This window comes from Vitis riparia, chromosome 13 (assembly GCF_004353265.1).
Source record: "Vitis riparia cultivar Riparia Gloire de Montpellier isolate 1030 chromosome 13, EGFV_Vit.rip_1.0, whole genome shotgun sequence".
NCBI classification, from domain to species: Eukaryota; Viridiplantae; Streptophyta; class Magnoliopsida; order Vitales; family Vitaceae; genus Vitis; species Vitis riparia.
In genome coordinates this window covers 26,469,328-26,705,404 of record NC_048443.1, presented here as the reverse complement: position 1 = coordinate 26,705,404, position 236,077 = coordinate 26,469,328, and the positions used below count along the sequence as shown (strand labels likewise).

General features: G+C 33.9%; 28 protein-coding genes, 1 long non-coding RNA gene, 4 other non-coding genes and 1 pseudogene across 45 annotated transcripts; 15 read left to right on the top strand and 19 right to left on the bottom strand.

The window, feature by feature from the left end:
• The first annotated feature begins 4,869 nt into the window (after positions 1-4,869).
• LOC117929083 (actin-depolymerizing factor 2-like) lies at positions 4,870-7,831 on the top strand. Of its 2 annotated transcripts, XM_034849286.1 has the most exons (4): positions 4,870-5,004; positions 5,596-5,674; positions 6,890-7,155; positions 7,264-7,831. In XM_034849286.1, exons 2-4 carry the CDS (start codon positions 5,672-5,674, stop codon positions 7,412-7,414), a joined length of 420 nt encoding a protein of 139 aa, XP_034705177.1. In that variant the 5' UTR covers positions 4,870-5,004; positions 5,596-5,671; the 3' UTR covers positions 7,415-7,831. The 2 variants fall into 2 exon arrangements, with proteins under 2 accessions (XP_034705177.1, XP_034705176.1); XM_034849285.1 differs by lacking the exon at positions 5,596-5,674 and having other exon boundaries at positions 4,871-5,004.
• A 4,737-nt stretch (positions 7,832-12,568) lies between these two features.
• Positions 12,569-17,604, top strand: LOC117927898 (pentatricopeptide repeat-containing protein At2g39620). Of its 2 annotated transcripts, XM_034847623.1 has the most exons (3): positions 12,569-15,860; positions 16,346-16,443; positions 17,202-17,604. In XM_034847623.1, the coding sequence occupies exon 1, from the start codon at positions 12,724-12,726 to the stop codon at positions 15,739-15,741; it is 3,018 nt and encodes a 1,005-aa protein (XP_034703514.1). In that variant the 5' UTR covers positions 12,569-12,723; the 3' UTR covers positions 15,742-15,860; positions 16,346-16,443; positions 17,202-17,604. The 2 variants fall into 2 exon arrangements, with proteins under 2 accessions (XP_034703514.1, XP_034703513.1); XM_034847622.1 differs by having other exon boundaries at positions 12,569-16,443.
• Positions 17,605-17,785: 181 nt separating this feature from the next.
• On the top strand, positions 17,786-17,857 carry TRNAC-GCA. Its single transcript has one exon. It is a non-coding gene; the product is annotated as a tRNA-Cys (tRNA).
• Positions 17,858-18,671: 814 nt separating this feature from the next.
• LOC117928700 (elongator complex protein 1) lies at positions 18,672-28,494 on the bottom strand. 2 transcript variants are annotated; one of them, XM_034848684.1, is made up of 6 exons: positions 28,152-28,494; positions 26,845-27,178; positions 23,015-26,060; positions 21,195-21,293; positions 20,770-21,093; positions 18,672-19,084 (listed from the first exon to the last, which is right to left on the bottom strand). In XM_034848684.1, exons 1-5 carry the CDS (start codon positions 28,308-28,310, stop codon positions 20,781-20,783), a joined length of 3,951 nt encoding a protein of 1,316 aa, XP_034704575.1. In that variant the 5' UTR covers positions 28,311-28,494; the 3' UTR covers positions 18,672-19,084; positions 20,770-20,780. The 2 variants fall into 2 exon arrangements, with proteins under 2 accessions (XP_034704575.1, XP_034704574.1); XM_034848683.1 differs by having other exon boundaries at positions 18,672-19,116; positions 28,152-28,493.
• Positions 28,495-30,022: 1,528 nt separating this feature from the next.
• On the bottom strand, positions 30,023-45,490 carry LOC117928737. Its single transcript, XM_034848733.1, has 12 exons — positions 45,213-45,490; positions 44,505-44,610; positions 42,637-43,641; positions 42,425-42,546; positions 41,886-42,038; positions 40,763-41,735; positions 39,422-39,946; positions 39,307-39,348; positions 39,014-39,192; positions 35,366-35,464; positions 35,140-35,265; positions 30,023-32,265 (listed from the first exon to the last, which is right to left on the bottom strand). Exons 1-12 carry the CDS (start codon positions 45,330-45,332, stop codon positions 30,487-30,489), a joined length of 5,229 nt encoding a protein of 1,742 aa, XP_034704624.1. The 5' UTR covers positions 45,333-45,490; the 3' UTR covers positions 30,023-30,486.
• A 256-nt stretch (positions 45,491-45,746) lies between these two features.
• LOC117929403 (THO complex subunit 4A-like) lies at positions 45,747-49,672 on the top strand. Its single transcript, XM_034849711.1, has 6 exons — positions 45,747-45,785; positions 45,892-46,068; positions 46,249-46,373; positions 47,655-47,733; positions 47,824-48,008; positions 49,021-49,672. The coding sequence occupies exons 2-5, from the start codon at positions 45,901-45,903 to the stop codon at positions 47,941-47,943; spliced, it is 492 nt and encodes a 163-aa protein (XP_034705602.1). The 5' UTR covers positions 45,747-45,785; positions 45,892-45,900; the 3' UTR covers positions 47,944-48,008; positions 49,021-49,672.
• A 550-nt stretch (positions 49,673-50,222) lies between these two features.
• Positions 50,223-76,607, bottom strand: LOC117929402. The gene is made up of 18 exons (XM_034849710.1): positions 76,191-76,607; positions 75,096-75,175; positions 72,609-72,659; positions 68,990-69,511; positions 68,602-68,859; positions 67,004-67,069; positions 66,032-66,211; positions 65,341-65,392; positions 64,974-65,258; positions 62,359-62,469; positions 61,837-62,028; positions 60,905-61,180; positions 58,232-58,849; positions 52,897-53,402; positions 52,720-52,780; positions 52,550-52,618; positions 51,094-51,781; positions 50,223-50,732 (listed from the first exon to the last, which is right to left on the bottom strand). Exons 1-17 carry the CDS (start codon positions 76,392-76,394, stop codon positions 51,695-51,697), a joined length of 3,618 nt encoding a protein of 1,205 aa, XP_034705601.1. The 5' UTR covers positions 76,395-76,607; the 3' UTR covers positions 50,223-50,732; positions 51,094-51,694.
• A 2,777-nt stretch (positions 76,608-79,384) lies between these two features.
• LOC117927793 (enoyl-CoA delta isomerase 1, peroxisomal-like) lies at positions 79,385-80,358 on the bottom strand. Its single transcript, XM_034847479.1, has one exon. It carries the CDS (start codon positions 80,190-80,192, stop codon positions 79,467-79,469), a length of 726 nt encoding a protein of 241 aa, XP_034703370.1. The 5' UTR covers positions 80,193-80,358; the 3' UTR covers positions 79,385-79,466.
• Positions 80,359-81,795: 1,437 nt separating this feature from the next.
• On the bottom strand, positions 81,796-82,716 carry LOC117928814 (enoyl-CoA delta isomerase 1, peroxisomal-like). Its single transcript, XM_034848836.1, has 2 exons — positions 81,869-82,716; positions 81,796-81,820 (listed from the first exon to the last, which is right to left on the bottom strand). The coding sequence occupies exon 1, from the start codon at positions 82,651-82,653 to the stop codon at positions 81,928-81,930; it is 726 nt and encodes a 241-aa protein (XP_034704727.1). The 5' UTR covers positions 82,654-82,716; the 3' UTR covers positions 81,796-81,820; positions 81,869-81,927.
• Positions 82,717-83,842: 1,126 nt separating this feature from the next.
• Positions 83,843-87,041, bottom strand: LOC117928818 (annotated as a pseudogene).
• A 391-nt stretch (positions 87,042-87,432) lies between these two features.
• LOC117928817 (ACT domain-containing protein ACR9) lies at positions 87,433-91,875 on the bottom strand. The gene is made up of 6 exons (XM_034848840.1): positions 91,599-91,875; positions 90,554-90,769; positions 90,365-90,470; positions 88,413-88,743; positions 87,840-88,124; positions 87,433-87,756 (listed from the first exon to the last, which is right to left on the bottom strand). The coding sequence occupies exons 1-6, from the start codon at positions 91,750-91,752 to the stop codon at positions 87,610-87,612; spliced, it is 1,239 nt and encodes a 412-aa protein (XP_034704731.1). The 5' UTR covers positions 91,753-91,875; the 3' UTR covers positions 87,433-87,609.
• A 5,236-nt stretch (positions 91,876-97,111) lies between these two features.
• On the bottom strand, positions 97,112-102,690 carry LOC117928484. Its single transcript, XM_034848360.1, has 3 exons — positions 102,330-102,690; positions 101,990-102,087; positions 97,112-97,813 (listed from the first exon to the last, which is right to left on the bottom strand). The coding sequence occupies exons 1-3, from the start codon at positions 102,631-102,633 to the stop codon at positions 97,493-97,495; spliced, it is 723 nt and encodes a 240-aa protein (XP_034704251.1). The 5' UTR covers positions 102,634-102,690; the 3' UTR covers positions 97,112-97,492.
• A 4,509-nt stretch (positions 102,691-107,199) lies between these two features.
• LOC117927596 (histone H4) lies at positions 107,200-107,744 on the bottom strand. Its single transcript, XM_034847195.1, has one exon. It carries the CDS (start codon positions 107,688-107,690, stop codon positions 107,379-107,381), a length of 312 nt encoding a protein of 103 aa, XP_034703086.1. The 5' UTR covers positions 107,691-107,744; the 3' UTR covers positions 107,200-107,378.
• Positions 107,745-113,796: 6,052 nt separating this feature from the next.
• Positions 113,797-123,641, top strand: LOC117928089 (methionine--tRNA ligase, chloroplastic/mitochondrial). Its single transcript, XM_034847887.1, has 12 exons — positions 113,797-114,144; positions 114,863-115,006; positions 115,123-115,272; positions 115,860-116,027; positions 119,379-119,503; positions 120,218-120,311; positions 121,382-121,480; positions 121,863-122,043; positions 122,199-122,314; positions 122,682-122,837; positions 123,059-123,187; positions 123,296-123,641. The coding sequence occupies exons 1-12, from the start codon at positions 113,842-113,844 to the stop codon at positions 123,464-123,466; spliced, it is 1,836 nt and encodes a 611-aa protein (XP_034703778.1). The 5' UTR covers positions 113,797-113,841; the 3' UTR covers positions 123,467-123,641.
• A 381-nt stretch (positions 123,642-124,022) lies between these two features.
• On the bottom strand, positions 124,023-128,841 carry LOC117928090 (UDP-glucuronic acid decarboxylase 5). Of its 3 annotated transcripts, none has more exons than XM_034847888.1 (13): positions 128,704-128,841; positions 128,339-128,445; positions 127,710-127,796; positions 127,388-127,475; positions 126,475-126,566; positions 126,072-126,136; positions 125,896-125,984; positions 125,598-125,675; positions 125,318-125,411; positions 125,047-125,113; positions 124,864-124,927; positions 124,699-124,739; positions 124,023-124,495 (listed from the first exon to the last, which is right to left on the bottom strand). In XM_034847888.1, exons 2-13 carry the CDS (start codon positions 128,426-128,428, stop codon positions 124,313-124,315), a joined length of 1,038 nt encoding a protein of 345 aa, XP_034703779.1. In that variant the 5' UTR covers positions 128,429-128,445; positions 128,704-128,841; the 3' UTR covers positions 124,023-124,312. The 3 variants fall into 3 exon arrangements, with proteins under 3 accessions (XP_034703779.1, XP_034703781.1, XP_034703780.1); XM_034847890.1 differs by having other exon boundaries at positions 128,801-128,821; XM_034847889.1 differs by lacking the exon at positions 128,704-128,841 and adding an exon at positions 128,554-128,664.
• Positions 128,842-134,290: 5,449 nt separating this feature from the next.
• LOC117927541 (15.7 kDa heat shock protein, peroxisomal) lies at positions 134,291-134,994 on the top strand. The gene is made up of 2 exons (XM_034847085.1): positions 134,291-134,507; positions 134,599-134,994. The coding sequence occupies exons 1-2, from the start codon at positions 134,369-134,371 to the stop codon at positions 134,886-134,888; spliced, it is 429 nt and encodes a 142-aa protein (XP_034702976.1). The 5' UTR covers positions 134,291-134,368; the 3' UTR covers positions 134,889-134,994.
• A 162-nt stretch (positions 134,995-135,156) lies between these two features.
• TRNAH-GUG lies at positions 135,157-135,228 on the top strand. Its single transcript has one exon. It is a non-coding gene; the product is annotated as a tRNA-His (tRNA).
• Positions 135,229-135,479: 251 nt separating this feature from the next.
• LOC117927542 (dolichyl-diphosphooligosaccharide--protein glycosyltransferase subunit 4A-like) lies at positions 135,480-137,921 on the top strand. The gene is made up of 2 exons (XM_034847087.1): positions 135,480-135,612; positions 137,504-137,921. The coding sequence occupies exon 2, from the start codon at positions 137,504-137,506 to the stop codon at positions 137,615-137,617; it is 114 nt and encodes a 37-aa protein (XP_034702978.1). The 5' UTR covers positions 135,480-135,612; the 3' UTR covers positions 137,618-137,921.
• On the top strand, positions 135,868-135,940 carry TRNAR-CCG. The gene has a single exon. It is a non-coding gene; the product is annotated as a tRNA-Arg (tRNA).
• An 835-nt stretch (positions 137,922-138,756) lies between the features above and the next one.
• LOC117927529 (CASP-like protein 4C1) lies at positions 138,757-140,121 on the bottom strand. The gene is made up of 3 exons (XM_034847070.1): positions 139,637-140,121; positions 139,357-139,492; positions 138,757-139,270 (listed from the first exon to the last, which is right to left on the bottom strand). The coding sequence occupies exons 1-3, from the start codon at positions 139,864-139,866 to the stop codon at positions 139,049-139,051; spliced, it is 588 nt and encodes a 195-aa protein (XP_034702961.1). The 5' UTR covers positions 139,867-140,121; the 3' UTR covers positions 138,757-139,048.
• Positions 140,122-143,050: 2,929 nt separating this feature from the next.
• Positions 143,051-149,117, bottom strand: LOC117929390 (ubiquitin-conjugating enzyme E2 7). The gene is made up of 6 exons (XM_034849694.1): positions 149,013-149,117; positions 148,811-148,913; positions 147,548-147,645; positions 147,365-147,465; positions 145,137-145,214; positions 143,051-143,470 (listed from the first exon to the last, which is right to left on the bottom strand). Exons 1-6 carry the CDS (start codon positions 149,059-149,061, stop codon positions 143,393-143,395), a joined length of 507 nt encoding a protein of 168 aa, XP_034705585.1. The 5' UTR covers positions 149,062-149,117; the 3' UTR covers positions 143,051-143,392.
• An 8,776-nt stretch (positions 149,118-157,893) lies between these two features.
• On the bottom strand, positions 157,894-157,965 carry TRNAP-AGG. Its single transcript has one exon. It is a non-coding gene; the product is annotated as a tRNA-Pro (tRNA).
• A 3,732-nt stretch (positions 157,966-161,697) lies between these two features.
• LOC117929345 lies at positions 161,698-162,192 on the top strand. The gene is made up of 2 exons (XR_004653740.1): positions 161,698-161,767; positions 161,907-162,192. It is a non-coding gene; the product is annotated as an uncharacterized LOC117929345 (long non-coding RNA).
• Positions 162,193-164,474: 2,282 nt separating this feature from the next.
• LOC117928188 (heat shock cognate 70 kDa protein-like) lies at positions 164,475-167,366 on the top strand. The gene is made up of 2 exons (XM_034848110.1): positions 164,475-164,861; positions 166,064-167,366. Exons 1-2 carry the CDS (start codon positions 164,648-164,650, stop codon positions 167,209-167,211), a joined length of 1,362 nt encoding a protein of 453 aa, XP_034704001.1. The 5' UTR covers positions 164,475-164,647; the 3' UTR covers positions 167,212-167,366.
• A 1,677-nt stretch (positions 167,367-169,043) lies between these two features.
• LOC117928186 lies at positions 169,044-172,028 on the bottom strand. 6 transcript variants are annotated; one of them, XM_034848108.1, is made up of 3 exons: positions 171,787-172,028; positions 171,468-171,547; positions 169,044-171,169 (listed from the first exon to the last, which is right to left on the bottom strand). In XM_034848108.1, the coding sequence occupies exon 3, from the start codon at positions 170,883-170,885 to the stop codon at positions 169,404-169,406; it is 1,482 nt and encodes a 493-aa protein (XP_034703999.1). In that variant the 5' UTR covers positions 170,886-171,169; positions 171,468-171,547; positions 171,787-172,028; the 3' UTR covers positions 169,044-169,403. The 6 variants fall into 6 exon arrangements, with proteins under 6 accessions (XP_034703999.1, XP_034703998.1, XP_034703997.1 ...); XM_034848107.1 differs by having other exon boundaries at positions 171,790-172,028; XM_034848106.1 differs by lacking the exon at positions 171,468-171,547.
• An 11,776-nt stretch (positions 172,029-183,804) lies between these two features.
• LOC117928483 (RING-H2 finger protein ATL52-like) lies at positions 183,805-184,443 on the top strand. The gene has a single exon (XM_034848358.1). The coding sequence runs from the start codon at positions 183,940-183,942 to the stop codon at positions 184,441-184,443; it is 504 nt and encodes a 167-aa protein (XP_034704249.1). The 5' UTR covers positions 183,805-183,939.
• A 1,003-nt stretch (positions 184,444-185,446) lies between these two features.
• LOC117928482 (RING-H2 finger protein ATL51-like) lies at positions 185,447-185,896 on the top strand. The gene has a single exon (XM_034848357.1). It carries the CDS (start codon positions 185,447-185,449, stop codon positions 185,894-185,896), a length of 450 nt encoding a protein of 149 aa, XP_034704248.1.
• Positions 185,897-188,675: 2,779 nt separating this feature from the next.
• On the top strand, positions 188,676-189,143 carry LOC117928481 (RING-H2 finger protein ATL51-like). The gene has a single exon (XM_034848356.1). It carries the CDS (start codon positions 188,676-188,678, stop codon positions 189,141-189,143), a length of 468 nt encoding a protein of 155 aa, XP_034704247.1.
• A 2,003-nt stretch (positions 189,144-191,146) lies between these two features.
• On the top strand, positions 191,147-193,174 carry LOC117927458. The gene has a single exon (XM_034846942.1). The coding sequence runs from the start codon at positions 191,804-191,806 to the stop codon at positions 192,767-192,769; it is 966 nt and encodes a 321-aa protein (XP_034702833.1). The 5' UTR covers positions 191,147-191,803; the 3' UTR covers positions 192,770-193,174.
• Positions 193,175-198,516: 5,342 nt separating this feature from the next.
• Positions 198,517-204,349, bottom strand: LOC117928828 (serine/arginine-rich SC35-like splicing factor SCL30). Of its 2 annotated transcripts, none has more exons than XM_034848865.1 (8): positions 204,261-204,349; positions 202,333-202,493; positions 202,145-202,222; positions 200,503-200,667; positions 200,370-200,410; positions 199,255-199,333; positions 198,983-199,168; positions 198,517-198,844 (listed from the first exon to the last, which is right to left on the bottom strand). In XM_034848865.1, the coding sequence occupies exons 2-8, from the start codon at positions 202,485-202,487 to the stop codon at positions 198,718-198,720; spliced, it is 831 nt and encodes a 276-aa protein (XP_034704756.1). In that variant the 5' UTR covers positions 202,488-202,493; positions 204,261-204,349; the 3' UTR covers positions 198,517-198,717. The 2 variants fall into 2 exon arrangements, with proteins under 2 accessions (XP_034704756.1, XP_034704757.1); XM_034848866.1 differs by lacking the exon at positions 204,261-204,349 and adding an exon at positions 203,699-203,795.
• Positions 204,350-206,079: 1,730 nt separating this feature from the next.
• Positions 206,080-211,021, bottom strand: LOC117929404 (probable dual-specificity RNA methyltransferase RlmN). Its single transcript, XM_034849712.1, has 10 exons — positions 210,811-211,021; positions 210,473-210,548; positions 210,279-210,376; positions 209,176-209,277; positions 208,929-209,015; positions 208,460-208,576; positions 207,569-207,672; positions 207,125-207,264; positions 206,878-207,011; positions 206,080-206,763 (listed from the first exon to the last, which is right to left on the bottom strand). The coding sequence occupies exons 1-10, from the start codon at positions 210,994-210,996 to the stop codon at positions 206,587-206,589; spliced, it is 1,221 nt and encodes a 406-aa protein (XP_034705603.1). The 5' UTR covers positions 210,997-211,021; the 3' UTR covers positions 206,080-206,586.
• A 725-nt stretch (positions 211,022-211,746) lies between these two features.
• On the bottom strand, positions 211,747-215,061 carry LOC117929180 (receptor-like cytoplasmic kinase 176). 2 transcript variants are annotated; one of them, XM_034849430.1, is made up of 7 exons: positions 214,551-215,061; positions 213,734-213,835; positions 213,507-213,637; positions 213,206-213,341; positions 212,939-213,081; positions 212,715-212,838; positions 211,747-212,633 (listed from the first exon to the last, which is right to left on the bottom strand). In XM_034849430.1, the coding sequence occupies exons 1-7, from the start codon at positions 214,600-214,602 to the stop codon at positions 212,203-212,205; spliced, it is 1,119 nt and encodes a 372-aa protein (XP_034705321.1). In that variant the 5' UTR covers positions 214,603-215,061; the 3' UTR covers positions 211,747-212,202. The 2 variants fall into 2 exon arrangements, with proteins under 2 accessions (XP_034705321.1, XP_034705320.1); XM_034849429.1 differs by having other exon boundaries at positions 213,507-213,835.
• Positions 215,062-219,334: 4,273 nt separating this feature from the next.
• Positions 219,335-224,191, bottom strand: LOC117928950 (triosephosphate isomerase, cytosolic). The gene is made up of 9 exons (XM_034849096.1): positions 224,051-224,191; positions 223,574-223,651; positions 223,343-223,464; positions 222,899-222,983; positions 222,616-222,753; positions 222,353-222,442; positions 221,576-221,654; positions 219,839-219,921; positions 219,335-219,739 (listed from the first exon to the last, which is right to left on the bottom strand). Exons 1-9 carry the CDS (start codon positions 224,087-224,089, stop codon positions 219,689-219,691), a joined length of 765 nt encoding a protein of 254 aa, XP_034704987.1. The 5' UTR covers positions 224,090-224,191; the 3' UTR covers positions 219,335-219,688.
• A 5,212-nt stretch (positions 224,192-229,403) lies between these two features.
• On the bottom strand, positions 229,404-234,167 carry LOC117929219 (triosephosphate isomerase, cytosolic-like). Its single transcript, XM_034849491.1, has 9 exons — positions 234,026-234,167; positions 233,549-233,626; positions 233,309-233,439; positions 232,879-232,963; positions 232,596-232,733; positions 232,333-232,422; positions 231,556-231,634; positions 229,818-229,900; positions 229,404-229,718 (listed from the first exon to the last, which is right to left on the bottom strand). Exons 1-9 carry the CDS (start codon positions 234,062-234,064, stop codon positions 229,668-229,670), a joined length of 774 nt encoding a protein of 257 aa, XP_034705382.1. The 5' UTR covers positions 234,065-234,167; the 3' UTR covers positions 229,404-229,667.
• Positions 234,168-236,077: the final 1,910 nt, after the last annotated feature.

The following is a 236,077-nucleotide window of genomic DNA, read 5'->3' as shown; positions in this document are numbered from 1 at the left end:
TTATTAATTTTAAATCTTTTTTCTTTTACTTTTTTTCTTTATTTTCTTTCTATTGCATTTTTCCTTAAACTTTTTAAAAACCAATTAAACATATCCTTAACGCTATATTTGGTTCCTAAAAAATTGAGATAAAAAATAGAAGAAAGAAAAAGTGAAGAAAAAAAAATTAAAATCAATAAATTATTTTTATATAATATTTCAAACTCATTTCACTTATTTTTCATTTTTTATAAAGATTGAATAATTTAAAAATATATAAATTTCTAATTAATTTTAATTATATTTTATTTTATTTATTTTTATTTTCATATTTTCCATATTAAAATCGAAACATAAGAAAATCATTTTTCTTAATAGTTTTTTTTTCTTTTTTTAATATTTTAGAACTAAACATAACCTAAGATATTCAAGAAGTAGATTTTATAAGAACGTACGTGGCAAGATTAATTAATTAATTATTTTTTTTTCTTTAAAGGCTTTGTTATATCATAATCTTGAAGAACCGTGTTACCCTAATTTTTTTAAATTACTCAAACATGAATTTTTATTTTTATTTGTAATTTTTAACTTTGAATTAATAACTTATTTGGATTCGCTTCATTGGATGCTTTAGCATAATTTCAATTAGCTCTATATTTGGATAACAAGAAGATGAACAAACATATCTATTTTGATCAATGAAAAAGCCCAAGATGCCACTTGGTGCACATAACCTACAACTTGGCCTTGCTTTTTTTAAGCTAATCGTCATGAATTAGCACAACCAATATGATAAATTAAAAGTTTTTTTTTAATTTAATAAAAAATTAAATTTATTTAAAGAAATCAATATAAAAGTAAAAACTATATATATAATAAATATAACATAAAATTATATTATTTCATATATTATTTTATTTTTAAAAAAATATGTAAATTTATAAATAGATTTTGAATTATTCAATCTAATTAATTATTGAATTTAAACTCAACTTAAAAAAATAAACTTGTATTGGATTTTTTTCGGGTTGGTGGTTAGATTAGATCGAATTGGATTAATGATCAACCCTATTAACTTGCCCAAATTGTAATTCACTTGTATGTCATGTGTTTATATGATAAATGACAAATGGAAAAAATAAATAACTAAATGGAGACTTTTTTAAAAAAAAAAAATAGAGAAAATTAAAGAAGATTCTTCCTTTCATAGCCATCTACATAAACAAAACTTTGGAAACATCCAACGGTGCATATGACATCTCACACGCAACATTTCTTGATCCATAGATTCCACGCACCTACACTGAATTCCTCTTTCCCCAATCTTGTGGGCCAGACGTCGACCGCCCACAGGGCTAAAATTGTAATTTCAAACTCATCTAAAAACTTTACCAATTAAGCAAATAACAAAAAAAACTAAAATGTGAAACATCAAGTATCTTATCAAACGAAGGTTTAAAGTGGTTGACTAATTTCTGACTAAAAAAGTCAACAAAACCCCAGCTTCCTAATTGTCATGTAGCTGCAATTTGTATTGTATTCAGAGAGGCCTTGGGGTGATTGACACGTGTAATAATTCCTAAGTTCCAAATAATTATTATATTTATAAATCCCACGTAATCCCAAATCACAAGTGTTGTTTTCCTAAAATCTGCATTACATCCTTATGTTTTTATTATTTATTTAATATAAACTTAATATTAATTTTCAAAGTCAGCCTGTCTTGTGTTGGGTTAACATTGATCCTCGTCACAATATGTTGCCACGTGGAAGGATGAGAGTAAATCCAACTAAAATTAAAAATAAAGTCAACTTCATATATCCATGAACCTTCTAGAATGTATTGATAAAAAAATTATGGTTAAATTTTTTATATTTATTGGGTCGGAATTTTTATTAAAAAGATTTGTGGTAGTTAAAGAGGGTTTCAAATTTGGGCAAAATGTAGGGTTTGGATTGGGAGGTCAACCCGCATTGTCATCTTCTTGTTGGAGTTCAATTTATGTATTATTTTTATTTTATTTAATAAATTTTAAAATTAATTATTATTATTATTTTTTGAATCGGTGTCTTGTATCCTCGAATCTAGACATCAAACAAATGAAGGGCGGTGTCAAGAAAGAAATTGAAAGGGGTAATATATCGAACTTATTTAAGGGGCAGAATAATATTTTGATGGTAAGACAACCAATTTCTTAAAATTTAGTTCATTGAATTTTAATTACATTTTTTTTCCTTCATTGATTGTTAAAGCACATTTTTTAGTGGAGGATCTAAGAAAATTTTGTAACAATTTAATATCTATTTGAATAAATTCTATATGGAATTTTTTTTCTTTAAAAAAGTACAATTTTATTTTATATCTTTAAATACAACTTTAAGAAAATTTTAAAATTAATTTAGTAAATTTTTTTAACACTTCAATTTTTTAAACAGATTTTAAAGTTATTTTATTTTTAATATTAGTTTCTATTTTTTTATTTTATATAAAATTCATTTATATTTTTTAATTTTAAAAATAAAAAATAAGTTATATCAGTAGAAAGTTTTTAATATTATATAAATAACTTTATAGACGTATTTCAAAGTTGGGAAAATTTATTTGAGTTTAAAATATATAATACTTACACCATGAATGTGGGTCATTATTAAGGGTATAGATAATTTTGAGTTTAAAATATATAATACCTATACCATGAATGTGGGTCATTATTAAGGGTATAAATAATAATTAAAATATCGTTATATTTTGATGGACCTTGGCCAATTTTTCATGGATAATTTGGGGTGTCGAACCTAGCCAAGAGATTTAATACACAGCTAGCCAACCATGGGGTAAACTTACCCCTTGTTATATATATTGCCTTAAATATGTATAGACTAAAATTCATAATATAAAAATAATATTTTAATGAATAAATTAATTATCATTGTTTTAGAATAAAATGAATTTTTTTCATTTAATTGATTACAAGAAATATAAAAATTATCATAATAATTTTCTTTATAGTGTTTTTAATATCATTAATATATATATATATATATATATATAGTCATTTAATATTGAATTAAATGAATTATAATTTTAATATTAAATATATTTTTAAATTTGATATATTATAATTAAATATCATACTATTATTATCGAATAATGTTTTATATAGTTTGATAATAAATATATACTTATAAAATTTATATTTTTTATCGAAGCATACAATATTATTGTGAAAAATAATAAATTATATAATGCATATATTAATTTTTTGAACAAAATTTTAAAATATCTATTATGCTTATAATTTCATTTTCAAGAGGTCTTTTTTTTTTTTTTTTTTTTTTAACATTTTAAACAATTTTAGGTCCATCAATATTTTGTTAAAATATCTGTCTCTGAATACATCCGTAAAATTAAAGTATCGATATATCAATAATTATCAATATTTTCATCATTTAGTATAAAGTTGATCCTTGATTAGGTTTGCTTGGCCCTTAAATGTGGATCATTACAATAAATGTATCAAAAATACATATAATTATTGATTTTTATTCAATTTTCAAATAATTTACACATATTTAAATTTTAAATAACAAATAATTCCTCAAACATCAACACCTTTATAAGCTTTCAATCGGGTATGGTTATCCTATTCAATTATTTATAAAGAAAGATGCCATCAATGCCTCTTTGGTTAGACCTATTTAGGCCGTGTTTGGAGTGATTTTTAAAAAGTCACAAGAATACGAATATTTATGCACATTTGACTAATTTTGTTAAAAAAAATTATTACTTAAAAATGAGTTTATTTGAAAAATTGAAAAATATTACTTTCTATAAAAAATTTATCTTAATTTATTCAAGAAATTCTTTCATATTTGTTTGAACTTTTATAATTATTTAGAAATTGTAATTTTAGCTTTAAATTTAACTTTCAGTTGAAAAAAAAATGCTCTTTAACATTATTTTCCTTAAAAAAAAAAAGAGAAAAAAAAAAAAAAAACAAAAAAGGAGGAATGCTAAAAAATTGGGTTTAGAGAAGAGCTTTTACTCGATCCAAGGCGGCTCCCACAGCCGAATTGGGCGCAGTCAGCTGAACTTGGGTTTAAGATGTCGGCCCATGGCCCATTTCCTTCCAATAAACTGGCCCGAGCCGTGCCTAAGAGGTTAATGAACAGAATCAACTCAAGCCCATTCCAATGCCCTGTTTGGTCCTTCGGAAAGCGCTATTCTACTCATACAAGTTATGATGCACCTTCTTGCTTTTTGAAAGCAATAACTTGCTTCAGAAAGCAAGTAAAGTATTTCCAAGTTCCGTTTGGTGGAAGTATAAAACTCAACCGCCACAAATATGTCAATATGTTTCAAATGCCCCAGAAAATACTATATAATATTAAAAACTTTTTCTCGTACCATGTGAAATATCACATGGAGGGTTAAATTTCAAAATTTGGGTTTTGACTCTTTTAATTAAATAACCAATTTTAAAAATAAAAAGAAAATATATATCTTACAAAATATGATTTCTAAAATTATTTTAAAAAATGAAAAAAAATGAAAAAAAATATATTATAAACAATGTAATAAATATTTGGTAATTGAATATTAGATTAGCGTAATTTTATGCTTTATTAAAAAAAATTATACAATTATTGTGACTGGGCAAAGCCCAAAGGCGTCATGTTAAGGGTTAAGATTCTGGCCCGGTCCCGCCCAGCCCAAACTGATCATCAAAACGACGTCGTAGAAGGGTGAGGGAGGGAAGCAACAGAAGAGCATCCACATTGCGTGAGGTATCTGCAATCCTCGAAGTCCATGACGTGGCACCAAGTTTCGCCTTAAAAATACGTGGCACCACGTTATTGGATAAATCAACTTTATCTCTGCGGTCACCCACGACCTTCACCGCCATTACCTGAAAAGGCCTCATTTTCAAGGTCGGAAGCCTAATCTCCATTCACTTTCTTTGCCGAGCCCTAGATTTTCTCGGCCTTTGTCGCTGTTTCCTTCTCTTTCGCTTCGGAAAAATGGTGAGCATTTCCACTGCTACTTTAACTCCTTTGCTCCGTTTGGTTGCCGAGAAATCGCAAGAAAGTAAAAGAAAGTTTTGCTTCTTAAACTTTGCATTTCTAACCCCAATCGGTTATGAGATTCGGATTTCTATGTTCGTTTTGTTGCGAAGTCTCTTTTATACAGCCAAACGAATTTATATGTCTCTCTAGGGTTTCATTTTTTGCTGCAACGGCTCTAAGTTGAGTTCTAATTTATGCTGTTTTCGTGTTTGATCTGGGAAATATTTTGGTGATTTGGTCGAAACCTTTGAAAATTTTGGGTCGATTAAGAGAAATTTTTAGATCGAGAGTTTTCGGTTTTGATGATCGGATTCAATTTTGGTTCGAGATGGGTCTTTGAATCTTGATTTGACATATCCGATTTTTTTCATCGTTGATTTGTTCAATTGAGTTGAGTTTCATGTGCTTTTGAGTGGGTGACGATACCGGAGATTTGTTTCAATGAAATCCATGTTTTTTTACTTTGTGCATGATGTATATGTTACGAGTTGCAATGGTATGAAGTTTATATGCTTTGGATTTTTCTCATTCTCTTTTTCCTCTCTCCAGTAGGGGTGTTGATTCTTTACCGCACTTCCTCTTTTTAGCACCCTTCTTTCACTTTCTCAGTCTTCTTTTGGCAAGAATGGTAAGAGTATTTTCCTCTTCTGATTTTAGAAAATGGACTCATTTTTTAACTTAGAACCTAAGAAAATTACTTTCAAAGGTACTACTAAGTGCTTCAAAAGCTAGATGTTATATTGCCTTGATTTCATAATCTTGTATCTGAGACTTGTTCTAAAATAAGAACGAGAATGATGAATATATGCAAATCAGATAAGCTTCATGCACCTCTGAATACACATATCAGTCACAATTCTTTTTCCTGGAAGAAAGGTAAATCAATTAAGCCATTGTGGCATGTTTTAATCAGTATGAAGCATTGATTTCACCGGACAGATCAATTTCATTTTGAAACTGTACACCATCATCAATACACTGTCTTGTTGTTACCATCTCAAATTCATTCTTGAATTGCGGCTCAGCTACTCCAAATTTTCCTGAACTTCAAAATGCAAAATATAATAGATCTAAAGTGTACAAATTCTGAATACCAAATTATGAAATGAAGCATCACTGACACTATGACATCTAAATTATGAAGCACTTGGTAATACTTCTTAAGCACTTTTCTTGCCTTTTATTTGTGGTAAAAATTGATGCAACTCCTGTAATCAGAAGTGAAAACACTTAAAAATTCTAAGCAAAATAAGACTTTGAAAGTCAAGTAAGGGGTGCTAACAAGAGGAAGTTCTTTAAATAGAAGTGCTTCGAAATATTACCTAGTCCTTCCCCACTTAGATATTGTAGAGTGTTAGTGATGCTTAATTTCATGATTTGGCATTCAGGACTTGTTTGGTACTTTGAATTTTTTTATATTGGTATTTGAAATTCAAGAGTTTACAAGAAAAATTGGAATAAATGAGGGGTAATTCAAGAATAAATTATATACAGGAAGGGGTTATTATTTATTTATTTATTTATTTTTAATAATCGAGGAACCTTCCATGGTCAAGCCCTTAGGACTCTCCATGGGAACTCAAATCTCAGAGGGGAAAAGATGTATATTGTAGGAGGGGAAAAAACCAGTGTTATATGCTGCGACTCTGAATTAATTTGAGACTGGTTTATTTGGAAAAATAAGTACTATGGGAGTTGTTGCATTACTTGGGGCAAATTGTTGATAGGCATTGGAGAAGTGGGGAGGTATAATTTGGGAGTTTGGTTAGAATTTCCTGGAGGAGTAATTAGTTTTTGCTTGTTTTGATACCTGATATTTATGAATATTCCATTCAAATTGTAGGCGAACGCTGCATCGGGGATGGCTGTGCATGATGATTGCAAGTTAAAATTTTTGGAGCTGAAGGCAAAAAGAACCTACCGCTCTATAGTTTTCAAGATTGAGGAGAAGCAAAAGCAGGTTATTGTGGAAAAGGTTGGTGAGCCCACTCAAAGTTACGAGGATTTTGCTGCCAGCCTTCCTGCGGATGAATGCAGATATGCTGTCTATGACTTTGACTTTGTGACTGAAGAGAATTGCCAAAAAAGCAGGATTTTCTTCATTGCATGGTAATATTTGGTGTTTTACACAGTATAAATCACTTGTCATGATTTGCACTTCATTAAAACATTTTGCCTTCTGCCTTATTTATCGACTATTTTTTTTTATATATGTAGGTCTCCTGACACGTCGAGGGTGAGAAGCAAGATGATTTATGCAAGCTCAAAGGACAGGTTCAAGAGAGAGCTAGATGGTATTCAGGTAGAGTTGCAAGCAACTGATCCTACTGAGATTGGTCTTGATGTTATTAGAAGCCGTGCTTGCTGAATTAAATGCCCGGTGGTGCGATGGGAAGTCCTCCATACTGTCTGCTTTACTTATGTGAAATGTTAATAGGTTGTGGGACACAGAACTTGCTTAGATATGATATTGGCTTGTTGTTCAGTTTCATATTCGAAGCCTTGTCTTCATTCCAACCAACTCCAGTGATCTTGGGTATACTTTGTATTTTGTTATTTGTGGAACTCTGTGCAAGTATCTCCATTTGGCTTGATATCTACAAACTAATATGTGATGGTCTTGGGGGTTTAGACATCACCTTCCAGTATGTTTGCATGTTTAAAATGGATGTTGCCCCTTTTTGCCTTTATTTGTATTGAAAAAGGGGAAGCCTTTGGCTCCTTAAGGCTTAGTTGGTTTATTGGTCCTTCTTTTGGATGAATTAAAATATTTGTTACAAGTTAATGTTTTTGTCTTGGTATTTTTTGTTGCCATTGCTGTTTTTTTTGTGGGCTGGGGGAGGGAAATTATAACTGTTATGTAATGCTTTAGTTAGATAAAATTTTTCTTGTGGTTTTGGTACTTGGTTGTGATGATAGTTCTCTTTGGTTGTTGCTTGCCTCATGGATCACTGTTGGTGTTATGGCTGTCAACTTTTACTTCTAATTTTAGATGGTGATGCATAAAGCATATTTTGTCTATGTACTTGTGTTTTGTTGTACCACTACTAACTTTGGAGCATCATTGAGGTAAGTTTTGTTGAACTTTTACCCTATGTTTGGTTCTTTGAAAATTTGAGGTAAAGGAAATAGAGAGGAAAAGTAAAAGGAAAGAAAAAGGGAAGGAAAATAAAAAATGGGTTTAAACTCAATAAATTATTTTTATGTGCTTCTTCAAACTCGTTTTATTTATTTCCTTTTATTATATAAAGATTAAATAATTTAAAAATATATAAAATTTTGATAAATTTTAATTATATTTGATTTTCTTTTGTATATTTCATGGCTACCAAACATTAGAAAACCAATTTTCTTAGCACTTGTTTTTTTTATAGTATTTTTCGGAACCAAACATTATCTTAGGTTTTTTAATCATTTTTCCAAAGTACTGTTGGTATCTGTTTACTTATATTCCATCAAAAAAGCTTTTCTAAATGGCATATGCCATCTTTCATTAAATATTTTTGGAGTCTACTTTTACATGTAATAACTGATTATGGTGTAATTAAGGACCTCTGCCTTGGCTTGATTTTGTTGCCTTTACCATCTGGTGACTACATTGGCCATCAATAGGCTCAACTCTGTCATCTCATTGTATCTAATGACCAAGTTTTCATTTCATGTCCCTAGTCCAAACAGTTTTCTCCATCTCATTGATTATGATCCTCAATTATGCAAAGCTTCATTGAAGAAGGATCAAGTATGTGGTGACCTGGTTTACATTGTAAAGAGCACCGAATGGACCATACCAAACAGTGGTATGGTGGAGCTGCCAGTTCATCTAAAAATGATTGTTTCTGGATCAATGGGAAGCCCGATTGGTTTTGATAACATTGAATTGAGTGTTTGTTGGTGAGACAAGGAATCAATCAGGTCCAGGTAAGTTTTGGCTGATTGAAGAAGATGGAGCTACTTGGAATGTTATGGTTGGAGCCTGGAGGTCTGACCTCGACCGCTTCTTCCATGTTCAACTCATTATTTAGCTTGGATTTTATTTCAAATGTTCAGACTTGCCATCCATGAAGATGGATTTATGTTCCAATTAGGCATTTTTATGAAAACTTTTTCTTTTAGTCATGATTGGAGAGTGGGTTGCTTTGCTTTGTATCTCAGTTGAAAACTGGCTTCTGATGTTCTGTGATGAAATACAGGACTGAGAATAATCTCAATTATTATTATTATTATTATTATTTATGGCGAATAAAATTTCAACCTCCAACTTTCTTTGAAAAATGCTTTCTTCACTAAATTGGTTGCGGAAGGTATGGATGTGATAATATTTAGTAAAAATTCAACTTCATCATATCCCAAGGCATCTTAGTTTGCAATTCAAGAATTCTCAACCATCCATCCATATATTACAGGAAAAAAAAAACCTTCAAATATTTAATTTTTTCCTTGATAATAATCTTTTTCCTTAGGAATGAAAAAAGGTAAAGCTATCTGTTACTAAAAACAAAAAAATGTTTTTGTCTCAAATTCTAAAAATTTTATAAATATTTTTTAAAGATATAAGAAAAATATTTTATAAATGTTTTTTTTAAAGATATAAGAAAAGTGTTTTTGTTTTTGTTTTTTTATATAAGAGTTATTATATTTTATATAAAAAAATATTACTATTTTTTTAAAATATAAAATAAAAAGCCTAGCCAATGAATAATAAAGTTTATCTCACAACATCGAAACAATGCATACTGAAATAATTTGGGAGAAATATTTGTACCAAAAAAAACAGACCATTATCATTTTTAAAAAAATTATAAATATAATTTTACTTGAAATATGAATATTTCTAATATTTTTATTTTAAAAAATGTTTTGATAAGAGCTTTTTTTTTTTTTTTTTCCCAAGAAAAACAAAAAGGGTTGTATTTTATACTCTCCCAAAAGTAAAATTATTTTTTTCATCTGGATTATGTTTGGTTCTCATGAAGCATTAATGATTTAGCACATAATCATCATTACTTTCTATTTTTAGCGTCCTACATCATTAGTTTCTATTTTAGGTTAGTTTTTATTTACTACATTATTAGTTTTTATAGTAGGTTCATCATTAGTTCCTATTTCTTTCCTAGTTTTCCTAATTTCCAATTACCTTGGTTTCCTATTTTTAGTTTCCTATTTCAGTTTTTTTCTTTATTTTTGTATTACAAACATTATTTAAAAGCTCATTGTAATTGTTATAAATGAGTTTAACATATTTTTCAGAATTATTTCCCAATTTTAAGATCCTATTGTGATATTTGTGTTTGTTATTGAGTGTTTCCTTTGATGCAGTGGAAGGTTTGTTTCGAAACGAAACAAAAGAAACACTCAACACAAATAGTGCATTGAGTTCAGAATATTTTATGTTGTTGAGAGTTGTCCGACTTTTTTAGGGTAAGCAAAAGTCGTTGGACAATGCACGCCACTTCTTCTCCCACATCTCCTTTTGCAAACTCAGCACCCTCGTAGATACCATCTTTAAGAACCTGTTCCTTTTCGTTGCCACCTTCTACAAAGTTAATAGATCATCTATTCAGACAATTATTTGAAAGATGACCTAGTTGGTTGCATTGGAAACACTTCCCTAGATTTAGACGTGCATAAGGGTCATTATTGATTCGTTGTTGCTGTTGGTTTCGACCTTGAGTATTAGATCAAATAGGGGTTGAAGTTTCACTTCGATTTAGCATTGAATTTTGAGTTGAAGAGACATCTTTATTGTTGTTATCATTGCTGCTTGAAGTTGTTGACCCCTTTGGAGCATAAGAAGCTTTTTGGGTTGGTTGGCGAAAGTTACCTTGAGTGAATACTATGGACTTATTGATTTGACTTTCCACTTTATCACCAAATTAACTACATCTATCATGGTCCAAACTCCTTGAAGAGCTAGTAGATCTTAAATGACTAGCTTTAGGCCCACAATATAACAAACTATTAATTGATCCTCCATCTCAAACAAATTAACTCGGGCATTTAATCAAAAAAATTCCTCCATGTATTTGTTCATAGTCCGATTGGCTTGCCAACTATTTTGATATTGTTGGTATAAAAATTGTTCATAATCCAAAGAGAGAAATCGTCTTTGTAATAACCGTTTCATCTTGGGCCAAGTACGAACACATTATTTTCCTTGTCGTTGACGATTATATTGAAGTTGTTTCCACCATGCAGAAGCTCTGCCTTTCAACTTATATGTCACGAGCTTTACTTGACTTTCTTCTGAAATATTCAAATAATTGAAAAAGTTTTTGATGGTATGGACCTAATCGAGAAAATCTTCAATGTGTAGTTGACCGTTGAAACTTGGTAAATCTATCTTCATATTAAATTCTTGGTTATTTTGACCTTGATTGTTAGCCCGATAATTGAAACGAAAATCATCTTCTTTTCCAGATGAATAATCCAACCTCTGTTGCTGCCTTTGTTTAATATTCCTTCGCTGTGGAAGTCGAAAATCATCACCATATCGAAAAGGTAGACAAAATGCATATTGTTCATAAAAAAACCCTAAAAACCTCTCGTTGTAGGCTATTATCATCACAGTGCCTAGAAGCTCCCTGATTTTGACCCTTATACACTTGTAACGGATAAGACTTGCGAAAATCGCAATTTGCGATTGGACTCGTGCGAATCGTACCTCCGTCATTGATTTCCAACCCAATATGTGGTCGACGTTGGTCGTCATAGCCGTCTTCTTGCTAGTCGCCATGTTGGTTTGGTTGTCGCTCTATGGGTTCACATTTCCCTTTGATAGTTAATGTAACCACCATTTGCATGAGGTTGCGAATAGTCTCGTTGATCCCGTCGAGTCGTTGCTCGATTTTTTTAAATTGTTGTTCATTGTCGATGGTTCATTTTCCACTCGTCGTTAGCCATCAGATCAAGGGCAAAATCCTTGCTTTGATACCAATTTTGGTGCAGTGGAAGGCTTGTTTCAAAATGAAACAAAAGAAACACTTAATAATAAACACAAAAATCATAATAGGATTTGAAAATTAGAGAATAATTCTAAAAAATATATTGAACTCCTCTCTAACAATTACAATGTGCCTTTAAATAATGTTTGTGATATAAAAATAAAGGAAATAACTGAAATAAGAAACTAGAAATAAGAAACCAAAGTAACTGGAAACTAGGAAAATTAGGAATGAAATAGAAACTAATGATGAACCTATAATAAAAGCTAATAATGTAGAAAATAAAACTAATGATGATTGTGTGTTGCATCAATTAAGGAAAAAAAATATTAAAAATAATAATTTTCTCATATTTGACTGTATTATGAAAAATACAATAAAAAATAAAATAAAATATAATTAAAATTAATTAAAAATTTATATATTTTAAAAGTATTTAATCCTTATATAATAAAAAAATAAAGTAAATAAATTATATATATATAATTTATTGATTAAAAATATAAATTTTATTTTCCTTAACTTTTACGTTCCCTGTGTTTCCTTTCCATCGTATTTTCTCCCCCATTCGTAAGGTTTTGATATCTTTTAATTCAGATACGCCGCATGCTATATCTATTAACATCCGAAGACACAAAATGATTCACCCGGGAAACATAACGAACTTGTCACGCATATAACCGTCAAGGAAATGAAGCTCCCACTCTCCCTACTCTGAAGTCTGAACCCATTAACCATGTGTATCAAACACCAGCTTCGCAGGTCCTTCACTTCCATTGCAACTGCAGCTTCTGAATTTCCATCTTTATCCTCCTCCACCTACACTAATTACCTGCACTACCCTCGTCTCCTCTCCTCTTGCAAACACCTCAACCCTCTCCTTCAAATCCATGCCCAAATCATAGTCTCTGGCTTCAAACACCACCATTCCATTACCCAACTCATAAACTTGTACTCTCTATTCCATAAATGCGACCTGGCTCGCTCTGTATTCGATTCTACTCCAAACCCTTCTCGGATTTTATGGAACTCCATGATCAGAGCTTATACAAGGTCAAAACAGTATAATGAAGCGCTGGAAATGTACTATTGTATGGTAGAGAAGGGGTTGGAGCCAGACAAGTATACTTTTACGTTTGTGTTGAAGGCTTGTACAGGAGCTTTGAACTTGCAAGAAGGTGTTTGGGTTCATGGAGAAATAGACCGGAGAGGGCTAGAATGTGATGTGTTTATCGGGGCCGGTCTCGTTGATATGTATTCTAAAATGGGTGATTTGAAGAGAGCAAGAGAGGTGTTTGATAAGATGCCTAAAAGGGATGTTGTGGCTTGGAATGCCATGATTGCGGGGTTATCGCAAAGTGAGGATCCTTGTGAGGCTGTGGATTTCTTTAGGAGTATGCAGTTGGTTGGCGTGGAGCCGAGCTCGGTGAGCTTGTTGAACTTGTTCCCTGGGATTTGTAAACTATCCAATATTGAATTGTGTAGGTCTATCCATGGTTATGTATTTAGAAGAGATTTTAGTTCTGCAGTTTCAAATGGTTTGATTGATTTATATTCAAAATGTGGAGATGTAGATGTGGCTCGCAAGGTTTTCGATCAGATGGTGGACCAGGATGATGTTTCATGGGGAACAATGATGGCAGGTTATGCCCATAATGGATGTTTTGTTGAGGTCTTGGAGCTATTTGATAAAATGAAACTAGGGAATGTGAGGATAAATAAGGTATCAGCAGTGAGTGCTTTTTTGGCAGCTGCAGAGACGAGAGATTTAGAAAAAGGTAAGGAGATACATGATTGTGCCTTACAACAAAGGATTGATTCAGATATTTTGGTTGCTACTCCTCTTATGGTGATGTATGCGAAGTGTGGAGAAACAGAGAAGGCTAAACAATTGTTTTGGGGACTTCAAGGAAGAGATTTAGTTGCTTGGTCTGCAATTATCGCTGCTTTAGTCCAAACTGGGTATCCTGAAGAAGCACTTTCTCTATTTCAAGAAATGAAGAACCAAAAAATGAAACCTAATAGGGTTACTCTTATGAGCATCCTTCCAGCTTGTGCAGATTTATCGTTGTTGAAATTAGGGAAGAGCATACACTGCTTCACTGTTAAAGCTGACATGGATTCTGATCTTTCAACTGGAACAGCCCTGGTGTCCATGTATGCTAAATGTGGATTCTTTACTGCCGCACTGACTACATTCAATAGGATGTCATCTAGAGATATTGTGACATGGAACTCTTTGATAAACGGATATGCTCAGATTGGTGATCCACATAATGCAATTGACATGTTCTATAAATTACGATTATCTGCAATAAACCCAGATGCAGGAACCATGGTAGGTGTGGTCCCAGCCTGTGCACTCTTGAATGACCTAGACCAAGGCACCTGCGTTCATGGGCTAATTGTAAAGCTTGGGTTTGAATCAGACTGTCATGTTAAGAATGCTCTAATTGATATGTATGCTAAATGTGGAAGCCTTCCCTCAGCTGAATTCTTGTTCAATAAAACTGACTTCACAAAAGATGAGGTATCTTGGAATGTAATAATTGCGGCATATATGCAGAATGGGCATGCAAAGGAAGCTATTTCATCTTTTCACCAGATGAGATTGGAGAATTTTCATCCCAATTCAGTCACATTTGTGAGTGTCCTTCCTGCAGCTGCATATTTGGCAGCATTCAGAGAAGGAATGGCCTTTCATGCCTGCATAATCCAAATGGGATTTTTGTCTAACACACTTGTTGGTAACAGTCTCATTGATATGTATGCTAAATGTGGGCAGCTTGATTATTCAGAGAACCTTTTTAATGAGATGGATCATAAAGACACTGTTTCATGGAATGCAATGCTATCAGGATATGCAGTCCATGGGCATGGGGACCGAGCTATTGCACTTTTCTCACTTATGCAGGAGAGTCAAGTCCAGATTGATTCTGTATCCTTTGTTAGTGTTTTGTCTGCTTGCAGGCATGCAGGTTTAGTAGAAGAAGGAAGGAAAATATTTCATTCCATGAGTGACAAATATCATATTAAACCGGATTTGGAACACTATGCTTGCATGGTGGATCTCTTAGGTCGTGCTGGTCTATTTGATGAAACTTTGGGTTTTATCAAGGTGATGCCAGTGGAACCTGATGCTGGAGTTTGGGGAGCCTTGTTGGGGTCATGTCGAATGCATTCCAATGTAAAATTAGGAGAGGTTGCATTGGATCATCTGGTTAAACTAGAGCCTAGAAATCCGGCTCACTTTGTGGTGTTATCAAGTATATATGCCCAATCTGGTAGGTGGGCAGATGCAGGAAAAGCCAGATCAAAGATGAATGACCTGGGCTTGAAAAAAACTCCAGGATGCAGTTGGGTTGAGCTCAAAAACAAAGTCCATGCATTCCGAGTAGGTGATAAGAGTCATCCACAATTGGAGAGTATGCATTTGCTGTGGAATACTTTACTGGAGAAGATGGAGAAAATTGGTTATGTTCCTGACAGGAGCTGTGTATTACAGAATGTGGAAGAAGAGGATAAAGAACTGTTTCTCTACAGTCACAGTGAAAGATTAGCCATAACTTTTGCTCTTCTTAATACACCGCCTGGGTCAACCATCCAGATAGTGAAGAACCTTCGTGTTTGTGCTGATTGCCACACTACTACGAAGTTTATTTCAAAAATCACAAGCCGTAGGATCATTGTCAGAGATGCGACTCGTTTCCATCATTTTGAGGATGGTATTTGCTCATGCAACGATTACTGGTGACCTTGGTGAAAAGCATATTAGCCATTCTCATTGTATAGCTTAAAGTAATCAGTCTGGACAAGAATCATTTTGCTGTTGTGGGATTACTTGTTTCTACCAGTTACAAGTCTGAGGATCAGGTAAGATGAATATTAGCATGGCAATGAGCCCCCAAAAACCAAGCTTTAGAAAGTTTGAACGAATTGGACTAGCCGGAATCTGGCAGATTGTGCAATTCTGGTTGTAGCTTCCCTTATCCTCTTAATAATCTCTATCTTCTTGGTGCTTTTATTCCTTTGAATTCTTTCTTCTTCTTCTTCCTCTTCTTTTCTTTTACTTGTTTAACATTCAAGGGAAAGCATTGAAATTTCCAGCTCTAGAATGGTCTGTTCTCCTTTTCTTTTCCTCTTCAACATTGAAGGGAAAGAATTGAAATTTCCAACTCTAGAACGGTGTCTGTTGTTATGCAGCAATCTTGAGAAACCAAAATTTGCTATTTCATGTTGGGCAAAGCCATCTATGCTCTCTTATCGATATGTTGCAGAGAATGTCATTGGTTTTTTTTGGAGAATTATTAGATAGTGTTATATACATATATTGATAATGTTATTTTTTATGTTTGCAGATTAAGGCATTATTAATTTAAAAAAATAGTTGGAATGATTGACACAAGGATGATAAGGCTCAAAAGCTAGTCACAAGTTACCGGATGGGGTTGAAGCTGTAAGCCTCTACACCCTTACAAATTTCTGTAGTAACCCAGAATAATTTGTTCTGTCCAATTGGGCCAATCAGTCTATAAGTTGTTGAGAAGAAAATCAGATTTGTTGACTCAACTTAATGCATTGACTCAGAATTTTGGAGCTTGCCCCAGTTACTATTAGCTTCTTCATGTCCCTTCTACCAAAACATATGTAAAATTTCAGGTTGTTCTCTCAGGTTGTAAAGACCAGTACGCACTGAAGTCAGAAGAATTCTAGTTTTGTCCATAGGAAACTTAGATGCCGTTCCTCTAATTGCATTTAGCATGGTGGGTGTCTTTGGTGCCAATTGATTTGTTCTTAGAAATCACAATTTAAGTTGAGCTGTGGGCATTTGAATTCAAATTTTAACTACTTACTAAAGATCCATCATCTAGATTCCAGATTGAGGTTGAGTCATCATTATTATTGATTGTATAGAATAAAATGAAATGATGCTGGTTCAAGCTTGACTACACATGTCAATAGCTGTCATTTACTGTAATAAGCTCATTCTTCATTATTGATTTGTACTAAAAGATTACATATAAAGGACTATATGGCACTCATGAACTTATTCATCTAGTGAAACCTTTACTATCACACAATTCTTGAACTTCTCTCTTGTGATGTCTTTGCAGAGGCACCATTGGTGTTCCCTTGAAATTGGATGAGATGTGGTCACCCATTTAGAGATTTTGCCACAACATTAATTGACTATGCTGCATTTTTCATGTGCAGGTAGGACTAAGTTTTTTCAGTTCCCTCAGCAAGCATATTGTTATTACCACCAAATTGTGTGAATACTCTGTTGATTGCCAAGGACTGGAGATTGTGACACCATTTCCTCTCTCTTTAGCAATCAAAAGAACTGCAGATGATGCGCAAAGTCGAGGAGGTGTTATTATGAAACAAGATTGAAGAGTAATATCAATCAAGTCATGAGTTTTCATTTGGTTTTGTGTTGTTACCCCACCTGTTCCAAAGGAATATCTCAAAGGCTCATCATGTTTTCTGTTTGTGACACTGAAAATAGTTTGCGGATGTATATCTTCCCTCATTATCTGTGCTTATAGTCCCCAGTTACTCAAACTGTTGTCATACATTTGGATGAAGCAATTCAATAAATCCTTACTTTCATGTTACCTCTCTTCTTCTTCTTCGTTTAAGCGTGTAATTTTGAAGATTTGTTGGCTGGTTACCAAAGAGGCATTGGGTAAGTCTCTTTAAGGGCCTCCACCTACTGCAATTATGTTGGATCATATTGATGGTCTTTTGATCTACATTAATTCCTGTAGAAAAAATTGACACCAGCATAGCATCAAGGGTCCATAGCTCAGTGGTAGAGCATTTGACTGCAGATCAAGAGGTCACCGGTTCGAACCCGGTTGGGCCCTTTTTTATTTTAAGTTCTAGCTCTTATTTTTCATAAAAGCACTTGTAAAACACAGTAGACTTCTATTTTGCTTATAAATAATAATAGATGGGGACAATTATGGGTATAGTCGACTAATTTTATTTGGTGCAGCAAATGATTCAAGTTCAACTCAATCTGAATTAAGAAACAATAAATATAAGTTCAACTTAATTGAATTAAGAAACAATAAATACAAGTTCAACTTAATTCAACTTCTAACTCGAGATATTCAACCCCAGTTTAATTCTACTTTATTTCTTTAAACTCAAATTGAGTTCAAATTGATTGAGTTAGACTTGAATTGATTGGGTTACATAATTCAAAATTCATTTATAATATTTTTTAAAAAAGTTTTTTTAATTTAAATGCTAAATATGACAAAATTTCAAAATAGTAATAAAAAAAAATTATATACCTTTCTTAATATATATATATATATATATATATATATATATATATATATATATATATATATATATAATATGATATGATTTGAAATTAAAAAAATCTAAAAAAAATTTATTATTATATAGGACAATATTCATTATAAATATTATAAAAGCATTATATCGGGTTAAGGTTAGAGTTGGATTATCCAAACCCTAACCCAAACCCAACCCGATATTGAAAATGATTCCTCAAATTTACTCAAATGTCAGGTTGAGTTAGGGTTGGATCAGACCAACCCACCAAGTTTCACTCCTACTTCATTTCATGTTCCTGATCCCAAGCATGACTACGAATATCTTTGGGTCAAACAAGATAGAAAATTATATGAGCAAACTAGTTCCAAATTTTGAACATCTTTGGGGCCAAGCATGGCTACCATTAACAAGTGAATTACTATTTTCAATATTTTACATCATGGAAGTGTTTTTAAGTTGAATAATCAAAAGCAGCAGCACTAGAGGCTCTTGAAGTACATATCCAACTATTTGAAAAATCACTACTCAGGAATACCCACTACAAAAAGGATTAAACTACTGAATTTCTTATGTTAAAAATGGGGAAAAAAAGGTAAAACAAAAATGAAATACAACTCCCAGAGAGCGTTTTTGGGAGTGCATCTAAGCAAATACATGATCCAATAAACTGGCTCGAAATTCAAGAATAGAGATGGTTCCAGTAGGGAAAAGTTTCCATAGAAGGAATTCATCCTCTCTGCTTCCTCTGTTCTCTCGTCAGCACAATGCTTCATCAGGAAAATCTAAAACCGGGTACAGACATCAGCATGACCAACTACAAACAAGCAAATGAAATCTTTATAAATCTTATAAATATAACATATTAGGGTACAGGACACAATTTTTTGTGACTGACGAACCCTCAGAATATGAATGTAAAGTAAAGCAATTTTTCTTTCTGTTTTTGGCATTCTATGTGCACATCGAGGTAGAATAATGTGCATGAAGATAGGAACACAGAACAATATGCATATAGTAACAGATAGGAATGGGCAAATACTTGAGGCATTTGATGTTAACAACAGTTGCAACACATAGCCCACTATCATGGATATTTCCAACAAGCATCATGAGTCATCTCAAGCTAGAGGTTGGTTAGTGAACAATGGTAGTTATATACAGTATACACCAACTAAAATGTCCTAAAGTTTACTGTTTCATATCAGAAAAGATGACCCCAAAAAGGTGGGCTAAAACCAGAACAAACATAGTAGGACTTATTTTAGGTTTTTCTGAAATTACACTTTCAATTTTCTATCTCTCCCTTGACTCAAAGCGAATCTGCTTTACAGTTAATGAACTCAATGGGCAAGCAATCTGGTCCAACCTGCCAGTAGAGGTGCAAAGAATCATGCTAGAAGACATTTAAGTTGTCAAAATTCCTACAGCTATTCTCTATTCTATTTTATTTCCATTTTTCTTTCCTACTATGACAGATAAAAAGAACTCCACTTTAGTCCTTGATTTAAGCTCATTAGGCTTGTAATGTAACTAAAATATGAACAATATAATTATTCCAATGATAGATCAAATGAGGGTTGTCGTTATAGATCTTGTGTAAAAGCATTGGCAATTTCGTGATGCATGGTGTAAACCAAAAGGGGATCTTTAGTGGCAGTGGTAAATATTCTTTTGGTTGTAGAATATTTAGGATATCTTAATTTTAGCACTTTCTTCATAGGCATTTTAACTTGAGCAATTAGGTGGTGTTTGTTTTTTATTTATTTAAATCTAAATAGAACTTAATTTAACTTAACTTTAAAACAACTTAATAGTATCAAGTATTATGTTGTTTGTTTTTTTATCATTTTATTTTTGTAAGTATTAATAGGGTGAGGGTTGTGTTGAGATTTGTGATTTGGCCATTTTAAAAAGTTATTTTTAGCATTCAGAAAAAAGCCAAATATTTTAGTTTTTTATATTCAGTTAAAAGATTTAAAAAATAAGTAATAAGTAGAAAAAGAAAAAAAGTTAAAAATAAATAATCTAAAGTTTGAAAGTAAATTGCCTTCAATATTAAGTTTTGTAAAAACAAACACCACCTTAGTGAGGTATTGTTCTATGTTGATTAATTTTTTGTTTAAGAAAAAGTTCTCTTTCTTTCTGTTCCCCATTTCTATTAATTGAGATGATTCTGCATTATATCAGCTCGAGCAAGGCTGATTACTACAATGGGTTAAGGCAGTAAAAGATAAGAACTGACCTGAAGCAGAGCATTATATAGACATTATATACATACATATGTACAGCCAAAAAAGGAGATGGTGACTTGAAATAAGGAGGAATCATGTAGATGCCTATGTCTGCACTCAATGCTTATATGCACTCCTCATCCATATGCAATGAACCAATGGAGTGAAATATGTATTTTAGGCAATGTCAAACATGAACCTAAAACAAATAATCAAGTTGAATTTACTAGACTTACCAGTCAGGCTGTTATGAAGAAAGCAGCACTTTAGACCGCCAAACAAAAGCATCTGACTGCTGTTCATTTCTTAATTTCTGTATGTAGTTCTCCAAAGTATGTGCATACTCATCTATGTTGTCATTAGGCATTGTATCTTCAGCTAGTTTGACTGCTGCCATTTGAGACAGTTGAAAGGCCTCTCCTGTTCGTTGTAGCTTCTTCGCCATTTCTTCCTTGCCAAGTATCACAAGGGAAACCAACAGAGATTTAAGTTCACGCTCTGCTCCAGGGGTAAGATACATGCCCTTCAAATGCTCTACCAGAGCCATCTCCTCACCAGGGCTACAAAGGACAGTGACCACATCACCCATGATAATTTTTGATAGAAGAGAATCTTTAGGAATGAAAGAGGAAAAAACCTCAGAAACTTGAAACCAAAATACCTTCCAGCACGGATTTTTCCTCTATTCCTTTGACGCCTCATTCCTCTTCCCTTGCTTGCCGTACTTGAACTAATGGAAGCAGCAGAGCCTTTCCTTGTCCTGTTCATGGAGTCAGACCATCAAATAAGGCAACTCACAGTTAAATCAAAGAGAAAAGTTGAAATTGCCACAAATAATGGGACAAACTGGCACTACGTGGTACAGGATTATTATTTTCATTTCTTATCTTTTCAAGAGGGAGGTGTTATTTGAAAATATACTTGCCAGATCCAGAGTCCTTTTACAACCTTACAATGACAAACGCAAAAGATGACTAAGATGCGTTTGTATGTCCATGCAGAACTCTAGACCTACTGGCTTCATTGTGAAGTAAAAGAAGGACAAAGATGACAGTCCAGGCTTCACCTACAACAAGACACTCTAGAACAAGGCAGCCATGTTGCAGATGGGCATCAAATAATACAGACACACCAACTTAAGAAACTTCCTTGTGGGGGATTGTTAACCACCTTGACTTGTACTCTTTAGCATTTATTTTCATTTGGTTTAATGTATTGCAGCCTGAACCTTCTTTTTATACTGTTCCACTCATTCTGTCAAATGAAGCATTTGTTTCTGATCCAAGGAGGAAAAAATACAAGCAATGATAATTTCCATACAAATATACACATGCACTGTGTGTTCACAGTTACATATTTCATACAGGTAATTATATTCTCCTCTTCCTCCTGCATTACATATTCTCCAATATTCCTTTCTGTTGGTTCAAAAAGAAAAAAGAAAAGGAACAGTTGTATAACTGGTTACAACATGCTTTTGTGCCTTGTATAAACTAACACTGCATATTGATGATGGTCCAAACAAATGTGAGTTCTCCAGTTGAATTAATTAACAGAACATGAAGAATAATGGAAGGAAAAACAGAGCCATCTGAATAATTCAAATAGGATCAATGACTACAAAAACCAACTGGGAGGAAAGGGTACGTATTAATAGAGATAAAACAAAATCAACATTCAGCATCCATAATTTATGATCTCATCCTCTTCTTCGTCGATCATTCATGCAAGTATAAGTACAAGTAACCAACATGTAAATTATACTGTTAGGAGAGGAAGTTACAATGACTCTGGAATTCCAAGTGAAGTATGGCAGATACTTGTAAACGAAGAGAGAGACTATACATTCTTCAGTTAGTTTCTTTCAATAAATTGTCGGTAACTAAAAAGGGGAAAAAACTATTAACCATATACAGCATTGAGTTAATAAAAAAATGTTAATTAGAAAACCGATGATGGCTCCACAGGCTTAAGTAGAAAATGACCAGCAATGGGTAAACAACAAAGTCAATACAGAGCAATAAATAATGAACAGCAATTCAACTGATTAGCCCCAACCTATCTGGTTGCATTGATATATCTTCACTTCCAATAAATTAGTAGATAAGAACCATTAATTTTGTAGTTATGGATGTACTTAAGGGAGAGTGCTATTTAGGTTACTACTTACAAGAAGAAACTGCATTCTGAATAAATGCCTGTCAACAATAAATTGCAATTGGACAAAGAGTGGTTTACCAATAATAACAACAAATTTCAAGGTCATAGACCATGGTTAGCACAATCAACCAGTGACTAAAACCAACAAATGAGAGCAAAAAAACACATGCAGATATCCATGCCACAAAGTAGAAAAGAAAACGAAGGAAAGATGTGACCTGCACAAGCACAATGTTAAGAACTTAGAGATCAGAAATGGATCCAAGATCAAGGGCTCCAGTAAAACATGGTGAATCATAAGAGCAAGAGCTAAAGATATACCCTGTGGTGTAAGCACTCATTCCACTGAAACTACTGCTAGCTTCTGAAGCAGTATCATCATCAAGATCATTTATCGACCGGTCTTCTGATTGAAGCTTTGCTGCAAGTAGTAATCTTCTCTGCCGAACAGCTAAGTAGCGGGCTAAGTACTTTCCTACTTTCTCCAGACCTTCCTCATATTCACCAATGAGCAGAGTGGCACATTCCAGAGATGCATTCTGCACTTCTGAGATTAAATCATCACACCTGTGCATAAACGCAACCCTTAGTGCCTCCTCCCAATCTCGCGCACTGACCAATAAATTGATAGCACTTTTAACATCTCCACAGTAATCCAGAGCAATTTTGGCAGCTTCCCCTGGTTTACCAAGTGCCTGGAGTTCTTCACAAAGCTCATGTGCCAGTTGCACAATCTCTTCTTTTCCCAATTTAAGGAGACCAGCAACCGTCATTACACCACTCCAATTACCACATGCACGATATGCCTTCAAAGCTTTCTCCAAACCAGAGCAGCACAAATAAGTAGTAGCAGCATCTTCAAAGCATTTTTCATCACTAAAATGATCTCCCCAGGCCTCAAGCACTTCTTTTTTCTTGGCAGGATCAGTGATCAGTTGAAGTCCCAATGGAAAAAGTTGGGGATTTTCCTTCATGAGGTTCAAACAATCTGCATAATAAGCATCCCCTGCAGAAGCGATGTGTTTGAGAGCACTCTCATACCTGCGCAATCTAATGTCAATATTATATCGCATCAAGTGAACAGGCATGCGTTCCAGTTCTTGAAGAAAGGGAAGAAATTCTTTTGGGTCCCGTTGAGAGTTCAATGCCACAATAGCTGCAAGGTGCAAATCATAAAGGCCTAAAGAAGCTTCATAGACCGCCTCAGAATCAGACAACCACAAAAGATGCTTCAGAGCTTCTTCTGCAGAAGGGTAAGACTTTCTACGTGGATCATCAGAACCTAATAGTTCCATTTCCCGGATAAGTTTTATTCTCTCCAATGCTTCTTCAAGAGCTGGGGGATCACTTCGAGCTAGAGTAGTCAGAATGCAAAGCTCCCTTGCAGGACTTTCCGGTACTAGTTCCTCAAGAGCCTTCCTTATAGACATCAGAACTGAAGAAACTTTGTTATTATTATTTGAACCCTTGAAATCTCCAGCTTGGACATCTTTAGCCTCCCTCGGGCACAGTAGGGATATATAATTTTTGTATAAAGTCTCTGTAATAGTCTCATTCTTGATGGAACAAACAAACTCAGTGATGTAGCTCAGATTATTTACCTGCCTGACAAACTCTGCAGCTGACTGGAGAAAGGCTTGCCAACCACAATGGTCGACAATGACATTGAAATCTATCCTATGCCGCCTCACCATGAGTAGCCCATCTCTGAAACGACTTTGAACCAAAGCATTAATTATTGAGGCCAGGACCAATTTTCTTGGATAGATGCATTCTAGGTTTCCTCGAGCTGTTTGTAATATAACAGCAGCTTCATCTCCATGAAGGACACCAATAACTTTAGCACCTCTTTCCCATATAGTTATAAAATTTCTATTATCTTCTTCGCGTCTTTTATTACCAGCATGGATGAAGTTTTCATATTTTACTTCCAATTTTCCATCCAAAATGTCGTCAATGTCAATAACAAAGAGTAAATCCTGTTTAGTTGCAAGAATCAAATGTGTTATCGCTAGATCAGCCGAATTTGAGTAAAATGAGAAACTTCTGCAGTTGTTACATATTATCTTCCCACCAACATGCAGCCTACCATTGTCATCAAGCCCAAAAAGCAAAGGCCTTGATGATCCACTGTCACCCACAGGAACTACACTCATCCAAGGGCAAGATGATGACAAACTCATATCCTCAGTTTTTGGAGCTCCTCCCATGATGCCTAAATTTGGTATATATTCAAAGACTTTGCCACCATCAAACTGAACAAATGCTGAACACTTTTTTGTGGGATTAGGAGCAAGGCCAATTACAAGCCCATCTAGAGGTATTTGATTGGTGATCTTTGCATGCCAACCTGAGCAGGTTCCCAAACCTGGGACATGATCCTCAGAACACAAAAGCTCAATTTCCTGCAAATAATACCCATGAAGCATATCCTTGCTAGATGGAGTTTGTGAAAAGTAATTGCTATGACTGAACCCAAAATGAGAAACACCAAGAAGTATATGTGCATCCAACCATATGAGATGTACAAATGACCCAAATATTGTTTCAGAAGAGGAGGCATCAACACTTAATTCTTTCCCTTCAAGTTCTTCCCAAGTATCAAGAGGAGGAAGCTCTGCAACACACAAACATCCATCTGACAAAAATGCAGCCAAAAGATTCTTAGAATTCTTGGTATAAAAAGCAATGTCCCTAATAGTACTTGAAAACTTTAGGTTAAATAAATACATCGGTGGTGGCATTAGAGAAAGGGAAAGAGGGGTTGCTAGTATCTTGGACTCATCAATTACTAATGCTGTTGAGTTCTCCATAACAGCTGTAACCCAGACAAAGCTGTTGACTGTGACTTCGCCACCAAGAGTCCAACAAATCAGCTGCAGTGGCTTTGTCGGATGCCACATGAATTTAACTCCATCCTCCCTCGAGTATCTAATTTCTTGTTTCAGGTACCAATGATTATTGCTGAAGAACCATATTTTAACAGAGTCAAATGTTTCAGATCTAACAACAGCTGCAAGAAGATCTGAACTGCAATTCCACTTTAAAATTTCTACTTTTGCATCAGTTAGCTCATTAATGCTAAAAGAGCTTCTTTCCAATCCATTCCTCTCAAAGAAAACTATTAAGGGACACTTATTTTCAACTTTCTTGTCATAAACAGAAGCAATTTTAGCTCCACTAGGCATCCAATCCAAAACTGTTCCCATGAAAGCCTTTGATTCTGAAGCAGCATGCAGCGTTCCTGTATCTCTTTCCCAAACCTTAAGCTTCTTGTGTGAGGAAGAAGTGTGCAATTCCCCCAGAGTCACAAAGTATTTCCCATCACCACGCCAAGAAATATAACAGGAAGAAAAGGTTGGTTCACCTGAAATCATAGTCCAGTAACAAAATTCAGAAGATTAATCAAACCATACCATAGATAAAGACATTTTCCTCTATTGAAACCACCATATTCCACTTGTGATAGGGGACACTGGATTGCAATATAAAAGACATGGCCCAGATAAAACCCCCTAACTTTCCAGCTATATATCATGTTCGGACAGGTTGTCTTCAGGGCAAGTACTGGCTTCGCTGTAAAGTCAACAAAGACAGACAGCCAAGCTGAGGAGGCAGTTAGATTAGGAAGCCTGAATACGGAAGCTGAGTTAGTCTCAATCATCTTTTTATGTTTGATAAAAAAAAAGGCCTAGGTGGTGGGTTCGACTCCCACAGGAGTGCACATCGCCTATCTAATTGGTACTTTTTTTTTTTTGATAAGTAGTATCTAATTGGTACTTTTTATTGATTCTTTGTTCTTGCAGTCAATTACTGATTCTTTAGTGATGTAAAACAAATCTAATTGACAGCAAATTTTTCTTGGCTGAATTTCAGAATTCTTTTGGCTTTTCAAATAAACATAACTATATTTTGTGACTAGGACTTACATAAAGTAATTTTTAACCAAACTACTGCCTTGATAGAATTCATCACAGGTTCCAAATATCTAAAAGTGCGTAATATACAGAACATAAAGAAAGTTTCTTTCTGTTTCTTTCTCCATGAACATGCCACTGACACTGGCTGAGATAATTTTTCACAAGGTAAACTGTATTTTATGTGTGGGAAAAAAAATGCAAAAATCTAAAATAATGCAGAAAAGTCCTTACTTAAGTCAACATCTTCAGGCAGATCATCAAGCGTATTCTCATACAACACATCCCAATCATGAGTCATCACTACTATCTGCCCAAAACCAGTTATTATACCAAGTAGATCTCCATCTGGGCTTGGCGAAAGGCACTTGACACCACCCTCCACCCTACCAACAACTTCTATCACATTATCATCCACATTATGCAGCAAAAGAAGCCCACTAGAAGTTCCCACTATAAGTGCTTCTTTCTCCATGAGATAATCAAAGGCAGTAATGAAGTCCCCAGGTTCCAAATCAATAGGCTCAACCTTAGAATATGAAGAGGTTTTGCCCCATACCCTTTCATTCTAGCACATGCATCAATTTTTGGTTAGAAACAAAAGTGAAAGAAAAAAATGCATAAAACAAATTATACAAGCCCTATGAACATGCATGAAAATATCAGAACTCTCAACTATCATAGTGAGAGAACTCCTCGACTGCTCCTGAAATTCCCAAATCATATTCAACTTCTTCATCAAACATACAAAAATTTGAACTTATCTCATGTTCTAGATTATCAATAGATTATACATCGGTACACTTATCAAAAAGTAGATTATATGTCAGTAGGCTGAATGTCCATTCTTCTATATGCAATGCTAAAAAATGGCTTCACCAGACCATTCTACAGGATTGTTCCCGAAGCCTCATACATCTTACAAAAGGGCTATAAATAGAGCACACATATTTAGTGGCCAAGATATGCATTAGCCCATGAATAACAATGCGGTTCAAACTTCTTAGCCCATTCTACTTTATGGACCAAGCTTCCACTCAGAATAGCAACCTGGATTAGCAGCTAAGTGCTAAAGTTCCGAAGCAAAACAAAATAAAATTATTGCCCGTTTCTTCATGCATGGCTATACCACACCCACTAATTACAAATTGTGACTTCAGAATGATAGTTTGTGCTTCATTTTTTTCCCCTCTTCTATCATCCACTACTTTTCTCGTCCTCGGGTTCCTCTTATTCTTAGTTACGCCCGAACACCAAACAAAAAGGCTTCAAGGATAGCCTTTTAGATCACCCGAGCATGCTAATTGCTCGAGTTTGTCTAGATTTCACCATAACACCTTCAAGTTTGGTAGCCGAGAAAACAGAGGAAAGAGAAAATAAGAAAACTTCACTTTTGGCTAACTTATCAGCAACATTGACTAATGTTTTTGGGGAGTCCAAATTAAAAATACAAGCAAAAATAAAATTCAAGTAATTCACTAGACAGAGGCTACAGAAAATTATATTCAATTTCACCCAAATAGACACAGAAAAACCCTTACTTGTGATGAAGGAAGCTGCGTGGTGTATATGAAATTATCGGAAGAAGCAAAAAACAAGCGGTTGCGTTCAATATCGAACGCAGAGAAAGAGACAACTTCTTCGGCTGATCTCAACTCCAGATTCAGAGAGAGATCTGAATAAAGCTTCAGATTATTCATCCTCAACCCACAAAACAAACAACCTTAGGCCGCTTGCCCAGTTGTGTTTATGGGTTTAAAGGGGTTAAGTCACCCCGTATTATCGCGGTCTGCGCTAGAAGTGAAGTTGCGTTCGAGGGTTTAATGGGCTGTTTTCATGGGTTTAAGCCACTCCTTCTGTGTTGTACCGGGTGAATATTGAAAGGACCATTTTGCCCATCTGGTTTTGATGAGAAGTAACTGTTCATGGGAAGTGGTGTTACCTTTTGGAGTGTGAAGAATCTGAAGATAGATTTGAGTACTTAGAAAATTAAAATATTAGACCCTGTTTGGAATTTTTATTTTTATAAATAAAAAACTGTTTTTAAAAAATTTATAATACTATTTAGCAATTATTCTATATTTATAATTAAAAATAAAATGAAACAAAAAATCATTTTGAGAGAACAAAATAAAAGAAATATCTAAAAAATAAAAATAAATAAATAAAATTGAACATAATATCATTTTTTTTTTCCTTTGTTCCATAATGATATCAAAAAATCTTCAAATATTATATTTATTTAAATTACATGTTTTTTTTTTAAAAAAAAAATCTTTAATTCTTCCAATTTTTTTCTTTAAATAAATCAATTTCAAAATAAATTATACTTGATATATAAAATTTATTCAGTTTTAATTAGTACTATAAAATTATAAAATTTAATAATATTAGAAAGTTATAAACAGTAATTCATTTTAAATGACTTGGTTGATTCTGTCTTTGCATATATCATATTTTTGTAAATTATTACAAATTTTTTCACTAGGAAATAGACTCAAAATCAAACAAGATTTAATGTATTAGTCTATTACTTTTATGGATAAAAATTGATGTATAAAACTCTATTATTTTACTTTTACATATAACCATATGTATATTTTACTAGACAAATAATCTTTAAATTAAATAAGACTTGATTGTTTGATTTATTAATAAATTTAATAATTTTAAAAAATAATTTGAAACTCAAATAGTAACTCAATTAATATAAAAATATATATGAATAAAAATTGATTTATAATAATTCTGTTTTTTTTTCTGCACATAATTATATTTTCATAAATTTTCTTATTAGAAAAATAAATTTCATATCAAACAATATTTTATATTAAATTTAATAATTTTTTAAAATAATTTAGAACTCAAAAAATAGATTTAATCAGTAAAAAAATGATAGACCAAAATCAATATATCATGAGTCATAGTTTTGTTATTTTTCCTATACCCACAATTATAATTTTTTGAATTTTTTTATTGGGTAAATACACTACATAAATAGATTCTAAATTAAGTGAGAAATAATTAATAATTTAATTTTTTTTTAAAATATTTTTATTTTTAAGACTAATTTAGAATTAAGAAAAATTATACAATTAATTACATATTAAATAAAAGTATTTCAAAATACTGTATTTATAATTAAATAATAAATGTGTGCCTATAATAAAAAACCTAATACATTAACATATTAAAAAGATTAAATTTTAATCATTTTTTTAAAATTTATTTTAAATAAAATGCTATTAACAATTATCATTTTTAAATTACTATTATTTAAAAATTAATTATGGTTTTCCGGAAATGTTAATATCCATGTTTTTCTAACATATATTTTTCTAGGAAAGGATGGGCAATTTTTGAGAAGTGACCAGTAAACACCAATCAAGAAATACATATGCACAAGGGAAGATTCAAGAACTAGAAAAATTGAACTCATCAAACTCTTTCCATCCGTATGGCACTAGTACAAAATCCTTACTAGTAATTACATTCTACCAAACGATTTGACAACAATGCTAAACCACTACATTTATTCAACACAAACAAGACGGAAAATGAATGACATATACATGATGCCAAGTATCACGCCTGTGTACACTTTAAATTCCTCCAAGAAAGCTATTAAACTGTTAGATATACTCTGTATCCTGTGTATTTTTTGGGCTTCCTAGATTCATAACCCTCTGAATAGTGATTGCAACACCCATCACTTCACCAGTGAAGGATTCCTGATTTCATTTTAATTCGGCATATCAACTATTAATCAAAGGCCTTTCCCTTCTACTAATAAGCAGCACCAAACCCAAAATTGCCTTTAGTAGAAGGCTCTCTGATTCAACCAAACCTCTCACTCTTCCTACACTCAGAAAGATGTTAGTCAAGTTCAATACCCTTCTCTTTTGCTGCTGCTACAACTGAATCCATGTTTCCAGTAATCTTGGATAGCATGAGATATGATTTCCAAAGCCTAATGGAAAATGGATATAGTGAGAGAGCTCTCTTGTGAAAGTTCAAGGATAGCACCTGATTATCCATTAGATTGTCCAAAATACCTGCAGCTTCTACCCAAATAAACTCCGGTGCTACTGGGATTGCCTGAGAGATTGCATTAATCAAGAGTGAGCTCCCCCAGAATAATACACTAGCAGAAGCATCCCCAGAGCTGTGGCCTCTGCTTAACAGCTGCTTACACGCAGACATTGCCAACTGATAGTTGCAAGGTGAAATCTCCATAATGGCCTCAACAAAATCTACAAGATCCTTTAGCTTACTAGATTCCTGTGGTAAGAGAGATTGCCCATGCCATACTTCAAGAACCAAGTTCAGCAGAGAAAAATCAGATGACATAGGACTCAACATATTACTAACAAGCTGCTGGACTCTTGGCTTCTTGATGGTCTGAATGAATTTTCTTGATAATGGTTCAGAGACGGGGAAATTCTGGGAAACACTCAAATAGCCTTTCAGGATTTTCAACATACCATTGATAGATGCATCCTCCTTTAACTCTGACCCATCAGTAAGCATAAACATGGCATGCTCTCTTACACAATGCTTAAAGTACTCAGGAGCAGCAGTCTTCAATGACTTGTCAATTATCATGCGGGCTTCAGTAAGATCATTTTGGAATAATCTATAGAGGGAAAGATTTAGCAACCCAAACATTGCATCCATCTTGTTAGAACCTAAAACTGAAATGTCCAGATTTGATGCCAAAGCAGATTCCAAGGAGCAGCATGAATTATCGCCATCAGTGCCACTCAAACTATCATTTTGAGGACATTGAACTTTCCAAACAGAGTTATACCAACGAGACATGATTTCTTTTGCAACATCAAAGCTTCCATTCCGGAGGGCATATTCAGCATATTGACTCCAGATACATTGAATTCCAGGGGATTCTTTTGGCCAATTGCTTAAGGCGTCTTCAAACCCCCCAAAATTTAGACCCCCAAAATCATGCTTCTGTGTTTGTGCTGATATCAGAACTAGTTCTAAGCAGGATGGGTACAATTTTGTATATTTATCCAACAAGTTCCTACCACATTCTAAGCTCTCGACTGCCACTACACACCGAACATGGTTGAGAGCAAACAGCTGTGCTGATCTGAGAGTAGTTTCACTTTGAAGTGATTCATTATCGAAGTATGACTCAACAGAATTCACTGCTGTTCCCATCAGCTTTAGAGCCTGCTGCTTCTCATCAGCTCTCAAGCAAACAGAAGGCCATGATATTGCAAAGAATTCCTTCTCACATTCAAATCGCTGTACTATGTCATCAGGCAGTTTCCTGTAAATTACTAAGTACACACAGCAAACCCAGAAAATACATTTGTCAGTAATTGTTAAACATGTGAGGATATCAGAGAGCGACAAAGAATGAGGCTCATCAGAATTTGTTGCAGATGGAAGGAGTCCATAGATTCTCTGGATAGCCTTCCTAATGTTCCTGGACATGCACAAACAACCCATCATCTGCAAAAACAGGTCCAGGATGCATGCACTAGCATGCTTTGCATCCCCGTCAGAAGCAGATGCATGGCGGCAAAGTGCTGAGAGTGCAGTATCATATGCAACCAACCGTTCATCGAGCTGTGCCCGACTATTGATGAACATAAGCCAGAGTTCATAAGATCCTTCAGTGTGTTTGATCTGGAGAACAAGAAGAGAAAGTGTATCCGTACAGAAGCAATTCAGCTCTCCAGTGAAAACATGAAACAACATAAAAGAGATAAATGAACACTATGATTTCTATAAACATTAACAACACAAGAAAAAACATTAAATGAAAGACAACAGAAATTTCAATACAAAGAAAACTAAGTTATAGTTATTTCTTAAACACTACCAGATGGACAAACTTTAATGCACATGCACCCTACACCAACCAAGCTGGGAAGAAAAAGCTCATGAATACAATAAATTGCAGAAAGATCTATTTGAGAAACAATCTTTCTTATAAACCCTCCACACCAGCCTATCATTTCTCTCACGACAAATAACAGCAGTATGAATAAGCAACAAAACCAACTCAACAATATTTTTTTCAATCCTGAAAACTCCTCACAAATATTAGGCAACAGAGGCTCCTATTACTCTCCTCGTGCCACAAATCAGCCACCTAAGCCTTTTGTTTGCAATAATATTGAATGATAGTAGAAAACAATCTCCCGAAAGAGACTTCACACACCAAAAAACAAGCCAAAACTTGATCCTAAAATCATTACCCTCTGAAAGACTAATTCGGGATTGGAAGTCATCCCAACCTGTTCTAATAGCTTTCTAAAGGTCCATTCCAAAAGCCTCCCTCCCTTCCCCAGAGCAAAAACGTCCTTCCTCCCTAAATTTACCGGATATAACCTTCCTCTACAAATTAGCACGCTCCACAACTACTTACCAAGCAGGGTTTCTTTGAGTATTATTGGGTTTCTGATACCCAACCCACCCAAGGCCCTATCGGAACGAAAGTTGATAAACCAGGGGGTCTTTTTATTTTTTTAATAGGTATTAACCAAGGGGTCTATGATCTTTGCTTGTTTGAAGGGTCATGGGTTTTGCCTTGCACAAGAAAAAAAAGGTTAGTTAGGATGGCAGTTTCACTGGGAAGGCCAAGTAGATAGATGTCTCTATTGAGCTTATTCCGGTGTATGTTGAGAGAGCAATCAAAGCTGTTATTGAAAGATTATTTCCTCATATCTCTATTGGCTTGGTCGAGGGGGTCTCTTAATTGGAAAATTGTCCCTTTTTAGATTTTATCGACAGCTTGAGTAGGGCTGAACCCTGTGTTGTGCCTATTTGTTTTCATTCCTTTGTTTATTTTGCTTCTAGGTGCTACTTGTATACTCATTATGTACTTGAGTTGCACCTCCCTTTATTTGCTAGGTGCCTCTTAATAATCTTATTTGCCTACCAGAAAATATGTAGTTCTTTTTCTTGTGAACCTACGACCTTGAATTGGCTACAAAGGAGCTAAAGGACCACATTGAAATTAGATTCAAGTCTAGGCCCGTAAAGAAAACCAAGCTGCTTATGAGCAGCTAAAACTTGGAATTTTTCCCTTTTAGCATTGCTCAAAAATGCTGACATCAAACCACAAATAAAAGCTCTGGCATGTAGAGCAGCCTAAAGGCTCTTTCAAATAAAATTCTTCCATCACAATTCAAATTGGTTCTAGTACTATTTGAAAAATTACTCAAAGGAATGGTATTCAGTAATCTACTTTTCATCTCTTATCAAGCCAAGTGAAAGAGAGCAGTTATCCACTTCTGATTAAAGTGCAAGCTGAACAGGATCAAGCATCGGTTTAACCAATCAAACTTGAAGAAACCAGTAGTTAGGTAATTTGCAAAATCATGGTTCAACCTTGGTCTTTTAAATGCTGAAATCTATGTGGCAGGGGCTGACAGTATACTTTGCTAAGAAGCTTTGAAATAGATAGCAAGCACATTAAACTCATCTCTCAAAATTATCAATTACTGTAAACATTTATATTTTAAAGAATTAAAAAACACAGAAACAACAGTGCACAGTGATACCAGCAAATACCCTTTTCCTTCACCAATTTTTTAACATGCTTATATGTACAAACAAATCCCAAGTCCATTGCAAATTGAATTTTGAAAGAGCAACTTCATATTACTGATGAATAAAATCAACTAAATGAATACCCACAGAGCTAACAACCATGTCTAGGTAATTAGTGATAAATGGATTTGATCTTTAATTGGAATATAAAACAGCATAATATACGAATCTGAAATGAAATTCAAAATAAATAATACTTGATCTATATTGAACACAGACATGGCTTTGCTATAACATTGCTAATGGTTATAAAGTCTAATAGTCAATCCACCAGAAGGTCTCTGCACAAATATTAGATAATGACAGAGTAGGATAAGAAGCCTATGCCTGAAGTAAAGACTGGTTTGCTTATGCATCCACATTGAGTTGAAGTGCCATGCCACTGTGGCATTCTTTTTGCGGAATGGTAAGTTGCCAACCCCCCTTGATAATCTCTCACACCAAATCTCAGCCCACTCCAAGCATTACAAACAGTTCCCCATGCATTTTTGTACCCAAGTTACTTTAGCAGAAATACGCAAGCTTAAAAAGTCTGCAACTCCTACATTATCAATGTCTTTAATGCATAAAATTGGAGTAACTTTTGGTCTGGGGGCAATCAAAGGGAGAGAACAATACAAATTAAGAGAAAATAATAAAACTTCCATTTGGGAACTTTCCATGTTCCATTTATAAAAAGTCAACCATGATCAATCTCAGAGCAGAGCCATGGGCAACCAGGAAGTTCCAAAAGGTGAGGAGAACAGCAACTACCAATGACACCTTTGCATATAAGGGCGACTGACAGAACCAAATTGCAGCTAGGTTTCTCTAGAATTCTATTACATGTCATATAATACTGAAAGCAACACTTGTATAAGGGTGGTCTCTGCATGTGTGGAAACTCCCATAGTTTTCACAACACAACTCCATATAAGTTCAAGGCAAAAAATAACAACATACCGCATAAATGAACATGTCATCCTTTCCAATTGTCTTTTGACTGCTATAGTAAATAAGAAGATAAACAATCCAGAGGGCTACAGATGTTGGATCAGCCTCAAGAGCTCGTGACAGCACAGAGAGGGCCTGCAAATCTCAGAAACTTGAGACAAACAGAACAACAGGAGTTTCTAAACATAATTATACTGTTGAGAGTTAACATTTTAAGTACAAGTCACAGAATTACCTTTTTCATGCCCTCTACTTTATTAACCTCCTGATTGAGAACAAGAAGAGCCATTTCCAGAGACTGGACACTATCAGCCAAACCTTGTTTAATTTGATTCTAGGTTATACACAATGAAGGAAGTTAGAATAGATAGAAGTGCAGTACAAACAATACAACGTGAAAACTATCCATCTGTAATATGATAATAGATCTTTAAGGACTAGAAGATATACAAACATAACCACATGGGCCTAGAGAAATATAACTACAAATCATTTTAGCCCTTGAGGCCTGGCTCAAGTAGTAAAGGGATGGGGAGGGTTTGTGGGAGGTTCTAGGTTCAAGTCCCAATGGGACAAAAATTTACCTATTAAAATAAATTTGCAATAGCAAAAAGCATTCCCTCTTTATCAGAAGGGGGAAAAATCTATTTTCTTGATTAAGAGAATAAGGAACAGCAAAACAAAAGCACTTAAAGGGAAAGACAATGTAAATTTCCAAGAGCTGTCATTTCATAAAGACAATCATGATCATCAAGCAATCTTTTCACAAATTTTAAAGAAGAATTAAACAATAACAGGCAGAGAGTAAACAATACTTCAGTGACACTTGTATACTGTTGCATGCTCAAAAGAGAAGAAAAAAGATGTAACAAAATTTGAAAACTCCCTAGCATCAGAAACAGATCATACATTTAGAGCCACAATTGCAAATAATAAATAAATAAATAACAATAAAAGGTAAAATGTACAAAACAACCACAACTGGATATCCATATTTTATAGGAAATTTCAACATCCAAAGCAACTATTTTACTAACCCTAATTAGAAAACTATGACATGACTATACATATAACATATCAACAGCAAGGAAGGCAATTTCATCCAAGGCATGAGGATTATGACTAAACCTTTTTGATAGGTAAATAAGAGAATAGATTAAAGATTGCTAGCAAAAGGCACAGCCAAAGTACACACAGAGTACACAAAAAAGGCCTAAAGGCTAGCAAGAGAAGGAAGGGGAAAAGGAAATACAAACCACCCACACAACAAACAAACCCAAACCCCTAACAAAATAGCACAAAACCAAGACAATAAGCCCCCCGAAAGCCCATCTAAAGCCATAGATCAAAGTGAGAAAACTGGACCCCCATTGCTCCCCCCTTTTTCCTTGGCTGTGATAGCGGTGCCACTGCAATTCACCGAACATTCAAGCTTCCAGATTTCCCTCTCCAAATGAGAAGATGAAGATTTCCTACCACTCTTTGAAACCTTAACCCCATGACCTTTTCTTGCCTCAATTTTCTTCAACAAAGCAATGATTTCCTTCTCAAAACCCAACACTGACATTCCCTAAAAACTACTAAGCACAACAAATTTGCTAAGAATAATCGCAAAGCAAAACTCCTCCCCCTCCGACCGATTGCCTTCCTCCAAAGCCTTATTTACCTCCTCCCCCTCCATTTCCTCAGCCCTATTCACCACTTGCTTCCCCAAAGAACCCATCTCATCATTCCCCCATGAGATCCAACAGCCTTCCATCCTGGAACAACGATCATAGCGACTGAAAACCCGAAGGAGACCCCAAGGGACGCCCCGTCCTTGTCAATCCAACTGCCCTACCGCCTAGAACTGAAAGCCCAATTGGAAAAGAAGAGAGCCCAAAGGAGTAATTACCTTGAAAGTCAGTCACTTCATTTAAAAGGGCTTCATTTGCCCTCGAAATCCACTCCACCAGATCCTGAACCTCCATCTTTAAGAGAGGGTCATCGAAAAGCTCCAAAGAGAAAGCAGTAGCCCTAGGTTTCCTTTGCCTCCTTTCCCATGCACTTAAAACACAGGGAGTCCAAAGACGAGGGTCGGGGCACTAACGGACAAAACTAGCTTCCTTTAGATAAAAGGAGCTTTGGTCTGGCCCAAAGAGAGCCCATGGGCCACACCAGCAAAAGCAGGACTTCTGGTCCCCCTTTCCTCCAAAGGGCTGAAACTGAGACGCGACCCATTTGAAAGGCCCACAACCTCATTGAGGTTGTCCCACTAGGCCCAGTACCTACTGTGGTTTCCATCCTATCAGCCTTGGGAAGAGACACTACAAAGATGTCAGCTTTCATTCTTTCAACTGCAGAAACACTCCCTCTGCAGGGTTCCTCAAGTCTTCCAACGACATCTGGAAAGTTGCCTTTTCAGAGGACCCTCTTTCTACTCTCTCTATGGCACGTGACCCAACTTCACATTCTTCTCCAGTCCCCCATCCATAACTCAGAGAAGGCCCCACCTCGCTCCACCAAGGAGGAACCTCCCATCACAACGGAATCGCAAAAATAGAGGTATCTACCACCACCTGCAACGAACTTGGAATCTTCTGCCCTTTAATCCTAACCAGAACTTTGGCCCACTGCAGATTCCTTCGCTTTGTCGTGTCTTCATCAACGGCCACAAAACTCCCACAAGCTTCTCTTAGTCTTTTAGGAAAGGCTTTCCCCCAAAGATGCAAGGGAAGACCCATGATTCTCACCCAAACTTCACTATCGTCCCTATCCTCCTTGAGACACCCAATCGAGGGGTTCCACCACTCCAAGAACAAACTTTTACCATTGAACCATTTCACACCCAAGTGAATAACCCTCTCAGATTCACCACCACCTTCAAACTCAAAAAGGATGAGAAGCCCTCCTAACAAAGCCAAATGGAGCTTCCCTGTACTTCCAGCAAGACTGTGCCCATTTTCTCAAGACACTACTAAGGTCTAGGCACCCCCCCCCCCCCCCCCCCCCCTCCTCCCCCACCCAAATCTTCCTACAAGGCTTCTTTTAAGAAATTCCTTATTTTTGTCTAGCACCTCCTTTTCCACTTCAATCCATACAGTATTACAATGCTCAGCAAAACTACATGACCGCACCTCTGCTAACAAACCCTTTTTCCTTTTGTCGCCCTCACTAGGGACCAATACCTTCCTAGACGAAGCAAAAGGCTCCTCATCTCTCCGCAGGGCTGAGGAAACACTGAGATGAGACTTCTTAGCTTTCTGGACAAAATCTTCCATCCCCTTAGAAAACCTCTTCCTTCAGGAAACACCAAAGAAAACTTTTTTTCTTCCACAGAGCAAAACAAAAACCGGCCTGCTCTATTGCTGTGTAACTCTAACAAATAATGTCTACCCTCTTCCACCCAAACCTTTCTAAAGGGTTCCCCATCCTTAATAACGCAACAAGTCTCAACCCCTTCTCACAAATTTCCCCAAGCACCTTCCCTTTGACCTCCTCGATCAAAATCTCAAAGGTTTTTGAGTCAACACTGAACCAGCACTTACCACCAGGAGATTGGGTCTCAAGAGCAAAGTATTCTAATTAATTTTGTAAACATCTGCTGGAAGTTGCAAACAGGGAATAAAATATCAGAACTGATCCTTGTATCAAGGTTGTGACAATATGGAGATAAAGTCAACATCAGTTTAGAAAAATGGCAAAGAAAAAATAGCAATAAACCATGGATTTGGATAACAATTACATGACATGTATGTCAACACTTAGTAGATATTGGAGATATTGATGGAGATATCGGCATATCCAGGATAATTACGACCATGGTTGTAATGCACACAAAACATGATAGTCATAATAGAGATCAGACCAATAAATGAACATAAAACAGAATCAGTAGACAAACCACTACGCCATTTCTAGTTCGGATATACAATGACTGCCTATTCCAACTTCCATGAACCTCCAGGCGGCCATCACTTCCATGATAGAGTGGCTGATCTACAGGAAAATCTTTTTGAACCAAACTTGATACAGCTAAGATAGTACTGAAGCACTTCTGTCCACATTGGGAAATACACCAAGCTGGAACAGATTCATATGAGTGCAAATCAGCATGAAGAATATCTAAGTAAACAAGATAAGTAGGTGCATCCAACACAATCCAACAAGCAAGAAACTAGGAAGGTTCTGTTGCACCTTCAAATTTTCCTTGATGTGATGACAATCCAAGATGCCAATCTGCACAAGAAGATTTAAAGCATGATATAAGCATGAAAAATGGATCTCTAAAATTTGTAGGGAATGTTCATACCAGCATTATCCGACTCATCATGCTGATTCATATTGTTGTTAGTATAGTCTTTCACATGTTGCCAAACACATTCTTCGTTGTTGCACTTTCCTCGAAGCTCATACATGCAAAGAGGCCAAAATGGGTCAACTGCAAGATTGCAGGTATAAGAGCCAGCTTCTCCAAAGCCATCTCTAACAGTATCCAATGTTGAACTTGCTGTCCAAACGCTAGGCAGGATTTTGTTGGATCTGACACTGACATCCTCTTCATTGTAAGCATTATCAATGCCATTCTGCTGATCCCTAGTATGTAATCCTAGAGAACTGATTAGGGATGTAACTTTCATGTGACCAAATGCACTTCTTAGAACAAAAGGGGGTGAAAAGGTAACAGAGGTTGTTGACTGGTGAACTTCTCTTTTAGAGAATTTATCCTTAGGATCATCAGTGGGCTGAAATTCATTGTTACCAGAAAACTTTTCATAGCACTGGTGATCAATCTCAACAGGAATCTCAGAGATACTTGTTTCTGGCCTACCAGCACCTAAATAAATACATGAAGATGAAAAAAATATTATACATAAATTAAAAAAAAAAATGTATATAATAAAACCACTTATTGAGTGATAGAAGATAGATTGAAACTGAATGGAAATATCAAAAAATGGATTATCACAGTTCAGGATATCAATACATAATTCTCACCTATGGCCACATGTTAAGCAAACAAGGAAATATAGTCATAACTTTTGAAGTCTATTAAACTTGGGGTAATATTATTGAGAAACAGAATCATTTTTACTTCAGAATATCAGATTAAGCACACAGCAAGGTAGCATGAGATTAGATTGTCAATTATCGAAGCACCAGATCTCAAACCTTGCATTCAATCATGAGTGCATGAATGCAGGAACCAAATTCACTGTTTACAAAAGATCAAACCCATGTTTGCAAACCCTTGTCCTATTGTTCTTCAACTTGATCACATTAGATAATTAGTGAATGTCCTTAAGAAAAACTACAAAAGAGGGTTAAAAAAAGGTATTCCCCATAGAAGAGTACAAAGAACTGGTGATTGGCATAATGGACAGAAATGAAAATGAATGAAAGGAAAAGGATAAAAGTAAAAATACACCCTAGGAGTCTGACAAACATGAATCATCAAATTTGTGTTCAAGATAACATAAAATTTCAACTTTAATTTAATTTAACACATTGCATGCAGATCTCAAACAAAGAACCAAGAACAGAAACTTATAATCCAAAAGGACCAACAGTTGAGAAACCAAAATTAATTTAATCATCTTGAACGATCACTCTTACCAGAAGGCTGAACAAGATTTTCTTAAAAGTTAGTTACCTCCAAGATCCAACTGTTGGGTTTTCTCTGCATCAGAAAATGGTATGTTCCGCATCCTCATCTGAGTTTTGTCCCTTCCGACATTATCCTCAACCTCCCTATCAACTGCAGGTTCGATATCGTAATCATGTCCACTGTTCTTCGACAAAGTTCTCACTCCCAGCCGTGCAAATAGTTCAGACCTTAAAGTTGCTTCCAGGAGTAAAGAATCCTCAGGGCTATCAGTAGCAAATTTTGTGTTCAGCTCGTTTATTTCCTTTTCCCTTTCTTCTGAAACAGCCTCTTTTCTCCAAGACTCTGCATTGGGCTGAACAGACTCATGTTCAAATGGAAATGCGTCTTCATCTTCATCTGCAGAAATATTTGGATCATTGGATGGAGAGCACAATCTATTTGCAGCACTGCTACCCTTACGAGGCAATAACTCTGATGTACTAGCATCAGGTTCACTACATGGTTCAGACCCCAAATTTTGTCCATCAACATGCTGATAAGGCTTGGTGAATGGTACACCATCTACACTCTGGATGTTTGAATCATAACCTGGATTGTTAAAACCATCAAACTTAGTCTGAATCAGATTGCTCGACATGGGTATTTGAGCCAGGTCAAACTCAGACATGTTATTTGAGGAATTCAACCCGATTGCAGCATGTTCATGCTGCCTAGAGGTCCAAAATAAACTGGAATCCTCCATAGTTAAAGATCGAAACTGTGCTGAAAACATTTCCCTTTTGCGATAGAGATAAGTGCATCTAGCATTAGCCTCAATCAAAGCCCTTTGGGCTTTACGATAAGCTTTAAGGGCATTTCTTTCTTCAATTTCACACTTGCGCCTTTGCTCTTGAGCATCCTCCAGCTCCTTGTCTTGCAATTCCTCAATTTCAACTAATGACTGTATGTCCATGTTATTATGTCCAGAAATGTTTATATCATTCAAACAATTCCAGAGATTTGCATTGTTAAGAGATGTCTAGCATAAAGGAAATAAAAAGAAATCAGTCATTATTGAAACAAAAAGACAGAACAATTCATTAAACGGTAAAAAAAAAACCACAAATAAAACTTATAGATATACATTAGACGTCTCCAACTTGCTATCTGGAACCTGGAGCAAGCATACCTGACATATACTGTTAGACCTGGACTCCAGTTTCTTATTATTGGATATGGCCTCCCCATAACCATTGCTTCTCATTAAATTGTGTTGGCATGTCATTTTGTTTGGTGGATGATGCGCATCAACTCTACTAGGACAATTGAACCCAGCAACATTCTGCAAAGTTAGAAAATAGTACAATAAAATAACCCGTAAATTTTTTTTGAAACAATGAAGTTATTAGAATGCTGACATTTATGAGTTACACAAATTCATATTTGATTTCAGCATGGCAAGTTGCCATTTCTAAGGAACATGAAGCTTGATGCTCCAAACCAAAGAATCAGAACTCCCTCAAGTTTGTAGACAATCTTCACTGAAATTCAATCATAGAGTACTAATCAACATGCAAATGATTCTCACAAGTAGGCTGTGACAGAAAAAATGAGTTTATTATTGAAGCAGATAGGATAGGAAATCAAATAGGCCAAGCATACAGCTGTGGGAGATCAATGTCAGAAACATTAAGCAAGACTCATCAAGTTCTGGGAACATTAACTTACAGATCTCTTTGGGGAAGCATTGGAAGCCATATTTGCCAATGGTACAGTTTGGTTTAACACTACTAAAGGATCCACCTGTCTAGCATTCCTGTCTGACTGGCTATCACCAATATTGTCAGCACCTGCAGAGCCATAATGAACCCTTTTTCTTAGGCACCTCAGAAGTGTGGTACAGGATGATATTTGGGAAAAAAAATAAACAAAATACCAACCATTTTTACGAAGATTTTCCAAAGAAACAGCTGGCCCTTTCTCATCTTGCTTTTTCCATTTAACAATGCTTGATTGTGTCCTGTTGGCAGGAACTTCTTTCTCACAATAGCTACGATCAATCTTGTCCCTATCCAGAAGGCCACTACTCTGTGATGCTGGCTCTTTTAATCCTAACAGGGATTTTGCAGCAGGTACATCGTGTCGGTCATCTAAATTTGAATTTATCTGTCTAGAATATGTTCCACTGACTTTTAAACGTTTACCATCGGGTTCTTTTGGTTCTAACTGTTGAATGTCAATAGAAGTAGATCTGCTTTTGCCAGTTGTACTATTGTTTAGGTTCATCGAGTTATTATCCTTACATGAACCTGAAACTGTTTCCTTATTTTGCTGTGAAACTATTTCCTTGTTCTGCTGGGCAGACTTAAGCTTCAGTTCACTCTCCCGAAGTGCTATCTGCTGTCGCAAGTCCTGAAGTTTACTATTATTCAGAAACACACCTTGTGTAACTTCACGGTCCCGCTTAGCTAAATTTTTGTTAAGGGCACTAAAATTTCCAACCCGAGATCCTTGCTCAATTAACAATGGTCCAGTATTCCTGGAATTGAATCCTTTGGCTTTTGTCGATTGGATGAATCTGCGACTTAAAGGAACTTTCTTAGGTACCATTTTAGTTTCAGTTCCAGTGGTCCTTTCTAACATTTCTGATTTTCTCACTGAGGAAGCAGGTGTTCTTTTATTGCCATCCACTCTGACTGTATCGCCTTTAGTTTCCAGAGTTGAAGCCTTCTCTTGTCCATACTCTTCAGAATCACTGCCACTGTCATTGTCTGAGAAGCTTATCACAAGGTTATTGTTGGACCCCGGAGGACCATACCATCCAGATGAACCAGATTTAAAAGGCACCCGATTTTTTTCAAAACCCTTATGATAGTTTGGTTGAATGGATGTTCTAGCTTGAATGTCAATAGATGTTGCAGCATTATTCACAGAAACAGACTTCCCTGTGAAGTAAATATCAATCCATGAAAAAAAATGCTTCTACTGAGTACTGACAGGATAATAGTCATAAAATTAAATAGATGATGGACACCAAAACCAACACAAAAGAAATAACATAACACTTGGCAAAGCAATATGAAAATAACCTGGAAACAAGATTCTGCATTAGGGTAAAATTAACTTGAATTATGATGGTCACAAGTGCAGCACTTCCAACTAAATGCCCATATCATGGAGCTAGAGAAGTGGGTGCATGATGACAGGAGTGTCAGAGAAACCTAATTTAAAAACAATAAACCTCAAGAATCTGCAGAATGAGTACACAGGCTTCTGTATATTTTTATAGACAAATGTATGAAGTACCCATAAGCAGATAGATATAGTGATTCCACTCTTTCCATGTCAATATGTTGCATGTATCTATGTAATAATTACAACATAAAAACTTTAATACGTCCAATTTCATCATCTGAAGATTGAGACAAAGACCAACTCCAGAAGCTTTAGAGGAAAGTCCAAAGAAGGTTTTTATCACAAGCTTCTCTTTTCTTTTTCACCATCTCTTCTTTCTTCGCTCCAATTTTTCCCTCTTTCAACTCAATTCACTGCAAATCACTAAATTATTCATGACAACAGCTGAGATACCAACCGGCCAATATATTTTATTTCCACCCATTACTAGTAATGCCCTATCCATCCAAAACCATCATCTCACAAAATATTATGAGAGAGAGCAAAGAAGGAACTGTGAAATGAACTTGGCGAAGTAACACTCCCCCAGAAAGGATCCGTACACCAAGGGACAGAAATAATAAAATTAAACAAATTAAAGAGTCTTCCCTGTGAAATGGCTAACGATACCTACCCGCCTTAGTGCCTTGGGTGTTTTTGTTCGAAGGAGCAACTAAGATGGGCTCCACTGGAGGGACTGTAGCACCAACAGATGGCGCCGGTGAGGAAGAGGGAAGTCCCTGCAGTATTGAGTAAAGTCATATAAGAACAAAATACATGTTTAGTAATAATATTTCTAAAATGCAGAAAGAAAAGATAGCCCAACAAAAATTCCAGGATTCTACTAAACTGGCTTAAGTAAAATTGCATAAAACGCAAATTCATCATACTGAATCAGAAATAATTGGCCATTACAAAGGAAACAAATGCAAAAACACACAAAATAAAGAAAATAACAGACTCTAATGCCACATAGTAGAAAACACACTAACAATCGAATGGACAGATTTGCCAATAAACCTTTTATTATCACATTAAATCACAATATCACTGAAATAATCGTTGCTAAGAGAATTCAAGAACAAAGAATAAAATAAAATAAAAATTCTGAACCTTGGGAACTTGAAAACCCAAAACACTCCACTCAAATATTCTCCTCAACTGATACGATTTTCTCCCATCAATTCCCTGCCCCTTTCCTCGGTTTCTCAGCAACCAAAAGGAGGGCAGAGGAGAGAAATCGACCGCATGTAAAATTCATCAAGAAAACACATCAAAAGTCAAAGAACAAAAAAAGAAAGAAGAAAAAAAAGGAGGGAACTAGGGTTTTGGGAGATGATACGTCGTCTTCTGACGAAGATAGCTCGCCTTCTTCTCTGTGTTTGGCGGATTTGTTGGAGAGGTCAGAGCTAGGGTTTGATGGTGCAGTAGCGGAGGCAGTGGGTTTGGGCCTCACCTCCATTTCCCTCTCTTCTTTCTTTCTTCCTTCCTTCCTTTTTTCTCTCCTCTAGAATTGGAATTTTGCGGGTAAGGCACAGTAGCTAAACGCAGAGGAAATTTTGGTCTCCGAAATCGAGAATCAAGAAAACGAATTTTGGGGCGGCCGTAATAGGAGCAATTACTGGAATGCCCTTGTCTTGATCCTGGTATTACGCACAGTGTCCTTTTTCTTGCGCCAGTCCACCCTTCAACGTTTGACAATCGCCACCCACCGTTGAATGCGTGCATATATATATATTGACAAAAATATTTTTTTATTTTTTAATTAAAAAATTGGTTGGTTTTATAATAAAATAATAAATTCAACAATACTTGATTTTTGATACAAATAAATCCTATAATTCTGGGAGGACAGTGAAGACAGGCTGGGGTCGTGGGTCAGACAGGCCATGCCACGCGTCCAATCCCTAGTCAGGTTTCACGAAACTCTGTGCCTCCAAAAGAAAATCCCCACCAACGCCTGAATTCGAATGCGATTCTGCAAAACCCCTAACATCCCAACCTTTGTGTTTGATTGCCAGATTGCCAAAATGCCTGATTCGCTGGACATGTCTCTCAATGAAATCATCAGAAATAAGAAGAAATCCGCAGGAGTTAGCAGCAATGTCAGAGGCATAGGTTCCGGTCCCGGCCCCGGCCCAGCTCGCCGTTTCGGGAACCGCGATCTGCTCAGAACGACGCCGTATTCGGTTGCCCCGGTGAGTTAGGGGGGGTTTTGGTGTTTTATTCTTTTGCATTTGATGAGACTACTTCCTGTTTGGTTTTGCTTCTGAAAAGCAGAAGCCTCGAATTAACTGACTTACTGAGTCGAGAGTCTTTACTGGGGGGTCTTTGAATTTTTCGATTTATCTCATTTTCCTTCATTTCCTTTTTCTCAGAAGAAACGAAGGTGTCATACGGCTTCTGTTTTCTGTTCTACTTGTTCTTTGCATTTTCTTTGTGTCCCTTTTTTGGTTGAGATACACAACAAAAATGACAATGTGTTTCTAATGATGACATTAAGGTATTTTTGTTGTTGTTATTATTGATGTTCCTTAAATTTTGACTCGGTCCCAGTAGAAGTGTTCTTTATTGAGCGTGATTGTCTATTTATGAGTGAATATCTTTAGTAGATGAATGAACTATATGTGGGTCAGTTGGTTTATTTATGATTTGGTTGTTGCCTTCTTTGATATAGATTTTATGATTGAACATATGTGGTTTTTAATGCTTATCATGTGTATTTCTTGGGTAGATTTGTAAGAAGGATGAATTCATTTACCTTTGTCTTATGATAAAATGGAGGAAGGAAAAGAAAAAGGAAAACAAATGTAGTCTCAATTCCTCTTTGGGTTTTGTTGTTGTTCCTAAAAGTAAATTGAAAAACCGAACTCAACTCTGCTAAATATTTGTATTTGGCTCGGTTTAATGGAGTCCTTCATTTTAACATTATAAATAATGAAAACTTAAGGAGTCAAAATTTTGATATCTTTTCCTTTCCTACACTTAGCGATCAGATGAAGTGATATTGGGAAAACTTAAAGCAAGACAGGTTTGTTAGACTAGTGGATGGAGCTAAACATGCCTAGCAGCATCTGAGCGAGAGAATTGATGGGGGAGAATGGTGGTTTGACAATGGTCATGGTGGTTGGTGGATTGGATGCAATGGTACTCATGATGCAATGTAGGAAAAGTGGATATGAGCTGCAATGGTGGAAGAGAAGTAGTGTCTCACAGAATGATGAAGTGGTGCGTCGTAGAGTGGTAATGTTGGTAAGATGGAAAAAGTGCATCCCATGGCAGTATAATTGCTGTTTGTTAATAATATCGTTGAAAGGCTTAATAAAATGGAATAGGTCAAGTTTCAGGAGCAATGCTAGTTTTGCTGAAATACTTCTCTGAACAGATTATCCAACAAGACTCAAAACAAAATGCCCTTGAATTTTCAGATAGGCACATTACATGCCTCTAAATAATGCATTTCAAAAAATGATTTATCATTTTGAAGTTGTTGATGCATTGCAACTTTGAGCTGGCTTCAGAGCTCTAGCACTGTACATAGTACAGATGCATGTTCACTTTCTTGTGGATTTAAATTCTTGTGATGATAATGACTTCAACATTGCTTGCCATCTCTGTATCAGTTTTCTAATGCAAACTTTATAATTTTGTTATGCTGTATGGCTATGCTTTTGCAAGTCATATAACTTTTTCACTCAATATAAAGAGTTAAGACTGTATAATTACATCATTATCACCTATAAAAGATAATGACATTAACAATGATTACACAACATTCACTTAGTTCTTTGCAGGTGCTCTTTTCCGAGGTTGGTGAACTGAAACAATACTCAATCCATTATGATAAGAGTGGAAGATCAAAGGTATCTTGGGGGCTTTGGGTTAGCTTAGTCCTTTATTGTAGTAGCCTCTTTTTTTCTCTGTAAGTGGCTTAGAAAGATTGTTTCTTATAGGGGACAGGCGAAGTTGTCTTTTTGCGTCAGACAGATGCTCTAGCAGCCATTAAGAGATACAACAATGTTCAGCTTGATGGTAAGCCGCAGAAAATAGATCTTATAGGAGCAAATTTCTAGGCTCCTGCAGTTGTGCAGCCAACTACAAATGGCATAATGGGAAAACCAAAAGGCTTTTTCAGAAGGTATGCACTTTTCTGATCTTTACCACATTCATCTCGTTTCTTTGCATTATCTTTTTCTTTTTCTTCTTTTTTTCTTTTTTTTTTCTTTTTTATAATCGAGGAACATGACCAAACCCTTAGGACTCTCCATGGAGACCCAAACCTCAGGGTGCTGACCACCTTACAACAACCAACGTCGAGTAAATTTAGGGTATCATTAATGGTACGATTCAAACCCAGTACCATGTCTGAGATCACACTTCCCAGTGTTCTCCCTGATCAACTAGGCTACCCTGGCAAGTTGTTTCTTTGCATTATCTTAAAATAACTCTTTGTATATTCTATTTAATCTGCAGTTAGATACTGCCCAAAAATTTCTTAATATTTTGAGTCCTTATCCAGATGCCATGCTTTTTGATGCTTGAGGTCTTGCATTTGCAGATTAAGTTCCCTTCCACCAGGGAATAAAAGGCAAATTGAAAGGATGAATGTGAGTCTTCTAGGTGTGCTAATTTGAAGCCAGTGTCAAATGGTTCTTTTGGAAAACAACTATCTAAATTATTTTTATAACTACCAGGTTCATTGTGACAAGATAGATTTTGAAATCATGATGATATTATGCCCTTCCCTGTCTGTTGGTATTCTTAGAAATGTCGTTTTTTTCATGATGATATTATGGATCTGTCTCATCTCATTTTGTCTTAGAATGCTCTTTTCCCTGCTGCTATTATAATATAAAGACTCAGTTTCAACACACTCCTGAAGGTATTAATGTTGTGTCAGTGCCAACCATTCCATTAACAACCAACACTAGTAAGGTGGTTAGTGTAATAAATTGTTGTCTCCATTTGTAATCGAAGTAAAAAGGAAAGAATGTAGATGTTGAGGATAAATTTGTCAGCGCCTGTTTCACTGAGGATACCTCAACTTTCCAGTCTCTTGAGTTTTTTTTGCTCTCTGATATTGCCTAGTGAAGGAAAGCTAGTTGAATTTTCTTCATCTTGACTAACATGTGATAATTGTCATTGGACAGTGTAGGAGACATGGGTGCTGCAAAGGGACGGGTTCTCGTTAGCAACAGTAAAGTAGGGTTGGAAGGTGGACGTGGGGGAGACCGGAGTGAGAGGATATCTGCTAAAGATCTTGATGCTGATTTGGAGAAATACCGCATGGAATCCATGCAAATAAATTGAAGGCTTTCACAGTTTTTTGCACAATAGAAGATATCTGAACATTGGACAGCAGCCTCTAGGTTTTCCCTACCCTTTGCTTGCTTGGCCTTTTGTTTGCCAACTATACGCGCCTCTTTCTGTGACCTGATCCTGTATTGATCGGTGCCAAGTCTTGGCTCTTCGACCTATGAGTCTATGACAAATGGCTTTTCCTCTGTAAATACGTCATCCATTTGAAAAATAAGTCCTAAAAATGCTGTCAAGATTTGGTTATAACAGATGTGAAGTATCAATTTGGTCATAACGCTGGCATTGCATTTAGATCTATTGATTTTAAATCTCATCATAGAGCCTGGTGATATTTCCATTTACTAAGTTTGATCTGATATTCACGGGGTCGTTCTACATTAACAGTTTGGTGAGAAGTGATAGTGTCTCAGGTTGACAGAACTTGCGAGTCTCACGAGACTGAAGGTGAAATCAATAAATATACTTTTTTTTTTCTTTTTTTAATATTATTGTTGCTTTCAGAGGAGGCAAACACTCCCAACAATCGAGTGGGAAAACTAACCATTGATCGAATCGAACCACAATGTTGGAAGATGTATATTAGACATTATTTTTGCTTTCAAAGATAATGACACTTTAAAAATTGAGGAAACAGAAAAACAAACATATTCATTTTTTTCCTCTTGAAAACCTAAAAGGAAGGGTTCACCAAACTGGGTAAAGCAGCTAAAAAATCTCAGCTACTTGCTCTTCTTATTCATGGTGGTAAGCAGATTAAAGAAAAAACATGAGTACATTCATGCTCTGAATGGAAGTTAGCTCCCTCTTGGCCTTGGACTCTCGACTGTGTGACCATCCAAACCATAGGTACAGTATCAATTAAACATAATTTCAATTAAAATAAAACTTAGATGGAAATAGAATAGTGGTCAATGAATTCAGAAGCATAATTCCAGAAATGGATTGTCTGATTTGCTTCTAACAACCAACACAAAGGTATGCAGTTCAAACGGGGAAAAAGGAAAAATAGAATTAATAGTGCCCAAACCCAAAATAAGAACCAAAATTTTTCTATCATGAATTAAGCACTTAAAAGTCATACAGGAAGCAAATTTCTCAACAGCCATTTTACAACAACCGCAGGTGGGGGGAGACAAAAATCACACATTTACAAGGTTAAAATAAATAATGAACAATGGATCAAAAAAACATACCAGGCACACTTTGGTGATGTCCCTAATAACAGACACCCTTTGCTGAAGCCCCTCAAAATGTAGTCAGAAGAGCCCTTGTGATCCAACCTAACCTTTAGCACCCTTTATGGCCTATCAACTAAATATACAGGATCTTGAGTCTTGTCTCATCATTATCAAGAAGACCAACCTCTACAAATTAACAAGCTTGAAATTTTATTATCCATTAATGCCTCTTTTAAAAAACGAGTACAATGTCATCCTCAGGAACTACGTAAAAACATGGCCACGAGGTATTTGATCCTGTACAAAGAAAGGATTCCCCCAGAGTTGCCCGAGTAGTCTTCTGATGAAATAGTGCACACCAATAACTGCTTCCACATGGAAAAAGAAAAACATTTTATTACAAACATATGTCAGCCAAATACCTCTTTCAAACATCTGAGAACAAAAATAATCCTTTCCTTCAATTTCAATTCTATTAAAAATTTTCTCCATAGATGAGTAAAGCTTCAAAAATAGATCACTCTACTCCAATTTGATAGCAGTTCAACTTATTCAAAAAACAAGAATTGGAGTACCTTAGAAATCATATCAGGAATTAGAGTTGATATCATCCATTATAATTTGGAGAAAAAGAATGGAAGCACAAGCCAAAGATAGAGAAAATCAAAAAGACTGAATATGCATAAAAAGTCCTAATTTGTTGAGATAGATAATAGATAATGGTACCTGAAGAATCTTCAATTCCCTGATCTGAAACATCCAGCAACTGCTTATAAGTTGAATAAATTAAAGAATCAAGTTACTTGGAAAAGTTACTAGACATCTCATCCCCTGGCTAAACTTCAATGAGAAGCCTCCAGTCCCAAACTTTCTGCTGAATATAGAACTTCATAAATTTCTTTGTATGAAAGAATCTCTCATCAATCCATCATATTGATGTACAATTTGGAGATTGAGATATGGGAATTGGACAATAAATTGGTTCACCATTTTCTAAGAATCTCAGGGAAAAAATCCACAGGATTTATGGCTGCTGTTGAAGCATATATGGTACTCAATTAGCCATCAGTCACCCAGTATCTTAGTTCATCTCATATGCTTAGCTTTGCAATATTCCAGCCAGATTGAAGCACTTCAGTAAATCAAATCCCAAATATTTTATGCATGCTTAAAAAGTAATGCATCCTTTAATTATGGGTGTTGCAAACTTCAACCAGCAAATGCCAGGTGCTGAAACATCATACGCACCAGGAGTGATGAAACACCAACTCACTTAGCATGCAGCTTCTCCAAGTCAAGCAAAGTATATTTCCAAAAAAACATCAGATTATAACACCGTCCCAAGATCATTTGACAGCTGAATTATGCCACGCATCTGAAGGTATGGATTCTCCAACAGCTTTTCATTGTTGCTCTGCACAATAGCAACACAACATAGAAAATTTTAGTCACATGTGACCACGTACTAAAGGGCTAATGAATTATGACAAATGTTAGGATCTTTAAAAAAAGAACTTAAAAAAATTAGAAGATTATTAACAAATGTGAATCACCATATAAAGGTTTTGCTGCTTGAAGATTTAATAACTCAAAAAACTTACTGTGATCCAAACTTTGTTAAGAGGTAAAAAGAATATGAGATATACGTCCACAAAACATCAGATGGTTATGAAGTGTACAGATTTGCAATGCAATCCATTGGCATTTGATAAAAGGTCAAAACACAGGCATGAGGTTGGTGTAGCGTAAACATGGAAAAGATCAGCAGTTGTGGAAATTAAGTCTGTTTAAAGCAGCACTTGACCCTGTAGCCCAGCGAAATGCGTGTACATTCCAGTTCTCATTCAACAAGACTACTGTTCCAGATAGAAGAAGATACTTTGTTGTGATGTTCCTTATGTTTGTAGCATAAATCATCTTACTCTTGATTTGCTTACTTGTCTATTATGATTGAATTTCTAAAAAAAAATCATAATATACCACCATGTCCTAAAACTCTACTGTTCTTTGTAGAATACCAATCCAGCAACTGGTATCGTGGTCGGGTTTTGGCACCATAACCATACCCATGCAAAGTTGATACATGCATGCTTATGAAAATTTATAGATAAAAAATTGCTCTAGGACAGTTCTATTCCATGGTAGCAGACACATTCAAGTAAAACACAGAATGTGGCTGAACCTGCTGAGCTCTAAAAATGAGATTCTGAAGCATTCGTTGATATTTCTCAGGTTCTTCTGTCATCATTCTCTGCAAAATGCCAAACTCCAGGTCAGTTTGCAAAAACTAACATCAAACTGGATAAACAGTTGCAACCTTGGTGCAGTGGGAAGAAAGAATAGTGTTCTTGCCTTCAAAAGAAAAGCTGACGAGTAATATGCTACCCTTGAATCAGCATCTTCTAAAAGTTCCCTGCAAAGGATCCAAATTATGTAATTCTTTGACATAGTGAGAGATACTTAAAGAAAGACAAATAAAACAAAAGGGAAGAGAACAGATTAACGGAGAACAAAAAAGTGAAGAATTACCTAAAAAACTCTTCTCCACCAACTTCTTGGAAAGCAGCAGGATCTGCAGTACATTTACCTATTAAGAGTAAAAGAAGGCTGGCCCGGATGTCTGATGTGGCGCCAGGTAGGTTTCCTCTTCCTTTGCTTCCAACAGCAACACCCAGAGCAATATCATCAGTAGCTGCACTAGCAAGTTGAATTAATGGCCAGTAAAATAAAGGAGCAGGTACACGTGCTACTAATTGCATTGGAACTACAGCCTGTCCTCGCAAAAGCAATGCTCCTATAGATGCTGTCTCACAAATCCGAGAAGTACTACTATTGTAGCCAAATCTGCTATCAAATCCATCCATGAACTCATCCCAGCGGCAATTCACTTCTTGAGAGATACATTCACTAGTATCAACCTTTTTATTCTCCCCTGAGCTTCCAAAAATTAGACCATGGTGTTTATTATCTGAGATGGGAGTTGCTGTTGCAGGAAGAACTTTCAGGCACAATTGTGAAAAGAGAATGTCACACATCTGTTTACAAGCAGCAGAAGGACAAAAAAGAGTAAGAGTGGCATAAATTCTGAAAATGATTAACAGAAAATGCTACAAAAGAACCTCATTTCATCATGAACAATACATAAAAGGAAACAGAGAAGAAAAATTAAGTAAAATATTAGAGTCATCAACCAAAAGAAAATCCTCCCATGCTGTACTGAGAATCAAGTTCTGCACAAAATTTTATCTTCTTAATCTTAACAGCATACCATAAAAGAAAAGGATCAGATGGACTTCATCTAATCAATGCACTTTTCCTAAGAGAAAAATGTGAAAATGTAGAGTGCTTTAACTCTTTTTTTTTTTTTTATGGATAAAGGAAGTACATATTAAAAATAGAAACACCAAAAAAGCCCCCAAAGTACACATGGGGTATATAATAGACACCTAAAGCACCTCCAAAAAATAAAGAGGGACAACAAAAAATAGCACCCTTCAATAAGACCTCAACCAATCCACAAAATCTACACCATAAAAAGGGCCATAAGCTATAAACAATTTGGACCATGCCCAAAGATTACAAAGAATAGTAAGGTGGTGTTTGTTTTTTTGGCTAAATAGAAAAGGTCAAAATATTTGGTTTTTTCTATTCAACTAAAAGTAACCTATTTTTTTTTATAGGAAACGACAAAGATAACTATTGAACTTGTTATCAATAGATTCAGTTTAGTTATGTTGGTTGATATCAATAGGTTACTTTTGGTTGACTTTTTCTATTCATCCAAAAAACAAACACCACTTAAGTTTAATCCTTTGCACAAAATGCTCTTTGTTATCGAACATCTTGTTGTTCCTTTCCTTCTAAATTGTCTAAAAGAGGCACAGAAGAGCAACCTGCTACACCTTTTTCCTTTTTTACCCACGATAGTCGCACCAATTTAAGAGTGTCTCTCTTACTGAAGAGGGGAGCACCCAAGACACACAAAGATCCCTTGTCTTGTCACAATGAATAAGAATGTGATCGACCTATTCTTCCTATGTGCGACAAAGGAAACATCTATTAGTCATAGACCATCCTCTTATCCGAATGTGATCCAAAGTTAAAACTTTGTTCCAAGTAACCTCCCATGCAAAGAAGCCCACCTTGGGCAGCCCCAAGAATTCCAAATAACACTTGCCAGGAAAGTAACTTGACTTCCCGGCTCCAAGGCCTTGTAAAGGGCATGAACAAAAAATTTTCCATTCTTCACCCCTATCCACAACAACTTATCCTATTCATCCCTACACAACCTCCACCCTTGCAACCTGAAGAGGAACCACTCCACCATATTCACCTCCCAATCATTGAGCCTCCTACAGAAGCAAGGTGTCCAACAACCCCCATTAGCTAAAGTGTTCCAAACATCCTCCACTCAAGCCTCCCTAAGAGTAGCTAAAGCAAATAAAGTGGGGACAGAGGTGTTTAACGATTCATCTCTGCACCACTTGTCCTTCTGAAATTTCACCCTCCTTCCATCACCCAGAAAAAGCAACTTTGCTACTCAGAATATCTCAATCCTTCCTAATAACTTTCCATAATCCTACCTCATACTCATCTCTCATTTAGCAGGATTGCCACTCCTTTTTCCCCACATTTTCCACTAATAACATTTTGCCAAAAGGCCCCCCTTTCCTTTGCAAAACACCAACTCCATTTGCATAGCAAGGCTCTATTGAGGGACAAAAGATTTCTCACCCCCAAACCTCCATTTCTTTTGTCTAAGCAAACGACAGCCCACCTAACCAAATGAGGTTTCCACTCCCAAGTCCTTCCTCCTCAAAGAAAGTCCCTTTGAATTTGCTCCAGCCTCAACCTAACCATCCTCAAGATGCCTAAAAGGGACATAAAATAAATAGGCATGCTAGTAAGGGTACGAATAAGAGTAAGTTCCCCTTTGGAAATGTATTGTCTTTTCCATAATGCTAGTCTTTTACGAAACCTCTCCTCCACATAGTCCCAAACTGAGACAAACTTAAAAAAAAACACCTAACAAAAGGCCCAAGTGAGAAGTAGGGAGTGCATCTACCTTGAACTTGAACTCTTGAGCCAGCCCTTCTACATTCCCCACACTCCCCACTGGAATTAGTTCACTCTCTTCTAAATTAACTTTCAACCCAGAAAATTAAAGTGTCATAAGCAAACAACAAATGAGAGACTTCCACGCCCTCCCTACCTTTTTTTTTTTTTTTTTGATAAGTAAGCACAGAATTCATTGAAAGAAGGCTAAAAAAGCCCCATAGTATACAGGACGTATGCAAGGCAGCTAAGGCCTTACAAGCAAAAAAGACTAAAATGTTACATACAAAATAATATTTAAGCCTCTCTTCCGCCAACCTGACAAGAAACCACCATCCTTAGCCCTCTTAAGCATGCAACTAAGGGCCTCCATGACTATTACAAATAAACAGGGAAAGAATCCCCTTGCCTCAAACCCCAAGAGTTTTGAAAAAATCTTGATGGAAAACTATTAACAAAGACCGAAAAGCTCATAGTAGAAATACACCAATCAATCCACTTTTCTCCAAAACTCATTTTGTTGAGAACCAGAAGTAAGGAATTCCAATTGACATGATCATATGCATTCTCAATATCTAGCTTGTAAATCATTGCTTTTCAACAATGAATCATTAGCCTCATTAGCAATCAAAGCAGCATCCAAATTTGTCTTCCCTCCACAAAAGCATTTTGGGAACAAGTCACCACCTTTCCCACAACCTTCTTTTATATGTTTGCTAGCACTTTAGCTAACAACATATAAAGGCTACCCACCAAACTTATTGGCCTAAAGCCCTTACGATCTTCAACTCCCCCTTTTTTAGGCATTAGCACCAAGAAAAAAGCATTCAAACTCTTTGCAAATCTATCATGCTCATAAAAGTCCCTAAGGAAACCCATCACCTCATCCTTCACAAAATCCCAACTGAATTACCAAAACACCAAGGAGAAACCATACGGGCCTAGAGCTTTAATGCCCTTGAGATTGAAAAGGGTTTTAAACACCTCTACCTCAAAGAACGGGACCTCCAACAAATCTGCATGATATTCTCCTAAAGCATCAAATGTCAGCCCCAAGCAACTAGGTCTCCAGTCCCCATTTTCAGCCAACAAAGATTGAAAAATGTGGACCATCCCAACTTTAATCTTACTCTCCATTGAGACCCAATTAATCCTGACCAAGGAGTTCCTTCTCCTATGAGCATTGATCATTTTGTGGAAAAAGTCCGTGTTTTTATTACCTCCTTCAACCAAATCTCCCTTGATGTTTATCTCCAGGAAACTTCTTCCAACAAAACCCACTTCTTGAACTCTTCCCTAACCTACTTCCTAGCATTCTGGTCCTCCAAAGTCAAAGGCCCAATCCCTTCCTTAGAATCCCAAAACAATACCTCATTCAAAGCCATCTCCTCTTTGGAAGTAACATTGTCAAATGCCTCTTTATTCTAGCTCTTCAAAAAAGACTTTAGAGCTTTCAACTTTTCAGCCAAAATAAAGTTAAATGAACCTTTGAAGTGAATCCCCATCCACCTAGTTCTCAACAAATCTTTAAAACCTTCTACCCTCACCCACATATTCTCGAGTCCCCATTCTTTGTAACTTCTTATGAAAATCTAACACATCAATACCTCAATTTTCATCAAGCACAAGCGCAAAAACCATAATTGAACAAATACAAGATCGCCAAAGATGACATATGACAGTTCTTAAAGACACAAGAACCAATAAAAAGTGAAGGGGACTCCTTGACCAGGTTACTTGGATGCCTTGTAACAATTTTAGAATAAGGAAGCAAGTGAGAATCAAAATTCATGTAGGTTAAGTGAGAGTCCATTGACCATCTTCTTCTCCATTGCTAAAAAACAAGGGAAGTGTGGAAGTTGTTCTTTACCTTGTTTGGAGTGTATTGGGTGTTTCCTTCCTCGGTTAGGGAAACCCACTGGGGTGGAAAGGAAGGGTCTTTTGTAGGAAAGAAGCGTAGGACAGTTTGGAATGCAGGCCCTTTATGCTTGTTTTGGTCAGTTTGGAAGACAAGGAACAAAATTGCCTTTGAAGGCGGTGTGTGGTCCATACAAAAGCTGAAAGCGTTTTTTGTATATTTACTTTAGTCAGAGTCTAAAATGTTTATAAAAGATGGTTCTTCGACGCTAATTGATTTCATTGATTGGGTGGGTTCCCGTTGAGGGAAGGTTGGCTTTTGTACATATTGTTGGACGGTTTTTTTTGTTTCAGTTGTATGGGGGTGAGTGTCTCTTTCTTAAGTCACTATTTTAATGCCTTTTTGTAATACAATACTCTTACTTGTCAGGAAAAAAAAATAAAAAATTATGTAGGGTTAACTTGCTGAAATGAAAATTTTCTGTTCTATTAGCTATTTTGGGTTCACAAAGCAAATGGATGATATATTAGTGTGTTTTTAAGATATCATGGGTTTACAGTTTGTGATGATCTGTAACAGGGAATGAGGTAACTGGACTCATTTAACAGACATACTAAAAAATCATGTGCTTCATTAGTTTGATTAAGCAGATATTAAGTTTTCTCATTTCCAGGAAATAGAGGTTAAACAGCCTGATTTTTCCTGGTCCAAAAAGTTTCATTTGTCAGCACTTCATCACTGGGTAAATGGATCACTATGTCTGTCCTCCCTATAATAGACACATAAAAGGCTAATAACAGTAAGCCAGAGAAATATCTTAGATGGTTCATCTTTGGGATTTTGTATCAAATGTATCCCTATGATTTGGAAACTATCCTCGAGGTCCGCTCAAATGGTATGGAGTTCCCCCCACCCAACAATATATATATATTTATATATGTTTATATATACCTTTAAAATATTGATGCGATCTGTTTCTTTCTGAGCCACCAAGGACAATGCACTGCTCATAATATCTATCACCACATTTGCTTTCTCAAGACGGCTATCTTCATGTATTTGTCCAACTTCACTGCTGCTTGAGTGTTGTTCATTCTCATCTAACAAAAACTTGCATCGCATGAGAAGTCTCTCCAGAACAAATAGGAAGCCCCACCTGATGATGTTGTGTCTTGACTTCAGAAGCCCACACATAAGTGAGATGGATAAAGGGAGTTTTGAAGAAATCGAAGAATCATGAACACCAGCAAGAGCAATTTGCCGCTGCAGGTTTCTTATAGTTGACCATATACTGGCATTCCTTTCCTCACTAGTTTCTGCAATTAGCAAATCACCCAACCAGGTGTACCCATTGTGCCGGTAAGCAATTCTATCCGAATGAAGAAGAGAATGTAAAGTGGCCCATGAGAGCTTTGCTTTCATGCCAACACTGTGACCAAGAACTCCACTCTCAATGCCATCCAAAAACTGGTAAGATTTGGTTATCTGTATCATATGGGTGAACTCTTTGTCTAAATGAGTGAATGAACTTATAATTGAATCAAATTTCTCCGTAATCTTCTCCAAAAGCTGTCAAAGTAAATGAAGGTCAGAGAGCAGCAGCAGTGATATAAAACAATAATTGAGTTTCAAAAAATCATGTGCAGGTGTAGTTTATCCAACTTGTAGAATAAAAATCAGCAACCATACTATCAGCAGATAAAGAAAACAACATATGCAATTTAACATAACAAAGCCAAAGAATTTAGAGAGAAATCGCAGTTCTAAACTTCAATCTCTCATACACTAATAAGTGAATTATGTCTGTAAGACAGATATATGAGCCAAAAACAAAAGGAAAGGCAATGGTGAAATAGAAAGGCAGGACTGATGTAAGCTTTGAATTCTTTCTCACATATACTGACCAAGACCCAAATCCAATCTGATTTTCACTAACCAGATTTCAATCCTATTATCAAATTTATTAGTTGAATTCAAATCTGAACAATGAAACCCAATAGTAAACAATTTGAATTTCCAACCAGGTAGATCAAATCCAGTGGACATCTCTATCAGATTGAATCTATCACAAATAAAAGATTTAGCCATACAAGTAAATCATATTTTAAAAAGGAAAATGCTAGTTATACCACCACTTTTTGACCAATTTTCTAAATGGTAGGTAATTATTGGATACATGCTAACTGCTTTTTATCACACATACAATTAACCACCTACCATATAAGCAAGTGGTAAAAAAGATGGTAAAAGTGGTGGTGCATGGAGCACCATCCTTCTAGAAACAATTATGATAGGAGAGCAATTTGATGTCCCTTGAAATGATAATGCTTACATATACATACATCTGTACATCTATGTCAGGCGTGGTTGTTGCTTAGTAGCATTATGTTGGTTGGGCTAGAGCTTGGGTCAAAATTGTGAACACAGCATTGAGCCCAAGCCCAGTCCTATAAACATAATATTATTAGAGATTAATAAACTTGATGATTATTAAACATAAATGAGAAAATATTACCAAACCTTAATTACAGAAAACAATAACATAGGTAATACTGGTTAAGCAGAACCACAGCACAAGGATTGAATTCTAAGACCCAAGCAAGGGCTGGAAACCAAATGCAGCTATAAGTTCACACCAGGACACAAGCCCTAAATGCCTATAAGTTTAGGAGCAAACTTGCCCATGCCTGTGTTGAGCCCATTGCCATCCTAGTACATATTCATGATTATAACATACATATCCACCTTGAGTAAGAAAGAAAACCTTAAATCACAAAAAGTTTCATTCCTGTACATGGAAAAAAATTCAAATTTCAACCCTGTAACCAACTCAAAGTTGGACCAATTCTGTAGGATCAGTCAAAATAACAACCAAATTCAGACCATAATAGATGAAATGGATTTGATGAACTGCTGAAACTGACAGTGTTCATCTTTAACTACAGCCTGACAATAATAGGGCACTCTCTTACACATCCTTATCAGGTCTATCACCCTTCTGGAATGCCAAGGGAGACCATAGTAGTCTAAAAGTATGTTATCAATAAGTAGAACAAAAAATAACAATTGACTGTTAAGTGATCATGCTAGACCTGGGAATGCACGGTTAACCAACTAATTCATGAAGAGGGTATTAAAGGCCATAACATGTTCATCAAAGATCTAGTGTGATAACCATAAACATACATACATGCAGAACTAGGATAAGAATCAAACTATCTAAGAAACAAAAATGTGTCTTAGTAAAAAATAACATCATATTGTGGATATGGTTTCAACATTTAGTTTGTGCCATTGCAGGCTCAAAACTGAGCTTAATATTGCCAAGAAATGAGAATAAGAAAAAGGATGGTGTTGAACTTCATATAGGGAATCTAATTCCTATAGATTTATAAGCAATGTAGACCTTGGATCTCTCCAGCACAAATCTTCAGTGCATGGCCTTCCTAGTCAATATAAACAAACCAAGATGTATATATGCATGTGCATGGAGGGATGTTCAGGGAATTTCTAGTCCTAGGAACTCTCAAAGAGCAACTTTAATGAACATTATCTTCCTAGTAAATCACAAAACACATGCACACACACACATGTGCACATATTCAGGCACATTTGTAGCATTACCACATTTAGCCGTTCGCTGTTTGGATATCTAGTCAAGGCAGTAGAAATCGATCTTTTCAGTATCTCCCCAATGCCTTCCACCCCAAGCTTAACAGAGATATAAAAGGCTTCAGGTGCATCCGCAAGAGTGAGTAGGGTGGCAAGGGGTTGAATCTCATCATCAGTATATTCAGAGACACTGGTAGCTATGCATGTTTCATTAATTTGATGCAAAACATAGTCAAAAAGCACCAGATATAGATTTCTTCTCTCTTCCCTTGAGTTGGCAAGTGAATACTGCATTGAAAGAACTAAGAAGTTATCATGTAAAGGTCAAAATAGATTTAAATAAGTTTTAGTATAGAAATAAACCCGCTTCTGCTTATGACATAACAACTGGAAATGGGGAAATCACAGGAGCTTCTTCCAACAGGGCATAGAAGGAATAGTAAACTGCATTGTTCTTAAAATGAAGTACAAGAATGTTACAACTTTTTAGAGAATGTATTTTAACTCATTATAATAGTCAAATAAATTATGAATCACATGGAGCAAATATGGGTTAGGCCATTGTTTTGTTTAATTGTTGTCAACACAAAATGATAGATTATCACAGTTTTACATAAATCAATCATCTTTAACAATGTGTAATTTACATATTGATTTATAAGACAAATTGTTAGGACTTAAGGACAATCCAGTTGCCTTCTCTCATCACAACAATATGCAATACAAAGATTAATATCATAATCATCTAAATAATATTAACTCTAGAGTATTGTCATGATATCTTCCATGTCCCCAAAAATTTGAAATAGGTGTTAAATATCCCATATAAGTTGTCATATACATAATTAAATGATCTTTCTCATCATGGATAACAACAGTATGGTCAACCACTGCAGGTGCCAAGGACCATTTACCCTTATTTCTTAAATAAATAATTTTCATACCTCAAGGAAAATAAATTCAATTCCTCCAATAAGATCAACCTGGTCCACAAGAAACATTGGAGGACTTGAAACAGTTTTGTTAGGCTCATCAGGAACTTGATAAAACATGTTTGATAACATGCAAATAAGCTTAGAATGAACTACTTCTGCCCATGAATTCCTCCTGCTAACCTTCAAAAGCGCCTGAATAACCTGAAAATGGTTGTACATCCAAAATGAGACTCACAGAGGGAAGGACATAAAGCATGTACCAAGTATATGAGACCAAAAAACCAGTTTGACTAAGTTGAGACTTTATTAACTCAACACAAGGGGTGTAATCGTTTGTGGAATAAAAAAATATCACAAACACAATTGAGTTACAGTTTATGATTTGAGTCCATAAAATGGAGAGTAAAAATAAATACTGAGATCCGACCTCTTCTATTAGAGGACTCGCCCGTTCAAGCAGTGAGTATGAAGAACTGTATCCATGACAAAATGATACATAGAATGTCCGGAAGGAAGGAAGGAAGCACTCACCCTTATGTCAAGACATTTTAATCGGTTCCTGCAGATTTTGCCTCTATCACAAACAAAATAAAGCAGACAGCTCAGAGCAGATGCCCAAACAGACTCCTCCTTCTCTTCTATCTGTAAAAAGGTATCAAAGGGATAGAATGAAAAAAGGAGCATGAAATATAAACAAGAATTGAAACAACATAACAGAAGTTTCCTTTCTTCTATCTGCAAAGAAATTTTAAGGCCATAAGGATAATATTATCAATGAACAAAAGCCATTGTGGAAAACCTAAAGCAATTTAATGTTTGGTGAGACAAAGAAGGACAAACCTAGAAATAAGATAGTTTTTCTTTATACCAGCAAAAAATCACCACCTCCCCTGCACAACTAACCTCCATACATCATGCTACCACTTCCATAAATCCATTGCTGCAAGTCCCACCAATGAATTGCCTTTACTAATATAGAAAACATCCACTCCATTTTTATTTATACAATCCATAATGTGGGATAACACATCCTGAATAAAAGCGCAGGATATGAAGTGGAAGTGATGTAGATAATCCCAAAAGGGCTGCCTACAATTGTATAATGTGGGCTTAAGGATTCAACAATTGAGGAAATAAGGAGAAGGATGAAATAAAATTCTGGTAGCAAGAAAAGGGATAAGAAATCTTAGAGTCTCACTAACCTATATATAGGATGATTGAAAGAAAGGGATAAGAAATCTTAAGAGTCTCACTAAGGCCTTCTAGGAGTCTCACCTAGGAGAAAGGAAAAAAAATTAAATGGAGTCTCACCATTGAAGAATGCAATACATGCAAATGAAACTAATATTATTTAATAACTTTATCTTGGATTACATCAATTAGCCTCATTTATAGGCTTCTCTAAGAAATCCAAATTCTACTAGTATTTTAATAACCTATTATAACTTTAATTCTATTTCTACTATTATGATTCTAATGATTGGCTACTACTAATTTAACTCTAACAATACTAATCCTATTTAATTCTGACTAATATTAAGCCACTTAAAAGTTTGTTTATGCCTTTTCTTCCCTTTCTTGAATACTTAAAGAGGCTTTCCCCTATTAGGAGGATACAAAAGAAATAGGAAATAGTTCTACCAAAGAAAAAAAAATTAAAAAACCAATATTAAAATTCATGCACATATTTATACAAATTTTAAAATAAAATAAAATAAAATTATATAAAAATAATTTTTTTTTTAAAAAGTAAAAAAAGAAAAAAAAAACTAGATCTTGCCAAAATGCAAAAAAGTCATCCAAACAATTTGTTGTTTTAAATTGAGTTTTACCTTCAAGCAAATTTTTGAAACTTAACTTCAATACTATGATTTGAAGTGCCTAAAACTAGCTAATGATTCATAAATCTAGTCTTTTCATTTTTAGAGAATTTGACAGAAAACATTGGGAGAAGTATTGATTTTAACATTAAAACTAATCATTTGTCATTGTCAATAATTTTGAATTTAATTCTTCTATCTCTCTTCTAAAATCTGATCTAATGGCTTCATCAAATGATTTAACACTACCATCACCATCACTAGTAGTAATAGAATTCTCCAAGGAATAATAACAATATCTCATTGCTTTATTAACTTCTCTATCATTGTTAATATCTTCTACTTCATCCATCAATTGCAATGGTCTTTTTCCTTTGTCTGTCTATAAAAAGATAATATATGAGCTCAACCATTACGTGGACCAATGATTCCTTTCTTTTTTTTCTTTTCAATCTCTTTCTTTCCTCTCCATTTAAAGAGTTTATCGGTAGCCAACTAGGAGCTTACTTTATAAAAGATGAAAACCCTGGTCTTGCACCCAAGATAAAACTTACAAATCTATACCAAAACCCACAAAACCACAAGTTATTAAAATAATTCAATATTTAGGGCTGAAGTCTTATAAGACATAAAATAGCTCATAAATGTTGTAAAAACATATTTGAGGCTTAAGCCTCAATAGCCTTCAAGCACTAGCCTCAAGGTTGTAAACAAAGCTTTAACTAAACCTAGATTGAAGCTATAGCCTTAAGGCTAATTTGAATAACCTCACCTTAAGGCGAACCTCAAGGCATAAGCCACAATAACCTTTTAAAACATTGATATCAATAATGGATATGGACACTTGGATACAACATAATTTTCTATCAGATTGGATACAACATAACTTTTCTTTGATAAATGAAAAATAAAACCTTAATGACAGTAACAAAAACAGTACCATGATATAGTCAAGAAAATAGAAACTCCCTACAATGAATTGCCCCGCACTCAGTGCAGCAACTACTTGCTGAAGATTATTTTATTTGCCAAATAAGTTACCAACACTGACAACCTATTCTATTGATTAAAACAATTGGTACAACCTGAAACAATAATTCCAACACAAAGAACATCTCATATAAATCTAATTCACCCCTATAAACATTCTCAGCTTCTGCAGGAAATGAGAAACTAGAGTCTCATGGCAAAGTTTCCAACTTAGTTGAGTTTAACACAATAGCCAGACCTAAATCAATCAATATGGAAAACAATACAATGTTCCTGACAGGAAGAAAAATAGCGAAGAAGGAAAGCAAAGAAGATGAGAAGTTAGACCAACTCCACCTGAACAAGAAGAAGGAGAATCTCATATAGAATGCTTAAAATCCAAGATTCAAATTTATCTATTGCAGAGGAAGCTCCCATCTTCTTTAGAGAATCTGCTCTTCTCTTCTCTTGTGTGACAAGTTGCGCTTCATTGTTGAAATATGATTCATGAGAATAATCTTCTTCAATTGTGGTGGCATCATCGGCTACCATTGGCTCCAATAAATGAGCATGAACCCCAAGATTTAAAATTAAATCAAAAGCACGAACCCTAGAAGCTAATGTGGGAGAACTGATCATCTCCTGCCAAATGATTTGGAAATAAAAATAAGAGACTTTCACCATGTTGTTATCATAAGAAATCAATATGTAATTGATGCAGCACCTCAAGCATGGATAGAGTGAGAGGAGCAGCAGTCCCAGAATCCAAAACATACCTACAAAACAAAATTTTGCAATGACCTTCCATACACAATCAGTTTAAGAAACAATATAACAGAAAATCAACTACATGAACCAACAGAAAATGTTCATTTGGAAAATGGTCAGAAGGTCCAAATTCATTCAACCTTCAAAAACCAGGAAGCCATGGAAGAATATCAAGCGGTGTTTCTTTGCTTAATAAGCTTTACATTCAGTCCATTTATCATATAAATGATATCATACAATTTAAAATGAGTACAAAATGGAAAAGCTCATAGACATCAATGTTGAGATATATCTGAAATATTGCAACAGTTCCATGGAATGTTTTGAATGATTTCTCAACCATCCCTGCAATCTATTTTAGATGGACACTTCAAAGAATTTGAAGTATCCATGAGGACATGAAATGGCAAGAGTTAGGACATCATAACACAAATAGTTCTCTATATTCCACAATTGTGACAATGTCAAGAAATTAGTTTTGGAGATTCAACATGCCTCCCAGCCATTGCAAAAGTGCAAACTAATAGCATCAATGATATTGATCACATTCTTCAACATATAGACGAGACTGTAGAACAGGTTGTAAACGTATGCAATTCAAGCATGCGAATAAAGTAATATCAGCAAACAAATGCAATGAAACGTACATGTCAATAACAAGTTTAATTAGGACGCTCACAGCCACATCCATTGATGGCTTTCCTCTGTTGTTATTTAATCTAGATGACATCGTCATGAGGTTAGTATTTGGTGAAGCTGTGTCTGAGCAAACTGCAGCAATGACTTCACGCACCTCCACAGGATTCAATCGCAAAGGTTGTTGTTCACTGATCCATATTAAAAGATACTGTGAGAAAAGGGAAATAGGGGGACCTCAACCATGCAAATTGAAGATTTATTCTCAGTTACATAAGCACAGAAGCAATCTGTGGATCTCTTAGCGTCAGTTTGGATACATTTCTTGTAGGAAAAGTATAGATTTGACTTATGTCTTTAAAAATCACATTTAGAAATTTTAAAATTTGAGGTATCAAAAAAAATTTAAAACAATTTTTAAACCGTAAATTTTTTTTTATCAGAGAAACCATTAATTTTTCAATTTAAGCTTTTAAAGAGTTCTTATATCTTATATAATAGTTACTACTATTTTCTGATTTTAAAAATAAAGAAAGAAGAAGTGTATCCAAAAGGACACTTAGTATGAATAATGCTGAAGTATTGTCAGGCTAACTAATCATAATCCTAATGCAGGATACTATAGTTCCAAACCAATAACCTCACACCTACATAAAAAAAAAAAAAAGACTTAGAAGCTTGCTACCCAAAATCCTAAAAGCAGCTTGCAAAAATGATATCATTTTATTAGAAAAAAGAAGAAATACCCAATAAAAAAAACATAACATTGCAAAGGATAATGATGGTGAAATGTCTGGATCAAGTTCATATATAATAGGCTTAATAGCACCACTCAAGAAATACCATTGTGGTTCAGTCACATGGAGGTAGGTAGTTTAATTCTCACATCGAATATAACCGACAGACAAAAATATTTGAGAGAATTGCACATTTATACGTAAATTAAATATTGCGCTCACAATCAGATGTCTCTAATACCACACCTGTAGTGACGATATTGGAAGAGTTGCCGTGCAAGTGGGCGGAATGTACTCACAGGAGAATCCTCCCTGAAAGACGAGCAGTGCTACAAATCAATTTTACTCTCAAAGAACCAAGTAACTTAAGAGTCAAATTTTAAAACCATGTTATTAAGAATAATGGAGAATATCCCATCTAAGGGGAATCAAATTTATTATACATGCAACAAGTAGAAGGAAGGACCCAAGTTTAGCAGATCCTGATTTATCAAGAAATCTTCCTTTTAAGAAGTCTAGGACAACATCTTTTAGATTTCCTGTATTTATAGAACACTACAAGGCTAAGACTTAACAGTCAAGTAGCCATAGGTGTGAGCCTGTGAGGCTCCGATGAAGAATATAGCTCACATCACAAGACTTACCTTTTTCTGAAATATATATCTCCTAAACTAATCAAATATGCATCCACTTATTACAACTTGGAGCATTTAATATGCTACTGATCCAACAAAGCTACTTCATTCCATGTTTCAAATCAACATCTTTTGAAACATTCAAAGATTTGTACATTTTCTCCCCGTTTTTGCAGGAGATAATGTTGCATGGGTTCTTGTGCAGATGTTGGGCATGGTTGTGTCAAGGTGTTTGAACCTTTATACAGTATAATAAAGAGATAAAAGAAAGAAAAAAATCAATAAAAAATATCTTTGATAAGAAATCTTCTCTCTTCTTTCTTATTCCTAAATCTTTTAACAAAAGTTCGCTTTAACAAACTCTCTATTTTCAATATAATTCTCTGCTACGAATGTTGAAAAAAAGAAAAAATCAATCAGAATCAAATAGCTAGATCTAAATCAAATTAGGAGTATCCAACAAGGATCCCATACCCATACCCATGTTTTGTTGTGACAACATAGGTATGTTGGTGGAAGTTGGGGGATCCAATATCATAGGAAGGAGACTCAAGGGGTGTGTTTTTTGAGGAAAAGAGATCACCAACTAGACCATAAGCCTCCAAGTCCCGACCGCAGATTTTATCTCTATTTGCCTTTCTGGTCCAACAAATCCATTGTAAACTAACTAAATCCTCTTAGTACAAAGGTCTATTACAGCAATATAATCTTAAAATTCTTAGGATGCAGGTAGAGACTCAAAAATATGGCCAGTCAGCACAACTTAGCTGACCTGGGAAATCTCTAATACAATCCAGTTGATCCCAGCATAACCTACACTACAAACTAAATAAATGTATAAATCAGGTTAAGTTAGGTATTTATTTAATGAAAAGGTTAAGTCACAAGAACAGATCCCAAAAGCAACCCGCTTCTGCCCCAAAATAAGATCACTAGAAAGAACAACATTAAAATAAGGAATTTCCAGTTGGAAAAATCCTCTGTTAGAAATGGACTCCAATCACTCCATTCAGACACCAGCTCCAATTCACTATACTATGATTACAAAGGCTAAGGTCAAATCTAACATAACACAAGAAAGAAGAAATAATTACCTGTCTGAGTGGACCATGAACGCTCAACCAAAGGGAAAAATTATAAAACAAAATTGGAAAATAAATAAATAAAGCAACAACCATATCAAATCAAATTTGAGTATGAGAAACATACCAAATTTGATAAGATCCTGGTTTAGAGCGTTTGGATGATGTTATCGCTTTCAAGTGGGGACGAGCAGACACAGAATTAGTGGCTGTTGTGACTGATGAGGGCTGCAACAGTTGATCAACATGAGGCATCTCAGCAGTTCTAAAATGGCTCCAAGGCTGGCCCTTCATTTTAGCTTCCATGTCACCTACAAGGAGAGCTGCTGCACCAACTTCAAGAAAGCTATGTGTACCCATGTCTTGGGGATTCACAACACGGTCACTGCATAAAAGAACACGTTGATTAGGTTTTAGAAGTAATACAGGAAACTAAAGGACCTAATCAAATTTCAAACAGCAAAGTCATAACCACCCAAAAAGAAGCCAAAAGATATATGCAAAAAACGAGTAACCTGTCAGATGAAACCATTGATGATTGTTGTTCCCCAGGCCACCGCCACTGCAGAACATCCAGTGCAATGTACTCAACATCTTCTCCTCCATCAACTTTTTCAACATTTGAAAAGTTTGAAACAGATAGAGTGGAAGCATCATTGTTCTCTGAAGATTCCCCACTATTAGTGGGGTTCAATTGGGAATTGAATGATATACTCAATAAAGAAGATAACGATGGAAGTGACTGTCTTGATGCAGAGGCAGCTCCAGCAAAGGCTGCTGGTTGGAATGACCGTTTTGGAATATGTCGAGCCACAAGGGAGCGAATATAATTCAATGACTTTACAAGTGTTCCTGATGCAAAAGTAGATACAGGTAAAGAGGGAGAGATAGTTGTAGATGAAGTTGATGCCCCAGATTGTTGACTTAAAGATCGAGACCATGGCGACGATCTCCGATTTGGGCTAATATCACAATCAGCAATGGTGCTTATGCAAAACCGATCTATCTGCTGTAGTGTCTCCTCACTGGGCCTATATCTGCAGCAACCAAATCTACATGAGCACTCGTAGATCAAAGAAACAATTTTTCTTCTTTTGACAGGTAAATAGAATAAATATATTGAAGGCGCTAACTGAAGGTGCACTAAAGTACACAGACGGTATACAAAGAGTGCCACGAAGCAACAGAAAGGGCAACTAAAAACAACAACCCCTTCAAGACAAACCCAACCAGTCTATATAATCTACCATGGTTAGGGAGCCTCGCCTCCATCTATGTATACCCTCACCCATAACAAAAGATCATAAAGCGGAAAATTCTAGTGAATGATCAGACATTTCTTTGCAAAGAAAACAATCTAACAATGGGTTTAAAAAAAAAAAATCCTATATGGGAAAGGAAAACCTAACACTCTAGTCACTAGAGCATACGTCCAGAGCAGAGGACACATCAAAGTTGGGACCCAGGAATTCTAGATAATGCCCTAAGGGAAGGGAATTGACCACCCCGACTCCAAGACAAGCAGAGGGATTTGACATAAAAAGACGTCATTCTTTGACTCCTTCCAAATCATCACGCCAATATCTTCCCTCTTCACTAACTTATCTTGCAATCTTGAGAAAAAGGGCTCAACAATACCCAGCTCTCAATCATTACCCACTATCTTTTCAAAACTTCACCCTCATACCATTACCCACTATAAAAGCAACTCTATCATTAAGGAAGTCCCACACCTTCATGATAGATGTCATTATTGAGCCAAAAGGGTGTCTATCGTGAAAAAATTATTAAAAGGTGTCTATTGCTAAAAAATTCTTAAGCCAAAAGGAAATACAAAGAAGGATGAGGTATCCTCCCCGGGAAAACTTAATCCAAAGAAAGAAAAAGAATATAGAAACAAAGACTATAATACGCCAAAAACAACTAGAAAAACCCAAACCCAAACTGTATTATCAAAGGGGGAAGAATCTCCCAATGCTGACTTCACAAAGGTCTTAATCTTGAAAGGCCCACAACGTGTTCTGTTTTGCATAAATTCCAATTTCCAACCTATAACATCACATATTAATTTATATGATAGTGCAAGTGGACAAGCTTCTTAATGCAGTTGTCCTCTTTTGAATACCATAGCATGTGAAACTCTTCTACAAACAAATATAAATAATATTACGAGGTTATACTACCCACAATTTCTTCTCACTTTCGACGCCAGCACTACAATAAAATTGTTAAAAATATTTTCTATCCAAATTGCTTTTTTTTTTTTTTTTTTGATAGGTAAACAAGAATTATATTGAAAGAAAGAAAGTATACACGTCATATACAAAGAAAACAAAAGACAAAAAAAGGCACGAAGACACAAAAACCAACTACCATACCCTACCGAGAGACTACCCCATCCACAAAGTCCAATCCAAAGAGTTACACATTTCTATTTACTTTCACATGTGCTGAATTTCAATCTAAGTTCCATGGACTAGATACGTTTTATCCCAAGTACCCTATTGTTGCATAAAGAAAATGCTACAAGCCTATAATGAGTAAATCATATATGCAGGACCAGTAAGGCATTAGGGTGAAGATTTGGGAGGTTCCACGTTCATGTCCTACCAAGGACCAAAAAATTATTACTTATTAAAATAAATAAATAAATCATAGACACAAAATCAGTGCATGACCAATAGCCTGGGAGCAAAAATAACATTGACCCTGACTGATGATTCACTATCAGTGCTCAAGGTGCATAAGCGCTGAACTGAAAAGGCAGAATAATCTGTATCATCAAATGATTCTTTTATGCTTGCATATCACAATTTGATCAATGAAAAGAAGCATGACAACAAAATCCAAAATAAAATTATTTTCTTAGGCAAATTAACAATGATCAAGTGGTGAGTTAATGAAAAAAAGAACCACTAAGTTATATCGTTTATATATTAAGTTTTGGGTATAATATGAAATTCATATGAATTTTTTTTTTTTTTTTGATAAATAAGATAGTGCATTAAAGAATGCAAAAAGCGCACGAAGTACACAGGTCATATACAATGAGCACCAAAAAAAAGAAACAGAAAAGGAAGAACAGAAAAATACTCTCTCCCTCAATAAAGACTCAACCAATCTATGAAGTGCACCAAAGGCATATAGCCTCCACCTATGTACACCTTTACCCACATAGAGAAATTGTTAAGGAAGATGTTTTTTAGTCTTTGATCTGACAATTCCTCATTTTCAAAACATTTCCAATTTCTTTCCTTCCAAATCATCTAAAAAATACATAAAGGAGCAGCCCTCCAAACCTTAACACGCCTTCTACCTACAAAGGAATTGTGCCACCTAAGTAGACTCTCCCTAATCAACTTAGAGATAACCCACTGAACATCGAAAATGGAAAACACCAACTACCATAAAACTCTCGCCTCATCCCAATGTAGGAGAATATGATCAATGGACTCAAACTCCTCTGCACAACGCACGCCTGTTGGCCAATGTCCACCCTCTTCTTTGAAACTAATCCAAAGTCAACACCTTAGCCCAAGAAGCCTCCTAAGTAAAGAAACTCACCTTTCAAGGAATCCATGAGTTCCAAATAATCTCTAAAGGAAATAGGATGGCACAATCTGTCTCCAAAGAGATTAGAGACCTCTTAGAGAGAAAAACCCTTTGCCATCACCCTTCCAAAGTACTCTATCCTCCTCCTCCCTCTTCATTGTTTGTCCTTGGAGTAAATAAAGGAACCACTCCATGTCAGCCAACTCCCAATCATTCAGATTCCTAACAAAAAGGAAATTCCACATTCCTCCTTCCCCACTCTGCTCCCAAAAGTCAGCTATCCATGCCTCTTTCAAATTAGATAAGGCAAACAAGGACAGGAAAGTCTCACATAAGGGCTCCTCATTGCACCACCTATCTTTCCGAAACTTCACCCTGATCCCACTACCCACTGTAAAAGAACCCTTTGTTTTAAATATAAAAAAATCTCACTACTTCCCTGTTGCTTTCCAAACCCCAACCTCATAGGAATCTCTCACCACACCTAACCTCCAAACCCCTTATCCCACTGAAAATCACATGATCTTTGTTTTTTATAAAGTAACAGAAAAATGAAACCAATTTTTTGCTTGAAAGACCAACCTTAGAAGGTACCGCTTCAAAAGTGCCACACACCTTGCAACTACCGCTGGGCTGATGCAAATAAAGTTGTATTAATGACAAAAGAAGAATTAATACTATAGCAAAAAGACATAACAATAGGCCAAAAAGCAATACATCAAAGCAATATTAAAAGACGACAACTCAACATGCGAAAGAATGACATGTAAAAGAAACAATGAGTCATAAGATCTGTCATATTGCAAAATAAAATATGAACAACGAACTAGGGATTCATCAATAATAGTTCATAATTGAAAAATATTTATCAAAACAAAAAGATAATGGACCTAGCACTTGGCATGTCAACTTTCAAAATCAAGGGAGCATGAAAACATTAGATATATTCCTTTTTCATGCAGATTTTGATGTGAAGTGCAAATGGATAGATACAGAAAAAGGTTGATATCACCACCATCAAATCCGCCTTTCAATTGTCTCCAAGTTGGCTGCACAATCTTAATTTCCTTTTAAGTCAATGCCTATCCAAAATTAAAAATTAAAAAAATCCTTTCAAGTCAACTAATAAGAAACATATCTTCCATTGATTTCTAAAACTATACATCTTTTCCCCTACTTTCCGTTATATCATCCTTTTAAAGCCCTCCACTCACACTGAAGCACCCCTCACCACTCCTTGCTTTATTATAGATCTTGAATGCACAACAATAAACCATCTCAATCAATGCTCCTTTTTTCATGTATTCTTTCTTATTCATAGACTAACTCTTACATGTTCTTTCTTTGTTTTTGACCCAAATTCTTGAACATAAAATCTTTTGATTGTTAAATATTCTGGACAGTAAACCAAGTCTTCACTCATTAAAAATTGTTTCCTTTTAAACATTGGTAAAAAATAATTTAGGAAGCATACATTCATTTAACTCACTGAGCTCTAATTTCTACATGATGCAAATTCCTCAATTTCTATAGATTTGCGTATTTAACAGAAATGACATAATGTTAGTTCCATTATGATATTAATATATACTTTTTGGAGCTGACCAATATATCCTTATAATTTGCCTATAAAATATAAATATATATAAATGGTATGTCATACTTCTCAGTTAGGATTGAAACTTCATAATTGATTCTCCATGGGTTTCCTTAGCTAAAATCCAATATAGTTGAATTCTAAGTTCAACTTTATTTTTATTTTTTTGATAGGTAAATACAGATTGTATTATAGTTGAATTCTAAGCTCAACTAATGCGAATATATTGATTTTTATGCCTAACATTTGAGAAAACAAATACTACATATACAATCATATCTTAAAACCAACAGTAAATCATCAAGGCATCCCTCACTACCTCTATTAACATTCTTCCTAACCTTCACTCAAGGCTAGTTCCAAAGACATGTTATTTATCTGCCTGTCATTCCACATAACAACACATGGCCAGTTTCTTTCTCAGACACATAATTGACCATCAATGTGATGAAATATTTACTGTTAGGTATCTCTTGGTCATAAATCTTTAACAATTATACTTTTCACTCATAAATGCCTAATATTACTATACAATGCATTTATTCTGTTTAATGCCTGAGTATCTTAATCTTTTTTATTCTAAAGAAACATCATCCATGGTATTCACCTAGCACTTCTTCCTATTCTTGCTAATTAAACCTTAAGTCACCAACAAATAACAAGACAGAGCTCTCACTTGTACAAACCTAGTAATGTCATACATAGCCCATGCAGAAGGGTAAGACTTAAAAAGCTCGGCATAATATGTGTTGAAAGTCGAAACTCGCTTCTTTTTTTTCTTTTTCTTTTTTTCTTTTCTTTTATATATATTATGAGTGCCTATGCGAAGGGCCACTCTCCCTGATTGTTCTCAGGGTAAGAACAGTTGCAACATGCCTATATTTCTTCATATCATATGCATGCATGTATGAAATATGTACAAGACTCGTGTTCTTGCCTAGAAAATGTTTATCTTTGCTTGATCAATTCCAAATTCCCTTCATTCAATGTCATTAGTATTCCACTCATAAGCAAAGTGATCACCTATCAAGTTTCACTTTCTCCGTGGTGTATTTTCTGTTGTCAGATTTATTTGAACCCAAAAAAGGGAAAAGAATAAATTTAGCATAAGAAGTAGGTGTATTTCTTATCCTAAATTTATTTTCATCTTTCTTTTTACATATTTCATATGGCTTAGGGACATATTTGTTGTTTTGATTCAGTTAAAAACAAGGTGCTTAGACAACAAGAGGCTCATGTTCAACATTTGGCATCATATAAGTAACTGCTTCAGATTTTTTGTCACCTGAAAGACCATCTTTTTTGTCATGATTTCATTGAAAACAAGGCACTGAGATGATAAGACGCTCATCTCCGACATTTAGATTTAAGGGACTGTTCTATCATAAAAGAAAGTCTATATTGTCGTTACTAAAGCAGAGCAAAGCAACATGTTGACATTGGAATCAACAAGAAAAATACCCTAAACATACCTGCGCTCCCTTTCTGCGAGCGTATGTTCTAAAATCACAATATAAGCCTGGTCAGTTGTAGTAGTGTTTGCCAGATAATCCTGCCATTAAAAGTTCAAGTTGTAATATTACAACAATTGAAATGCATCTAGATAATGCTTGATGAAGGAGCCACACTTATGAGTCAATATCAGAGTCAAATGGGTTTTGGGTTAGCAGGCAATAAGAGTTAGATAGAGTCATATAAGAACTGAATGATGCTTTACTTTGCATCAAATACACATGGGAGTACAGAAACCTATCCTGCAACCTTAATCACTATATATCTGAATGGTAATTCAAATTGAGAGCAACAACTAAATTTATTTGAACTCTGAATGTTCAGTGCATGTGGCACTTAAACACCCAGCCAAATTTTGAATCGCTTCAATTAAATGAACAAACTCATGATTCAAGGGCATGTCTTCATGTTTAATGAAATAACAAAATGACTTCTCGAGAAACACTTACAGTTAAAATTCAAATAAAGAAAACTAAGCAATAAATCAAGTCCATTCTCAATTGCCGCAAATGGCAATACTTTTTTCTTGCATGAATAAGAAAAGCTGTCTCTACTTTCTGGAAACAAAAAAATGGTCAAATTAAATTGAAGACGAAAAGAGTGAAAGTAGACCTAAGTAAATAAACATATAAACCTTACAAATGAATAGGTCACTCGTCAAATACTCCCATGATTCAAACAACGGTAAGACAACAAAATATCAAAACAAAGCCACCAATTATTCACAGGAAATGGCCCACTTTCAGCACTAATACTCTGTTTGGTTGCAGGGAAAATGTAGGAGGTAGAAGAAATCAAATTCTTCAAATTTTCAGATATTTCATTAATTCGCATCTGAAAAAACAAACACCCCCACTCAACCTGCCCCCAGGAGAACTATTTCCCTAGTTGAGTTAAATTTGAAATTTAAAACCGAACAAAAAGAAAATCCTTTTAGAAACTATAACATCAAAAAAAATTCAACGATTTCATTTTCCTTCTCTTCCCGTATTCCAAATCAAAACCAAACCCCAAATTCCCAACCCGCCACACCGAGATCTGAGAAATCAACAAACCCGAAGAGTCCGCGAGGCCTCGGACGCAGCCGCGGAGGGGGTCCCGTGGAGCGCGGCCGACGCCGCAACAGACAGACAATCGGCGACAGCACGCCTCAGCGGCTCCGGCGGCTTCCGCAGCGACGAAGATCGAAGTCTCGACACCGCCCCTAGCTGCAACCTCGCACTGCCGGGACTCCGCGAGGAGCTGAAGCTGGTCGACATCGTCCGAATCTATCAAAAACCTAGAATTCGAGGCAACCGAGACTCCCCTCTCTCTCCTTTCCTCCCTCTTCTCTCTTCTTTCTCTCCTTCGGCTTTTGCATTCACACAAGTCACAACCAACAGTTTAGGCTTCGATCGTTCAAAATGTAGAGAGAGATTATAGAGTGTATATGGTGTTTTGAGGTGTAGAAACTCTACAAATTCGGGAGTGCTGTGTCTATTAGCTGTTAGTCGAAAGCCTTCTATTTTTTGAGATTTAATTAGCTGGCATGCGCTAGAATTCGTAGTTTTTACTCTCGGATTTTCCCCTTTCGCCATCTGTCCTTTCTATTTTTACCATTTTCAATTATTTGGAAGGTAAATCGGATATTTAATTATCAAAGACAATATTATTTTTTTAGACAAAATCTACTTAGTGTTTATTTTTCAAAATTATATGATTTTATAATTAAATTTTTTTAATTTAGGTTCCTGAATGTAAATTCTTTTTTTTTATATGTTGAAATAATTTAGGATATATTTGATAACTATTTTTTAAAATAGTTCTTTTTATATTTTGTAAATCAAAAGTATATTTAAAACTCAAAATGTTTTTCAATGTATTTTAATATTTTTAAATATATTTTAAAATTAATTTTTATGTCTAATCTTTTATTTGTGATAATTCTACGTGTTTGTACAATTAATTTTTAAAACAATCCTTAAAAAAATAAGTAAAAATAAAGAAAATGATTAAAATATATTTTTTTAAATCATTTTTATTTTCTATTATTAAAAATATAAAACTAAAAATAGTTTTTCATTATCAAATATATTTTTATTTATTATAAATAATAATAAAAATATTTTAAAAAATAATTACCAAACAGACCCTTGTTCTTTTTGTCTTCTCTCATATTGGCATAATTAAATATAATTTCAATTTTCCGTTAGTGAGGTTTGAAGTTTATAATGACACAAATGAGTCTTAAATTAAAGTACATTTGAAAGCAATTGTTTAAAATATTTTTATATTTTTAGAATTGAAAAAAAACATGTTTAACAAATAAGACAAAAAAAAATATATAATTTTTGTATACTTATTTCATTTACTCCTCTTACCATTTTGCTTGAATACGTCTTAGTTTTATTAATTTGAAATTTCGTTATTTTTTTCATTTGTTATTTTTACTATTTTTTAAATTCAAAATAATAAAGATATTTGATCAAATTTCAAGTAAAAAAAATGTATTTAACCAAAAAAACTAGAAGAATCGAGTGAAATTAATTTGATTTTTTTGTAAAATCAGTCTAAAAATTAACTAGTTTTTAAACCAATATTTAAATGTTTTTAAACATTTTTTTTATTACGATGATAAAAATACAAAGATATATTGTAAAAAAAATAAAAATGAGTGTTTATTAATTTCATAAAATAAAAATCTAAAAATTTATTTATTTTTCATATGAACAAAATTTTACTTTAAAAAAATAATTGAAAATTATTTAAAAATAATAATCATTGGAAAATTTCAAGAGGATTTCAAGCTTCCAATTCAAAATCCTTTTCTATTTTAAACAAACAAACACTTGATTGGAAACCAAAGCAAAACAAAAAGGAATCTTAGATTAACTTTCTCCTCGTTTGACCAAAATACATTTTTCTCCAAAGAGTGGAGGAGAGAATATTGGGAATTTATTATAATTCCATTAATTAATGTGACATTTATTATAATTTACTAGGAATTTATTTTTTCTATTGTGTCCTCCACCTTCCCTTTTCATTCCAAATTAGACTCGTCTTTTCCTAAAAGTATTCCTTTGATCTTCATGCTAACTATAGATTGAAAATTGATGACATTAAAAGCCAAAAAATCCAATCCATAGAATCCACTAATTTGTAAATAATCAAGCAATTTGTCATCTCTAACCCTTGGCGCCAACAAAGTTACAGTTAAAAGGTAACCCCTTTTTATCTTGTTGGAATCAAACAATGGAGGTTTGTCCAAATTTTCCATCTCACTTTTTAATGTTCCTCTCCAAATTTCAAAAGCAGCAGCGATTCCCACCACTTTTTTTTTTTTTTTTTTTAAATTTTAATTTAATTTTTATTTTTTTATGATTTTCAACTGTATTAGTTTTGAATGGTAATTTTTTTCCAATATTTTGAAAATATTAAAAAAAAAAAACCTCATCCATACTCGGGGTTTGCTTTTCCTCCAATGTTTATTTATTATTTTTTTTTTGATTTAATTTTAAATATAACTTCAAATTGAATAATAATTAATAATGTTAAGTAGAGAAAAATCAACATGTTACATTTTTTATTAAAAAAAATGAAATATTTTGATATTTTTTATGTAATAAAAAATTAATAATAAAGTATAAAAATGAATAATTTAAAATAAAAATAAAAATAAATTATTTTTATTAAAAAAAAAAACGCCTAAAGGGAAAGAACATAACATATTTTCTTATTATATATTAATTCTTTTTAACTATTATGAAAATGTTGGAAATTGACCAAAATATTGAGGAGAATTCAATGATATCTCACATGGGTACGGGAGGGATTACTTTGGACCATGTGGTAGACAGGATATTGACAATTCATTTTAATAGGTTTTATTTAATTTTTATTATTATAGCTTGTATACGTGTCAATATCCCATTAGACAACATGTGAAGGTATAATACCATGGTTTGACCCAAATATTGATGTTTCCATTTTATAAAAAAATTTGACAAACATAAAAATTTAATTAAAATTCATAAAAATATTAAAAAAAAAAAAAAAAAAAAACAATGATGATACATATTAAAGAACATAATATATTTACAAGCTTAAATTTTTAGAAAAAAAAATGGGCCGTTTTAACTGAAATCTCTTTGGAATTTGCATTTTTTAATTACAAAAAATACCAAGCTTTAAATAATTTGGATTTGAATTTCCTTTCTTTCCTTTCTTGAAAAAATCAAGCCAAAAATTCAGAACTAAATCAAACCAATCCTACAGCCAAAATTAGAATAAAAATCCTTATTGATAATTAGAGTTTTCTTATGGCCAATAGAGTTTTTGTCCATTGTTATAGCCTAGAGCCGTGAGCGAGTGTGACTCACTTCTCCTACGGATTCATCACATCCAATCTTATCAAACACATCAGCTAACATGCGCATCCGTATCTGAGCGTACACGTGTCCATCCCATTTCCTCCCAACCAACTCATCTCCAAATCGGATGGCCGCCCTCACAGTCTCCTCCGTGCTATTGTGCGCCGAGTCGATAATACCCCAATTCAGCGCATCATGGGCCGTCAATTTAGCGGCTCGTAGCATGAGCTCGCGTTGAGACCTCGGCGCTCCGATCTTGCTTCGAATCAGCGCTACGAACCACCAATCGGGAATCTTGATCCCGATGTCGAGCTCGGGCATGTAGATAAAGCCGCGGTCATTCCTCATGAGGACGTAGTCGTGGCTAAGCGCGATAATCGCGGCGGCGGCTGAGCAGTGGCCAGAGATGGCGGCGATAGTCGGCATCGGAAGGGAAATCAGATCGGCGACGAGTGATCTAAGCTTTGAAGACATGAGCTTGGACCGATCGAGGAAGACGCCGGAAGCGGAGGCCCACGCGAGATCGTAGCCGTTGGAGAAGAACTTGCCCTCGGCGGTCGTGATGAGAGCAGATGACATTGAACTCTCGGCTCTTACTCGGCTTAGGGCGGCTGAAATGGCATCGAGTAGGGTGGGATTTAGCCGGTGCTCGCCGGGGCCGGTGAGCGTGAGGATGAAGATGTTGCCGCGCTTCTCCAAACTGCACATCGCTCTCCCTCACTGATGCTCGAAGAGTAAAGCCATAGAGAGCCTCTTCTTCATTTCAAGGATGGAAATCCTACCTTGTAAAGTCCGATCAACTTAACTTATTCGAATCAATATCAAATAAGTTATTGGAAAATTTCAAAAGGGTTTCAAGCTTCCAATTCAAATTCCTTTTCTATTTTAAACAAACAAACACTTGATTGAAAATCAAAGCAAAACAAAAAGGAATCTTAGATTAACTTTCTCCTCATTTGACCAACATACATTTTTCTCCAAAGAGTGGAGGAGAGAATATTGGGAATTTATTGTAATTCCATTAATTAATGTGGCATTTATCATAATTTACTTGGAATTTATTTTTTCTATTGTGTCCTCCATCTTCCCTTTTCATTCCAAATTAGACTTGTCTTTTCCTAAAAGTATTCCTTTGATCTTCATGCTAACTATACATTGAAAATTGATGACATTAAAAGCCAAAAAAATCCAACCCATAGAATCCACTAATTTGTAAATAATCAAGCAATTTGTCATTTCTAACCCTTGGCGCCAACAAAGTTACAGTTAAAAGGTAACCCCTTTTTATCTTGTTGGAATCAAACAGTGGAGGTTTGTCCAAATTTCCCATCTTACTTTTTCATGTTCATTCCCACCACTTTTTTTTTATTTTTTTTTTATTTTTTATTATTATTATTTTTTTTTTTTTTTATGATTTTCAATAATATTAGTTTCGAATGACATTTTTTTTCCAATATTTTGAAAATATTGAAAAAAAAAACCTCATCCATACTCAAGGTTTGCTTTTCCTCCTATGTTTATTTTTTATTTATTTTTATTTAATTCTAAATATGACTTAAAATTGAATAATAATTAATAGTGTTAAATAGAAAAAAAATATGATATGTTATTTTTTTATTAAAAAATTAAATATTTTGATATTTTTTATCCAATAAAAAATTTATAATAAGTCATAAAATAAAGTATAAAAATAAATAATTTAAAATAAAAATAAATTATTTTTAGTAAAATATAAACACCCTCTTAGCATAAAGTTGGGAAAGAACATAACATATTTTCTTATTAAATATTAGTTATTTTTAACTATTATGAAAAATGTTGGAAATTGACCAAAATATTGAGGAGAATTCTATGATATCACATGGGTAAGTAGGGAGGGATTATTTTGGACCATGTGGTAGATAGGACAGTGGCAATTCATTTTAATAGGTTTTATTTAATTTTTATCATTATAGCTTGTATACGTGTCAATATTCCATTAGACAACATGTGAAGGTATAATACCGAAAAGTTGCTTTTCGGTACCATGGTTTGACCCAAATATTGATGTTCCCATTTTATAAATTTTTTTTGACAAACATAAAAAAAATATAAAAAAATAATAATAATAATACATGTTAAAGTGCATGATATATATCGAATCAAAATCTTACGAGCTTAAATTTTTAAAAATTTTGACGATTTTAACAAAAATCTCTTTGGAAATTGAATTTTTTTAATTAAAAAAAATATTAAGTTTTAAATAATTTGCATTGAATTTCCTTTCTTGAAAAAATAAAGCCAAAAATTCAGAACTAAATCAAACCAATCCTACAGCCAAAATTAGAATAAAAATCCTTTATACCATATATTCCAATATATGTTTTTGGGGATTTTGAATTTGCCTTATTGATAATTAGAGTTTTCTTATGGCCAATAGAGTTTTTGTCCATGGTTATATAGCCTATAGCCGTGAGCGAGTGTGACACACTTCTCCTACGGATTCATCACATCCAATCTTATCAAACACATCAGCTAACATGCGCATCCGTATCTGAGCGTACACGTGTCCATCCCATTTCCTCCCAACCAACACCTCTCCTAATCGGATGGCCGCCTTCACAGTCTCCTCCGTGCTATCGTGCGCGGAGTCGATAATACCCCAATTCAGCGCATCATGAGCCGTCAATTTAGCGGCTCGAAGCATGAGCTCGCGTTGAGACCTCGGCGCTCCGATCTTGCTTCGAATCAGCGCTACGAACCAATCGGGAATCTTGAGCTCGATGTCGAGCTCGGACATGTAGATAAAGCCGCGGTCATTCCTCATGAGAACGTAGTCGTGGCTAAGCGCGAGAATCGCAGCGGCGGCTGAGCAGTGGCCAGAGATGGCGGCGATAGTCGGCATCGGAAGGGAAATCAGATCGGCGACGAGTGATCTGAGTTTTGAAGACATGAGCTTGAGCCGATCGAGGAAGACGCCGCCGGAAGCGGAGGCCCACGCGAGATCGTAGCCGTTGGAGAAGAACTTGCCCTCGGCGGTCGTGATGAGAGCAGATGACATTGAACTCTCGGCTCTTACTCGGCTTAGGGCGGCTGAAATGGCATCGAGTAGGGTGGGATTTAGCCGGTGCTCGCCGGGGCCGGTGAGCGTGAGGATGAAGATGTTTCCGCGCTTCTCCAAACTGCACATCGCTCTCCCTCACTGATGCTCCAAGAGTAAAGCAATAGAGAGCCTCTTCCTTCATTTCAAGGATGGAAATCCTACCTCGTAAAGTCCGATAAACTTATCTTATCTGAATCAATATCAAGATAAAAGATATAAAATAACAAATATATTTTTATAAATATTATAAAAAAAAATTATTAATATTTTCAATTGTTACTCAAAATATTTTTTAAAAAATAATTTTAAAATATTTTTATTTTTTCAAAAATAGGATATTTTTAAAATAAATCATTAAAAACTATTTTTTGTTAAAAGTTAGTTCAACGTTTTCTGAGAGTTTCGAAAATCATTTTTTGTGCTTTACTCTTTTTAAGAAGAGTCTCAAAACTATCAAAATAACCTTAGTGGGCTGCTCATTAGCTGAAATGGGCCGAGTTGAGGACAATGGCTTGATTTGGGCTTAAACATCTTGGACACAAGAAGTTATACGTGGCTCTCATGTTTTTATTTTATTTTTTAATCTAAATGGTCTCGTCCACGCTATCATGTGCCCAGTCAATGATCCCAAAGCCAGCGCATCCCGTGCCATCAATTTGGTAGCTTGAATCAAGAGCTCGAGCCGAGCCTTCGCCGGATTGTGCACTGAATAGCTAGAAACTTGATTCAGCTGTCCAGCTCGCTCATGTAGACGAAGCAACAGTCCTTATCGTGAGGACATAGTTGTGGCTCAGTAGGAGGCGCAGCAGAGGCATGACCGGAGACTGCCGCGATGGTGGGCATAGAAAGCCAAATGAGATCAGTGAGGACCGCTCTGAACTTCAACGCTCATTAGCCATTGGAGAAGAATTTGCCCTGGCGACCATGATGAGAGCATTGGACGTGGAGCTCTCAGCAATGACTTTGCCCTAGAGCCACTGAGATGCGTCTAGTAAGGTCAGGTTTAGCATGTGGGCACCAGCGCCAGCTTGTGAGGCTGAAGATGTTGTCGCACTTCTCCAAACTGCTCAAGACAACTTAATAATGGAGAGTGGTAGATTGATAACAATGGAAGTCCGCCATCCCCACACAGATTCCAGAGTTGATCAACTTTTGAATAAAATCGTGTAATATTAGAGTAATCAACACTAAGCTGAATCTCAGTCGAGGGAATATTCACACACCCCTAAGAGGCATATGGGAGGCAGATTCAAAATATCCAGAATGCCCATATCCAAGCCCTGAGATAATGATTTGCCATAAAGTTTTCAAACTAAAATTCACACTGAAATAGGAAGGACACCCAGCAATGGCCTTGCCTCACTCTTTTCCATGCAACATACTACCAAGTAGCTCTATGAAAGAGGAATCGGACGCTTATATCTCTCATTTAAGATCAATCAATTTGCAATCTAAACGTATTACAACAAAACAAAATGTAGTTCCCATGAAAGATTCCTATAAGTGGCTGGTCAATACCTGCGCACAACACAGTCAAACATTCGGACTGAAGGGCACTCAAATGATTGATGACCTCTCCCACCACAGTTGTTGCAGATGACAATGGATACAGAGTCACGGCTGATATGGCCTGGCTGCCCACAGTTGTGGCATGTTATGTCACAGAAAGGGCCTCCCATCTCTGGTAACAGCCTTCATTTTGGGCACTGGTGGGCTACATGACCTGATATATTGCAGATGTTGCAGACAGGCTCATTGAGGCAGTCTCAAGCGAGGTGGCCAGTTTTACGGCAGTTGTTGCAAGCCTTCTCATTGGTGCAGCTCCGCAGCAATGTGGCCTGGCTTGTAGCAGTTGTTGCAGAGTCTCGCATCATGAGCGGGTAGACCTGGGCATGAGCAATCCCGAGCCAGGTGACCCATTTTGCCACACATATGGCACACTGGATCATTAGGACATTGGCTTGCAAGATGTCCAGACTCTTTACAGTTCCAACAAATGGTTGTTGAGTTACACTCAGCAGCTATGTGGCTACAAAGGAGAACATATTAAATCAGGTTTTTGCCAGAAATCAGTTTGGTGGGTGAATCAGGGTTTAAACTATCCTGAGGAACCACCATACATGATACATCAACCAAGTATTGACATATTTTAATTCTAGAAATTGTTCTCTCATAAAACATGAAATGTTCTAGAAAACTAGAAGGGGAGGAATTCATCTTACCCAGGAAGGCCACAGTTGTTGCATACAGTCACATTTGGGCAATCCCTGGCAAAATGCCCTGGTCTCTTACATTTATTGCACAGATAATCTTGCCTGGAAATTAACAATATAATTGGTTGTTATAATTTAAACCAAAAGACAGCAGCAACTAAAAGATCTTGGTTTTAACAAAGGTAGAGTCCACACATCAAGGAGACCACTTTTGAGAGGAACACATTTAGAAAATCAACATACTGGAGATAGTAACCTCCAATGCTGCAGGCCTGGACTACCACAGACAATGTTAATGTGTTTACAAGTAGATGTTCAATAGAATTCCAGAGGGGATTTCTTTCTCAATTTTATCTATTACAGTAGCTCTTCCAAATTGTTTAAGAAAATGATATATTTGTTAGAAAATAACCATACATTGATTTAGGTAATCACTCCAAAGCAAGACTCGGGGATCACATGCCCTATCCAAGTTATTCTCATCTATGGTATTTTCAATTTCTTCATCTTCATGTATCCTTTTTTATTTTTTACTTTTGCATGAAATTTTGAAGTTACAACAAGAAAGCATCCACCCAATTTTAAGCCATCTACACATGCATACACATTAAGTTCCTATATATGGCGTTTTCCAGAACTAGATAAGGACACTGCAATTTTTCAATAGTTGTAGAGAAATTAGTCTCTTCATGTCACCAATCTGAGGCAGGCATACACAATGTGAATACATGATAAAAGCATAAGTTTTATCTTTTAGCACTACAAGCACCCGAACATAAGTGATTCCTAGTAATAAGCAAGGCCCAAGAAGAAAGAAAGAAGGAAAATTGTATCTAAGAACAAGTGAGAAATGGAACAGACAAAAGAACATAATCATCACTAAGAGCACACTTTTCAAACAAGAACCGCAACATGTAACTATAACATTTATGCAACATGGGCTATAAGTGTGTGTGTATAGATAAAAGGAATAACAGTTAGATTTTGCTGAATTGATAAAGGAGCAAACCGGTGAACTCGACGATCCCTTGGGTAAGGTGCATCTCGGTAAGAAGCACGGTCACTGCTACGAAGCCTCTTGGCTCGTGGTGGGCTTCTGCTTCTATCCGGAGTCATACTGGAAACCTGTAAGTAAACTTTCTCAAATATATGACAAAATGAAAGATAAAACACAACACTATCAGGCCCAGGAATTGCCAACTCCGACCCACCAAAAGTATCTGCTGCCTGCCTATATCACCACACAGCCCAAACCACAAACATAAATCTAAGTCAACATCCAAGAACTCCAGCCCAAATTACATTGAACACACTCTTAAATTCAAAAATAATAATAATACATGCACATAAAAGCATTATATTAAAAGGCAATGCCATGACAACAGAGAAAAGAGAGGAGAAGGGGCACAAGCAAGACGCAGGAAATGAAAAAAAAAAAAGAAAGATGAATCAATAATATTTTGTTCTCCACAACACGAGGAAATTAAAAAAAAAAAACTTAGATAACTGAGGAACCCAAAAGAAACTTATGTTTTTATATTTCATTTACTTCATTTAGCATTACAAACTGAACTCTCACCTCAAACAAACCAAGTGGTTGTATTAGGCCCAATTGATTGGGCACTTTACTTCTCATATCTCAAACAACAAGAAATCCACAATGTACTCTTTTAATTTCCTTCCTTCTCCGCTTTCTCAGCAACCAAACAGATGATAAATGCATGATGCCACAATGTCCAACATCGTACAGAGGATTCATTCAGAACCTCAATCTCAACCTTGCTCCAATTTGATGATAATTCTGAATATTTCAAACCGTTCGAATTCAACGGCATTTACAAAACCAAACCCTATCACTACAGTGAAAAAAAGTACTCAAAAGAAAATAACACAACGCGTACCCAAATCAAGGTAATATATGAGCACGTTAAACTAAACTCATGATATTCTGTTTGGATGTCAATGAAACGCATTACAAGAAAAAAGAAATATTACAAAAGGCCTCCCCTAGAGCGGCTGCTATAGTATTCAGAATTTCCTTTTCCTTTTCTTTTTGCCTTTTCTTTTCGTTTCAATTCCTACTGTTTCTCAACAACCAAACAGATCGTGAAAAGAAAACATATTTCCAAAACAAATCCAAAAATATGTAAAAAAAAAAAGAAAAAAAAAAGGGGGAAAAAGTAAAATACCTTTTTACTATTAAGCAAGACCTCAGGGTTCGATTCTCCCAGCTCCGGAAACCAGAGAGGACATCGAAGAAGCCCTAGGGTGGGGAAAGGGGAGAGAGAAAGACAGGCTTCAACTTCTCTTAACTTTAGCAGAAGCAACCATTTGAGAAAACGACGTCGTATCTATAAACGTCGGTGTCACCCAATTCCCTCCCTCTTAATCAAGGAAAAGCTCTTCAAGCCAGGGTTTGATGCCTCCACGTCCAAATTTGTAAAAAGATTGAAATTCTAATTTTTATGTTGAAAGAAATTATTAAATAAGTGTAAGAATATCGTAATTTAATTAGAAATTAGAAAAATATTATATGACACGTCACCAATTAAGATTAAAATTGGCCAGATTAAATCATTATATTGCAAAGGAATCCGAAGGGTCATGTGTGAACTGCGATTGAAAATTCGAAATAATTTCAAGACACAGGTGCTGACAATAAAAATGAGAGCATGGAAACTTTTTTATTGAGAGAATTTCCTTAATATTATTTAAGGATAGTAAGAAATTACAATTAAAGCAGCATCATGAGACGTTAATAATGGACAGAGCAGAGAGAGCAGAAAGACTTGCGCCACAACCCAGTAAGGCAGGAGGGTGGTGATGAAGGTCACCAGCCCATCAATGTCCTTTTAACCCTATTAATAATCTGACTTCTACTTCGACTACTTGTTAATGGAAACTCAACGCTTTCTTCCAAACGGAATCTGTACACTTCCCATTCCCGATTCGACGTTGAATGCCTAACAATTTCCCCCTACAAAGCAATAAAAAAGGGAAGAGAATTTAACATCTAGTACAATGAAAGTACCAAGAAAATCAGATTTCGAGGTTTCTTACCGAGAAAATGCATATCCCTAATGTTTTTAGAGTGCATGTAACATCATAGAAAACGCGGGGTCTTCCCTTCCCAGATAACTCCACTGGATTGGCAACCAGGAGTTCGGCGTCTGGTCCCCTGTTGGTAATAGTAACTCGCAATGGGTGAAGCATCTCCTCCTTGAGACGAGAACACAAAGAAGCCAGATTCTCTGGATCTATTATCTTTTTCCCATCTGTTTTCTGGATGAATAGATCCATATTGCGGTAGCCTTTCACACTTGGATTGAATCGACCATAGGCAATCTATATAATTTGGTTAACTAAGATCAATATAATTAACCATAAAGGAACAGTTATGGAAGGAAACTTGAGTGTAGTGATCCTCTTAAGATTTCCTAAGCTAAAATCATTAACCCAGTTAGCCATCAAATCTACATAGTTTTTGTTGCAAATCGAAAGAAAAGAAGGCAAACTGTCCAATGTGCATAGTCATTCAAACATTCAAGAAAGAAAGAATCTATAGCTTTAGTGGAACCAGATTAATCCATGCCCGACTAAAATTGAGTTACTAGAAACTCTATCAGCAAATACCTGAATATTGCAGTCTTTTGAAGTCCTCATAATGTCATAGAAGAGGCCTTTTTGATCAAGACATTGTATTTGAAGCAAGGTATGAGCTGGACTCAGAAAATTATCTACAGTAATAGTGCCGTTCTCAAGTTTAGTCATATTTGACTTATTGTCTAATAGCTCAGAGCCAAATAGTTCTTCTGCAATCTCCGGTGACAGTGAAGAGCAGCCCTGCTGACTTCTATATTCAGGCCCTGCCAACTGAATTTCACAGATGACATTAAATTCCCCCAAAACAGCAAGCAGATGAGCACATGTGTCGTCTTGCCTCTTCTTTGTGTGTAGTAACTCCCTGAAATGATACAATAGCAAATACTAGAATTAGCCACTACCCTTTGATATATGACCCAGTCATTAGCAATTTGCTTTCCTATCATTGTTATGTTCTGAAGACACAAACTTCTATCAATCAAACAAAGAGGATGTTGGGAAAAATAGACTGCAACAAAACAAAGTTTAATTCCTGAAAAGACATTTACTAAGTGAGAAGAAGTAAAAAATTGTAGAAGAATAGAGCAGGAGCATATCAATTAGATGATAAATCGGGGACATTGCTTGCCATATGGTCAAGAACATAAGTCGTCTGTCTCTAGACAAGAATCTCACAGATAAATCAATATGGGCAGTTTACTCATAACAGATTTGTTTTTGAATCTAATTGTAAGGAGAATTGTACAGTCATGATTGTTCTCTGAAAGTACCAAGGAAAGAAAAAAAATATTAAGGAAAATGATTTTCTCGTATTCAATTTTAATATGAAAAATAACAAAAAATTAAATATAATTAAAGTTAGTTACAAATTTATGCATTTTAAAATTTCTTAATCTTTATGATGAAGAGGAAAAATAAGTGAAATAAGTTTGAAGTAATATATAAAAATAATTTATTAAGTTTAAATTTATTTTTTATTTTCCTTCACTTATTCTCTTTATTTTCTTTCCCTTGATTATTCCGAAACCAAATATAGCCTAGAAGTTTGTTTCTTTTGCTTGTAGATTTATGGTTCCATCAAGGGAGAGTCCCACCCTGTAGTCACTACAAAATTGGCAGAGATGTATTATAGTTTTACTTCTATCATCTACATCACAGCTATAAAATCCAGGATTCCTACTGCAAAAGAGCAGAAGGGAGGTAAATGCAATTTTTGTTGCCAAGTTTGTAAGAACGATAGTGATTCCTAACATTGCAAGGAACAGGACTAAGAATATCCATTCAGGAGAAGATTTAGTGTCACTATCAAAGTCTACATAACAGTGAAATCTAAGAAAATTCCAAAAATAAATTCAGAAAAAGCAATAACTATGTATAACATAGCCATGATCGTCAAAATGAAAGATTGAGCCCAAGAGAATTTCATAAAACGTCAGCTCCAATGGGAAAGAGAGAACATAAACTACAGGAACATCAAATGGAATGCAACCTAACATTGACCCAATACAGTTGACCAGCCAGCAGCCATACCGCCAATTCATGGTGATTCTTCAACAGCATACCAAGGTAAATCTTCACCCAATGAACCTACCTAGGATTCCACTGAAATCCTAGAAGTTTAGGTTAACTCAGGAAAATAACTTTTTGAAACAAATTCAATATTTTTAGAACTTAAATAAATGGTCTCCCAGAAACGAGCCAACATGCAATACATGATATTTTGGGTGGTGGGCTGCTTCTGTAAGAGTTAGATATAGCTAGCTGCTAAATAAGTAAGTTTGGAAAAGTCAGAGGACTACTCATTTTTGCAAAGGAAAAGCTTTACAAAAAAAAGTAAGTCATAGAAATTGATGGATCAATTATGTGGTCCACTTTTCTTTGAAATCTAAGATAGAAATTGATGCCACCTCAATTTTCTATAAATTTGCATAAATTTTTTGTTCATTATAACCTATCTTACAGATATTATAGCAAATACTAACATGCCATCCGTGATGAAGAAAAGGTCCAAGACTCTGCCATCAGGGGTTGTCATCACTTTTACTCTTTCAATTGTAAACTCAAGCTCAGAGAGGACTTTGGTGACATCTACAAAAATGCAACAACCATGTCAGGTGATTTTTACATAAATCACAAAGCCAAAAATAATAAGGAATGACATTTGTAATTACCATGTAACAACCCATTTCGGTCAAGGCAAAAAAGCTTTAGCATATAAACCGGAGAAGGGGATGAACCATCCTGCTGATTGAAGCAGTATGAAAATAAAGGTGAAGGACATGCAGATAGAAGCCGGTTTTTTAAGCTTTCCCAATCAATTTTGAGCGAGCTAGGGCATGGAACAAAGGAAAACACAATGTAACACCATCTCCCATCAGTTGAGAAATCTGCATCCAAATATTTTGTAAAACTATTAGTGTGTATACACCAAAAAAATAAGTCAGCAAATGAAAAGACGTAATTAAAGCAAATATGACCTTTTGAACTGGATTCAAATAAATTAAGGAACAAGAAGAAAAAACTACTTTACTAAAAGAATCAAAAGAATTTGGAACCATTCCAAAGAAGGAAAGAAAAACAAATCAACTGCCTTTTAACAGACTGTAAAACAACAGCAAATAAACAATGGTGGTGTTCTTAGGGGCAGTTTGTTGGTGGTCTTGGGGGAAAATTTGAAAACTGAAATCCAAACTTTTGCGCCATTTTTTTTGCTTCAAAGGGACAAATCTGTTGCGATTCTTCTTCCCAACAACATTTTTAGTTTTTTTTTCTTCCAAGGTGAGCAAAGCACGTCGGATATGCCACTCAGAAACAAAAGGTGAGAAAATAAAATCTAAAATCAGAATTGAACAGAAAAAAGTCACATTTGAATATAACACCATAATCGAAAGAAGTGACTGCAAACCAAATCAGCCCTAAATCGAAGCATGCTTTTTTCTCAGAAAAGATAAAATGTGAAAACAGCAAGATTAAAAACCAGTGCTCAAGTACTGTTTAGTTTGCATCTGAGAAAATGGCTAAATCAAAATTTCAGTTTTGAAAATCCAAAAAAAAGAAAAAACGATGAGAAAGGGAAAAAAAATCTAACAAAAAAGCAATCAAGAATGAAAAAAAAAATTGAAAGATTCAAATCAAACTTTTCAAGGAAAAAAACGATTTAAAATATTGCGAACCCAAAGAAAAAAAGAATTGAGTTCGAAATCGAACATGACTGACCTCCTCTGGCAATGCAGAGCCCGAATTCGAGTATTATTCTACAGAGATCGCATCCAAGCCCGGCTTTATCAGGACAGTTGATGGTGATGGAGCATGGTTCGCCGGGCTTGTTCCCTTTCTGGATCAAAACGGCGTCGTCGCAAAAAATCCCCATGACTTACGTCAAAGCGATCCCTACATAATAATGTTCGTCGCCGGTCAACACATCTCATCGCCGTCGTAACGGTTGTCGGGCGAGTTCGTAGGTTAACGTCTGCCGGATACACCCCCTCCCTCCCTAGTCCCTAGTCCCTAGTCCCTCCCTTCTCTCCCTCCTCTTATTTCCAGCAAGTGGACAATGTGCGCCAAATGTAGGGAAATGGTAGCTGTCAACTTCGCGCTGGACCCCAGTCTGTTGATGTCCACGTCATGAAAGTGAATAAAATAGCGTGGCCACGTCAGGCTTGACTAGGCACACGTAAAAAATAATTATAAAGTAATACTAAATAGGAAAAACAAAAATAAACTTAATTTTCCACGTATATGAGAAATGCGGGTTTTTGAATTAATTTATTTGATCGATTTATCTTAAGAAATATTTGATAAACAAATAAGGAAATAATCTTCTAATTAAAAAATAAATTCTTATTTTTCCTATTTAAAAATTTTATGCAAGATTTTTTTAAATTAAATAAAAATATCCTTTATCTATGTTTTTCCAAATTTTATTTTTTTCCTTTCCTAAATCTTTGTTATATTTGATTGGCTCGATATTATAAAAGAGGATCTTATTCTATGTTTGGTCGATGATTAGTAATGAAATAAAATAACTTATATCATTATTTCTCCTATTCTTTCAATCAAATATAAGATATGATAAATGATGTGATATATAATCTATCCAATTATTGATATATCTATGTATAATAAGTTTTTTTTTTATTAAATAAAATTTATGGTTCAAAAATAAAAATTGAAAAAATATTTATTAAATACATTATTTTATAATATTGACATATAATATATAAAATATTTTTATATATTGAATAACATAATATCAAAATTTTTATTATAAAATTTAAATATTTTAATCATGGATATTGTTAAATACGGTATACTTTTTATTTTAAATATTAAAAAAATAATGTCTATTGAATATAATATGCAAAATATCATATATAAATGGAAATAATATCCTATATTTCCTTATCGAATGAAATATGATTTCAGAGGATATACATATCCTATTTAATCTCATCCCACCAACCAAATATAGTTTTAATCTTCACTATTTACTTCCTTTATATCTAGAATCTAATGAAATGCCCTCCTCGTTAATAATGAACTTATTCCACAATTGATTTTTTTATATTAGAAAATGATGTGCAATTTCAGTATAAATTGATAAAAATTCATATTTATAAAAAAAAATGCATTATCCTAAGAAATTTTAGCATACATTTTTTAAAATATACAAAAAGGGAAAAAAAAGTATAATAAAAGGGAAAAGTGTGTTTTTGTATACTCGTATGAAAAAATTCGAAATAGAAATTCAAATTTATATATTATAAATTTCAAACCACTATTTAAAAATAATTACTATTTCATATATTTTTTAATTAAAGGTATTATTTTTTACCATTAAATAATAATTTAAATAGTGAGTGCATGAAATTTGAAATATTTTTAAAAGGCTCATATATTATAATTACTTTTACATACACATTTCAAAACGAGCCTATCCTATATAAAATACATTCAAAAGGTATTTAAATTATTTTTCTAATTTGTGAGTTTACAAAGTATTTAAATTAAAAAAGAAGAATAGAAGACAAAAAGGAGAAATGGACGGAGGTTGATGAAAAGCAAATGGGCCCGAGTCCAACGGAAGAATTGCTTGAGTCAACGTCACTGGCTTGAAAGCACGGCCAGAAATGATTAAGGAGGAAAAAATAAAGTACATAATTGTGTGGGACCTGGTTAATTATTAGCTTTATAAAGTAGTAAGAAAGCACTTGAGCCGTTCTCTATATGAAGAGCATCGTTGTCTGGACACCAACAATAATCACGTCTTTTTCTCAATTAATTGCTCCGATCCTCGAATCACGACTGTCGTGTCCGGAAGCAAGGTGGGCCACCGTCTGAAGGCGAGACCTGTCGGCCAACTTGCAAGTATACCAACAACATAAAGCCACGTCAGATTGCAGGAGGCGAGACTACCATCGTCCGTCTTCTTTTAATGGGTTTTTTTGTTCAATTTATTATCGTTAAGATAACATTTTAAATGTTATGCCAATGAAATTATAAAAGCGTGTGTTAAAAAGAAAACGTTAATAAATCCAATGACACACACCAAAACATTTCCAATCAAGGCTGTTTTTATGCGTCATTTTGTATTAGGAATAAGGGTTTATATTAAGTATCTTGTTTGCATCTTGGATTTTATTTGGGAATTATTTTTGAAAACGGTGCTAAAAAAACTAATTTATGAGAATTTACGATCGGGGAACTTAAAATATTTTTATTGTTAGGAAACTGAATATCAACGTGTTTTTTTTTTTAAATAATTTTTATATATAATATTTTTATTTTATATTATTTTTCATATTAATATAATTATTTTTTAAAAAATAGAATATAAGTAAAAATAATTAAAATATACTTTTAAAAAATACTTTATTTAAAATTTTTAAGAACAGAAAATTATTTTTATGTTAAAAAATTATCAAACGTGTTTTTTTTTTCTTTTTTTCATTTTTGGTCTCAAAAATAAAAAATTAATTTTGAAAATTACTTTCAAACATATCCTTAATTTCCGATTTTAAATAAGGTTTGCATAGTGACATGAAAACCAAGTACGATAATCCTGATTTGATATATGTCTCATTCAATGTCCATACTCAAAACATATCCACAACACAATGAAGTAAGACTTATCTTTACATGAAATCAATCATTCAAACGGCTCATTTTGATTGGTCACATCTAATTTTCTTGATATAAGATCTCTTCAAGACTAAAAAGTATTATTATCCATAAAAACCATAAGTAACATTTATTTTCTTTTTATCAAGTATACTTTAACTTAACTTAAATTAGTTTAAGTTAAACTCAATGTTGAAGTCTCAATAGCATGTTTGTTTTTTTTTTTTATGGTCGGAATGGTCTGAATGCTTTGAACTATGAAGTTATTTGTTTTATATATTAAAAATATTTGAAAATTAGTAGTAAAATGAATTTGCATAAGTTTAGTTTGTCCATACAAAAAGTAATTATTATGTTTATTTTTATTTTATTATTTAAATAAAGAATCAAAAACTAATAAGTTGATAAAAGTCTATTAGAACATAGTTTCTCCCAAATTTGCATTATAAGAGATGGTACATTTAACTACTAAAAACTTAACCATTGTAATAGAAAGCCTTGCACTAAAAAATCACTTCACCCTTCACCATGGCTCACCGATAAAGCTACAAGTGAATTGCTAATTAAGGTTAGTTGAATCATTGGAATTCCAATCATTTGGAAGGTAGTGGGGAACAAACTTATCTAAGTTTCAAGATTCCATCATAATTCTTTGAACCTCGGAGTGGCTATCATTAGAGTGATTACTAGTGCATCATTATAAGGGTAAAGTCTTCCAATCACCAAGGGTTTGCAAGATTTCTATAATAAGATTGATGGATTTCAACTAGATAGATCTTTCCATCGACTTGATTTATATGAATCTATACTTTCATTTGGCTAGGTTTCCCTATGTATTCAGAGAGGATTCTACATTGACTTTCCCTTAACAATTGCTCATGATTTTTTATTTTTTTATTTTTTTTTACTTATAGGATTCTTTCAATATTTTTGGACCCTGGTTAGGAATTATTGAAGTTAGCCTTTTGAGATACATTTCAAATACATTCTTTAAACTTCTATACTCCTTATGATAATCCCTTTCAAGCTAAGGTGGTTACTAGAAATTTGAGACTTTACTTGACTTTTGGAAGACTTGAGCATGTGGTGCATTTAACCCTGAAAATATCACATCTGCGTCCTTAGCTACAAATCTATATTTTCTATTTCTATTTGCTAACTTGTTAAATCATGCCTGCCTGCTTCCCATGTTGTGATGTAGACTTGAGTAAAGTTTCATTCTTATCCACCATCTTAGTATTATTGGTAATAAGGCCTCCAAGTTTTCCTCCAAACATTTATACTTGTTAGTTATTGACAATTACTACTCCATACTTGCCTAAATTAGAGTTAGGAGCAATCATTATGCATGCAAGGGTATCATCATAGTATGTGGCTTGTATTAAGTGAAAGACATGGAGAAAAAAAAAAAAAACAAAAGAGGCAAATGTCGGAACGAAGCGGAGCGACGATATTTGTTATACAAGCTTGTATTTTTATTGTTGAAGGCAAACAATAGGTTGGGGGTGCAGGGGCAATACCCTCATGGTATGGTTCAGGGGTATTTTTGAAATTTCATTATCTGATAATTAGTATAAATACCCTTTTATGCAACCCTAATTTGATACATAGTGAAAATCTTCTTCCTTGTTCCCGTGAACGTAGATAATCTGTCGAACTACGTTAAATCTATGTTGTTTTTCTTCTTTTTCGTTTTTTTAAATTTTCACCATAAATGTTGCACCTAAATCAACACTTTACATATTATACCAAACTCTCACTATCAACCATGAATCGTTGATATCCCTCCCCAAACGTAAATAACACATATTAGGAAACAAACATCATACATAACTTTAAAAATGAAAAAAAAAAATGCACTTAATTGCTAAGTTATGAAATTACACTAATGCTAACCTCTACAAAGTTGAAATTACAGATAAGGGCATCATTCATGTGAACTAGATTTATCAACTAGTGAAAATGTATCAAGTGGTGAACAGAGTTCTCTATCCCATCAAAGATTTGAAACTTCAAGAAAGCAAAGCCAAAGGTCACCTCTCCTTCTAAATCATAAGCAAAAAATGACAGCCACTACGACACCCTATTATAATCAATTTGGCACTTAAGAATATTGCCCAAAGACTTTGTTGAAGAGTTTTGTCTTCCATATCTCCTTGTTCCTTATGTTGATGAAATCATAAACTCAATTAATGAAAGGCTCCCACGATTATATTATATAATATTTTATCAAATAAGTCTCCAAAACACAACGAGGATGAATAAAAAATTAAAATATTTGGTTAAAAAAGATTAAATAATCCCAATAATCGAAAATCTAATAATTCCTATATTTTTTCTAAAAAAAATAATTCATTTTTGACTAAATATTATTTTCTATTTTAAGTATTTATGCATAGATTTAAAAAAAAAAAATTATTATTTTTACAAAAAAAATAAAGATATTTTTACCCCAATAATGTCAAAAATTGGTAGGATATTAAATTTTAAAATTTAGGTTTTGAAAGGACTTTTAACTAAATAAACCTAAAAGAATTCGAACTCTTATTCAAAATGTTCTTAATTCATCTTTCCAGCTGCCAAAACATTTGATTCTTCACAAATTCCAATTTAAAGAGTTTGGTCGATTCGGCCAAATTGACATTCAATAAGAGATCATATACTTTCATTTTGTCAATAAAATGAAAACAAATATTTCACACTCATGCTAACAGTCGATTAATCGACATCGATTCAGATCCTCCCGTTCCATTGCCACACAAGGGCTCTGACAATTTAGCTGCAAGTCAGATTGGAGAACGTAGCAAGTCTTTTCCTGTTAAAAGAACTGCAGTTCTTAGCCATTTGAAGACATCGTCTACACATCACAAACCCTAAACAAAACTAAGAACAAAAAAAAATTAAAAAAAATTGACGAAATTCAGATGGTGAATTTCGACAAAAACGGAAATACTATGGCCAAAGACGGCGTAAATTCAATTACACGAATCTTAACCACCGAACCCGTACAGAGTCCTTCCCTGCCTCTTAAGGGCGTAAACAACATCCATGGCGGTCACCGTCTTCCGCCTGGCGTGCTCAGTGTACGTCACAGCATCGCGAATAACGTTCTCCAAGAAGATCTTCAAAACGCCTCTGGTCTCCTCGTAGATCAACCCGCTGATTCTCTTCACTCCACCTCTTCTCGCAAGACGCCGGATAGCCGGCTTAGTGATTCCCTGAATGTTATCACGGAGAACTTTCCGATGACGCTTCGCTCCTCCCTTACCGAGCCCCTTGCCTCCTTTTCCACGACCTGACATTGTACACTGCTAATAATTTGAGAGTCAGGGATTAGGGTTTTGATTTGGCGAGGAAGATGGTGTCCAAAGAGTGGGGTTGGAAATTTAAAGGGAATTTTGGGGTTTGAATTTAGGCGGGATTAATAACAGTCGTTCGATTTTGGATCTTATCTGACGGTTGAGAGCTTCGATCCGTGTCGCATGGATTGGACAATTTTAAGGCGTTGATAAGGTTTAGATCAACGGCTATAAAGCTGTTTAAGATCGGTGACGTAGCTTGCGTTTTTATGCCTCGCGGTTGCCGTGTCCCTTCTTAACATTCCTAAAATAATATTTTATAGATATTGGAAATTTTGTCTTACTTCACTTCAATTGTTATAAATGAAATCAAATTTTGTTTCCACCTGAATTTTTTTTGCAATGCAGTAGGCAATTTGCATTTAAGCATAAAAATAGAAAGTTGCACTCTTGCCTCACGATTACTGCATTAGATTTATTGTGAAACACCCCGTTTGTTTAATAAAATGACTTAAGTGTTTGATAAAATAACTAAGAGTTTGTTTGGAGAAACTACTTTATTCCATACCAACTCCTCTCACTTCCTTAAGGCATTCCCTTACTAAACCACCAAGAGCGGAGTGGTGAACAAGAACGGGTTATTCTATTCCTTATCTTCGATTGCTTGTTTTAGAGCTTTTTTTTTTTAGGGAAACACAAGCATCATAGGGTTATTCCTTCTCAATCTGAAAAGCAACCGATTCATGAAAAACAAGAGTTTCTACTTCCTCCCTACTAGCCACTTCTCCTCTTCTTATTCTTAGTTACATAAAAGCATCAAGATCAACCATTTTCTTGAAAGAAGGGAATGGAATAAGATCCCGACAAAAAAAAAAAAAAAAAAGATATGGGGTGCATGTCTAGTTCTCATTGGAAAGGAATAAGCCCTAAACGGGCTTTTGTCTCCCATCTGACACAATTTGACATTTGATGATATTTAATTGGCTCAAAATCTATAGTTATAAAAAGAATATCAAGAGAACAAGCACGCGGTAAAAAGTTAGCATCTAATCAGATAAATCAAGAGATAAGAGTTCAACCAAACATCTTTTCTTAAGATAGAATATAGTTGTCGAGTGATGATTGCTCTATCTCTTAAAGGGGGAGTTTCATCACATCATGTAATTGAGTACAAATAGACCAATAAAAGACAAATAGAAGCTAGTTAAAAACGAGTCAATAGGGCTAAATAGCACCAATGGGATATGTAAACGAGAATTGATCACATGGTGGTGTATTTGGTCAATTTTGAGCAAGGGCCTAAGGGAATATTTTTTAGTTGGGTAGAAATAATTCGGTTAAACTAGTATTTTAACTCTTAAGTGCTTCTATTCGCTCTAACACTAAACGTTATACCTTAACCTTTAAGCAATGCTTTTGAAAGCAATATATTAAGTAGGATATAGACCTTACATATTTTGGTAAGCTCTTTTGTAAAGAGGAAAGTCTTAGGTGGTGTTTATTTTTTTGTTAAATAAAAAAAATTAAAATATTTTGCTTTTTTTATTCAACTAAAAGTAACTCATATTGACATTATTTAACTAAAGTGAATTTATTATTAATAAGTTCAATTTAATTATATTGAATGATGTCAACAAGTTATTTTTAGATGAATAGAAAAAATCAAATATTTTGATTTTTTCTATTCAACCAAAAAACAAATATCACCTTAGTCTTTTAAGCTAATTGAAGTTTGAGTATTACTAACATAGTTCCATTTCTCTCTCTTCAATATTTTCTGAAACTTATTTCTAAAAACCGTTTTCTATTCTTTAATTTAAAAGCGATTTTTAAAAACAAGTTTAAGAAAATATGTCTAATAAAAAACATATAAAAATAACTTCTATTTATTATCTAAAAAATTTATTTTATTTTTTAAAAAAAAATTGTTTTCAGATAACCACAATATTAAAAAAAATCAAATACTTTTTTATTTTCAAAAACAAAAAACCATTTTTAAATCATATTACTGAACATACTCTAAAATGCATAGTGAAAACAACTTAAAGGAAGAGCAATTAATTCTTTTTTCGCTTGTTATTTTTATTGTACTTTTGAATTTCCTATCTGGAATTAATGCAAATTCCAAAATTTTTATAACATTGAATTTAGGATATTTAATTTCAAATTTATTTATAAAAATATAATTTTCTTCAATTGCTTGTTTTAGAGCTTTTTTTTTTAGGGAAACACAAGCATCATAGGGTTATTCCTTCTCAATCTGAAAAGCAACCTATTCATAAAAAACAAGAGTTTCTACTTCCTCCCTAATAGTCACTTCTCCTCTTCTTATTCTTAGTTACATAAAAGCATCAAGATCAACCATTTTCCTGAAAGAAGGGAATGGAATAAGATCCCGACAAAAAAAAAAAAAGATATGGGGTGCATGTCTAGTTCTCATTGGAAAGGAATCGGCCCTAAACGGGCTTTTGTCTCCCATCTGACACAATTTGACATTTGATAATATTTAATTGGCTCAAAATCTATAGTTATAAAAAGAATATCAAGAGAACAAGCACGCGGTAAAAAGTTAGCATCTAATCAGATAAATCAAGAGATAAGAGTTCAACCAAACATCTTTTCTTAAGATAGGATATAGTTGTCGAGTGATGATTGCTCTATCTCTTAAAGGGGGAGTTTCATCGCATCATGTAATTGAGTACAAATAGACCAATAAAAGACAAATAGAAGCTAGTTAAAAACGAGTCAATAGGGCTAAATAGCACCAATGGGATATGTAAACGGGAATTGATCACATGGTAGTGTATTTGGTCAATTTTGAGCAAGGGCCTTAGGGAATATTTTTTAGTTGGGTAGAAATAAGTCTATTAAACTAGTATTTTAACTCTTTAAGTGCTTCCATTCGCTCTAACACTAAATGCTATACCTAACCTTTAAGCAATGCTTTTGAAAGCAATATATTAAGTAGGATATAGACCTTACATATTTTGGTAAGCTCTTTTGTAAAGAGGAAAGTCTTAGGTGATGTTTATTTTTTTGTTAAATAAAAAAAGTTAAAATATTTTATTTTTTTTATTCAACTAAAAGTAACGTATTGACATTATTTAACTAAAGTAAATTTGTTATTAATAAGTTCAATTTAATTATATTGAATGATGTCAACAAGTTATTTTTAGATGAATAGAAAAAATCAAATATTTTGATTTTTTTCTATTCAACCAAAAAACAAATATCACCTTAATCTTTTAAGCTAATTGAAGTTTGAGTATTACTAGCATAGTTCCATTTCTCTCTTCAATATTTTCTGAAACTTATTTCTAAAAACCGTTTTCTATTCTTTAATTTAAAAGCGATTTTTAAAAACAAGTTTAAGAAAATATGTCTAATAAAAAACATATAAAAATAACTTCTATTTATTATCTAAAAAAATTATTTTATTTTTTTTAAAAAAAAATTGTTTTCAGATAACCACAATATTAAAAAAAATCAAATACTTTTTTATTTTCAAAAACAAAAAACCATTTTTAAATCATATTACTGAACATACTCTAGAATGCATAGTGAAAACAACTTAAAGGAAGAGCAATTAATTCTTTTTTAGCTTGTTATTTTTATTGTACTTTTGAATTTCCTATCTGGAATTAATGCAAATTCCAAAATTTTTATAACATTGAATTTAGGATATTTAATTTCAAATTTATTTATAAAAATATAATTTTCTTTTCCAGATTTAAATATCCAAATCATGTTCTTTATACAACATAAGTGACAAATTCCCTTTTTTTTTTCTACCAAACTAAACGCTTCGTTGTAGTTATTAATATCACAATGAAAGCCATGATCTTCTTTCATTCTCAATTTCATTCTTACACCAACCCTAAATATTAATAAGAAATTCCTCTCAAATTCTAACTATTGATCAAAAGAATAATATTTTGATTATTTACAAGAAAATTTTGAGGATATTTTTCTCAAGAATAAATAATTTTTAAATAAAAAAATGGTAAAAAGTTAGATTTACAAATAGATGATTACATCTTTTGATCAAATACTTTACTTTTATCTGTACATGGGCGAAAGGACAAACTGCGGATAAAACGACACCGTATACTAAATTCCTTCGCCTGCCTGCCTGCCGTTTCTCAGTGACCAAACAGAAAAAAAGAACTACCCTAATAAAGCGCAAACAAAATTTCTCCGATTTTGAGAACCTTGAAACAAAGATGTTAACAGTCGATTCAACCGATATGGTTTCAGCTCCTCCTTCCCTGTCCTCACAAGGGGATCTAAAAATTTTAGCAGCAATTTAACAAATCAAAGCCATGAGATTGGAGAACATATCTATTTCCATTAAAACGAAAGCAAGTCTTTTCCTGTTCAAAGAACCGCGGTTCTTAACCATTTCAAGACATCATCTACACAGCAGGAACCCTAAAAGATCTAAGAAACAAATAGCGAAATTTCAGAGAACGGATTTCGCAATAAAGGCCAAAAGTGGCGTCAATCCTATTACACGAATCTCAACCACCAAACCCGTATAGAGTCCTTCCCTGCCTCTTGAGGGCGTAAACCACATCCATGGCGGTCACCGTCTTCCGCCTAGCGTGCTCAGTGTAAGTCACAGCATCACGGATGACGTTCTCCAAGAAGATCTTCAGAACGCCTCTGGTCTCCTCGTAGATCAACCCACTGATTCTCTTCACCCCACCTCTTCTAGCCAGACGCCGGATCGCCGGCTTCGTGATGCCCTGAATGTTATCACGGAGAACTTTCCGATGACGCTTTGCTCCTCCCTTGCCGAGCCCCTTGCCTCCTTTACCACGACCCGACATCGTTCACAGCTAGTACTCTTAGGGTAAGGATTTTGATTTGGTGAGGAAGATGAAGACTGAAGAATGGGGTTGTAAATTTAAAGGGAATTTTGGGGTTTGAATTTGGGCGGGATTAATGTCGGTCGTTCGATTTTGGATCTAATCTGACGGCTGAGGGGATCGATCCGTGTGGCGTGGCTTCGACAATTTTAAGACGTTGATAAGGTATAGATCGACGGCTTGGAAGTTGTTTAAGATCGGTGACGTTGCTTGCCTTTTTATCGCCTGTGCAGTCCTGGCGGGGTTCTGGACGGTGTAAATTTTTCACATATTTGTGTACTTGAATTCTCCGACAAATTTAATTACTTTTATTTAAAAAATAATTATCAATTACAAAAATTAAATATATAATTTTATTGATAAAAGAGTCTTAGCAAGACAAAATTATTTTTGTTTATATTTTTGTAAATGGTCCGCTTTTGACTTGGAAAAAAAATCTTTAAATATTAAAGAAAAATAAAACCTAATAAGCATACAAAATATAATATTTTATTTTAAATAATTTAAAATTTAAAATTTTGATTCAGATTTTATTTTTTTTAAATATTGCAAGACAACCCTAAATTACCATTTATTTACATAAACGAAGGATGTCTCCAATGTTTAAAAATCTTATGAAGAGTTAGAAATTAGAGATAGGGCATTTGATGAGTTTGAATAAAAAAAATTAGTGTTTTTTTCAATAATGCAACAAGATTTTTTCGTTTAAGAAGGATAATAGAGAGTTGTTTGTCTCACAATTCTTTTCTTGTTAAATTTTTTTGTATTGGAATTGGGTTTGGATGTCAAAATGGACTCATCCAACCTAATAAATGAGATAAATAAGGAGAGTAGTTTTAAGAATTTTTAAATTTTCCACTATTAAATTAACGGATAAAACAAAGGCTATGATGAATTAATGAAAATACCCAGAAGGGGGGGGGGTGAATTGGGTTTTTCAAAATCTAGAGAATTCAAACTCGGGTTTATAGTGGTTCGGTCCTCCCTTGCCTACGTCCACTCTCCTCAATCTCCTAACCGAGTGAGGGTTCCACTAACTTAAAGCTTCAATCAAGCTTTCAATCGTCTTACACTTGGATTCCAGCTCCAATAGGCTCTCACACAATCTCTTCAAGATTTGAACCACGTGAAGGCTTTCACACTCAGTTTACACAATGATGAAACTCTCAACCTAGCTTAAGGATGGCTCAAGTACAAGAGAAAGCTAGGATGAATTGCAAGAGTGCACTATGAATATGCAAGTGATGGTTTGATGCACTTAGAAAGAAAATGAGAGTTTTTTTATCAAGAACAGGTAGGTAGGCTTTGAATGCAATTGTTCTCTTACTCATAAATGAAGAGGAGCTCTCAATTTATAAGTTTCTAAGCTCAGGAGACAAAAACAGCAGAAAAGTAGTCTCGACCAGACGAGCAAAGGGTCGATCGGATCACTAGCCGTTGGTGCATTTAATGCATGGCAAGTTACCGTTGCCTCGACCGGATAAGGGTGAGGCTCGACTGGGAAGAGAAAGCTACTGGGAGAGAGAGAAAATTTTTGTGTCTCCCTCGACTCGACCTCAACCGGACAAGGGCAACCGGTCGACCGGTTCCCCAACCGGTTGAGCTGGTTGGCCATAGCCACGACCGGTTGAGCTTTTTGGCCCCGAAAACCTATCATTTTTTATTTCTTTCTTTTCCAATACTTAGGCAAAGTCTTTAGGTGAGTTAATATGTCAATTTTGAATCAATTTGCCTAAGGTATATTTGATAAAGCTCGGGTTTTAAAGAAAATCAAGTTTTAGAGAATAAACCGAGTTTTCTAAGATGCATGAAAAGGTATGAACATCCTAAGTGCACTTATGCTATCATCTTACATTCATTTCCTATGATCACAAGTCTTTCAAATGATCTCGATCCCGTATTCGTTTGGTCCTTGATGAATTTTTGAGATTAAGTCTGAGATTCTTAACAGTTTAAAACAATTAGTCACTTAACCATGGTTTGTTATCATCAAAACCTAATTAGGAAAACCCTTGGGTTAACATTAACAAAAAAAAAATACCTTTTATGTCTTTCTCTCTCTTGAAGAAGTGTCTCTCCAACAAAACACCAAAAAAGATAAATATGTTTATTTTTTTCCTTTCTTTTCTTAGATATAAAAGAAACATACATTATTCTTTTTAAATAGAAAAAAAATGAAAATTTTCATGTTTTTTCTCTATAAAAACAAAGGTCAAGACTCTTATGTTGTGAGAAGAAAATAACGGTTCTCGTAATTTTATTTATGACTTGAGATAAAAAAAAATTAGTCAATAAAATAACCAATTGAGATTCTTTGATATTTCAAAATATATCAACAACCTTATTTTTCATCATTGTGCCATTATAATATCAACTGTGACAGGAAGGTATGCTTCTGGGAAAGGAATTTGAGAGAAAGCCAGCTTCATCTAACTTGGACACTTAGCCTCGGAGAAACACCACCTTTGCCTTACAAGTTGGAAATGGTAATGAGTCTGAGTGAAGATACAATCATTTCAAATGTGGTAAATATAAGTTAACAAATTGGTAGTTATAATGTATCCCACGTCCAATGGAAAGAAGTTCCTTACTCTTATGGGTAGTTTTGTAATATTTTACATACAACAGAAAAAGAAATTCCTTACACTTAGGTGCTTTTTTATCTATAGGCATTTTTAAAGTCATAAAATCCCATTAGGTTTAAAGTAAATAATATTTATTCAAGAAAAAGTGAGTTATTATAAGATAATATTAAAATCCATCGATCATAATGTGAAATTTAATTTAGCAAACTTATTAATTTTATGGGATATCATAAGGACGTTGTATTTATGTCAAGACTATTGAAATATCTTATATCAAACAAAGGAAGAAATTTATAACATTATGTGTAGTAAACTATTTCTAATCATATCCAAATGAACGTAATCCATGTTTCCAACATCATAATATCCAACTAAGATATATACCATGGTTTTAAAAGCCGGTCCGATCAATTGGACCAGAAATTGGTTGAACCATAATTGGATCGGTTGAACGGCTGATCCGACCAGCAAACTGGACAAACCGATCGATTCCATCCGAACTGAACAGTTCAATTATTATTATTTTTTCTAAATTTTTATAGTATCAAAACGACATTATTTGGAAGGATATAAAAACACATTCAACCCTCATTCTCAATCTACACTGAAAGTGAAAAAGCCGTTGCCCCCAATGCACTGTGACACCGACGCTAGCTCCTACTGGAGGTCTCCCCAACCGTTACACAACCTGTTTGCCCACCTTGACACAAAACCTGCTGCAACCATCCCCTCTTCTTCACCCTGCTGCAACCATCCTCCCTCTTCTTCCCCCCGCTGCAAAGCCCCTTCTTGACACAACAAACCCCTGACCCCCCGAACTCACTACAACCATCCCCCTCTTCTTCTCCCCTACTGCAAAGCGCCCTCCCAATGCCGCAAACCCGCCCCTCCCGCGGTCAAAGTGCCCCTCCAGAAAACTCAACTGTGTGCATTGTGAGCTTTCATAATTTTAATGTATTTTTTTATTATTATTATGATATTATGTTTAATATTCCATTTTTATAAATTTTTCTTTTTTTATTTATTTATTAGTCTTCATAGCAACATTACAATTGTATATGGATTGTGAACTCATATTGGGAACTCAAATTGAGAAAGTAAAAAACGTATTTTATATGTTTTTATATGGATGGTATGAGTTATGATTTAACGATAAAATTTAAAATAGTGCAATTTTAAATAAATTATGATTTTAATTTAAATTTATAATTTGAAACTAATTTTATGATTTTTAAATAAATTTTTAATTTTTAAATAATATACAAATTATTATTTTCATTTTTATAATTATTTTAAATTTTAATAATTTATAAATTGTATATTTATTACTTCACCACTATAAAAACATTGATATATACTATATGTCCCATATACAAATTCCAAGTCTATTAGTTTCAACACTCATGAGAGCAGTTGTAAAGAACAATAGAACCATGGTTAGTTATACTGCTTGTAAATATGCATATGTGGAACCTAATTCAACGAGGAGGGTGGTTCTAAATTTTTTCTAATTTGATGAGGGGTGTAGAAGAATGATTTGAATTTTATGGTAATTTTGGTATCAATTCCAGGTTCCCAATTAATTAAATTGATTACCAGTTGCTGGGGAAGTAATGGGCGCACCATTGAATTTTGATCCAAAGCCTGAGCCTAGGCTCTGTGCTTAGAGGATCAATCTCCGAGACCTAAATATGGGAAAAGAGAAACTAAACAAGGCCTAATCCCTCTCTCGCCTAAGCCCACTCAAAGCCTTAATTGTTAGGTTTCAATTAGGAGGAATATCCCAAAATCATCTACTTGCCTAGATCTTAAGCATCAATGCAAGACCATGATGATATGAAACGATAATCTCTTCTTCTTGATATATCTACTCCAGATTTCCACGCCCTCAAGGTAACACTGAATCCTATGCTAATTTTCTCTAAGGTTTCCGGGAACATGATAATATGAAACGATAGTTTTAGCAATTCTCATATAACAATCTCCATTGTTGTCAGAAATAGCATACATTCAGTCTATTACAGCCAGTAATAGCTACTGATTGAGACAAGAAATGGCAAAACTCAGAAGCTGAATTTCAACCAAAAACGCCGAAGAGAGACCCAAAAAGAATGAAATTTATCAGCCACCGAAGCCGTAAAGAGTCCTTCCCTGCCTCTTGAGGGCGTAAACCACGTCCATGGCGGTCACGGTCTTCCTCCTGGCGTGCTCAGTGTACGTCACCGCATCGCGAATCACGTTCTCCAAGAATATCTTCAGAACGCCCCTGGTTTCCTCGTAGATCAGCCCACTGATTCTCTTCACACCTCCTCTCCTAGCCAATCTTCGTATCGCCGGCTTCGTGATACCCTGAATGTTGTCCCGGAGAACTTTCCGATGGCGCTTTGCTCCTCCCTTGCCCAGCCCTTTGCCTCCCTTTCCACGGCCTGACATCGTTCGCAGCTGTAAAATACTAGGATGATGGTTAAAATCTTGATTTGGATTGGAAGGAACAGGGCGGAGTTGGAAATTTATAAGAAAATTTCGGGGTTCGAATTTGGGCGGGATTAATGGCGGTTGTTAGATTTTGCATTTGATCTGACGGCTTAGAGGTTCGATCCATGTAGCGTTGTTTGGAAGATTTTAAGACGTTGATAAGGAGAAGATCGACGGCTCTTGTGTTGTTTAAGATCGGTGACGTTGCTTATGTCTCCGCTGCCACGTGCCTAGCAAAAGGAGGTGGAATTTTTCCATCTCTTAGCCGCGTAAGTTAGAAACTTAGAACCTTTTTCAATACTCTCAATTTTGTTGGATTTATTTCAATGGTAAATTGGTAATTCACTTTTTGCACAACGACAATTCAAAATAATTATAATAAAACATCAATTTAATTAATGAATTGAATTTATATGTGATGAAATGAAATATAATCAATTGAATACAATATGCATAGCTTATATCATGTGACACAATTTGCCTTTCGACATTGTGTCCACGGTCTAATCACATTCAAGACATCGCACTCATACTTGCACTCTAATAAGGTTCATTGTTATACATTACTCTTGCTGTAACATAATAGTTGTCAATATGGGACTATTGGAATCAAACATAGCCCAAAACTTAATAATTAAAAAAAAATATATAGCTTGATAATTTAAAACTAATGAACCAGATCTAATTAAAGCATTTTATGTAACTTTTAAACAAAGCAAAATAATCAACACATAAGTTTGTAAATTTTAATGATAATAAAATTTTGCTTACAATAATTGTTACAAATAACTTTGAACGAACAAATTGGGATATTTGATATAATGATACAAAATAAAAAAGTAAAAAAAATCTTTTTAGTCTTTTTTGTTGATGTCTTCTTTGTCAATTTGGATATTCTTTTATAGATATGAAGAGAAGGATTTCAAACCTTTTTCAAGTTGATATTTTGAATATTGAAAATCACTTATAAAAATGGTTACGTTATTTAAGGTCATGTGAAAAGAGTGTCGATAATTATTTATTTATATCTTATCAAATTTGTCTTTAGGGTTCTGGGGAAAAATTGTCAGTAATTATCTACTTATTAAATTTGTCTTCGACTTGAATTATTAAATTGAGTTTCAGTATCTTACTAATGAAGCAATTGTTAGGAAGTGTCCCATATTCCTAATTAGTGTATGAATTCATTTTTTGTAAAGAATATTATATATAGAATATTTATAGATTGATATATTATTGTAATATTAGGCTTCCTTATAGAATAAGGAAGGTTGTTGAAAATATCTCTATAAATATTCTAAGTCATGAAATGGAGATGGACATGTAGAGACTATACGGGGTGGATAGAGATGTGAGGAAAAACGGGAGGAACTCTGTGGAGCGAGAGGGCTCGTAATAGGGTATGGATAGAAGGAGTGGGGAAACATGTGATGTTTCGGAAATCCAATAGTTGTATTTGGTTATGTCCTCTGTAATATTTTCTATTGTACAGTGGAATCATTCTCTCTCATCCGTTGACGTAGGCATGGTTGGCCACACATTAAAACCTCTGTGTATCGTATGTGTAATTGTTTTATCTTTGTATTATTGAACTAACATTGTTGGCATCAAAGCTTTCGCTGACATAAAAACTAGTATCAGAGCTTGGGTTGAAGATTTATGGAAGAGTAAAATATCACAAAGCACACAAGATGAAAACAAAATGAATTTTCACTGAAAGTGGAGTCGATTGCTCTTTTCGTGGTGATATGATACAAAAAGGTTTGTGTCATGGAGAGATTGAAAATTAACTTCATGAATTTGGCCAAAGGTGGAGATTGTTAGGAAATATCCCAAATTCCTAATTAGTATGGATTCCTTTTTTGTAAATAATATTATATATATATATATATAATATTTATAGGTTGATATATTATTGTAATATTAGACTTCCTTATAGAATAAGGAAGGTTATTGAAAATATCTCTATAAATATTCTAGGTCATGAGGGGAAAAAGTAATGAGATGGAGATGGACCTGTAGAGATTATACGGGGTGGATAGAGATGTGAGGAAGAATGGGAGGTACTTTGTGGAGCGAAATGACTCGTAGTAGGGTATGAATACAAGGAGTGGGGAAACATGTGATGTTTCGGAAACTCAATAGTTGTATCTGGTTATGTCCTCTATAATATTCTTTATTGTATAGTGAAATCATTCTCTCATTCGTGGATGTGGGCATGGTTGGCCGAATCACATTAAAACCTCGTGTACCGTATGTGTGATTGTTTTATCTTTGTATTATTGAACTAACATTGTTGGCATCAAAGCTTTCGCTAGTATGACAACAATTAGTATTATTATTGAGTCATGTCTTGTAAAGAAATCTTCAACTTTGTTGCTAACAATCGTGTTGTTTAATCGTTTCTTTTTTTAAAAAAATTGTCTTGTATTATTGATGGTTGAACTATCTTATATGGACAGAGATGGTAAGGAGCATTAAGATGAACTAATACTCCCATTGGAAAAGTTAAAGGATTGGTGATTGACCTCTATATATATACACGAATAAATACATTTTAATCGATTTATGTATATTAAAATTTTATCAAATTATATATTACAACTATGAAAAGCATCATAATAATATCCTAAAAAAGTACTCATATTATATTTTTAATTTTATTTTTTTTTTCTAATATTTATACGATTTTTTTATTAATTTAGTTTCACTATTATTATTATTTTTATGGATTTTCATCCAACATTTCCATAAAAATTGAATTGTTGATATTTTTCATATTTTCTAATATGTTTATCATTACATTTAATAATTGTATGTGTTTACATAAATATGCAATTTAGGGCCTATTAAATTTCCAATAAATTCCACTTAAGGCATGTCTTTATTGAAAATTCTACTTCAAACAAACAAACACTCATACCAAATTTACCTTGTGAATGGAAGACTTAGAAATTATAGAAACGTGATAATTTAGTAATTTCCTTTTTAACCATTCATAATATTCCTAATTATTTTTTTAATGAGAAATTATAATTATTTAGTATGCATTATATTCTATTTAACTACTTTGGACTTGTAATGATATAAATTATTTTTTTATTCAAAGAAATTTTCAGTTTTTATTTATCCACAATTATTTCACCTACAATTTTCGATGTACCTCAAAAACACCATTCTCGTTCTCCTCTTCCACATTTATCTTCGTTTTTTTTTTTTCTATCTCAACTTTTTTCTTCTCGATCACAAACCCTAAGAGAAAACCATTGTCTAAACCTTGTTTGATAACAAAAAGGCATTCAAGGTATGTTCAAAGTCGATCATACTTTTTTTATACATTTTGTTTAAATACATATAACATAACACGTAAATATCTTTTAGAGTTTGTTCTTTATATAAGTTTGACATACAAATTGTTACAAAAAATAGTTAAAAAACAATTTTGAAAATATATAAATATAATGTAGAAGTGAAAATTTGTGAGGAAAATGCAACAATAATTTTTTTTTTTTTTTTTAAAAAAAAACTCATCATGTGGTATCTAGACTTGGAATGTCAAGCATACCAAAAATGTTTGGACTTGGTATATTGAACATCAAGAAATAAAGAGTTTGAACGTATAAGAGCGAACAATATTCAATTGTTCGAACTTAGTGTGTTAGACACTCGGGAGGATCTAATGCCACCAGGGAAGTTTTCTTTCTCAACATGTCGTACCTCAAGGCTACATGTCAAGCCTCAATGACTAATACTCCCTTAAGTTCACTAACCAATCTATTTATTTGTTTTCTTAATTTTATTTCACAAGTCAACTTGCATGATTTTTATTTATTTTTTATTTTAAGGTCACAATAGTATTTTTATTTATTTTTGCAATGCTTTTTGTTATTTTAATTTGAAAAATTTTATTATATTTATATATATTGAGAGTACATCAATGTATATTCAATCTAGAGTATCGGTTAGGAGATGTGCCTGCTCTCTTCAACTTGGTATGTGAACTTTTCACCTTATTTAATAGTGGAGAACATTTGAACTATAACATGTTAAAAAACATGATGCTAAAAAAAAAATTGTTATAAATACTTATACCTATTCATTGTTTCTACCTTTCATTTGGCTCAAAATGTTTCTTACTTTATGTAATAATGTTTTTTTATATATGTCACTTACTGAGGAGGTTGCGAACACATTATATAATGCATTTATATACAAAAGTAATAGTAAATGTCTTATTTGTCGATATTACACCAATTATGTCAAGTAAAGACATCCAATATCTTTTCATCTTGGAAATACAATCCATGATGGACACAATTGGAAGTGTTAGCAATATATCAATGGATGTTGGATGTGCAAATGTCAAGTCTCTAATACAATTATTTTGTTTATCCCACCAAAGTCATTCGACGTAGTTCAACTCCATTAATTTATGCATCTTTTGTTGCATTTGCGAGTGCCTATCATATTCATTTGCTTTGTGTTTATATTTTGCAGTATATATTGTCTTCGTCATGCTATAATACAATGCATTCATTTATTTCAAAATATTTAATATCTCTTTCGACTTATTGTTACCTTTTGACATTCCAAATAAAATACTTATTTTTTCTTGACTTAAATGACCGACAAAAGAATGTTCTTCAAAATATTGTGCTCCCTCCAATGTGATTATGTCTTTCATATTTAATAACCAATATTCAATCATCATCAATTGGTAGCTCCACACTCTTAAGAGTAAATGTACATCTGCATTTCTTTGTCCTTTTCAATCCTTATTTCCAGTTATTTTTACTCTCGTATTTGATATCGACCTTCATCGAACTTCTTTTTACCTCACTTCTTTCACAAGTAAAAGTAATTTCAGATTTTTATCCATAAAGTCCCCCTACGTCTCCTTTACCATTTATAATAATCATTCCATCAATTTTATCGGTCTCTCATAAAGGTTTGATCAATCCTTCCCTATTATAATGGATGATATTGATTGTGAAGATAATTATATTGTCTATTATTATCGGAGCTCATAACATAGATGTATCATCCAATATAAAAACTTTAATAAAATTTATTTTATTTTTAATAAAAAAGTTGTTCAAATGTATAGTGTCAAAAATGCTTATAGGTGTTTGGCATTGTACCTTTGAACATTTTTGGAATATTTAGAATTATACTTTCAAACACAAATTAGGGTGTCCAAAAGTATAATTCTAAATGTCTAGCGTTTCAAATGTATAGTTTTGAACTTTTTAAGGATGTCTTAAAGCATAGTGTTGAACAATTATAAGAGATCCTATAACTTTGAATATCATTCACGACACCTTCTTATTTCAACCCTAGAAATACGAAAAAAAAATATATATATATTATAAAAGACATGCTTTCCACCATTGGAGGTGATTATTTGCTTATCTATTGGTGAAAAATAAAACCTTTTTGATAAAATTTGTTAGAATTGTAGAAAAAATTAGAAGGTAAAAAAATGAAGTAGAAGGAAATGAATGTGTATTTATGATTAAAGATGGTTTAGGGATTTATTGAGGGGAATTTTTATCCTAACAATATTTATTGTTGTGATCGATGCAAAGATCAATTCGGATGATGTAAGTGTAAGGTATGTTTTTTGACAACTATTTTCGATATATGTATTCTATTTTTCAAAAAAAAGAAAACACATTTTACAAGTCAAAAATTTGTTTTTTGTTTTCTATAATTAAAAATAGAAAATATGATAATTTTAGAGAACGTATTTTAATTATTTTTATTTATCTTTTAAAAAATAATCATATATCATCAAAAGTAAAATATTAAATATAAAAAAATCGTTTTTAAAATATATTTAAAAATATAAAAAATAAGTTAGAAACATTTTAGGTTTGTAAATAGGACTTCTGTTCAACAAAAGATTATAAAATGGTTTTTGGAAATTGTTTTCACAAACTGTTGTTCTGTTTTCAAAAACAGTGACAAAGAGGACCATAATTTCCCATGAATTAATTATGATTACAGGAATGCCCTTCGGAATTTCCAAAAAGACAGACCCTCAAATATCTCATCCCCAACGAAGGAGCCAGAGGGTAGAGTTGCGTCTGCTCTGAGCAGTGAAGAAATGGCTGCGGTGAGGGTGCACAGCTCCATTCAGAGCAGCCTCTGCATCTTATCACACCCTTTGTACTCAACAAGTCGTCATCTCAAAACGCGTCTTCATTTTCCTCGACCCCTTTTCTCATCTCCATCCTTTTCTTCTGGAAGAGCCTTGTTTTACAGTTGCAGAGCTGATAATTTTAAGGGCAGTGAACGAGAAGTTTCAGATTCTTTCGTCCTCACGACTCCGCTTTATTACGTAAATGCCCCTCCCCACATGGGAAGTGCCTACACCACTATTGCTGCTGACGCCATTGCTCGATTTCAGGTACCCTGTTGTTTGATTTCTTTTGATTGTATTCGGCTTCGTGGAAGGGATGATTGTTATTTTGTTAACATTTGTTTGGTTGGTGAGAAAGCGGAGAAAAAATTGGGATGTTTATTGTTTTATCTTGGTTGGGTTTCTTGTATCCTCCTTGAGAAAGAAAGGGAAAACCTGAATTGGGCATAGTTGGATTGAGGCCATTAACTTGTGGGTTTTCAAATGATGAGAAGTTTAAAGCTGATAGTTTTAGTTTGCCTTATTTTCCCACGTTTTCTTAGCAGCCCAATGGTTTCGAATTATATTTGAATTCAGCGTGGTAGTTTTTGGTTGCATAGAGTTGGGAAAGATGGATTTGGAATTCAATTCATATGCCACAGGCCCCAAATCCAGAAAAAATAAAAAATAAAATCAACTGCCAAAGGTGAGATTTTTGAACCGTTGAGCACAACAGGCTTGGAATTCCACCCCAAAATCCCACTATGCAGAAGCAAACCAAATGCAGCGTAGTAGTTGAATTCATTCCAGTTTCAGATTTTTGTAATCGGGATTGTTACCAACAATTATTTGCTGCTAACATGAAAGCAAAATTTTCATCTAGACCTTAGGAATAGAAGGGAATAATCAGTATGTACATTTGGTTTTTATAGCTATAGTTGAGCAATTTTACTGGCCTGCTCTATGATGAAGGAGGCTAATTCTTATTGATGATTTCTTCTGGCAGAGGCTATCAGGAAAGAAAGTTATATTCATAACTGGCACAGATGAGCATGGGGAGAAGATTGCCACTGCCGCCGCTGCCTGTGGTTCCAGCCCAAGTGAACACTGTGATGTCATTTCACAAGCTTACAAGACGCTTTGGCAAGATGTATTTTTCCTTGCTATGGGAATTCACTAAGCTTACAATAACTGATGCTATCAATGACCTAATTGCTTGACTCATGTTCTATGTGGTGATTTCATTCTTTTACTTGCTGATTCCAGTTAGATATAGCCTACGACAAGTTTATTCGGACAACTAATCCTAAGCATGAAGCAATTGTAAAGGAGTTCTACTCAAGGGTTCTTGCCAATGGTGATATTTACCGGGCTGATTATGAAGGACTTTATTGCATCAATTGTGAAGAGTATAAGGTGGTACCTTGCATTTGGAGTAGCAATTCTGGGTGTAGTAATAATCTCTTGTTTTGATGAGCATTCCTTTTGTGAAGCCTAAAGTTTGTTGTATGGATAACTGATGGTGTCCAAGCTCATGTCTTCAAGGACATACTTCTTCTTTGAGGATGGCCATAGAATTTTAGACTGTCAAGATCAATTGGTTTGACTTTTCTTTAGCAGTGTCATTCAAATGTAGTGTGGCATGCCCATGTCTGGGTTTATTATGTTGATTTTTGCCATCCTCTTCGTGGTCTGTTAAGTTCAGGGTCCTCTCGATGAAACTTAGGTCTAACATACTGCATATAGTTGTGCATTTATAATAATAATAAAATGGTAATTTTTCTTTTGCTGGTTCTGTTTTTCTAAGACTGAAATTCACCTGCACACTCATTAGAATTTGAAGAGATACTCATTGAGTGGTTTGTTTTTGTCTATGCATTTTATACCCCCTTCCCGTTTTTCCTTTTCAGTTTTAAATAGTGTATGCATGCATGGTTTGCTTCCCCCCCCCCCTTTTTCGAATGAAGTACTTGTCTAATATTGTTAATTCGAAAAAACTGCAGGATGAGAAGGAATTGCTGGAAAATAACTGTTGCCCTATGCACTTAAAGCCATGTGTTTTGAGGAAAGAAGATAACTACTTCTTTGCCCTGTCAAAGTATCAAAAATTGTTGGAAGAAACTTTAACACAAAATCCAGATTTTGTGCAGCCTTCTTTCCGTTTAAATGAGGTGAGACAATGATGATTTTTTTCTTCTTTTAATGGTATTCTGGCCTTTCTGTTTCATTTTTGAGTACCTTAATTCCTATAGCTTTCAATGAACTTTATCCCAGAAATTTATATAATGAATGTATTCATTATCACTGGTGCTTAATTATGATTTAAAAAGACAAATCCTTATTTTAGAATCTGACAAGCTGACTTTTCTAATTGCCACATTAGGCGTATGTTGTAGTAATCTATAACTTGAATATTTACACCTAGAGAAGAACATGAAATCATATGCGTGTTTTCTTAAATATATACACTTCAATGAGTTTCTACTTGCTGAACTCTTGAGGTCCTTTTTCAATAGCACAACTTGGTATCTTCCCTCCCTCCAAAGGAAGGGGAATAATTGATCTTAGTCATGGTGGTCTTGTATGAATTGGCATTGGTTGATACTCCGTGACACGCAAAAATAATGTATGAAAAATTGGAGATAATCATGAGAGGAAAAGAAATGGTTAAACATACATATTGGAACAACAAAATCAATAAAAAGATATTTTGCTTTTATAAAAAAGAAAGAGAAAGAAGAAGAGAAAATCATTTTGAAACTTTCTTTTCTTCAAAGACAACAATTATTATGATTTTTTCTTTTTTGGTTGCTCCTGATTTTAGGAATTACCATTATCTTAATTTAGTTTTACAAATAATTTAGGATACTATAACAAGATTATCTATTTGATCGGCGCATATAGGTTATGTATTGGCTGAGACATGTTAGTTTTTGATGATACATATTTTCACTTGTGAATTTGTTATATCATTCCTGAAATAAATAACATATTATCTGAATGTTTGTATACACTACATCTCATATATAGTGCCAAAATTTATTTTTTAATATATATATTATCCACATAAACCTCACAAAATTTCAGAATTACAAATCCTCCTAGGCTCATATATAACACTCCCTTGAAGCTAAGTGCTTCTTTGGCAACATTTTTAAAAATAGTTATCAAAAAAATAGTTTTTTAGAGCAATTCTCAAAATTAGTTTTTAATTGTTTTCAGGAACAAACTTCTATTTGGAAACTTAAATATGAAAAATAGTTTTCTCGATTTATTCTTCATGAATGATTGTGAACTTATGTACAATGCAAAAACTTTTGAATTATTCTTCATAATTTTAATGGTTGGTCAGAACACGATGTAAAAAACAACTGAAAATATCCTAAATTTCTTGAAAAAAACCTGTTTTCAGAACAAATTTTTTTAAAAAAAAGTTTTTTTCTATAAGTTTGTTAAATGTATTTTTTGGGTTAGAAAATGGTATTTTCTTCTATAGAGTAGAAAATTGTTTTCAAGAATAGTTTTCAAACAAACCCTAAACTTCAACCCTCCAAAATAGAGATAGAAAGTGATGACTTTCACTTGCAATGTTTTACACTACAATATTGTTTTCACGCTTCTATAGAGACTTTTAAAGTTCTCTACTTTTAGGCTAAAAAGAGAGTATGTAGCATGAGATTTGTAGGGATCCCTCTCACTAGAAAAATCAAGAGACATGCTTATTCATAATAGATGTGTTCATTTTAGAATTCATATTCATGAACTGATACATTAACAACTCTATTAACTTTCTTTTCAAGATTATTGAATCCTAATAGGATATAGTAACTTCATTCTCAAGTTACATGAGAGGATATTTTTCCCTTTAGGTTTCATGAATCTTATAAAAGAAATCACAGATCATTTGAAAATGAGGAACACAAGGATCAATCACTCAAATGATTTTTTCTTTGTACTCTTTTGATGTGGTAGAGATACATAAGTGGGACGTATAACTCAAAGGCAAATTTTGTAAATCGGTTGGGTACTTGCAAAGGGAGGGAATGGTTTTTGTTGCTCCCTTCTTTCTTTTGCTGTTTAGCGCCTTTTTAGTTGTTATACACCTTGTAAACTTTGGTGTGCTTCTTTGCTAGACATTGATAATAATATTTTTGCTTATGTATCAAAAAAAAGTTTCATGAATCCTACAATATGATACATTAAGTAGGATTGAAACCATGAAAACTTTTTTCAAATTAATTTATTCCTATAATAGGATTTATGAATTAGCATTAAGAGTTAGTAATAGGATAGTTAAATTCCTATTCTCAAGATTTAAATCATAGTAGTTGAACTATTCAATTATGCTGGTTCATTCTTGACTTGTAATTGCAATCATGTCCACCCTCAAGTTATAGCTTTATCTAAAAGAATAGAAGAATATTTAGTGAGCTTCAGTTATGTAGTTCTATTACATATTTGTCCTTCTATCAATTAATATTCTATATAAGCTAACATGGTTGGGTTCCTCTTGGCGTTGGCAATATCCTTAGCTTATATGCATGTCTCTTTAGACTATTGGTCCATTAAAGACCATTGAAAATTTTTAGAATCTTATATCTATATATATAAAGACAAATAAGAATATTCACTCCAAAAATAGGAGCAATGGATCCTTCAACAGATAAGTACAAATTTTTGTACTAATTAATATGATCCAACATGTCCATATATAGCCTTTAATTAGGCATCACCAGTTGGCAATGTTAATATCAAATTAACCATGCATGAAGCTTAGTAAGACTCTAAAGTCATTAGGACTTTGTGTAACTAAAGCATTCGATTTCTCTATTAATAGTAGTAAGTCCAAGAGTATTTTATGTTGATCCAAGTTTAGTATTTTTCATCTAACAAATGCTCAAATAAAGTATGTTGTCAAATTCACACTTATACGTTGTGAACATATTTTTAAGGTCATACAGAATTTAGATAATATATCTCTTTGGAAATGATCACTACCATGTGCATGATTTCGATAAAATGTAACCTATGGACAAAACGTGTTACTTTAACATGATATCAATAATCATACCTATAATTTGCATGTAATAGCACAACTGATTTTATTAGTAAAATATATGACTTATTGGCTTTGTAAGACGCGCATTTCTATCACTAGTGCATAACATTGAGGTGGATACATTTTGATGTTGGCTTATATCAATAATGGCTCCCAGTCTCAAGCCGTGCGACACCCTAGATGCTGCTTTTTTTTTTGTTGGAAATTAGAAATAGTTGGGCCCTTTCATGCTCCCATTTGGTGACCCTTGATTCCATATCTTCTTACAACCTGAAATTTAGAAATTTAACATTGCACTATTGTTTGATTTTACTTGAAGTGTGTATCTTTTATAATGGTGTATTTTTGTAAAAAATGAATGTTCTTGAAATTTAAAAGACATTCTTTAATGTATTAATGTAAGATTCACACTACCGATGCTGCTTTCTTTCAATATATAGCTTCTGATATAGAACTTCTCTAGGTGCAAAGTTGGATCAAAAGTGGTCTGAGGGATTTTTCTATTTCCCGAGCATCTGTGGATTGGGGCATTCCTGTTCCTAATGACAACAAGCAGACCATATACGTCTGGTTTGATGCTTTACTGGGGTAAAGTTTTTCCTTTAGTTCGGAATTATTTTATGTTGCAAGTTTGTGAGCATTATCAATTGACATAAACTTGGTGCTTCATTTCCTTGCTTTCCTTGCTGCTAATGTGCAATTGACTCACAACTGCTTCCATGATATACATGTTTGGCTGTTTTTTCTTGTTGAACGTTGGTTTCTCCTTTGGTCAATACACCTTTGTTCTCTTTTTATTTGATCTGTTTGTCCTCAAGTTCATTGGATTTTTTTCCTTGTACTTCATCAGTTTATTATGTTGCTTATCAGTATTGCCATCTTTCTGGTTTGTTTTTTTTAACATTAAATGAGTTTATGTTGTGTCTCTTGCACTGAAGACTATGTCCTCAATAGCTAATCTATCCTCAATTGTCAAAATTTGTATTGATTTGAACGTTTGTAGCTTCTGGACTCTAATTATTTAATTCAGCCTAGTTTATCTGTGAAGCTCATTGTTTCTAATAGACTGGAAGAACTATGTATTCAATTTCCTCTTCCAATTTACATATTTGGAATCTGGGTCTATATTGAAAAAAGCCATCCAAGCTAAGTTGATATAGTCTAGTTCCTGGTGGATCACCACATTTTAACAGCTATTTGTAACAAATACTAATAAAGATTGCTGCTTTTGTTTCCCCATTAAAATCATTATGCTGAGTTTTCATTTGAACTTCTATTAACTGTGTGTTATATCTTATTTAGTTATATTTCAGCACTATCAGAAGACAATGAACAACCTAATTTACAAAGTGCAGTTTCTTCAGGTTGGCCTGCCTCGCTACACTTAATTGGCAAGGTATCACTACTTGCTCTCGTCTGGGATATTTTTCCACTTATGGCTGCTCAATTGGCCTGATTCATTCAATATAACCAATATTACAATTGGTGTCCAACATTAGCTTATTTTCCACTTCTTTTAACTTCTTGTGCTTATTGCACTTCCAAGTTTCACCCATCTGGGTTATGGTTTTGTTTGTCATATGCCACATATCCTATTTTGACTCCTATTTTGAAACCAAGACATGAGAAGTAGTTTCTAGAAATGGAAAAGAATTTTCAAAAAATCATTTGTAATTAAGAGTCTTTCATTGCCAAAATTTTCTTTCATACCCACAATTAGATATTGTGGGGGACCCTAATTAATAGTGCCTTTCACTGGAAAAAGGAAAGGGTTAGAATGAGGTGATACAGATTTATCGCAGCTATCTTTTTTCTCTGAGCCTTTTTTTGGCAAGCTGCTGTAAGTTTTCAATGAAATATGTAATACTGCCCTAGAAAAATTCATGATTTCTTCTAGGGAAGAAGACAAAAGTTCAAACAATCGATAAGATTAGAAAATTCTTAGATTATGAACCCTCAAAACATTCTGTGGTGGCCACCTGAGAACAATCATGTAGTCCTTCTTATATTTTTGTTCAAAGAATCCTTTGCAAGCTGCTTCATTTCCAAAGAATTTGATAGAACCTAATCCTTTTGTTATTTCAGCCTTCTTAAATATTGATGATAAGGGAGTCGAGTTGGATGGATTGATAACTGTTTAAAGTTTTCACTTATGCAATGAAATGGTTCTATAAGCACACTGTGTATGCACCATATGCATTCAAAAATAGACACAGACTGAATCCAAAATGTTAATGCATCTTTACAAATCTATCATCTTAACTTTCTCTTCCTCCTAGTTTCTAAAGTTTAGTGTTCCTTTTCCTTATTCTGTGATCATTAGAAGACTTGTAATGTGTTGTTATTCTTATTTCTAAACTTCTCATTCTGTTGTCAAAATTCTTTTGGAAGTTTCCTTTATACTGTCCCACTGTCATTTGAATATCAGTACCATGATGCGTCTCTTATATTTTTGTTGTTTTGCAGGATATTTTACGTTTTCATGCAGTTTACTGGCCAGCTATGTTATTGTCAGCCGGATTAAGCCTTCCTAAGATGGTTTTTGGCCATGGATTCTTGACAAAAGTATTCGACTCAATATGGTTATCTTTGTATTGTTTATTTATTTATTTTTATAGAACATGAGCATTATAATATTAAATATGCTCTTCTTTTAACCTAAATATATTAACCTGCTTTGTGCACCGAGCCTTCCAGAGAGCATTGATCTTTAAAAAACATATTGTAAGGTTACATTATATGATATTAGTCAGCGTCCATCTTAAGTTCCCAAGGGTTTTTTTCTCCTGATATTAGAAAAATGTTTTGTTCTGGAAAATGCAAATTTTGGTTTTTTTTCCAACTTAAAACAATTATAGACATGATAGTGAGTTATCAGCTGTTAATATTTTATCTCATATACCTATTTTATTTCATGCAGCAATGCTTTTTATTTTTAAAATTTTAGGATGGAATGAAGATGGGAAAATCATTGGGGAATACACTTGAACCAAATGATTTGGTTCAAAGATTTGGCTCGGATGCAGTAAGATACTTTTTCCTTAGGGAGGTGGAATTTGGCAATGATGGGGACTACTCGGAGGACCGCTTCATCAATATTGTCAATGCACATCTTGCCAACACAATTGGTATTTCTACTTTGTTTTTTTTTTTTCTATCTTCTCTAACGCCTACTTCCCCCTTTTTCCATTAAGGATTTGGTTGCTTTGCTTTTTCATTCATGATTGGACTCTGAAGGTAGGGTGGCAATACATAAGATGACCTTTGTACCTACTCTATGCAGGAAATCTTCTTAACCGTACCCTTGGGCTTCTTAAAAAGAATTGCCAATCAACTTTGGCAGTCGATTCAACTCTTGCAGCTGAAGGCAATGCATTTAAGGACACTGTAGATAAGTTGGTAAGATTTGCAAGATTGGCTGTAACCTTTTAGCATCGTGTGCAGGCATGTATGCCATGAGAATAGCAAAGATGATTTGATAGTGGAAGTGAATTTATTCTGGAAGCCCCTTTTGATAGAGATGTTAACTATGCTTAATTTGCGGAAAACTGGTGGGGAACCCACTAGATAATCAAGCCACTGTAATTTCACTATGTACTGAGTCTAAAAACTTCCACCTAGCTCTATACATGCAAGTGGTGGGTCAATTCCACAGGGTGTGACAATGTGTTATGTTTCTCATTGCTGTTATACTATTATGTTATATGTTTCTAAATATAATTATTACTCATTTTTGCATATAACTGGATAACCTTGATTCTGTCAGGTTGAAAAGGCTAAGTTTCAGTATGAGAACCTCTCATTATCATCAGCTTGTGAGGCTGTGCTAGAGATTGGTAATGCTGGGAACTTGTACATTGACGAGCGTGCACCATGGTCTCTTTTTAAACAAGGTGGTGCTGCTTCTGAAGCTGCTGCAAAGGTATCTTTCTTTCCCCCTTTTTTTTTTAAGAGAAAAAAAATTGTGAAGATCACAAGCTTGATTTTCCCCACCTGAAATGAAACTGTAACTAATCCCAGATAAAAATTTCCTGGACTTTGAACTTGCTCAAACCCGAATTGGCCTAGCATGATATTCCAAGTTTTTCCATTATAACTTAGAGTCAGTAACTTCACTATTTTGATGGTTTTGTTTTGGGCTAGGATCTTGTGATTATATTGGAAGCGATGAGGATTATAGCAATTGCTTTATCACCAGTCACTCCAAGGTTATCTTTGAGAATATACGAACAGCTTGGGTACACAAAGGAGCAGTTCAATGCTACAACCTGGGTATCTCTCTCTCTCTCTCTCTCTCTTCCATATATGAATATATAAACTGATTAACTAATAATCTCCAGCAGTTTGTTAATTAACATTATTTGGGCTTTTGCATTGTAGAGTGAAACAGAATGGGGTGGGCTGAAGAGCGGCCAAGTGATGGCTCAGCCAAAGCCTGTTTTTGCTAGGATCGAGATCGAAGCAGAGGGTGGAGATGGAGGTGAAGCAGCAAAGAAAGTTGTGAAGAAGAAGGAAAAAATACCCCACACTCAGGGAGTGGCACAAGCCTAAACATCAATTTATTTGATAAAATTGGTTACCATTAATTTTTCTTTGTACCAAATTCTCGCTTAATTTACATTTGGATAATCTTCCCACAATAAACTTTTTTGTCATCTCAATCTTCAGTAGATTGAATTGACAGATGTTTTTAAGTACCCTTTTGTAATAGATATGCATTAGCCTAGACGTAGTATATAATCAAAATTATGTCAAGAAAAAAGGTTCTAGATCCCACCTTTGCTCAATCACCATAACTAGGCCTCATGACGACGGCTCAACCGCTACCACAACCACGAGGGTGGGCACCACCACCGCCACTCAACCATGACTGAAGCACACACGACACCTCCAACCTCATGATTCAATCACACAAGGCACCATAATCGCCACCACCGACAACATGAGAAGGCGCCAATTGCGATCCTGACCCCTCTCTATTATGGTGCGGTGGTGGTGGTGATCGAGCCTTCGCTTGTCTAGCTTCAAGACTCAAACCATAAGGAAACAGTCGAGTGGTAAACTAATCATGGGGCATCAAATTAAAGGTGCACCAAAGATTTTGATATCACGCTTCTAAGCCGCAAACAAATCGTTTCTTGAATATATGTAGTTATATTTATATATAATTAGATATACTTAATAACACTCTTGACTGCGGACTGCCGAACTTGAGAAAATATTCCTCTGTTTATATGATAACTTCATAACAAATGAAAAGCCCACTGGTCCCATTTATTCTATATGACAATATATAGGAAAATGGAGGAAAACATGGAGGGAAGATCAGGAAGCGCTCTGATGTAACTGGGAAAACAGATCTGCCTGCAGCCAGCTACATTTTCACTATAATAGATTTCAATTTTTTGCCACTCCAAGCCTCAGCCTGAAATCCTCCTCCATGAGGGGAAGGCCTTCACGCAACTTGACGTTCGGTTCCCATCCCAGCAACTCCTTTGCCTTTGTGATGTCTGGCTTCCTCTGGCGAGGATCGTCTGGTGTGTTTTCCACCATGCTGATCTCAACCTTAGGGTTGATAAGCTGCATGTTCAATTAATCTTCAAGTATTAGAGCTGCCACATCCAAATCTTTCATATTCTCATGATTTTTAATATAATTTTTGCTTTTGCTTTTATATCTCATGGTATTATTTGGAAACTGCAGAGAAGATGGATTTAATTTGGGCCAAAGGAACCAGATATTGCTAATTAAAAAAGAAAAACAGAGGCAAATATAGTACTCACCTCCTTCACTGTCTCAGCAAGTTCGAGCATTGTAAATTCACCTATAGTTTAAGAAATTTAAGAACCAGGGTCAGGAATAGCAATAAAGTATTTTCCATATGCCTCAAAATTGGGTCTAAGCACCATAGTCCCTATTGTTATGTGATAAAGGATTCGTATAATAACCTGGATTCCCGATGTTGATGGGGCCTGTGTTGTCTCCTTCCATGAGTCGAACAAGTCCATCAACCTTTAAAATTTGGAAAGTAAAAATATAAATAGTGTATAAGGAATATTTCTAACACCAAGATGAGTAGTTGAGAAAATTGTATGGAACTCTCTGATGCAAATAAATGAACTCTTGCATACCATGTCAGACACGTAACAAAAACTCCGAGTTTGTGTTCCAGGAGCTTGAACAGTCAAGGATTCACCACTGCATGAATGGCCAAGCATAAGGAAATTGTTGCAACCAAATTAAAAAAAGAATGAACTCATCTCACTCCATTCAAGGATGTGCTTCTTTTGGTAGGCTTGTTTTACTTATTTTATTGGCAGTGGGGGTAGAGAAGCAGCTAAAATAATGGGTAAAGCATCTAGAAAATAATAAAATGCTAGTTTTCAAAATAATAAAGATTACCGAATTGCTTGAGCAATGAAATTGCTGACAACACGCCCGTCATCAATATTCATTCGGGGTCCATAAGTATTGAATATCCTGGCAATCCGTATCTCTGTTATAGGATCACCATTTCAAAATAAAGTGAGAGTGCATTGGAAAGTAGAGTTTCAGATAGAGAGAGGGAGGGGAAGGGAGTGAACAATTTTACACATCCCATCAGTGACTGAGTGAATGTGTGTAGGTGTGGGGATGTCTGTGTGTTGGGTGTATGGATCAGAGAGAGGGAGCCCAATTTTACCTATTCCATGCTGCCTGTGATAATCAAACATCAGAGTTTCAGCCACTCGCTTTCCCTCATCATAGCAACTCCTGACTCCTGTAATATATATAACGGAAGGCATATAGAATCATAGTTAGAGAAAAAGGTCTTTTTTCCTACATAAAATTAACAGAACCGCCAAAATGTCAGTCTGCTAAGATATCCATGCATAACAAGTTTTAACAAAAACCCATGAATACATTTTCACATGAAAAATAACTCTGCTCTGCTTGCCATAATAATCTCAAGTTACACAAGAATATGACAGCAAATATACCTATCGGATTGACATTGCCCCAGTAGCTCTCTTCCTGTGGATGCACAAGAGGATCACCATACACCTCTGAAGTTGACGTGAGCAAAATCCTGTAGCCATTATTACATGCTATAAGTAAGACCAGAATTATGTTTATAAACAAAATGCAACAAAGAGACGGGCAAGTAGTTTCCAACCTTGCTCCAACTCTCTTGGCAAGCCCCAACATGTTCAAGGTGCCAATCACATTTGTCTTTATTGTCTGTTAAGTATTGCATGATTTACAAGGAAAACCATCATTAATGTCCAAAGCATACTCAGGGAAAAACATATAATTGATTACTCATTAAGAAATTAGAAGAGATAAAATGGGCATGAAAGCTATATTTCTCTAACGGAGGATTAAGGGCCTCTAGCCACTGCCATCTCAGCTTTCACAGTTAACAAAAACAGGAATATATCAATTCTTTTACTCCATGTTTGGTTCTTGAAAATTTTGGGGGAAAGAAAATAGTAAGCAAAATAGAAAATATTTAAAGTTAATAAATTACTTTTAAATGCTTCTTTAAGTTTAATGGTAAGGAGATAAAATATACACACCTTCACAGGATTGTACTTGTAGAAAATTGGTGATGCAGGACAAGCAAGATGGTATATTTGATCAACCTCAATCAACAATGGCTCAGTAACATCTGCATGAATAGAAATAACAAGAGATAATATGTGAAAAACAAATAAAAAAATTGATAAAAAGCAAAAAATAAAAAGGGATAAGATGTAGAAAACATGATTTACAGAGAACGAAATAACACTTTGGACAATCAGATAAGTATTTTAATAACACAACGAATCCAGAAGCAAATAACTCCATAGTTGCTTATATGTCATATCATGCAACCTGCAGTAAATGTCAGTTTGTTTTCATACCATTTTCCCAACAAATTTAAGACCAGGTGAACATTGGGATCATCACCAATATGGGATAAGTACTGTCTACATTTTGATTCGTCATCCATGGATCCAACCATTTTCAAGGTTTTTATTTAGAATATTTCTAGCCATCCATCACTTTCCCTGTTTCCTTTTTCCCCTTCTCTCTCTTTCTTTTTTCTTTCTTTTTTTTTTTGATAGGTAAATTTTGTCCCTATTGGGACTTGAACCTGGAACCTCCCACAAAATTTTTCCCTGTTTCCTTTACCACTTTTTCCCCTTCTCTTTTGAAGAAAAGCATCCCTTCAGATAATTTGAAAATGAGTTTCCGATTAAAAATAAGTATCAACATATTATGCTGCAGAGACAAAAATTGTCTACTAAGTTCAAGGAGATCAGCAAAAGACAAAACTTAGACATTTGCAAATTCCATTGTTTGCAGAATCACTACAGTGATGAAAAGAAAAGCACCACAATATATGTGACATGAACCCATCCAGCAAATAAAGAACTTGACAAGGAAAGGCGTTTAACAGTCCTGATTGTGTCCACCTTGTAATGACAAAGCAAATGAGAATAATACCATGACGAATAAGCTCAAATCTTGGATGACCAATCCATTTCCTCAGGTTATCTTTCGATCCAGTGAAGTAGTTATCAGCAACAATCACCTAAGCAAAAAGAAAGCATGTCAAATATAAGCACCCAAGGATACATTGTGACATGACAGACAGATGCATTGGTCAAAATTTTCTTTTTGGTGGTATAATCATACACAGATACTTATACTATAAAATTCTATATGTCTTAATTGTTTTGGAGCCAAAGAAAATCAACTACCAATTGCAGCATCTGTGATACTACTTTCGTGCACCAAAGAATGATACAGTAGAAATTAGGCATACCTCATTCTTCTCATTCTGCATCAATTTGTCTACAAGGTGAGAGCCAATGAATCCAGCCCCTCCCGTGACCAAAATTCTCATATTGGACTGTCATCCACAAAAAAATCATTTCAGACTATAAAATTCTAACAATGACTATTTCAGGAAGGGGAAAAAACACCTTGTTCTTCAAATAAACAAATTCAGATCTACCAAACAATGTGAAAAGTCAGATCTTCACTCGCGGCTAGATATTAACAGCAATGCATGACTTAAAAGACAGAAATTATACCAAAGATCTGACATTCAACGTCCCCATCTCAAAGATCTCCTAAGCCAGAATTCAATAAGAATTTATAAGGGCAGCAACCAAGTCATCCCACCCAAAGTTTCTTATTTCCCATTTTGACTAATAGCGGGGATCGAATTCTTTCAACCAAGTCATTCAGTTGAAAAATCCCGCGTAGTGTATAACGATTAATCACGACAAATCAAGACTTCATCTATCCAAGCCAAAGCAAAATCGATTCAATTTCTTGAGAGAAAAAACTTCTCATAATTAACTAAATTCTCTTGCATGTCATAACAAATAACCAGAAACAACCACTGCAAAAGACAGAATCTTTAACACAAAGGTCCGCACAATTCACCTGGAAAAACTTAGAATTTCGCAGAGGAGACGGCGTCGGTGGCGGCTTCGTAACTGAATTGTGATCCCCATTGGAAACTTCCTTCGCCATTGAACTCTATTTCAATCCTAACAAAACAAATCAAAACCCTAAATTCACAATCAAATCAAATCAAACCAAACACTCACACAAACGCCCAATTTTATTATTATCATTTGTTTAGAAAAGAAACACACTTTTTCAAAGATCAACCACAAATCAAGCTCAGATCGCCTTGCTACTCCAAAAACCTCCCAAAAAATTATCAAAAAGCAACACTTAATACAAAAGTTTCAACTCCAAACTTCAATCTTTATATGAAAATTCCGCCACCAAATTGTACCAACCGGAGAGAGAAGACGAGAAATGAACGAAGAAAATAGCAATGATGAAGCTTGCAGAGCACGAAAAGTGGCAGAGAGACAGAGAAAGAGAGAGAAGTACCACCCTCTTCCGTAACGATTATCACGCGTAGCGCCTTCAGATCTAAGGCTTGGAACTGAGCCTTTTATACTCCTTCCCATCAACTTCCCCACGTAACCATTACGTTTGAATTTTTTTATCTTATCCTTTTAAACAAATTTAGTACTTTTTTTATTCATATATTGTTATAACTTGTTTCTCTTTATTTAATTGATTAAAAATTTTAAATATGCTGACTGTACCATTCACCGAAACAACGTTCGTGTCTGTGTCGGGTTGTAGTCAGAAGGAGACTCCCAATGAGAGGGTGCCGCGCCACTTAGATTAGGTGTGAGGCAGGGCACAACACGTTGGATACAGCTCAGATTCTACGGATGGGATTCGCCGGAGTTATCTGCTGAGTCAGATACATGTAATACAGTATACTTTGATTGATGTGGATAAAACTATATTTGTTAAAATTAGCTATCCTTATTAATATCCCAGAAATAATTCATGACTAATTCAAATCCAATTAAATTAAAAAAATAATTACTACGAATAAAAATCAATCTTATTAAAAATTAGATTTTATTTTTTTAATAATAATTTTTTTTTAATTTCTATTCTCATTTAAAAAAAACAATTCAAAAAATAGAATTAATTTCTTAATTCCAAAAATTCCTTTTAAGGATTCATATTTTTAGTCAAAATTTATTCCTATATTCTTGCCTAATTTCATAGGAATATTCTATAAAAATATTAAATTTTTTAAAAAATTGACACTTTTTTTTTTTTAAACAATGGTAGTAACATTTTTTTTTGAAATTTTATTTTAATTCGAAAATATCAAAGAGTTAGAAATTGGCTAGAAAAATTGAGACACATGTCAATACTTTTTTCAAGATTTATGACCTCAATTTTCAAAAAAATATATTACAAAAAATGGGTGATGGATGAAATGGAATTGATTTTGGTTTTTTTATTTGAAAAATATTTTCAAAGCTATAGTAGTTTTAGCCACGTATGAAAATAATTCTCATATAATAAAGAAAAATCACATAAAAAAATTGTAAACAAAAATCATCCCTTAAAGACATGATTTGTAAATAAAATTGTATTTAAGATAAGATTTCTTTAAAAATAAAATTGAAATCATGATCGTTTTAGGGTGATTATTGTAAGTTGGTTTAATTAATTTTTTAACAAAGATTAACATATTTTGTATAAAAAAAGTTTCTTATAGAAAATATGACACATCAATTATTTTCTAATATATATATATATATATATATATATATATATAATTTTAAATTATATATTTATAATAAAAATTTAAATTTTATTAGGAAAATTTATGATTTATGGCTAGTTATAACATATAATGAGTTTAAGATCCACATATTTAATATAATTGATGTTAAGGACATGAAATATGAAAGACAAAAGTAAATTTGGAGAAAATCAAGAAAGTCAATGTGTTTATGAATCTTATCCTTCTCATTTTTTAACTTCTATATATTTTTTTCCCTTTTTATTTGCTTTTCTTTTTCTTTTCTTTTTTTCTTTTTTATTTATTTTATTTTTTATTTTTTATCTCTAAGTGTCATATTTATATCACCTTTTTATTTTTATTTTCTAAAAAACATTTTAATATATATTTTTTTTGTTAAAAAAATTTGAAAAAAGAAAGCACAAGAAGCTTTTTAAAGATGACACATATGTTGGGATTGAGCCTTATGGGCCTACCATGGCTAAGGCTTAGCACATCCGAAGGGAAGGCCAAAGGTCCGAATTCTTGGCCCCTCAATCCACCAATTGTTTATTTGTCCCTTTTTTAAAGGGAGCGTCCCCAGGAATTGAACTCAAGACCAAACCTTAAGCTTGCATAGCGTGGAAGACCAGAGACCCAAATCCTTGGCCCCTCAATCTACCAATTGTTTATTTGTCCATTTTTTTAAAGGGGACGTCTCCAGGAATTGAACTCAAGACCAAGCCTTAAGCCTGCATAGCATTCTATCTTGCTATCATCTGGGCTAGTAGGGAAGGCCAGAGGCCCAAATCCTTAGCCCCTCAATCCACCAATTGTTTAGTTGTCCATTTTTTAAAGGGGACGCCCCTAGGAATTGAACTCAAGACCAAGCCTTAAGCATGCATAGCGTTCTATCCTACTATCATTTGGGCTAGTAGGGAAGGCCAGAGGCCCAAATCATTGGCCCCTCAATCCACCAATTGTTTATTTGTCCATTTTTTAAAGGGGGCGCCCCTAGGAATTGAACTCAAGACCAAGCCTTAAGCATGCATAGCGTTCTATCCTACTATCATTTGGGCTAGTAGGGAAGGCCAGAGGCCCAAATCATTGGCCCCTCAATCCACCAATTGTTTATTTGTCCATTTTTTAAAGGGGGCGCCCCCAGGAATTGAACTCAAGACCAAGCCTTAAGCCTGCATAGCGTTCTATCCTGGTACCATATGGGAGACGCCCACTTTAAAAAATGGACAAATAAACAATTGGTGGATTGAGGGGCTAAGGATTTGGGCCTTTGGCCTTCCCTTCGGATGTGCTAAGCCTTAGCCATGGTGGACCCATAAGGCTTAATCCCAACAACATATGATAAAAATAAAATAGTTTTCCCTTCTCATTTTGGTTGACACAAATTTAATATTATAGATCCTAACTTAAAGGGTGCTTGTCTTTTTTTTTTTTTTTTTTTTTTTTTAACTTTTTGTTGAAAGTAATTTATTTTCAAACTTTAAATTTTTTATTTTTTTTATATTTTTATGGTTAATTATAAATTTTTTTACTAAATAGAAAAACTCAAAATATTTAGTTTTTTTTTTTTTTAAATAAAAAAGTAACGTGTAAGTTTTTCAATACTTTTAATGTATAATAAAAATAAAATATTACAAAAATAAACAACTTAATACTATTAAATATTATTTAATTTTAAATTCTACTTAAAAGAAGAAAAACAAACACACCTTGACTCTAACTATCAAAACAATACCTTAAATCAACCTTGATCCCGAAAGTATTCGATATCAAGTTATAATATTAAAATTGACACCTTCAAGAAAAAGGTATGAAAGATCATCTAGCAATAAATATTCAGAACGGAATATTCTTTTTGAATAATAATAAGAGAAACATTCTTCACAAGTATACATAATGTCACATTTATTAATAAATAGAGTAAAAAATCTCGTAAGGAGATGTCATATCATTGGACGGTTTTTCCTCCTCCTATGGCTATGCCCATTTTTGTATAACAAAATCAACCCTCTTCTACCGCTCTAAACATTTCGAGGTGGCAGATTCTTGAGAACGCTCACCCCTTCACTGGAAATGACTTATGCTACCCCACGCCAAGTAGCGGCGGGTCACCTATCGACATGGCGGGGAAGCCTGGCATAACGACTATCCCACACTTGGCTAGGTCTATTCCATTGAGGCTTGATGATCTTTGTATCATTAACCTTCCCTTATGCTACAGACAACATCAGTCAATACCATTAGGTTACAAAATTTTTTTCACTCATTAACATACATGTTACTAAAACCCTGTTTGACAATAATTTTTTTTAAAGTGTTTCTAGCCCTAAAAACAATTAAAATGTTTTTAAGGTAAAAAAAATAGATGTTTCACAATATTTTAAAAATTTAGAAAAACACTTAAAATATTTTTTAGAGAAGCAATTGAAAAGTGTTTTTTTTTTTTTAAAAAAAAAAAACACGTCAAAATTTTTGAGTTTTTTTTTTTTTTTTTTAACAATATACTATGATAGGGATCCATTAGCATTATATGGTACAGTGCCATGCTAAAATTTGACATTTTTATTTTAACATTTTGTGTTGGAAATGCTCCTAAAAATATATTTCAATGTTGAAACTTTTAAGTACGAGAGTTTCTCTTACGAGGAATTAGTATCTAACAATATTTATATTTTTATTTAAAACATATTAAACATTGAAACAGTTGCCTTATCCGTTGGGAGCTCCATTCTCAACTATTTGCCTAAATTTTAAGATGGAAACATTCAACACATGGCATGATATAAGCTTTTTGTAGGAGGATTAAGGAATAAAATTTATGGGTTAAACTATTAATCATCAAGAAAATTGATTACTGATAATTCTAACTCAAGTTGCTTGTAAATATAGTAGGGTTGTGAAATTCTTATCGGATTGTAAAAAGGGTGGTGCTTATTTTGGTACTATGCCTAAAAATGAGTGAGTGTTCCTATTTCATGGCCATGTATTTTTTTGGTTAAGGAATGAGAAATCTTTCTTTTGTTATATAAATCTAATTTTTATTTTATTCGAAAAATGTCATTTTTTTCTTTGTCATTTGATCCAATAGTCTTACCTTAGATAGGAACATATTTGATAAATACTGATAACTCTCTAATGAAGTATTAGAACAAAAAAAAAACCCATTAAATGATGAAGTATTTGTTTTAAGGATGATGAATCAATAATTCAAAGTGTTTTTCTTGTGTATTCTTAATAAACCCGTATTTAGATATAAATGTGGGAGGATTTGTTTGGGAAGTAAGAAGCCCCTTTGACATCTCTTCATATGCAAAGAATTCTTGATGTGAAAACATAGAGACAAAAGATTGATATTTGAATAGGAAAAATGGTAGATAGTATTTATAATTGAAATGTTTTTAGTAAAAATGTTTTATTTTGAAGTGTTTTTAAGAGAATCATTAATAAGTGTTTTTTTATAAAACACTATAACTAATTTTTCAACACTATAAGTGAGTTTCCAATTTTTTAAAATGTTTTATAAATTTTAGTTTGTTGGATAGTGATTTTAGGAAGTATTTTTAGCATAAAAAGTGTTATTGAAAAAAAATTATGTGTTGATAAAATTTAAGAAGCACTTTATAAAATATGAAAAATCATTTGTAGTGTTTCATAAAAAAACATTGTATATGTGATTCTCTAAAAACACTTTTATAGAAAACACTTCTATTAAAAAATATTTTGAGCAAAAATACTATTAAACACACTCTTAATAATTTGACTTAGAGTACATTCAACAATATTTTTACTTGAGGTGTTTTTAATTAAAGTATTTTCTTTTTCTAAAAGTATTTTTTTTTAAATCAATTAAAGTGTTTCTTCAAAAACCATTAGAAGTGATTTTTCTAATATTATATGATTTTACAAATTTTAAAAAGTGTTTCCTAAAATTTTTCAATTATTTTTATTTTTTTCAAAAACACTCTCTAAATTAAAATCACTATAAACATACTCTTAATTTTTGAAAATAATTTATAAAATCAGTTTTCTAATTTGGAAATTTGAAGTGTTGTTAATCTGTTCTTTATTATTATTATTATTTAAAAAAATAAAAAACATATATTTTTAGTGTTTTTTCCCCAAAACATACTGTAATATTTTATCAGTCAAGTTTTGAAGTCCTCACCGCAAATTGGATAAAAGGATAAAAGAGGCCCCCGGAACCTTCTGGACCGTCTGCGAACTCTCCTCTAAGACATTTATAACCAAACGGCCCCCTTTACGGTTTACGCCCTCTCACAGCTCCAAACACTCCGAAAACCCAGCCTCCAAATTCCTCATCCTTCATAAGTATTCCAATGTCTGAAAGCATCCGTGGCTTTCCTTTCAGGCGCATCTTCTGGGGCGCTCCAGTCTTCCGAGACTTGTCCGGATCAACGGCTCCCATGGACTGGCTAGAATCCCCAGCTGCCCACATCTTCAAATTCGATGTACCAGGTAGGAATTTGACCTGATTGTCTTTTTCAGGAATCCCTAATTTTACCATTTCCATTTTCTTTCTGACGAGCTGATGTGGAACTGAGAGCAGGTTTGAACAAAGACGACATAAAGGTGGAGATAGAAGATGGGAACGTGTTGCGCGTATACAGGGTGGCAGGTGGGAGAGAGGAGTCCGTGGTGAAAGACACTGTTTGGCATATAGCAGAAAGAGGGGGCGGGAGAGGAGAATTTTCTCGGGAATTCGAATTACCGGAAAATGTGAAGGTTGATCAGATAAAGGCTCAGGTGGAAAATGGTGTTCTCACCATCGTTGTTCCAAAAGATACGAGCCCCAAGGCCTCCAAAGTGAAGACCATCAACATCTCTAGCAAACTCTAAGCTTTGTATCCATGCTATTAGTTTGCGAATAAGTGGTCTTGTTACTTTTTGACTATATTCAAATAAAATTTACTATTAGGGAAATATGGTCGAAATTTTGATTTCATATATTTGTACTAATAAAAGACCCCTTCTTGATAAGTAAGGTAGGGGGCTTGCTGTTTAGTTCCAGTAATCGAGCTAGACTCTTTGTCGACGCATGGTGAACGACCTGTTAGAAAAAGTTTCTAATTGGTTTTATATAATTTTGTAAAAACTTAACCAACATGTGGCTGTAGTTTAGTGGTAAGAATTCCACGTTGTGGCCGTGGAGACCTGGGCTCGAATCCCAGCAGCCACACACATGTTTAATTTTTTACCTTTTTGTTTTGGAAACCCAGCTCTATGGGTTGGGCCATCTACTTGTTCATGGGACAGGTATTGGGCCAAGCTCTTTCATATTTTCAAACCAATCTCGCTCCATTTGTACTTGACCTAGGCAACTGCTATTTCCATTCATTAATTTGCTTCATCCACGTTTCTCTTTCAAGGCAAAGTTGGCAAACCCATACCAATGCGAGTGGACGAAGAAAAACCTCTAGTGGACATAGTCGTCACACTAGGTTAAAAAGCCCAAAGCCCTCTACAACCGAGAAATTTTGAGAAGCGCTGCTACGAAGAAAGACGTTGAAATCGTGGTTGACCTGCTTCTCCTTTGTCGTTTCGCATCTGATCTAAGGAGAAGGTACATGATCTCTCTTCCTCATGGTTTTCTTTTTTCTCGTAGAGATTGTTCTTTTTCGTTATAAAAGAAGATCCGATATGTTCCCATATGATCCATGGTTCTGAAGCCTTATTTCTGTTGAATCCTGTGTTTTTTTTTTCTTAATGTATAAGCCTAAAAAAGAAACCCTAGTTTTTTGTCCTCCGTCCTCTCTTAGAGATCGAGGGCGAGAATTTGAATTTCTTCTGGTTGACTATTAGGAATTAGAATGCATGTGATCGCATAGCGGAGTGGATATCGCGTTAGACTCCGAATCTAAAGGTCGTGGGTTCGAATCCCACTGCGATCGTCTTATTTTTCCACCTCAACTACATAATTTCAGTAGAATTTTTAGTTTTTTGTGTGTGTTGGTGCGCTAAATGCTTAATTTTAATAGCTCTATACTTCTATTAGAACTTTTGGATCTTAATTTATATTTCCAAATAGTTTTTGTGGAATTTACAGATTTTTTTTGCATACCGTGCGCTAAATTTTGAACTGAAATAATTGAAGCTAGTTCAAAATACGCTTTATCGCAGAAGTGAAATTCGTGTTTGTGTTTCTTTGTACAAGATGGGCCAAAAGAGAGTAGAGTTAGATTGATCAATTATGTATGGCTCATTGAAAGATGTTGAAGGCAAAGTCGAAATTTTCTTTCAGTCAGGTGTTTAAAGTGTTGTTGGTTGCAGATATAGATAGTTTTTTTTTATAGATGGGACTCAGGAGGAGTTCATGTTAGAAGTAGTATGCCATTCTTAGATAGAATCTTTGAATGTAATTGGTAAGAAGATGAAATGTGTCCCCTTCTTAGGTGACTTGTGCCAACAATTAAGGTATTGCCAATGTGTTATGATGAAAGGATATATCATGTAGTTTGAAAAATTCAATGAAGTGAAGAAATTTAAATGACAGAAACTGAAGGTTAGGCAATAATGGTCGTGTTTCTATTTATACACTAATTAGCACATATTTGATTACAGTGTCAGCTAACTAATGGTGTCTTGTATTGGTTCTGTGTAGAGATGTTTACACAGATGGCCTTAGCTAATTAAGTGGTGGACTCTTTGGCTAAAAAAAGGAGCAAAGAATTTCATGCCTTTTGTTGGGTATTATTTGCCTTTTTGAATAGTCATTAGTGTTTGTTCAAGGTGTTGCTTCATTTTTTTGCAACCTTTTTTGGTTGTCGAGTTTGTAAGGCTCCCCTGTTAAGGAGTTCCTTCTCGTGTCTTCATCAGAGTTGTATATCGTGTAAGGACATCTTGTCCTTCATCTTTTTAGTTAATAGAAAAGATCTAGTATGTTTTTTTAGCCAATTATTAAAAAAAAAAAAAAAAAAAAGCACTTCTCATAAATCTTGGTGGAATAACAGACTAAATATTTACACAGTGTTGCTAGTTTAGGCAAGTTTCCCAGTGTGAATAGGCATTTTGAATCATCTTTTGTACATTTTGCTCGGTGGAAATGATCGCTATGCATTTTGTAAGATAATGTTCACAATCACGAGAATTAATTCTAGTTACTTCAATAGGGTCATAACATTGTGAATGATCTGGACGGATCGTTCTAGTGTTCCATAAAAATCACATACTCCAGTCAAAGGGGAATGAAATGGACTTCATATCTGGCAGAGTTGCATTAAGCTTATGATATGGATATGGGATTTCTTATCTGCTTTGAACTCTCAATATTGTTGAGGTTTTGATATAAGACACCACAGATTGAAAGTACTGTTTTGTATTGATCTGGGTACAGATACATACATCTGTTTGGAATTTGTGTTTTGCTTTCTGCAAAGACCGTTGTTAAAAATTGAGTCAATGTGATTGCTTTTTCACTGGTATAATTTAGAGGGAACATCTTTGTGTTTTTGCAGATGATTGATGATCAAGACCTGGGGTTTATTGCCAATTTTCTTGGCATTTTTATATTTGTACTGGTGATTGCTTACCATTACGTGATCGCTGACCCAAAATATGAAGGCAACTGAAAACCACATGCTGTATGCCCGCACTCTCAGGATTAAATGAAACTCATAGATATCAGTTTTGTTAGCATAGTCATTGTGGAAACTTAATGTAGTTAAATATTTGGTTTTGGATATCATTTTTCCACTCAATCTGGCTTTGGTTTTTGCTAATTTTCTATACCCAAGCTTTTCAAAGGTGGTGTTTGGGAAGAAATGGGCTCCATAGCCATTTGCCTAAGGTTATATTATGGGCAAACCCTTTTCAAGGGATGCTGCCTACTTTTATGAGCCATTGCTATGATTTTAATAAAACTAATTGGTGAAATTCTTGCCTGCCACACTGCCAGTTTGGGAGTGATTCTCCAGCTTGTAAAGCACTTTCAGCTCTGGTTTTGTTGTTAGCACTTGTATCAAACAGTCATGGTTAGTATTTTATTAAAACCAGTGGTTGGATATGAACTAAACAATTTTTTTTTGACAGTGTTTGTAATAATGTACTACAGAAGAAAAAAAAAAAACAACTATTAATCACTTTCAGAGATTTTTCAAAAATTCAAATTAATTTTTAGAAGTTTGTCATGATCATTCCTAAGTAGACTTGAAATCATCATGTAGATTGCTATTGGAAACATGAATCTGAAAGTGTGTGTTTAGAAGTGTTTTTTAAAAACATTTTTGAAAGAATCATCTATCAATACAAATATTATAAATGATTTTTTTTTTTCAACATTTTAAAATTACTTTATAAATTTTACCAAACAAATTTTCTCCGAAGTGTTTTCTAAAATCGCTATAAGTGGGACTAGTATCACGGCTTTCAAGCCCAACTGACTTCAGCCCACAAGCTACACCTGTGGGCTTCGAGGCCCACTGGACATGATCGACGGCGAAGATCACCCGAACGGGTGATTGATTCTGTGTCGACAGATATGGTTTCTGGGCCCATCGTGATGGGTTTCACTGCCATGGTCCATGGGCCATGGCCTACGAGATTCTCTCAGGTGATAGGGAGGGAGAAACCCAGTGGGGTATAAGATGTCATTTTGCATCAGAGGGGGAGCAAATCTGCTTTTGGACGTATATATATCAAGAGATGAGGATGGAACATTTGGTGAGAGATCAGATCATCATACAATCAACTTAGGGCCCCACAATAGATATCAAAATCAAATCATCAATAGCTGCTTAGATGGCTTCATTAATATTAATTTAATCGTAATTAGTGAGCAATACACATGATTAGGAATAATAAAAAGAATACACACAGAGCGAGCTCCCTCTCATCTCATATCATATGCACAGAACATTCAAACGTAAGTCACTGTCACACTGACACCCAACGCCAAATGATGCAAATTCCAAACACAGGGGTACAAAGAGGTACATAGCAAAAGAAATACACCCTCCCGCATCCAAATATTCCTCCATTCTTCCTCTCCCTCTCCTCAATTTCTAAATATGAAAACGAGAGCCGTTGATTATAAAACAGACGACTCGGAAGCCCGATAGCAGGGACGAAAACCCTAAGAACAGAAACCCACCGTATCCCAACGCGATGGCGATGTCCGACTGCACGCAGAACGCGTTATCATCCGTACACGTCTCCGTCCGCTTCAGTGTCCTGGCCAGCGCCGTCCCCGCTGCATCCGCCGACAGCAACAGGTACGCGAACACCTACAGGATCACACCTCTCACATTTGCTTCAAAAATTCTAGAGAGTGAGTGAGAGCAGGAAAGAGAGAGAGAGAGAGAGTTGGCACCTGATCATGGCTGAAATCGAACCAGACCTGTAGGATTTCTGGAAACACTGTGGCTCCTTTTGAAATCTCCCAAACAGAGGCGCCCATTTCGAACAATGAGTACAGGGCGACTATGGCATTTGCAACAACAACGAATCTGTAAAGATTTTGGATTTATTTTTCTAATTCAAAATTCAATCTATGCAAAGCATAAGCCCTAAGGCTCCGGTTGGTCGGCGGGAAAATTATAATATTTCGTCCTGAGCATCCAAACAGAGAATAGAATTAGGGAAAAACGTACCTGAAAGCGTCAAAATCGTACCAATGGGGAGAATTGGAGCCGCGGGAGTTGGTGAGCATGAAAACGAAGGCAGCGAGGGAGAAGCAGAAGGAAGCGAGTCGGAAAACGAGGATCACGGTGTTGAAACGGCGGAGCTTCTGAGCGGAGACGGTGGAGTGGAAGTGGTGAGGAGGGATTCGAGGATGGGGAGATGGAGTTTCGCCGTTGCGGAGGGACTGTGGGGATCGCATGGTTGTAGAGAGAGGAAGAGGGCGTGGTGAGAATGAGAAGTCATGAGAGAATAATCTGGAAGAAAAAAGGGGTGGGAAAACACTTTATCAGGTGGAAAAAATGCTTGATTTTTAAGGGTTAGCGTTTGGTTTCAGGATTGGAGTCACGGGGAATGGCGAGAGTTCCATGAGTTTGAGAGAGAGAAAGAAGAAGGAAATGAGAAAGAAAGTGAGAAAAGGAATTGAGAGGGCGAAAGAGAAAAAGAGCAGAGACAGCAGCCAGACAGCAAGCAGGAAGAGTGTGGTAAGTTAAGGTGCCTTTCTCTTTCCCTTTTCTCTCTCTTTCTTTTTTTCTTTTTTTTCTTTTTTCTTTTTTCTTTTTTTCCTTTTTTTAAACAAAAAGTTATGAGCCTGTTCGTCCTTCCTTCCGTCCCTCCATCCGTCCTGCATGCGCCCCGCCCTCTGCTTTGATTCGTATTCTTTATTTGCTAAAATCCATGTTTACGCATTTTATTTCTTAAAAAAAATTAAGTCTCCAATACACTTTTTTTTTCTAAATATTTTTTTTTATATACAACTATAAATAAATATCTTATTTTTCAAAATTTAAGATGATATATTTCTAAAATAAGTATTCGGTAATACTTAATACTTAATTAATTTTAAAGAATACTTTTATTTATTAACTATTTATATAGAAGTATTACTTTGGATGTTAAAAGAGACTTTGATAAGATGTGGACAACAATGAGCTAATGACAAAAGAGATTTGAGGTTAAAAATAATTTAATTATTTTGTATTAATAATTTAAATTATCATATTAAATTATTTTAATGATTTTAATTAAATTATTGAATCATTAAGTTGATTTATTATTAAAAAAGTGATTAGTAAAATTTAATACTTATTATTTAATTAATTAAATTAATTTTAAATTAAATTATTTTTCAGTTATGGGTAAAGTTTACTTAAAATTAAGAGCATATCAATTTTCACATTTATCCTAATTAATTAATATTTTAAATTTCATTAATTTTAAACAATAAATTTATTTGATCAACATCATATTTAAAGTATTATAAATGCATCGAATACTTATAAAAATATTTTTTATAAAAAGTATATAAATATGAAGTTTGTAAAATATATTCTCATTAAATAGAGATGGGAAATTTAACTTAATACTTAAATTTCTTTTTGATTTTGATTTTTTATATTTAGTTATTTTATCAAATATATTTAATTTATTTAATAATTTAACTTAATTTATTAAATTATATTTAAATCATTAAATTGATTTATAAATCATTCTAATTTTTTTAGGTATTATTTGACTTTTGAATAAATCTAAATAAAATTTAATGTCATCAACTATTATTTGTTTTTATCAATATCAATAAATCTTTTTATTTTTATACATTAAAATATAAAATTAATTATTCTATATATTTATTTTAATTTAAAAATTAATGATTTAAAAAAAAAACTAATTTGACATATTTTCACATATCTTAAAATTTGAGTTATATAATTTGTTTTTAAGATAGAAGTTATACAGAATTTTCAAAAATAAAATTGATTTTGTTTTATCTAAAATATTTAATTATTAACAAATTTAAAGATTGAAAAAAAAAATCATTTAAATAAAAGTAAAAAATATCTTTAAAAAGTAATAAATTTAAAAACAAATATATTTAAAAATAATTGAAATTTTAAAACAAATTACTTTAACACTAAAATATATATTTTTTTTGTTTGTTAGGGGCTATTTCTACACCTAAAGTGTTGCCCAGTTAAAATAATTCAGGAAACATGAAACAATTTATAAGATAACAAAAATATCAAACAGAAATAGTTTTGAAAAATAATTAAAATTTTTTTTTTTAAATGTTTTATAGATTTAGGAATTTGAAATATTTTTAATTTATTTTTAATATTAATTTTATATGTAATGTTTTATTTTTAAAATTAAAAAAAAAAAACATTTTCTGGACCCAAATGTGCTTTTTCTTTTTGAACAGTTATGTTTGTTGTTTTTGGATATGTATTGGTTTGGATTTAGAATTTTCAAAGATGGTAGGTGGGCTTAGGTGGATAGAGTCACCCGCATTTATTGGCGCCTGGGAAAGAGAAACGCTTTCACATTGTAGAATGATACTAAGTGTCAGTGGTGGGCTCAGATTCGGTTCCCTCAACAGGAGCATCCTCCTCCATCTTCACCCCTCCTCCAATCTCCATTGGTCAGTCCCCCCCACCCTTCTCCTCCTCTTTTTACTACATCTTTCAAAGCTGAAAGCTCCCCTCATCCCACTTTCATGCTTCATTCATATTAATTTTTAGGCTCTCTAATTATTTATACAATTTGTTGTAATTCATTACTCCAATCAAATCAATCAATAAAGCTAATCACCGACCATTAAATCCAATAGGAAAATAACCAAATACATAAACCATGATTAGGGTTTTAACATCAATTAAATCAATCTGATCATGGAATTAGGCGTGGAGCAGACATATATATCATCTTGTGAACCAACATTATCGGTTTGGGAAAAAGACAAGTAATGGTGGGTGGGGGATATCGGATATATGCCAAAGAGGAGGGAGGAGGGTCCATGGTTTCAAGAAAAATGTGAATGATATAAATACCAAAACCTCTAGTAGCCAATTATTACATGTATTAGTGATTTCAGTGGCCATGTATCATGTATGAGCATGTTCTCATTATGTACGGCTGAAAGTTTCTACCGTTTGAAGAAGTCAATGAATGATGGAGTAGATGATACATTTCAATGTGGTACGTGATCCTCCACCCTTGATTAAATGATTGAAATCTGAATATGGGAAATTTTTTAGGAACCAAATTATGAGTTGGATAATTGCATTTCTAACGAGGAGCCTTTTCTTTCTTTCTTTCTTTTGGGTTTCTGAGAACCATCTCGAAAACTCTTCCCGCGTTTTTACGCACTACCTGTCTGCTGGCCCACTTTTAATATCAGACTAATCGTCCTTACACTCCTTCCCCCCTTAATTCAAATTGAGTTGACTGCTGTTTGATTAGTCACTGGAACAGCCCAAATGACTCGTGATTCTTGAGTCATATGACTCGTGATAGCATTTGATCTAAATCCCGTATATCATTCATAACATGATAATTATTCCACAGAAACTTCCTACCAAACAGGATCTGAAAGCTAGTGCAAATCAAGAACAAGATGAAAGGAATATTAATCATTTTAATCTTTTGACTAAAACGTCCACAGGGGAGACTTCACACACAGAAGAAAGGAGAGAAAAAAGGAAGAAGACAGAGAAGAGAAAAATTAGACACAAAGCCAAAACATGATTTGATATCTGAATATCTGGAAGTTATGGTAATTAATTACTAATAAGAAACACAAAAAGGGAAGCTGATGGATTTGGAATAAGAACTTCAATGGAGATTCTTTATGAAGCAGTATATGGTCTGGCAGAGGGGCTTGTCCCTGTCCCTCTCTGGAGAAAAGGATGAGCAGGTCCGAACTGGTGTAGGGGATGGTGGCCATGTCATAGCATTTCTTGTGACCGTCTCACACACCGACCGACTTTCTTCTTAAATTCATCCCTTTTGTCTCTCCATTCTTTCTGCAATTACACATTCAGGTATATGTCAAGATCTGTCACAGCAAGGCATTTGGCACAAACTCGAGTAAAACATAATTGGATGATTTGGATCTGTAAATCATTCAAGAAAGCACACCAACATGGTGGGTTCAATGCTTAGCAAGCCTTGCTATTGTTCAGAGTATTCAAATGTCCTATGCATTCGAAACTGGGGTATGGACAAAGAAACACACAAATATATGCTAACACTAAAGTCACTCAAAAACTTCCTCAAATTCAAATATATGCAACGTCTGAACAATAAATTGTCCACGCTGGTTAGCTGGTTGACAGGCTGGTTACGGCGCAAAATGATTGAGATAGGCCACATCTGGTCTAGATACATGTTCTAGGACTTAAACATTATAAAATAAAAACAAAAATAAACATATGCATGAGGTTTTTTTGATGGAGAAAGGATTCTTGATGATCAAGAAATGCATTATTTCCTCATCGTGATGGGCTACCTTGAAAATAATTTCAAATCATAATCATACTCTTAATTGGAAATCCATGTGCTAAGGACCCAGTGCACCCTGTCCCTCACACTACTTTCCACCTCCAAAATAGGGTGACAAAAGGGAAAAAGAAAATGAAAATTAATGAAATAAGCATAACTTTTTCTTCATTAGGACAAGAAAACAGAAGTCTATGAAAACTTTGCATTCTAGTCCTCTCAATCCCCATACTGGTGAACAGATATTGAATGCCTAGCTAGCACTCATGTAACAAGATTCCTACCAATGGTTGAATTTGAACACAATACTTTTATCAAGAGAACCACCAAAAAGAAGCATTTAAAGATCATCCTTGGTATTCATCTAGATAATCCTATTGATACGTTTTTATCACTGTCTGAAGCCTTGTTAATAACAAACATTGAAAATTTTTTCAGGCAATGTAATTGAAAAGGCGAAGTGCAGCAAGCAAGCAACCAATTAGTTTTACAAGGCTATGAATTACTCAAAACCACTCTCAACATAGAAATGTTCTCCTTGAAACAATTTTGAGAAACTTCGCATTAATGGTGGTTGTGTAAGATTTTTACAGTTTTTAGTGTTTCAGATGATATGGAAACAGACCCATCTCATCATGTCTAATGCAGGTCTTGAAATGTATCATGCCATCAAGAGGACAAAGATCTGCTTAATGCATCAATCCAACTGCTAATGGTTCTTAAACACAAGAATGAAGTTGATGATGTACTTAGAAAACTCAATATCAATATCTACTAAAAGTGGATGCTACCAGATTGTTTATGGCAGCTAGTCCATTTCATGAGCACTAACTACTCCTTCAGTGACTTAAAACCAAATTATATCATCAAGAAAGGGAGAATGGAAAACCGGAACTTACAAGGGGTAAACTAAGATGACAAGTTCCTTTAACTATCACCTAGAATGAAGTAATTGCACCTCTTAATTTTAAGAACCGAGTTTTTAAGACATCAAGTCTTTGTCATCTCATTTTCTGCTCTACTGTAGAGGATTTGAAGATATGAAATTTTTACCGTTGTTTCTGATTAAAAATCAATCTCACATGATAAAGGCCTCAGAAAACAAAACAAAAAACAAATGCACAAATACCATTCCACATTAGTGATTACATATATGTGGTAAAAATAGAAAAACATTAACACTACACTTACAGCAGCTTCAACATTTGCGGGAGATTCGTCATTAGGACTTGACAGCATTGATATTATACTTAAGACTATGCTTTCAACCTGAAAATTAGAACCATAGTTAGTTTCATAAATAGACATAAAATTACGAGAAAGAGAGGAGAAAAAACCACAAATAATCACACAACTTAATTGAGCAAAGCACAAATATATGTTTAAGATCAAGATTGGAATATGCAAAATAAAACAAAAAAGCAGTTTCTAGGGATACTGAGAAAAAGAAAATAAATGGAGAACCTTTTGAAATGAAGTCAATGCAGTGAATCTATTTAAAGAATAGAAGAAAAATGTATGCTGCACATGTTATAGCAATATGAAAACATTTCTTTCAATTTATATGTAGTATTCTTTTTAAAGCCAATGAATGGTACTCGTCACGTTAAGCAAAAAAAAAGATTATTTAAAACTGAGTAGCTGCCTTCGTTTCTAGAATATTCTGCATAACTATAAAAGCTCAAGTAAGGGATCAATTGTATAGGAGACACATAGCTGAGATCATTTTAAAATTTTCAAACAATTTTGCAGAGTGCATACTTTATGGTCCACTACACAAATTTCATTCCCCAGGTTTAAATTCTGAACTTTATAGAGTGCACATTTCATTTTTTTTTTTCCTTTTTGATAATACTAGTCTCGCTTACAAGGAGCATGGACAACAGCAGATACACACACCTGTCCACCTAAAACTGTGTATTAGGTAAGCCTGGGATTTGAACCTGAGGCCTCTAGTTATAGAGTAAGGCCATCTACCAGTTTAGCTGCCGTCAATGGGGGCTGATGCCATTCCCGTTTCACAAATCTTTTTCCAAATATGAGCCTACAACTGGATTATTTTTTTTTCAAAATCCTTTCCTCCCAAACTCTTCCTTCAGCTATGTTCTTCTGTCTTCTTTGAGATTAAAATATTTTGGAATACTTATGGACTCAAAAAGATAAATAATCCTAGCACGGATTACTATTAGTTCATTTTAAAAAGACTCACACTTGCCATCCAAAGTGAGGTCCCCTCCTGGCCAATGCTTTGGAAGGGCGACTCCCCCCTAAAGGCATAAAGGACTTGCAGGTTGGGAGCACTTAGAAACCCTTGAAGCTTAATCTTAAAGTTTGGTGTAGACCTCAAGCAATCCGGTTTACTGAGACATAAGCACATAGCTCTGCTTAATAAAAACATGCTCATTATTCCTATACCAATAGATTAAAACTTCAATATCATATATTTAATTAAGGTACAAAAAGGTTTGATTTCTGCTCTGGAAACTTTCAGCCTTCACTGCTGAATTGGTGACCCTTGCCCACTTCAGCATAGGACAGGACAAAAGAAAAAAAATGAAAAATAAAAAGAACATAAGGCAGTGAGTATCTCAGATCACCATCACAAGTTCTCTTATCATTCCTTCCATTATATACCTTTTTTCCATTTGCACATAAAAACTAGTTCATGTTTTTGTCAAGAGGCTGTTTGTGATCTTCACCTTTTACATGTCACTAATTAATTTCCCACTTTTACGTTCTAATTCCTATTAACTTCTATTAAAAATTTACTTCCGAATTAATCTTTTATTAGTGCACTGCAAGAGAAGCAAAAAGACTCCTCTCTACATAGCATGGATGTTCTTCTTTCTTGATTTCTTTCCTTAAATTCTCACCTTTCTATATATTTTCTTTGGGTTATATCAAAATGATTCATAAAATCCTTAAGTAAGTATCTTGAGCTTCATGATTACAACATCAAATTGATTGTGATTTCTTAACTTTTAATTTTTCATGTTTTAGTTTCCCTGACAGATTGTGATCAGATGATCAAACCATGTAGTTTAGGTTTCAATAGATGGGAATGAATTGAAGGATACCAACATTGAAAAAAGTTTACATACACACTCCCAACATATAAAAGTAAAAAGATGAAGCTGCACACCTAGAAAGGAATATTAGGTAGGGATCTCTCATATTCTTGTCCTACACAGAATCAATATTTCATCCACGCTATTACATCAATCAGGTCTACAGAAAAATCATGTAGAAATATCTAGACATCTAGAATAGGTTAGGAAATAAATATTAGTGCAGAATATGTTCACAATAATTTGGATGCAATATGGCATGTATCACGTATGCCTCAAAAAGGAACAATGTAAGGAGATATCTAAGCTGAAGGAGGCAAAAAAAGATTGATTCACGTGTTTAGATAATACCGTATGGACTGGGGACCAGCGTTCTGTTGCCAGCTCGTAGCCATTTGGGTCATCACCAGGGGGGTGAAGGATTGAAATGCAAACTTTCCCATCAGGGTAAACTGTAGTTTGACAGCAACTTTAAGCACTTTTCCCTTACACAAAAGCATAAAATATGCTCTAATAAAGAACACTATAACTAACCATTTGGATGCCATATCTCAGAGGTGAACCTCACGGTTGGAGGGCTGTTTGGGTAGTCGGGTGGAAAAGTCATGACAGCATTAAAGAAACCCCCATCACTGAAATGATATAATTGTAAACAATGAGCATGATTGGAATTCATTAGCATGTATATAGTACAAAGATGTGCTTAATTTTTATCCAAAAAGAGCATGACAGCAGAGGAGCCAATTTCTATGACAGCAAGTGCAACATATGGCCACATATATTCTTATTGATTTTTGGGTACATGTCCAAATTGCATAACTTTTGCTTATCAGAAAAAAAAAAAAAAAAATCCAAATTGCACAACTTTTGGAAGAAGTTGTCCATGGTCACCAAACAACAAAATACTACATTAAAAATCCCTTAATTCCCTCTGCTAAAGTGGATTAGAAGAAGAGTTACAAAAAAAAGAAAAAAAAGAAAGGAAAAACTAAAAGTCATTTTCTTTTGGGGGTTAAGTGCAAAATTTCTATAAATTTTTATAGAATTGAAGAGCTTGATATATGCTAAATTAATATGGACGGTTGGGGCAACATTATACTTATCCAAAGCACATAGAATGCTGTGTTAATAATAAGCCCCCAATAGGTCTATGTAAACATCAAAGGTTATATCAACTTAAAACAGAATACCATTAAACCATACCGGTCAAAAGGCAATCCTATGAAGGCTATCTACAAGTTAGGTATCCTCATTAATTAGGAAAAACCCTAAACCCCAAAACTTCAACACTAACAAATCAACAACCATAACCAGACTAATTAATCATCTATTTATGAAATCGCAGCTGATGAAAAACCAAAACCATGACATTCCTAAATTTTTAGCCCCTATATCTGAAATTTAACAAAACCATGAAAGGATAAACCAAATAACATTTTGCAGCAATTCTATCTTTAAAGCACCCTCACAAAATCAAATCACTAAATTCAGAAACCCAAGCTTCTCTCGAACAAAACTATACACGCCAAGGCTCAAACAATAAACAACACCAAAACCCTCAACTCCCACAATTAAATCAACACAAACCTAACCTCAAAATCAAAATTCAAACCATCAAGACCTTTCAAGTCTCATCAAACACAAGAAAGACCCTAATCTCCATCAACCGCACCAAATTCCCAACCAAAGACACCAAATTCAAATAATCAAGACCATCGAAAGCCCCATAAAAAAGAAAAAGAAAAAAAAAAGATTCAAACTTTAAGCCCCACAAGGATAAACAAAGAATCTACTCACTATAACGTATCAGGAGGCCCAATTATCGTGACGCTCCACTCGAATATATTACTCTCATCAACCAAACCAGCCGAAAATCCATCGACCGGGTGTTTGCAGAGATCTGCAAACAAAAACAAAACATCAATAGATTAATCGATTTTCTCATAGAATTCGAAGAAAAAAAAATGAAACCCTAAAAATTGTGGCAGCGAGAAGTGACCCTTGAGCTGCTTTTGTAAGAGGAGGCTGGCTTGAGATGCAGAAGCCATATGGAAAAACTAGAGAGAAGGTGGAGAATCTAGACAGACAAAGATGGAGCTTTCAATCGCACTCTTGCATACTGATATTTATAGACTCTCTGGAGCAGGTGTCAGCCACGCTGGATTTTTCGGTTTTTCTTTCTTTTCCTATTTGTCGACACGTAGGAGTCGTTGGTTTTTTTTGTAATTTGCTTCTATCTAATATTATCTTATTAACTTCAACATATTATTATTTTATAAATTTTAATAAATATTATTATTTTAGATAAAATTAATTGGAAAAAAGAAAAATAATAGAAACCACTTAAGAATTTTAAGTTTTAAGTATTTTTGATAATATATATTTTAAACAACTTAAAATTAAAAATCACTTATTTCATTTAGCAATAAAAGCTTAATTAATCACTTATGACAAAATGCAATAAGTGATTATAAATTTTTATAATGCTTTTATTTTATTTATTTTTATACTTTTTATAAAATAATAATTTTTGTTATAAAATTCCACTTCTTTTAAATTTGAACAAGAATCAAATTTTTAAAAATATTTATTTTAATTGATTTGTGATATTTACTTTATAAGAATTTCTATTCCCGTATTATTTATTTATATATTTTTTATTGCTATGTATATATCATAATAATTAATTTTATTTATTTTAATTCCTTAATACGATAAAATTAAACATTCAAACAAATTCTATTAAATTGAATTGATTATAAGAACTACTTTTTCATTATAAGAATTACGTAGTAGTCTTTTAAGCAAAAGAATACTATTGTTATTGCTTATATAACACTATACGACTAGCTTCAAAGAACAATATTTAATGATGTATTTTTCAATGAATTTGATAATGATAATTTCATATGTGGAATTACCAACAACAATAATAAAGATTCGACATCTAAGAGTTTAGAGGATTTATGATACAATTTGGTCATATTTACATGCTTAATTTATGTAAGCAAATTGCTCAAGAATTATTTAGTGTACGTGATATATTTTTTGTTTTTTATTTTTAAAATAAAAAATAGTAATAATTTTTATATAAAGATACAAGAATTTTTAAATATTTACATTGAAAATATAATGATTTTAAAAACTGTTTAAAAAATTAAGGTATTAAAAATATTTCAGTTTCTCAAATTTTAAAATTTCTAAAAATGACTTTTAAATATATAAAGTAAATATATATATATATATATATATATATATATATATATATATATATATATATATATATATAAGATGTAGTAATTTTATATTTTAGTTTCTAATTTTAAAAACAAAAAAACAAGAAATATATCATAACCAAAACCAAATAGTTAGAGTTTAATCCCAAGATTTTTTAATCAATTATTTAGAAAATTTTCCAATTATCTATTTGTTTAGTTATTTTAGGGAAACTATGCACATGATATTTTATGTGGAAGGACCATTTTTATTAATTAATATATTAGTTATAAAGAATTTGGAAAAAAAATATTTAAAATTTGTTTTATAATCAATATAAGGTTAATTTTGTAAAATAAATCATTTTTTTTGTCTTTAGTAGTTTCCATTATCAAACAATTAAATTAAATTTAGTACTAAAAACTAAAATGATATCAAATGCTTTTTACTTTGATTAATTTAGTACCTATGATATGTAGTTCTTAATTTTAAGCACTATAATTTTTGAGTATTTAATTTTTAAGTATAAATTTAAATTTTAAGAAAAAAAACCAAATAAGAATAAAAAAAAAAGTGTATGATAAACTTCATTAACCCAAAAAACCTTATTTATAGGCTAAGAGATAAAAATTACAAGAGTTGTTTTACCAATAATCCAAACATTTGTAACCAAGTTGTTATCCACAAATTGTCATAGAAAATTTATGAGACTCATCACAGTATAAACTATATGAGAAAATTTAGTGTAGGAAAAATAGTATAATATTCTTTTAATGCTATTAGAATGCTTCGACTATTTCCTTAAAAATCTTGTTAGTAAAATCCAACGGAACAAAACTTGAGCCAAAAAAAAAAATAGTGTAGTAACATTCTTATTAGTTGCTCTCTTTATGTAAACATGATTATGCTTTTTTGAATTCTTTAGTTTGAAATTTCTTGAATCTTTGTATCTTTGTATTCCAATATTGTTTATAAGCTTATAGAATGTTTTAGTAGGTAAGGCTTTTAAAAATAAGTTTACTCAATTATCACTTGATTTTATTCAAACATCAATTTCAATATTTTTATGTATAAAAAGTTTTTGGTGAAATGTTTTTGGTTCGATCATCTTTAATATATCATTCCTTAATTTGTGTATTACATGCAATATTATTTTCATATGATATTATTGACTTGTCTTTGGAAGAGAACAAGTTACATGACTCGTGACTATATTGAGTCATGGATCTTAATTATACATGTTCACGTCATGTTCCATGAATTACAAGTATTTCTAAATGATTTAAGGAAGTGACCAACATTGCTTACTCAATTGATTTCCATGATATAAAGGATGATACTTTCAAGGGAAATGTAGAGGATGATTTTACTTATAAGTATTCTAAAGGAAACATCATTCCTAAACGAGTGAAGTAATCAATGCCTTTTGACACATAATGTCACATTCACCAAGAGGTAGAGTAGGAGAGACCCTCTTAACGCAGACATCTATGTTTTATGGGTATATGAGTAATCGGGGATGTATTTGAAATAGACATTTGTACCCAAAGTGATGTAGCACTAAGGCATAGTAGCTATGTAAGGAGAACATTGATTTGTCTATGCATTGGAGATATAAAAAACAAGATGTATTAGTTGTCATGTTAGTGGATAATGTTTTTAAGCATGCATTACTATGTATCAAAACACATGATACTTACATATCATACATTAGATTATGTTATGATTAGTCTACATAGACCATACAACATAGGACATCAACATTAAGCCCCATACACAAGTTGGATTCACAATAATGGAGCAATGCCCCTTCCTATAAGAATGTCCTAAACAAGTTAACAGTCAGTCATGTCCTAAAGGCCTATAAGTTCTACCAATCCCCTTAATACAAATAGCATGTGATTGATTGTGCCTATCCCTGGTTCGGGTGCCCTTCTCCTAGTGTGATTAAGATGCATCATTGCAGAATTGAATAACTTTCTTTCTCTTGGACGGGCTTAAGGCTCTTAGCCCTTTGTTTACGACCTCCTAACAACATAGCACTGATATGATCTCCCACTTGTTCACAAAGTCCAATCCTTCCACTTGTTCTTAATTTGATTCTCACATTACTTTTATCGTTGGCTTTGAGACCCATGATTAGACAACCCCGTACCCCTTAGTCAACTATAAAAAGGAATAGGTGGTAACTTAGAAAATTCATAAATTTTAATTTTTTTGCTTGAGAACATGTGTATCAAGTTTGATAGGTTTTTTTTTTTTTTTTTGAACATCATAAGTGGTAAGATTGATTGTTCTTGCAGTCCAACAAATGAACCATCAAATTCTTGGTACACATTTGTGCGACTCCTATGAAATTGGATGACGTTCTAAATAATTTAATAAAATTTTTATTTGTTATGTTGCATTAATTCACTTTAAATAAAAAACATATATTATATATTTTTATGCATATATATATATATATATATATATATATATATATATATATATATATATATATCCACCTAAAATACTTAAAAATAATAATAATAAGACTTTTTATTTGTATCTACTAATAAAATCAACCAATTAATACAAAGCACATTCAATAATTATATTATATTATTTTTCAGAAGATGTATATTTATTTACCATTGAGCTCCTAAAAGGTAACAAAATTTTTACCTTTGTTTTCAGATGAAGGAATGTAGCTTAATACAGGCATTAGACAATTTGTTGTTCATTGAGTGAAATGATTTCCTTAAGCTGAGATTAATGTTAGCCGATTCCCTTACCAAAACAACCTTCTCCTAGTATATTTCCTTCCTACCTAACTCTGTCATACCTGGCAACAAATAGAGGGGCAATTTCATAACCAGTTTTTAAGATAGAACTGGATACTTTAATGGAAGATCTAACTAGGTTAAGGCAAATGCAAGGAGAGTGGGCCAAACACTTAATACCTGGTTTAAGAAAATGAGGCATAAGTGCATGGTGAATTTATTTTAGAAGGGGAATCTATGAAATTTGCCTAGAATGGGCTAAATATTGAACTACAGAAAAAATTCAAAAGAAAGGAGTCGTATGACTTATTTGATCTTGCTACAAGGGTGGTCTTTATTAGGTTATCCCTAAGGAAAAAAGTTAAAAGAAAAGTTCATCTAGTGGCATCTACTATAAAGATCCTAATCTCAAGATTTCTGTAGTAGAGGAAGACCAAGGGAAACTCAGCTGGAGGTAGATGTTGTGGTAATTCAAGAATGCCACTTATACCAGGGGGGACTTTAGCAAACCAATGGCAAACATATAGAAGAGGATATTTCAAGTTAGTCATAATTATATCTTTGATGTGACTAAAGCTAATCGGATCTGTGACCATTAGTTAGCTAATAAGATTGTGAAATTACTTGAAGGACACATGATTCCTTTGCTTGAAGAAATCAAGGGAAGAGATTAGTGCAAATGGCATGATTCGACACATTCTACTAATCATTGAGTAGTGTTTTGGGATGAAATAGAAGATAATATCGACAAGGGGTATTTCAAGTTTGTTGAGAAAGAGAAAGAGGTCACGATGATGACCGATACTAATCGTTTTCTATCTTCTGTGATAGTTAATTATTAGGATAAAACCTTTAAAAATATGATATGATGTAACAATAAATGAATGTTATTAATGTTTATATTATGATTTTGAGTTTCCATTCACCATCTTATTTATGCATTATGTTTGTTAAGCATTCAAACTTATATCACTACATTGTTCATAGCTTAGGTGCATTAAGAGTTATATGAAAGATTTAAGTCATAGAATTTTTACAAATTAATGGGTTGTTCACATCTGGTTCATAAACTTAAACAACTCATTTGAGGTTGTAGTGTACCAATTCTTAATTGGAGCGATGAGTTGTTTTAGTTATCATGATGAACTTCCTATAATGAGTGCACTAGTATGTATGATTACACATTAGACAAACTTATGGTGAGTTATGATATTGGTTATTGGGTAGTTATGACTTCATCACACCATTATGTTGTATAAGATTTTAATCTTGAGAGAATATTAAGTTAGTGCTAAGATTTTCAATGGCTTTGACCTAAAAGTGAAACCCTAAGGTATTCATATATTCTCTATGAATTAGGTTATTCTTGATTAAGGTAAGTGACAGTAGGTATCTCAAAATATGTACCGGATATCTCATGAATTTGAGATAGTGTGTCCCTTTGGTTAATCTTAATGATATATGATAATGAAATATGTGGTTACAATAATTATTTAAGTGAAATTTGACATATATTCTTATAGAGTTAAAACATGCCAGTTGATTACATAATAAAAAGATCTAAGACTTAAGAAATATATAAATAATTTTAAAAGGTTGATAACACCTATTATGAACACTAATTTATAGGAAGCTTGCATATAATTGTTAATTAGTCATAGACTCGAGTTTTATATTTATGACATGTATCTATGTCAAACAACCAAATCAAAACCTTGCAAGTATCCTATAATCCAAATCATGTTTAGAATATTGGAATAAAGAATAGAAATGAAATGAAAAATCAATTTCATTCTCATTCATTAATATGTTTGAATTAAATTGGAATACAAATAAAAAATATAACAGTATGAAAACCAAATCCCACTTTCACTAGGATTTTGATTTCTCTCGTTTTATATGATATTATGGTTTACCACCATTTCTATCTTACTTCTATTCCTATTTCTATATACCAAACACATGTAAAAGTATTTATTTATCATATCTTAATTAAATATTAGCAAATGAAGAAGTTTTTAATGTGATATTATATTTCTTTTTTATTTTTTATTTTTTTATAAACACATTTTTTTTTACATAAAAGAATTTTTTGAAATCATATTTCAAAAACTAATACCTCAAAACCGTTTTTGAAAATAATTTTCTATTTGTACACGAGAGAATAATTTTTAACTTAAAAAAAAAAATACATTTTACAGAATTTTAATTAAAAAGTTTTTAAAAAATTTGTTTTGAAAATAAGTTTTTCTATTAAAAAAATTGAGTTGTTTTATAATTAAAAGTATGAACAATACTTTGAAAAATTGTATAATGTTTTTACAATTTATATAGAAGAGAATAAGCAAAAAAATACTATAATTTGCACATTTGAGTTCATAAATAAAAGTTTATAATTAAGAGAATTGATTCTTAAAATGTCATTTAGCATAGCCTAAGAGAATAATTATTTGTATAGTTAGATGTCACACATTTATTATTCAAAATAAATCAAATCATTTTTTCATTATCAATCTATTTATTATCTAGTTGATACTCTCTTGGTATATAAATATTAAAAAAAAAAGACCCTTTTACCCATTAATATCTATCTAAATTGTGTTTTTAGTTCATAAAGGATCATTCATCTGATAATAGATTTCTAGTGATTTGATTAATAATATGGTTTCAATTACCAAGTTAGCCGACACCTTTTATTCTCTCTCTCTCTCTCTCTCTCTCTCTCTCTCCTTTGTCATTCTGTTATCATAATGTTTACAATCAGAATTAATGTTAGAATAAATATTCAGAAGTAAAAGGGAAATGTGTGTTGGTTGTGAAGCATGAAATTCCATAAGGATTGATCATCGCATTGAATTTTAACAGACAGTACATGTGATATGGTGTAATACCTCAGATAGAGAGACCCCACCTCATGAAAAATATAGGCAGACTAAATTATTATGCTTCACTCTTCATCATCAACTGATTTTCATCTTTCAACAACAGCAAGATGAAAATCAGAGAAAGTTTTCAACCCACATTTCGTCCACAAGCATTGACATCAAGAAAATATCTTATAGCCCATTTGTAAATATTTTTGAAAAACAGAAAAGAAAATAATTTTTAAACTTGGAAAGATGTTTATAGACTTTTGATAATTTTTTTTTTTTAAATTTGTTTTACAATAAATTATTTTTTATAATAAATTTTAAGTGTTTTTATAAAATGTTTTCAATAATAATTTGAAAAATAAAGAGTATTTTAAAAAAGAAAAATATTCTCAAACATATCCTTAATTTTATTTTGTGACCTTCTGATTCTTTTTTAATTTATTTTTTATTTTATATCTGTAGATGTCCTGACCAGTTCATGCACACCTCGACTAATCCCACGGGGCCCTGACGGGTAAGCATCAGACCAATTGAGCTACCCCTCAGGATTGAGACCTTCTAATTCTTTCAATTGCATTGTGTATGGATTACCATTCATTTCAAATGCACACAAAAAGTTTCCATGTCCATATTCTAAACTGTGGCTGTACCTTGCCCCAGGCTTAAATTACATTAAAGATTCTCAGGAAATGGCTTTGCTAAGGTGATGTAGATCCTCCTCTAGAGCCTATTTCTAAAGCCAAAGTCACTTTATTCCTCTAGGAAGAAAGTTGTATTGGTTTGCCCAATTCACATGGGGTTACATGTAGAATATTTGCAAGATCTTGTTCGCAATGTGGAAATAAGTTTATTTCATATCTCTTTTGCATAAGTTGGACTTGACTAGCTAGTTGTGAGTCTTGTGACCAATCAATTCCACATTATTTTTTTTCCCTAAAGTGGGAACAAATTTTTAGTATAAAAATTAAAAGCTTTGCATCTGAAGACTGAACCTCACTTTCAAAGTATGGGTTGTCCAATATCCTAGTTTTTTAAACTTTTGAATTTTGTAATGCTCCAATGCTACTTTTACGAATTCTAGATAGAAATTATGAGCATATTTATAACTATTTTTAAAAACATTTTTAAAATTAGAAAAACTATTTTCAAACATAAAAACATGTTGATAATTTTTTTTTTCTTATAGAAAACAACTTTTTTAGAACTTGTTTTGAAAATTTTCATTTATACGAATGCAAAGAATGATTGAAATAAAACATAGTAGATAAAAGTTATTTTGTAAAAAATATTTAAAAATATAAAAAATAAGTTAAAAGCATTATAAATTTTTAAACAAACTTTTATTTTAAAAACGTTACAAACATGGCCTCTACTTTCTCAAGTTTTGTATTTCATTTATCTTATTTCAACCAACATATCATGGGTTAGATTTTGACCAGGAAAAAGAAGAAAAAAATGAGCCAGACACTAAAGAGTAATCAGGATAACTTACAGAGTCAACAGTTCATAGCTTTGTTGCATTGCCCTTGTCATATGATGGCTGACCGCCTGACCCCCGCCGAAAGTGTGGAAGACTGGAACAAAGATGAAGAATGCAGTATGTCAAACACTGGAGCCACAGGCCCCATCCCTAACCCACCACTTAGTTGTGTGGGCTTAGTCAGCATTTAAGTCCCTTGTAAAAGGTGTAGACATGCTGTTTATCAAAGAATTCTTCTTTAGAGGTGCAATGTCAATGGCTAAGAGCACAAGAGCAAGGCATTTGAACAAAGAAAAAGCAGTAGTGGTGTAACATCATGCTAATGAGATTCACAGACCTGGATTCATGTTGCTATGGTGGCAACCATAGCACCATGGTTAGTGACAACAAACAGTCCTTCACTGTTAGATTTGAGATATTTGGACATTTCAGTGTGAGACAACATATCTGCAAAGAACGTATGCAACCAATATGGACACAATTGCAAATGACTCCATTCATAGTGAGAGACAATAACATATGGACCAAAAAAAATACATAAATCTTGGGGCATTCCGAGAATTGAACTCGGGACCTCTCGCACCCTAAGCGAGAATCATACCACTAGACCAAATGCCCTTTGGCTTTTTGAAGTTTAGATTAATTCTACACATACAATATCTGAAATATGTCTGCTTTATAAAACCTAACACAGCCTATTAAAAGAGGAAAAGGAACCTCAGTCATGTTGTAATGGCTCTGCTTACAATTAATAAAAAAATGTGCACAGTAATGCATTAGTTATACAATGCATAATGCTGCAGGCAGGTTACATAGAATAATAAACCACATCTTTTAACACAGAAATGTGAAAAATATAATTCAATTAATAATCTGAAAATCACTTGGCAAATGGCATTAAGTAGAACCAGAATTCTGAAAGCCAAAAGAGACAGCCCTTCTAGTAAAAACAGTCCCTCAGGAAGCAATGTCAACTTCACAATGGACAATTTCAAAGGGAATGCCACAATCCAAACGAGTGGACATGAACAAATGCATATAGTATATACAAGCATTATTAAAGAAACCCAAAAGGTTTTCAAGCAGAGGCAAAGCAATCACCTTCATCCACTCAATTTGGATGGAATCAATGGTGAAATATCCTGGATGCCAATCAAGTCCTTGCACACAGCTACAAATTTGAGGGTGGTGCACATCACAATACATATAAAAATCTGTTTTATACAACAAAAAGTAAGGGAAAATATACACAAATATCCCTTAAAATTCCTCAATCCAAAAATTTCAGAAACAATTCTTTTTTTTTTTTTTCCCTAGTAAGAACTCATAGAATATAGTATTCTATCTAAAAAATCCATATCCCTAATTTCATTCAAGTAGGATTTGCTTTCCTATGGTAAGAAAGCATACAGCTAAGCTAACAACAAACAACCACCATTTGATAAGTTTGTGAATAGTAGGAAAAATGAAAACAACACACACACACACACACACAATTTTGTGGACTGCAATCTAGAAAACATGTCACACGGCATGCTAGTGTATATGCAGTATGAATACTTTTCTAGCACATGAACAAATTCTTCTAAGGAAAAATGATATGTGACTAGAAATTTGAGGTTTTTGAGGGGAAAAAAAAGGTATTTGGATTCTCCGTATCTTTAGATGAACAAGTAAGTAATCTGCAAGTTTTTCAAATTAAGAAACTTCTGAAGGAGCTTTCAAATATTTCTTTCCAAAAATTTAGAAAATTGAGGTTTTTGATGTGAACAATTCAATTCAAATGGTTGCCATGAATTACTTTGGGGACTTCTAGATTGCTACTTGTACAGATCCAAGCATGTTATATGCAGCTAAGTAGACTTATCTTAAAAGTAGTACAATAAACAGGGTTTACTTATAGCTTTTTTGAGGGTGGAAGGTAAGGAACATGTTTTTTGGATGGCCCGTCCAGCATATAGTTTCAGATGGGCCACATCTCAGGCAAATGGCAGGCCAGCGGCAGCCCATAAGGTCAGACCATTTCATCCTGTTTTATTTTAGTACTGGAATTTTCTACATCATCCACTATTGTTATCCTTTTCTAATTTTCTATTAACGAGGAAAAGGCGATACACTAATCAAATTTTTCCCTAAATATATATCATACTTATTCAAGAGTAATGATTGGACCAAGCTCAAGCACAAGTTTAACAATGCATAAGGATTAGATTGGACAGCAAAGCCAATGTTAATAGGAAGGATCTTTAGTTTTAAAATAGAATCCAGATACAATCCATCAACTGACAGCAACAACCTAAGCAACACAAGATTATGAAAAGAAAAGGATATATTGGAAAAACCTAATCCAGCCAGTCACATTTTCACTTGTTCAGTCACAGTAGAGTGATAAGTTCAGAAACATTGAAACATAAACTTCTGATTAACCAATCTGAAATCTAATATGATAGGTAACTTGGTCATACCTTGAAATTTAATATGCATACCAGTAATTTTTCAGCAATCCAAATACTAGAACAAGTAGTAGAGCTAATGTTTTAAGACAAGTTCAAGCATCTACTGAGTAATTGAAACAGTCATGGGTATTTGAAATGGCTGTTTCCAGTTCCATTCCTGGACAAGGAAGATGAAAAGTTAGGGAAATTTCAACCACAAGCATAATAGGAATCCGAAGCAGCCAGCCAACTTTGAATTGAAAGCTCAAAATGACAATGTCATCAATTGCCTAATAAACCAACAAAAAAATCCAGACAGAAGATCTATATTAACAGTATAAATTCTATTATTATAAGTTGTCTCATTGTAGGTCAATGAGGCATGCACCATCATTACCATGACAAGGGTCTTCTCCTTTATAAGCAGTGCCCCACTTTTGGCAACTGTTTCTCATTGAAAACACTATAAAACTCTTGCTGATATTGTAGTCCTCGAAAGAGCTGCTGAAGCTTTTTGACAGTGGGAGATACATGGGATGCAAATTGATAGTTAATTGAAAACACTGTAAATGATAGAGCATAAAGCGATTGCTCTAATAGTTTCATATTGATCATTTGACATATCCTGACAAAAAATTCCCACGGTTTGACATCAAGCGAGTCACTGCACAACAACCACTATATGTGGAAAGTACACCTCTCACTCCAGTACTGCAATCAGTTCAGTATTATTCAGAAACTTAAACCAGGTGCAAGACAATGATTTGGGTATCCCTGAGTGGAAAGACCATGTTATTCCCTTTAAACACCATTCTTTCTCATTCAAAAGGGAAGAGTTCCGGTATTTGTGTTCTTAATCAAGTGACAGTGCTCTGTTAACCACAAGCAGATGTATCCAAAATTTGAACCTAAACCCCAATTTCAGGAAAATGGGAACACAACCAGAGCAACTTGCCTAAATCATCTCACATAGGCAGTGCTAATGTCATAACTGTTTTGGTTGGATTTACCGTTTCTCCCAATGGTTCCAATAGCAATACTGTGCCACTCAATACAGTGCCCAATGCACTATAGATAGTATTCTAGAAGAGGCAAAGCATCCTTATTTAATATAAGTCCTTAAAACTTTGAATTTTTCCATCACAGAATAAATTTTAAGGTAGAAATAAAAGTGTAAAATAGATGGAAGTTATTGCTGCATTCCTTATCCTAGCTGTTTTTAATTCTAATGAAGTAAAGGAAAAATGGTTTAAATTGATTAAGAGCAACTACAACAGTTCCACACAGCAACAAATCAGATAACAAATATGCAAAGAATGCTAATACATGCCCAATTAGATGATTGTATGATTGGCAGATCCCAAGATTTCATTCTCAAAACAGCTGTCACGAGAAGCACAAATTGGGCACTAGAAAGACAATGAACGCAGGAACTGATAGCTTCATGATATGGTCACCATGATAGTAAAAGAGAAGTCAACCCACAAATGACAAGAAAAAAGGCATTTCTGGCCTTATCATTTGGAATATTCAGAGCATAGGATTCCCAAACACCTTTAGGAGGTCGACCATATTTTCAAACTAAGCTATGATTAATTGCACACATGAACGAGTTATAAATGTTTCCTCCCATTAGAAAAACACCCCACAGATCAATTCTTGATTTGCTCCAACCATGCACAAGATCATGCCTAAGATGAAAAAGAAACAGATTCTAGCACATCTTATCTTGGCATTCCTCTTAACAGCTTCCCAATGCTATTACACCACTGCCATCATGCTTCGAGCTATGGAACCAGGCAAGCAACTGGCTTTCTAACCTGGATACCCATATTATTTTTGCTAAATTAGTGTCACAGGAAGAGATGGCAATAGCCAACAAGTAAATTCATATGTTTTTTCTGATGTTTGTTATAGTTGCTTCCAATACTGGACCTGCACAACAAAGAACAGGCTCAGCCACCAGATATATGTTTGCCACATGGGTGAGTGTCATAACCATTCCTTCTATTTATTAGTAAACTTCTGCTAATTAGCCATTCAGTTATTTCATTTTCTTTTAGTTCACTTCTTACAATGAAAATGCCTTATATGTGAACTATTGCTGTATATATGAAAAAGAAGAAATTTGGACAGCAGATCAGAGGAAATATCCAGAAAGTTCCATCAGGACCCAATCCCATTGGAAATCGGCACCCACCATCCTACCCATGAAATGATAGAGGGCTTGCGCTATGTTTAGTAAGTAGAATTGATAATGCCCATGTTCTCTTTCTTCTGTAATTGAAGATGGTAGACCATAGAATATTGCATATTTTAAGGTCATGATTTCCAGTATATTGTACTTGCATTTGCAGAAGGATGATTTTTGTTCTTAGATTAACATAAAAAATGATCTTGAGATCAGAGATGCATGAATGCTATTCTGTCCATCTTGTAACACCAACAGGAAGAAACAACAGGAAAAGTCTCTGATTTTTGTAAGAAACAACAGCAGCTAAGAAAAACAATGATAGTACAACACATGTTCACATGCAAGAAACTTGTTTGAAGTTTGACTTCTTGTAAATATTTTAAAAGATTACGCCATAAACAAAAAACCTAGGGTAATAAGGAGGAACTCCAGCTTGATTTAATTATAAATCCCCAAACATAAATTGTATATGCAACACCCCATCACCTTAAATTATGTCAAAATAAATGTGGCACTGGTCAAAAGACATTTTCATGATTCTAAAACTCTTTTCTAGTATATTAGTAGGAAAACATTGTGGTGTAATGCCTCTAGTAGAAGAACCATTCATGGTTCGATACGTGAACAAACCCTACAATTTAACAAGGTGCTGGAAAGATCATAGTTCTTGAAACAGGAAAACTTGCAGATATCACCAAACCATTCTTGCTTCTTAAGAAGGCATGTTGAAGACTTTTTCAAAATTTAATTACAAGTTACATGTCAATAGAATAAGTATATAAGATACTTTTCTTAACTATTATCAAGTAATTCCTCAGCTTGCACAAAACAGAGCATAAACCTGGCCTGCATTTTGTGTTTTGATTCTATTTGGAATCCCATTTCAATCAAAATCCAAAAGCTTTGCCTTTAGTGCATACTTTTGTGTGTGTTATTCAGGGCATGCAAAATTTGAGTTCAATTCCAAACCCATCAGTGAATAAAGTAACCAAACAGTAGAACTAAAATCAGGGTCCCCTACTCCAACTTGAAGTCAATCCTTCATCAATTTCTTGAGTAACTTCAAGCATTGAAGAAAAGGTAAATCATTACCCAGATCCGGTAAGTGAAAACTAATAGAAATCATTATGATAAGACTCATTCCAATAAAAAATCGTACAAGGAAAAGGTTAAAGTAATCTCACAAGCAATTGATGTTTCATCTGCAAATTACTATACACAGTTTCTCTACTTAAGACATGAACAGTGAACTATGCTACCAATCCATAATTGCAAATGGCAAATCAGATCCTCCCAAAAAAGTTAACAAACAACAGCATATAAATATTTCCTTCTTAAGCTTCAGTTTCAAATTCATGAACCGTGAGAAAAAGATAAGGAAAAAGAAAAGAAAAATCGGAGGAAAAGGAAAGAGAGTGATCAAGAGTGAAAAAAGTTTTCTACACTCCATTCCCAATTATATTTCCCATTTTAATAAAGACAATAGTTTAATTTCTTGCTACTTTTTCATCCCGGCCAAATAATAAAACCTATATTCCTTCAGAATTCTTTTCCTTTTCCTCCAAGTTTCCATAGCCATATTGACAGCAAATCGGAAATATGAATTTCGGGCAATCAGTATAGACATTTATCGAGAATAAGAAGTTGCCTTCAGAACAAATTCACGGATTCACCGGCGTCTGAGAGCTGTTCACAGTTATTGAAGAATCCGTAACGATGTACGGACGGATCATTCGGACGAGGCTGGAGAGCGGGAAATTCATTTCCATTTTCCCGGAAAACTTTTCTCGTGGAAAAGCATTTCTACTGAAAATTTTCAATCAATAAAATTGAAATTCGGTGTGATGCCTCACCTCGGATCGGGAGAAGAAAATAACGCAGCCCATGAATGTATAGCTCCTCTTACGTGTTTTAAAGCCACGAGAAGGGACGGCATTCACATGGGCGTGGCCGTGTGGGTTGTTACAACCGGATCCTAATGACTATTCCTTTTAAATATTTTTAGCCAATTAATTTAAGTTGTTAATATTAATTAAATTGTTAAATTAATCAATGGCTAGAGTTTAAAGATCGTACGGCCAATCTCCTCATTGCTTTAAAATTTGTCCGAGAATCTTTGTGTGGTGACTAAAATGAAGATTGGCCCACCTATAGACATGTTAGAATTATATCATGTGACCCACCTAAAATTAAATTATATGCATATTAAAATTATATCATATGGTGTCAGGATTCATGGAATCGTTACGATTAATATACTTTAAATCCATGTATTAGAAATTTGAAAGCCACCTTAGAAGATGAAAGCAAATTTGTATTTGGGCCTTGTCATTGAATGAAAGAGCCCAAGCATGCGCTTAGGTAAGGTTAAAAAGCTTGAAAATATTTACAATACAAAATGTAATTTCGACGGTGGAGATTTACTCACCGGAGGCCAATGTGTAGCGGACGACAGGTTCTGAAAATTCTGAAACCTTCCAAAATCAAGAGCAAGGGGTCTCCCTCCATTGTATTGGAATGTCTCGCCAACCGTCCATGCATTGAAATCCAGTGGCTGACAATCCACCATACGAACCTTCTCGAACCTCCTTCGGAACCTATATGTAAAGAGAGACGCTCCAAAGCATCTCTCTTTACTGTGCTTCTTCTCTCGTTTCAGTGAGAGTGAACAATGGCCGGAAATGGAGGGGCTCCGGTGATCGGAATCGATCTCGGCACGACGTTCTCGTGCGTCGGAGTGTGGCAGTACGACCGTGTTGAAATCATTGCGAATGATCAGGGCAACAGAACGACGCCATCTTACGTTGCTTTCACTAATACGGAGCGGTTGATAGGAGATGCTGCAAAGAACCAGGTCGCTATGAACCCTGTCAACACTGTGTTTGGTAAGCTATCTGAGCCTTTCTGGTTTCTTTTAGATAAACAAACTCTTTGTTTGGATGAAGAGAAAATGATATATGTTTTGTGAAGAAATTTACAGCTATTCTATTTTTATATGTTTTGCATTGTGCAGCTCTAAATCCACTTGCATCCTTAGGGTTTGCAGAAGTATAAACTTGTGGTTGATGCAGCCATGTGGCCACAAAGTCCTTTGTAGTCTTCAATAACACAAATTCTAGCATATCTGCTTGATAGAGATGGTTTTTATCAACATTAGAAAACCTATTTATTTTTTTATCTGCACGGTGTATATATATATATATATGTTTCTTTTGTTTTCAATTAATGAGGTGAGTTGTTTTCGTTTTTGAATCAGAAATTGGAACCAATGCCAAATCCTGCTCATGTTTTTTTAGATGAGTTGGAGTTTAGGCCCTGTTTGGAAAGAGCTGTTTTCGTACTCCTGAGTTCACAAACAGAATTTTATTCATAAAAATAATTGAGAACCGTTTCAAAATAAAAAAGTGTTCTTAAAATTGGATTTTGATGACCATTTGTAAAAAACGATCCAAGACAGGGCCTAACCATTCTCTTCCAGTTTTCACTCAAGTCTAAGCCTGACCTACCTCTTTCTCACTTTAATTAGTGCTTGTAATTCAAAACAATTCAATCAGAATTCCCAATTCTGTCAGTGTTGTCATATGTTGGTTTTATGTTAGTCAGCTGCATTTGTGGATATTTTGCATGATGATATGAAACACAAATCTTTCATGGTTAGCATAAGAGGTTGCCTTGAGGACAACTGTTAATTCCCTAATCATAAGTACAATTCAAAATCAGAAGTATTGAAATGCAAGCTCTTGTTTTAAGAGGTATATTTCTTTCTCATTTTTATGCACTCTTGATGCTTTACAAATATAATAGATTTTTTTTATGTTGTTATGCAATGTGAAATGAACAGACACACACATACTGATCTCATTACCACACTGCATACTGGCAATCTTTGAAAAGATCAAACTTTCTCACGGACATTTGTTTGTGAATTTTTGCTCTCCTATGTTTATTTTGTTCAAGTGTGACCACGTGGAATGTCGTGTATTCCGATCTCCTAGGAAACATTTCTCCATGTTGAGCGAACACTTTATTGCATGTTATGTAGCTTATTCTGTTGCTTTGAGGTTTGGGGTTTCCGTGTTCATCACAGATGCAAAGCGTCTGATTGGTCGGAGGTTCAGTGATGCCTCAATTCAGGATGATATAAAACTCTGGCCGTTCAAGGTCATTGGTGGAATTGGTGACAAACCCACAATTGTGGTCACTTACAAAGAAGAAGAGAAAAAGTTTACCGCTGAAGAGATTTCATCTATGGTCCTCTCAAAGATGCGTGACATTGCTGAAGTCTACCTTGGTTTAGAAGTGGATAAGGCAGTTGTCACTGTCCCTGCTTACTTCAGTGACTCTCAGCGCCAGGCAACAAGGGATGCTGGGGCTATTGCTGGTCTTGATGTCGTGCGCATCATCAATGAACCCACTGCTGCTGCCATTGCCTATGGCCTTGACAAGAAGGGAGGGGGTGGTGGCGAGAAGAATGTCCTTATCTTTGATCTTGGAGGTGGCACTTTTGATGTCTCCCTTCTCAAAATAGAGGAAGGTCTATTTGAAGTGAGGGCCACTGCTGGAGACACCCATCTTGGAGGAGAGGATTTTGACAACCGTATGGTGAACTATTTTGTACAGGAATTCAAGAGGAAGCACAAGATGGACATTAGTGGAAACCCCAGAGCACTTGAGAGGTTGAGAACTGCTTGCGAAAGAGCAAAGAGGACCCTCTCATCCACAGCTCAGACGAGCATTGAGATTGACTCCTTATATGAAGGTGTTGATTTCTACACAACCATCACTCGTGCTAGATTTGAAGATCTCAACATGAACCTCTTTAGAAAGTGCATGGAGCCTGTGGATAAGTGTTTGAGGGATTCTAAGATAGGCAAAAGCAGTGTCCAAGATGTTGTCCTTGTTGGTGGTTCTACTAGAATTCCAAAGGTGCAGCAAATGTTGCAAGACTTCTTTAATGGAAAGGAGCTTTGCAAGAGCATTAACCCAGATGAAGCTGTTGCTTATGGCGCTGCTGTCCAGGGTGCCATCTTAAGTGGAGAAGGTAATAAAAAGGTACAGGATCTGCTGCTCTTGGATGTTACTCCTCTGTCCCTTGGGTTGGAGACTGCTGGAGGTGTGATGACTGTACTGATTCCGAGGAACACCACTATTCCAACCAAGAAGGAGCAGGACTTTTCTACCTACTCAGACAACCAAACTAGTGCTGCCGTCCCAGTGGTTGAGGAAGTTGATTAAGTCAGGCTAGCATTCTGTTTGGGAACTTTTAACCTGATTCATCCTTTTGTTGATAGATTGATGCATGTCTAGTCTGGTGGATTCTATATACGCAAATACTTGTTGTTTGAAACACTGTTGAGTTCAGTAGATTATATATGCAGTTTACAATACCATATGATTCAATGTTTTGCGCTGAAACTATAGCACACCAAGCTTTACAGATTGCTGCTACGAATGCCAATTGTGCCTAATATTCTTGAATCGTCCATGACATGCACTTGATTGTTTGCATGGTTTTTGTTTTGAGGCTTGGTCATGTTTCATATATTGGCATACAGTTGTTACTCGGTATTCGATGATTGAAAGCACAAAGTAGGTCGTAGTTCTTGTCCCAACACATGGTTGAAATTCCAGAGTGGAGTCGGGTCTGAGTCTGAGGACTGCATTCCATGTTTTGGTTAGTAAAGCAGCATGTTGGAGAAGGGCAGTATTGCATGCCATGTGAAAATATGGCACGATTGGACCAGGAGACTGAAAGTGGGCACCAAGTTACCAACTATCAGCACAGAATTTTTTGTGACAAAATCTAATTGAAATAATAAAACATTGACGGAAAAGAAAAACCCTGGTCAGTGAACCCAAAACGTCACGAAAGTACATGTTCTTTGATAGGTGAGGTCATTGTAAAGAATCCAGGAATAGGACATAACAGAAAATGACAGTAGCGAAAAGAAGCATTGAAAACCAACGGAGGCATGACTATCAAGTACTTGAGTCAAGAATGTCAGCTTGGTGTTTAAACAGACTTAACAATAAAGGATAAGCCCAAACGATATACCAGTACAGCAATCCTGGGCTCAATCACTCCACCATTAAAAAATAAAAGTTGAGGCCCCATTAAGGTAAAAGAATTTGTTAGGTTCAGTTCCATCAAGCATGGTGAGGTGTGGGGATTAGGTGTTGTAGCTTTAAATGATAAAAGCTTGAATTGGTCAAAAGAGATGTGATTGAAACTTTGAAAGCATGGCAATCCTCCAACTTCATATCAGCATCAGGAAGGGGGAAAAGAGGTTGGTGAAAATTAGGGTCGTCTGCCATTCAGTACAATCTGGAATTCCCATCACCGAGGTTTAAAATTCACCATTCTCTTCACTGTTAGCTTTCTCTGCTATTGCTGCAGTAAACTGTTTCATCCCCAACACCCAACCTTGACAAGCAATTTCATTGCCCTCCTCATCCCTCTCCACGCGTCTCTTTTCTCTCAATAGCCCAAGTGGCTACATTGATGATTAGTACCAACCCTAAGAGAATGAATATGGACAGAATAATTTTCATACCAGGCTCTGTTCATTGTTGTGTTAACTGCAAACATAAACCAAAACACAATCATCCATTTTCCTCGTAGCTTACAACAGCATCCAATTTCCACTCCCACTCCAGAATTATAAACCCTACTCCAAAATGAAACCCACAAATGTAACAAATTAACAGGGTCAGCTTGTCTATTGCTATACTTGATGGCATGAATGCATTTTGCTTTCCAGGGACACATGACAGGGCAGGGATGTAGAGCACCAAGGCAGTGATGTGGAATACTATGATCAAATATGAAATATAATCCATCTAGCTAAACAAGTCTAGCAACAGATGCCCAACAAATAAATTTTGAATTCCCAAATGACATTTATCCACAATTATACTGGTATTATCATTAGCAGTCAATCCGTATCATTACTGCTGCACGATTTATTAAAGGAAATCAAACAACAGATGTCTCCTAAGCCCAGAGAACCAAAGAATGATACTAATAATCAAATATCAAAACAGAAGAACGGTTCAAACATAGACAATGATAGTAAATCTAGACCTAACTTCATAATTTAGAAACTATTCAAGGAAACCAGATGCATTGGAACAAGCACCAAGGTAATCAGCACATACAGAAGTTAGAAAGGATACATAGGTTGGTAGGTCTATGATGATCTACATACTTTTGATCACTTCTCGAGTGATCAAATATGATCTACTAGTCTATGAAAGAGGGGGGAAAATTGCATCACAAAGGGAAAAGTATAGAAGTAAAATAAGAAGAAAAAAAAAAACACAAATATAATCAGTAAACTGCAGATTTCATTTATGGAATAAGGTCAGTAAATAATGAAGCACCAACCACTGTAACCACCCTTACACCTTTCAGACTAATGCCTCTTTCATGTCAACATATGCTCTTTCACTCCAAGGAGAGGACGAAGGCATACCCGGACCTCATGCTCTTCTGGTCCTACTCGTTGTTTGGGCACGACAATCTCAAGCATAGTTCCTGTTTCATCACGATATGCTTCTAGTTTGGCGTCCTCTGGAATGCGGGTTGGAAGGGGGATTTCCCTAATGAAGTCCCCAGGAGGGCAGTGCTCTGGTGTTGGGTCTGTTAGCTTGAATGTCCTATTATGTCTCTTAATGAATGGCATGCAAACTGTACTTACACAAGATATCTTTACGATCCCATGTGAAGGAGTGTTCCTCCAAGTAACTTTCACCCTCTCAAGATCTGCGAAAGGCAAACTGATGATAATCAAGAACCCTTCATCATCCTCATATATAGTTTTTGCAGCTGTAACTGGCCCATATACATTCCTCATAACCCCACTAAACTCCTTTGACCAGTGTGGTTCAATTGGGTGGATTTCCATAGCATTATTAGGTAAACAGCAATCATCATCATTTCCATGCGGGAAGAAATCCTTCCTCCTTTTATTACAGACTGGTGAAAGGTCCAACACATCACCATTGACATGGTTTGATGGCTGTGTTGACAAATTCAAACTAGTACCATTAAGCAATTTTCTTGGGTGTGGATTTGTATGATTCTTCAACAGAGGAGGGGCACGCTCAAGCTCGAACTCTGTGTTTGGAAGGTTCCTCCACGAACTAAAATCACTTGCTTCTAGAGGGATCGAGAAGTTTATATCTCGGCCTGTAAGCTCCTTCCACCTCTTCCGGTCTTCCTCATCAAGACCCATGAGATTGGGTGAGCGGACAACTTCAATCCCATGAATACACTGGGGGTTAGAGAGACCCCGGTAGTGCTTCCTCTGCATCCTGTGAGATCGTACAAAGCCTTTGTCCACACTAAAGGGAAATGGGCGCTCCCCCAGGCGAGAGTGCCCATTCATATAACTCCTCAGCTGCATTTTACCCAGTGCATTTTCAGGCCTTTCCTTGAAAACCCACATATACATGTTCTCCATATCATGCTGAACCAAGAAAACTTCATGCTCCAAGTCCGATTTATCATAACCAGAAATCCCATTACAGTCCCTGGTGATCTTAGACTTTGATTTCTCATTAAAGACAGGCTTGAAGTAGAAACTGAAGAAAAACCAGGCACCCCAAATACTATCGAGCCGTTTGGAGCATTTCCTTCCAACTTTTGGCAGATTGGTGATTGCCTCAGTCTCATAAACTTGAGGGCCAAGACCGACATCCAAGATGTCACAAGAATCATTCCACAATTGAGGAGGTGGGCTAGGCTCAGCCGACAATGGAAGATTAATATCTGGTGGCCCTGAAAGGATGACCTGCCGATTCATCTCTCTCTCCAAGTCATCATGAGCAAAGGCACCTGAATCCATGGATAACAGTGTGCATGGGTGATTCTCCATGGACAGGGTTGTGAGCAGAGCTTCTCCCATTTTTTCTTCCAATTTTTTGGAGTTTTTCCTTTCCTCGTCTCTGTAGAGTGGAAGTTCAAATTCCACCAACACCGACAAAGGCACCTCACTCACCTTTCATGATACAAAACCCGAAAATTGCAGATTCATCTATCAATCAGCAAAGCAAAACAAGTACCAGAGAAACACCTTCATAGATTAAACCCGCAGACATCCAACCACGAAGAGGAAGAAATTGCAATGACCCATCAATCAATTGAAAGAATACCCAAAACTGAAACTAACATCCATATGGCAACACCGTCCTGAAAGCACCAAGGGGATCACGTCAACATGGTGAAAAAAAATTAAACTTCCCTAATCAAACTGAACCACACACAAACACAGATATACCAAGTCCTGGAAAATCCTAAAGCCCTCTTTTTGGTTGATGAGACCACTGAGGAAAAGGACTGAAAACAAAATTTTTGAATTTATCCGGAGTAAACAGCCAAGCTGAGTGCGATTAATAACAAAAATAAAAATTTCCTTGTAACCCAAACAATGAAATAACCCAAACGTAAACAAAACCCAAGATTCAAAACCTTCCTTTCCTTTTCCTACCTCATCAACCAAACGATGGATAAGCCAAAGCCACCCACAAAGTCCACAAACCCTAGAATCCCCAAAAAAATTGTCCAAACCTAGGAAAGAAGCACAGATTCAAACGATCAAATTTACCACCATCCGCTTGGTTGCCGAGGAGTTATAGAAAAGAAAAGAAGCCCCAAAAATCCCAGAAAACCCAAGAAGATTCCCTCCTTTTCCCAAGATTTCTCAGCAACCAAACAGCACAAAATAAGCCTAAAAAGCAAAACAAAAAAAAGAGTACCAAAAAAAAAAAAAGAGATAAAAACAATTAAAAGAGATACTAGAAGATTACCACCCGTTAGGGCTTTGAATCAAGATGAACAGAGAAGCGATCCCCATTTCTAGAGAGAGAAAGAGACTGAACGGCTCTGTTTAAAGGGACGGTGCAAAGCGGACGGAGTTGCTAGGAACCGACCTACACCAGTTAACACCGTCGCTCCTAGTCCTCACGGCGTTAAGTAACGGTTACGGCTGCTAAGAGGGAAAGAGAGAGAGGTCAAGAGAGGCGTCTACCACATCATGTGGAGAGCCATGTTTTTCTAACCACATCAAAGTGGAGTGTGGACCTCAATCATATATATAAAAAAATTATTTAAAAAAAAAAAAAAAAGTTTTGGCCATTGCCCTCAAAAAATAGACGTTGGGACTTGGGAGTACATTTTCTCTTTTGCTGAGATTTTTCGAATTGGGCGTCTCAACTTTGAGGTTAGTGTTCCAAACTGTACTTAGACAATTGATTAAGGTTCTTAGGAGTTCAGAAAAATCTTTTTTCGACACCAACGATGTTAGTTTGTACTCTATTTAGGCATGACTTAAATTATTTATGTGTTTTACTCTTTAATTAAGGATAATAGGGGATAGAAATAGACAGTGAAACCATATTGAATTTGATGATTAAATTAATTTTTTTATTAAAAATTAATAAAAAAGAAATGATTAATAACAGTCATCTCACTTGTTAAACTAATCCAATGAATAAAAAATAATATTGATATTTATTAGATATCAATAAAAGATGAGATAGATAAGAAAAGTCAAAACTACAAGTTTCGGTTAATAGGTTGCATCGATAAATAAACAGTAATGTAAGTTTTAGTTAACATACTATATCGAGAAATAAATGATAAAGTTAGTACTAAAAAATAATGGATAGAAGAGAAAATAATATAAGAAAAGAAAAGTTTGTTTGACAGTGACATGTAACTTAATAACAGTCGATATTTATTTATATTACTTTTTTGTTTGACATTTTACCACTAAATTTTTATAGAATAATTAATGTTACGTGTTTTAGATGAAAGATTCATGCAAAAACATTTGTATATGTAGAATCAAATTTTAATAACATAATGTTTACAAGCAAAAGACTCAAATGTCACTTATCTATCAATGAGTTAGAAGGAAGGAAAAGAATAAAAAAAGAAAAATTTATCATTTTTATATATACAAAAGAATATATCATAGTAACGATTAAGAATTTATCATTTTTGTTATCTAATTGATGTGAAATCTCATTTCTAGTTCATGACTGAAAAATTAATATTAGATGTTTCACGTGAAAGATTTGCTTGAAAGATTAACAAATGAAGATTTAAACTTTAGTGAATTTATGTAAGAATTTGCTTGAGAAACATGGATTATAAATCACAAATAATTTTGAGAGGTGATGTATTATTTAATTTCTTAATTTGTAATTATATTTTGTTTTATATTTTAAATCATTAAAAACTTGTAAATCCCATTGCAAATTAATTTGAATCACAAAAATAATAATGTGTTCGAATTGAGTTTTTAAAGGAATCTTTATCTTATAAGCAAAATAGAAATTAAGAGTTTATTTGGAAAATGTTTTTGAAAATAGTTTTTTGTTCTTTAGAACAAAAAAACATAGAAAATACGTTTAACAACTAAAAACAATTTTCTTCTGTTATTAAGAACATAAAAAATGTTGTTTTCAAAAAATATTTTTTAAATGTTTTCTATTGTTTTCACTTGTTTTTTTTAACCGTTTTCAAAAATAATTATACAAACATGTAAAATGATTAAAATAACACACTAGATATAAAAATTATTTTTAAAACTTATTTAAAAATACTTTAAATTTTCAAATAAACTTTTGTTCAGTAAAAATCATATGACAGTTTTTAAAAACTTTTCTAAAAAACTATTTTTTAGATTTATTTTTTAAAACAGTTACCAAATAAACCCTAAGATATTATTTTTCCTCTCATAAAATTTGAATATATCTCCAAATATAACACATCTAGATGTAAATGGTGATGTTTGTTTTTATTGATGTTAGGTGTTATGGTTATTGTTTCTATATACTAAAAACATCTTAAAATTAGTAACGAGATGATTTTTCTTTAAAAAAAAATGGATAATTATATTTTAAAGATAATTAAAAATTAATAATTTAACATATTTCCAAATACCTTACAATAATAAAAATTTTAAAAATTATTAATTTAACTTTTTTTTTCTATCCAGATAATAATAATAATAGTAATATATTCTTTTAATTATTATTATTATTATTATTATTTTCTATACAAAGTTCTCAAATTAAAAGAAAAAATGTCCTAATATATATAATATAATATAATATAATATAATGTTCTAAGTATTATTTTTAAAAAAAAAGTGAAAAAAAAAACCCATGATAAGATTTTGTAATGGGGTAGCCTTGATAGCCTCTCTGTCTCTTTCTTCCATTATGGACATAGGGTTCATGTTGCAGTTGCATATTCTCAATTATCTTACTAAAGTTTTGCTTATATATGCACGTTGCCTCTCCCTCTCATGCATCATTCTTCATCTAGTGACCAATAAATGCAAAGCCTATTAGGAAATGCACAATTCAAACCAGCAGATAATTGTCTGCAAGAAAAACCAAACTATTAAGGGCCCCCAGAAGCACAAACCCATTGGAAGTTGGAACCATTCAATACATAAATGACATATAAATTGGACTTTAAGGGTTTAATTTAATATGCCCACTAGTTCCTCATCACATGCCCATTACTCTCTATTTTTTTAACCAAACATGCCCCATTTGCCCCTTTGATTATTAGAGCTCAGGTGTTTTATGTCTCAGACCATTTGGAGTCTGAATGGGCTGTTTCCCTTTCTATTAGTGGTTTATTTTATTTTATTTTTTATAAAAAAATATTTTAGATCATATGGGGTTTTTTAATTTTTAATTTTTTTCTTTTAGTGGGGTTGGAATATGTAATATTAATGAGAAGGGTGTCATCAAATAGGAACCAAATGCTAGGATTTTGGCTATGAAATGTGCAAGTATTCTTCATATTGAGAACAATGATTGGGTTATCAATGGCCTATTTTTAGCTTAGAAAGTGGGTATAAGATTGAGATATTTGGTTTTATTATTTTGCTTTATATGGGTCATGAATTCATGGAATGTGAAGTATGCATTGACCCAAATGGGATGAAGTCAGGGTTTAACTTTAGTTGATTCTCCTTAGCCTTAACTCACTAAAAAAATGGTTAAATTGATCTAGAATAATGTAAATAACCTATCACAATTTTTCTATTCTTTTGATAGGATAAGGTAACCACCATGTTGTTTAGGAAAAAGAAACTAATGTCCTCCTATGTAACTACACAAATATACTTCTAAATAAATATCAATCATGGAGTATGCTAATAAAATTATAACCTAATTTGATTATAATATCAATTAACTATTGGACTTTTTCTACAAAAACATGCTTATAAAGTAAAAAGCTTAAATTAGATTTAGATGTCTTGTATTAAAGTAATAATACCACCTGCCTCAAAGTCTCATGATGTGAAGTAAGAGAGAGAGAGATATGCTTATAAAGTAAAAAAGCTTAAATTAGGTTTAGATATCTTGTATTAAAGTAATAATACTACCTACCTCAAAGTCTCATGATGTGAAGTAAGAGAGAGAGAGATTTTTGGGATAAAATAAATTTATATTAGCAATTTTTCTACATATGAAATTATTTTTTAAATATGGGAATTTTCCTATCCTTTTAATAAAATATTTCTTATTTTGTACCTACATGACATGAATGGAAATTATAATAATCCTATGCTATGATAATGGCATCAAATCAAATTAAAGTGAGCTAGTTTCTTTGTAATGATAATGTAAAGATTAGTGATGAGATATCAATATTACTTCTCTAAGATTGGATTTGAATAAAAAATTGGATTGTGTTTAGATTGATTGGATTTGGGATTGGATTTGAATAAAAAGTTGGATTGTGTTAAGATTGATTGGATTTGTTGAAAGAGTAATTTACATTTCTTATTGGGTTTGGAGAGTTCTCATTTGCCCACCTCTTCTTTTATGATTAGGAAAAAAAATTGAAAGAAAAAAAATACTAAAAGAAAGAAAAATGTGGCACTCTACATCCCCTTTGTCCCATTCTCTTTTGATTAAGGATTGAAGTAGGCGTACCAATCATTTAAGCTCATGCTTGATTTAATATATGCACATTGAAATTATTTTTATTTTTTAAAATAATTTTTTCATGGCTTTTAAATTAAAAATCAACTCTCATCCTTGCCATATTTATTTTTCCTTACAAATCAATAAAATTGCTATACCCTTTCCCTTCTTATAAACATTCAAAATTCATTGAAAATCATAAAAATATTTTTCTTTCTTAATTAAAACATTAAATTACAATTATATTTTTTAAAATAGTAAAACCAAAAGTATATGTTTACAACATCTAAATGAATCATGTTTTAAAGGAAGTTATTATGCCACTAAAATTTTTGGTCCTCGTATTAATGTAATAATATAAAAATAAATTCATATAAAGAATGTAAATTTTATACTAGTCCAATTTGGGTAAACAAGAAAAAAAGAGGGGGAAAGGAGAGGATTAGGTCAAGTTCAATAATTGAATGCTTATGTAAACATTCCTTACTCTGTGCTCAATAAACCTTCATGGTTTAAAATATGTATATATAACTAAGAGAAACCTATAAATATATTGTCATTTATTTTTTCTAGCCAATGTGGGATATCATACTTCTTTGAGCTTTGGAATGCATATATCTAGGATTCTAGACATAATGAAAGTGATTAAAAAATAAAACCTTTGGTGTCATATGGCATGTTAGAAACCATACATGAGGTTTAAATATTCTCAAACCCAAATTCTTTTCTATAGAAGATGTCTCAAAACCTTGCGATCTTCAACCTGAAGACTCCTTCTATTCTTGAAACTTATGCAAGGCGGCTACACACTTCTTAAGAGAGAGAGAGATGAAAGGCTAGGTTTTTGGAAGACCAACCCTTTAAGACAATATTTGATTAGCTAAATATAACATGAGATAAGAAAATTGATAACATATCCTTATCTTGGTTGGTAATAAGATAAGATAAGTTATCTCGTCATTTATCTTATCTTATATTCAACTAAATATGAAATATAATATCTATCATTTTTTTTATATCCCTTCTATATGACATATGTTAATCTTATTTTAAGATATAAAATATACATATCCTATGTATGATAGATTTATTTATTTATTTATATTATTTATATCACTTGTTTTACAAAATAAAAAATTTTGATTAAAAATTAAATTTGTAGTTAAGAAAGAAGAACTAAAAAAATATTTATAAAATATATTTTAAAATAATACTAATATATATATATTTGAATAATATAATAAAAATTATATATTTATAAATTTTTAAATATGTTAATCATGAATTTTAATTGTTAAACATAAGAGATGTTTCATATTTTTTTAATAGTAAATATTTAAATGCAATATAATTTTTATTTAAAATAAATATTACACATTTTTATTTATTTTACAAACTAAAATATAAACATAATATAATATATTTAATTGCATGTACTATCATAAGATTTCATATTCATAAAATATAATATCTAAGGATATCATATCCCAGAAGTAATATCCTAAGATATCATTATTGCATCATATCCTATCATGCTAATCAAACGTAGCTTAAAATCAAATGTAACTTAAGATTATATTTGGTTGATCAGATATAACATGAGATAAGATAAGAAAGATGATAATATATCTTATCTCATGTTTGGTTAATCGGATATAACATGAGATATGATAAGAAAGATGATAATATGTCTTATCTCCTTTTTAGTTAGTAATAAAATATGACAAATTGTCCTATTATTTATTTGATCTTATGTTCAATTAAACATGCTCAACATGAGATACCATATATATATATATATCCTATGTATAATAAATTTATTTAATTTTTATTAATTATTATTTTTATATTACTTATTTTGAAAATTAAAAAAATTTGATTAAAAAAGAAGAATTTAATTTTTTTTAAATATATTATAAAATAATACTTATATATGTATTATTTAAATATATAAATTATTTTTATAAGTTGAATAACATGATATAATTTTTTTTTATAAATTTTAAATATTTTAATCATGAATATTGTTAATAAAAAATTATTTACTAAATTTTAAATTATTGAACAATTTCTAAATAATACTAAACCATAAGAAAATTTTCATATTTTTTTATAGCAAATATTAGAATGCAATATAATTGTTATTTTAAACAAATATTGAACATCGAAAAATGATACATATTTCATTTCATTTTTTTTTCTTTCTTTAAGGCTCAAACATTTACTGTGTTCCTTGGTTGTAATAGCAACCTTAGAGAAGGTCTTTACTCTATTCTTACTTCACGTGAGAAATAACGGCTTTCTACTCTTAGTAATTCACTGTTCATTAAACTAAATATAAACATGATATAACATATTTCATTGAACATGGTATCCTAGGATATCATGTACATTGGATATAATATTCAAAAATATTATATCACATTGGAAATGATATCCTATCATATGAGTTATGAAATATATATATATATATATATATCCTATCTTATTATGCTAACCAAGTGTAACCTAAAAGATTAAAAAAATTGGAGTCTAACCTTAAAACTCATGAAGTTTATATAGACTCTCTCATAGGCTCGAGTGACTTTGGCTTAACTTGAGCTTGATCATTTAAAGTAGCTTATTGAATCCTAATTAATTAATTAGTCTAGCTAATTAAAATACAATTAATTAATTAATCCAATCTAAACAAAACTCATAACAATTAATTATTAAATCTTGTGTAACTTTGCGTTTTCACCAAAATGTCTTTATATACATAAATGATTAATTCTTCATAAAGCCTCAAAATAAATAATTATAAGTTTTTGTGTAATCTTGCGCTTTTACCAAAATGTCCTTGTGCACAAATACAATTAAATCTTCAATTTTCCTTAAACCTTTGTGCCAACAAATATCGTGACCTCGAGCAAGACTGTAGGGACTCATAAGAAAATATTAGCTCCCTTAGGATTCAATTTTGAAGTTGACTCAACAATCCATTAAAGAAAGTCAATTCCTAAGATCCATGACTTATTATCCATTGAATATAGACTTCTCATGAATTGGTATTTGTAATTTAACAAGGTAAATGTTATAAACATTTCAATATTACTTCTACAATCCATAATTCTCAAATCCTTTTATTATATGATCAAATGACATACTCTAACTTATGAAAAACCTTTGTCAAATTCTATTAAGGGAATTGCTACAACGCCACAAATTTCATAATCACAGGTTCTTAGGATCAATCAAGGGAACACACTGTTTTAATCTTATAAGATATCATAGTGTCTATCTTGAGAATACTTATTGTTACATACCTTAATCAATAGTACTAACCCAATTCGTAGATAATATATGACCGACTTAGGGTCTCATCCATAGGTCAAAGCCACTAAAAGATCTCAACAATAACTCAATATTCTCTCAAAGTTGAGTGTCCTTATAACATAATAACTTGATGAATCATGACTTCTTAATAGCCAATGTCATGATACACCATAAATCTTGTCCAATATGTAACCATATACGCTAGTGCATTGGTAACTTATCTTGATGATCAAGACAAGTCATTCCTCCAATTAGGAGGTAGTGCACTACAACTTCAGCAAATAGATTGCCTAAGTCCATGAACTAACTATGAACAATTTATCAACTTGTAAAAAACCCAACGGATCTTTAGTGCAACTCCTAATTAATAATGAAACTTTCGCGATACTATATTTTAAAGATATTTCAATGAAATTATCATAATATTGCGATATTTTTGGAGCAATCAACGTGGTCAATACAAGGAAAATTGAAAATTTAATGGAAAAAAGGGCATTCAGACTCAAATCTAAGTATCCTATATGCAAGTAATTAAGGAGATCCTACCAACATGGCTATTTTACTCTTTGGTAAATATGTCAATATATATAAATGAAATATATAATATTTTTGCTCCTAGACTTATGAAAATACTAAAATAAAATATTAATAAGTAAAATAATTTTAATTATTTTATTTTCTTATTCCATTTAAAAATTATTCAAATTATAAGAGGCATCATAATAATTTTTAATATATATCATAATTTCTTTTATATTTTGAATATTAATAGATCATAATGTTGATATTAAATATATTTTAAATTTTATGTACACTATTATTGAATATTACAAATTATATTAAATCTATATCAATTTTTTCAATAAAATAATTTCATTATGTGTATTATTTATTCTTATATAATTTTATTTATTTTTAGTTTTTACTATAATTTTATGAGTTTTGATCAATTTTGATATTTTTTTTCTCCAAATTCCCACCAATGTTTCTTGATATTTTTGTGTTTTTAAGTTTTGCAATAAAAATAACTTTAATATGTATATTATTACCTTTTTTTTAATCAGGATTTAGAGTTTTTTTTTTTTTTTTTTTTAACATTTTCAAAAGTTTTGATCAATTTTCTCTCACAGATATTTTGTATCAAAATATCCATCAATATTTCCGAATATATCCCAATATATCTATAAAAGTAAATTACCTATATATATATATATATATATATATATATATATATATATATATATATATATATATATGTCAAAACCAATATTTTCCTCCTTACTCCTAATGCATCTACGTCATGTACAAGTATGTGATGCCTTTTTAAGGTCATAGATAGTCTTACAAAGCTTACACACATGAGATAGATAATTTGGATCAACAAAGCCTAGTGGTTGAGCCATGTACATGTCTTCCATAATATGGCCTTGCAGAAACACGTGGTTGACATTCGATTGATGTAGAAACCAACCATGACTAATAATAATAATGTGAACTAGACACAAAGTGGTAGGCTTGGCCATTGGAATCTTTTTATCATGGTAGTTGACTTCTGATTATTGATGAAATCTTTTTACAACTAAGCGAGTTTTATACCTATCAATAGAACCATCAAAATGTCACTTAGTCCAAAAAATCTATTTGCACCCAACAAGATTGTGTGTGAGTACAAATGTAACTAACTCCCATGTTCTATTCTGAACAAAGGCATCATGTTCCTCAAACATGACCCTATGCCATTTTGGATCATTGAGGGCTTAGGTCACAATGGTTGGTTCTAAGTTTATGGTAAGGGGAACTTGAGTTGAGAGATTTAGTTTTAAATGGGTTTATGTGTATTATCTTTGACTTGGATGGTCATGTGGTGGTATTAGAGGGAGAGGATAGTGGGTTGAGATTTTTGGGTTATGATAAGTTGGTAGAAAGGTCAAGTAAGGGGATGACAAAGACGTCGGGTGTGGGGGAAACATTGTAGGGAATGTAGTGAAAGTTGTAGAGTAGGTGGTGAGGTCACTAGGATTGGTTGATAATGTGGCGAGTAGAGTGGGCATGGTAGGTTGGATTGTAGCCATGAGAAGGGAAGTGATCATAGGGTAGTGTGTTGGATCATTGCATATGAATAGCAGAAGGGGTGATAATGGGGTAGGTGAGAGTAGGAAGCAAAGTAGGTATCACCCATGTGGACAAAATGGTGGACTAATGATAAGTTAAAGAACTTTGAAGATAATAGAAGGGAACCAATGACTTGACAAACTTTACATGATGAGAGACAAATTTTGGAGGTAAAATGATCTAAACACACATAAGTACTTTGAGCGAGAGAATAGCCTAAGAAAACATACAGATTTAAGCAAAAGTCTACTTTGTGAATGCAATAGGGCCAAAGCCAAGATAACATATGCAACCAAAGACTTGAAGTTTGGAATAGTTTTGAGAGGTGCCAAAGAGTTGTGTATAAGGAGATGAAAGATTTAATGTATGAGTGGATATACAATTATAAGATAGACAGTGGTAGCAAATGCATGAGACCATTATTGAAGCGAAAGTGAAGCATGAGAAAATAATGAGAGCCCTATTTCAACAATGTCTCGATGACGAAGCTCAAAACACTCATTATGCTCCGATATGTGAAGTGGGGAAATGTGGTGGGAGATACCATAGAGACCCAAAAAGAAGGCAAGTCCTTGATATTCATTGTCATTATCATAATATAGGATCATTATTTTGAAATCAAAATGTTTTTCCACTATGGCCTTAAATCGAACAAAGATATTATAAACTATGCAGTTCTGTAAGTGTGACCAAAGTTTCACAAGCTTGCATAGCCTGGACAAGTTCTTTGTATTTATCACCAAGACCATCAAGGATTTTCATGGTGAGATCTTTTTCATCCATAGTGCTCCAAGGATAGCAAGTTCATTAGCACAAGCTTTAATATATTGAAAAAATTCAATAACACTTTGAGAAGAACACATAATAGAGTTTTTGAGATGAATTTTCACTTGTTTAATGCAACCATGAGATGGTGTAACATATGTGTCGCTAAGAAGGGTTCATGCCTCATGAAAGGTGGTAGCCCTAACAATAAACAACATGATAGTCGAAGAAAGAGAGTCGATGATATCATTGATAATAAATTGATCTTAATGAATCCAAAAAGAGAAGGTTAGGTTTTTTAAGGTAACACCATTAACAATAATGGTAACAGGTGGGGAATGCTTGGTGTCGTCAATATAGCCAAGTAGATCATAGCCAATTACAAGAAATTGGAATTGTAGTTTTCACGTAAAATACTTTGTTGACGTGAGTTTAAGTGGCAACATTAATGGTGATAATAGAAGGGTAAGGTGTGTTGATGTTTTGAATGATAACGACATTGGTTTTAATGTTAGCCATGGATGTGGAGGCTAGGGTTTGTTAGGTGAAGAGAGATTGGTAGACAGAAACAAAGGTGATTGATAGGAAGAATAGTGATTGGTAAGAATGATTTTAAAAGAACTAGATTGAGTAGTTGAGGATTTAGAGGCCTAAAGGCTTAGTACTTCGATACTATATAGTATAACAAGAATATTGAGAAAATACAAATGTACATTTCTCATTGATGAGTGATGAATATTTATATATAAATAACATTTTAAATGATAAACCTCGATTAACTAAAATTAAAAGAATAAATCTGTCTTCTACTCTAATTCAAACTAATATTAATAATAAGTTAAACTAATAATAAATGAATACTAATCTTTAAATTAATTAGGATAAAAATTAACTTTCCCTAACATCATATGCACAAGGAAGTTGACATGTACACAATTTGTTTTGCATTGGATTGGCCAAGTTGTTCTACATGATGATGACACAAGTATAATTAAAAGGAGGAAGCATGCTATAAAATTTGATATTTAGTTGAGGCTTAATATTTAAAGTGATTTAAAGTTAAATTATGCTTAATTAAATTGATTATCAAATTCAGTTTTAACTTTAAGTTATAATAAGTCATTTTATCAAACATATTTAATATTTTTAACAGCTTAAATTAAATTATTAATCATACTAAGTCAATAAATTGATTTATCAAGCACATCCTTAATTTAGATCAAATGTGTTATACTTTCAAATTTTTATTTTTATTTTTAAAATTTAAAAGTAAATATAAAATTATTTTTGATAACTCTATTAATTTCTAACAAAAAGTCGTAATAAAATGATCAATTAAATATTAATTTGAACATAATTTAGGTTTGATATTGCTCAAGAAAAGTTGAAGGACCAAAGACTTTTTATAATTTACCCTTTAATATTTATAAAATTTAAAAACATAATTGAAAAGAATATTTATTTTTTATAGGAAAAATAAAAATGCACTCAATCTAAGTTTGTATTTTGAGTTGTGTTGATAAAGCTACAACAAAAATGGCCTTGCACCAACAGATATATAGAAGATACATAACAATTCACTCAAGAAATGTCCAAAATTTTGATATGTATAAGACTAGAGTCTTCAATGATCAAACCTAGCCAATAATACACAAGGCCCTGGCCATTGCCTCTAACACCATCCGCTTGTCTGCAGCTATAACCCAACTGCACATAAGACGACGCCCAATCTCGCAGTCATCGCCACCGCTATACCCTCCGATCACCCTCTTTTCTACTTCAACCATCCTCAATAAGTCTTGAACATACATGGCGGAAGACAACCCCAACAACCCCATCCTCTCCAAATTGGCAGTTACTCTCGCCGGCGTCGCATCCGCCGCTGTGGTGGTCACAGTCTACCACTGCATCGTCGTTTCCTGCCGCAACAGGGGACGCCAGAGAAGCGATCGAGAGCGGCTGCAGCAACTCATGTACCAACGAGGAGATCAGACGCCGAGCAGCGTCGACAACTCCGCGGCTCTTCTCATGATCCCGGCGCATAAGTACCATAAGGGGATGGAGCTAGCGGGGAATGATGATGGGGTTTGTGCGGTGTGTTTGTCTGAGTTTGAAGAGGGAGAGGAGCTGCGTACTTTGCCTGAGTGCATGCACTCCTTTCATGTAGCTTGCATCGATATGTGGCTCTATTCTCACACCAACTGCCCCTTGTGCCGTTCCAACGCCACACCCTCTCCGCTGTTACAGCATGGTTTACCGGAGTCAAGTTCCGGTGGGTTAACGGATGTTGTTGTCCAATCTCGAAGGCTATGATGTATATATATATATATATATATGTATATGGGTGAATTGGTGCCCCACAATTCTAATCCTCTTTATTTTTTTTTTTTGGACTTCTCAATTCCATGGTTTATGGCTGATATGTGATCACATGTTTGTTAAAATTCATGGGTTTGAAGTTTAGGGGAGAAAAATTGGAATGGCTTAATTGAATTTCCCATTTATACATAAGATTTGCCATGGTCGATATTTAGAGCAAAATGTTAGGAAAAAAAATGAGAATGAATTTCTAATTCATCATTAATTATTAGAAATTATAATACATAGAAATTAAAATTTTTATTTTTACAAAAATCAAAACCCTCTTTTATCAAGATTTTGAATTTTTTTTTTTTTAACTTGTTATATTCGCCTCCATTCATATCATGCATCAAACACATCCTTACAAAAGTTTGATCTCAAGAATTTGCATCATATTACATATAGAGAAAAGATGATAAAAGAAAAAGATACTATGCTATTAACTTTGTTATGTATAATTAGTCCACAAATAAAAAATTAAAAAAAGAATTATTTAAAATTAATTATTGCATTACTATTTAAATTAAATTTAAATGTTAATTAAAAAATCATATAAATTAAATAGAATTATGTTCAAGTTGGGTAATCAAAATCATATGATCTTAGTATGTTAATTAATTACATCTAGATGTGAACAAATCAAATGAGCTGAAAACCCTAATAAAAGGATGAGCCATGAATATATACTTGAATAAATTAGGTAGTCATTTTTGTAAGAAATCAAAACTAATGGGACCCCAAAAGCCAGTGATGATCAGGCCTATAAGGTCTAAGCATGATAAGATCAAACATAGTTGTCTCCAACTACATATAAATATATTAATTACTTCACATGAGACAATGGAAATCATTCTTGCAATCATCGCCATAACTGGCTAATACATCACATTAATCAATTATCATCACCCTCTTCCCCACAATTCAACCATTGACAATTTCTCTGCAGCTATATATCATGGAGGATCTCCCTGACTTGTTCTTTCTTCTAGCCGGAGCTGCATCCGCAGCTCTCGTCTTCACAATCTATCATGTCTCCGTTTGGTGCAACAGGTCCATAACTTCCACTGCAGCTCCTGCTGGGCCACAGCAGCTGGACCGGCCATTGACATATGAAGATGGGGCGACACCGGCCGGATGCGTTGAGATCACGACGGTGCGTAAGTATGAGAAGGATATGGAGTTGGTGGGAGATGATAGAATGTGTGTAGTGTGCTTGTCTGAGTTTGAAGAGGGTGAGGAGCTACGTACTTTGCCTCATTGCATGCACTCTTTTCATGTTCCATGCATCGATATGTGGCTCAATTCTCACATGAATTGCCCCTTGTGCCGCTTGCCTTCATCGCTTATGTTTTTAGAGACGCAGCAGGATTTGCGAATGTCGCCTACTAACAATATTGCTGCATAATCCCCTTCTGTATGATGTATGGTGCATGGCAACAATGGAGTATTTCTGGTTCAACCAAAGTTGGGTTTCCTTTATTAGAATTGTTTTATTAATATTTGAGTAATTAGTTTTTTAAAGATTTGAAAACTTTAAGTTTGATTCTTATTATACTCTAAGAAGACCAATTGAAATTCTTCAGAAGGAGAAAACCAAAGAGCTTTTGATTATTTTTCATGGACATTAGCTCTAGTCAATTACATGAAATCTAATAGGAAAAATGACATTTAGATCTCCAAGTTCTAGAGGAAAATTCTTTGAACCCTAACCATATGATTTGAGTACAAGGTGGAAACAATTGAAGAATCAAAATATCTCAACACATGTCTTTGGATGAATTGATTGGTTCCTTGCAAGCTCATGAATAATACTTGGATAAAAGATCCCATACTGCAAAGTTAATTAAATCTTAAAAAAGAACAAGAAGATCGAGTTCTAAGATAATTTTAAATCAAGTAAGAAAGGTTAGAACTTGCATAATGAAGGTGAGGAAATTTAATATTAGGCTAAAAAGGAGAAAGTGATACTACTTTAACTTGATGAAATAACAAATCTTAAATTCAATATCATAATTGCAAAAAACTGATAATTATAAGTTTGATTATAAAAACCGAATGGAAGGAAATTTTGACTAATGTTATAAAGATAAAGGTGAAAATTCAAAGACCTTATTATTGGCATACAATTTTACCAAAAAAGAAAATAAAAGTACATGGTTTTTTTATGTTGACTAGTAATCATATGTATGGTAGGAAAGATGAGATGAAATTTTTAATTCAAATATAAAGTTTGGGAATTATACAATAATGTTAGTTAAGGGTAAAGACAAGAGTTCCATAAAATTAAAGGATAGGTCATAAAATTTTGTCTCTATTATATCATATGTTCCAAATCTTCATCAAAATCTATCGAGTGTGAAGCAACTTTCAAAAATAGGGTACGAAATATATATATATATTAGTGATGATAAGAAAAGGCTAATAGTAAAGATAAAAATGACATAAAATCGTTTATTTTTGTTAAACGATATTTATAGGAATTTATATTTCGTTAATTAATGATAAGAATTGGTTATGACACTTATGCTTTGGGTATTTAAATTTTAGATGTCTAAAATTAATCGATACTAAGAAGATAGTTTTTGGGTTGCCTTTTATTAATTAATTCTCTAAATGAAGTTTGAAAAAACTTTTTTCTATAGAAGAATCATGGAGAACAAGAAAGTCTCTCAAGTTGATTTATTAAGATCTATGTTCAATGGAAGTCCCCAAATGGAGATCATGAGTTTTTTTATTACCTTTATTGATGATTTTAAGGAAGACTTGCATTTATTTTTCAAAGCAAATTAAGCAAATTTAGAACTTATATGAAAAAATAAAGTGAACATTCTATTGTGATGATTTTTTGGGGGAAAAAAAAAGTGACATTGAGCACTAAATAGTATAATTGACTCCAAGGTACATTCTATAATAAAATAAAATTATAAAGAAAAAATAGTATAATTATGGATATGATGAGAAGTACCCTAAAAACAATAGTACGGAAAAATTTTAGGTGGCCCGTTAAAATTGTTCATGAAAAAACCACCTAAGAACCAAGTAGCCATAGGAAGCCTCACATTAATCACCTAAGGGTGTTTTGTTTCATAACCATATCTTCATGTGTTGAATTTATTATGAAGGAAACTTCATGATCAAGATGAGAAATGTAGTGACAAATGGGTATAAATTATACAATCCACAAAGTATCTATGTTATTATTAATCGTGATATGACTTTTAATAAACAAATAATACGGGATTGATGTTGTAATTAAAAAAGAATATTACTAAATGTTTGAATAAATCTTGAAGAGCAAAGTGAAGACTAAATACGCAACCTAGTACTAGTGCACCAGCTATAATCCTATGTTCAGAAGAATCGTCAACTACGATCCAATTATGTCTACAGTGTCAGTGTGTTTTATCTGGACGCTTTCAACATCATATAGCTGGAGATGACAATAATATAACAACCGAAGAATTGATGAATTTTGTTTTATTTACAAATTGCAATTCATTGACTTATAAAGAAGTTGCTTGTGATGATTATTGTATTAAAGTTATTGATGAAGAATTCATAAAATTGAAAATAATAATACATGGGGGAGCTTACTAATCTTCCTAATTTCAAGTAGAATGGACATTGTATGCATGATTATTTCATGCATCCAAATTAAGATCTCTCAAAAGGAATTGAGAAGGTTCTTGTTTAGAGCCCAGCTAGTCTTGGCCCTTTGGAGCTATCAAATATAACTACTGTTCAAGTGATACACTATGATGGCGTCAAGTGATGCATACAAATTAAATATGATATGACGAATTCCATTCACATTGGTCCTTTGGTTTACATCCTTCCTTGCACTGTTAGGAATACTGGCATGGCCCCCCCTCATCTCCTCAGCCCTTAAATATTACTTAATGAGGACCAAACAAATACATGAAATGCCACTTTGATTCGATGATCTTAATGTTTGATTTTAATCAACTTCTTTAATTAACTCAAGTTGTTAAAAAAACCCAATGCCAATTAAATTATTGAAGCTTATCCTCCCCTATTCTATGGTGAGATTCCAATGCTTAGCAGAAGACAAACAATATACTTCAATACCATTCTTCATTTTTAATAATCACACACATTTTATATGCTCCATGTCCTCAAATTCCCATATCAAATTGTAGTCTATACCCATCACCGCAAGATTAATGGATGGCACCACCACCCACATCTTCGGCCTCTCTCCGCTCCCTGTGGCGGTCATCGGCATCGTTCTAGCCATCGCCGTGCTATTAACGTACCACTGTATTGTGGCACATTGGTGCAGCCCAAGGGAGAGTAGCAGTAGTACAAGTCAGAGATGGATGGTGAGTCCCGGGAGTGTCAACAGCTCAGATGATTCAATCACAAACCTCATTCCTTCTTTCCACTACACCAAAGATATTGGCTTGGTAAATGCTACTTGTGTTGTATGCTTGTGTGAGTTCAAGGATGGTGAGGCGATTCGGATCTTACCCAAGTGTTTGCACTCATTTCATGTGCCTTGTATCGATATGTGGCTCTGTTCCCACTCCAATTGCCCGCTTTGTCGGACCACCGTGATATCATCTGGACATGTATTGGGTCACCGGCCGGAGTATCATACAGTGAGGCTGCCGGATTCCAGTCGAGCATGACAAGCAATGTGACATGGTAGGTATCATGGTAGGCGATGAAGCATTTGTTAACTAATTGGGTCGTTGTCTTGGGCCCATTTTGGATGGAAGCAAGCCTTGGGCCCAATAAAATAGTATGCTTAAGGAGGTCTCTTTCAAAATGGATGATCAACACTGGCCCATGATTTGGGTAGCCCCATTTCCAGCCACTCTCTTTTGGCTTTGGGTCAAAAATGTAGAAAATATTTAGACTAGGGGCAGGGTTGATATGTATATTATTCTTTTTCCTTCGAGGTTCCTATGGGAAGAATAGGTTGGCGGAATAGATTGATGGGAATGGATCTTTCATTGAAAGAATTGTTTCTACAATGGGCCTGAAAAGTTTTCCTTGGCCTGAAGCCCATTGGTTTGCTTAGAATTTCCATTGTGTGGGTCATATTTGACATTGATATTTTTGGATCACTCAGAAAAAGGTGACAAAAGGACGAATAAAATATCACCATTGGACAGATAATGTCTCAGGCCCAGCCCACACATGGGTCCCAACCCATAAAAGCAAAAAGAAAGCCCCGTGTTTCCACCCATTCAGTGAATTAAATCAAAGCGGCCTTGCCTTTTGTCTGAGAGCATTATGTTATGGGGTGACAGGATAGAAGGTGGGCCATGGGCCCAACAAACACTTCCAAACGGGCCCATTGCTTTCAACAGACCCAAAGATGATTCTTCTTTCTTCCTTTCCCACTTCAATTCACGCTTAGAAAAGTTATCAACTTGCCCATCTAGTGAAAGCACCAAAGGGTTCCACACTTGGGTGGGTCAAACCTGTTTGATCACAACCATACAGAATACTTCGCATGACCCCTGGTGTACCATCATGCATGACTTGACTTGTATCCATCCATGATCAGCTTTAGGGTTTTCACCTTTTTTGGGCAATGACTCTTCTCAATGGAGTCTTAAAGGGACACAACGCTGAATTGCATTATTTGCCACTAAAAACCATCATCCATACATCATTCTCACGCTTGGTGGGCCCAAAAAGCCCATCTTGTAAATCAAAAGGCCCATATAGTCCACCTATGGACTACCATAACAGTCGAATAATATATTTCTGAAAACATTCTGCTGCCCAAGTTGCTTGGACCATTAAGTGTCCTAAGTGCATATAGACCAGCTTTGATAGGTAGGAATACTTTTTCTCAATTATTTTTGTGGGTGTGTTTGGCTGATGGTATTGCGAAGTAGGAGATTGGGAAATCATGGAAGGGGGGTTTGCATTTGTTAAGGCAATCACACACACGAACAGTAATAAGGAAAATAAACAAAAATCTTAACGTTTTTCAACCATCAATATGAGAAGAATTCACTAATCAAAAATAAGATTGAAATATTGCAATAATAAAAACTCTTTTTATCCTTTTAATTGCGATTATACACAATTTCTGTCTTTCATTCGAAATCTTGAATCATAAGAGAGATTAAATATAACAGAAGTAAATTCATCATTCAATAAATAAATAAATAAAATTATTCAAGGGATGTTAATATCCCTTAACCTAGCAAGCAAACTTAATGGGAAGTTTGATTTAAATATCCTTGACAGATAATAATTCTGATTTCACAATCCATATTTCCAATGCTATCGTTTGGTTTTGAAAAAAATTACATTCATTGTGATCTATGATTTTCTAGTGATAGCTAGTAAAACATTCTTCTAGCACTGATTAAAGGGTTTTGTGTAAAGGTTTATATCTCTATCCAATTATTATAAACCCTTCGCTTGGTGACAAAAAATGTTAATTTTATATTGGAATATTTTGTCTTCCAATATAAAGTTGAGAGAAAAAGTAGTAGACCTTGTATAATAATAATTTTCATTGACCAATATTTTATTAATCTAATTAATGATTTGTGAGTAGAACCTTGTTCCCTAGGGCATTTCTGTATATTGACCCAAAAAAGTAATACTTATTGACACATCTCTTTCCTCTTGCTTTGCAACCCCATGTGAGCATCCCTCGAGTTATGTGACCTCCCCAACCTGCCAACCACTAGTCTAGTGTGTTGCCCACTCTTTGCCTCTTCCCTTGTGGTTTTCTGGGCTCATGGTTTTAAGTTTTTTTTTTTTTGGGGTGGTGGGGGGGTTCATTTCATCTGAACAAAGTGGTTTAAAGCTAACCCATTTTCAGACAAAACTTGTTATTTCTGGATTCCTAATGTTTCTTTTTGAAAAATGAGAGATCATCCTTACATAAATTAAAGGGTGGTTTTTTGTTTTGGGGTTTGGAGTAAAAAGTTAGCTGGATATGTATCTAACTAGCTTTATAATCATGTTTCATGTCATGATTAGAAAATGTGATTTTCAGGGAAAAAGTGAGCTTCTTTTGTTTGTTTTTCAAGATGGGTTTTGTGATTTACTCATATAGTTGGTGTATGTTCAATCAAAGCTCTTCTTAAGGAAGAGTATGAGAAGCTGACAAGGGTTTATGATCTGGGTTCTTGGGTGATTTGTGTAGGACCCTTCAGATATTACTTAGAACTATTTTCCTTCACTTATTATTTTTTATTCGCTCTTGTTTTTTCTTCCAGTGGAAGGGTTTTAAAGTATAGAAAATAGAGTATAGTTGAGGGGAATTAAGTTGAGAATTTCAAGTTCCTTTAGATGTGATTTGAAAACAAAGATGAGATCTTTGAGTAGTGTAGGACTTGGTCTGAGCATAGTTTTTGGGTGCCTTCTGTTAGCTCTAGTTGCTGAGCTTTACTACTTGCTCTGGTGGAAGAAGAGGCTCACCAGCACAGAGATGGAGGATGATTACAGCAGCCCAGCAAGGGAGTTCCTGTACATGTACTGTTGGAAGAAGCCATCTTCTTTGAGCTCCAGAGCTCTCAATCCCCAAGAACTATGCTCTTCAGACAGAGTAACTGACACCCATGTGCTTGAACCACAGCAGGCTCATCATCAGCTTCATATGCATGGAAAAGAGGACTATTTGCTCAAGCCCTTTGGAGAAGAAACCATGGAGACTGAACTCATGAGGCTGCATGATCTCTCTGGCCCTCCAAGATTTCTCTTCACCATCAAGGAAGAAACAAAGGAGGATTTAGAATCTGAAGATGGGAAGTCTAGAGGTGATAAGAGTGCAAAGGGGTCAAGAAGTAGGAGCCTGAGTGATCTTCTTCTAACAGTGGAGACTCCATTTTTGACACCTCTTGCTTCTCCACCATTTTTCACTCCTCCTCTTACTCCTATGGACTCCTCTTATAACCACCAAGGAGTCAACCCGCTCTTTGAATCAGCGGCAGATGCTGATCAGTTTAGCAAAATAAGTTCATCACCACCTCCCAAGTTCAAGTTCTTGAAGGATGCTGAGGAGAAACTCCACAGAAAAGTAATGGAAGAAGCCAAAAAGGAGCAGTTGCAGTTTGAAGTGTCTGCAGATTTTGCAGTTAATCCTCCTTCCTCTTCAAAGCTTCACAAGGATGAAGAAGATGGATCGTTTATCACCATTGTTGTTGCTAAGAACAAAGAGAAAGACCTCACTCATCATTCAAGCTCTTCACAGATACTTCCTCTGGTTTCTTCCCCTTCAACATTCGACCCATCAGCTAGCAAGAAACCCATCTTGCACCACAGCTTCACAAATTAAATATTTCCTTAGTTTCATTTTATGACTGAATTTACTGATTTTTTTTTTTCTAGAGATTTTGGGTTTTCTCTTACTACATTTAGGGTGTTTGGGTATCAATTAGTAGTTAATCTGCAGAAACCCTTTTGCAAAGCATCTTGAAATTTCCAGAGGAGAGACAACATTCTCTGCAACATGATGCTGGGAGGTGGCCTGATGGTGCAAGTGGAAGACTTGTGGGGTTATTTGTTTTATTCAATCTCCATGTCTCTCCTGAGTTGTCTGATACCTGTAATCATTCATGTGGGTGATACTAGTACAGAGGGTGTTGTCTAAAGAGCCACTGTAAATTCTTTTAAGGCCAATTCCCCTCCATGCTTCTGAGAGATACACATAAAATAATACTGTTGCACTGTATCCACAACACTTTCCTGTATTCTTTTATAGCATCCATACCCCACACACCTTGATGAAACATGGAAACATGTCCTTCTGATCCTTTCCATCACTGTAGATTGGTGGTCTGATCATGATGCCGCTAGCAGAAGGGTTAGTGTGGTGGGCCAAAGGCAAAGGAGGTACCCCATTCAACAAAGTGACAAGGTTGAAAAAAGACAGGTGGGATTGTGACCTGTGAGGAGATTCCCTTCAGCTTTTTTCCTAAACAACATGGAATGGAATTGCCCGTGAAATCTCTCCAGCGAATGGACTGAAAGGTTCCCACCTTGTTGAATCATTACAGCCACTACTACTGCCTTTTCCAAGTTCTTTAAATATTAGACATATTTGGATGATTCATGGGTTGGGCCATGTCTATCTTTCAACGTTCGAAATACATTGTTCCTGGTACATCCATCAGATTATCTTTCTGGATATTGATTTGAGAAACTAAAAAACTCCACAAACAAAACATACAGCTCATATTCCAATGGCATCAATATCTGTCATTCAGAACTTCAACAAAGGCTGTTTTCAGGCTAGTTTCTTCCTACTCATCTGTAAATGGAGAAAATCTAGTAGAATGGGTAAGGCATCTGGGAGTTGCCCACTCTACTGGCACAGGAACGAAGATAATGAGCTGAATCAGAAGCCTGAGAGTCATTTCATTAGCTAAGATAGAAATCCAAGGTATCCATCAAGTGATTGTGAAGATGCCATTCATATCAAGAGCTAGCATATACATGGGACATTTGCAAGAAGAGGTGGGAGTTGAGTCGTTTAACATTCTAAGGCATCATACTTTCACTTTCCATTGGAGGTGAATCTCTTAAACAATTCTGTACATTCTAAATTTTCATTTCTTTTCTTTGGTCTTCTTATGAGGAACCAAACAAAGCATAAAGCAATGGAATTAATAATTCAGAGAATCCATAAAGTAAAAGGCATTACTGTCAGCAAGTTTCTCAATTTCTTAATTAGTCTACATTTTTTTTGTACTGTATGAAGTATTTTCTAGATTGACAAATGATTGTAACATCGGATTTCTCGTTATAAAATAAGAAAAGTTACTAAGAATATTCATAAGAGGAAAGGGTTATGAGACGAAGATTAGCTTATAAAGATTATCAAGCTTATACTCTTTCCAATATAATGAAATGATTTCTCCCGTGTATTAGTCAGACGTGTTTTGTAAAATCACATTAAAACCCCTTATATTTCTAAAAAAAATATTTTATTTTTGTGTTCTTGAACTAATATTGTTTGCATTAAATTCTTGCCCCAACCATCACCAAAAAAGAGGTAGTGATATACTTCTAAGAGCAACACAGTACTTAGTATTACCTATTCCAAAATGGTGTGGGTTGACTGAAAAGAAAAGGGTGTTTCAGAAACATGTTCCTGTAGGGATTGAAAAAAGAAATGGGAGTATGATCAACAGATCCCACCCACAAACTGCCAGTCTCCACTGGAAGAGGTGATGATTAAGGTAGAGACTAGAGTAGACAGCAGTGGACCCAAGAAGAAAGAAAAGGGTAAATCATTCATGCCAATATCTGACCAAACACCCCTTCAGTACCTTCTCTAACTGATTTGGAAAATTCATGGATTTCTCTGCAAACCATTATGATTTTCTTATATCAAGCTTTGAGCATATTCCCACAGGATTTATTAGTTGAGTATTATAGATTTGTGCAACTTACAATACATGGACTGATCATGCATGTGCTCCTTCATTTTTTTATACAGAATCTTGGAGGCTTTTTGTTAATTATCATTAAAAATAGTTGCATAATTTTTAAAATAGTAGTAAAAAATTTTATAAAAACAAATTTTTCAAAATTTGTTTAAATTTTTTTTTTTTTTGATATAACAAATTTAAGGTATTTTTAATTTTTGAGTATTGAAATAAAATTTTGTACCTAAAAATAATTTAAAGTTGTTATAAGAAAATGTTGTCAAACATACCATTAGCCTTTTCACTCGGTTATTTTGTTATTTTCTTTATTTTTATTTTTATATTTTATTTTAAAATTTAATTATAATTTTAATTATTAAATATTAACATCAAGATATCAAAAGGATGGTTTGACTTAGCTGAGATGATGACTTCATATTGGGCTTGGCCTTCGTATGAGTCCATTATCTCTCCAATGAACTTATGAGGATGAGGAACAACCCTAATTTTTTAGAACTAACAAAATTTCATCATGAAATTTTTTGAAATAAACTAATTTTATGGTTGGGTGAATTTTGACATAATTTTATGAAGAATATTAGGAATGTAAAAAATAAATTATATGAGTACCATATTATAAATAATAAAAGGGATAGGTGGTCACATTAAATATCTCATTGTAATCTAGCATTATTTATGAAATATTTTGCAAATTTTAGAGGTTGTTTGGTTGTTGAAAAAATAAATGAAAAGAAAAATGAGAACTTTATTTGCCTAAATTTGGATTTAAGCATCAATCAAACATGGAAAGGATAAGTTATTTTTGGAGTCATTGATGAGGAAGAAGAACCTTCTCTTTTAATTTAATTTTTACATAATTTTATGATTAAAAAATTGTAAAGATTTAGGATAAATGGAGGTAAAAATGTAAAATGAAGATATGAACTTAAGAATAAGTAAATTATTTTTACTTATTACTTAAAGTTGACTTTAAGTATTATTATTAAGCTATTTTACCAAACATACTTAATGACTTAAATTAAATTATTAAGTCACATTAAATTGTTAAGTTGGTTTACCAAACATCCACCGAGACCATTTCCTATTTTTATTGGATTTACATTTCTTGATCATTTAATCATATAATTCATAACATTTCCAACCTAACTTCTAGTATTTATAGGCCAAGAATTTATAGATGAAGATCGTTTAAGCTCTCTATGTTGTCATTAAATTTCATTCCAAAATAACCTACTATTGCCTACCGGTAACCTTGTGTTTAAGTTAAGGATAAAATTATTCATGATATTTATGATATTTCTATCAAAATATATGTAATTTAATAGATAAATTTAATGTTTTATGACATTCGATCATCATCATTTCACTTGGTGATAACCTAGTATTTAGGAGAAAACCCAAATTCGAGGCTCATCCCCGATATAACCTAGCCTTTGGGAGAAGATCCAAATTCAAGACTCATCCCCAATTATTAGTATTTGATTATTTTTTATTTATGGAATTTGATTGAAAACATTCTTATCCATTATGCATTTGATTTTGCCTATCTCCTTTACTATTTCCATTTGGTGTATCTCCTTTATTCTTTCTCTTAATATAAATTTGATTTTGTGTATTTATCCGATTATTTAAGTTTTGTGTATCTCGTTGATTATTTTCCTTCATATCTCAAATTTATAAGTACAGATATCAAAAGAGGGGTGTGATGAATATTTGACTCTCCTTCCCAAATAACATATAAAATTTTAAATATAACATAAAGATAAATACAAATAATCCCTTAATCATGATAAGAAAAAGAATCAAAATACTGATGTCTAATAAGACTTCATTTCATAGTACTTATATCAATATGCTTCTTATATTATTTAATATTATTATATCACACGTATACTACTTTATTAAAAAAATAATTTAATATGTATATTATTGATTATTTTGTCATTTTTCAAAATTTAATCAAAAAACATCAATGTCCATATTTTTCAAGATATTTTCTTAGAATCAAACCAATAATATTTTTGATATTTTCATTATTGCATCAAGACAATCTTGGTCTTACCCACATTTAATCCATTTTTAGGAATGACGTGTCATAACACAATTCTAGAAGTCACCATCAAGGCATCAAGTGATAATCTTGCCAATCGAGAACTATATTTTTCTTTCTACACTCAAGATATCTTCCTTGACCTCTCAAAAGTACATTTAAATGTGCTCAAGGGACAAGTAAAAGGAACCTTCACTCTCTTATCTCAACATAGACACCCAATTATCCATGCAAGATTTGATACAGAGGCAATAGGAGAAAATGATCCCCTCTTATTCACTAACTTCAATTTTTTATAATCAATATGTACTCTCCCTTTGGTAGTTAAAGAGTGAGAATTGATTCACCTTTTTCAATTTTTCATGGATGTTATATCCTAACTTTTTAAACACAACTTGAATTAAACTAACAAAATATTTGAAATAATGGACTTGTTTGAATGAACCCATGTAATAATTTACTCTCAATCATGTAAATATTGTCTACTTTGGACCTCAAAGGGGAATTTGTTTGTTTGGTCCATGACAAGAATATTATGTTTACATGAAGGGATGATTATGTTATGTCACATTGAATAGGGGAAAAAATCTATGATACTAACTATATGTGTATAAATTCTTTTTAATCATGTAGACGTATTTTAAAACAATAAAATTATATTGAGATTTAAGCAAATAATATATACATGATCGAAAACCTATTATAAATGATATAAAAGTCAATCATTAGGTATGACGTGAGAGTTATCAATTAGTTGTCAGGTCCTATTTCTTAGAACATTCCATGTGTTGGTTACTGGTTGAAACTATTCTTTTGGTAAGAAAAAAAAAAAAAAAAAAAATATATATATATATATATATATATATATAGAGAGAGAGAGAGAGAGAGAGTTAAGACAAGGAATAATAAATGTGAGATAATAATTTTATTAAAAAAAAAGAAGTGAGTTCCCCTTTATAATATAGGTGAGCCACTTTTTAACCCAAAACCAACAGCTACATCTTCACCCAAATGAAGAATTTTGTAAGGTCTCTTTAGAATTCTTTTGCATTTATAGGCTTCCCAGGCCAAGACTGTTTTCCATATAGTCACAGCATTAAAGAAGGTTAGAGGGTAGGATTGCATTTGAAATATTCTCGAGAACATTATCCACCTCTAGAAGGCTGTCACATCTCTTTATGAAATATTTGTTGGAAAAGAGATATATTTCAAGTTTTTTTTTTTTTTTTGACATTTTTATCTCTATAATTAAAAAGAAAAAAAAGATGTTGGATAAAAAAAAAACTGAAAAATGCTATTTTCATTTTTTTTTTTTAACTAAATGAAGTAAATAACCCATATTTGATTGATAATTAAATGTTTTTTCTCCAAATATTTTTAATAAAATATTTTATTTAAAAATATTATTAAAAGTCAAAAAAACATTATAAGTAATTTTTCTAATGCTACAAATGATTTTCAAATTTTTTTTTTTCTTTAAAAACAACTTTTAGACTAGTAGAGTTTTTAGAAAACAATGCGAATGGCACTCTTAACTATAATCTGCATCATGGTAGAGCTCTGAATACACCCAAACATAGGTTGATACAAATCATTAGACCCACATTCAATTCCCAGTTTAAAATATTCTGCATTCGAAAAACAAGGCCTAAAGCATATATCGTTTAGAAGTTGAAGGTAGAACATTTGTGGTTAAAGAGTATTGAAAATTTCTGACTTCTAGCACATAATACACAAGCTATAAAGGTTCCAAAGGCAAGTACAGCTCTGCTTGCATTTTTGTTATCTGCTGTGCCTGGGTGACACATCAGCAGATCTAGATCTAGACCCAGACAGTGATCTTGAAACTCGTCGGGGAGGAGGCGACCTCCGACGATCTCGTGCTTCATCAGGCTCATACGCAGATTTCCTGCAGTTGCAAAAAGGAATTACAAAAGATAACAGAAGTTGGCTTGAACATTACTGGAGATGAAATCCTCCACACCCCCAAGCGGATTGGGTCAGGGGGAGGGAGAAACTTATAGAACTAATGAAATAGACAACTTACTCGAGATATCCATTGCCTGTATGATGATTTTGGTCAGCAGCATCATCATAACCTGGAGAGTATGAGCGGCGAATGTGGTCACCATCTCGCTCCGGTGGATGATCTCTTGGTGACCTAGGGTGTTCAACATGCCTTCTTGGGGAAACAGAATAGTCACCACGACGTCTGGGAACAGGAGAATAGGATCTGAAAATATAAAATTATTCATATCAGTAACTTGCTTTAGTGGGATCCGTGGAGCAAATGGCAGTTTGTAATCTATGACTGCGTACCTTGAGCGGTATCTTCTGGATCCTGAAAGGAGACGAGGAGGGGAACGTGATCGGGACACTGATCGAGACCGAGAACCCCCTGAAACACAATTGACAGCAGTTTTACTTCAAAAATACAAATAAACCTCGGAATAATCAAGAGCTTCCCATAATTAAATAAGGATCAAAACTTAATTTTAATCAGGTTAATCTAGGCAAATACCGTTTAAAGGAACCACTGTTTTAGACTGTCTAGGTTAAATCACTTATTCAACTTCCAAACAAAGAATTGAAGAAATTGTACTAATTGCCCATATAACTTGCTCGGGCATTCTCACCTCTAATTATTAACTCAAGACGCCATATAATATCTGAAAGCGCATAAGTTACATTCTCACATGTCTCGAATCTAAACTCTATTGCTTTTACCAGCCAAACATCCAAGAGCTCCCAAAAAAGCCACCCTTTGGTCGATTCCATCTAACTGTGATAACTACGGTAAAAGTGTAACCGTCGGCTAAGTTTTTAATAGACATGGTGTTGAAGGTGTTCAAGCCACATAATGGCAGTTATATGAGATTCCACTGCTTCAATCGCAAACTCGCCCAAATCTCATTGCAGTTCATGAAGTTAAGAAGCACAATCAATAAATTTGCTAACTTAAAGAAAGATTTTATTTTTTTATTTTTCTTTAAGACTATTTTATATATGTGATTACCATGAAAGAAAGATAAGCAAGAGAGGCAATCACATTATAAACTAGTCATCAAAGATAGAAAAGGCTTAAAGAGGATCCACCTCCATGCAGATAAGATCAAGAATAAAAGATTTCTAATCCATTATCAGGTGGCCCACAAGTAAAGAAAAGCAAAATAGAATGCCAGATTTACTGTCATACAAGAGCAATCATGCTATCATTTTTACAGAAGCATTCCATGCACTATGAATATACTTGGTTCACAAGAGACCAGAAAAACACTTGATTCTCAATTCCAAGCAGAAGAAATGCAATGGATAGTGCCTACCAAAAATGCCAGATTTTCTAGTAATTCAAAGGAGAATCTTAGAAGGAAAAAAATATAAAAGCAAAAATATATATTCAAAAGTAAGAAGGAAGTTGACAGAAACATCTTTACCATAATAAGATGATCTCCGTCCTCCATAACTTGATGGTCCTCTGCAGTATGCTGGAGTGCATTAGAAGAATGTCCATAGCACCCCACAGACACACACAAACACAAACAGATGGGGGACTACAAATATTATTACCTGACCCTGGCCCGGGTACGCATCTCCTCAGGCCGTTTCCTTGTCTCCGCGGCAACAACAACACTTATCTCCCTTCCAGCAAAAATCTGTCCATTCATATGATACTGAGCCTCAGAAGCTTCATAAGGGTCCACAAATTGCACAAAGGCAAAGCCTCGAGGCTCCCTGCAAGTGAGACATGCTCATGTTTCATTAAGATATACCAAGCATTGGAATGAGCATCCATTGGATGTATGAGGATACCAACTTTATAGAAGGTTCAAAAACAAAATCATCATACCAAGTTATTGCCACAATGTCATCACTTAGTATACCTTTCTTATACAAATCTAAATATCAGCTTCAGAGCACTTCCACGTAAGTGGACATCAGGTTTTCATAAAAGCAGCTTGGTTCCAAGCTTAGTGGCTGACCTTTTCTTCTATTACTCAAGTATGAAAGGCAACTTCAAAAGATGAAAGTGACTTGAAAATTCTTCAATATATGAAGCACTTGAAATCAACGTTGGCCCAAACTTAAAATCTTCTCATGTAGCCTTCAATTGTTCGACAATCAATCTTCTTCTTCATCAAACTTCTATAGATTGTGTAATTTTATAGTTTCTCTTCATAGAGGAACATTCTTCATTTGAACATTACTCTTAACACCCTTGGGAGACCAACATGTTAGGCAATGATAAACAGTAGGTCTTCATCAAATGTGGGGCTTGGGCTTGTTTTAACTTCAAACCAACATACCCCCTGACAAACGAGTTAAAACCGTAACTCACTATGGAAAATAAAAGTAAAACCTTGTTACATAGTTCAGAATATAACTCAACAGACATAACTTTTCCATACCCTATTCATATTCCAACGACCAAGGAACTAGAATGAGAAATCTATGATAATGAAAAATCAGAACTTTTGATGTCAAATTTCAGAATTTGGCTTATGAACTATAATCTCATACTTATATAAGATATGAAAAAAATTTAAACCCCAAAAACTTAATGTGAAAAAAAAAAAATTATTGGGAACAGCAAGATGATAACATGAAATTTTCATGTTGAGGTAACTATTTATAGGAATTCATAAACCCATCAAAAGCAGTTTGGTGAAACAAGATGCATGCGAGTCTGAGGCTTAATTAGTTTAAAAGCTAGGTCCAGCTCATTCACCAATCAAACGAGCCAAGCTCAAGCTTGTGAGATTGAAGATTGATTTCAATGCATGCCAACATTGAAGATTGCAGGCCTCACTCAACTAGATTGGTGAGCAGTTTCAATATGGTTTGTGCATTTGTCATATTGTAACTCTCTGAGCAAGTGAATCAATGCAACTAGTTTATAAAGGCTAATATAAAAGCATTGGAATGTGCAGTAATCACTAAACATTATGGATGAACGTGAGAATCAATGTCAGATTAGTTCATAAAGGAGTTTGACTTGCTGGTAAACAAGCCTGGTCTAAGCATAATTTCCAAACCAAACCAGTCAATCCTGAACTTGAACCAAGTTCAGACAAGCAGAGTTGGACAAGTATTAAACGCAAGAACAAATTAACATCAACCCAGTTTATAGCCCAAAATTTGGCTAAACTCGATGTGCATCCCTAAATCAATTTTAAGATGAAGAACAGTACTTATGAAGAGAAAGGCATACCCTGTGTAATAATCCTTTGGAAGATATACATCCCTCACTAGTCCAAATCTTTCAAATGGAACACGAAGATCCTCTGGTCTGTAACAGCAATAAAGATTTGAGCAAAAGATCCTCTCACATTAAAAAAGAGCTAAAATTATAAAAACAAACAATGATACAAAAACCAAGTGCTGGTATCAGAAAATTGCCTGCAATTCAGAGGAATATTCCGGACCAAAAGGCTTCCATGATTCTGTTCCTTGCGTCTCCCATACCCACCATATCCCCTTCTGGGAGGGCTTCTTTCTCGTCCCCCATATCCTCTCCTTGGAGCACTGTAGTATGGTGGACTGTATCTCCTCATAATGGACTGCAGAAAACAATAAATCTAAATAAGTTACACCACAGTTCAAAACAGGAAATAGAATTTAACAATGTACTAAACTAATAAAATAAAGTATCAGAAGAATGACAAATAACACAGTTTTATCCTTGCATGGGAGAAAAACTAATTTAAGTAAATAATTCGCTCAGCATCATTAAGGAGCTGGGAAATCCAGTGAAAAGCCAATTGCAAAGTTGTATCACTAAATGCCAAAGATTAAGAATCTGTTTGGGAATGTGCTCCAAAAACAGTTCTATAATGTTTTATAGAACAAAAATATATTTGAGAACTTGGAATGTTCTCAACCAATTTTCATTATTTCCAAAAATTGCTTGAAAATAACTTTTATCTGTAGCATTTTATTTTCAACCATTCTCTGTATTTGTATAATTATTTTTTGGGTTAATTTCACTCACCTCCCTCAAGATTTGGCTAAATATATTGTCACCCTCATCAGATTGAATTTTCATCAAATGCCTCCTTTATTTTGAGTCAAGAGGGCAAGTGAATGAAAATAACAAATAAAAAAGATAAGAAATGTATTTGATGAAATTTCAAACCAATGGAGGTTAAGTATATTTAGCCAAAACCCTAGGAGAAGTTAATGAAATTAATCTGTATTTTTTAAAAGAGCCCCTAGAAAACTGGTGAAAGCAATTAAAATACGCCATCAAAAAACACCAATGTTTTCAAAACAGTTTTAAAAACCTGTTTTCCTTCAAAAAATCACCAAACGTGTTTTAGAGATAGGAAAACAGTTCCCAAACAGGTTCTAAACTTCAAGAAAGCTTTAAAAGCATATGAATCACTTTGCAACTGCTACATCCACAACCCTCTTTAAAGTTGCATTATAAAACTAATTATCAATAGATAAACTACCAAACACAGCTATTAACCTAAAGCAAATGACATCTGAAAGTAGACAAGGAATAGCAGTGATTTTTTTTTATAGACCACAAGGAATAGCAGTGATGATATCCCACATATCACAGAACACATCAAAGCCCTAACTGTCGTCCATAAGGAACGCCAGAATCATGAAAGCAGGTAACATGCTTCGTCACTTGTAACCAAAATTATGTAAATAATTTTTTTTTTTATGGGCAAACAAGAGAATATATTAAATAGTTGGTCATATTTCATTGATAGAACCATTCTCATAAGCTTCTAAACAAAGAAAATTTGTTGACCTTGAAATTCTTTTGAAAGATCTGCAAAATCTTGCCCTTTGGAAATCCAATCCTGTGGAATCCAAAATTTTTGCCTTCACTTCAAATTGTTTTCCAATAATAGCTGCCTACAGAATTTAAGGATAACTTCAAATCGATCGCTACATGAACTACCCAAACTGCGGATTTGTGATTTGGAAACAGCGACTTAGATTCTAAAGCACCAATTTCACTGGAAAACCCGTCTAAGTTCACACACAGCAACACATGGAGAACAACCCTAACGCTATGTTTGGTTGGTAAGAAAAATAATTTAAATAAAAACAAAAGGAAAGGAAACAATAACAACAACAATTAGAAAGTTCCAATCATCAATCGGAAACAAAACCAGAAAATACGTGAATAAATCTTTAACTATCCCTTATTCTGTTTTCTACCGTTCTCTCAGAAACCAAACAGATGCAAATTAAAATTCGAAGAACAACATTAGGGTTTCCGAATCCCCTTGATAATTCAAAAGAAGAAAAAGAAAGGAGGAAATAAGAAAATCCATGGCTTAAGAGTAATGAGAATAACATTTTACCTACGGAGTCGACAACCTCAAGGAAGAATCGCCCGACAATCACTCTCAGATCTAAGGAATCGAACTGGAGTCGAGGTACTTTATAGGCCAGCTCAAACCAACCCTAGAAGGCCCGGGCCGACCGGACCAGTTTTAGGAAAGTGAGCTTTTATTGTTGAACCAGCCCAACCTTTGTTTGGGCTGGACTTGAGTAACCGAGCCTTGACCCGAATAGAATTTCACTATAACTGATGTGACTTACAACTTACAACTTATATGTTTTTCCACCAAAATATCTATTAAAAAAATTGCACTCACATTCATACTAAGAAAGCAAAGGAGAGATTTTTAATATTAGAAGATATCAAACTAAGGTGATAATTCATGTTGATAGTTCAAGTTTGTGTTTGTGTTATGTCAAAGTCTAAACATTCTACTATATAAGTTAGTTTAAATCCGACACGAATAATAATCATGTCAAAAACATAAATCTAAAAAATATGTAATTATTATAAATATAACATGTAATGTAACCTATTTAATGAACAAGTCATTTTATTTAATGTTAAATTGAGTTAGGTATTTCATAAGTTTATATGATTAAATGACTCAATTACCTATTTGTTTAAAAACAAATTTAAAATGAATTATATATGTATTAAATAGTTTGAAGTTATAATTGGATTATCATCAGGATTGTTAAATGGGTTAATTCTATTATACAGATTAACTTAAAAATACATATTTATTAAATGGGTCATGCAGGTCAACATTTATTTTATTTAAACCCAATTATACTCAATACAAACCTACAAAAAGAGTGTTAAGCTCGAGTCATATTGACAAATCGTGCCAAACTTTATTACTACTAATTAAAACTAAGAAAATAAAAATGAAAATGTTGGATAATTAGGCTTTAATGTTGACGAAGGTGTTTAACCATAATAAAGACTTTTTAGACAATGTTTTTTTACTCTTTGAAAAGAGAGAAAGAAATGGAAGAATAAGAAAGGGGAAACAAACATGGTAACGAGGAAGGACATTTAACATGTAAGATCATTTATCAAGAATAGACATTATCTCCTCTTAATCTAATGGTTTCTGTAGACTTTGAAACCATTTGATATGAGATATAACATTCACCGCTCTTGCAAACACAATGAGGATGAGATTAGATAGGATTGTGGACTCACTTGGACCTTGTGTCCCATAAAATTATTAGGTCACTCAAATAGATAAACATCCCTTGTGAGGCCAAATAGAGTCACACATAAAGGTTAGAGATGGACTTTGATACAATTTAAAGAACTTTATCTTATATTTAATGTGAGATATCATAATCTACATGACTTTCGCATATTTTTAGGTTATGAGACAAACAAACACTCTCTATAAGGTTAAGCAAAGTCTCGTACCAAGTTAGAATCGACATTGATATAAGATACATATTACATGACTTTAAAACATTTTTTATATTATATATTACATATATAATATTAAAAACTTTTTCCAGATAGAGGATGTCACATAAAATATACTTCACACTTACTATTAATAAGATAACACTGTATAGTTATTTGAAATGCATATTAGGAAAGTAACATCAAAGATTATGATTTTCTAAGTGTTTTCAAATTTGTCAAGATAAATTTAATTTTAATAATTGATTTTCCATTTTATTTATTTATTTTTCAAATTAAATAAAAAAACTCAAAAACATATCAATCAAAATATCAAAATACAATTTTTTCCAAAACTCAAAATATACGGTTTGAGTTAAGTTGTAGCCTGCCACTGGTTTACCACTACCTATTTTTTACTCAGTGCAGAAGACATCATCTCTAGTAACAACCATAAATTCACAATTTCTGTAAAATGGGAAATTTCACCAAATGATGTATTCACTCACAATTTGTGAATGAAAATGTTCAATGCTCCTGGCCCCATTTCAATAGGATAAACAACTACCAAGTATTACTTCTGAGGAAGGATGCGAGCTATAATGGATAAAGATATAACACCCTACAGTCTACACCTCTGCTACAATGTATAATCGTAAGAGAAGAAAGAGTCTTGCTCATCGTCCATCATTGCTCTGCATGGCAAAATGCAGTTTCCGTTTTCCCTTTCTCCTCAACATCTAAGCCTCCTGTGTACAGGACTTCTGCAACCCAAAGCATTCGAAGTTTGAGCAGTCATCCCAAACGTAGCAGAGCTGAAGATGCCAACTGGTTTTTTAGATGAGATCCAGGTTTATCAAGTTTCTCTCAGATGATGGAAAGAGAGGATGAATATATGCACTACTCTGCAGGCTTGCTAAAGGTCAAAAGATCCAGACTTTGTGACATCAACAAGCAATTGGGACATCTAACTGAGATTGGAGGTTGTTGGAGTCAGATTGCAAAGGGATCTTCTGGAACTCATTTCTTAGCTGCCCACAAGCTGCACTTGCATCAAGACCCCGTGTCTGACGCACACTGACAGTTACTTTACGTGACTCCAGGGCAGCAGCAAATGCTTGCACCTGCCAAAATAAAATCTCTCAGAACAAGATTCATTCAACTAACAAGAAAAAAAATTTGTTGGAGAACAATAACCAAAAGAATAAAAAAAATCCATAGATTGTAGTTCATACTGCCTTGTTATATGGACGCTGAAATTCAGAGCCTTCAATTGGATTGAAGGGTATCAGGTTCACATGATAACCCGGTCCCCATTCATGGAGTAGTTCTGCAAGCTCTATTGCATGCTCCACAGCATCATTTACACCAGCTAACAAAGATGTTATTTGCATTAGTTTTTTTTTTTTTTTTTTTTTGTAACTTCAAAAATGAATGCCCATAGTGCACCACAGAGACAAATTTCTCCAAATGAAACTTCAGTACCTAAAAGTGTGTACTCAAAAGATACGCGACGGCTAGTTTCCAGGAAGTAGTCCCTGCAATCCTTCATAATTGCATCCAGAGGGTAGGACTTTGCACTTGGTACAATTGTTTCCCTTAGTTTCTGGTTTGGAGCATGCAAGCTGATACACAAGATAATAAAGGGCAAACTAAATGCAAAGCCTTACAGATAGCAGACAATCGGAAGAATGATATCGGATGGTTTAGTATACAATGGAAAAGATGTGAGAATAGGGACAAGTACTTGCTCCGCTGTTTAATGCTCATAGCAAAGATAATAAATGGGATAGTCACTCACTCTCATATTGTTTACTACCGCATTTAGAAGAACCATTAGATAATTACACAAACACAATCAACATCATTTTGGTGGTCCACATGAACATTCAGCCTAGCATTCTTCATTTCTGATACAAAATTACGCACCTGATAGCCAATGTGGATTGAAGTTTGTAAGAAGCCAACTTCTTAATTGTGTTGGGAACCCCTACGGAGGAAATTGTGATCATTCTTTGCCCAATTTGCACATCCTTAAAACAGAGGAAGAAGAAAAAGCCCATCAAGTATGAGTGTGAAATCATAGACCCACATACTGCCAATTGTCATGAGACCTCAACACTAAATAAGATACAATCAGTATCATGGGATAGTTTGATACTCCTTCAAAAGGAAGAAATTGTATATAAAAAGAAGACTATAATCTGTATACAATAACAAAAATCGATGTTCTGGTGCATTTGGAGGAATGCAATGACAGCTCTAACCAGTCTATGAAAGAGTTCTTTCTAAACACACTCTCACATCTTTGATGGCTTCAGTCAGGGCTAAGGTTGGTGGCACTTTGTTTTTTCTTTCCTGTTCTCCTTTTTTCATTCTTTAGTGCTCTCTGTGTACTTCATGTCTATTTGGGCTGAATACCCTTTTATTAGGTGCTCACTAATCTGTTTCCTTTGCCTATCAGAAAAATAGGAAAAAAAAAACTGGAATATCTAGCTTTCCCTGTATAACAAATGACCTGGCAATAAATCTCTCCAAATCTGACCTGATTCATTCACTTAATCATGCTCAGTTCTCTAACATTAAGGAATTGGATAAGACCTTAAAATAAAAAATAAAAATAAAAAGGTATGTGGATGCAGTAACTTATGATTGTTAGAAGCAATACCTAACCTTTTTACAAAAATGAGTCAATTTATTATTATTTTTCTCTTTTATCAGAAAAATTGGTTGACTTGTTATGAACTTTAGCTAAATGAAAAAAATTAGAACCAGCATATAGATGATTAACAATTGTGCATGAAAGAGTTAATAAGTGACCTTATTCAAGCAACGGTGAGCTTCAATAACTGATTTCAGGTTCAACATCGGTTCGCCCATTCCCATAAACACCACATTTGTCACCCTTTGCTTAAAGATCTCCTCTATTGCCAAGACCTGTGCACATAGTAAAATAGAAAACACAATGTACTAAGTTGAATAAAGAAACACAGAGCTTTAGTGAAACTGATGCTGTCAAATCTTAAACATAGAAGTTCAGGGTTGGAAATGATGTGAAATGGAATAATCACCGTTCAGATTCTCAGCCACATTGTATTTTGAAAACAGAAACAGAACACCTGAATCCTAGGGTTGAAGGCCCAGGTTTGGGTTTACAAACAAAGGTGGTAAACCAAACTAAATCCAGACGCACTGTATTTTTTTCAAAATGGTGAAAAAAAGCAGTATATTAAAACAACCCATCTAATAGGACCCAGAAAATTAGACAATGAAAAGATGTCAAACAAACCTGCTCAATAATTTCATGCCTCTGAAGGTTCCTTGAGTAACCTCCCTTGCCAGTGGCACAAAATGAACAGCGCAATGGACAGCCAACCTGGATATTTAAAGTAGGCCGGGAGAAAATTATTATAATTATTCAAAAATAACATCAACAAAGGAATATTTCATTAAGGTGGACAAAAATGATTTCTTCATTGGTATAAGAAAACCCTAACCAGGGAACTTTCTGGTTGATTTTCTGGTTAGAAAAGCACCTGTGATGAGACACATGCAGTAAGGCGAAATGAGCCTTTGTCATGTTCAACTGGTATTCCAACAGTTTCAACCAATCTGTTGTCTGCCAGTTTTATCAATAGCTGCAGCAGTGAGCAGAAAATGATTAGAGAGTACAGGCTGCGTTGGAAAGCTTTTATTCTATTTCTTTCTTTTTATTTTTAATCATCCTTCTGGCAAAAATCTGCCAAACATTTTTTAGAAGTAATCTTAGGGTTGCACTTGAAATGGTGAGGAAGCACAAGAAGAGTTCAACCAAATATGAGTTGGATGCCTATTTGTCTAACCCTGAAAATTTCCTAGGTACTCAACCACCCTAAATCTCATGCCTAGGTGAAAACTTTCAGGCAAAAATCTGCCAAACATTTTTTAGAAGTAATCTTAGGGTTGCACTTGAAATGGTGAGGAAGCACAAGAAGAGTTCAATCAAATATGAGTTGGATGCCTATTTGTCTAACCCTGAAAATTTCCTAGGTACTCAACCACCCTAAATCTCATGCCTAGGTGAAAACTTTCAGCTTTTGTCATCCACCAACCAACAGAAATCAACATACTCCACCAAAAAGCTAAACTTTCCCATCCACAAGATGAATGAAATTTAATTCAGTATTAGACCAACTTCATTTTGTTTCTTCCAAACATGAGCTAAGATTTCCAGGCACACGGAAGAATTTAAACACACCATCAGGAAAGGAAATCCTTCCATTTTCTTTTCAGATCTTTAAAATGAGTATAATCTGTTTTTTTATAGCTTTTAATGAAATTTTTCCAAGAATGCATTTAGAATCTTAGATTTTTTGCAACTGACCTCTGTTCTATATCTCACAATCAATTAAGCATTACAGATGGCTAAATTTGTGTCGGAGTGTACCACTAAAATAAGATTGAATCAGTTCCATCCAATGTAGTGCAAATAGTACTCAATTCTCAAGGTCAATTCAAAGGCACAACAATATGCATGACATCATCCAAAGTGATCAACCCAACACATTATCCATCATAAAATCACATTACATAACCACCAATTACCAACCATTGAATCTAATCAAACCTAAAAAGACCTAATTAGCAATAACCTTTGTACCTTAACAGTGCCATCAGCTGCAGTAACAGACTGGTGAATGGATGATCGCCCCACCCTCCATCCGCCTTCCTGAAGATCGTTCCTAAAGGCCTGAGGCACTATTCATAAAAAATTGTTATACAAAAAATCAACCATAAGGAAAAAAAAGGGGGAGTCAAATTATCCATATAAGAAAAGGATTAGAGGACACTCACATTGACTGAAATCTTGAATTTCTTTGACCTTTCTCTTGTAGATAAGATGATGGAGCTGCTTCCCCCTATAGCTTTGCTGAACACAATAGCAAAATTACAAATTGAACACCCAAAAAATGCATTACCAATATGCTATTCATGCCATGTTTGGTGGCTGAGAAAGTATAGGAAACGCAAAATTCAGAAACCTGATACAGCTTAATTGAGATGAGTGATTTCCATTTCCGTGAAAACCAAACTGGCTAATAGGAAAGATTCAAAATTTTATTTTACTTTCTTTCCTTTTCCTCTCTCAGGAACCAAACAGCAAACTAGGGTTTTCATTTGTTAAGAGTTACCTGACCGAGATCGAGAGAGAGCTGTTGGAGCTCTTGCTCGGACATGCCAAGTAGCACGTGGGAATCCACATGCGTCACGCGTGTGGGCGTGAGGGCTGTTGACATGGTGCGTGAGGACAAGGTTAAGGAGCGAGAGCGTATCGCACGTGTGAGAGGCGCAGAGCACAAGTGCTGGAGTAGCGCCATTGATGGCCTTTCAAGAACACTGAAAACCTCACCTGTACAGAGGCCTTAAACCTCAGCCTCCAGTGAATTGACGACAATGCCCCGAAAGATTTTTAATCCCGAAAAAACATCATTTCCCTCTCATTTCTTTGTCCATTTCCCTTTTTTTATTACCTCCATATTTAATTAAGTTCAAACCCTAAAAGCAAAGATGAATAGATTAAAGATTAGAGTCTTAAATATTTTATGTTTAGAAACATAAATATTTTTTTTATTATCTCAAAATGATCTACTATTTGCAATTTAAAATTTGAGATAAATATGTAAAAAAAAAATTTTAAAGGTCATTATTAATGCACTCGACCATAATTTAACTCGTACAACCCCTCCAACCCAAGTCTAATCTAACAAATTCAAATTGAACCTAAACTTTTAAAAATGAAGATAGTTTAGGCTCGAGTTAAACCGGTGATTATATATTTATTAATTCAGATTGTGTTTAGGTTAATACAAACTCAATCCAACTCATCCATCATTTTTTGTTTTTGGTTTTTAAAAACAAAAAAAAAGATAGTAATAATCTAAGAACTAAGAAGTCCTCTAGACAAAGGTATAAATTTATTTTATGTTATTAAGGATTATTTTTAAAAATTTTAAAATTTGAGGTAATAAATTTATTTTAATACCTTAATTTTTTTTTAAATAGTTTTTAGAAGTTACAATTCTTTTTCATTTTGAGAGTCGTCTGAAAATGGAAAGAACAAAGCAGACTGATGAATTCAAAGAAGAAAAAAATTCATACATTTAATATAGCACAAGCTCATAATTTTAACACAACTTATTACAATAAAGGAGGTTGGTATGAGCAAATGCAGGAACACCCCATCAAAGCTTTCTATAGCTATATTAAAACAACAAGACTCCCTCTTCTGCAAGCTCTCACAAACTGTTACAAAGATGCTGAGGAGACCCAATTCTCACCTCCTCATCTGCCTCATTCTCTAGGCATATTCTGGATGTGTTAAAGAAACAGAAAATTTTGAATACCTTCTTCAAAAGTAGGGACTGTACAATAAGTTCACCAAGCATTGCTGCAGTATACTTGTCCCGACTCCCAAGTTCCTGAGACAATCTTCTTCACCATATGCTGCAGCAGCATATGTGATCTTTTCTTCTTCTTTTGAGATAGCGAAAACGAGACTGGATGTGAGAAATCCTTTTTCTCTCTTAAGTTTGATGTGCTGGGGACCGAGTTGGTCTTGGATAGGCAGTTCTGTTGTGTTTGGGGCCATTGCTTGAGCTGTTATGGAAATTAGGACGGGGACGGTTTTGAGAGGCTGTCGTGTTGTTGGAGTCAGCCTGAAGCTGCTCCAGTGCTGTTACCACCTGATCCATATTTGGCCGGTGCTTGGGTTCTGTTGATAAGCATTGGATTGCAACGCGAGCTGCTCCATATGCTCCATTCAAAGAGAACTGGGCCTGAATCCGGCTGTCCAAAACATTAAAAATCTTGCGCTTGCTGGCCAGGTAGGGCCTTGCCCACTCGACTAAGTTGTGTTCTCCAGACGGGCGGTTCTTGTCCACTGCTCGCCTGCCTGACAACATCTCAAGGAGGACGACCCCAAAACTATATACATCGCTTCTGGTAGTCAGATGACCTTCATGAAAATGGTGACAATGTAAGTAATTCTGATTGCAAGAAACAGGATAGGCATTTCAAATTGTGGACTGAAAATCACCTGTGGCCAAATATTCAGGGGCTGCATACCCATAGGTACCCATCACCCGTGTGGAAACATGGCTTTTATCGCCTGTTGGCCCATCTTTGGCTAGCCCAAAATCAGAGAGCTTTGCATTGTAGTTCTGTTATTTCACATTGATGAAAAGGATGTGAGGGACGAGTACAAAAAAGTCTGGCAGAAATCATGAATCAAAATTCAACAATGGAAAGTGTCTCACTCACCGAATCAAGTAGGATATTAGAAGTTTTGAAGTCTCGATATATCACTTGTACACTATTACTATGAAGAAACGCAAGACCCTTGGCAGCTCCAAGGGCAACCTTCATTCGGAGGGACCAAGAAAGCGGTTGGAAGTAAGACCCCCCTGTTCCAAAATCAACAGCAATTTCTCTCAATCATAAAATTTGGGTACTGAAAGCACTTTCTCATTGGAAACAAGAGTAACAAAAGAGTTGAAGTAGATATAGGCAAGGATATTAAGGACTCACTCCTGAATAGATGGTGCTCCAAGCTGCCTTTGGGCATGAACTCATAGACCAGAAGCCGATGATCATCCTCTAAGCAGTAACCGATCAATTTCACAAGGTTAGGATGATACAGCTGCCCCAGATAATTAATTTCTGCCTATAATTCAAGAGGCACGGAGTCATGAATCCTCCAATCCAAAAAGACTAATAGCATAACTAATAAATTCACTGGGATAGATTAATGTGAAAATTCAATATAAATTTTGGACAAGCATCTTTGAAAAATGCAGATAAGCCAAAGAAGGGCAGATGTGATACTCACCAACCATTCCTTATGGCCTTGGAAACCTTCTTGGTTAAGCTTCTTCACAGCAATGACCATGCCCGTCCCGGGCTTGGCAGCTGTAAATGCCTTCTCATCAATCCATCCCTTAAAGACACAGCCAAAACCACCTTCACCCAACACACTGTCAGGGCGGAAGTTCCTGGTGGCAGTTCTAAGTTCGCTGAAGAAAAAGCTTTTCAAATTGGAGGACTGCAAGATCTCACCATCAGTTCTAGGCGTCGTAGGCACCGAGGCAGATGAGACCTTGCTACTACTTGAACCACTTAAATCTGTTCCATCTTTGCTGCCGCATCTCGATTTAATCCCTGCAAACATTACAACCCCATGGACATCCATGAATTCATCTACCAAAATCCGCACAAAAATGGAACTTCTAGCTACTACAAACTACTCAAATTGCCAAAATAAAACTATAAAAATGATGGTAATGCATGGGTTTTAGAAAACGGGAACAATGATGAAAAATGTTGTGCAAATTTAGAATACAAGTCACTCTTTATACAAAACAGAAAGCAAATCATTAGCTTCATTTGGGAGGGTAGAATTGGGTCTGAATGGAAATCCCAATTCTGTGGGATTCCAAACTGTTGCCTTCACAGTGAGATTGGATATGGGGTCTACATATAATTCGAATCCTACTGGTATATCCCTGTATGGAAAGCCCAATATGATTCAATCATAGTTTCCGTCAAAACAAACACTACCAATTGGGACAAAATCTAAGTTTCCATCAAGACAAACACTGCCAACTGGAACAAAATCCAAGGTTTTTTTTCTGGAAAATATATCACAATCTAACTTCCCCAAATCAATTATTTCAAGAAATGAAATCCATTTAAATGCGCAAGAAATCCAATCTCAAACAAAAAAACCCAGAACCCCCAAGAACAAGTAACAACCCATCAACCAAAAACCCAAACAATCCCATCGAAACAAACTCGGAAGAGTCCAGAATTCAGAAACAAAGAGCTCAAATCATGCAACGAAAGCAAAGGAAAGAGACAAAGATCACAGTTTTACCAATGTAGAGAAGATTCTCAGCCTTAATTTGAGAGCTCAAACAACCCCCCATCGAAGCACACGTCCCACTCTCTCCTCCTCCCCTCCTCCAAATAGATCAAAAATCCCAGAAATCCAGATACAGAGGACTTGAAAAAAGAAAAATGGATAAACAAGGCCAACCCAAATCCGTGAAAACAGAGCAGACCCCAAGTGTGAAAGCGAGACTTTTCTCTGGAAAGTTAGCTGTCACCCAAGAAAACAACCTCCCCAAATTGAATACTTTTGACTAGTAAACCTCACCAAAAAAACAAATAAAGAACAACTAGAATTGCTCCAACAACAGGCTTTTTAGAATACAGATTTTGGTTAGCATCATGTTGGGGGTTCACGGGTACTGTGTCCTATTATGGACCTTCGCGAAGGACAAGGGGTTGACTATTCCTTCTTATTCTCCATTTTTCTTTTTCTCTTCTTTTTTTTCTGCAAGTTGTGAGAGACGGAGAGAGGGTTGGGGAACTGGGCATTAATGGCGGCTTCTGGGTTCTGTATGGAGCTTATCCATTTTTATTTTTTTCACATGCAATCCACAAGAAGACAGGCGGCAATCGTGGCAGGCGATTTCTGGCCGTTTGATTCGCATCCGAAACCCAATTAGTCAAAGTTTTGATTATTTTAACGTCTCAATGAGCAATATGCTATAAAGAAAAATCACTTTATTAGTCTTCTATGCCGGCCGCATGGGCACATTTTGGAGGAGGAAAACTCGTGCTGGAAATGAATTAAAGCAAAATAAAAAGGTTTAAACCTAATAACACTTTTCTCTATCTTTCTCTAAAATTATATTTTTTTTATCTTTTTTCTTTTTCTTTTTATTTTTCCAATTTTTTTTAGTTTTTTTATTGTTTTAATTTATAAAATTTTAAATGGTATTAACTATAAATATAATTAATAAATATTTATAATTTATTTTTATAAAAATTAATATTTTACATATGCTAAAAACATTGAAAAAAGAAAAGAAATCAATTAAAATCAATTTTTGTTTAATATCATATATAATGGGGAAGGAGCCAGATAAAATCAAACCTAAACCCGCCTTAAATCCACCATAGTTTTAAAAAATTTCCTAAACCCCTTTACATATTTCCGTAAGGGCAATACAAAACAACTGTGTAAAGAACTCTTCTCATTGTCATTCCTAATTTTGTCTATTAAATCTTATATTTTTTTATTTTTTTAATAAACGTAGCAAATAATTAAGTTTTATTTCTAAATATTTTAATATTTTAATATATCTTATTTGAATATAAAAAATGAAAAATTTTTAATCTTCGTTGAAAATGAATGGCATGTTCACACTAATTTATATCGAAAATTTAGACAAATTCAAATCCACTTAAACTTTCAATTAATAATAATAAAAAATAAATAAAAAAAAAAAAGACTTCACCATATTCGAGATATATTTTAATTAAAAAGCCTACGTATTACATCAAATAAAATTTATTAAAAACTACTTGATGATTCTATGAATTATTAAAACGTTGACAATGCACACACCTTTGAAAATAATGGGCTGATCATCAAATGACTTTTACTCGAAAATTTGACTAAGTAAAAAAATCAGTACAAGTGAATGATGATGTTGATTATACGATCCGTTGTAAGTAAGGCCATAGACTTTTGCAGGAGCAAAACTTATAAAGAATGTTTTTACAAATAAAAAAATTTTAAAAAAAGAAAGAAAAAAAAAAAGGAGGAAATAATTTTATTTTACTACTTGGGGGGACCTTTATCTTCAAAATTAACGTGTATGGTGTCACACAGAAAGAGAAAATATAGAAAAGATTGGCTGCGCCCCAACCGAGACCCATGTGACATCATATTATTCATCACGTTTTTACAAGTAGATGTCCCTTTCAAAGATATTCACCCTCAGCTTTACCTTAAAAGGATAAAAGAATTATGCTTAATTAAAAAAAAAAGTATTTAAAAAAAAAAAAATAAGGGCATGTTTGGATAAGAAAACGCATTTTACAATTAGAAACTTTTTCAATTTTATATTATTAGGAATATAAAACTTATTTTTTTAAGAATTATTTTAGAATATAATTATGTAAACATATAGAATATTAAAAATAAAAGTTATTTTAAAAATATATTTAAAAATCATGAAAAGTGGTTAAAAATATTTCAGACTTTTGTTTTATAAAATATCAAAAATCAGTTTTAAAAAACTATTTTTCAAAATGTTTTTTAAAATAGTTACCAAACATGACCTAAATATGTTATATTTTTTTATATCGTCGTTTATTTTAATCTCTACAGTTAATTTATGTGAATAAAAAATGATTAATTTACAAAATGATATAATTCCCAAGACTTAATATATTTGTTGCTTTCTATTTTTGAAAATAAAAAATATACATAAATTATGTATGAAATTGAAGAACTCTTAATGTTTATAAAAATATAATAGTTTTTAAAAAATTAATCAAAATTTTAATATCCCAAACGTTAAAAATAAATTTTAGGGACACAAGTTATATCTTTTATATATTTACAAAAATAAAACATAAAAAAATATCCAATAAAACATAAGATATGCATTGACTTAAATTAAATATTAAAATTTATCATACTCATTATACTAATATATATTTTTATCATATATTAAAATTTATCATACTTATCATGCTAATATATATATATTTTTATTTTTAAATCACCCATGATACAATTCTTAAAGATAACAAGTCTAAGGTGGCCAAACTTTGCCAACCTTCAACCATAAAAACAATAATTAAAAAATAAAAACCCCATCCAAAAATAACCAACTAGTATTAATAAAATAAAATAAAAAAAAACATTAATAGCTCAAAGTCTTCACCACCTCTTTCTTGCATTTTACTTCACCCTAATCTATACACAAGTTGTTAATTAACAACATCTTGTAAAATCTAAGTTCAAGTAGTTTTTCATGTTTGATTTATCATTAAAAATATATATATATAATTCAATTGTGTTTTAAATTATTATAAGATTATATAAAAAAATCCTATTAATTATGGTTTTCTCTCTACATCAAGAAAAACATTGAAAAAAACAAAAAAAAAAAATGCTTAAATGGGGCAATCCCTCATAGATCCATTTGAGGAACACGGGAACTGGTTGAGGTAATGAGTCATCTAAATTTAAATTAAGTATATAAAATTAATTTGTTCTTTGAAAAAAAAATCTCTCCAATCTCTTTTCTTAATTTTTTTTTCCCCAAAATTTTCAAGAGAATCAAACATAGTATTGAGATTTTAGGTTCTCCGTATGAAAAGGTTCAATGCATGAACCATATAAAAACAGATAGTGTCATGATATTTTCAGCTATAAAATAAATAAATAAATAAAATATTGGTTTGACTTTGTGTAGGAGGGGCCAGGGGAACATACGTGGATTTTGTGGTGACTGCGAATATTAACGTTAGAGTGACGTAGGCATCTCGGTTTGGTATTCATTGACTCTTGTGCTCATTTTGAATTTGGCAATGGCCTTTAGCAGCCTGGCTTTTCAAAATTTCCGTGCTACTGTGGATTCTGTTCTCATCCGTGGGGTCATACACTCTGATGTGATAACATTGTCTTTCTATGTCTTTTTATTATTATTTTTATTTTATTTTTTATTTTTACAAACATTTCTTAAGTCACTACCCCAATCAGAATCACTAACCAATTAAGCAATTTGTGTCATCTTTTCCTTTTCATTCAGTGTTTTAGGATACATGTTTAGGTTTTTCTTTTCCCAATAAGACTGTCAATAGACTTGCAACTTCGCGTATTTATACAAGTTCAAGTGCATAGGGTTTATTGATGTTGGGTTTGAGATCATTCCGCTTATTTGATCACTCTCTTATCAAACAGAGGAAGCTTTTTGAAGACTTATAACAAAGTCTATGGATATTATTATTTAACACTTCAGTAATAATAATAAAATAATTGATTAATTGATTAAAAAAGATGAAAACATTTCAAATTTATAAAATTAATATTTTCTATTTTTAAACTTGAAGAATAATATATTTTTTTTTGATATAAATGCCCTTCAATATTTTTATTATTTATATGTTTATGTTTAAAAAAATGGTTAGTTTTTTTTTTTTTTTAAATGAAAGCATTTTTGTATAAAATGGGTATAATAATAATAATAATAATAATAGTAACACGATAAATTATTAATTTTTATCTTTTATTTAATTCATCTCCAATAATTGTTCTCTTTATTCTATAATTTTCAAAGTTAAATTTTGATAAACAATACAATTTACTAAGGAAATAAAGGCAGTTAAAGAAGACCTTTTTTTTGTGAGTTTGAGCAAAAATAATATATTTGAAAAAAAATCCACTAATAAACCAAGAATTATTTTGGAAATGGATTATTTTTATGATTTTTTTTTTAAAATAAATTATTATTATTTTCTCAAAACTCCCTATTTTTGTTTGTTTTAATAGATTTCATTTTTAAATTCCTTTATCATTGCAAAGAGTCCATTTTTAAATTCCTGTCATGTTTTCATTGCAGAGTCCTTATAGCAGCCTCCACCGTACAATCATTAACTGATTCCAATTTCAACATGATTGACAGGACGTGTGGCAGCAATTCGCTTTGCAATAAAATCCCAAATGCGCACTGAAAGAAGTGGTTTCCAATTACATCACAAATTGTCCAGAGTCCACACATATGCCGATACACATACGTGGAATTTAATCTAATTGGGTGTAGGAAGAGGTAGAACCATCTCCTTGGAAAGATGGAATGGAAAAAAATCCTCTTTATTTGGAGATTCATTCTCCTGGTTGAGGAGGGTGAACCCCCTTAACCAGTGACATATTACCATAATGTAAGCCCAAAGGAAAATTCCTCCAAAAAAGAACAAGACATGACTCCACAAATTTAAACAAGTCATGCTACTGAACTCGAGGGCATGTTTGTTAGATTATTAAACAATTCACACAAAACATCCAGTTCTGAGCCACTGGTCAAGAAACAAAACGCATAACTTATTCCCTCAAAAAGAGTATTTTTAAAATATTTATCAAAAGGACTCTTTAGCTTCTGAACCCACAGCTTCAAAGTCTCACTCAGCTACACATTCGTCGTACCAAGCTTAGCAATTTTTCTTCACCTCGGCGGACTTGATAATGTCAATAAACTCAGGCTGTAGGTGGGAGAGGGAGCATCAAATATCTCATCAGCCTAACCAACAACCATGAGGAAAATACGAAGGCAAAAACAAAAACAAAAAGAATGTCACTACCTTTAGAGAAGCTCCACCAACCAAAAAGCCGTCAACATCAGGCTTGGCTGCCAATTCCTTGCAGTTTGCACCACTGACGGAACCTGCAACAGGTATAAAATTAAGGACATGGAACATGAAAAGCAAGGTGGGAAGCACCTCAACAGCTTTAAAGGCTACCCTATTTATTTGGTATCAGCCCCAATATTCTGGTAAATCAAGAAAGTATGGCCTTGTTTGATAATTGGTTTAGAAAACAGTTTTCTATTCTTTAAAATAAAAAATTTTAAAAAAACTAAAAAACAAGTTTAACAATGAAAAAACAAAAAACAATTTTCACCGTTTTTTTTAGGACAGAAAACAAGTGTTTTCAAAGAATATCTTTTAATTATTTTCAATAGTTTTAACTTGTTTACTAATGACTGTTTTAAAAAATAATTACATAAATATGGAGAAGTGTTAGAAATAAAACACTACATATAAATTTATTTTTAACACATATTTAAAAATATAGAAAACAATTTTAAAACATTTCAAGTTTTCAAACGAACATTTGTTTTTCAGAATTTCAGAAAACCGTATTAAAAAACCATTTTCAAAAATTGTTTTTGAAAACAATTACCAAACTTTACCTAAGAAACTACAAACACGAGACATTCTAGCCGACAGCACAAAAAGATGCACATGGTCAATATCTTTGATATGCCTATAGAAGATAAATCATCCATATAGGGCTAGTCTTTTATTTGTGGCGATGTTGACCAGAGCCACAGATTGAAGTAAACATTTTTTCTGGACCACTGCCATTGATGTGCAGTACGATTCTGACATATTGGAAAAATTGTGTCATCAACTCCCTCCATTAGCCGAGACTCGGAATCTATTGGCCATATACTCCAAAATATTGCCAAACTTAATGTTGGTGACCTATGGCTTTAAGAGATATGTCTAGTGTAATAAAACTCTCTAAACCTCATGGTCGAGGAGAAGGCAATAAAGTTGACATTACAGATTTCAAGTCTGCTTTGAAGGAGGTAAAAGTCACGAACCATTCCTAGATTATTGTCAAGGCTGATAACTCGAGTGATATTCAGTATAAGGGGCCTGCAATTGGGCCAAGCTGGTCTGAACTTTAGCCAAGTCTAAGGTTTGAGCAAGTTAGCCATTCACTATTTTGGCTGAATTGAGCTTGGTCTCACATTTTCCAGCCAATTGAAAAGCTCTTGAACCTGAGACATTGGTTTGCCACGCATCAACCACCACCTCTCAGAGATCTTTTCTGGTCGGATAACCCAAATGTGTATTAAGCATCTCATGCAACAATTTAACTTGACTGAGCTTAGCAAGGCTCCGACATGCAACTCTTAACTAGGAAAAACATTGTGTCTTTGGAAAGCTTCCTTCCCCATAAAGAAGTGTTTTATATCTGTATAAAAACATGTAAATATATGTTTGAACTTTGGAGTTCTCAATAGTAGCTCTTCTTGGACTCTGGTGATAAACAGACAAATTTAGTTTAGAGTTGCTTAGACATGATGCAATTTCCATGAGTTGTAAGCCACATTTGGAAGTTTGGAATGTTATTCTCCATGGCTTATTTGCATCTCTATATTTAGGTGATATGTCTTTCTAAAGATTTGATTATTTATGAAGATTCATAATTCAACATATAAGTAACCTATCTTCCAAACAGAGATAATAACTGAATGGGACTAAGGAAGAAACAGGGTGCACTATAAATAAGATGAACCAAGGTACCTCCATAGATAATTCGGATTGTTGCAGCAACCTCAGGACTGATGTTTGCTTGAAACCAGTTCCTCAATTCAGAATGTACCTATCATAGAAACAAATTAGTTGGCATGAGAAGGTGGAAAATCTGAGGCCACTTCATGAAAGAAAATTTCTTTCACATTATCATTTGATACTGGTTGACACCATAAATGTGGGTCATGGATGACAGTTTAGAAGTTGTTTAACATTTGAGCATGTGGCACCAACATTTACAGGCCAATGAACAAGAAACTTTAAATCAGAAGTTGATTGGGCCAAATGCTCAGATCTTACATTCTGCAACAGTTCATTGTCAAAATAATAGTATGCTTGATTTAGAAAATGTAACATTTGAATTCTGTGATTTAGCTGTAAATATATGAGATGATTGAGTGAAAATTGTAATCATTTTTAGCATTTCTTTGAGTATTGTTGATCTTTTCTCTGATAATTTTATTTGGGAGCACAAACCCTTCCAATGTTGAAATCATCCATAGTTCTGAGAGCTGTTAATTCCATGTCTGGACAAGACCCAATTACTTCATTAAATTCTCTCTACTGAAACCTTTCAATCATGCCTAGATTATTTGCATTCAGTCTATCAGCAATTACTCCATTAATGATGCAGGCCAATTTTTGGGACAGACAGTGACATCATTAAAATTCTCCAACCAAATGTCAGAGTGAAACAAAGCGACAAATACGTGTCCAATTAATAGAAATGAACATGAACTGAATCAACAAGATGAAGGTGTCACATACTTCTTGAGCCTGAGCTGGAGTAGCAACCTTCCCAGTTCCAATAGCCCACACAGGCTCATAGGCTAAGACAACATTAGCCCAATTTGATACTTTGTCTGCAATAGAAATAAATTTGAAACAGTCAAAAGAGGAACTTAATGCAATCCTTGAAGCATGTTAACTAATTTAGCATTTCAGAGCATTAAATACAATAGACAGAGAACTTGTAGCACCAATTGAAAAACTGTAAAACTGCATGCGGATAATGGTAGTGGAATGGATACTTTGTCTGCAATTGCTTTTGTTTGTGCAGCAACAACTTCCATAGTTGATCCAGATTCTCGCTGCTCAAGAGTCTCTCCAACACAAGCTATCACCTTAAGGCCTTTAGAAAGTGCATAGGCAACTTTCTCTCCCACAAACTGATGAAATGTACAGAGAAACAATGTTAATATACAACAGCTACCAAATTGATGAGAAAATGATAAGCACTTATGGAAAAAGCTAGTGGGAAATCAATTGCCATCACAAAAAATAAGTCAGTTATGTCCATGTAACAGTGGTTACCTCATTTGATTCATTCAACAGAAGTCTTCTTTCAGAATGACCAAGAATGACCCATGGTATGCCCAAATTGACAAGCATCTCAGCACTGCACATGAAAGTGACATTGATTTCAAACTTTTGCAAAGGAATTTCTAGTCACACAACATTTTCTCAATGATCAATGCACCATGAAAGACATTATGCAAACACGATTTCAGAAGAAGAGAGATAAGGACCACTAGACTCAGTTCATTTGAGTGAGTTGCAGAACAATACCAAGCACTTCCTAGCATTTTTGTTGTTTCAACAATCGTCTAATGTTGTAATTTGGAAACAATCTAAATTCATTTGTCGACCCTATTTTCTTACTCCGAAGAATCCTACCAGACTGCGTTCTAGAAGACCAACACACCCAGAATACAAGAACTTCAACGTAGAATATATTCAGAGCATATCAGAACATACCTAATCTCACCGGTGAAAGCACCTCCCTTCTTGACCCAACAATTTTGTGCCGCAACATGAAAATCAGGCTTCAAGGTGCTTTTCACCAATGGAAGAAACACAAATGGAGGGCTCACGACAACCTCTGTAAAAGGAAAACAAGTTATAGCAATCCAAAGACTCGCAATGGCCACCATAGCTTTCCACAAATGAATTGCAATAAAGTCTCCACCAAGATTCACTCACGACAACCTCAACAACATCCCCTGACGGCACTTCGCCTGCATTAAGAGTAGACACTATCTTCTTGACCTCTTCCCCGGTTCCATTCTGCATATAGATTCAAATCAACATTTCATCCACCAATCTACATATACAGGTACTTTTACTCACTAACAAATAATCACAACAATAAACCACAAACATGAGATTAAGCTCCCGAAATCAGAAAATACTTCAACATTCAATCGAAAATCCACTCTCAGAAAGTGGATGAAAATAACAGATAACTCTAAACCAAAATCCAAGATTGGTCAATTTCAGATTCATTTGAGAAAGAAACGATCTAACTCGAAATCTCAGATTCAAACCATATGATAAAACATAAGTACAAAGAAAGTCAATGGTAAACAGATCCAGCGATTGGAATCGGAAAACGATCCAAACAGGAAAAAAAAAAAAAAGAAAAAGAAAAATAAAGAAAGGGAAAGAGTACGATCGGAGACATACGCATTTCCAGTTGCCGCCGACGAAGAATTTTCTGCCCATCTCTGACGATAATCACGAAGCCAAACAACGAAGCAGAAAAAAAAGTCTTAACAGCTGCTTCACTACGCTGATATCTATGGATTTTGTGGGAGTCTCTTGAAAATAATAAAATTTATGGACAACATTGGCTCCGATAGTATTTTCCTTGGTTGCAACTTGCAATTACTGTTATACCCTCAGCTTTACCCCAAGGCATATGCTCATGAGTCACGGGAATGGAGATATGTGGCCCATCTGGAAGATTCCGTGGGATGTACCGAGGGGTAAGTTGGTAAATTGATAATGAAGCACACGGTTTTAGCGCCGATGGTCCGCAGAAACCTAGGTTTCAGAAAAATGGGTGGTGATGATTTAGATCAGGGGGCGTAGCATGTAATGTGAGGTGTTAAATTACCATAATGTACAAGCGTTTTCCTCTAATACCACCGACTAACCAGGGGTTCCTTCGGTTTGGATCAATTTGGAGGCCCACGAATGGGGTGAAGCCCAAGTAATTCAAACCTGGCCCACGGGCTTGATCAGATAAACATGGGCCCTTTTTCCAAAGGAAGGAGTTTCAAACACAAGGGATTTTGGTCGTTCAAGTTGAAATCACCATCCCTTTAATTGGCAGATATGCACTCAAATTCAGAGCTCTGATTGATTAACTGGACGAAACGTAAAACTAGAATTACAGAGAATCCGTGATTGATTCTTGGCTAATTGATTAAAAGAGTAGCTGAAAAAAGAATCACCCCTCTATTTTTTAAAACATAAAATGTAACATTTTTTGAATAAAAGGTTTAAGGCAAAAATATCAAAATCATATTATATGTATAATTTTTTATACATAAAAAATATGTTTCTAAATACAGGTATTATCTTATTCATTTTAATCAAATATTTTCATAGGAAGTAGCTATTAACAATGACGTTAGTCATTTTATTAAAGGATTATTTGGATAAAAAGGGTTTCATTGATGCTCGTATTTGCACAAATAATCTATCCTTTCAAAACTTGAAAGATAATCCATCTTCGACAAAAATGCTCCTTTTATTTTTGTTTCTCTCCACCTCACAATTTTCCCCCTATTTTCATTTCACTTTTTGTTCTCTTAATTTTATTTTTCTTCCCTTTGTCCCTCGTAGCCAAAATAGATATTTTGATGTGATTGTATGTTCAGATTCTAACTTTGTTGGTTGCCTTACTTCTAGAAAATCGAAATTTGGATATATCTTCTTATTAGCTAAAAGGGTCATTTTCATGGAAAAGTGCAAAACAAATATCGGTTGCTACTTCGATCACAAAAACAAATTTTATATCATGTTTTGAAGCAACGTCACAAGCTATTTGATTGAGGAGTTTTATTTTAGGGCTTTAGGCTATTAAATTAATATCTAAGTCATTGAGGATTTACTACTATAACTCTATTGCAATGGTTTTGACAAATGAGTGAAAATCATGTTTTTGGCAAAATTTATATCATGTTTTGAAGCAACGTCACAAGCTATTTGATTGAGGAGTTTTATTTTAGGGTTTTAGGCTATTAAATTAATATCTAAGTCATTAAGGATTTACTACTATAACTCTGTTGTAATGTTTTTGGCAAAAAATAATATGAGTGAAAATTTTAGCTATTAGGGAACATGTTAAGTCAAATAAGATGGTTATTGAGCATATTAGTAGTAGATTGATGATTGCGGATCTTTTGACGAAGGAATTACCACCTAAAGCTTATAATTAGGAACATGTCGAGCATGTGGGACTCAATTCTATTTTGTAGATTTCATGTAATTGAGATACCCTTTGTATTTTATTATATTTTTTGTCGATTTGAAAACTCCAATTATTTCAATTTTGTCTTCTCATTTTTTGGTTGTATACATAAAGTTTCGAAAATGACAACATGCACATTATGAATATTAAGTAGATCATGAATGAGAATTTGGAAACTCATTAATAAAGAAATGACTCACATATTATTCTTATTTAAAAGAAAAAGTTACATTGTAATATATGGAATTTAATACTCGTTTTTAGAGAACTTATCACTATGATTCATGTGATTTAAACTCTTTTGATTTAGTATAAGGATTTAGGAAAAAAATTGTTAAATATTAAGTAATTTATGAGCCAAGTGGAAAAATGTTGGAAACAGTTTTTATTTTTAAATAAATATTTAAAGTTTTATGATCCATTTAAAATTAAAACCCACTAAAATATTATTACATGGGGATATGTCTCTTGGTGTTGTAACAACCCATTTATAATATTTATTTATCTTCTTTGATGGAAAGAAAATATAAGAAAAATACTATATTAAATTAGAGAGATAAAGGTCTTTAGTCTACAAGAAGACATATGTGAGTTTTCATCAATGTATAGGTAAATGTGTTCAATGGGCCGAGCCGCCCATTTTGGCCTGTGGCCCGGTGCACCAAAAGGTCGGGCTGGGTCGACACGACCCAATTATTGTAGTGAGTTGGGCTGGCATAGCCCAAAGGAGCGGGTCGTACTAGGCCTAAGGAAACAACCTATCATATCGGTCCACTTGACCCTTTTAAATATCACTTTTTACTTTTTACTTTTTCTTCTTCTTATTTTTTCATGTAATTTGTTGAAACATTGAATAAAAAAATTATTTTTTTATATTTCATTTCTTTTTATATTCCATTATTTTAAATTATTGTTATTTTGATTAAAAAAAAATTCAAATATAATTTTTTTTACTATTTTTAAAAACAAAAAACTAATATTTCTATAAATTTTACAATTACGAACTTGACAAATATAAATATAAAAAATAAAAAATATAATTATTAAAAGTGTTTAAAGTAATAAAAAGAAATTTTATTTAATAATAAAAAAACTTAAGACAAAATGACTTAAAAAATTAAATTAAAATTTTTAACAAAGTGTGTGGCCCATGGACCACAACTTGTCTATAGGCCCGCCGACATGACACGACCCTTGGTACGACAAGAAACGACATGATTGGCCCACGAGCTTATGGGCGGTGTCGGACCACCTATTTGGTTTGCATGGGCCGGCTCAATCCAACCCGATTTTTAAGTGGGTCATGTCGGCCCAACACGTTGGTCCGATAAACATCGGGCCATGCTAAGCACACCTCTATGCATGGATATAAGATTTTGAAAGGACTAGTCAATGAATCCCTAATTTTTCTTGTATTCATTATTTTGCTTATCAAGATTGTGAATCTGATTACTATGATCGGAGTTATGGTCTTAGACTTGTGCTTTTATCATTTGCAATTTTGTGGAATAACTATCACTTATACCTCATAATATCGTCTTTCCTCTACTTTCACTCACTCAAAATTTTTGTCGACTCAATAAAATTTTATATAATATGAAAATTAGAGTAGACTAATACATACGTGGAATAAGACATCTCTTACAAAATTCATCCTGAATTCTAGTTCACAACCCTCAAGCGGGAGCTTATTGCCCCTCCCAACCTTCTTCGCAATAAAAAAAATATTCAATATAAACATGTTGATTTATTGAGTTATCATGTGTGGAATTTGGCTTGTACCAGTATACAATATCAACACCATCTCCAAGTTTTGTTATACACTACGTGGCCTCTCCTCTGTGAGGCAAGATCCTCTCTTTCTTTTTCTTGGAACTAAAGAAAACGCTTCCCATTGATTTTAGAAATTAAGACAAAGTCGGAGCTTTTGAAACCCTTTAGCGAACACGCCCGGCATGTGAGCTTTTATTAATCCAATCGGCAGACGATGGTCAGAGCTTTTAAAACTTTTAAGCACACATGCTCACCATGTGAGTGTTTATTATTATCCACTCTGCAGTTACCAGTTTTCAACTTGAAAAAGAAACCCTTCTTTGATTTCTCATCCTCTTGAGTCTCGACAAAACTGCCATCCAATAATTTTAAGCCACCTTGTTCCGGAATCTCTTCAAGAGGATCATGAAAGAGCCAGTGAGGATGTTAACACTTAACAGTTTCCTACTTATATACAGACGAGCATTAGGGCTTGTCGCATCATCATCATCGTCACGAGGCGTACGTGGTCCCAAGCAGCTTCCCTGTTTCTAAGTGCCAAATGGTCGGCCTAGGCACCACGAATCCGCAAAACCCATCTTGTTTATAGGGATAGAGGTACTGGATATTCCTTAAGGGCCCAGGTGGAAAGCAACAGAGCGGCGACCCAGCGTGCCTCATGTTCTTCCCTTATCTGTAGTCTCCTAAATTATAAGATTGTTAAAGTAGCTTGTGGATCACATGCAGCGGGTCCTCTAATCCTCTTCTTTATTGCAAGTTAGAACAAAACCTTGGATGGCCACCAAACAATATCTAATTGTTAGGTAGGCAATAATATTGCTTACCCTAAAATAAAAAAATAAAAAATGGCTATTGAATCTTGGAATGAATATGTAAAAATGACAACTTAGTTTGACATCAGAGATGATAATTTGGTGAGATAATTAAATTAATGATTCTAACAAGCGTTATGAAAGTTTTCTCATGCTTTATTTCACGAAAANAAATGCCCTTCAATATTTTTATTATTTATATGTTTATGTTTAAAAAAATGGTTAGTTTTTTTTTTTTTTTAAATGAAAGCATTTTGTATAAAATGGGTATAATAATAATAATAATAATAATAGTAACACGATAAATTATTAATTTTTATATTTTATTTAATTCATCTCCAATAATTGTTCTCTTTATTCTATAATTTTCAAAGTTAAATTTTGATAAACAATACAATTTACTAAGGAAATAAAGGCAGTTAAAGAAGACCTTTTTTTTTGTGAGTTTGAGCAAAAATAATATATTTGAAAAAAAATCCACTAATAAACCAAGAATTATTTTGGAAATGGATTATTTTTATAATTTTTTTAAAAATAAATTATTATTATTTTCTCAAAACTCCTATTTTTGTTTGTTTTAATAGATTTCATTTTTAAATTCCTTATCATTGCAAAGAGTCCATTTTTAAATACCTGTCATGTCTTCATTGCAGAGTCCTTATAGCAGCCTCCACCGTACAATCACTAACTGATTCCAATTTCAACATGATTGACAGGACGTGTGGCAGCAATTCGCTTTGCAATAAAATCCCAAATGCGCACTGAAAGAAGTGGTTTCCAATTACATCACAAATTGTCCAGAGTCCACACATATGCCGATACACATACGTGGAATTTAATCTAATTGGGTGTAGGAAGAGGTAGAACCATCTCCTTGGAAAGATGGAATGGAAAAAAATCCTCTTTATTTGAAGATTCATTCTCCTGGTTGAGGAGGGTGAACCCCCTTAACCAGTGACATATTACCATAATGTAAGCCCAAAGGAAAATTCCTCCAAAAAAGAACAAGACATGACTCCACAAATTTAAACAAGTCATGCTACTGAACTCGAGGGCATGTTGTTAGATTATTAAACAATTCACACAAAACATCCAGTTCTGAGCCACTGGTCAAGAAACAAAACGCATAACTTATTCCCTCAAAAAGAGTATTTTTAAAATATTTATCAAAAGGACTCTTAGCTTCTGAACCCACAGCTTCAAAGTCTCACTCAGCTACACATTCGTCGTACCAAGCTTAGCAATTTTTCTTCACCTCGGCGGACTTGATAATGTCAATAAACTCAGGCTGTAGGTGGGAGAGGGAGCATCAAATATCTCATCAGCCTAACCAACAACCATGAGGAAAATACGAAGGCAAAAACAAAAACAAAAAGAATGTCACTACCTTTAGAGAAGCTCCACCAACCAAAAAGCCGTCAACATCAGGCTTGGCTGCCAATTCCTTGCAGTTTGCACCACTGACGGAACCTGCAACAGGTATAAAATTAAGGACATGGAACATGAAAAGCAAGGTGGGAAGCACCTCAACAGCTTTAAAGGCTACCCTATTTATTTGGTATCAGCCCCAATATTCTGGTAAATCAAGAAAGTATGGCCTTGTTTGATAATTGGTTTAGAAAACAGTTTTCTATTCTTTAAAATAAAAAATTTTAAAAAAACTAAAAAACAAGTTTAACAATGAAAAAACAAAAAACAATTTTCACCGTTTTTTTTAGGACAGAAAACAAGTGTTTTCAAAGAATATCTTTTAATTATTTTCAATAGTTTTAACTTGTTTACTAATGACTGTTTTAAAAAATAATTACATAAATATGGAGAAGTGTTAGAAATAAAACACTACATATAAATTTATTTTTAACACATATTTAAAAATATAGAAAACAATTTTAAAACATTTCAAGTTTTCAAACGAACATTTGTTTTTCAGAATTTCAGAAAACCGTACTAAAAAACCATTTTCAAAAATTGTTTTTGAAAACAATTACCAAACTTTACCTAAGAAACTACAAACACGAGACATTCTAGCCGACAGCACAAAAAGATGCACATGGTCAATATCTTTGATATGCCTATAGAAGATAAATCATCCATATAGGGCTAGTCTTTTATTTGTGGCGATGTTGACCAGAGCCACAGATTGAAGTAAACATTTTTTTCTGGACCACTGCCATTGATGTGCAGTACGATTCTGACATATTGGAAAAATTGTGTCATCAACTCCCTCCATTAGCCGAGACTCGGAATCTATTGGCCATATACTCCAAAATATTGCCAAACTTAATGTTGGTGACCTATGGCTTTAAGAGATATGTCTAGTGTAATAAAACTCTCTAACCCTCATGGTCGAGGAGAAGGCAATAAAGTTGACATTACAGATTTCAAGTCTGCTTTGAAGGAGGTAAAAGTCACGAACCATTCCTAGATTATTGTCAAGGCTGATAACTCAAGTGATATTCAGTATAAGGGGCCTGCAATTGGGCCAAGCTGGTCTGAACTTTAGCCAAGTCTAAGGTTTAAGCAAGTTAGCCATTCACTATTTTGGCTGAATTGAGCTTGGTCTCACATTTTCCAGCCAATTGAAAAGCTCTTGAACCTGAGACATTGGTTTGCCACGCATCAACCACCACCTCTCAGAGATCTTTTCTGGTCGGATAACCCAAATGTGTATTAAGCATCTCATGCAACAATTTAACTTGACTGAGCTTAGCAAGGCTCCGACATGCAACTCTTAACTAGGAAAAACATTGTGTCTTTGGAAAGCTTCCTTCCCCATAAAGAAGTGTTTTATATCTGTATAAAAACATGTAAATATATGTTTGAACTTTGGAGTTCTCAATAGTAGCTCTTCTTGGACTCTGGTGATAAACAGACAAATTTAGTTTAGAGTTGCTTAGACATGATGCAATTTCCATGAGTCGTAAGCCACATTTGGAAGTTTGGAATGTTATTCTCCATGGCTTATTTGCATCTCTATATTTAGGTGATATGTCTTTCTAAAGATTTGATTATTTATGAAGATTCATAATTCAACATATAAGTAACCTATCTTCCAAACAGAGATAATAACTGAATGGGACTAAGGAAGAAACAGGGTGCACTATAAATAAGATGAACCAAGGTACCTCCATAGATAATTCGGATTGTTGCAGCAACCTCAGGACTGATGTTTGCTTGAAACCAGTTCCTCAATTCAGAATGTACCTATCATAGAAACAAATTAGTTGGCATGAGAAGGTGGAAAATCTGAGGCCACTTCATGAAAGAAAATTTCTTTCACATTATCATTTGATACTGGTTGACACCATAAATGTGGGTCATGGATGACAGTTTAGAAGTTGTTTAACATTTGAGCATGTGGCACCAACATTTACAGGCCAATGAACAAGAAACTTTAAATCAGAAGTTGATTGGGCCAAATGCTCAGATCTTACATTCTGCAACAGTTCATTGTCAAAATAATAGTATGCTTGATTTAGAAAATGTAACATTTGAATTCTGTGATTTAGCTGTAAATATATGAGATGATTGAGTGAAAATTGTAATCATTTTTAGCATTTCTTTGAGTATTGTTGATCTTTTCTCTGATAATTTTATTTGGGAGCACAAACCCTTCCAATGTTGAAATCATCCATAGTTCTGAGAGCAGTTAATTCCATGTCTGGACAAGACCCAATTACTTCATTAAATTCTCTCTACTGAAACCTTTCAATCATGCCTAGATTATTTGCATTCAGTCTATCAGCAATTACTCCATTAATGATGCAGGCCAATTTTTGGGACAGACAGTGACATCATTAAAATTCTCCAATCAAATGTCAGAGTGAAACAAAGCGACAAATACGTGTCCAATTAATAGAAATGAACATGAACTGAATCAACAAGATGAAGGTGTCACATACTTCTTGAGCCTGAGCTGGAGTAGCAACCTTCCCAGTTCCAATAGCCCACACAGGCTCATAGGCTAAGACAACATTAGCCCAATTTGATACTTTGTCTGCAATAGAAATAAATTTGAAACAGTCAAAAGAGGAACTTAATGCAATCCTTGAAGCATGTTAACTAATTTAGCATTTCAGAGCATTAAATACAATAGACAGAGAACTTGTAGCACCAATTGAAAAACTGTAAAACTGCATGCGGATAATGGTAGTGGAATGGATACTTTGTCTGCAATTGCTTTTGTTTGTGCAGCAACAACTTCCATAGTTGATCCAGATTCTCGCTGCTCAAGAGTCTCTCCAACACAAGCTATCACCTTAAGGCCTTTAGAAAGTGCATAGGCAACTTTCTCTCCCACAAACTGATGAAATGTACAGAGAAACAATGTTAATGTACAACAGCTACCAAATTGATGAGAAAATGATAAGCACTTATGGAAAAAGCTAGTGGGAAATCAATTGCCATCACAAAAAATAAGTCAGTTATGTCCATGTAACAGTGGTTACCTCATTTGATTCATTCAACAGAAGTCTTCTTTCAGAATGACCAAGAATGACCCATGGTATGCCCAAATTGACAAGCATCTCAGCACTGCACATGAAAGTGACATTGATTTCAAACTTTTGCAAAGGAATTTCTAGTCACACAACATTTTCTCAATGATCAATGCACCATGAAAGACATTATGCAAACACGATTTCAGAAGAAGAGAGATAAGGACCACTAGACTCAGTTCATTTGAGTGAGTTGCAGAACAATACCAAGCACTTCCTAGCATTTTTGTTGTTTCAACAATCGTCTAATGTTGTAATTTGGAAACAATCTAAATTCATTTGTCGACCCTATTTTCTTACTCCGAAGAATCCTACCAGACTGCGTTCTAGAAGACCAACACACCCAGAATACAAGAACTTCAACGTAGAATCTATTCAGAGCATATCAGCACTAATCTCACCGGTGAAAGCACCTCCCTTCTTGACCCAACAATTTTGTGCCGCAACATGAAAATCAGGCTTCAAGGTGCTTTTCACCAATGGAAGAAACACAAATGGAGGGCTCACGACAACCTCTGTAAAAGGAAAACAAGTTATAGCAATCCAAAGACTCGCAATGGCCACCATAGCTTTCCACAAATGAATTGCAATAAAGTGTCCACCAAGATTCACTCACGACAACCTCAACAACATCCCCTGACGGCACTTCGCCTGCATTAAGAGTAGACACTATCTTCTTGACCTCTTCCCCGGTTCCATTCTGCATATAGATTCAAATCAACATTTCATCCACCAATCTACATATACAGGTACTTTTACTCACTAACAAATAATCACAACAATAAACCACAAACATGAGATTAAGCTCCCGAAATCAGAAAATACTTCAACATTCAATCGAAAATCCACTCTCAGAAAGTGGATGAAAATAACAGATAACTCTAAACCAAAATCCAAGATTGGTCAATTTCAGATTCATTTGAGAAAGAAACGATCTAACTCGAAATCTCAGATTCAAACCATATGATAAAACATAAGTACAAAGAAAGTCAATGGTAAACAGATCCAGCGATTGGAATCGGAAAACGATCCAAACAGGAAAAAAAAAAATAAAATAAAGAAAAATAAAGAAAGGGAAAGAGTACGATCGGAGACATACGCATTTCCAGTTGCCGCCGACGAAGAATTTTCTGCCCATCTCTGACGATAATCACGAAGCCAAACAACGAAGCAGAAAAAAAAGTCTTAACAGCTGCTTCACTACGCTGATATCTATGGATTTTGTGGGAGTCTCTTGAAAATAATAAAATTTATGGACAACATTGGCTCCGATAGTATTTTCCTTGGTTGCAACTTGCAATTACTGTTATACCCTCAGCTTTACCCCAAGGCATATGCTCATGAGTCACGGGAATGGAGATATGTGGCCCATCTGGAAGATTCCGTGGGATGTACCGAGGGGTAAGTTGGTAAATTGATAATGAAGCACACGGTTTTAGCGCCGATGGTCCGCAGAAACCTAGGTTTCAGAAAAATGGGTGGTGATGATTTAGATCAGGGGGCGTAGCATGTAATGTGAGGTGTTAAATTACCATAATGTACAAGCGTTTTCCTCTAATACCACCGACTAACCAGGGGTTCCTTCGGTTTGGATCAATTTGGAGGCCCACGAATGGGGTGAAGCCCAAGTAATTCAAACCTGGCCCACGGGCTTGATCAGATAAGCATGGGCCCTTTTTCCAAAGGAAGGAGTTTCAAACACAAGGGATTTTGGTCGTTCAAGTTGAAATCACCATCCCTTTAATTGGCAGATATGGACTCAAATTCAGAGCTCTGATTGATTAACTGGACGAAACGTAAAACTAGAATTACAGAGAATCCGTGATTGATTCTTGGCTAATTGATTAAAAGAGTAGCTGAAAAAAGAATCACCCCTCTATTTTTGAAAACATAAAATGTAACATTTTTTGAATAAAAGATTTAAGGCAAAAATATCAAAATCATATTATATGTATAATTTTTTATACATAAAAAATATGTTTCTAAATGCAGGTATTATCTTATTCATTTTAATCAAATATTTTCATAGGAAGTAGCTATTAACAATGACGTTAGTCATTTTATTAAAGGATTATTTGGATAAAAAGGGTTTCATTGATGCTCGTATTTGCACAAATAATCTATCCTTTCAAAACTTGAAAGATAATCCATCTTCGACAAAAATGCTCCTTTTATTTTTGTTTCTCTCCACCTCACAAATTTTCCTCTATTTTCATTTCACTTTTTGTGCTCTTAATTTTATTTTTCTTCTCTTTGTCCCTCGTAGCCAAAATAGATATTTAGATGTGGTTATATGTTCAGATTCTAACTTTGTTGGTTGCCTTACTTCTAAAAAATCGAAATTTGGATATATCTTCTTATTAGCTAAAAGGGTCATTTTCATGGAAAAGTGCAAAACAAACATCGGTTGCTACTTCGATCACAAAAACAAATTTTATATCATGTTTTGAAGCAACGTCACAAGCTATTTGATTAAGGAGTTTTATTTTAGGGCTTTAGGCTATTAAATTAATATCTAAGTCATTGAGAATTTACTACTATAACTCTATTGCAATGTTTTTGACAAATGAGTGAAAATCATGTTTTTGGCAAAATTTATATCATGTTTTGAAACAACGTCACAAGCTATTTGATTGAGGAGTTTTATTTTAGGGTTTTAGGCTATTAAATTAATATCTAAGTCATTAAGGATTTACTACTATAACTCTGTTGCAATGTTTTTGGCAAAAAATAATTTGAGTGAAAATTTTAGCTATTAGGGAACATGTTAAGTCAAATAAGATGGTTATTGAGCATATTAGTAGTAGATTGATGATTGCGGATCTTTCGACGAAGGAATTACCACCTAAAGCTTATAATTAGGAACATGTCGAGCATATGGGACTCAATTCTATTTTGTAGATTTCATGTAATTGAGATACTCTTTGTATTTTATTATATTTTTTGTCGATCTGAAAACTCCAATTATTTCAATTTTGTCTTCTCATTTTTTGGTTGTATACATAAAGTTTCGAAAATGACAACATGCACATTATGAATATTAAGTAGATCATGAATGAGAATTTGGGAACTCATTAATAAAGAAATGACTCACATATTATTCTTATTTAAAAGAAAAAGTTACATTGTAATATATGGAATTTAATACTCG

Coding starts and splice junctions, on each gene's coding strand:
- LOC117927596 (XM_034847195.1), bottom strand. CDS start 107,690: ATGTCAGGCCGTGGAAAGGGAGGCAAAGGGCTGGGCAAGGGAGGAGCA.
- LOC117929219 (XM_034849491.1), bottom strand. CDS start 234,064: ATGGGCAGAAAATTCTTCGTCGGCGGCAACTGGAAATGC. Junction 232,734..232,878: donor TGTTGAATGAATCAAATGAG/GTAACCACTGTT, acceptor ACATTTCATCAG/TTTGTGGGAGAGAAAGTTGC. Junction 231,635..232,332: donor CTCCAGCTCAGGCTCAAGAA/GTATGTGACACC, acceptor TTTCTATGATAG/GTACATTCTGAATTGAGGAA.
- LOC117928950 (XM_034849096.1), bottom strand. CDS start 224,089: ATGGGCAGAAAATTCTTCGTCGGCGGCAACTGGAAATGC. Junction 223,652..224,050: donor TCGGCGGCAACTGGAAATGC/GTATGTCTCCGA, acceptor ATCTATATGCAG/AATGGAACCGGGGAAGAGGT. Junction 219,740..219,838: donor TTGGTGGAGCTTCTCTAAAG/GTAGTGACATTC, acceptor TCCCACCTACAG/CCTGAGTTTATTGACATTAT.
- LOC117928828 (XM_034848865.1), bottom strand. CDS start 202,487: ATGAGGAGATACAGTCCACCATACTACAGTGCTCCAAGGAGAGGATAT. Junction 200,411..200,502: donor CGTACCCGGGCCAGGGTCAG/GTAATAATATTT, acceptor AGCATACTGCAG/AGGACCATCAAGTTATGGAG. Junction 198,845..198,982: donor ACAGGCAATGGATATCTCGA/GTAAGTTGTCTA, acceptor TTGCAACTGCAG/GAAATCTGCGTATGAGCCTG.
- LOC117928814 (XM_034848836.1), bottom strand. CDS start 82,653: ATGTGCAGTTTGGAGAAGCGCGGAAACATCTTCATCCTCACGCTCACC.
- LOC117929083 (XM_034849286.1), top strand. Junction 7,156..7,263: donor AGGATTTTCTTCATTGCATG/GTAATATTTGGT, acceptor TTATATATGTAG/GTCTCCTGACACGTCGAGGG.
- LOC117928188 (XM_034848110.1), top strand. CDS start 164,648: ATGGCCGGAAATGGAGGGGCTCCGGTGATCGGAATCGATCTCGGCACG. Junction 164,862..166,063: donor CCCTGTCAACACTGTGTTTG/GTAAGCTATCTG, acceptor TGTTCATCACAG/ATGCAAAGCGTCTGATTGGT.
- LOC117928186 (XM_034848108.1), bottom strand. CDS start 170,885: ATGGGAGAAGCTCTGCTCACAACCCTGTCCATGGAGAATCACCCATGC.
- LOC117927458 (XM_034846942.1), top strand. CDS start 191,804: ATGAGATCTTTGAGTAGTGTAGGACTTGGTCTGAGCATAGTTTTTGGG.
- LOC117928700 (XM_034848684.1), bottom strand. CDS start 28,310: ATGAATAATCTGAAGCTTTATTCAGATCTCTCTCTGAATCTGGAGTTG. Junction 27,179..28,151: donor CGCAGCTTCCTTCATCACAA/GTAAGGGTTTTT, acceptor TGCATGTGCTAG/AATGAAAGGGTATGGGGCAA. Junction 21,094..21,194: donor GGAAAAATCCGTGCTGGAAG/GTATTTTGGTTT, acceptor TGTCCTTTGTAG/CCCTGGTGAGGAGATGGCTC.
- LOC117928482 (XM_034848357.1), top strand. CDS start 185,447: ATGGAGGATCTCCCTGACTTGTTCTTTCTTCTAGCCGGAGCTGCATCC.
- LOC117928481 (XM_034848356.1), top strand. CDS start 188,676: ATGGATGGCACCACCACCCACATCTTCGGCCTCTCTCCGCTCCCTGTG.
- LOC117929390 (XM_034849694.1), bottom strand. CDS start 149,061: ATGGCTTCTGCATCTCAAGCCAGCCTCCTCTTACAAAAGCAGCTCAAG. Junction 147,646..148,810: donor GGGCCTCCTGATACGTTATA/GTGAGTAGATTC, acceptor ATATCATTTCAG/TGATGGGGGTTTCTTTAATG. Junction 147,466..147,547: donor TGAGATATGGCATCCAAATG/GTTAGTTATAGT, acceptor GTCAAACTACAG/TTTACCCTGATGGGAAAGTT.
- LOC117928817 (XM_034848840.1), bottom strand. CDS start 91,752: ATGGGGATTTTTTGCGACGACGCCGTTTTGATCCAGAAAGGGAACAAG. Junction 90,770..91,598: donor GCTCTGCATTGCCAGAGGAG/GTCAGTCATGTT, acceptor ATTTGGATGCAG/ATTTCTCAACTGATGGGAGA. Junction 90,471..90,553: donor CCGAAATGGGTTGTTACATG/GTAATTACAAAT, acceptor GCATTTTTGTAG/ATGTCACCAAAGTCCTCTCT.
- LOC117927541 (XM_034847085.1), top strand. CDS start 134,369: ATGTCTGAAAGCATCCGTGGCTTTCCTTTCAGGCGCATCTTCTGGGGC. Junction 134,508..134,598: donor CTTCAAATTCGATGTACCAG/GTAGGAATTTGA, acceptor AACTGAGAGCAG/GTTTGAACAAAGACGACATA.
- LOC117927898 (XM_034847623.1), top strand. CDS start 12,724: ATGTGTATCAAACACCAGCTTCGCAGGTCCTTCACTTCCATTGCAACT.
- LOC117928737 (XM_034848733.1), bottom strand. CDS start 45,332: ATGGAGGTGAGGCCCAAACCCACTGCCTCCGCTACTGCACCATCAAAC. Junction 42,547..42,636: donor GGAAAATCTTCGTAAAAATG/GTTGGTATTTTG, acceptor ATGGCTCTGCAG/GTGCTGACAATATTGGTGAT. Junction 32,266..35,139: donor ATGACATGTTCATTTATGCG/GTATGTTGTTAT, acceptor CTTGTTCTCCAG/ATCAAACACACTGAAGGATC.
- LOC117928090 (XM_034847888.1), bottom strand. CDS start 128,428: ATGGCGAAGGAAGTTTCCAATGGGGATCACAATTCAGTTACGAAGCCG. Junction 126,567..127,387: donor ATTTGAGCTTATTCGTCATG/GTATTATTCTCA, acceptor CTATTCATGCAG/ATGTTACTGAGCCATTGTTG. Junction 124,928..125,046: donor TTTGTTACGTGTCTGACATG/GTATGCAAGAGT, acceptor CAAATTTTAAAG/GTTGATGGACTTGTTCGACT.
- LOC117927542 (XM_034847087.1), top strand. CDS start 137,504: ATGATTGATGATCAAGACCTGGGGTTTATTGCCAATTTTCTTGGCATT.
- LOC117928484 (XM_034848360.1), bottom strand. CDS start 102,633: ATGTCGGGTCGTGGTAAAGGAGGCAAGGGGCTCGGCAAGGGAGGAGCA. Junction 102,088..102,329: donor AAGGACTCTATACGGGTTTG/GTGGTTGAGATT, acceptor TAAAATTTTTAG/ATCCCCTTGTGAGGACAGGG. Junction 97,814..101,989: donor CTCAAAATCGGAGAAATTTT/GTTTGCGCTTTA, acceptor TCAAATTATTAG/CAGTGTACAATGTCAGGTCG.
- LOC117927793 (XM_034847479.1), bottom strand. CDS start 80,192: ATGTGCAGTTTGGAGAAGCGCGGCAACATCTTCATCCTCACGCTCACC.
- LOC117927529 (XM_034847070.1), bottom strand. CDS start 139,866: ATGCGATCCCCACAGTCCCTCCGCAACGGCGAAACTCCATCTCCCCAT. Junction 139,493..139,636: donor TACGATTTTGACGCTTTCAG/GTACGTTTTTCC, acceptor AAATCTTTACAG/ATTCGTTGTTGTTGCAAATG. Junction 139,271..139,356: donor TCGATTTCAGCCATGATCAG/GTGCCAACTCTC, acceptor GTGATCCTGTAG/GTGTTCGCGTACCTGTTGCT.
- LOC117929404 (XM_034849712.1), bottom strand. CDS start 210,996: ATGGCGCTACTCCAGCACTTGTGCTCTGCGCCTCTCACACGTGCGATA. Junction 210,549..210,810: donor TCTCTCTCGATCTCGGTCAG/GTAACTCTTAAC, acceptor TATTGTGTTCAG/CAAAGCTATAGGGGGAAGCA. Junction 209,016..209,175: donor CTGCATGTGTCTCATCACAG/GTGCTTTTCTAA, acceptor TTAAATATCCAG/GTTGGCTGTCCATTGCGCTG.
- LOC117928089 (XM_034847887.1), top strand. CDS start 113,842: ATGGCTGCGGTGAGGGTGCACAGCTCCATTCAGAGCAGCCTCTGCATC. Junction 115,007..115,122: donor ACAAGACGCTTTGGCAAGAT/GTATTTTTCCTT, acceptor TGCTGATTCCAG/TTAGATATAGCCTACGACAA. Junction 122,838..123,058: donor CTTCTGAAGCTGCTGCAAAG/GTATCTTTCTTT, acceptor GTTTTGGGCTAG/GATCTTGTGATTATATTGGA.
- LOC117929402 (XM_034849710.1), bottom strand. CDS start 76,394: ATGTCGACCAGCTTCAGCTCCTCGCGGAGTCCCGGCAGTGCGAGGTTG. Junction 75,176..76,190: donor AGGCCTCGCGGACTCTTCGG/GTTTGTTGATTT, acceptor TTTTAATGGCAG/GATTATCTGGCAAACACTAC. Junction 58,850..60,904: donor ACAGCGAACGGCTAAATGTG/GTAATGCTACAA, acceptor TTACTTTGACAG/CTTTTGGAGAAGATTACGGA.
- LOC117928483 (XM_034848358.1), top strand. CDS start 183,940: ATGGCGGAAGACAACCCCAACAACCCCATCCTCTCCAAATTGGCAGTT.
- LOC117929180 (XM_034849429.1), bottom strand. CDS start 214,602: ATGGGGGGTTGTTTGAGCTCTCAAATTAAGGCTGAGAATCTTCTCTAC. Junction 213,082..213,205: donor GGAGCACCATCTATTCAGGA/GTGAGTCCTTAA, acceptor ATTTTGGAACAG/GGGGGTCTTACTTCCAACCG. Junction 212,839..212,938: donor CTAATATCCTACTTGATTCG/GTGAGTGAGACA, acceptor GTGAAATAACAG/AACTACAATGCAAAGCTCTC.
- LOC117929403 (XM_034849711.1), top strand. CDS start 45,901: ATGCCTGATTCGCTGGACATGTCTCTCAATGAAATCATCAGAAATAAG. Junction 46,069..46,248: donor CGCCGTATTCGGTTGCCCCG/GTGAGTTAGGGG, acceptor CCTTTTTCTCAG/AAGAAACGAAGGTGTCATAC. Junction 47,734..47,823: donor ATAAGAGTGGAAGATCAAAG/GTATCTTGGGGG, acceptor TGTTTCTTATAG/GGGACAGGCGAAGTTGTCTT.